Consider the following 281,843-nt stretch of genomic DNA (forward strand, 5'->3'; position numbering starts at 1 on the left):
CTTTGATGTTTACTTCACCTTCAGTTCGTGGTTCATGAAATGAATCTCCACTATAGAAATCTGTTGCCAGTCAGGAACCCATGTCAATCACAATCTAAATATTCTGCATCTTTGTCGATTTATATTTTAACATTTGGGTCTTCATTTATCTTTATAGTCACAAATGTGTAACTGTTTCCAGCTGGACTATGTTGATCCATCCACTAGTGTTTATCAGATTTGAAACCCTGAATAAAATTGTTAAGTTAAAACTTTGACAGCTTTCCTTTCTATTTATTGCCAAGTGGTACTACCTGCTAACAGTACCACTACGTTAGACTTGATGTACACATATTTGTGTACAATATATATTGACACATATCCCCACTTGCATGTATTTTGCACAATGCTCTCCTGTGTAGATTCTTTTCTCTCTTGGGTAGTTTCACTCCAGTCTGATGCCCAGAAACATTACAATTAGTCCACATTAGCACACATTCTAATATATCCTGTTTTTTCAACATATGGTTATGCTCTGCTTGTTGTTGACATATGACTGAATTTGTGGGCATCAAGGGAAAATATAGAGGCTGCACCACCTAGGCTGGTGGTGCAGTGGTCAGCACTGTGGTCTCATGGCACGAAGGTTTCGGGTTCGAGTCCCGGCTCGGGTACAGGATCTTTCTGTGTGGAGTCTCCATGTTCTCCCTGTTCCTGTGTGGGTTCTCTCTGGTACTCCAGCTTCCTCCCACAGTCCAAAGACATCAAGAGGGGACGAGGCTGATTGATACTCTAAATTGACCGTAGGTGTGACTGTGAGTGTGAATGGTTGTCTGTCTCTATGTGTTGGTCCTGAGATGGACTGGTGACCTGTCCAGGGTGAACCCTGCCTCTCGCCCGTAACTGCTGGGATAGGCTCCAGCCCCCCCAACCCCCCACCCCACGATCCCTAACAGGAATAAGTGGAAGACAATGGATGGAAGGGAAAATATGTAAATATTTTGATGCCACAATATGTAAGAATTTTTTAAAGTTAAGTGAGGAGATAGTGTGACTTTTCTTTAGCTGCAGCTGAAGGAGCTGTTCCCCTGCTTTTGTGTGGCTCTGCCTCCTAAATGCGGTTTCCAAGACAACTACGATAAGGAGTTTCTGGAGGAGAGGCAGATAGAACTGAATCTAATGCTGTTTGTCTTCTGTATATTCATTTAAATTTCAAGTATAAAGCTGTTGTGTATCAATGACAAATACCTCAGGATGCCCACTTTTTTACAGGATTTTTTTTTTTGCACAAATAGGAATGATTAATTGTGCTATCAATTTGATGTAAGATGTTAAATTCATGGTTTGTTATTGATAACAGAAATTGTTTGACACTAGAGACTAAAAAGGCCAGAAGAGGGCACTACTGCTTTAATAGTGGTATCTAAGAGTTGAACCCACTGCTTTCAGGATGTGATGTTCTCTCCTGAGTTGGAACACGGCAGAGCTGAGATGTTTTCCTTGAAAAGTGAAGGAGAGATGTTTTCTTCACACACACACACACACACACGCACGCACGCACGCACGCACGCACGCACGCACGCACACACACACACACACACACACACACACACACACACACACAGCTCATAAAATTGGAGTGTGTGTGTGTGTGTGTGTGCAGACCCCCAGACTCACAGAGCCATGTTCAGGCTGAATAGTACCACATCCGTTTTTATGTTTGAATCTCAAATTGCAGGTAAAAATGGTGATTCAGAGGTCCAGATGTTGTATTTTCACACAACTGCCTTTCATTTGTTTGCTTATCATTTTCATAAGAGACATCGTGGCAGAATGCATATAGAGCAGGAGTGTGTGACTCCTTTTCCTTCTTTAAATTCTGAATCTAATCAAAAGCAAAGAACAGAATGGATCTTGAATCTGACAGGATTGTCATGAAATCATGACAGTATTCATGACATATTAGCAGAGTTTCAGCTCACTGTCCTGTCCCAAAATGTCCTTTGTCGGACTCTGTTTTATAACCTTCATTTTAGTGGAATGATTGAAAAGTCAAACCAACTTATTCTCAACTTTTCATGACCAGGGAAGACAAGGGATGGGTGTAACATTGTTGCTGTAACATTTCTGCCTGTCTTTCAAACCAGAGTGCTCAGAATGTGATGCATGCATCTGCTATTACAACCACTACATTTTATTTCTTGTTCAGGAATAACACACCGTCCTCCCCATGACCATGACAAAAATCTGAAGTTATAAAAATTGTGTGTAAAGTCATTTCTTCTGTACATGATATATTTAACCTCAATATGAGCTGAAGTAGGTCAAACACTGACTCATGTATGACATAAAACACCTGCAAGTTGCAAAGCAGTTCCTTTGTCTGTGTTATGACAATCCTGAAAGCACAATAAAACACTGCAGAAAACTTTAACTTGTCTACTGTTCATCTTTTATAAAAATAAATAAAACAAAAACAATTGACCTTATATCTGGATAACAGAATGTGCATTTATCCTGGGAATGTGATAGTCACTGATGGACTTACCTCACAAATTCAATTATTCATCAGCTGTTCAAAGATGTGCAAGCAAAAAGCCAAATCCAGAATGATGGAGCACTTTTAAAAAAATATATAATATACAATATTTCCAATTTTCATCCTGAACCTCAATTCATCATCGCTGTATGAACTATTTGGCACACACCACTCGGAAAAAAACACACTTGAGACAAGAAAGAATTATTAAGAACAAATTCTGTGGGAATACAAAACATTTTTATATCCCCGTTGATTTGCTCACAAAACATCATGATAGGAAGATTTATAACAGCTGAACACATATTTTGAAACAATGTACTTTAGAATTACTCCCTTGGGCTCCAACATTTGATATGAATTGGTTTTAAAGTACTGTTTTGCAGCACATTGTAAAACAGATCAAGTTCATGCAATGGAACATGAGGTTTGAAACACTACCGACTGCTTTCTAGTAGGGCTGCAACCAACGATTCATTGAATCATCGATTAATCTGCAATCATTTTATCGATTAATCGGATTATCACACTTTTTTGCAATTACCCTTACAATTTTGCATGAAGTTCTTTTAGGCATGTTCTAACTAACAACAAAGACAATACAAATGAATACTTCTTTCCAAAATATTTATTACAGCTTTGACTGTACAACTGTACCGTTAAGTATATAAAAAATATTAAGAATTCAATCAAATAAAGAAGGTACTGAATCAGCACTTTTTTTCTGTAAACAAAGTGCAGTTAATAAAGTACTCAATCAAATAAAAGTGCTGCTGAACATTTCTCTGTAGGCATAGTGCTCATGTGTCATTGACTCATTTCCTGTAAACAAACTAAAGTAGCAGCAAAATATTACCTTTTTTTCTTTAAACCAAGGATGTAGCAGCAATAATAAAGTAAACAATTAAAGAAAAGTGCATTCTGTGAACAGCATTCACTTTGTGGTCTACACAGACACACACAACTCTATTGCAACTTGCAACATGAGGCTAGTAGGCTACATGATGTCAAGTTCACATTTTATTCACATTGAGGAAAGTTAGCATCTCCACATGGTCTGGTGTGAGGCTGGCTCTCTTCTGAGAGCAGACATTCCCTGCAGCAGAGAAGATTCGTTCTGCCTGTGGATGTTGCAGGAATGCACAGGGGTTCAAAAGGGTTTAAACAAAATGATTCATGAGTTCAACCCTGACTACACCCTGCCATCCAGAACTCACTTCACCAAGTTGATGATTGATGGAATGCTGTTCCAGGAGTCTCTCTATCATGTAGAATGTACTGCTCCATCTAGTGCTGACATCCTGGATCATCTTGTGCTCTTGTGTGTTCATCTGCTGCTGTTTCACCTTTAGTTTTGTAGAGGCTTGCTTGCTTCTCTTGAAGTATTCCACTATGCATCTTGAGGCACCTACAGTCCTGCTGATGCTGGGATCTTTGAGGGCACTGTTAACTATGAGCTGGAGTGTGTGCCCAGCGCAGTGGACAGACGCCCATCAATGTTTTCTTTCTTTCCAGTCGCATTGCTGCTACCATGTTGGAGCAGTTGTCATGAACTACTGCTTTTATTTTGGTAGGCAAGATGTTGGATTATTTTTACCACCTCCTCCATCCATGTCACAATGTTCTCTGCAGTTTGCCTCTCCTCCAGAGGCATGGTGGCCAGGACAGACAACCATTCACACTCACAGTCACACCTACGGTCAATTTAGAGTATCAATCAGCCTTGTCCCCTCTTGATGTCTTTGGACTGTGGAGGAAGCTGGAGTACCAGAGAGAACCCACACAGGAACAGGGAAAACATGCACACAGAAAGACCCTGTGCCTGAGCCGGGACTTGAACCCAGAACCTTCTTGCTGTGAGGCCACAGTGCTGACCACTGCACCGCCCCACTGTTATAGTTCTGTCAGGTCCATTCACGTCAAGAAACACAAGAGATGATAATGAGCTTGATTTGTTTATTATAGTACAAATTGGTGGTATGGCTCTGTTCAGAGGAGTCCCCTGATAATTTTTCATGTGCACCATGAAACAGGGGACCAGTAGCGTGAGGGAAGGTTCTCCCAGTTTAAGACTGGAAGAGCAAACATACCCCTGTGAACAGAGCAGCAACACGACATGGAACGATCTACGCCATGTTATACACGACGAAGTGGAGCTGGGGAGGTGGAGGGTAGCAAGTTGCGAGCAGGAGCAACTGTACAGCAAATAGCAGCAGCAGCAGCAGCAGCAGATAGCAGCAGATAGCAGATAGCAGCAGATAGCAGCAGATAGCAGCAGCAGCAGATAGCAGGCCGGGTGACATTTAAGTTGAGAGGGGCCAATCAGAAGCGAGGGATTTGATCAGCTGATGCGGAGCAGCTGTAGATCAGCTGATTGATCAGTTTGATTGATGGACGGGAAAGCCAATAGCGCTTGACTACCACGGCCTGACAGAACTAACGCTAACGCTCGATTTATGTGCCAAAAGTTTCTGTACCAAGATCAACTTTTCAGAGTGAGTAATTTGAAGTAACATTCACATTACAAAGTCTGCATGGTTAAGTCTTTGTTTCAAGAAACACAAAGCTGGTGGTCATTCTTTTCAATTTTAATCTATTTTCATTATTTGTCTTGAGCCATGGTATCTGTAAGAAAATCTTCTTGTCAAGTGAAGTCAATTTTGTTTGAAAAGTGCCAAATCACAACAAAAGTTATCTCATGACTCTTCACTAGTAGAGCAGGTCTAGTACCACACTCCTTCAATGAATTTACACCCAACAATTCTCCATCAGCAGCACATCCTGCAACAACGGCGACGAAAACCTTCCTTTTAACAGGCAGGAACATCAAGCAGATCCAGGCTCAATGGGGACGGCCTTCTGCTTTGACCGGTTGGGGGGAAAGAGAGCAGAAGGGCGGGGCAGAGACAAAGAGATAATGGAGGAAGACAGATATGCAGAAGGAAAAAGAGAGACAGAGATAAAGAGGGAGAAAGGGAAGAGACTGATGGACAGACGGGAACATGAGCAGGTGGAGCTACGGGTGGCAGCTTGAGCCTCTTCAGGTCTGTAGCCTCCTCCAGCAGCACCAGGATCTGGGACGCAGGGAGCCCGAAGGCTCTGGAGAAGAAGATGAGTTAGGAATACGTATGAGTATGATTTATGTATAAAACTTTTTTTTTCTCTTCTGTATACTTTTGGAACTGAGATTCTTTGAAGAGTTTGTGTAATGCCAAGAAAGGAAACCAACATTAGAACCTTGTTAGGAAATGTGCATGAGAAAGAATCACACTACTGTCAGATACAATTTTACTTCACAGTTTATTCATTGCAAAAACTAAAACGCAAACCACAAAGAATTCAATCCAAAAAATGGCAAGCTGAACACCACCATGCCCAACATTTGGCAGTTAATGGATGACCCAGTGAACCTGAACCCCAATCTTCGTCTCTAGCATCTCTCTCTTGCTACCTTAACTGCTGCCTTCAACCTCAACGTGACCCATGACTGGTCAAAAGACATGGAACAAAGGACAAAATCAACAATAGTCATGATCCTGCAGGACAGCCACTGCAACGACTGGGGCAGAAGCTGCTGCAGCCAGTCTGTCCCGCAGGTTCTCCCTTGCCGCCACATCAGTACAGGGTGGCGGTCCATCTTCCTCAGGGGGAGGATCAGCCTCGAAGAGGTCACTGTTGTCCATGCAGATGTTGTGGAGGATGGCGCAACAGGTGACCACCTCCGATGCAAATGCTGGCTTCACCTCAAGGGCCCTGAGGAAGATGGACCGAAAACGGGCCTTCAGCATTCCAAATGTCCGCTCAATTATGTTCCTGGCCTTCCCGTGCATGGTGTTGAACCGGGCCTGCACCGGGTTGGCCACAGGCTCCTGGTAAGGCGTCAGGAGGCAGATGGGTGCTGCCAAGCAGGGGTAGCCTCCATCCCCCAGAATGCACCAGCCCTCCGGAGGGTACAGCTGCCTGTAATAGACGGGCTGTTCCACAGCACACAGGCATCATGTGCAGACCCAGGGAAGCCCACAAAAACATCCAAGAACCTCCCCTGGTGGTCGCAGATGGCCTGGAGCTGGATGGAGAAGAACAGCTTGCGGTTCAAGTGGTCCTGTTGATGTGCAGCTGGTGGTTTAATACGCACATGGCAGCCATCAATTGCCCCAGCTCCTGTCCCAAAAGCTGGACAAGCAGAAAGGTGGCTGAATCCAGCGCGATGTTCTCCAGCTGGTCGGGAGTGGGGAAGCAAATGGTGCGGCCCAGGATGGCAATGCCTTGCTGACCCCGTGGACTATGTCGTGCACAGTGGATTTGGGAATGTTAAAGGCTGCACACACCACCCTGTAGGATGTGGCGTGGGCCAGCCAAAAAACAAAAAGAATAAAATCAATGTTCTTTGTCCAGCCACGGGTCACATTGAGGTCCAGGGCAGCAGTCAATGCAGCAAGGGACTGACGAGAGAGGCGAAGGTTGGGGCGCAGGTCCACTGTGTCATCCAAAAACTGTCGAATGATGGGCACAGTGGTGTTCAGCCGGCAGTATGGACCATGGGGTCCACGCTGGAATGTCAGTGGAAAGGAATAATGTCATTACATTGAGTGAATGTTGTAAAGTCATTATGGCAGCTGTGCTCTAACACAACACCTGGTTTGCAGGTGCCAAACCTCAGACGTGCCAACACAACCTAAAAACTACATAGGTTTTTTTTTTTTTTACTCCCTTGGGTCAACAAGAAACATGGATAGGCTGTATTACAGGTCTATAAGACAAATAGCGCTGATTTGTGACTGCAGTGTCAGTATATCTCTGTAGGTGTGTACATAAACCACAAAAATATACCAGTGAAAGGACAGATATAACAGGAGGACTTTAAAGCTCTCAAATGTTGCACTTCATGTCATAGCTTACCTCTGCAAAGAAATTAAATAAACTCTGAAACAGGAACCGTCTGCGGGCCCTGGCCCAGCATTGCCGTGCAGTCCTCCCTGACTTAAGAAACTGCCCTGCAGCAGACATGATGCTTTCGGCAGCAAATGTGCCACAGCTAAGGCCACTGCATTTATAGTCATTGTTATGACTTACAGGTGCGTTAATATGCTTAATAATAGAGAATGAGTGAAAGGTGCGTTCAAGGTGGAGTGCAGTACGACAGCCAGGCCAGCAGGTGGGGGCTTTCGTTGGTGCTGTCTACCTATTTGCGGTATCTGTGCTCTGCCAGCAGAGGTTGTACTTCACCACCAATCTTCTAGGGTGTCTGAATGGTGCCGCCGTATTTAGGTTGTAGGAGTAGGCTGTAGCGGTAGGTCGTAGCAGTAGGACGTAGGTTGCCACTTGGCAATTCAGATGCAGCCAGAGCCTATAGCAGCATATCTAAGGGCCAGCCTAAGCAGCCCAACTATAAGCCTGATCAACAAGGAAGGTCTTTAGTCTGCTCTTAAAGGTCGAGAGGGTGTCTGCATCACGGACTGAAACTGGGAGACGGTTCCACAGGAGGGGAGCCTGATAGTTGAGGGCTCTGGCTCCCATTCTACTTTTTGAAACTCTAGGAACCACCAGTAACCCTGCATCCTGGGAGTGAAGGGTTCTTGCTGGATAATAGAGGACTATGAGCTCTGTCAGATATGAAGGAGCCTGATTGTTGAGGACTTTGTATGTTAGAGGGAGAATTTTGAATTCTATACTGAATTTGACAGGGTGCCAATGCAGAGAAGCCAGTACAGGAGAGACATGGTCTCTTCTACTAGTTCTTGTCAACACGTGGGCAGCAGTGTTTTGGAACAGCTGGAGAGTCTTGAGGGACCTAAAACATACCCCTGTGTCAAAGTGACAAAAGCATGTGTTACAGGTACCGGCAGGCACATTTACACAGTTTATACCCCTGAAAACAGGAGAAATAAATGAGTCTGGGCAACTTCACAATTGCTCACTTGTCTCGCTCAGCAGACAGAGAAAGACTGTTTTATCAACAGTCTTGCTGCATGGTCACTACTTTTACACATACATTTTCTCTATCTGCTTCATCTTACAAAAATACTTTCCACATTTTGCACATTCAGCATATATTCTGTTTTAATTTGTAGTGTTTTAGTTACCACAAATAAAATATCTTTACCTTCAGTCACACAACTGAGTTAACAGTTCCACTGATTCAACAAGTAACCAAGTAACCACTGTTACCATTTTAACCTTAAAACAAAACATGGCTTCCGCCACTATTTACGTAACTCATACTAGCTTTCTGTTTTAACTTAAGTCCACTTGTTTTTTTCTTTCACACCGCATGAGCTGACACATTTTAACTAATTTTTAACCTTTTAAAACAACATGAAATGACCATTTTTAACTCAAACTTCTTATCATATTTTAACACATCTAACACATTTTAAAACATGAGATCCTCAAGGATGTCTGTGGAGCCAAAATTAAAACTTGAGCTAACTTTGGATCAAGCGGCGCCCGCCCACACACTACACCAGCTGAACACGCTACTGCTTTAGCCTCTTCCTCATGTTTGTATCTGACTACGACAACCCCTTTTCTAGGTAGTCTGAAATTCACCCACATTTTGGCATGGTATATCAGCAATAATTAACTTAAAGTACGGTTGCAACAACCTGAAAACAGGAGAAAAAAATGAGACCGGGCAACTTCACATTTGCTCACTTGTCTCGTTCAGCAGACAGAGAAAGACTGTAAAGCGACCCGCACTGTCGTAAAGATAGTGCTGAAGGCAAGTAACTGACAACACTGCCCCCTGCTGACGACAACATGCATAAATTACTCCTGATGCACACAGATGATGATAATGAAACAGGCTTATAACACAGAAATAAAATCAAAACATGTGATGCCAAATTCCCAAACCTTCACTAATGTGATATACGTGAGTGAGCATCACACATGGACTAGTTTTTCTTCATCTTTTGAGACAGGATGTGTCTGATCTTAGCGATGTTACATAAATGACAGAAAGCAGTCCTATAAATTTGCTTAATGTGGGAGTTAAAGGACAGATCCTGATCAAAGAGAACTCCCAGGTTCCTTATGGTAGTAATGGGGGCCAGGGTAATGCCATCCAGGGTACCTGTCTCATCAGATAGGGTGTCTCTAAGGTGTTTTGGGCCCAGTACAATGACTTCAGTTTTGTCAGAGTTTAATAAAAGGAAATTATGGGTCATGCAATTTTTTTTAATCTCCTTTAGACAGGCCTCCAGTTTAGTCAACTGATTTGTATCATGTGGATGCATTGATATGTACAGTTGCGTATCATCTGCATAACAGTGAAAATTAATCGAGTGTTTCCTAATAATGTTATATATATATAATATATAATAAGGAAGCAGGTATAGGGTGAAGAGGACTGGTCCAAGCACAGAGCCTTGTGGAACACCATAAATGACTACAGTGGTTTCAGAGGGTTTATCATTAGTTAGTACGAACTGAGATCGACCTAGTAAATATGACCTGAACCAGTTTAGTGCAGTTCCTTTAATGCCAATGACAGGTTCCAGTCTCTGTAGAAGGATATGGTGATCAATGGTATCAAAAGCTGCACTAAGATGTAATAAGACCAGCAAAGAAGCGAGTCCCTCATCTGATGCTAGTAGGAGGTCATTGGTAACTTTGACGAGTGCTGTTTCTGTGCTATGATGAACCTGAACCCTGACTGGAAATCCTCTAAAAAGCTGTTGCTGTGGAGGAGTCACAGAGTTGTTTAGCAACTGCTTTCTCCAGGATTTTGGAGAGAAATGGAAGATTTGATGTTGGTCTCTAGTTGGCCAAAACTTCCGGATGCAGGGTTGCTTTTTTGAGAAGGGTTTAATTACTGCTACTTTAAAAGGACTGTGGGACATAATCAGATAACAGCGACACATTGATCATGTCCAAGAGAGAGGTGCTAACAAGGGTAGAGAGTCTTTAAGCATTATATATATATATATATATATATATATATATATATATATTAAACATTAAAGCTCAATTTGCAGCAATAGCCGGATTCCCTCATGTAATCGGAGCCATTGACAGCACTCATGTTGCCATAAAAGTGCAGTCCCATTAGGAATACACTTACGTTCATCGTAAGGGTTTCCACTCCATCAATGTGCAGATTATCATGCACAGAGGCTGGAGGGATGGACACCGATCCCGGCCGGGCAGCCGTCCTCGCACGCCAAGAATTTCATTTTCACAATTAGAGCTGCAACTAACGACTATTTCAATAGTCGACTAGTCACCGACTATTGAAATGATTAATCGACTAATCGTAAAATTATTAATTTTTTCTTAAATTTAGCATGAAGTTGATTTAATTATGTGGCAAATGATAATAAACACAAGAAAGATGGGTACAATGAAAAATACATCTTTCATTGAACAAACAGCGGATTCGTACAAAAATTAAATAAAAATGTCCTGTCTAAAACCAGTGCTCGGTCAGTAGAGACATAAATCCATAAATAAATAAACCTCTGTCCATTTTTTTAGGGACAGGCAAATAAATAAATCAAAATCAAGTAAACTTTATTTTATAGTGAAAATACGCTTATAAAATGTACAATGTACGTCATAAAAACCGTATTGGCTTAAATGTGACTTGAATCTCACCGAGGCGAGTCAGACTCCGTTTCCTTCAACTGCCCGACGTGCTTTCTCTTCAAATGTTCCTGCATCTCCGAGGTACCGCCATGACACGCACGGTCTGCTTTGCAAACTTTCCAAGAAGTCTTTTCATTCGCCGTATCCAGGCTAAAATGCTCCCAAACTTTAGAAGTTTTGGTGCGATGTTGACGCCGCCATTTCTGTATGTTACCGCTCAGAGACAGAGACTCTACTGCGCATGCGCGACTCTCAGCAGAGATTATAATCAAGTGAGATGCCTCACTCTGTTGGAAAAACGCGTCTGGCGACTTATTTCTATTATCGATTTTTGTCGACAACGTCGACTAATCGTTGCAGCCCTATTCACAATGTGAATGGGTAAGAAGCTACTACACGATTCATGAAGCCAGATTAATTTATTTTGTCCACAAAATGTTCCAGAACCTTTATCAGGCGGTCGAGCCGCTCATTGGTCCCGTTATTCCCCTAATAATGTCCTCCTGCCACTACAGGACCGCCTGTGTGAGGACGGGCTGGCCCGAATATCGCTGGTCCTGGCAGATGACTGAGCCAGCAGGTGTGCTGCACATTGGCGGCATGGCTGTCGGATCAATTTCTGTTAAACATTAAACATATTGGTTTATTTAAATGGCTGGTTCTGTGTATTTGTTGCCTTTACATCTGTGGCAAAGCATGTGGGAGTGTTGCGTAAGAAATGGAGTTGCCACTTACCCTCCAGGCTCTCGGAGTCGGCGTGGATGCCGATGACAATCCCCTCCACAGAGGTGCTGCCCGTGAGTGCCGCCACCCGCTGCTCAAATTCCGTCAGGTGCCCCTCTCCCTGACCCCCACCTGTCTGGCCGGCACTCCTCTGGAGGGCAGCTGTACGCCGCTTGATCTCCACCTTGAGGTCCTTGTTAGTGCCATTTTCCATATTGTTATTTAATTTAGATTGAAGCCAATAGATAATTGTAGTTATTGCATTTAGTGATTGCGCAGTGTTGAATTTAGTCCTACGTTTAGCTTGCATTGTTTAGGAAGTTAGAATTGCAGACATGCATTAGAAATATAGAGGAAATCTTTCAGAGCGCTAGCAGTAGTGCAAGCTGATGACGTAGTTATGCTCGCGCAGGTTTGGTGAGGAAAACTGTGCTTTGTATCACTTTGATCGTTCAGTAAAGGAGGAGCGGACACAGCAACTCGTTCTTTCCGTCATTATAAGTGGTTAAGATGTATGAACATGATGATAAACAACACTGGTGATGAGAAGGGAACTTTTGCCAATAACAGGTCAACTACAGCGACAGCTGGGCTGCGTCCGAATTGCCAAGTGGCAACCTACGTCCCACTGCTACGACCTACCGCTACAGCCTACTCCATCGTCATCTTCTGCTTATTCCTACACATTAAGGGTCGCGGGGGGCTGTAGCCTTTCCCAGTGTCAACGGGCGACAGGCAGGGTTCACCCTGGACAGGTCGCCAGTCCATCGCACGGCCAACATAGAGAGACGAACTACCATTCACACTCACATTCATACCTACAGTCAATTTAGAGTATCAATCAGCCTCGTCCCCAATTGCATGTTTTTGGATGGTGGGAAGAAGCTGGAGTACCTTGGGAGAACCCACGCAGACACGGGGAGAACATGCAAACTCTACACAGAAAGATCCCGTGCCCGAGCCGGGACTCGAACCCGGAACCTCCTTGCTGTGAGGCCACAGTGCTAACCACTGCACCACTGTGCAGCCCATGCTACAGCCTACTCCTACAACGTAAATACGGCGGTACCATTAGGACACCCTAGAAGATTGGTGGTGAAACACGACCTCTGCTGGCAGAGCACAGATACCGCAAGTAGGTAGATAGCACCAACGAAAGCCCCCACCTGCTGGCTTTACTGTTGTACTGCACTCAACTCTGAACGCACCTTTCACTCATTCTCTATTATTAAGCACATCAACACACCTGTAAAGGTGTGTTCACACCGCGTCGCGTTTGGTGTGAACACACCTTTAGTCATCAACAATGGCTATAAACGTTTGTGTTGCATGAGAATGGGAGACTGTTGGTGGCACAAACTTGGCTTGCGTGTGCACAAGTTTTTAGGAGACGAAGAAGAAGTCCGCGGTGCATTGTGGGCCATAGGTTGCTTCGTAGGATGCACCTGAACTGACCTACAATGTGGGCGTGTTTAGGCTGGAATTTAGGTTTGCGAAGTAGGTTGCTACTCGTGCCAGTTGTGGTTTCGGACAGCCTACGACCAACTCTGCGACCTACGATCCGACCTACTTGGCAATTCGGACGCAGCGCTGCCCCTCAATTAACTGAGAAGAAAAACACCAAAAGTCAAGTATGGAAATACTTTGGATTCGAGGCTGATGAGGAGGGATTACTTATTGATCCGCAAAAACCTATATGCAATAAAAGCCGTCACCGTACCACGGGGAGCAACACATCAAACTTGGCAAAGCATTTAAAAGACAAACATCCAGATTTGTACAAAGAATTCAAGGTGAGTGCATTTGAATTCAAACATTATTGTTTGTTGTTCACTTGGTTCAAATAAAGGAGTGTATGTTGAACTACATGGAATTTATTGTTTATTTTTACGGTGGTATCGAGTATCATGGAATTTAAGTGGTATTGGTATCGACTACTAAATTTCTGGTATTGTGACAAGCCTAGATGTCATTACCGCCAACGTGAATAACGATTTTACCATATTTATGTTTACTTTTAGCCAGCAGATTTAAATTTGACTCGACATCGCCCCTCTGGCCCCTGGAATACTCTTGACTATGGTCGCCAGTGTCACTAATTTCACGTTTCTCAGAATTGAACTTTCAATTATCAGAGTTGTTTTCTCAGCGTGTGTCGCCGAGTGATGAGAACCTATTCGAGACGTGAATTGGTGGTTGGTCATTGACAGGAGGCTTCTGTTTAGGACTATGCTTCCCTTGGACAGTCACCCAGCCGCCCTGGTTTCCCCGCTGTTCAGGAGCTGCCGGGGAAGCGCTAGTCGGCGCTAAGCTAAGGCGGTCCACACTAGCTAACGGGGACTGGCTAGCTCTAGCGGCTAATTGTTTGGATCCATTGGTGCGGAGCCGCCAGAGTTCCAATTCAACCTCGCTAAGCCTCGCCTCCAACGCTACAAACAAACTACATTTAACGCACTTAGCAGTATCACTAAAGGAGGATGCGAAGTAACTGAACAAGTGGCACACTGAGCAGGACAGAGGAGATGGGGCGGCCATTGCTAGCTTAGAGTGGAGAGTTTACAGAGAGAAAGACTGTCGCTACAAGACAGATGGTCTTTTAACTTCGGCCAAATAAATCAAATAGATATGTAGTTTGGGCAGGTAATTAGTCAACGAATAAGGAATTAGCAGGGATGATAACCCTTTTAGCTAGCACAGTGAAGCAAAGCACTACGTTCAGCAATGCACAAACAGGAAGTGAGGTCACACGCTTACCGCAACGCAGGTAGAGGAGGAGGTGATCTGTTTTATTTTAATTTAAAATGGTAAAATAGAATTTATGAGACTTTGCTGTCATCCAATTATCAACCTGTAGGTAGATTGAACTTTCCAATCTTGGTTTCATGATATAAATGCCCAAAAAAAAAATCCTTAATCTACATAACAGGTTATGCTTCATAGAGATAAAGGCAAGAACTATGACAGTGGCTTTATGGAGACCTGTCAAGTGTTTCAGCCTGTTGTAGGGTTTTTGTGCCAATTTTTTTGTGAAATACACTCATTAACCATCCTTCTGACAAAAGGATAGACCATTCTTAACTCCGTGCTGCATTGGGGGGGGGGGGGGGGGGTGACCAGAGACCAACTGACAGTTAATTAGCACAGCACAATTAATGGTAGGGTGTGGAAAGGGTTAGCATATGTCAAAGGTCAACATATAGATAAGGGCCAGGGTCTTGCTTTGCCTAGAAGTAATCTTCCTCATCCTCTCTTCCTGTACACTACACACATATCAGTCTCAAAGGAAATGTAAAACATCTCCATTTATGTCACACTCTTGGTAAATGTCATGTATCTGTGGTATCAAAGTATTTCCCATCTTTAAATATTGATTGCTGCTGCATTTGAAATGGAGATGGTGAAGCAGCTTGTTTGACTCAGCAGCCTTCAGGCTCCCTTAATGAACTATGAACTGTTCTGACATGATTCCTTTACCTTCATTGACTGTAGGTGTGGCTGTGAGTGTGAATGGTTGTCTGTCTCTATGTGTTGACCCTCTGACGGACTGGCGACCTGTCCAGGGTAAACCCCGCCTCTTACCCAATCCCAATATCAACTGAGACAGTCTCCACAGACGTGATCGTGTGCTCTGGCTATGCTGTGAAATCAGTAATTGGTGGAGATCGAAGAAAGAGAAGAAGTTTCTGCATAGAAAACACATCTATTGATTGGCAACATAACGAGAGATGGTGGTTGATGCGAGTGGGAGAAGACCAGGGAGGACATCTGGAGGCCTCACAGTGGCGACGCCCACATTATAAGAGGCAATCGCCAGTTGCCTTGCGAAACAAATAATGTGTGGAGACCAGCCAGAGATGATAGATACAGTTATCATAGAGAGAACACCACTGTTGTTTGGCAATGTAACGGGAGAGTTTCTAAGTGGGAGAAGGCCCAGGAGGACATCTGGAGGCCTGCCGGTGGCAGTGCCTGCCAAAACCCAGGATCATCTCAGCAGCCACCAGTAATTAAGTGAGCAAACCACTGGTGGAGACCAAGAATTAACAGGCAGCATGGAGAGTATTGCTGAGAAGACTCATGATGTAGCAGATTGATGTGATGGAGTCTTGGGCCATTGTTCTTGGATGAAGACAGGCTACATTTAAGACTGATGTAATGAATGGAGCCTCCAATGACCCTTAACAGGAAAAGGTGTCGACGATGGATGGACTGACTTACCTGCCGAGGCACTGTGGATATCATTCTTGCAAACTCCTTAATAACTGCATTTACATCATCCATCCATTGTCTGACAAAAAAAAGACCGCTTATTCCTGTTAAGGGTTGCAGGGGCTGGAGCCTATCCCAGCGGCTACGTGCAAGAGGTGGAGTTCACCCTGAACAGGTCGCCAGTCCATCGCAGGGCCAACAAATATAGCCAGGCAACCATTCACACTCACAGCTACAGTCAATTTAGAGTATCAATCAGCCTCGTCCCCTCTTGATGTCTTTGGACTGTGGGAGGAAGCTGGAGTACCAGAGAGAACCCTCACAGGAACAGGGAGAACATGCAGACTCCACACAGAAAGATCCCGTGCCCGAGCCAGGACTCAAACCCAGAACCGTCTTGCTGTGAGGCCACAGTGCTGACCACTGCACCACCGTGCCGCCGCATTTACATCATGTATTTCCATATATACTTTTATTCACTGAGGTGTGCTGTCCCTATCAAATAGATAAATAAATAAATAACTAAATTGCATATTACAAAGATTTCTTAATTTCCTGTACTGAAATACATAATTGAACATTTGAATGTGTGTTGTGTTCTTGCCTTGTCAATTAACTTTGATGCATTTATCTTTTTCGGAGATAAAATTTGAATAAAAAATAATGTAAATACAGTAAAATCAAGCTTAAAAACAAACCAGCCCTGCACAAGTTGAAACCTCACACATCACTTGTATGTGATGCAAGCTTGACCTTACACTCATTTTTTTTCAAAGAGACTCATTTTAGCATGAGAACCTACTCAGGGCATGTTTCCACTGGCTCACTTCAGCTCGGGTCGGGTCGGATCAAAATTATTTTGATAACTTTTCATTGACATGTCTATACATATATACATAATTCTGGTTTTGGCACCACTTATGGGCCAAATTTTTCCAAATCTGGCAACAACAACAACAAAAATTGGGCATGAAAACTAAGAATCTAAAGCTTTGTGATGAATAGAGACCTTTGTGAGCAAGATACTGCACCACTTCCTGTTTGGACTGCATATACAAGGAAGACATTCCTTTATAACTGGAAAATTTCTGACAGTATCAAAATTCTTTTGTTTTTTCCTTGATGACAATCCATATATCCTCCATAGAAAGTTTTCATCGGACAGATCGGATGTCAGCAAGGAGGAGTTTGAATAACTAGGCTGATTGATTTTTTTTCAACTTTCTAGGAAAAATTATTGATGGAAGTGGGCATGGCCTATCTCACGAGATTAGGCAACACAGGTTTTTATTAGTCATATTTTCATTGTTCATCTCGACGGGCTACTTAATGTCCTGGGGAACGTTTCACAAAGCAGGTTCATCAAACCCTGAGTTTCATCCTGATCTCCGAGTTGATCTACCCTGAGATAGAAAACTCAGAGTTTTCCTTATTTCAGGGTTAATAGACCCCGAGTTTTCACTAAACCTGCTTTGTGAAACGGGCCCCTGGTGTGACGTGCAATACTACCCCCCCCCCCCCTCAAAAAAAATCCACTGACACTCCACCCTTCCACATTCATCTCAATTTGGCAAAACTTCAACCCTTCCCCACATGTTCTCATTGTAAATTTCCCTGTTTGTGAAAGTGTCTATTTATCTTTGGGCAACATTTAATTAAGCACTTGACACCTCCTTTCTGCTTGTAGCTTAGTATTTTCCATTTATCCCTGACATAAAAACACCTCTCATTTTACACAATTCCTAACCTGGTCACATCTCAATAATAGACAGCCTGATAATAAATGAAAGACACAATGATATAAGTTTGTATTTGATACGATGTGTGTGTAGAATAGTTTTTGGAGAGAAGGTGACTACACTGAATATTGTGGTTTATATATTCAGCACATGAATCTTGTGCTATTCCATTGTCTTATTTGAGTTTAAGGCCTCCGATCATCCTTAAAACAACCCGTAAAATACGCAGATATACTGATAGTGGGAATCTGCAGCCTAACAATGAGTAATTATTAAATTACAGTAAGCTCGCAATACTGAATTTAAGTCATCAGTATTCATTAGAAGCTCAATCCAGATCATAGCTTTTACTGATGTCAATTGTTCATTTCTACTCACTTCCATCACTAACATTTTGGATTATGGTCATCTTTGACTTTACACAGGAAAACTTTTTTTTTCCAAAATGTCATATCGTTTAACTCCTTTTAGGCAAAATTAACACTTTACTTCTTGAGGTTGGTTACAAGCGTCATTTCTGATAATACCTGCCTATACAAGGCACGCTTTCTTGCCAGGGAGGACAGATGGTTTGGAAGAGGGGTGAAAGAAGCCATTCATGTCAAAATAGAACATCCGTCTTTGAACAGAGGAGGGGGCCTTAGACACCACTTATCACTTACCTACAATGCCGTCCTTAGATCCCTCCCCAGGAGGTGCAGCCAACTTTCACGCCTTCATTCAGGTGACCTGAACGACCCTCCAAAGAGGGCTGGGAGGGGTAACGACCCAAAACTGAGGTGATGACTCACATCACCACCTAATGAGCCTATTGTTCTGGCCTGACGACCACTTGTTTTTGCCACCACCCCCTTGGGGTGGTTATATACCTGATACTTCCCACCAGAACTTTAGAACTGAAGAAGCTTCTTGGATGAAAGGCAAAACGTCTTCACTTACAAGAGGTGAGTCCAGTTGCCTAGTTTGATCTGTTTTGGGAACTACGATGACCTGGATGACTGAGAATATTCACTAATGTGTCAGCTTCATCCAATGTTTTTTCCAGATGTAATTGCCTCAGTATGACTGATGTGTTGTTCAAAATGAGTCTTGTGTTTGCCTGCCCTCAGCTTGAATATTGATGGGAGGAAATTGATATAGGTTCCTCAAATCCTCAGCACTGCATCATTTTCATACGATCTCCCTAAGCACTCTATTTCAAGGATGAACCTTATAACTGCTCCCAAAGTTCTTTTCTGAGACAGAGAAGCCACGCTCTGACTGATGTTTGACCAGCATTTATTTTCTTCTTTTCACCAGCAAACACCGTGAAAAACTGAAATGAAGTATTACAAACACAGACATCTTATAAGTACAAAAATGACACAAACATAAAACTTATAAGCACAAAATAAAATTCAAACACATACCGTTTGCGCCAGTAGATGTCGCCACTTCTTCAGAAACAAAGGTAAACCATTAAAAAAAAAACCTATTTACAATATTCTTACAAGACAAACAAAGAAAACAAAGACATTCCACTCTCTGGTGATGAACACATTTTCTGAGACAGCTACAAACCTTATGTCCGTTTGAATTCAGTAGGAGAAGAATTTGTTTCTGAGACAGGCTGTAAACCACTCTGCTCGTAATGTCTCCTTTTATATTGTCCCGTGCTATTTTATCAGTACATTTGCTGCTCAGTTAACTGCATGAAAGAAGAATAGCCGCTACAGTATCATATTTTTAAAACTTAGATTATACAAAAGAATTTCAAGAACCTTACACAGTAAAATTAAGATGCTTTGGTCAAAGATCAGAATGTGCAATTGAAGGCTTGAAGTTTTTACTGTAGGAGGAATTTAGGAAGATTTTGACCGGAGAGGCAGTATTCTCTGTTCAGCTGTGTGGAGGAGATCGGGGTCAGTTATACAACTGCTTGATTCCCCCATTTACACTGGAATACCTAGATTTCCTATATCATGAATTTAAATATGTCAACTAAGACAAACTATTAAAGTGGTGGTCAAACCTGCAGCAAAGTGGAGCTCTCCGATTTAAGTCCATTTGCTAAAGGTGGGATTTTTCAGTTTCAATTTTCAGCCATTTCTAGCATTGTCTCTGAACATTTGTATGTCCTTTCATTCTTTCGATCCAACCAACCAGAGGAGGTGCTCGTGCAATGACAAGGGGACATAATTTCATCTGACTTCCCACCTGCAGACTGCGGCCTCCATATAGTTGTCACTTTGTTTGTCATGAAGCAATATCTTGACATAGAACAGTATCAAGAACCATTACAAGATTATTGAAAGAAATTTAATCAAGGGGTAATCTATAACCCTTCCCTTTACTTACCGCATCCAATTTAACTTTAAAATCAGACTGAGTAAATCAGTCAGTTGGAGCTGTAATGCGGTTGATGTACAGGGTGCTAAATTCTTCGGCCAGTTTTATCTGGTTAGATAATGTCTGTGTGGATGATTGACAGAAGGCACCTTCATTTACATACCGTCCATGTGTTATCTTTTTACTTTCTGTAGTTCTGCATTATCTTTGCCTCCTCTCAGATTTTAGACTTCCAGGGATCCTATACCATCAATGTCCACCTATATAAAAGTGGCCACAGATGGAATGAGTGGGCATATACAGTAACTGTGCCTCTTTAGGCAGAAAGGTTGACCATCATATTCATTAACTGGAGAGCAGTGTTCACAACAAAAAGGCTCAATACACAGAGCTGGAGGCTGACATTACATGATACATGGGGTTGGAAATGAGCAGTTAACGTATATTTGGCATCACCTTGCTGGTGTGATGTAGGACTAACTGTGTGTGACACGTAGTTTGTGAAAAAAAAAAAGACTAAGTTTGGGCGAGATGCTAAGTCGGATCTTTCAGCATGCAAACAGAGTTCAAATATTCAAAGTTATTAACACAGTGTTGGGAAGAGGGATTCATAATCAATAACAAGCCAGATCCACCAGAGAGCTTAGCAGTAGCTTATTACTCTCTGGCATCCTCATGCACATCATGATTGTGACCCAGATCTCACGTGGCTATCTTCCAATATTTAAACCATGACCAGAGTTTGCTCCTTCATCACTTCCTTGCTCCCAGCTTGGTACATTCCACCATCATTCCAACTTCCTGGTCTCCTTCAGGCCCTTGCCTGCTCCCTCCTAATGTCAGCTTCCTGTGCTTTTGCCTTCAAACAATCACACCTTTGCTAATTTTGCCACGCAGGGCAAGAGAGGGTCCTCTCCTTCAAACCTAAAGTTCACTCTAAGTGCGGGGGTTTAACTTAAGCACCCTCCACCTACCATATCAAAGTTTCCCTCAGTTGGAACAAGCTTTCCCTTCCACTTGCAAGATAGCTGCCCCTCAAGGAACCTCACTGTCTCTGACCTCAGTATCACAAACTTGTGAATCTTTTTGAAGCATTTTCTTAATGAGTTGAAATTACATTTAAGCTATTATAAAAAATGTAGAACCTTTTAAATCCCTCAGTTCTTCAAGGTTTCCCTGATCGTTGTTTGTCATTATTCTTTTTTTTTTTTTCCATCTGACCAAACATTGGATGGGATGTTTCACTGTCTAACTTCAACGTGGGAATCTAATGAAAATAGTAACTCTTCAATATATTCATTTCTTATTTATTGTTTAGGGCAGCACGGTGGTGCAGTGCTAAGCACTGTCGCCTCACAGCAAGAAGGTTCTGGGCTTGAGCCCCTGGTCTTTCTGTATGGACCTAAATGTGTGGAGTTTACATGCTCTCCCTGTACCTGCGTGAGAGCATGGATTAATGTGCAATCTTGTTCTCTGTAGGAATATTCTGTCCCAAGCCAAACCCAAAGACTTTTATTCTAGGATTTTATATGTTAAAGGTAGACACACTCATGTAGTTCAGTTAACTACCTAAAAGATGACCGCTGGAATAGCTGCTACAGTACCCGTTTTTAAAAATGTAGATTATGAAATAGAATTTAAACTACGTTACACAGTAAAATTACGATGCTTTGGTCAAAGATCAGAATGTGCAATGGAAGGGTTGAAGTGTAGGAGGAATTTAGGAAGATTTGACCGGAGAGGCAGTTTTCTCTGTTCAGCTGTGGAGGAGATCGGGGTCAGTTATACAACTGCTTGATTCCCCCATTTACACTGGAATACCTAGATTTCCTATGTCATGAATTTAAATATGTCAACTAAAACAAACTATTAAAGTGGTGGTCAAACCTGCAGAAAAGTGGTAAAAGGTGGGAATTTTTCCATTTCAATTTTCAGCCATTTCTAGCATTGCTTCAGCATTGTCTCTGAACATTTATATGTCCTTTCATTCTCTGAACCAATCAATGGTTTTCATTTAAGAGCTGAATAAAAGCTTTATTACGAGATTATCTTGATAGTTAAAGAAAGCTGAAGCAACAAGCCAGTGATGAGTCCCTCTGCAACCTGAAGCTGCAGAGAAAGGGCAGAAAACAAACTAAATTTGACAGTCTAAATTAGATGTAGAAAGAATAACAAGCTGTTATATAACAGAGAGAATCCTCTGTGGAGGCTTCGTGGGAAAGTCAACCATCAGGCTGCTTAAGGATTTGGGACTTCAAGGCCAAACCCTACGCCAAACCATCAAAGCCCTCTCAGGGGCAGCAGAAGAAGCAAGTCGATGGCTATGGGTGAAGAGGCGAGACACTACCTGGGCCTATAATAACACCTGCGGCATGTAAGGGATGTAAGCTGAGGGGTCACACCTGGGACGCCAGGTGTCGCCGATGAGCCCTCTGGAGGTGTCGTGGGCCTATCATCAAAACACCAAAGAAGGAGGGTGCCCACCTGATGACCCAATGAAGCTTACACCCCCCCCCCCCATTCCACTTAACCAGACCTGTCGCCACCACAGTGATGAAACCACTCCGACTGATGCACCGTCACCACTCATACCTCAGGTTTTAAGCAGGGGATTGTTTCACCTGGTCCTAAATGTAACTGCGTCACTTCTTTGTGACTCCAGAATGTAGACAGAGCCAACATGTATATGTAGCTTAGAACTAGTGGTGACTGATGGCTAACGACTAAAAAAAAAAAAAAATCGCAAAAAAGTCCAAAATGTCAGTTTAGTGTAAACTTGCCACTTTTGTACACTTTAAGATGAGAGGCTCCCCAAGAATTCCCACAGCATCACTATCTCGGTCAAACAGGGGAGTGATACCTCACAGAAAAAAAACCCTCTAACCTGTGTTATGTCAAGGTCATCCATTACTTCTCCAGATGTAATTGCCTCAGTATGGCTTGATGTGTTGTTCAAAATAAGTCTCACGTTACCCTGGCCTCAGCTCGAATGTTGAAGGGAGGAAATTGATACGGTTCCACAAATCCTCAGAACTGCATCATTTTCATAGAATCTCCCGAGTACTCTTTATCTCTACGATGAACTTTATGTCCGCTTGAATTCAGAACGAGAATACTTTGCTTTTGAGACAGGCTGTAAACAACCCTGTAATGTCTCCTTTTATGTTAAGTCTCATGCTATTTTATCAGCAATACATTTGCTGTTAAATAAACTACATACAAGATGGACATTGGAAGAGCTACTTTTGCCACAGTATCGTTTGTTTTTTTGTTTTTTTAAATGTAGACCATAAAAGAGCATTTAAAACTTTTACCACAATAAAACTAGATCGTTTTAGAAGAAGATCAGAATGTGCAATTGATGTATGAATATGTTGCTACAGCTGGGAAAAGTGACTCCAAATGTCTGGGATTGCATGTTAACCAGTCAAAGGATCCAGAGTTCAGCTGTAAGACGCTAGGAGATTAAGAGACACTAAATCAAGACTGGGATTTTTCTATACAAGGGATATATACAGTATACACCTTTGATTTAAATCTTCAAACACACTTGATTTTTATGAAGCTTGTACAAGATGTGAAAATCTTAGTTTTCTCTCATTCACACCTTAAACCCCATGAGTGACAGTAGGGTTTACTTTGAAATATTGCGGTTTATCCTGCCGTTCAGCTGTTTTGCATTTTGTGGTTCTGTATGCTCCTTCAACTCCAGGAAACGACAAAAGTACAGGCAACTCTCATTAAATTTACAGTTATTCCCTTAATGTTATTCATAGTAACTCAAATGCAACATCAACCTCTTATGAGCATCACAAAGTTGCAAATAAGGAAAATAAAATGACAGGCCCAGCAATAACCTTTTTACATGTCTATTTTACACGCCCCACTGCTGCAGGAATTCAGTGTATGCGGAAATGTCAGACAAACATTTGAAACACTGGCAATCCATTTAAGGCAAAGACATGAGCCCTGCAGTTACTAAAGTGCAGCTCCCAGCATCCACTTTGCCTGCCCCAAAACGTTACTAATCAGTCATCGGTCCGTCCTCCATCTTTTCCGTCCACTTGCTCTGATGTGAAATGTGTTCACTTTATTTTCGAGATTTTTCTCCAGTAGCACCAAATCTTAGCGACAGCCATTCGGTCACACGTAGAACATCGGACAAGGCAAAGACAACTAATTGCAGGGAACAATTCCACCAGCGCTCTTGCAACATTGATGTTATGAAATAAAATCACAGACTTTCTGGATACATTGAAGCATGCAAACCCAATATCTGCAATGCTGTGCACTCTGGAGCTCCAAAACACTCCAAATACTTTGCCCTTATGACTCTGAAAGATGGCTATCATTAGGAGAGCTTTATGAAAATGAAAATGAAATGCTGGATTGTCCTACAATGAGCTTCTTGGAAAAACTTTTCTGAGGTCTTTGAGGACTTGAATATTGCAGATACCCAGTGTAAGCTGACTGAACATGAGCCAAAGGAACAGGCTTCATCAAGGATGTGGCAGGATAACTGTGTCCATGTTTGGTGCAGTTGTACGGAGCAATTAAAGTTAGCCCCAAAAATAACTTGTGAAAGCCACGTCCTTCCCAAGTTTCCAGCCACAGCAACAGGGTATTATTTATTAACCTTAAGATTGAAGGCAAATTATGCAGTTTCAAAGTTGTATAGTTACCAATGCCATGGAGCAAGGAAATGATCAACTATCTCATCAAAACCTCATTAAGAGTAATTATGAACATGTACATGTATGCACGAATGCAAACTTAATCAGATTTTTTAAAAATACCTCCAGGTGGGGCATTCATCAGGAGACCACATCATCAAGAACCTCCACTGTTCTCAACGTTTCCCCACAACTCCTGCAGCACATATAAACCCACTTGACAGTTTTGTAAAAAAGTTGAAATGGTAAGACAAACTTAATTGTCTAGATGCTTTATGAACATTTCAGTCGCACAATGTTCTGGATGTGTGCCCAGTCTTTTTTCTTTTTTTGAAACATAGATACTACATAAACTATTGTGAAATTATCTAATGCATTGCATGATAGAAATTTAAAAGATGCACCACTTTTTCTATAGTGTTAATCAAATTATGTAAAAAAAAAAACTTCTACAGTGACCGTATCACGGTCCGCATCTCATTGGCTAATTGAACATTTTACATGAAGGGAATCAAATGAGAATTTTTTCCATTTAAAAGAACATTAAAGTAGAAATATTATATGGATTCACTATCATTTCACACAGCCAGAGCAGTGGTTCTCAAGCTTTTCTACCCAGGTACCACTATTATAGCCAAAGTTAAAACTTCAACAGTGTGGAGACTCTCCTCAGCTACAGCAGGGGTGGGAGACATGTTAAACCCCTCCACACTGACTTGGACAGGGTCAGTGAGGGGCCACACATCAGACAAATCAGAAGGAAACATTAAATCACTCCTGTTGGAATCAACTTTAATAGCAGTTCCAACTCATTCCTGACCAAGTGCAGACCCCTATAAGTAGGACACAGTGTGTGCTGCACTCGCTGCAGGGTGCCGTCTGGCACCGGCAACGGGACGCCAAGCACTGCTCAAATTCTGCTATGCAACCGTGTCACGCACGATAAAGTTTTAGAATCACATACGTGCGAATGTATCATACTGTTGATTCCAGAAAAGCGCTGGCTCTGGTGATTTTGTGGAGGAATGTGTGTTCATCCTCAGGACAACACAGGAGTTGGTAGAGTTTCGGTTTGTCCCAGAGCTGCGGCTCGATGACGATCATCTCCGGGGTTTTTCACGCTGAACACCGCTAGGATTATCTTTTCCTTCATAATCATTCATTGTCTACAATTCCAGCACCCAACTGTTGGTGTGGCGCGTTTGAATTGTGACTGTGCACTGCTTCTGGGCTTTGCATTTCTTAGAAAAAAAGTAGTTTCTTTTTTGTTAGGTGTTGGGTTAAAAGGTGTCATCTGAGGTTTGCTGGTTTCACAGATTCACTGCTTTCACCCCATACCACACACTGGGACCTCGGGTCTTCCTCAGTCCAACTCAATCCAAACTGGAGAGAAATGGAGTCATAGCTTCCTACACTCTTGTGTTGTCTGTTGTTCACGTTAGCAGGAGCGGGTACATCACCAAACATATTAAGAATAACATTTGCTTTCACACATTTTCATTCAAAAGCATTTGCTGTAACTGCAAACACTCTTTGTTGTCACACGTTCTTGACTTGTTTCCTTTTTGAAAAAACATTGGTGGGATTCGTCCGTGTACCACTAGAGGAAGCTTGTGTATGTACCTCAGTCTGAGAATTGCTGACATGGAGCGCAACATGTTTACACGATTGTCAATAAGGACAGATTGAAGCGCAGCTTCAGTGAGAAGAAGCGGGTGCTGACCTGGTTTAAGGGACTGTTTTGCAGTAGCAGGAAAAACTGAGGACACATAACTGAACAATAACATGAAAGTCTGTAAATGGGGTTGTCCTGTGAATAATTTCATTTTTCTATCATCAGAATGTGAGGTGTCAAGGTACAAAGTTTAAACGCTCTTTTTATTTTGTGAACTTTATCCCTCAGTGATTGACATTCGATGTTTAAAGATTAAGGCAAGGCAATTTTATTTGTATGGCCCGTTTTCACCAACAGTTTGTCTCCAGGGCTTCACATGGCATCATAACAACATCCTCTGCCCTCAGACCCTCACATCGACTGAGGAGAAACTCCATAGAAAACCTTTAACAGGGAAAAATCTGAGAAACCTCAGGGTGAGCAACAGAGGAGGGATCCCTCACCAGGAGGACAGACGTGCAGTAGATGTTGTTACAGACAAGAAAACAGTTTATGATACAAAATGTGGGAAACATGGAGATGTTAATAACAGCTGAAGAAGGAAGCTTCTGGAAGGGGAGGCAGGGAGAGCAAGCCAGCTTGATGGGGGACTGGATGGCAGACTGGTTCATGGGGGGGAAGGCAGGCCGGTTTAACAGAAGGAGAAAAGGGTGGGGGGGTTGGCGATGCAGGCGGCAGTTGGTGCATAGAGATGGAGCCCCGGTGGATCTGTAGAAACACAGAGAGACTGCAAGACACCAAGGCCAAACTACAAAGTGCAACAGGCAATGATAATGACAGTCCAAAAATGTGAAAAAAGAGAGGAGGGGGGAGGAGAGGAGAGGAGAGGAAAGGGCTCCATGTAACCAGATGTGTCCCCCAGCAGTCTAAGTCTATAGCAGCATAGCTATAAAATGGTTTAAATACAATAAAATAAAATTTAATCAGTTCATGTAATTAGGTGATGTCATTTTCTGGATCTTAGTGCCTTATACTTAAACTGTCACACAGTGGGGAAGTCAAGGAAAAAAACGGGGGGGGGGGGTTGTTGTGTAACCAATTGTACTTGTTGTGTAACCAACTGTACCGCACTCTGCTCCCTTAAATGCATCCCAGGGGGATAAATAACGTTTTTTGAATCCGAATCACCTAGTCAGGGTGCAGGGGATCGCCTCTTTTTGTCCTTAAACAAAAAAAAAGTATTTTGTTGATATATTTCTTTATTAACATTGTATTAACCTTCCACAGTTAGTAATGCATATTTTCATCAGTTCTTACAAACAGGGTCCAGAGTTAACTTTTGACTTACCCATCAACTGGTAGATTAAAACCAATCGACCAGATAGATAACCAAAAAATAATCAACAGCCACATGGGTATTGTAGGGGAATGTTCAAACTTTACCAGCCAAATATTAGATTATCACTACCATTTTTCTGTGGGGGGAGCAAATGTATCAATCAATATTAGCATATGAATGCTAATCATAAAAGAACAGATAACACGTAAAACTTTTCAAGTAAAGTTATCCTGCCAAATGTCTCACATTGCTTTTGGGGGGGGGGGGTTGGCTGAAATTAGCAAATAAATCATTCTCTTTTGCAGAATATAAGGCTGATAATCGTGGATGTTTTTTTAAAAAAAAAGGTTTTAGAATATAAATGGAAGGTACAAACTTTAAGTGCCTGGATTCCAGTTGTTTTCCAAATTGCAGCGATCCATTTGCCTCTCTTTTCCTCTGTCTTCCGCTGACGGTGATGTCAAGTACAAACCTGTATTATTTCTATATCAATTTACACTCCCTAGAATGTTGAGGCCACTCACATCCTCGTTAACATTCCCATCCCTGCAGCAAAATTGTTGAGCATTTAATCCACAAAACTAAAAACTGAAATTATAAACCACATGGGGGAAAAACACACATTAAAAAGAAGTTACTTGCAATGGAAATTGCATATAAATCCATAAAGTACATCTAATTTGTATGCAATGTCTGTGTGTCTCAGTGGAAAGAAACCACTGCTTTGAACAAACTAGTCAAGTTCTTTAGTAGGGGGTGGTGAGGCCAGGTCCTCGGAGGGGGGCGAACAGATGCATGAAAGCTAAGACATTCCAATGTTTTTTTTAACATTCATCAGAGCAAAGACCTGTGCAGGCATGGCACCAGGTGACTGGTGGGTGTTTTTATGGTTTTTTTTTAACATGTGTAAAACCTTTACTACTGTGTCCACCACATTTCCTCGGAAGAAAACTATACCTGCAACCTGTACAAGGAGTCACTCAAACAGTAATGTACACAAGTACAAGCATAACAAGGCTTTTAAAGGGAGGACGATCTGATTGGTTTAACTAATGTTACGCCCAGAAGACACCTACAATTAGTCGAGAGACTGGTTTGCGCCCTTTGAATTTGCATCCACATTCTGCCTCATTTTACAAGTTTAAATGGATTGAATAGGACCCAGATGCATCTGCAACACGGGTTGTGCATGTTTCCATAGCAACCACTTTGTTTGATGCAATCACCTCGTATCCTCAAAGTCTATTTCTTATCAGCCTCTCTTTCTAGCAGGGGAAGGAATCTCTAATGATATATTTGTCACACAATGAGGATTTTGCAAACATGAGTGAATTGATCATGTAGAATGAAACCATCTGTCCTTAAAAGAAGAAGACCTTACTGTCATGGCATGTCGGTTCAGTGAAAGTAGTTCTCTACATTGAGCCCATCCTCTGCAGAGCTGTGAGTGCTTGAGGACCATCCCCAAAGCAGCTGCCAGCACCTTGGTCAGGAGCACCATCAAGACTTGCATACATACCCCTAATGGTGGGGGACATTCCACACAGGAAGGAACTGGGATGGCCGGGACGTTCTCTGCCACCCAAAGGTTTGATACATCTACCACATGTATCACCTCTAAGGAGCCAATATGACTCATATCACGTCAAGTGTTGAAAACTGAAGAAATCTGTGAGCAGTACTCGTGTAGGACGAGCAGGATACTACAGGAGTTGGGGACGGTGCTGCTACTGAGGCTAGAGAGGGGTGCTTGAGACTGGAGCCTCACCAGTTCAGTTCTCAGGTCCAGCAGGATAAGTCTGGGTAGTGAAGAAGTAAAGGCTTGCCCCTCCCTCCACCTTTCCTGCTCCCATGGAAAAGCTCAGTGGCCTGTAGATCTGACTGTGGTTGTACTGGGCAGCTTCAAAGTGTGAGTGTGCGTCCTGCAAAACACACCATTGCTCCAAATGAGACTTTCCTGAAAGGTTGAGGACAATAGTTACGTCAGACTGAGTAAATACGGTCTCCTTCACTGGTATAAGTGTAAACAGGAGGTTCTTCAATGACTTTCTGAAATACAGTATGTCACATTAATATATTTGGGAACAAGCAAGAAGCAGAGAGACTGAAGCAGCCAACAACTGTGGTAAAACTACACTTATCTCATGGTTTAAGACATTTTAGTTGTCTTTGAGTAAGACACGCTGCAAGTGTCCTATAAGGTGCACATTAAATCGCTAGCTCTCTTGTTGCTGTTCGCGCTCACTCGTCTCATGCCTACCTAAAATGCGGGGTTGGTTCCAGCATCCTCTCAGCAGCGTGTGTGAGCAGGTGGGCGGGGCTCTGTGTCTGGCCCCGACCCTCTGGGCTGGTCGATGAAGCTTCCCGTCACAGCAGCCGAGGGAGCTCCGGTGAGGGTTTTTCAGAAGAAGACAAGCAAGCCGGGATTTATTAAGTGAATTTTAAGTGGATTTGAACGAGCTCCAGGTCCCACCACCATGACGAGGATAACGGGTAGACACTTGTGCCTCGTCCTGCTCGTGCTACCGCTGTCCTGCACGGAAGAGACCAAGAAAGATGCCAGAAAGACTGACAACGACACCGGTGAGGAGTCAGCTGTATTATCCTTTTTTTTTTTTGGTCTTTCATTTTTTTATCACTTTGAAATTGAACTAAATAGGCATCTCATCTTAAATATGGTTAAATTTGGTTAAAGAGTATATGTCTTCATCCCATCTAAATTGATTCACTTTTAAATATAAATTATACTTTGGAATAAACATCCAAAGCATGATGATTTCATGGAAAACCTTTCACCTCCACTTATATATATGATTTAATTGCAGATAGAAATCTTGGGAGCTCCGAAAATAAGAAGACATAAATTAGATCTGGAGCAGTATGCATTTTACCTAATGTTCCATGAGAGATAGACTACATAGTTCTCGAAATGGATCTTTTCAACAAAGTACAATGGACCATTAATTCCCCATAAAACTGGAAATTTTCATTTTCTTTGAAAAAGTCAGTCGTTACAGGCCAGAACAAAACAACACAATAATCAGAACTTCATGCCAAGAACCCCTTTTAGGAATGGAAATATTCCTCCTTTTTGCCCCAAATCCTGGAACCTTTATGAGTCACACTGCTCCTATTCCTAAAATATCTCAGAATACGGTCTCTTTTTTTTTTTCAATCGGTCATGAATAAGTAACTTTTAATACTATTCCCTCAGGCTACAGCATTTAATCCCCACATTGACACAACACGCATTTATATGTTAAAACTGACATAAAATGTCATGTTAATTTGATGATTTTGTTTTTTTTTTTTTAGATAAATTGCACATTGCTACAGAATGAATTAGCACAGTCTGTTCTCAGAACAACTGGGAGGGCTGATAAGACTATAGGAGCACAGAAATGTCCCTCCATGCTCTCTGCAGTAGCCCCCACCACATCAATCTGGAGCCAGTTCAAAATATTTGGCCATGGCACTGTTAGATTTTTTCCATAGCCTATCCAAACAAAAGCAAACTCTTTTCTCCAAATCAATTATGACAATGTTAGCGTCCGTAAGCCAAGGCCATGCATTTTGAGGAGGAAGATGATAAATAGGTAGACAAACGAGAACAAAAAACATCTTTAATCACGCACACATCTTGGTGCTTTTGCAGGTTTATTTTGCATCACTTGGTCTTGAATTCATCACCGTCGACTTCAAAGGCAAGTTGAAAATGGCTTCACGCCGACTCAGGTGATCGCCAGGCTGCGTGTAAAGACCAGTTTCAAATTGGAGTCATCAAAGCAGCATCTCAGAATCTGTGTACTTCACCTCGACAACACTGAGATGGTAATTTATTAAAAAAAATTAAAAGATTCATTTTTTGATGGCTCCTCAAATGACAACTCAAAGTTTTCATTTAGTCCATATAATTTCAATAATCATAGAAAATCTGAAATTGTGCTAGCGACATCTGCATAATATCAACATGTTATCAGTTTTTCATGATCATTCAAAATTAATAAGTGGGAATTTACACTGGGTCGTTTATTCAGGACAGTCCGATGAATTAACTTGCTGTCAATTGAGCAACAATTTTGTGCAGAGTAAGGTTTAATTAGTTGTGCAGTCAGAAGCGTCTGAAAATCTCCACATGTGGAATTATGTTAAATTGAAAGCTGCAAAGCAATAGCACATACAGCTGATTTGGTGGCGATTTTAGAATTCAGATTGTTGCTGTAACAACACCATCAGGATTGTTGACTCACAAATTGAATCTAACATAAGTTCAGGCGGGCCACGATGTCAAACTGAGCTGAGGATCAGCTGTTCTTAGCCACCCCCCCCCCCCTTCTGCTCATGACCAAGGTATATCCTGCGATGCATTCAGTTGGCTAAGCTGATCCCTAAAGGTACCTTATCTAAGCTGTTTCATTCTGCCTGCTCTTCTTGCTTTGTTTGATTGCTGGCTTGCAAACCACCCTTAACCCCAACTCCTCCTTAATCAATCACACTTATCTTGTCATTTGTTGCTGCCTCTGTTCTTGCAATTAAAGCAATAATTCACTCAAAAAGTGCCTTATAGGTACTCGCAATAGGATGTCTTGAGCTCAAAAAGATACTTAAATGGACTGAGTGGTAAATGGACTCAATTTTATAGGGCACTTTTCTACCTTAGCGGCACTCAAAGCGCTTTACGGTGTCATCTCATTCACACAAACACACACACACACACTGATGGTGAAGGCTGCCATGCAACCTACTCATCAGGAGCAATTATGGGTCCAGTATCTTGCTCAAGGACACTTCGACATGGTCCCCGGGGTCAAGGATCGAACCAGCGACCCTTCAGTTGCTAGATGGCTACTCTACCATGCTGATTCCAGAACAAAATATGAGCCAGCAACATTTTTGTTGTTGTTGTTTTTTTGCATGAAGCTAATGGTAACTGACGGCTAACAGCAGCTGCAGAAAAACTGCCTGTTTATAAACTCTCAGGCACATCTTTCAGTATGATCCACATCTTCTTTCCTGGATGAGCCATCCGGATGGCGCTTTGTGCTTCTGACGCACATTCATGGCACATAATTAGAGCACAAAACAAGGCACAAAGAGGCAGTCATTCGACACAGAATAATTCATAGGTGTGTTTCAGTCACGGCATCAGTTGAACCAATCCTTGTTCCTCATGTCACTCACTTTGAAGCTCAAATTCGACCAGGACTTGATGTGTTGCTATTTCAGTGGCTTTCGCATTTCAACTCAGGAGTCGTTAGCGCTTCTCATCTGGAGAAACAGACCTCCCCAGGCACCAGGAGAACGTGCAGGAGCAGGTCTTATATGTGTAAAAGGGAGCAGCAGGTATCCTCTGAAGCCATCAGAGGTGAAGCAGGTCTGGGTGGAGGGGAAGGCGATGGCTCCCTGTATTCAGGTGTCAAGTGAACTGCATTGCAATGCCACGCATCTGCTCATCTGACTGATGCCCCTTTTAAATAGCTCTTCGCACACAACGCCACTGACAGAAGACCAGCGTCTTTTCTGTCTTCTTGTTTTCTGGTGTCCCAAAATAATCGTGCGCCATGGTTTTACCAGACCACACCCAAGTAACATACTAGCGCCACCTTGAGACATGCTGTAAAATAGGCCCTGAGTGTTGTTTGGGGTATTTTTTTTTGGGGGGGGGGGGGGTGCCATCAGGCACCATTCACTTCAAACTGAATAGTACTTAGCATGGCTGACGTCTGTCTCAAAGTAATTCAGGACTGAGAAAACCTCTTTGTGAGTTCAAGATACCGATTTGTTGATACTTACGCTTTCTGGGTGAAGTATTTCTTGAACTCTTTTTCTCTGAAAAGCCGAGAAAAGTGCATTTTTGTAAAGGAAGGTATTTTCAAAAATAAAACTGATGTAATATTTGTATTTATTTATTTTTCTCTCACTCCCCTATGGTTACTTTGATAGTTTATGTTTTTTCAGACAAGCGAACAAAAAAACAAGAAGACATACAGTAACCAGCTCACAGCAACACGACACAGTTACATGCAACACATAAGACAGGTGTACAGTGCAGTGTCAAATAATTATGAGTTCATTGGAATTGAGGAATACATGATACGAAATATGGAAGAAACAGACACAAAGTTATATCCTTCTAAGGTTTGCTACCTTAAAGATTGAACAGTTCTGGTAATACCCATATTTTTCTGTATTTTCTTAATAATATCTCATGAAATGTGGCTGCACGGTGGTGCAGTGGTCTGCACTGTCGCCTCACAGCGAGAAGGTTCAGGGTTTGAGCCCCGGCTCCATCACAGGATCTTTCTGTGCGAGTCTCCATGCTCTCCCTGTTCCTGTGTGGGTTCTCTCTGGTACTCCAGCTTCCTCCCACAGTCCAAAGACATCAAGAGGGGACGAGGCTGATTGATACTCTAAATTGACTGTAGGTGTGACTGTGAGTGTGAATGGTTGTCTGTCTCTATGTGTTGGCCCTGCGATGGACTGGTGACCTGTCCAGGGTGAACCCCACCTCTCACCCAAAGGCTGCTGGGATAGGCCCCAGCCCCCCGTGAGCCTTAACAGGATAAGCAGTAGAAAATGGATGGATGGATGGATCATTTGAAATTTATTTAATTAATGATGCTATTATCTTAAAATAACATAAGAATTGAAATTTGTGTTTGGTACACTATTTTTTGCTGTAACAATGCTTATTGGCAATAAATCCTATACCATTGGAAGGCCCGTTTATTTCCCTTTTAAATGGGGCCACATTTGTAAGGAACATGCATTTGTGGGATGAGCAGCGGAGCTGAGTATGTGGGTTACACCCATGAAAAATTTGCCAAATCTTCTCTGCCAATGCCAAACAGTTTATTTTTCCATTGACACTTGTTTGGTATTTGGTGGATTGGATGATAGAAGTTTGAAGAATCAAAACATATTGGCAGTTTAACAATTGATCCATTTAACAAACAGGAGCCTAAGTAGCGTGTGGAAGAACCGTACACAGCCACAACAGCCTGGCACCTCCTCCTCATGCTGGTCACCAGCCTGGCCACACATTACTGTGGGATGGCATCCCATTCTTCAACCATTATTTGTTCCAAATCAAATGCTAATGGTTGTGTTGGTCACTCTCTGAGTGCCAGACTGTTGTGTTTGTGCATGGTTCTTCCACACACTCCTGAGGCTCCTGTTTGTTCAATAGTAGCGTGTGGAAGAAACATACAAAACACCCTTACTTTTTGTGCTATTTCTAATTTAGTGGGTGCAACTGGATGATATCATAGTGATGTCAATGAGATTGGTTTGTCCTTTTCAGTCACAATATATTCCTCCAGCGAGTCCCAGCTGACCTTGACCCAATTACTTTTATAGCCCCAAATTAGAGGATGTCTGGCATTAAATGCAGGATAATATCTATCTGTCTGTCCGTATGTGTTGGCCCTGCGATGGACTGGTGACCCGTCCAGGGTGAACCCTGCCTCACGCCAGAAAGCTGCTGGGATAGGCTCCACCCCCGCAACCCCTAACTGGATAAGTGGAAGAAAATGGATGGATGGATGGATGGATGGATGGATGGATCTTATCAATGGGTACCCTAATCATTATGCTCAAATAAGATTGGAGATGTATGCACCGTGAGTAAACGTATAGATGCACTTTAGACTTCATTTTATTATATATACCCCAAGAAGCCCAATTGATTGAATTTCAAATAATATCTAGATTTTATCTTATTTATTATGGGCGGCACAGTGGTGCAGTAGTTCATACTGTACGGACATTTCTACAACACACCTGAGAATGTTACCTTTCCAAAGACACCAAGATCACATCTGAGTTGAATGTTTGAATGTTGGCATTCAAACCCACTGAAAAATGCAGTGACCCTTAAGGGTTTTGAAAGAACTGTGGAATGTAAACAGATGACAGATCAGATTTACTAGAGAACTAGGGGTTAAGTGTTTTTAAGCAACTTAGTTGGGATGGGGACTGGGAGACAGTTGGATGTTTGGAAGAAGAAGAAATTGTCGTATTAATTTTGCAGCAGTCAATGGGACAAAAGGGTGTATGTCTGGGCCTGTTTCTAAGGTTTCTGAGTTCAAAGATAGTGTGGTGACAGCTGACTACAGGAGGAGATGAATTCTCTCTTAAAAATAAAATTCATCATTTGAAAAGTTAATGAAGTCATTATGGCACAAGGAAACAGGAATACTCAATAGAGCTGTGGCTCTGTAGGTCTGGCTCCAATAGGCTGCATTAGAAGGGCTTTCCTATAATTTGTATAAAATCGTGCCAGATTACACGTGTCTTCCAGCTTGTAGAGACAATACTGTTCCCTTAAAAAGAAATTGGCTGAAGCCAAGCTGGAAGATAAGTTTTGATATTCTGCACATTGCACCTTTTAAAAAAACAGGCAAAAGGTTTTCATGGCCAAAGGCCTCAGTGGAGCACAATTTGTTGTAATTTTCCGTCAGAGTTACTTGATTTTACCGACAGTACATCTGCCCAAATTCCCACAGCACACAGCCCAAGTAGGAATGATCTGTTTATGGTGAGGTACCCAGGACAAGTAGTCCGAGATCTGACCCATGAACTGACATAAACATGGTGATATAAACAATAGTAAAGAAAACTATTGTCATTTAGGACCTACTGTATATGCGTCCTCACAAGGACTGGCAAACAAGGGAATGAGAATCTCTAGTGCCCCTGAGGTTCACTGCATTAACCAGGCAACGAAATGTAGGGGATGCTGAGACTTGAAGCATAAATCTTTTATTACGAGACAGTTGCTGCACCTCCACAGATAAACATTCCCTTCATCAGCTGTGGCTGAGACAGGTAATCTAATCAAGCAGATTTCTATTGGATGCAGCTGTGTCGAATTAGGTGGGATGTTGAGGGATTGTGGGTTTTGTAGTTTGTCTCTGATGTGCTGCCTGCAATGGCAGCTTTGAAACTATGGTCAAAGAATTCTATTATCAAGATAAAAGAATTTTGAGATTCTCCAGATAAAATATAGATACCTGTTATTTGTTTTGACAGAAAAAAATTGATTATTTCATTATGATAAATATATGTTTCATGTCAAAATGCTTGATTTTCCAATGACTGCAATTTTTTACAGCACAAAATTTAAACCCTTTTCAAAAAAATCCATTTCTGAGATAAAATTCTTACCTTTTAGAACTGACTTCAAGAATGGAAAGAAAATGTTCTTATTTTTTATTAACATTGGATATTTATTAGGCAGCACGGTGGTGCAATGGTCAGCACTGTCGCCTCACAGCAAGAAGGTTCTGGGTTCCAGCCCCGGCTCGATCACAGGATCTTTCTGTGTGAGTCTCCATGTTCTCCCTGTTCCTGTGTGGGTTCTCTCTGGTACTCCAGCTTCCTCCCACTGTCCAAAGACATCAAGAGGGGACGAGGCTGATTGATACTCTAAATTGACCGTAGGTGTGACTGTGAGTGTGAATGGTTGTCTGTCTCTATGTGTTGGTCCTGTGATGGACTGGTGACCTGTCCAGGGTGAACCCTGCCTCTCACCTGAAGGCTGCTAGGATAGGCTCCAGCCCCCCCGCGGCCCTTAATAGGATTAGTGGTAGAAAATGGATGGATGGATATTTATTGAGCAAGAATTTTTGTACCAAAATATTTTAATCCAGTTAGCTAAACTTTTGATAGAACATAAATCTTGCCATATCACCTGAATACTGAGATGCATCTGAGTAAATGTGTTATCAGTTAAGCAAAAATGTGGGAGAACATAGGTTTCATAAGTTTTATAGGTTTAAAAAAACAGAATGATGGACTTCAAAATTGCTACCTGCTAAACGTATTTGATAATTCTCTTATTTCTAAGGCTAAATTTTGATGTTACTACACTTGATTTTGTTATTTCAAAATATTAAACTTGGGTTGCATAGTGTCACCATCAGGCCATATCAGCCTTCAAAGCCAGCTGAAGAAATTTTGCAAAGGACTGGACTTCCATGGGGAGTTTGGTTGACTTTCATGCAGGGCGACATGGATTTACCCCAAAAAAGGAAGATAAAAAGAAGAAGTAAAGCTTTTTCTGCAACATTTTTTGCAGTACTTTTTCAGCCATCAATGTCTGTACCGCTTATCTGTGAAGGGTCGCGGGGGAGGCTGGAGCCTATGCAGTACTTTTCAAATGAGAATTGCTTTTTTTGGCTTTGGTATTGCTCAGGCCGCACTAGTTCACACCTCGGACTAACGTGTCCTATGATCCAGTCAAACGCGGACAAAAGTATTGTTGTGAAAAAGCTACTTTGAGATCCAGTTGCTCAGATCAAATTCAGAGTTAGTAAAGATACACCGTATTTGGACTGTAAAGACAAAAAAAAAAAACAATGTACCAGGTTACAAGCACATACTGTAGAGCACATTTATGAGATACAATCACAAGTGGTCATTTGAGATGAGGATACTGCATGCATTCTAAGCTGTCTGCAAGTCAGGGTAATAACTTTGAGTACCACTGATTATCTGTTAAAAGCAATCCAGCTGAAGGTCTTGTTTGGGCTCACTGCCAGTGGCTCATTCTACCAACTGCTGTGTGAAATATGTGCATATTGACTGTAGATGCTAAACACTTCACTATGTTCAGAATCGCGTTGCATAACACTATGAGCTTATCAAAGCTTGTCTGACTGTAAAAAGTACCAACACTGGGCCTCTGGGACTACGTAATGCCGCTAACATTATCATACTATCAAAAAAAAACAACCCATAATTTGTGTTTGTGATTTTGTGAACAAGGGAACAATCGAGTGAGTGCAATCGTCTGGTGCTCCAATACTCCTACATGTAGGAGGTGATGTTTGGTCTTTGTCCCACTCGTTCTCCCCTGTGATTGCAGGGATGCCAGTTATCCTGATAAAGTACTAAATTAAATTTTCGGAATTTATTAGTGTCATCTGATGAAATTCATAGAACTGGTTTCAAGTGCTGAGAACTGAACTTCTTGTTCTTCTCCTCAGATCACGTTTTCAAATGTCTTATTCAATGATGGGAGGTATTAATTTTCGAGGTGATAGGTGCTCATGCTTGATGTGACACATTGTCCGTGGCTGATGGGCAAACTGGGTGAGAGTACACTTAAGTACTACATACTGTATGAAGAAGGTATATGTTTTTACAGAAGGTAAGACAGCAACATCGTACCACAAATAGAATCCTGAAGCAGTGGGGCTCTGACGTCTTTGTTTCGAAAGAAGCCCATCAGTGACACCAGCCAAGCAGCAGCACAGTTCCACCTGTTTTTACAGCCCTTGACTACAGTGGAATTAAGTTACTTTGGGTTTGCTCTGAACTCAAATACTTACCATGAAGAGAGCACCAATATATGAATGGTTTGATCGAAGTGGGAGCTGGCTGACATGTCTGCAGAGATGTTTCCCAGAGGTTTCTTTAGATGAGGGGGGAGAGCCTGCCACAAATATTGGATCAGCAGACCCAACAAATGTACGCCGTTGTGTTTTTCACTATCAGAAAATAAACTTAAAGAATATTACAAATGACTAAAGTGTTGTCCTTGAACTTCTCAGAAACCAGCTGAAATAGATGACAAAGAAATAAGTTAAGATAACATGAAAAGTAAGCAGATAGGTTACCAAATCAAAGAATAGTCTTTTCTTATTTATAAATGGAAAAGTATTACTTTTGCATGTGAAACTCACAAGCTACTGGTTTGATAAAGGTTTCAGCAGCTTCTCACATGTCATGTAGCCCATTCCGTTTTATTGCACACAAAAAAAATGTAGAACTCTTTCAAGGTCATTCTAGCATTATTTTGTAATTCACAAAGTATGCAGGTCTGGGCAGCGTGGCAAAAAAAGGATCGGAACATCTTTCAACACTTAGTGACCAGAGAGCACCACATGTCACACCATGTTTGCATTTGTAACAATGAAAATAATGAGAAAAACCATGAAAAGATGTGTTGGCTGGGGGGGGGGGGGGGGGGGGGGCATTTTTGGTTGCGGTCCCTTAGTGCTAATGTTAGCCCCTGATGTTCAGTTTTCTCAAGGCTAATATGATGAAAGCTAATCATACAGGGATGGGTATTAGCAAGGCCCTTACAATACGTGTCAAGATTATGGCTCCGATTTTATCACAATATATTCCGATTCTCTACATAATTTGGTCTAATTTCAAAACAGAGCTGAAATACAACTTGCTGAGTACCACCTGGGAAGTCTAATACGTCACACTTAATACTCTCTTGTTGGCCTTTGAAACCATAGAGCAGGACTAATGATGCAATATCATGAAAAATAATATTTTCTTTACCTGTTTTATCACACAGCCTTAGCTATAACCAGTAATTAGACAATTTGCATTTTAATTTGTTGTGTAAGATTACTTAATGTAAAAAAAAAAAGCAGTGCAGGCAGCTGTAGCTAATTCAGACCTACTTATGTTACTAATTCAAGGATGTAGGTCAGATAAACTGAATGCTGTTTGAAGTATAACTAATGATGTCACGTGAGATGAGGCAAATCTACCTGAAAACCCTCGATGCTGAATTGAAAAGACCTTGTGACATTGATAGTAATACAGTTTAATCAACTCATAAACGACACACTCCTCCCATTTTGACTGATTATACAGCGTCTGTAATTGCCGTCAAGAGCTTAAACCAAATTAAGCGTCATTGGAAACGTGTCTTATGTGACTTTGAAATTAAACCGACGTTTAACCTTTTGTCTCAGGAAAGTACAATTTGGACCCGCAGCTCAACAGATCTTACTTTAATGACTTGTTGTAACTTGGACGAAAATACTTTGGGAAATATCCTTTTTCTCCTTAGCTGCCCATGGTTTTATAGTAGATGTGCCTGTTCTGTTCATCAGGACGAATAAAGCAGAGAGTGTCTCCTGTCTGAGTTCAGTCCCTCTCCAAACATGGGTGAGGCATGAAACATGGCTGAGCTGAGTGAAGGTATTTTTGCAAGATAAAAGATAAAGTCTTTACATCTATTTAAAGTCCCAAGATAGTGAGTTGTATTGTTATGGCACCACTCATGAGGTATAATGGGGGTCCAAGTCCAGGAGGAGGATGTGTTGTTTTTCTTAGCATGTCTTCCATCCAGTTTCTAAAAGGGACAGTGTGCAACAAGGCTGACGGTGCTGAAGGTGCCCAAATGTCTCTCATGTTTCAGACCTGGACGTTGGTTGTTTGAGAATGTCCAGGCCTTCAGAGAGCTGCAAAAATAATTTTGATAATTTTTGACAGGGCGGACGGTGGTGCAGTGGTTAGAACTGTTGCCTCACAGCAAGAAGTTTCCGGATTTGAGTCCCAGCTCGGGCACGGGATCTTTCTGTGTGGAGTCTGCATGTTCTCCCTGTTCCTGTGTGGGTTCTCTCTGGTACTCCAGCTTCCTCCCACAGTCCAAAGACATCAAGAGGGGACGAGGCTGATTGATACTCTAAATTGACTGTAGGTGTGACTGTGAGTGTGAATGGTTGTCTGTCTCTATGTGTTGGCCCTGTGATGGACTGGCGACCTGTCCAGGGTGAACCCCGCCTCTCACCCATAGCAGCTGGGAGAGGCTCCAGCCCCCCCCCCCCCCCCCCCGCCCTGCGACCCTTAAAAGGAATAAGCGGGCGGAAGAAAATGGATGGATGGATGGATGGAATTTTTGACAGCCTGAGTGGAAATCTCGGATATTCATCCTGTACAGTGCATTTATGGGAAAAATCTCAACTCCGAAGCAAACATGGTAGTATATTCTGCCATTCTTTTGATATACTTTTGTATGATATTGTACATACTGTTCCTCCTCTTACAGCTTGGCGCAGTTGATGGATCAGGCGGGTTCCAGTTGTGAGGTTTGGATCTGTCCTCAGCTTAAGCTGGAGACTCATCAAATAAACCAACCAACTTTTGTTCAGCAAAAACAAATGATCAACCAACATTTCAGCTGTCTGACAGTAAGAATTCTTGACAGAAAATAACTGTGGTTGTCAACTATAAAGATGAGCACCAAGAGCCAACTGTCAAGCTCAGTAAATGTTCATTTATAGAGCAGTTTGCATTGTAACTGTACATAATTACACGAAAGAAAAAAACAATTCAGGAAAAAGAATAGTATTTGTCATTACTTTGTCTCATATTGCAATTGCAATATGATCCACAATGGTAGAAGGAAATATCAGTCACGTTATTCCACACATTTTAATAGAAAATATATAGAAATGATAATGGAGTGATTTTTTTTTGGTGGGGATCTGTCTCAAACATGCTTTATTTTCATTCAAGGCTGGGATATCTCTGGAGTAACACAACACTTACTTGAGAATGGTCCACGAATTGGGTGTAACTCCAGGGAGGTCCCCCAGCAGTTAAAGCCTGTAGCAGCATATCTAAGCCGAGCCTAAGCCAGTTCTAATTAAAAGCTTTATCAAAAAGGAACTCATTATCCCTGTCTGCTCTTAAAGGTAGAGTGGGTGCCTGCATCCCAGACTGAAACTGGGAGACGGTTCCACAGGAGGGGAGCCTGATAGTTGAGGGCTCTGGCTCCCATTGTACTTTTAGAAACTCTAGGAACCACCAGTAACCCTGCATCCTGGGAGCGAAGGGTTCTAGCTGGATAATAGAGGACTATGAGCTCTGTCAGGTATGAAGGAGCCTGACTGTTGAGGACTTTGTAAGTTAGAAGGAGAATTTTGAATTCTTCTCTAACAAACAGGGACACTTCCAACGCAGTAAGCAGGCTACATTGAACCCCCCCCCCCCCCCGAACAGATGGCACTGTTCTTTTAAGGGTGTGGTAGCTTTAAAGCTACATTTAAAAAAAAGACAGGTAAATATTCAACAGTATTTGCTAGCAGTGTATAAATTGGCCTAAGCAAGACCCCCCCAAAGTCATTTTCATGACATGAAATTTATTATTTTAGACTTGTGAAATTTTGCATTTTGCACAATATCAAGAAAACACTTATCCAAATTTCAATACAGAGAGATTTCTCTCGTTATAAATTCACACGGCCTTGTGCAGTCTGTTCATGTCATGAAAACTATTTTTGAAGGCTAATTCATATAATAAAGAAGAAAAATGTGAACTGTTACAGTTAGCTATAACTGGCATTAGTAATAAAAGATTGAGTGCAGAATATATGGGTTTTCAGAAGAGTTAGGAATGAGTCCAATATGATAGCTTTTGCTTTTCAGAAAAGTATAATTTAAAGAAAAAGAAAGAAAAGAAACGGACCTCTGTTGATAGAAGTGGAAATACAGGAATTTATAAATCTACCTACTTTCTGTTTGGTGTAGTATTTCACCCGATGATCCACTCATAGGGTGGCCTGGCTCTGAGATAGAGTGGCAATTTAGTAACTGAAGAGTTGCTGGTTCATCACTTCCCCTGGTGACTGTATCAGTGTCCTTGAGCAAGATATATAACCCCGATATGTAGGTTGGCACCTTGCGTGGCAGTTTCCGCCATCAGCGTGTATATGTGAGTGGATGGGTGAATGAAATGACACTGTAAAGCGCTTTTAGTAACACCACAGTAGAAAGGCGCTTTATAAAAATTAGACCATTTACTCAGGAATGCGTGCTTCAATCATCTGTCTGGCAGTTAAGACATAGATTCATTACACATGTGGACTATATTTGATGTATTTACCAATATTGTTATCGATTTACGGCACAGTGGTGCAGTGGTCAGCACTGTCACCTCACATCATGAAGTTTCCGGGTTCGAGTCCCGGCTTGGGCACAGGATCTTTCTGTGTGGTGTTTCCATGTTCTCCCTGTTCCTGTGTGGGTTCTCTCTGGTACTCCAGCTTCCTCCCACAGTCCAAAGACATCAAGAGGGGACGAGACTGATTGATACTCTAAATTGACTGTAGGTGTGACTGTGAGTGTGAATGGTTGTCTGTCTCTATGTGTTGGCCCTGTGATGGACTGGTGACCTGTCCAGGGTGAACCCCACCTCTCGCCCGTAGATGCTGGGATAGGCTCCAGCCCCCCCGCGACCCTTAATCAGGATAAGTGGAAGACGATGGATGGATGTTATAGATTTAACTACCTCCTCACATTGCTGGCATCTAAAAGTGTTGTTAGTCACCTCTACCAAGCAGATTCATGACTGGTTTGTCTGTTAGCAGATGACGTAGAAACCATCCATCCGTCCTTCCATCCATTTTCTACACTGCTTATCTGTTCGGGGGGAGGGGGGGGCTGGAGTGGAGCCTCTCTCAGCTGACACAGGGTGAGACGCTGGACAGATTGCCAGTCTGTCATCGAGCCAACAGGAGCAATTATGGCTCATTATCTTGCTCAAGGATACTTCAACATGGTCACCAGGGGAAGTGAGGATCAAACCAGCAACCCTTTGCTTGCTAGACGGCCACTCTACCTTCAAGCTATGCTGCCCTTCACAGAAAGTCCACATGTATTATAATATATTCATACTCAAACCCAAAAGTATCATTGTTCACTCCCTGTGAATCATCCCAGTATGTGCTTAAATTTAAATTTATTTAAGTATGGAAAGAGTTGAGGGATCATCCTCATCATTATAAAGCTTCAGCTACCAGAATGTCTGGGCACTTCTTTCCTGCAATCAAACATCTAACAGTTCACTGTAACTGGGTTGTTTTTGTGTGTTTGTTTTTTTGTTTTCTGAAAGACAGAGAATGAAAAGTTGTATTGCATCCACTTCCTGTCAACTCAGAACAAATGACTCAGAGAGGGATAATCAAAGTTGGACTTTTCAGAAAATGAGAAAAACTGCTTCTTTGTCAATAGTCACATTCGATTAAGTATTTCCAGGAGTTACGTAAGGATGGACTGAACCAAAAATACCTTAAGAAGTCCAGAGGCCAAGAAACCACAGACTAACTCACAGAAATACAGCCAGATTAAGCTCCACCTACATTGAAGTAGTGCCTCGTAAGCAGTTTCAGGAGTTTCATGGTATTGACTCAACTTCACTGGTATCAGGATGTAACTCTTCTATTTTTTTTTCTACTTGTCAAAGTTATGCTGCATAAAACAAGTGGGTTATCATTTTCCATGCAGTATATATTGTTAGTTTATACATTTGCATGCTGTATAAATTATATTATTATGTATTTCCACATGATTATCTGAGTATTTAGGTCAGTCAAGGGCCATCAGATAACTTCACCATGTGGATCAGTATAGATCCCCTGCAGGTGTCTCTGATGCTTCATATAATTCCTCTCATCTAGACTCTACCACAGCAGTGGTCTGACATTCAGCCGGTGGACAGGCCTGGTGGAGTCACAGAGGATGGTGTCCCAACTGTTTTGTTGTAATGCAAAAGAACAGTAGGATTAATTCAGGCTTTTCATTGACTGGCAGAAGCTCTTGGTTTGCAGTTGAGCATCTGTCGAAGTCCTTCTATGCAGCGGTGGAGTCGCTGCATGTACTCAAACCTGGTACTAATAACATAGGGTCTGAGAGATCAATCAGAAGTGGGCAGCTTTTAGTGTATAATTGTATTTACTTCTTATTAAAATGTGTCTCAAGTCCAATCAAGGGTGGCACGGTGGTGCAGTGGTCAGCACTGTCGCCTCACAGCGAGAAGGTTCCAGTTTGAGCCCCGGCTCGGTACAGGATCTTTCTGTGTGAGTCTCCATGTTCTCCCTGTTCCTGTGTGGGTTCTCTCTGGTACTCCAGCTTCCTCCCACAGTCCAAAGACATCAAGAGGGGACGAGGCTGATTGATACTCTAAATTGACTGTAGGTGTGACTGTGAGTGTGAATGGTTGTCTGTCTGTATGTTGGTCCTGTGATGAACTGGTGACCTGTCCAGGGTGAACCCCGCCTCTCACCTGAAGGCTGCTGGGATAGGCTCCAGCCCCCCCACGAGCCTTAAGAGGAAAAGCAGAAGAAAACTGATGGATGGATGGAAGTCCAATCACAAGGGACCTCTTGTGGTTGGATCTGACTTCCCTGCAAAATATTTAAATAAGCACTCACATTCTATCCATTTGTAACAGATGTGAGAGTTTCAATATCATGTTTTTTGTTTTTTTGTTTTTTTTGGAGGGTGCAAATTTTGAGGATCTGGCTGGATTTTTATTTTATTAAGTTGATTTCAGACAGAGATTGGCTGGATGAGCAAGAAGACTTTCAACCAAATGTTCACGTTTGTTGCAACAGAAAACCACAATTTACCAGCTGCATTGCTCTCTCTGCTCTTACTGTCAGAAATTAGAAGGAGAAGAAGAAATTATACAGACCATTTTCTTGGCCTTTGTGTCTCTCAGGCAAATCAAATTACACAAAATGAGTGAAACACATAATGTACAAGATCTGTCTGGGTGATCAGTTCTTTATGTGCCCTGAAGGTAATCAGATTAGAGTTGTGTAGTTGTGGTCAGCCGTTCAATGGCTCTTAATGTTTCCCCCATGGGGGCATGGTTTTCAGAGTTTATGGTCGTAGTAAAGTACGATTAGAGTAGTATAAATACAGATATATTTGCTCGTGGAATGCTTTTTGATAAGAATAAACATGAAAGCATTTTTTTTTCCAATCGTAGGTGTGGGCCCAGTGAAGACCAGGAGATTATTTGCAAGACAAAAGGTTTCTGCACCACAGGAAATTCCCAAGCCTGTAAGTTTTTAATGCTTCTTCATAAAACTCTAATTTGTTGCAGTACAGCTTGTCCATAGACATCAAAGTATTTGACCGAAGGCTGATGTGTTTTAATTTTCTTTTTGAATTAAATAAAACTGAGATTTTTTTTCCTTACATTTTTGGATTTATCTATCTTAATCTAAAAGTTACATTTGCAGAAAGCTTCAGGAAAAACTCATAGCGCGTCTTTTGTTCCTGCATTTCATTGTGTAACTTCTCAGGAAACAAATAACTACACCAACACACAAATTTACTGCATGCTAACTAATTACACATGTCACTGGCTGTAGTTACAAAGTTTCATCTCATGTGAAGTCACTGTAGAAAACACTGTGGACATGTTGGCGGTGGACGTCAGCATTCACTTGTTGTCATGTTTCTGGCCACCTGATGGGTGTTAGTCCATTATTCAATTTCGTTTTAGTGTTCGCCAGATCTTGAGGAAGATATTTGACATGTTAGCAGCTCTTCCTAATTTTCTAGTTGTTAACGTTTTCTGTCTGCCATTCGATCTCAGGCTTGTGATGTAAATTTAATTTATTAAAGTGTGGTGTTTTGCTGAAGACAGCTGCATGGCACATTCGCTGAGGCAGGTGGAAGTTAATGAATCTCAAAAGCTGAGCAACACTCAAATGTTGTCTCTGTGACATGTTAGCGTTGTTTAAAGTGGACCTGAAATAACAAATGCTTTTTTAACCTTTCATCACATATTTCACATGAATTTACAAAAAAAACCCACCTTTTTTTATCAAAAATTTATTGTCTCCTCTGCCTGTGAACCACAATATAACAAGTGTCTCCATGAGCATGTACCAACCCATTTTAACCTTATCTATCATGACATCCACTCAGTCAGTTTTTAACTTTTGGCAGCATTCGCTTATATGTATACAAGCAAGCAAATCTGTCTCTGCCACCCAAAAATTATGTATTCTTTCTCAAAAGTACTGTGGTTACAGGCTCGCTGCCTCAAATTCATTTATGTTGGGGAAAGCAGAAACTGTGACTGCTCACTTAGTGACTTTTCCTTATATTTCCCTGTAGTTGTGGGACATTCCATAGAAGTTGTGTTTGTGTAATTTCAGAAAGTCCCATCAGCGCTCACTGTCTCGGAGAGTCGCTGCGCCCGCCTGATGGAGAGCTGCTCGTCCAACGGGCTGTGCTGTGATCCCTGCGCCTCCTGCCATTGTCGACTCTTTAACACCATCTGCCACTGCTGGAGGATGAACCCGCTGTGTTTAAAGAGGACGAAGATTGGACGGACACGCATGCATAGACACACCTAGCACACCAGACATAAGCGTGTATGTCACTGGGGAATACACATATACATTCATTGCCTTTACCTTGTGGGTTTACCTCTTTTACAGCACTCAGTGTGAAAAGTTAAAAAGTTGTTCTCCTGACGTACGTAGATGAAGGGAGGACAGCACGTCACAGGAGGTTATTCTTTGGCATCAGAAAATATTTGAATATTCCATATGTAGTAAACAGCTGTAACTAAGGATACATGCTCTCATGTATTTAGACGATGACATGTGCGTCAGGTGTTTCTCCTGAATATCTTTGTTACGCCTGCCATGTTAAACATGCTGACTCCCCAATGACTTGATTTACACTGGCACATTTATAAATCTGTATTTTTAAATTCACCATTTTTTCTTGCTCCTATGTACCGAGTTTGTTGGAGTACCAGTTATTCACATGTGAACAATAGAGCAAGGTCTGTTTATAGATATGCTATGGAATAAAAGCATTGTAAGCTTATGTTATCCTTGTGGTTTGCTATTTCTTGCCCATGTGTGCATTTATGGGACGGCATTACATCTGGGAATTATGAAAGAGAAGATTGTGAGAAAGCCAGCCAATTTATTATTTTGCTGACAGCTACCCTGTGGATAAACAGGAAGTGAATACCCAGTCTGTTCTTCTCTGAGACTTTTATGTATGTAGAAAATGTGTAGGAAGCCAAGTATGTATCCCAGCGAGAGTCAAACAACTGCTCATAATACAAGAGTACTACAGATTATTTATGCGATCTGTATTAACCCTTTCTCTATGCTGTCTGCTCCACCAAATTGTTAAAGAGGAGAAGAATCTCATGAAAACCTGACAATATTAGTTGTTGTTGTTGGTAATGAACAGAAGCCATGAGCACAGAGGAGAAAATGGAGAAAGAGGTGTTGCCAAAAAAAGGCCTGAATTACATTTCAGTCACGTTACCGATGATGGAGTGACCCATTCCTTTGAGCTGTCCACAGCATGTCAGGCACTTGACATGAAGCTGAAGTAAGGTATATGACATTGTGGGAGGAAAGCTCTACAGATAAAAACATCAGTGATTATGTGTAACATGAATGTATCTGGGGGCGAAAGACATGATTTCTGTTTCCTTTGTACACTACCTGATCCATCTGCTGCTTCCTTTCCTGGCACAGATCCATACTCATGCAAACAATCATGCTATCTGAAATGGATGAACTGCACATCATGCAACCCCCCCCCCTCCCCCCCCCCCACCACCACTTTAGTGTTATTTGCATTGCTTCTAGTTTTGTTTTTATTCCCAGGTGCTTTGCTAAAGTGCTAAAAGCTGCTAAAAAATATTTTTGTTTATCTTAAATAGTGGTGGAAGAAGTATGAAGCTCCGTCACTGAAGTACAAGTGGAAAAACCCAGATTAAATAGCACTTTAGTAAAAGTATGTGAAAGCAGAGAAGAAGCTGATATTGAATATAAAAAGTAAAAGTACAGTTTCTATATGATATTTGTGTATTTTAGTGCTTGTGAACATGTAGTTCTCAAACCACTGACCTCTAAAGGTCATACTAAGGTCAGCTGGGTTTCAGTTCTGCTGCTCTGATTCTGTTCTCTACGAGTGAACAGGATTCAAATATGAATGCACATCCTCATTGTCAGGTTTTGCCATATTTCAATTCTTTCTCTTCAAACTAAGGAGTGACAGATGGACACAGATAATGCAGTGGAGTAAAAAGTATAATATTTCTTTGTAAATGTAGTGAAGTAAAAACTACAAGTACAAAGCCTACCAAAATGTAGATGGTCAAGTAACTACAGTGAGTCATTTTTTCCTGAATCTTTAATCTTCTGTATTATCTTGACTCTTTTAATCATATCTTTACATGATGTCATTTTGAGAACCAATATTCTTGAACCTCCATTCTCTGAGCCTCCTCTGAAATTGCCTGAAACCCCTGAGGAGGCCAGCCTTGAGCTCTCCAAACCTCTGATGAAGGGAAATACACAGTACTTCCAAGAGTATATCTTCCTCTTGGAACACAGTCGAGTATTAATATGATCCCCCGAACAAAAAAATATGAGTCATTTCTCTAGCTTCCCTGGCTGGATATGATTGAGAGCTGACTGAGAGCTGAGAAATTCTTGGTGTCAGGGCACAAGGGCAAAAAAACAGTGTGAACATTCGTCATAGTAAAAGAGAAGTTATTGTTGGAAAAAAAGAAACACATTTGCACAGGGGAACATCGCTGCAGCCGAGCGGGTTGACCACACAACTGGCATCATGGCTGCGTGTTCAGAGCTCAGCTTCAATGTTGATCATGGCTATCTGGAGGGCTTGATCCGTGGACTGAAGGCTGGGATTCTCACTCAAACTGACTATAACAATCTGGCCCAGTGTGACACACTCGAGGGTAAGACTATAACAACGCACTCAGTACACTGTTTGGAGCATTTAGAGGTTTTGCTTTTGCAGAAATGTCTTTGACCTTCAGAGCAACTATTTTTCATCATTTGTAAATTTTATTTGACTCTGTGTGTGTGTGTGTGTGTGTTTGGGGGGGTTGTTTGTGAGTGAGTGTGTGAGACTGTCATAATGAGACTGGGATCATATCTAACCAGTTTCTTCACATGGATAGTATTTATCAAGGCAACAACACAAATAGTCTCACCAGAGATTCTTACACATTCCAATCTGAGACAGAAACAGAGTATTCTGAATGTTTTTACATCCCTTTATTTATTTGGTTCCATCTCTCAAGAATGGGACGGACAAAGCTATGTTCACCCTGCATGACAGGACATAAACTAAAAGGAAAAGGAATATACTGTAGATAGACGGCACGGTGGTGCAGGGGTCAGCACTGTCGCCTCACAGCAAGAAGGTTCCAGGTTTGAGTCCCGTGTGTGGAGTCTCCATGTTCTCCCTGTTCCTGTGTGGGTTCTCTCTGGTACTCCAGCTTCCTCCCACAGTCCAAAGACATCAAGAGGGGACGAGGCTGATTGATACTCTAAATTGACTGTAGGTGTGACTGTGAGTGTGAATGGTTGTCTGTCTCTATGTGTTGGCCCTGTGATGGACTGGTGACCTGTCCAGGGTGAACCCCGCCTCTCGCTCGAAGGCTGCTGGGATAGGCTCCAGCCCCCCTGCGACCCTAAACAGGATAAGCGGTAGAAAATGGATGGATGGATGGATGGAATATGTTGTTGATGCCCATGATAAAATTGTCACAAAGCATCAATTAAGAAAAGGATGTGAATATTCCCTGGAGCACTGAGGCTTCAATAACTGTGGAATGGCTGAAGTTTTAGCTTTTCATTTGAGTTTTAGCTGAGCTAGAGTGGCTTTGGTCGGAGAGCATGCGCCCACACACACACACACACACACACACACACACACACACACACACACACACACACACACACACACACGCACACACACGGTGGTATAGTCATTCTTTTAGCTTTTAGCTTTAACTATGTAAAGAAGGTGAACAAGGCACTCAACTTTTGGAAAACTCTCTGCAGAGACAAGAAAACATACAGGAGGACAACTACAGGTATCTCAGCAGCAATTATACAATCAAGCCTTGATCGTGGTGAGACTGACACCAGGGTTCAGTGAGGCGTGTGTCAGTAACATAATGGCTGCTAAACAAGAATTAAAGGACTCAAGGAAGCATGAGGAGTACGATTCTGAGATGAAACAGGACAGGTCTATCTTTGAATGGCTCAGATAAGGCTTAGACTCTACAAAACAGCAGCGGAGAGACTCGAAGATGGAAGTTCATCGAGTCTAACAGAGCTTGAATTATTTGTGACGAGTGTGGAAAACTGCCCAGATCAAGGTATGAAAGTCCCATAAACGAAGCCAAGAAACTATAACTGCTCTAGTAGCCTCTACATTCAAAGTCCGTATGACAGGTTTCAGTTTATGTATTTTAATGCAGTATATTTGAACAACAAGCAAATGAAGAAAGTGTTTCACTTTCCAAGTTAGGTTATTGGTTGATCTAATACATCTTTGGTTGAAAAATGTGAAAAGCGTACCAATTTAAAATGAATTTTACAACACAATAAAAGGGAAAGGGCTGCACGGTGGTGCAGTGGTCAGCACTGTGGCCTCACAGCAAGAAGGTTCCAGGTTCCAGTCCCGGCTCCATCACAGGATCTTTCTGTGTGAGTCTCCATGTTCTCCCTGTTCCTGTGTGGGTTCTCTCTGGTACTCCAGCTTCCTCCACAGTCCAAAGACATGCAATTGGGGACGAGGCTGATTGACACTCTAAATTGACCGTAGGTGTGACTGTGAGTGTGAATGGTTGTCTGTCTCTATGTGTTGGCCCTGAGATGGACTGGTGACCTGTCCAGGGTGAACCCCGCCTCTCACCCGTAGATGCTGGGATAGGCTCCAGCCCCCCCGCGACCCTTAATGTAGGAATAAGCGGAAGACGATGATGGATGGAATAAAAGGGAAAGATACTGCACATTTTTGAAGCTGTTTATTACTCCCACTATGATGCCATCTTGGCAATACTCCAAGAAAATTCCAAAAGAAAAGGCAAAAAAACCTTTGTTTTTGGATATAAATCTTATTTGCTTATGTCTTATAATCTACAATGTAATATGTGAAACAAGTTGGTCAAAAAAAGCAATGATGTATAGACACATCATGCCTTATGATTCACCACTTCCTGTTCTATTTTAATTGCAACATAAAAGGAAGTATCAGGGGAAAATGAGCAGCATGCAGAGACGTGAGCGGAGAAAGAAGAACGTTTGAGAACAGCAGATGTGTTGTTTCTGTCACATTCTCAGACATGAAGCTACACCTTCAGAGTACAGACTATGGCAGACTGCTGTCCTCAGGTGAAGACGACCTGACCGTGTCTCTGGTGGACAGCAAACTGAGAGAGAATCTGGTGACTGAATTCAGGTGCCTGCGCTCCAATGCCCTGCCACCACTCTCCACCTTCCTTGACTATATAACGTATGTACGACGTGAATTTGCTTTGTTACAAATGTTAAACACCAAAGCCAAAAATGAGCAAATGTGCACACCTCTGAAAACTGAAGTATCTGTTGAAGATCATAACAGTTGTGATGATAGAGAAAACAACTCTACTCTCCTGTAAACCTACCACATGTACATCCGGTTTTAGTTCATGGAGAAATGCTGATGGTGATACCATGACCACAAATCAATTTCTATGTTCCTTCTGTTTCCAAAGCTATAGTTACATGATTGACAATGTGGTGATGCTCATCACCGGAGCCTTGAAGCAGAGAGAGGTGGCAGAGCTCCTCCCACGATGTCACCCACTTGGAGCTTTTGACCAGATGGCTGCAGTGGGCATTGCCCACACCCCCACTGAACTCTACTCTGCCATTCTTGTGGACACACCACTAGGTAGACTTAACAATTAATCTGTATTTAATTCTCCCAGACCCAGCTTCCGCAACTACCTGCTGCATATACAGACAGATAAATTGCTTTTCATAGTAAAATGAATAATGATCATAACTAAACATGTGGTGTCCTTCGCCAAGTTTAGCAGGTACCCAGGTTTGGAAAACAAACAGAATTCAATGCAAAGTCAGGTGGTTCACGCACTACATTACAGTTTTCTGCAGTCACCAGAGGAAATATATTGAAATGGATCATAGTGTAACACGGTGTTTTGTAAAAGCGTTGGGAGGGAGCTCTCCTCTGAATTACAGAAGCTTGTATGACCCAGTAAAAAGGATAAAAGTTTAAAAAAAAAAAAAAACATTAGAAACTCGGGGAGTGACTTATTTAGGAACAACAGTTTGTTCACAATGAGCGCCTTGAATTAAAAGCTAATTATAGGCCATCAAAAGTTTTCTCAGTTACAATACGAACATGGAAGAAGGTATTGGTGTGTTAGCATGCCAAACCACCAAACTGTGAGTCTCGCTGAAAATGCGTTTCAGATGTTGTTTGGTTATAAAGATGAGAAGCAGAAGAAATGGATTACACATGTGAAAAAGTTGTGTTAAGCCTTTGGTGGCCTCAGTGAGAGCTGGTTCGGGCTGGAAGTGTTTGAAAATGAAAAAGAGACTAAATCCTGGGGTGTTGGATATAAATAATCATACATTTGTTGGTTTATTCAAATCAATAGGATTCATCCTCTGGGGAAATTTTAGTGGTTACATCAAGTAGTTGCAAAAGCGTTTTAATCTGCAACAAAAAACTGTGAGAAATAAAAAAAAAATTGAGTACACCAAGAGAAAGTTCACATAAAAAACATTATATGTACATTTTCCCTTTCATGTCAAAGTGATACGAATAATTTCAGCTACTGAGCAAAGTGATGTGTGTGTGTGTGTGTGTGTGTGTGTGTGTGTGTGTGTGTGTGTGTGTGTGTGTGTGTGTGTGTGTGTGTGTGTGTGTGTGTGTGTCGTAGCTCCATTTTTCCAGGATGCTGTGTCGGATTCCAACTTGGATGAAATGGAAGCTGAGATCCTGAGGAACAAACTTTATAAGGTGACCTATGACTACCAGAATTAACCATGATCATTCCATTAAATATGTACTTTTCTTTACTCCAGATTTCATTGCATCTCAAAATGTATATTATACATGTTTAATTTGATTATTTTTCACTTTAAAGGCATATTTAGAGTCTTTTCACACCTTCTGCAAGAACATTGGTGGTGCCACCAAAGATATAATGTGTCCTGTCTTGGAGGTACTGTGATCCTTCACACCAGTACAATAAATTTTCAGATGGATTTACTGTAAAAGTTGTGTGTGTGTGTGTGTGTATGTATGTGTGTGTGTGTGTTCGAGTGTGTTTGTGTGTTTGTGTGTGTGTGTGTTCGTGTGTGTGTGTTTGTGTGTGTGTGTGTGTGTGTGTGTGTGTGTGTGTGTGTGTGTGTGTGTTTGTGCGTGTCAGTTTGAGGCAGACAGGAGAGCTTTCATCATCACGGTGAACTCCTTTGGGACGGATCTCAGTAGTGCAGACAGGAGTTCACTTTATCCATCCTGTGGTAAACTTTATCCAGAAGGGCTGCAGCTGCTGTCAAAATCTGAGGACCATGAGCAGGTCAAAGCTGTGGCTGACTGCTATCAGGTTAGCCAAAACTTATCAAGGACACTATTACAATTCATGTTGTCTTATTACTGCACATAACTGTAGTCGAGGCAAACAGCTGACCTGAACCTCCCTGCAGGACTACAAAAAAATCTTTGATAACCCTGTACCAGGATCAGATTTTAAGACTCTGGAGGACCGATTCTTTGAACAAGAGGTAATTCTACAATTCTACAGTTTCATCTGGCAGATGCTTTTGTCCAAAGCAACACACAGCACAAGCAAGGATTTAGCCTTAGTAATACGACAAAGGGTCAGATCTAAGTGAACAGCTGAGTCTTCAAATGTCTCTTAAAAGTAGAGAGGGACTCTGTGGATCGTATGAAGTTGGGTAGTCCATTCCACCATTTGGGAACAAAAGAGGAGAAGAGCCTAACTAGAGATGTAGAGCCATGCTGGGAGCACCAGCCGTCTCTCACAGGCAGAGTGTCGCGGGGTGAGAGGGAGTGCGGACCTGAATGAGGGGTCCCAGGTGGGCAGGAGCCATTCTTGTCACTGTTTTGTAAGCCAGGAGAAGAGCTTTGAATTTGATTGAAGTTGCCACTGGAAGCCAGTGAAGAGACTAACAGCGGGGTGATGTGCAGTTTTGGGCAAGTTAAAGACCAGACGTGCCGCTGCATTCTGGATCATATTCAGAGGTTTAAATGTACACGCAGGGAGGCCTGCTAGCAGAGGGTTGCTGTTGTCGATGCGTGAAATCACAAGAGCCTGTAGAGGTTGTGTGTCTTGGTGAAGTATATTCAGTTTATACCAGCACAGTAGGCAAAAAGAAAAACATGGGATTTATCATGTACACTGGAGATTACACAGCACATTCCCCATTATACTAAAACTGCTCATTATAAACCTGGTTTTTATCTCTGATGATTCCCCAGGCGAAGCTGAACACACTGGCCTTCCTGCAGCAGTTCCACTTTGGAGTGTTTTACGCCTACATCAAACTGAAGGAGCAGGAGAGTCGCAACATCATCTGGATCGCTGAGTGTGTCACTCAGAGGCAAAAGTCCAAAATACACAACTACATCCCAATCTTCCAGGGAACAAATTAATCAAACTATTAACAGAAACACACAATGATGACAAAGAATTTAATAAGAGTAACTAAACACAGTTTATTTTAAAAAAAAATACACGGTGGCTGTGGGAGTTAATTCCTGTCAGTTAGTCAGTGTTTGCACTGCAGAAAATAAAAATAAAGTTTATGATTGATAATGAACAACTTGCTCATGTTAATCACTTCACATTACTGGCACACAGGACTTTACAAGAGGTATACAATATCATGGCTCGATACAACGGAAAACACAGTGGAATATAAAATGGAAGCATAAAAATAATGTCGTACAATCAGTGGTATAAAAGGGTGAAAGTAGCAGCTAACAGAAGTCCTACGTCTCTCATCTTCGGAACTTCATCCTGCTTTCATCGTTTCACTGAAACAAAGAGAAAAACGCTGTTGTTGTTGTTGTTGTTTTTAATCATTTAAACAGAAGCCTTGTCGTGACAGCATGCTGTTGGAGCTCAGACAGAGGATGATCCTAATCACACACGTCTTAGTTATATAACTTACTGCACTGGACAGGGACTTCCAGTGGTATGTAGTTCTGCTGACAGAGATGAACAAAGGCAGACGCTAAGCGGCAAGGGGCCCTGGGGGAGCTCAACTCACACACCAGCAGGAACTGACCTGGATCCACCTAATGGCAGACACACACAGCTCATTCATTGCAGTCCAACAGCCTTGGAAGCAGTGACATTCTAATCATTATTAGAAGACAAAAAAAAAACAACATGTTTTTAATTAGCTGATTTCTCCTTCACATCACATCCTGAGATACAAACCAGCTCTTAGCTTTAACAAACGTATAATATATAAAATGAGCGCTTCTGTTTTAATACGTGAAATTAAACAGATAAAACAGAAGAACACACACCACAAGCTGCACTAATAATACAAAACAGTCGTGTGAACAGCATGTGAATGGATGAAAGTAAATTTTACAATTTCCATCTGAAGTATATATGTTGCCATTTAAATCTCTTAAACTTGTGTTGATATGGGTGGGACAGAGAGGCTGCTGTAGTGTAAAGAACCTTCCCTTACATTTTAGCACAAGGATTGTCCATCTAGTTGAACTTGTCTGGAGCAAATAAACTAAAGGAAATCTGACTATGAAATGTTTCATACAAAGTTAAAGGAAAGTGCAACTGAAATGATATTTCACCCAAAAGGTGGAAGTAGACTTTAAATAAAATTCACCATGAGTTGTTTTGAACTTAGGAAAACTTTTTTGTCCCCTGCATGACTTCTTGGTGACGGACAAACAAGTGTCAACTAGCTGGTCTCAGTTTTTTACGGTCATGCAAAACCAGAAGCGTTTATTTATTTATTCATTTATTTATTTTTAGCTCAAATCAGTTTTGTTGGTAGATTACTGAGTATTCTGTTGAACAAAGAGGATAAGGATGACACGCTGACATTTGAGATTATTTTGCTATTGTTAGTAGTTGGCCACAATTAGCTTCGAGTTAAAGGCTGTTTTTTTTTTAGTTCTCTGGAGCCGCGAAGAAGTGATCGAAGGAACAAAAATTTCAAAGGCAAATTATTCTTTTTCTAGGCTGATTGATACTCTAAAGTGACCGTAGGCATAACTGTGAATGTGAATGCTTGTCTGTCTATATGTGTTGGCCCTGCGATGGACTGGCGACCCGTACAGGATGAACCCCGCCTCACACCCGAACCTGCTATGTGTCCCGTTTAGGGTAACATGGAGGAACCCCCATGAGACAGATACAGCAAATGACTGTTTATTTCCCCGTCTTGGCTCTAAACCATCTGATTTCATTTATAAACTGATGAATGCCTGGACTTTGACACAAATCCATTAGAGTTCTATTAGGAGTCTTGGTGGCTTACAGGGATCAGCTCATCGGACAGGGACTTACTGACTGACTCTAAAATCATACTGGGCTCAAAACTCTTCATGCAGGTAAGCTCTACCTTCATACTCACCACCCTAAAACAGGAACCCAGCGGGGAATCAGGAGAGGAGAATAGAGAGTCACATGTCACTTTGGAAACACGCTCCCTTGAAGCTGGAGGTCTCACACACTCTGAGGTCATCTGACGACAAGAGATAATGGAGGCCATGTGAGAGATGGATATTGTCATTTCAACTGTCATGCACCATCATGATGACAATGACACTGATAGACACCAAAGCTTACAAATGAGTTTTCTTGCGTATCCACTCACTACAGATACACTTGTGTCTTACCTGCCATCTGGAGACAAAATCCACCAAGTAATCAGCCTGGGATCCATCAGGCAAAGGAAAATCATTCCCTGCTTCATTGTCATTGGTGCCCAACAGACCAGTGGATACTCCTGAGAGAAGTTTGAAGATAACATTAATAAAACATGAGGATTTATGTCTCTGCATCACAAATTACTCTTTGGTTTTCCTACCGTGCAGCCAGCCATCAAGAGTCAAGCTGCACACCTCAAGTGTCATGTCACATGACACTGACGCTCCATTCTGATTGGACACCTGCAGAGTGTTTGATCCTCTTCTGATAGTGACTCCTCCATCACTGTGAAACGTCTGTGTTACAGCATTGCAGTTGGCCTTTACCTGGGGAGAACAAATATGTTCTTTTTGGATGTTTACTGAGCCACAGTTTATCCTAAACAACAACAATTACCTGTCCATTGCGCTGAATGCTGATATTGCTATCATTCATTCCCAACAGGAGCAAATTCTGTGGATCTGGACTGAGCAGAAGTGTAAATGAGGCATCAGCACTGATGTCTTGAGCAAGAAGAAGAGGACAAGAGCTGGGCAGCTCAAATAGATGGCCATCAAACGTCACAATAAACTGGTCCGCCACCAACAGAGCCTCATCTGAGGGAGACAGACAAAACACAGGCAGCCTTTCTTAGAATAAAATCCACTGTATGTTGTTCACAAAAGTGAATGAACCCGTTCATTAAAGCTTTAGACAATTTTCTTACGTGTGAAGGGGCTGTCCATGATCTTCCTCTTGAGACGATAAAGTTCAGCAGTGGGTCTAATGGAGGTAAAGGTCCACAGGGGCCTCAGGATCCACTCTTCCAAAAGGATCTCAATCAGACCAGCCTCAGCTACTCGGGACCAGGGGAGCAGAGGCAGTGGCACCGACACTGTCACTGAACACTCACTAGAAAACAACAAAACCGCTCTGTTCAACACATATTGCATAAGTTCCTTCTTCAGAGCTCTTTTCTCCTCTTGCAACAGACAAATATTCTTCACAATACTATGTTGTGTGTGTGTATCAACGATTTTAATTTTATAATCGGGAAGTTTTTAGACCTGTTTCAAATTGAAACAAAATCACTGAACAACAGTTCCAACAAGCACCATGCAGCCTAAAATCTACCCAGCTCTATGCTGACATGAGTTCTTAACGTGTGGGGCCAGTATTATGATATGATGAGGAATATATCCTCTTTGCCACCTTTAATCCTAGAACAGACATAGTGCCTCTTTACATAGCTCTGAGACATGTGAAGTACCTGGGGGAGAATTTGTAGACAGAGGCCAGTCGTTTCCTGACTCCTGACAGAGCCACTGCCAGCCTGTTTTCGACCCAGTGGTATGTGTGCTGTCCTGCCTAACTCATACAGGACACAAACCATAAATGCCAGCTATCAGGTGTGTGTAAAGAAGCTACATAATGATCTGAATGATCTGCTGATGCAAGTACAAAGCATCGAGACTGACTGCAGGTCTCTCACCACATCCAGGGCAATGCTGAGCGTGGCCACACTGGCCTGAGCCAGTGGCCTCAGCTGAGGTTTTTCCAACAGGGCAGACAGGACTTCCAGCAGCCGATCCATCAACAACAAAACAGCCTCTCTCCACAAAGCCTCCAGCTTCTGGCCCTTCACATCCTGGTACACACCTGCCAGAGTCGCCAGGGGCCCTGAGGACAGAGCAGAGCATCAAGTTTGATCTATGACTGAAAATAAATGATGTGATGTTTAAGGAAAAACAGCTAAATTTATGCGAAACAGATTCTTGCAATGTTTCAAATTATGAAGTAAGGGAAGAGGATTGGTTCATGATTGAGTGTGTTGAAGAAATTCAATGTTTGCTTGTGAGGAAAGATGGGGCATGGCAACACTGTCAAGCATAGTTATGGAGCACATTCCATACATCAGGCATGGATTCACTCTGCTTTTTTATAACTCCCTACCTTTTGTAACAAGCCTCCTCTAATTTGACAGCATGAGCTCTTTCACTAAAAACCCATGATCAAAACTGTATCCTTGTGTACGTTGGGTTATGTAACAAATGCACTTTCCCCCACTGACTCTGACTCATGACCTTAGGAATGGGATGCAGGTTTGTAAGCATGAAGGCCAAAACCCATGGGGGCTTAGTTTCCCTGTTTGTCACATTTAGTTTTGAGGGGTTTTACTCACTGAACACCACTAGAACTGTGGTTTTCACATGCCAACACCTCAAAACTTCACACCCTATCCAGGTTACAGCATCAATGTAACCCGCATTCTGTATCAAGCACAATCCCACACTGGGCTTGAATTCACAATACTGTTGCTTGTCCAGAACTCGGTCCGCAGTGTATTCCTCCTCAGTCCCTGAATGAGAATCAGATGCCTCAGGTGCATGGGAAGTCTTCACAGAGCTATCGAATATTTCCATACAACATTTATTACTAGCGTGTGGATATGTATGTGTGTGTGTGTGTGTGTGTGTGTGTGTGTGTGTGTGTGTGTGTGTGTGTGTCCTCAGTTCTTATTTGCAAGAGCTGTAGCCCTCAAGAAAGGGACATATAATACAATAAATCCCTGGAAGGCAGTCAGCAGCATACCTGGCATTGTATGGGTTTTGTTAAATTTGACAGAGTTATTGCATTTAAAACAATCTGAGAACACGTGCAGAAACCTCATAGTTACCGTTCAAGCACAGGAAATCTAAACACACGACAGAATTTGAGTACAGGTTTAGGAGCAGGAGCAGAACAAATGTGCACGCAAACAGAAAGTTCTGAAGCACCACGGGAAGGAAAGGCCATGCTCTTGAATAAAGATGATGAAATCTCACTGTATTTCAAGATAATGTACTTAACTTTTGGGCTCATATCAAACTGTTTGTAAATTCCTGGAAATATGGCTGGATAAAGATGACATGGATTATTCTGCAAATGGTGATTGAGAGCAGTGATGAAGTTGAGTCTGATTTAGTCACATTTTGGCATCTGATGACTAGGGATGCGCAATATTGCCACAAAGATATAAAATAATGAGGTTTTGGGATGAATGTGATATTTTCAGTAATGGTAGACAATAAGATATGCGTCAGTCACAAAAGTGTTGATGAGATCAGCTGATTTCTCTTTTTCTGATTACTTTTTTTAAAACTCTGACTTGCCATGAAAAAGTTTTAAAAGCAAAATTAAAAGCATGTACACTTTTATAACTTTTTGAATCAAACATTGTTTGCTTCATGCGTTCATTATATAACAATAAAATACTTAGCATGAGCTACGTGTACTTTGTAGTGAGTCTTCATAATTGAACAAACCTGACAGCTGGTGATCAATTTAGAGGAAACACAATTGAGAAAACACTCAATATAATGGATCTTTAGAATCCAAACTGATATCAAACTCAAAGTACCTCAAAAGACTGATAATCATACCTAAAAATCCCTGGAGAAGCCCTACATTTTATTGCAGCTGGTCAACTTCATTGAGCACTCTCTTAATGACAGTGGTAGTTCGCTACAGTTGCGCCGTGGTTGTTTTACACACAAGAAATTGGCGGAGAGGCTGATGTTTGAACAGCTGGTTTCTGTCAGATTGTTTTTAACCAGTTTAAATGTATCGAATGCAATTCAAGGTTTTGTGGTTCTCACGCTAAACAGTGTAGTTTCCATCAATTTCAGTAAATCCTCAGCGCTCCTGGTCTCCCACAGTGGCTATCTGGAAGTGTATGCAGCATGGTGCTGAGAGGGTTGAGAGGCTCCATATGTGCTAATCTTACAACAGCAGAAAACCCTGGATAAAACCAGTTTTCATGTCATTAAAACAGCCATTAATATACTATCATAAGCCATGTATATGACATGTCAAAATGGCTTCCCAAATTTTTTACTTCAGTTTTGCATATTACATATCCATACTACTGCTTAAGAGTTTCTTTTAAACTGATGTTTTTGGACAGTTATGCAGTTTTTAGCAGTCAGTTGCCATTAGCTAGGTAGCTGGGGCTTTCTTGCATTCTGGAGTCACAAGGAAGTGCTGCAGTTGTGAAAAAAATGTCTTCAGGAGCTTAAGACACATATTTGTGAGTCCTTAAAAAAGAACACTTTTTGGGGTGGAGCATTGCTTTCATTTGATACTTGTGTTTACCCTGCACTGACAGCGCGGTCCCGCCCCTATTCATCAAAGACAGACGTTTGGTCAACTCCTTCTAACGATCACAGCTCACGTTGAGGGTATCCAGATTTGAACGCAAATCCCTCGTCTTTGGATTTTGACAAAAGGGGATTAGCCATCCAGGCAACACCGTCTAGCCCCTATTCCCTAACCCTAAACCTCACTACACAAACAATATTAGATAAGTGAACAAATTGGACCGGACAGAACACAAAATTGTAGGACAGAGTCCTGCATTGCTGGTTGAAATGAATGAGAACGTTAGAGACACAACCATGCGACACACAGGGGGTACCCTCAATATTGGCTGGTGATGCACAGGTGGTACCCTCAATGTTGGCTGGTGACGCACAGGGGGTACCCTCAACATTGGCTGGTGACGCACAGGGGGTACCCTCAACATTGGCTGGTGACGCAAAGGGGATACCCTCAACGTTGGCTGGTGACGCACAGGGGGTACCCTCAATGTTGTGCAGGTGACGCACAGGGGGTACCCTCAACGTTGGCTGGTGACGCACAGGGGGTACCCTCAATGTTGTGCAGGTGACGCACAGGGGGTACCCTCAACATTGGCTGGTGACGCACAGGGGGTACCCTCAACGTTGGCTGGTGACGCACAGGGGGTACCCTCAATGTTGTGCAGGTGACGCACAGGGGGTACCCTCAACATTGGCTGGTGATGCACAGGGGGTACCCTCAACGTTGGCTGGTGACGCATAGGGGGTACCCTCAACGTTCGCTGGTGATGCACAGGGGATACCCTCAACATTGGCTGTGGACGCACAGGGGATACCCTCAACGTTGGCTGTGGACGTCAGGGGGAGTTGACCAAATGTTGGTCTTTAACGAATAGGGGTGAGACCCTGTCAGCTACCCAAATTTCTTACTTCATGAACTAACATCTCCTCATAGAGTGTCCTCTTTTGAAGGCAGGCTAAAACATAAACATTTACTTAATCTTTGATTAATTATGAAGTATTTTGAAATTTGTAACAATTTCTGGACAGTTGTGCTGTTTTTGTAGTTGTGACCATGGTGCACCATTAGCTCCACATTAAAGATATTAGCTGTCTCTTTCTGTATTCTGGAGTCACAAAAAGCAATGGAGGAGGGAGAAATGTCTTCCTGAGCTAAAGACATGCATGATAGCCATGTCCTCTCCAGACTCACGCCTAAGTTCTTGTTGTCCCAGCAGCGAGGCACGCTCCAACTGGCTGAGGCAGCGAGGCAGGCTGTTGGTTACAATATGACGGAGGAGGCTGTTCTGCCATAGTGCCAACAAACTTCTGTCCGAGTGGCCACACAGAGCCTCTGCTCCCTGTGAAACTTGGAGAGGTATGGCACTCAGCTCCTGGAGCAGCTCGCTGTCTCTGAACTGGAGAAAATGTGAAGAGAAGCCATGTTACAGCATGAAACCCAAATTAAAGCACTGACTACATCTAATCCACTACAGCATACTAGTGTGTGGTTACCCGTCTTCTGAATTCAATCAGAGAGTGCTGTATTGTCTTGATTCTCTCCAACAGCTTCTTCTCTATACGAGAGCTCAAAAAGTGAACTCGTGCCTTTGAAAATCACAACATTCAGTATTTCAGACTGACTGGTGGCCAAAATGTGGCAACATTGTCTTAATGGTGATACCTCCACTGTAGTAAGACTCTCCAAACAGCCTCTTGCTCTCAGCACCAACCGCTGATTGGCTGCTCCCAGAAACAAACCTCCAAGAGTTTCAGGTTTTCTGCCGCTGTCACTCTTCTGTACATCCAGCACCAAACTGCGATTTGTTCCAACACACGCCACAGCAGTGACAACCTCATCCAGGCCTGGTCCTGCACATGAGCAGATTGAATTTCTCCTTATGCAAATCATAGCCTTAATAATATTGTGCATTTTTGTTAGTTTTGCAAAGACATTTCTGTATTTACCATTACTATAACCAGCAGAAGAGTGAAGACATTGTCCCTCCACTGTGCCATTGAGCCACATCTTCTCTCTGTGGTCCAATCTAGCCTGTAGCTGGACACCAGACCCCTGGGGCCATGCGATGGCACTGGCACCCAACTCCACACTCCAGTTTCCCATTCTAGACTGATTTACAATGTTGATAATTAGTAAAACCCTCTCTGACTCCATAGACACTAACCATTGTTGTTTTATGGACAATTTTTTAGTCACAGCAGTAATCTCCTGAAACCTTGTCATTTCCATGAAGCTGCTAGTAAAGAAGGCATGTGGGGCAGCCCAAAAATGTCTGTCACTCTAAAAGTCCAAAAGTCCAAAATAATACTCACAGATACAGAATCAGGGTAAGGTTGTTATTCCAGTATATAATGATTTATGACAATGAAGACCCTGCACAATATGCTATGACCTCAATCAGAGATTGATACTTTAAATCAACAGCGCGAGTTGAACTAGCTCTGCAACGTTATCTTTCAGTGGGTTAGTCAGTTTTGGGTTGAGGTTTTAGCTGGAAATGGAATGGAGAGATTAAAGAAGACTGATCCTGCATCACGATACTGAGTCCTCCCTGCTCGAACCAAATGCCAGGCATTTGTTTCAGAATTAAGTAGATTTTAAAATCCAACAAAGAATATCGATGTCAAAACAAATTGAAATATAATATTGTGTCAGTATCCCAGCAATTCTTTTGGAAAGTTATCAACACAACTCACAACCACAAAAAAAGTAAACTTCAGCTATAGCATAATATTCAGTGGCATTAGAGATTAGGACATTTAGTTTTTTCTGCCAACATTATAGCCTACATATCAAACCAATGTCAATCCAATGTCAAAGCCAATCCTCATCAGTAGCTTTTCTTGTTCGGTAAGGCTTGTGTTCTCTATTAATTTACAATACAAATACACAGGTTAACTTTGCCCATCATGTGAATCCTGAAGGTTGCTGGAAGTCTCCCTGATCATTCTATGAGGACACAATGTCTGTTTCACTGAAGCTACAGAGGGTCTCTTGTTGGTATTTTGGGAGACAGACATCTTTTTGACAGGTAGCACTGGGGTGCACTCGCTAGCACTGTCAGCTCTCAAAAAGAAGGTTCTGGGTTTGACTGGGACGAATAATTGATGTATGGATTTTTCCAGATGAAGGCACAATGAAGCAGTGGTTAGCACTGTCGCCTCACAGCAACAATGTTCCGGGTTTGAGTCCCGACCCGCGACCCTTAACAGGATAAGCGGTAAAAAATGGATGGATGGATGGATGGATTTTTTACCTCAGCAAAGAGAGATATGTTCGATCTCTGGGCAGTAGAAGAGTTGGTTAGGATGAGGGAGAGACTGCACTGGTGTGGCCGTCCCGTAACTGACAGATGAGACTGAGTGTAAAACAGTTCCTCTTCTGAGTTGAGTCTATAGGACCCTGACCACGAAAGAGGCTAAGAGACAAGGAAAAGAGTGTTACATGGACATTTTTGATCATCATGATTGGTTCATAATCCATCAGTCAATTCATAAAAATCAGCGATTCAAAAAAAGTAGTCCACACGTCACTGTGTTTGTTGAATACTTTTAGGACAGTCAGTTAATTTCCAGCTAATATTTCTGAATAAGATGTTGTGTGGACTCGGCCACATGCTGATCTTTTCAACTTTCTATTCATTGTTTGCTTGTCTTTCCCTGCCAGGCACACAAGGATTTAGACTCTTTTAACATGCAGTCAAACCATGGACAGACACATCTCATTAGAATATCCATAAATCCCAACAAAGAAATGAATCAGCATAATGTGTGGCAGGTTAAAAGACCAAGAGTGATTTGTGGGCAGAGGCGGTACTCACAGGCCGAGGGGGGCAGAGGCCCAGCAACACTGTGTGATCAAAGCGATCTTTGAGATTGGTTTTGACTTTAGCCAAGAGGGAGTGTGAAGGACAAGGTGCTGGATACACTTTGTCAAGTCCCACATGAATTTGGAGACCGTACATTCCCCGAGCACCTTTCTATGAATAACAACAATACAAGACTGGGATTATTTTGGCTCCAGGCATCTGCTACCACATGTAGAGCAACCAAAAACACATGAGGAGAGTTTAATATGCAGGAATGACATGTTTTCTTGATTCCTGGCAACTGAAAACAACAGTACATTGGTGCAAGAGTGAGTGCATGAAGGTTTTTATTCCCTACTAGAGAACTTTACTGGTCAAAACATTAACCTTATCAGAACTTGGTCCTCATGGGGACCAAAGACTTATCCTAATGCAGCAAACCATAATTTCTGAGTTCCTGGTTAGATCAGGGGAAAGACTCAGTCCTCCTAATGGAGGAGTCCGAGGGGCACTGGCTCTTGGGGCTATACGTATGTGTCTAAATTGATATGTAAAATACTAACTTTGTTAAAGACCAGTTAAAACTGAATTAAAATTGAATTAAAATTACAGTACAGAATGTGTCACATGTACTCTGTTATTTTTAACCCAGTTCTCCAGCTTCCTAAGGTCTCTGAACCTTTGTCCTGAGGTGGCTATACCTAAAGAAGACTGGAACAAAATCGATTGAAATAAAAATAATGTGAAAAATTGAATAAATAAATAAACCAATATTAAATTAATAAATAATTTTCTTTAAAAAAAATCAAAGGAATGCGCTTTTTTCATTCATGAAGAATGTAAATAAAATAGCACACCCCAGATTTTGAATAAAGTTTATTACAAAGGCAGGTTAAAAGACGTCTTTCTGCTGCTGGCAGGAGTAGGAAAATGATCAATTATAAATGAAGAAAAATTTCTAGGAAATTTAACATTAAAAAGAAATGTAGTTAAACCCCCATGAATATATACGTAGAATTCATTTAAAAATGCACACATGTTGCTATCTGTGTGTGTGTGTGTGTGTGTGTGTGTGTGTGTGTGTGGTATACCTGGTACTTGATGCCTTGCTTTATACTCTTGTTGTCCCATCGAAGCTCTGTGTTTTGTGAATACAAGTCTCCCTCCTGGGCCAAAGACACGCAACCTTTGACAGAAGATGCTAACATCTACACACACGCGCGCGCGCGCACACACACACACACACACACACACACACACACACACTTAATCGGTCTTTCTTTCTATCACTCTCGTGTTCACCTACTCATGTGCTGAGCTTGATTGTTTTAAATGCTTACAAACTCCTTTCTTCATGACTTTGGTGAAGGGCTATGGAACACATCCAGGGGCTTGATCACACCCATTGGCCTTCATCAGGCAAGGGTGACACCCAATACCAAAGAGCACTTGACATGCATTGTATCTTCTATCTCCTGAAGCACATGACCCCATGAAACATGACTTACTATAACCTGGGGTAACAAATGACCAGAGACCTGCAGGTGTGTACCTTTAACCCTGAATCTTATCCTAACCAAACTACAGTCCTCTGAATTCTTTCCATCCTTGAATTTGTTATGTAAAGCTACTTTACGTTGTTTTGTTAGGATGGTTGGGCCCTGAAGCATCTTGAAGTCATCAGTACTTAGAGAACATCCTTCCTCGAAAATGGTAGACAGGTCAGTAATCAACTTTGACACTCACACAATGTGTGAAGGATCTGTTCATTGCCTCTGCCATGAAGTTTCCACTCCTCAGTCTTTGGATGATGCAGGGGCTGTCATCAGACTACTCTGAACTACCCAACCTTAACCCTAACCTTACCCCTATACAGAAATCTGTGTTTTAACAAAGGGTTACACAGCTTTAGTCCCTAATTGCACATGCTATCCCCAGTTGACTGCTGTAAAGTCTGGTTTGTGTCCCTGAAAGTAATTAGGCACTCAACAAACACCAAACCCACATGAGAGTGGATATTCATGAGATGTGTATAGCCTGCTGCTACTCTACCTGAGGGGTTGAGAACAGAGCACAAGCTTGCCCCCTGCTGGAGTTGAGTTGCCACTGCTTGTTCAGGCTCAGGGTGACGTTGATGGGAATTCCACTGTGCCATGACATATGGATCTGGGTTTGATAAACACATAAATAGAATTACATGCCTGGCAAACACTGCTCCTGCAAAACTAAAAGCTCTACTGCTGTAACAGGTTTCCTGTGTTTACGCAGCCCTACACAGGGGGAATTCGGATTTTATTCATGTTTGACATCTTTGTTGCGCGTTTTCATTTTTGATGCATCAAATTTTTAAAAATGGGGTGGCAAATAACCAGGAACATTAGAATGTTCTTAATTTCAAATAAACCATTTGGCAAAAATATATAAATCAGATGACTAATTGGGGCTGCACGGTGGTGCACTGTGGCCTCACAGCAAGAAGGTTCCGGGTTCGAGTCCCAGCTCAGGCATGGGATCTTTCTGTGTGGAGTTTGCATGTTCTCCCCGTGTGGGTTCTCTCTGGTACTCCGGCTTCCTCCTACCATCCAAAGACATGCAATTTGGGAACTAGGCTGATTGATACTCTAAATTGACCGTGAATGGTTGTTCGTCTCTGTATGTTGGCCCTGCAATGGACTGGTGACCTGTCCAGGGTGAACCCCGCCTCTCACCCAAAAGCCACTGTGATAGGCTCCAGCCCCCCCCCCCCCGACCCTTACGAGTGAGGAATAAGTGGAAGATGACGACGATGGATGGATGACTAATTGTGCAGTTTACAGAAATACATGCAAAACAGCAAACGTCCATCCTTCCATCCATTTTCTACCGCTTATCCTGTTAAGGGTCATGGGGGGGGCTGGAGCCTATCCCAGCAGCTTTCAGGCGGGAGGCAGGGTTCACCCTGGACAGGTCACCAGTCCATCTCAGGGCCAACACATAGAGACAGACAACCATTCACACTCACAGTCACACCTACAGTCAATTTAGAGTATCAATCAGCCTCGTCCCCTCTTGATGTCTTTGGACTGTGGGAGGAAGCTGGAGTACCAGAGAGAACCCACACAGGAACAGGGAGAACATGGAGACTCACACAGAAAGATCCCGTGCTCGAGCCGGGGCTCAATTCCGGAACCTTCTTGCTGTGAGACAACAGTGCTGACCACTGCACCACCATGCTGCCTTATAGCAAATGTGTTTGTACAAAATAATAGATACTAAAAAGATAGCCATCAACATAATGTGGGAAGTCTCATATTTAAAAAGAAAAGTGTGTGTGCCTGACCTGCTGGATGCTTCGTTCCCTCTGTGAGAGTGTGTGAAGGGACAGCTGGCTGAGTGTTGCGGTGAATGGCTGTTTCACCTCTAGCTTGGTCTCATTTGTCTCCTCCGATTGGCTCCATGTACTCAGAGCTTTGACCTTGAGATGACCAAGTCACCATTTATGACCAAAGAAGCAAGAAGAGCAATCAGAGAGACGAAAAAAAAAACATCAAGCTGGTTGGACTCTTTCACAGCCATTAAGGTTAGGTTCATATGTGGTAATATAAAATGTCGTGTGATTTTTTTTTTGTCCAGACATTTCTGTCCCTTTTTTTCTGAAATCATCCTGAGCTATGAAACTGAACGCAACATTTTAATATTTCAAGAACACAAAAGGAAACAAAACCAGAGACAGAGACATAAGTGGATATGACAAAAGACTGCTTGAGTGAGGCCCTTCTCGTCGTCTGGGTCATAGAACACTTGGTGCACTCTGACCTCTTTGAGTTGGCCGTGTCTCATCCAGCCCAGGGCAACGCTGTCAAGCCCACCCAGCGAGGAGCGCTCCAGTGTCACCTCCAAACTGGTCGAACGGGGAATGCAGGTGATCTGAACTAAGGTGAAGCATGAGAGAAAGGTTGACCTGAGAGAGGCTACAGTGAGTGCCGCTGTAGTACATTGTGATATGAGTAGATAATCCTGAATATTATGTAATTAAAGGCAGATGAACATGAACAGATCTTAATTTAATGGAAATGAGAATAGAGCACGCATCTGGTTTTCTGTTTTTTTTGGGGGGGGGGGTATATGGAGCATAAAAAATACATGTTGCTTCTCCACATTAAATTTTGACGGCAATACTGAAAGGAAACTCTTCCCAGATGAACTGAGAGTTCAAGATGTTTCTTAGTGTGAGATTTGAGCCTGACCTATTCAGAGTTTTATAAATCAATATTTCTGTGACAAACAGGAAGTTGGTATTAAGATCTGAGAACCGAACTGATGTGATGCACATTTATTTGTTTATTTGAAGCACATTTTGGCACATCCTTCATTCATTTGTGTGCTTGGTGCTTGTGTGGAACAAAACAATTTCAAATCTGTATGTTGTATCTAGTTTAGCTCACACTGTTCTGGTATCAAATATATGATACAGATGCAATGAGGCCCTGCAGAGACAGTGTAAAGCAGCGTACCCTTCAGGGTCTGGTTCCCTGCCTCCAGTGTTGGCGGTACCGAATAAAGACCAGACAAGCTGAACTCCTGATTTCCCCACACAGCTCCATGTTGAACTTGGTGACTCCAGCTCCTTGCTTCATACACCGTCTTCACTGCAACTGTCCTGGGAAGTGGCTTTAACTATAGAACACATCCACTCAGTGACCAGTGTTTTATGGATAGTGCCTCTTCAGATGAATTGGGGGAAATGTTTGTTGGTAGATGTATGAAGTATAAATTGCCATGACAACCAAAATACAATACCAAATACCGGTAAGACTGCCAGTGATAATATGACAGAGCGTACTAAAAGTGCTGTGTCAGACTTATTGAGGTGGGGCTGTCTTCCACAATAAGGGTCTTACTTCCCTAGGTGCAGGTCAGCACCTCCTCCATGCACAGAGCAGAGAGCAGTTGTTGCTCAGCATTGCACAGTATTTTATCCAACAAATAAACACCAATATTAAAAAAAAATGTATTTTTACATGTAAACTATATTTGTAACATTTTTACTGCTTTTCTTTAGCTGTGAACTGGCCCTTTCCCCTCTCCTTTTGGATTTTGTCATCTCCCCCCGTCTGTTAAGTCTTTTATTGTTTACCTCAGGTTTCATGTCTTGTCTTCCTGTTTTATTTCATTGTCTCACCCCTGTCTCTGTTTCAGGTTCCTGTCTGCCCTGCCCCCTCCCCATCTGCATGCACCTGATCCCTGATTGTGTTTCCCACACCTGTGGCTCATCACTCCCCATTAACACAGCTTATATTCCCCCTTTGTGTCTGGTCACCAGTTTATTGATGTATAATATTCACACTCCAGCACTCCTGTTTCATAGCCACAGCCACAGCCACAGCCACAGTCATAGTCATAGTCAGCCATAGCCACAGACACAGCCACAGCCACAGTCATAGTCATAGTCAGCCACAGCCACAGCCACAGTCATAGTCAGCCATAGCCATAGCCATAGCCACAGTCATAGTCATAGTCATAGTCAGCCATAGTCACAGTCACAGCCACAGCCATAGTCAGTCACAGTTTTGCCATGACTGAATCTTGCCTGTTTTTTGACCTCGCCTTTTGCCTCTGGTTTTTTGATACCTCTGCCTCTGTTGATTGCCTACCTGTGTACCGACCTCTGCCTGTCAATAAACCCCACTTGTCTGATCCACCGATCTGTGTCCTGCAATTGAGTCCTGTTTATCCTGCGCTACGTTCATGACAGATTTATAGTTTTCAACCACAGCGCTCGATTGCAGTCATATTTCTGCCACATACTGTAGTACTTCACAATAAAGCTTTCTGATTCATGAAAACAGATATTGATTGTTATGCCTCTGCAGCAGTGACAGATTTAGGCAAGGGCACATTATTTTCAGTTAGTGAGTCCAAATGTCCCATTCTTGATTACTTGAGGGAACTGCCTAGGATTTGACTCATATGTATCAAAGATGCCCTTTTGTGGTCAAAGGTGACTGTAAGAAGAAATCCCACAATGTCTCAGAAACATCTTCAAATGTAGTGCAAACATCCACTGGGACTCAAAGACAACCTGAACATTTTTTGGAGGTCAGAGGTCAAAGACAGGCACGCATCACAGAGGCATGCCTGTCCAAAAAAATGTTCAAGTTGTCTTTGAGTACTTCTAGCTTTGGGTGGAAGTTTATTTGTTGGATAAAATACAGTGTAATGCCTGACTCTGCTGGCCCACACCTACCATAGGTAAGATTTCCTATTCATGGCCATCATGTACTCAAGTTAAATTAACCAAAACAATCCCTTTAATTAGGTGATATGGTCCAGATAAGCTTATCTAATCAGTACCTGAGGATATGAATGTTTCAGCTCTAAAGCCTGTCTGTATCCACTATCAATTACTGCCACTTCCCCCAGAGCCCACAGCCTCCTCCTGGCTGACGAGATCTCCAACAATCCTCCCACACTGCACTGGGACTGGTTGAGCTGGGCAGAGACACGACAAAGACCAGGACTTGTTGCGACACATTGCAGCCATAAATCTCTGTGCAGGCATGTTTCAAATTTCTTCGAACCCACCTGAGAGCGGACACTTAGCTGAGAAGGCAAGTAGATCAACATCTTGGGGATGTTCTGGACCACCTTCACCATCATGTCCTTGCTGAACATCAGATATTTGCCTCTTAATATGGAGTGAGTGTGATTAACAGAAGATAAGTGTGACATATGTGTGTGTACCTGTCAGAGAGATGATGTCCCTGGATGATTAGGGCCAGAGAGGAGCTTAGTTCAGGGTTCACTGCCATGGAGCACCTCAACTGCGACCCAGCAATTCTTCCCCAAGCCTCAACCTACATCAACAACCACATAGCTGATTAGCACTGTAAAACAAACCACATGTCACAGGGCCAGACAAAATCTTTTCTCCCTCGACTCATGTTGAGCTTGGCCTGAAGTCTACATGCCAGCTCCAGTTATGAGTTTTAGTAGGAGATGTGGCAAAAGCCAAAGGAATTTGCGTGCTTTATGTGCTTACGTGCAAAGCAGGGCTACTCTGTCCGTCTGTGGTGTGTTTCAGAGTGATTCTGGCCTCCTTTGGCCCTCCTTGTGTTCCCCAGCCCCCGATGTCCCCCAACCCTCGGACCCTCCAGTCACGACTGTGAACATCTATAGAGATGCTCCTCAGAGGACCTGCAAAGAGGATCAGAGCACTGAACCTGATGATTATATCCATCATGAGATCTTCTCTTTCACTGGATGTGCAAATACTGCAATTATTCACGGTTTGTTTTCATGTAGTTTTTTGTTTGTTAGTTTGTTTTTTACTAAAAACAGTATGTGATAGTTTCTGGTGGTCAAACTACTAAAATAGCTTTAGTCAATACAAGTCAAAACAGTCAAAACAATCCATCATTCCTCTACTGTCTGGTCAAATTTAGTGTTACAAGATACTGAGAAACACATATTCCACATTTCAGTAAGTCATATTAGAAGATTAAATCAGGCTGCGAACACAACCTGACCTTTAAACTGAGACGTCAGGACAGAATTGAGATTGAACTGAGTCCAACTGTGATTAGCAGTAGGGGGAGAGTAGGAGAGAAGAGCAGCCAGACGTCCATCAACCACGCTCACGTTCAAGCCAGAGGCCAGCAGCTTGTGTCCATCCACAGTGACCTGGGCCCTGGACTGTAGCTGAGACAACGCCCCTTGAATTGAGCACAAGCCCTTTGAGAGAAATTAAATCAAAGGAGGGATAATTCAGGTAAAGATAAATATTTGTTGGTTATTTGGGCTGGTTTGGGGAGCGTCTGTGTTTACCTCTATATTAAATGGTACTCTTCTGTCCTTCAGCCATGACCAGCTGTGCCACATCAGTCCTCTTATCTCTTTGATGGAGTGATAACATTTTGTCTTCAGTCTCAGTCCCACCTGCTGAGCACCAAATTGGTATTGAAAGGTCAGCGCCTTCCAGTCAGAAGAACCGAGCTCCACCTGCACACAACAGTCACAGTTGAACAATCTGGGACTACTGGGTGTGTGCCGAAAATGTGATTCATTCAGTGATCAGTTCCTTCTGTGGTTGAATCAACTGCACATTTTTAAGTTTCTAACCTGGATGCTGTTGTTTCCAGGAATTCCCGCTTTATTCAGGTAGTTCAGCGTGTGTCTTAAACTACCCCTCATTCTGACGGACTCTAATGTCCTTTCCACAGTCACCTCCTGACTTAACTGTGGAACATAACCAATCAAACAGTGCAGTGCTTTATTTTTTAAGTTGTAGACGAATCTGCAAATGAGTTGTCAAACACAATATATACGTTGGATAACTGGTTCCTCTTACCTTTTGGTTTCCTGTGCTGCTGTGTGACAGATAATAGTGTGATTGGTTGCCATGGCATCCAGAATTCAGTGATATTTCAGTATCTGATGTGAGACCAAGCTTTCTCAACAGAGGTACAGTGTGGTTGAAATGTAACGTTGCTTCATTTTGAGTCTGCAAAAGCAAATCATCGTACATGGCTTCACACTGCTAGGTCTCTGAAAACGAGAAAGCTACATTTTTGTGTTTGTGAAGTGCAATACAGATTTTAAATTCTTAGAAGTAAAATCAGAAACATTTGCATACCTTGGTTTTCTTAACAAGTACTATAGCACCTAACGCTGCATTGTCTATTGCCATGGCAACTTTAGATTCAGCAAAAGTTGGGGAGATGATCAATGAGCCCGATGCCTGTATCCTGTCTGGACTACCCCACTCCTACCAACCACAAATATGAAGAGGAAATGTTACACATTCATTTTAACAGGTATAGATTAATCTGTGTGACTAAACAATACTTCATCTCAATACCTGAATCACTGTGCAGTTGTTGTAATACATCAGTGACCCCTGCAGGCCTGGATGTGACAATACAGCTCCTCTGACACTGACCACACATTCATCCATTCGAGTGAGGGCTTCTGTGTCATATCGTTTTGCAGCTCTGCTTGTTCCCTTCACTCTGCTGTGTTCAGGTAAACGTTCAAGAGCAGGGATGTTTTGACTGAGTTCACCCTCCACACTCAACTCTGGCCAGGCCCTGACTTTCAGCTGCAGGAAACTCCTCTTGCCCTCCAAACTGGTGTCCACTGTAGCTGCCCACGTACCCTGAGGCTCCTGCCACACGGAGCCATTCATATGAGCCTGGGAGGGGATGATGAAAGCTCACTGAAAGTGTTTTAACTGGCAGAAGAAGCATTGTATGTACATCTGGAAATTCAATACAGGTGACCTGATTCAGAAAATTATGACATCTCAAAAATTGGAATCGTTACATCCATGAGGCAACACAGTGTAATATCTACTATCAGACATGGGCAGAATCTTTTAATATCTCAAATTTTTCTTCAAGTATTTATCTTTTGACCAACTTTTTACTTTTACCCCCGACAGATGATTTTCAAAACTGAAAATCAAAGCATTCAAGCATTATTATTATTATTTTTTAAAACATGGTTGTGGTTGCAGCGGCACGGTGGTGCAGTGGTTAGCGCTATCGCCTCACAGCAAGAAGGTTCCGGGTTCGAGCCCTGGCTCCATCACGGGATCTTTCTGTGTGGAGTCTCCATGTTCTCCCTGTTCCTGCGTGGGTTCTCTCTGGTACTCCAGCTTCCTCCCACAGTCCAAAGACATCAAGAGGGGACGAGGCTGATTGATACTCTAAATTGACTGTAGGTGTGACTGTGAGTGTGAATGGTTGTCTGTCTCTATGTGTTGACCCTGAGATGGACTGGAGACTTGTTCAGGATGAACCCCGCATCCCGGCGGAAGGCCACTGGGATCCAGCCTCCCCATGACCCTTAACAGGATAAGCGGAGAAAATGGGTAGATGGTTGTGGTTATTCCCAATGTCGGCACCAACTGGAATTTAAAATTAACACACTTTGGGCCCTATTCTAAAAAAAGTAATAGCAACACATTAAGTCCTGCTGCTTTAAAGGGAATGACACAAGGCACTCTGATTGGTTTGATTGATGTCACACCCAAAACACACCAAAGAATAATTAAGTCTCTAATGACTGCCTCCTTGCGCTGTGCCATAGTTTGTGCTCTGAGTACACATCATCTGAATAGCAAAATGAAGCTGAACAAAACACACATAGAGCCAACCTCCAAGCGCCTGGCGCCACAGTTCACTTAGATGGGCATCTGGTGTTTCTAGCAACGCAACGCCATGTACAACAATCAGCTACATCCATGCAAAGTTTATGTTCAGTACATTCAGAGTATTCCATCCATCCATCCATTGTCTTCTGCTTATTCCTGTTAAGGGTCGCAGGGGGGGTTGGAGCCTATCCCAGCAGCTACAGGCGAGAGGCGGGGTTCCCCCTGGACGGGTCACCAGTCCATCGCAGGGCCAACACATAGAGACAGACAACCATTCACACTCACACTCACACCTACAGTCAATTTAGAGTATCAATCAGCCTCGTCCCCTCTTGATGTCTTTGGACTGTGGGAGGAAGCTGGAGTACCAGAGAGAACCCACACAGGAACAGGGAAAACATGGAGACTCCACACAGAAAGATCCTGTGATGGAGCCAGGACTCGAACCTGGAACCTTCTTGCTGTGAGGCGACAGTGCTGACCACTGCACCACCGTGCTGCCATTCAGAGTATTATTTATTTATTTTATTTAAATTCAAACTGGTTTAATAGTTTCAAATCAAGGAAGTGTTCAATCTTTGAAAAAGAACAGTTAATAGAAAAGTACCTCAAATGGTTATACTTTACTTATATACTCTGAGTACATTTTAAAGCCTGTACTGCAATTTTATTTGTTGGTGCTTTAAGTAATACCAGTGTCTTCTGTGCTCTGTGCATAGGGTCGATTCTGAATGAGACACTGTGTTACTAGTTCAGCAGATTTTCCTCATTTTAACTTCTCACAAGTGACTTGAATACAATGCAAACGTGCTTAATTCCTCAAAGTCATACCTGTAACATCGGGCACTTGGACTGCAGAGCCCAGAGCCACCGTGTCCTTCCTCTGGATTCTGTCACTCTGTTGGCTCTAATGTGACATGCCCCAGCTTTAATGAACAGAGCTCCAGCCTGCTCAGGGCCTCCAGGAGCTGTGGCCTCTAAAGCAATCTTCTGAGCAAGACCCCGGCTCCTCAGCCCAGGAAAAGTGTGTGTTAGGGTCCCAGAGAACTGGGGAGACCCGCAGGACTGTCCTAACTCCAAAGTCAGGTCCTTGTTGTTTGCCCTCAGAGAAGAGGTCATAGTCATCTGACACGGGACGACTGACAGGAGGCCTTGAAGAGCCAGGGTCACAGGAAGGACAGTTCCCTACAGAAACCAAATAGCCACAAATAGAACAAAAACTTTGACTGCTCCTTGTGATGAAGTTAATTACATTACTTTCCACTTCACAGGGAATTTCTAAGTAATGACCATGTATTGTGACAGTTTAAGGTGATGTTTCAAGCATAAATAAATTAGATTACTCTGGTTGCTATGTGCAGCATTTGTATTTTGACTGGTTACCTTACCTGTAGAGCAGGACAGTAGTTGGTCACATTCACAGTATAAGAAAATGAGTTCTTCTCTGTTCCTGAAGCCTTTTCCAAATGGCCTGCAAGAGAACAGCGTCCCAGCTCCAGGCCAACCTTCACACAAGGCAGATGTGCCACTGATGCATTCAGGATCAGTGCTCCATGGCTAGGAAATCCCAGTGCCTGCATGGCCTCTATAGATTGTTGGACTGACGCCTTCAGACTAAGACTGGGATGGCAGGTGAGGGACAGCATAAGACTGCCCCTCTGATCATCCCGGGCATGGAGACCAACACTGAGATTTGTAGAACAGCCAGAATGGCTGACAGAGACATTAAATACAGTCTGTGGAGGCAGGATAGTCTATGGAGGACAAATGAAGAATAAAAAGTTACAACCAGAACATATATTCAATCAACCCATTGAAATGAAACACCATTATGTTGTCAATAAATTAACTTTTCATGAAATATGAAAGTTGACAGAGCTACATTTATGTTTTCACATGAGTAAAATGAAAGTGCAATAAAAGAAGACCACGAGTGGAAGGACTGGCAGCCTCTACTCTGCTACAAATCCTTTTACATGATGTGATTAGTTATTTTAGACTGTTTTTTCCTTCGGTGTGCAAGTATGGAGACACTGTAGGTCTGGCAAAGCAATAATATACGACGGTGATGTGGTGGAAAATGAGAAAGTTTAATTGAAAAGTCACCTAAATGGAAGGAACTGTATTTTTCCAAATTTCAAAAACTGTAGAAGGTTAGCATTCATTCCATCCATGGTCTTGTTGATAGACTTTCAGAATTGGTTTCATTCAGTCCTAATGGAAAGGAAGGGAAGAGTCATCTCTACTGTGAAGATGTCTCTGCTGCTTTCCTTTTAGCTGGGAAACAAGTTTTCTGACATTTTCTCTTGTTTCCTGTCTAACCTTGAAAAAGACACAGCGCTCACGAGCAAAAATATTCCAGCTGCGTTTCTTGTCTCCCCTTTCTTGATTTGCCAGGAGAAGTATGGAGCACACATCACTTTCCACCTCAAACTGGGAGCGACCAGCTGTGGATGACACACTGACTGTGAGAGCTCTTGGTGCTGCAGTGGCCAAGTTTTGCTGAAGTTTAACCTTGACGGAGGAGGATGGCTCCCAGGCGTTGGTGAAGTCTATCTGAGAAGAGCGGGTGTTGAAAGAGACCTGAGCACTTCCGGAGATGGAGGTGCCATGGAGCTGAAATGAACCTTGGAGGTTCACTCTGTTTGGGATGATGGGGACAAGAGAGGCCCAATGGTGCAGGAGGGTCCAGCCCACTTCTGCTTTATGGTCCTTTAGAAGTAAAACAATGCTACAGTGGAGGGAGTCCAGCTGGTTTTCTAAGCCAAGAGACCCTTTAAGTCCATTTTTCTCTGCTTGTCCATTTACAGTTAGATAGGTCTTATGAGGTACATCCCCTTCGTCTCTTCTAAACTGTTCCCACACAAGCTTCCCTACCCCGTTACACCGCACAGACAACAGCAGATTGGAGCTGACAGATTCCCATGCTATACTGCCATCGGCCCAGATGTGACACCAGCTCTCCAGTCTCAACCGTCCAGACACTTCTGCCTTCTGAGTAACACTGTGGCTCCCATACTCAAGTAGACCATGCCAGCCATACAACCCACGCCTCTCCACTCTCAGTCCCACATTCAAGTCCATTATCCATGGGCCAATGAGCAACCCGATCCCCAAGGCCCATCTCTGAGGCCCAGGCCGGAGTAAGAGCCTGAGACCAAAAGTAGACGGCACACCCAGATATGTCAGCAGTTGCACAGAGGAATGGGTGAGGTTTGCTCTGAGCTCCCTCAGACCGTCAGGACTCAAACAGCCTTTAGCTCGAGCACTGAGGCTGACGTGAGCTAGCGACAGGCCATAGCAGAGCCTGCTATGTGATCTATAGGAGCAAAAGGCTCGTACCTCCACAGGGCGGCCTGCCACGTTTCCATAGCACTGGGCTGTGAGTCGCTCTCCTGTGGCATCCCCTGTGCAGTTCATCTGTGAAAACATAACCGCCTATTGCCTGAGTTTGTTTTTTAAAGGAGAAACTGAGGAAGGAGATGCAAGAATTTTGTAAAAATCATTAAAACAGGTCCAAAAAATATCATGAGAAACCAAGATGAACATTTCGTGTGCTTAATTTGATTTACTTATAGCCGACTGCTTCAGATCCTGTACATAGGTTATGTGATTTAATTCAGGGATATAACACTGAAACAGTTAAAATGTGGTGTCCCATGAGGGTCAATCTTAGGCCATTCTGTTTTTAATCAAACATCCCTATTTGAAAAGAACTAGCACTGTTTTGCTGATGACATACAACTTTTTCTTTTCACGCTGCATCATTGAGTTCACTGACTACCTAAATGTGTGGAATTTACTAGGTAAGAATCTCCATGAGAACGTGTAAAATTAGAAAACATTACCTGTAAAGAGGAAGGCATGAGTCCCTGGAGGAGCTTCATCTGCTGCCCTACAGATGCTACCAATAAAGCTGTGTTGTTTTTAGATTCAACCACAAAGAGGACATCAATCACTCTCTTGTCTTCCACGCAAAGGACCAATCCTGTGTCCAGGCCCTCTTTATCCAGCTAACAAAGGGAAGAAACACATAGAACTTAACAAAAAATGACTGACATTGTCAGTCCTAATAAAATAAGGAGTAGACAGATAGCAAAATAGACTGTAGTAAGAGTCAAGCACCTGGTAATGTGCATTGGCTTGTACTGAGCTGGATATGCCTCTTTTTAGCAGGGTCTTGACTTGGTGCTGCAGACTTGAGAAGACTTCCCATCGTGTCATTAGCGGATTTGTTCTGCCTCCATTAAACTGAGCTTTTAAATGTTCAGGTCCAGCTTGCAGCTCTGCAAGGCCTGAAAGTTGTCCTCCATCCTGGATCCACCTCAGCTGGGCACTACTGCTAACAGGTACACCTGCAGGAGCAACGTTATTATGAGAGGCTGCAGCTGTCAGTGGCACATTCACAGCTAGTCTTTCCCTGTGACAAAACAAATCAAAAGAAGAGACAGAGAATGCCAACATTTATATGAATGCATATGATATATTAATAAAATAGGACTTTACCTGTGGCATTAAGAAGGTGGAAGGAGTTAGATAACTGGATGTGGACCTCACCCATCCCTTTAGCCCCCAGTTTGCGACTCACATTTATACATAAATTCTCCACCCCTGACCAAACACACAGCCAGTCATGGACCACATGGGATTTGCCCTCTCCAGGCTCCTTCTGATGCCTCATCTCCACAGAGTACAAAGCGTCCCTCACTTGAACTCTTAATTGTCCTGCATCACATACACTGTTACTTTGAGACTGCAAATACAACACAACTTTAAACTGTACAGTTATCCAAAAAAGGCACAATACAACTAATCCTGTTAACGTAACCTAAGAAGGTTAGTTGTTTCAGATCTAAAACAAATGATTTGCTTAGGGATGTATACAACTAACAATATAAGAACCTCTACCTTCAATCAGGTCGTCTGACTGTCCCAATGCTCCATCTAATCCAAGAGTTGACGGCAGAATGGCAAGGTTGGTCAGTGAATGCCGCAGGTCGCCTGACACAGCCAGCTGAAGACCCCTGCTGTTTTTTAGAGACCCTTTCACCTGAGCCAGTAGAGCCTCGTGTCCCTGTGTATAGGAGCCATGCAGAGACACACTAGAAAGACAGCAGAAATTCATATGTGAATTTAAAAGTAAATAAGACAATCTTGAAATGTGTTGCTGTGAATTATAAAATTATAAAATTATAAATCTATCACATGATGGAACAAATGGTGGTACAGACCTGTCTGAGGACATGTTGGCAGCCATGTTTACAAACAAGTTGGTGAGTTCAGGTAGCAAACTTTGGGATAAGTTCAGCCTCAGTCCCATGGCTCTGTCTTCTTGCTGGAGAGAGTGGGACACCTGGGTGTCCAGCATCACCCTGTCCTTGCCATCAGCCCTAACATGCACTGAGCTGCTCCCTCTTCCAGCCACTGCAAACACATCTGTTGTAGCTTTTGCCTTGACATGAAAAACAGATACAAATTTGAATGCAACTCAGAGGCTAATGATGAGATAATAAGTATTTTGATGTTCAAAATAAACAAAAAGTGTACATCATTACCATTAAATCATTGGCATCTACAGTAGATGAAAAATACACCCAGTTAAGGAAACAAAATAAGAGGCCCCAGAATTGAGCCTTATGGGACACTGTTTACAATTGACCCAAATTCAGACGCTAACGTCTTGCAACTCTGAAACGATTTCTTAGCAAATTTACCAAATCTGATACTATGAAGGTTTTTTTTAAACAATACATAATCAGTAGTATTTGATGCTTTTAAAATGCTTTTTCAATGTGCAATTTTTTTTTCCCGCTATTTTGTATTATATTAACAAATTAACCTGATAAAGACAACATCAGCCCACCTCCAGTGTTTTTGGAATCTTTGACTTGAAGGGATGTCTGAGAGATGAATGCAGATCAACTCTGCCTGATGTCCCATTGAGCTGCACAGAGAGCTGTAGTGAAAAACACACATTGGAGAGATATATCAGAAATACAGCTGACCGTGCAAGTACAAATCAAAATGCGGGGTTGGTTTTACTCACTTGACACTCCTGTCGTTCGATTCTCAATCTCCCTTGGGCTCGATAATCAAAGTCTGTGTTGTTTTTGGGGTTCCAACATACCTCCCCATCCACTATAGCAGAGGAGGGGAGTTGCAGCTGTAACAGCAAGAACAGCTGAACTGGTCACAAGTTTGGCCTTTCCTAATGTAAACTATACTGTACGTAGAGGGGGACTAGTTACACTACTGACTGCAAATAGCACACATAAAATCGTATAAAACACATCATCACCATGCAAAATTTACATGTATCATTTTTATGAATTCAGTGGTTCTCCAGGCTAGTTTACCTGCAGCTGTTGGGTGATGTTGGCTCTAACTTTTATCTCTCGCTGACTTGAGAGCACAGAGTTCATCTGAACTTGTCCAAAGAAACTCATCCTCTCTTGGCTACTGACCCATAACCTCCCTTGTATCTCTTTCTGGGTCTGTAGAAGAGAGTGCCACAATGCAAAATACTATTTAGCCGACGAAAGTTCCCACAATGCCCTCTGAGTGTCCATTTAAATCCCTACAGTTGACAGACAGTAACACACAACAGGACTTTGGCATTGCATTAAATGGAAAATTAACTCAACATTTTGGAATTAAAGTGAGGCTGTGATACAATAACCAGTTCCTCAAAATTTTCTGTAAGTCTAAAAAGTGTAAACATTTCCTCCAGAACTAAGGGTAATAATTCATGGATTAATTTGCTTTTAACATATATCAATAAATATCAATATATAATATATATATATAGATAAATATCAAATATTTGGGGGGGGGGTTTTCATTGAGGAAAGCTGACAGTTTACCTGGTTGCTGAACATGTTCACACAGATTTCAGAGTCTGATGGAAAAGTGTCTGAGCTGAAAGGATGAATCAGCGCGGAGCAAACCTGCTCATGAGAGGAGGAAAACAGAGCACATGAACACTGAAATGAACAACTCACTTCTCTGCAAGCTGAGTTAATGAGATAACTTACAAAAGGGCTCAGTCGCCGGTAGCCGATGGTGAGGGTGTGAATGATCTCTCTGTTACTATGGAAACCAGCTCTTGACTCAAGGATGTAGAGGCCTTTAACAAGGTCAACGGTGAAAGTCTCTCGGAGGACGAGACTCAGAGGGAAAGCCTGGAAAGGCTGTCTGTGTGAGATGAAACTGTTGTTAAAACCAGAAACCAGCTCTGAAATGGTCTTGGCTTGAATTATACTGGCACACAGACCTGAGCTGGAGCACTGCTGTTTTTTGGTACATCTTTTTGTCTTTCCTCAGCTCCTCCACTGTTCCTTCGAAGTCTAGCTCAGTTGCTGGATTCTTAGGCTCTGACAAGCTCATCTTCAGTATCACTTGCCTCTTTTTCAAATTCTTTAGCAGGTTGGTTGACAGTGAAAAACTGTTTAATTGAAAACTGGGACAAGCAACACTAAACAATTTTTCATGCTATTCAGTTTCGATAAACCTTGATGCGTGTTGCCACTCACCTTGTCAGCAGTGTTCAGAGCAGCAGCGAGGCTGACATTGTGCTTGCCGTAGCTGGAGGCCATCTGCAGGGTGTGGCTGAATTTCTGGGCCTCCAGGGAGATGTCTCCTCTCAGGGGGGCAATCCACAGAGAATTCAAGAAACAGGAAGCTTTCACATTTCGCTTCCCCACCGTGCACCTTCCTCCTGCCTGGAGAGGGACAGGGCAGAGAAAATGTATACCTGAGCTGAAATTGTCACCACTTTCTGGGTCATCATAACAGTCCCTCTTTGTAATTATGAATGATTTTGCATGTGGAATAAACAAAAGTGTTTAATTTATACAAAAGCTAAAATCAATGATCATTTACAAAACAGATCAAAGATATTTTAAATTAATAAAAAATGAATTAGAATATACAACAATTCAATTAAAATATAATATAATATAATATAATATAATATAATATAATATAATATAATATAATATAATATAAAACACTTTCACCAAACCATAATCATATTCATTCAATTAGGCTCTCTCCTTACTTGGAGGTAGGAAGCAGCTGGTGTGTAGAGCTTCAGGCGGACCTCCCTGTCACGGCCCCTGTCCCTGTAGGAGACCTCCAGGAGGAGGTTACGGATGGTCAGCCACTTACTGGCTGTCAGCTCGGAGTTGAGCTGCAGCGTATGGCGCTGGTGCTGGCTCAGCTTGTGTGCAGTGTAGATGTACAACCAAGGCGTGTCCATGTTGAACGTGCCTGAGCAAAAGGGTGAGAGGCTGATTTTAGAATGTGTAGCCATTATATTTCAAACATCATTTTTATTTTCATACAAGTTACCTTTAAAATAATAATTTGCAGTGAATGTGGAAGCATAAAATCTCAATAAAGGTCACCTTCCCATTTCTTTTGCAGGGTGTCCTTTGAAGGGCTTTTCCAGTGTATCCCAGCCACCAGCGGCATCAAGTTGTTGTAGTTGATTTTGAGGTGAGTGCTGCTCTCAGACCCAAGCCGTCTCAGGTGAGAGTGCAAAAGCTGCGTCCGGTAATTTAAATTTTTCTCTGGAACCTGCAGACTGAACTAGAATCCCATAAAGAATGTTTTTTATTATTTGCATATGTAGTTTGGTTTGGAACCAGCAGCGTTGATTAAAACCACAGGCAAGTGAACAAACTGGCATGTACCTCCAGAGTGTAGCTGGTGTGATTTTGTGTCGACTGGTTTTTGAGGGACTGGCTCAAGAGGAGCGTGCGTTTGTTGTTAATTTCATCCCAGTGTTTGCCGTAGCTCATGTCGAGGGATGATTTAACATGGCTGGGGCTCTCCTCGTGCCTTAGGTGGATCTGAAAAAACACAGACATACAATAATATAAATATAATTAGACTATAATAATGTAATTATCCAAATCTATAAAGGCAAACTTCACCTTGTGGTTGATGGGAGCAGTGCTAGAGCAGTAGAACTCATGATCAGCTCTCACGACATACGTGAGGTTCAAGTGTCTCACACTTCGCAGTCTCTGAGATGTGTGACACTCCTGAAGAAGGTGTCGGGCCTCACCTACGGAGGGGTCAAAGGTCAAGATAATCTGATGATAGTGAGTCATTTGAGGCCGGCATATATTTCCTCGAGGTGCCATGAATCAGGGTTAAAATTCGTAGTGCATTTCAATCTAATGTGAGCAAGAAAAAGTCGGGGGAGTTAGTTTGGTTAACTCAGTTAGACTTGGTGGTCTTTCATTTTGCAGCTTCATTTTACATTGGAAAGGTTGAGCTGAGATCTGCAACCTTTGTCTAACACGGAGAACATGTGAGGCTTGACTTGGCATTCTCCCTTCAGGCCTATTTATGTTTTTATCACTGCTAATACATGCAGATGCCAGGAATCAGCTCTCAACACGGACAAGCACGTTACACAGATTTGTTTCCCCTCCTCCATAACTTGTTTGTGACTTCAGCACTTAGAAAGAGCCAACCGCATATATTAAGCTTAAGCAAACGGAAACTTAGGTAACTCACTTCCCAGACCATATTTGAGCCGAAGTGCGGAGCTCCAAAGTGAACCCTTCTGCTCCATCAATCCCAGCATCCTGCTGCCGACCACACCTGGTAAGAGTAGCTCCACCTCTACAGAGTACTGTCTGCTGCTGCTGTCCCACCTGCGCTCCAGGGCCACTGAAGACCGACAGCACAGTGTAAGAGCTGCACTTTTAGGAATCCAACTATTCATGCTGTTTGGATAGGTCCGTTTGATACCTGACAGTGATGCAGTTTCTCGAAACACATTCTTCGCTATGGCAGAAAAGCTGGTCTTCCTTCCCAGTCCACGAGTAACATTTGCAGAGAGGATCATGGGATTTCCATCGGCAGCCATCTTGACTTCAAAGTGGTAGCGTGTCCTCTCCTCTGACATTAGAGTCTGATGGTCAACCAAACCCTACAGTGGACAAGATAAATGATAGCTTTTATGACTGGTGCACTAAATTCATAAAACAACATCCCATGACATTATAACACTCACCATGATGTAGTACTGAAGGCTGTCAATTACCAGCTCAAGTTTTGCTGTCTTTATAGTCCTGTCTTGTTCAAGTTGCCCTACAAACATGACACGTTCTCAGTACGAGTTGGTAACACAAACTATTAACGCCGTTGGTCTCAGACCCACCTTGGATGAGGATGGTTTTCTGAGGATGGGTGACCCTCAGCAGCAGTCTGTGAGGGTTGAAGGCCAGGTCAAGAGACATGTCCCTGGGGATGGAAGACTGAGGAGTGGCCAGCAAGAGGTGGATGGAGGCTTCTCTGGGAAACCAGGTGCCTTTCTGAAAGATACGAGGTGTAGATTTGGGTGTTAGTTGCTCCTAAACTAGATCAAGAAAGCCCTTTAAGGCTAGTTATTATGGTTTGTAAGATCTTCCGCAGATGCTTGTAAATTCAAAAGGAGAATAGAAAAGAGAAACTCATTTATAAAGCTTGAAGGGGACATTCCAATATTTTTTCACCTGGGGCCTATTTTCCCCATCTGTTTGGGTTAAGCTGATTGTTTGGGAGCGAAGTAATTTGAGTAGTTGCAATGTTGAGCAAGAGCGCTGTGACTTACAAAACGGCTGCAGTGTAATAATATCAGGCAATTTTCCACATCAGCTCTGCCCTCTTAAAGTATTGATTTTGATTTTTTTTTTTGTTACCACTGACAGCCTCAAGATTGTTGTTTTTCTTTCATATCTGACATCACTCATAGGCTCCATGCCAAGACATTCATGGTTACCTTTTCAGGGCTGCTTGGCTATCAGCACTTTGTCCCTCAATATCAGAAAGACTCAAATAATTTTGGAAAAGACGAATCATTTTGCCCGAACGCATAAGAAAACAGGATCAGAGTGAAAAGCACCTTTCCTCCTACCTGTGGCAGCAGGGAGTAGGCAGCCTCCAGTAGGTAGTAATGGAGGCCTCTATCCAGCTTGAGCAGCCTGAGGGCCAAGTGCACGGGTCCAGAGGGGGGAAGTGAAATATCAGCAGCAGCGAGCGGGTAAGAGACATTGGAGCACAGCTGCCAGCCAATCATCTTTGACCCTGTGACAGAGGATGGATTCCCTCTGTCAGTGTTGGATAATCAGTCTACTGAAGTTTGTGATTACAGGCTAGCGTCTAGTCGTTGTACATCAGATCTGATGACTGCTGAAAAATAACATTGGTAATGGCTGAGTCAGCATATCAACAGAGGTGTACTGCATTCACCTGAGAAAAAAATTAGAGTTCTTATAGATTTGGAGAAAAAAAAATCTGCCCTGATTTTCTGAATTAATTCTATAAATGTTGATTAATATTGAACATTAACAATGTTAAAATAATATTTTACCCTCTTTTTTTGAATAAACAAGATGAGTTTTCATGAGAAAAATAAATCTGTCCTGTTTTCTGAATTAATTGGAAGTGTTTTCATGAAAAGAATTATCTAATTAATTCAGAAAAAACAAGGAACTCTATTTTTCTCAGGGGAACGCAAAGCACTTCTTTACATGACAGTCCATACATTTCTGTTACATGAATATCTTGGACTTACAGGGTTTTGGTGTACAAGTGGTCTTCTGGATTCGACTCTTTGGCCCTTTTATCTCCTCTCTGTGGTCGCCGCTGAGCTGAAATACTCGGGAGCTGGCGAACATGATTTATATAGGGTATTACCGTTGATCTACTCGAGTAAACATTCAAAAACACCTCCGTCCTTCCTTCTTTGTTGAATTTGTTTAGTGTGAACTATTGTGATACATCGCCTTCAACCTACCCTGCCGAACCTCACCTGAGAGAGATTATGTCCATGACATCCTCAGGTGTGTTCAGCGTCACCCTGAGATCCTGCCCCTCCTGTAGCTGCACACTTCCATCCAGGCTGGTGGAGCTCCTCAGCTCAGTCATCCAGTCAACGGCAGCCTGACCCAGAGCACCATCCACCCCCATCCTGGCTGACAGGCCCACGTAAGCACTGGGAACACAGACAGCAGTTAGACTCAGAGTGCAATCACAGCTGCAGCCCTTGTTCAGCTGGTGGATTTACATGGGTTTGATGTAACCAGTGAGGGAGAAGTGAGATGTATCCCTGTAGTTGGCGTTGCCCTTCAGACGCAGTGAAAGCAAAGATGTCAGGTTGATGCCTACTTTGATTGGCAAACCAGACAGAGATGGCAAAACCAGCTCATCTGTCATCAGCACGGCCCTGTGGTTCAGCCGAACTTCATGACCCTGGAAGACCAAGAGGAGCATTAGGGAAAAAGATGATCTAGAAGATGAGAGGAGGTGCACAGTCAGAAGGTGATACCTTCAGAAGTTTGACCGCCAGTCCTGCCACGCTCAGCGATAACTGGTTGATGTGATTGTGGAGATCTTCACAGGTAAACACACTCAGCTCATTGCCAAAGACTTTCACACCAACCCAACACTTGGGCCCATTCTCCTCCGTGTTCCTCCCTCTGAACAACTGGAACATACGGAGCAAAAACAAGCCATCTATGAAACTACCTGCTCTTAAACCATTCACACCTAAAAACAGCTTGACAAACCTGTGGCATTTTTGTAAATATGAAAGAGTATTAACTAAAGTAGAAACTAAAGCTTTTATTTCTCAAAACAAATAAAAACATGGAATTAAAAAAAAGAACGTTGGCCTATATGTACAATAATTTGACTTTGTCTAAGTGTAAATTAATCAATTTAAATAATTCAACGAATGACATAAAATGAGGTGGATGTTGCATTTGGTCTTAATTCTGGTCTTAACTACAGATTTCCAAATATTTGGCCAACTCCTCTTCTATTTACTTAATAATTTTAAAATTATGTTTTGCAATTCCCCAATTCTTTTATATAAAAAGGTGACTGAATTCAGGTCAAATATTTGGCCAACTCCTCTTCTATTTACTTAATAATTTTAAAATTATGTTTTGCAATTCTTTTATATAAAAAGGTGACTGAATTCAGGTGGTACAGCACAATAATGTTTTTATCTGTTGAATTCAATGTTTGAAACAAATCACTGTATTTATGACATACAAGTTGGGGTTTTAGAAAATATTTGATCACCTTTGCAACATGTTTAACCGTTTTTTGTTAATTTTTGGTTTGTTTTGTTTTGTTTAAGTTCTGAATGGTTGCTTTATTTATACTGACTGTGAAAGATGAAACTATATCAAATATCAAACAAGTAGTCCATCTTTTGGACATCTCTATACCCAGGTTTGTTCCTATTTTACAAATTATTAAGGATTTTGTTATTCTAAACTGTCAGGGAACGCTGCGGATTGTTATCTTGGCGTATACTTTCAGAGTATCAGTACTTGACACGACCCACAGCAGAACTACTCCTGGTCTTATCCCACATCACCAAGCGTCCATGTTTCAGTTCACAGCACACACACCCCTGTGATAAGACTCCAGCTTTGTAAAGCTCACTGAAACCACAACCTTTGCGGTGACCTCACCATGGCCCTGGCCCGGCTCAGATAACTGCTGGAGCTGGATAAACACAAATCTTTCTCTCCTCGGTGGCCATCGTTGGTTTTTTTCCTCGCCTCTTTGGGCTGCACTTGTTTTTGACTTTGAGCAACTGCGTCTCCATCAGACTTCTGGTGGCCAAAAATACTCCTCAAGAGTGGTTCAGCGTTTTCAACGTGGAGGTCCACCTATAAATTGATGACATTTATTATGTTATCTCCCATTATTCTGATGTGGCAGTAGAAATGAAACCGAGACTCACCTCCAGGAGATTACTGGCTCTACCATAAAAATACACCGTCAGGTTGGCAGTGGCGGACCTCGGAAGAAAGGATTTTGGGGAAAAAATCACAGATGTTTCCACATTTGTGATTCCCGCACCTGAGACACACACACACACACACACACACACACACACACACACACACACACACACACACACACACACACACACACACACACACACACAAAAACAGAAGAAAGGGGCTGATGAGATTATTTCAGGACCAAGACTGAACCTTTAAAGCCTTTACCATCATCATCAAAGTGTGAAAGGGCAGCTGGCAACGGGGACAGACCGTGTGACAGCCTGGAGAGACAGCTGACAGGAGGAAACAGACCCCAACGGGGCTACTTTGGGCTAGCAACCCATAGCAGCAGACTCTGTCTCCTGAGTAGGACACAAGAGCCACCCCAGCTTGCTACAAAAAGTTCAAAAGGAAGGATACCCCTAGAGTCTGCGAGAGCAGGGGCACAAGAAGACTCACTGGCTGACCTCCCGGCAACGAACCTTGGAACGGACATGACAACGAGTGAAGGAAGTGGCAATGCTCTAAAAAAAACCAGCAGCCGGATATGCTCTTCAGAAGTGCGTGTGTGGATGGGCTGAAGTAACATCAACCCATGGTCTTAGAGTACCGGTACATCAAGGACAGAAGAAATGCCTGAAAACTTCCAACCCAGGGTCTCGCATTGACCGGATTCTGTCAAGAAGAAGGTTAAGTCAGTCGGATGAAGCTCAGCGGCAGGAAGAAACCCACAGTCCGCAAAGCATCAGCAACCCAAGGGACAAGGAAGATGCTTCAGTGAGATCCACCAGTCCTAGACCACACCCATTACACCGCAAAATTGAGAAGATGGAAGGACGCAAGCCATTGGTAAAATGGCCGAAGTCTAACAGCAAGGAGTGGGAAACCATCAATAAGGACTTATGCCTTATCCTGAGTAACATCAAAGGTTCAGCTGAAAAGAAGTTGGAGAAGATGGGTGACATAGTCTATAGCTATGGAAAGGAGAAATTTGGGGTAAAGGAACAAGTCAAAAAGAGAGACGTACTTCCTACCCCCAAATCTCGGCGGCTGAAAGAAATCCAACAACTTGTAAAAGAAAGGCGACGGCTTAAAAAGTTGTGGAAAAGGCAACAGCAGAGGAAAAAGAAGGCATCAATCTTCTTCAAAAGCACCGGCTTTCAAAGCTCCGCCGAGCAGAGAATCAAGAATGCGGCGGAAAAAGAAAGAAAGAGCCCGAGCAGAGTTCTACAAAGACCCTTTCAGCTTTGTGAAAAGTATATTCACAAAGGAGAAGAATGGAACTCTAAAAACATCAAAGAAGAGGTGGAAGTACATCTGAAAAACATCTATACTGATGAGCACAAAGATGAACTGGTCCTTGTTCCAACTGATATACCTCCATTACCTCCTCCACAAAATCAGTTTGAGACCAGTCCTCCCAAGATGAGTGAGGTAAAGCAGGTGGTAAAGAAAGCAAGATCGGCATCTACACCAGGCCCTAACAGAATTCCGTATAGTGTCTACAAAAATGCTCCAGATGTTCTGAAAATCCTGTGGACAAACATGAGAGTGGTGTGGGAAAAGCAAACTATCCCTAAAGCGTGGCGAAGAGCTGGAGGAGTGCTTATCCCAAAAGAAAAGAACTCAGCCACTATTGAACAGTTCCGCCAAATAAACCTCCTGAGCAAGATTTTCTTCAGTGTATTGGCGTAACAACTGACGAAATATCTGAAACAAAACCAATTCATCGACACATCAATCCAAAAGGCTGGCATGACAGGCTTCTCTGGATGCCTCCAACATAACACCACCATTTGGCATCAAATCCAGACAACTTAAAGAGAAGGAAAGAATCTTCATGTCTTGTTCCTTGACCTGGCCAATGCATATGGAGCAGTTCCTCATTCACTCCTGTGGATGGCATTTGAATTCTTCCAAGTGCCTGCAACAATCACAAATCTGCTAAAATACTACTTCAAGGATCTGCAGTTTTGCCTCACAACATCAGGCTTTACCACAAACTGGCAACCTCTGGAAGTAGGCATCATGGCGGGGTGCACCATCTCCCCATTGGCCTTTACGATGGCGATGGAAATCATCATCAGAGGTTCAAAATGGGTAGTAGGAGGAGCGCGACTACAGTCTGATCAGAAATTACCACCGGTTCGAGCCTATATGGATGATATAAAAACACTCACAACAACTGTTCCCGGCACCAAGAGACTGCTGGAGAAACTTCATCAAAACATAATAAGCGCAAGGATGAAGCTCAAGCCCAGCAAGTGCAGGAGCCTTTCCATATTAGAAGGCCAAGTCAGAGATCAGAGATTCTACATTGGTGGAACACCTGTACCAATGGTTTCAGAGATGCCAGTAAAGAGCTTGGGACGATGGTATGACGCAAAGCTCAAAGACACCGAGCAGTTTGAACAATTAAAGAAGGATACCATCACATACAGTACATGGATCGCATCAACAAGACCTTATTGCCAGGCAAATTAAAGGTATGGTGCTTTCAGTTTGGCATACTCCCAAGACTCATGTGGCCATTAACTATATACGAAATCCCCATCACCAAGGTAGAAAAGCTGGAACGGGTAATAAGTACACAGTTGAAACAGTGGCTTGGAATCCCACGATGTCTAAGTTCCATCGGATTGTACGGGAATGGCAAGCTGGAACTACCAATAACTGGTCTTGTGGAAGAATTCAAATGCACCAAAGCAAGACTGGTCATGACCCTCACTGAATCAGAAGATGCAGTCATCCGAACAGCAGCCCCCCGCGTGGCAACGGGAAGGAAGTGGACTCCATCAGAAGCTGTTCAGAGTACAAAATCGGCTCTTCATTTCAGAAATGTGGTTGGGCAAGTCCAATATGGGAGAGCAGGTCTCAGGCTTCTCCCAAAGGCTCCTCTGTGGCATAAATCAACATCTAGGCAGAGGAGGATGCTGGTGTTAGAGGAAATCCGGAGACAAGAGGAGCTAAAGCTGTTTCAATGGCCAAGCAGGGAAAATGGACTAACTGGGAAAGCCTGGAGAAGAAAAAGTTCAGCTGGCATGACATCTGGCAGATGGAGGGAGCGAGGCTAAATTTTATCATCAGAGCCACATACGACCTGCTACCTTCCCCCCAAAATCTGAAACTGTGGTATGGAGAAGATCCCACCTGTCCTCTATGTCAAGCACCAGCATCCTAAAGGCACATCCTAGCAGGGTGCACCACCAGCCTCACCCAAGGGCGCTATACTTGGAGACACAGCCAAGTTCTCAGAGAATTAGCATCAATACTGGAAAAGAAGCGAACTAACATAAATGCTCTCCCGCAAACATCATCAGACAAAGTCCACTTCACTCAGTTCATACCAGCTGGCCATCCTCAAGAGCACTGGACAACACCAAAGGATGCAAGCATTCTGCAGTTGATTTTTCAATTTTTCACAGTTACGAGGAGTGTAAAATGGTCCGAGGAAGAACCCATGACATTTTGGGGCAGTTCTGTTTAACAGGGGAAAAAAGCACACTCATGTTTTTGTTCTGCTGAATGGCCTTTGTATGAATACTGATGTCAAAGTTGTATATTTATGAAAAATCCAGACATAATTACCTGAGTTGAAAGTGTAGTCTGAGTAAGAGGAGTACTTCAGAAATTCGGCTTCAAAGTCTCTGCTGATGATGTCATCAGGCAGTGAATCAATAAGGGTCTGCTTCATTGGGTCCTCGCTCCTCAAGACATTAGTCAGGTGACTCCACACAAATGAGCCCACTGGAGATAAAGGGGAAATAATAAATCATTTAGAATTTGGATCAAAATGTAAACACAATCATTATCTCTCCCATTTCTTCTTCATGAAAGAAAACGTGTTGAAAGTATTTGCCAATATCAGAATCAACAGCTCGGAAGCTCCCCCCCCCCAGCCATCCCTTTCCAAGTTAATTCAAAACAGCAGGAGTTAAAAAACTGTGTTGTAAACATTACAAAATTGTACGAATAAAACAAACTTTACACCTAGGGGAACACTGGAGACACTTAAAACAATATTTATGGGAGGAATTTTATTCACCAATTTAAAAAAAATAACATTTAGCACTTGGAGTTATAACATGACACGAGGCACCATCGAATACGCTGACTTGTGTCTGAACTGAAGGCACAATATGAAAAAAAAGGGCAAAAATTAAATTAAAAAATATAAAAGAGCTGCTTGAAGCACAAACTAAACAGCAAAAATGTGACTGAAGTATTTGAAAATTTCAGCGTCATGTCTTCTCCTTGCCACTGACAAATATAAGGACAATTCCTCTACAAACCAGAGCATGTGCTACAATACAGACCTTGGCCAGAAGTCTCATTTCTAAGGGTCATCCTTACTGCCCTGAACACATCTTGGTCTGGACAACGCATGATCTGCTGGTATGCAGCGATTCTGACCTCTGGATCCTCCTGGGAGGATCGGTACAGCTGTAACAGCACAGATCTCTGAGAGGAGGAAACTGCTGTCAGTCACTGGTGTCAGACTCCTGCTAACCTCTTCACCTCCATCTCAGTTCATCATGAAAAACATATTACTTTATTTAGATATCAACTTTATAGCAATGCTTTACCCTAAATGTGTATTTTGTCTTTAAAGTACTCATAAAGAGGTGTATTGAGCCCCCAAAGATGTTTTTTCACCACTGCATCACTTCTTTACGACTCCAGAATGCAGAGAGAGCCAGCCATGTATATTCAATTTGAAGCTAATGATGGGTGACAGCTAACAACAACAAAACTGTCCAAAAGCGTCAGTCCACAAATGCTCGAGTGCATCATCTGGTATAATCCCTTTGTTCTGTTTGCAACTGAATGCTCAATCATCTACACCGCTTTGATTTAAGCAAAAACAAACAAACTTCCAGTTTGGCACTCGTTCGCACACGCTCGTTCATGATAGCACTGAACAGGAAGCGGTATAGTTTGTTTGGTTGAAGCTCAATTGAAAGTGTTTGTGGATTACTGAACATATGGCCTGATAAAGCAGACATCGATTACACAGGAAAATACGCTTGAGATTTGGGGCAGTTTTAGTGTTGTTATCAGTTGTTAGTCATCAGTAACCGTTAGTTTGAGCTAAATATAGGCTCTTTCTGCATTTTTGTGTTAAAACAGGTTCTCAATCAGTCGCTTGCTTGTTTCAGTTTGTCACAAGAACATGAGAACAGGACTATTTTCAAGCTTAATTCACTTTTCCTACTCACATTGGCTGAGCAATGAAAGCGTCGGAAGGCGTGCACGGCAGCGAGCCTCAGCTCCAGGGCTGCTGAGTGGCTGAGTGCACAGCGACTCAAAAGAAGAATGAAGGCTGGGGTAGACAGGCCGGAGTTTCCCACTGATTTTAGAGCATAAACAAGCTGAGGAGATACCAACAAAATAAATAAATGAGAAAAAAATCAATTACATGAAGGAATTTGAAAAGGTAAAGAATGGTCACATTTATCGTACCTCTCTTATTCTGGCGGGTTCTTCTTCTTCGCAGCCTTCCCTCAGAGCTGCTTCTAATGTCTGGCTGAAGGTCTGCACCTGAGGCAGGTCACTGCACGGTGTTGGGGAAGTCCGGCACAGTTGATAGACAAGAGACGACCCAGCCAGCAGGGCCTTGGACCTCACCTCTGGGACCTCAAGTAAGCTCTAACAGCAGAGAGTTCACTTTATGATCCATTCACAAACAGGGTTCTTAGAGGGGTAGTCACTTAAAGGGAACATTCAGTCTTTAACTATACCACCCTCATGCCAATGGGAGGTGGTCTCAATGTGGACTGCAGGTCCCAGCTATGATGCCTCGTGAGGCTAAAACATGGTGTCAGTGACATTTTCAAAACAGCTTGGTATTTTGAGCCTTCAGAACACTTGGGCAACTTTGGCTGGTTGGATGAAGACATGTCTTAGTATGATTACGTATTTTATCTCTTTTGAAAATTCGCTCTCTTCAATTGTTGGAGAAATTTCTGCAACACCATCTCCTATGTCTTGTGGACTAAAAAACTTCATGCTACCTTCCATCAGTATGAGGGTGAGAAGATAAGAACTGAATTTTCAATTTCGGTTTAACTATGCCTTTAAGAAGTCTCAAATTTGAAGATTAGAATATCAGGCCTTATTCGATTTTTTTACATGTGTCTTTTAGCAATAAATATGACTTTGATCGGCCTTAAAAATGTAGAGGATTAAGAAGTTCTTTTCCCAAACAGTCGGAATGGAAAAAAATCAACACCAAACCAATCATCTCTAACTTTCCTTTGACCATTCGCAGTTTTTTGCTAGTATGGCGGCAAAACAAGTCTTCAAATTTGTGAAAAATGTTCAAAAAAACTTGATTTCAAACCCTTGCAGGCACTGTGACAGCACAAAAACAAATGATAAGGCTTTTCTGGAGAGAAGTCATCACCGATGTCACATGGAGTTTCCTACATTGATGGAGTGGATGATCCGTGGTGACGGGTGAGGGATGAGGGCGATGGTGGTGAGGAAAGCGTGAGTCTGTTCATCTTCCAGCTCTTCATTCTTCATGAGCTCAGTCAGAAGTGTGATGCAGTTCTCAGATCCACATGCGGGTAATGCTTCCAGCAAGGGGTGCCTGAATCAAAGCATCAACCTCTGTTGAGTTGTGATGTTTGAAAAGCTGTTCCATAAAATGATCCATTGCATTCTTTGGCACTAAAAGAATGTGGACATTTGGACTTTAAGGAAATATACTAGAAAGTGTTACACTAAAAGATTTGTGACACTTTCATGTGTAATTATGAAGCTACAGCCAGAGGATGGTTAGTTTTGGATACATATCACAGTCTGGAAAATTGCCAGTCAGACAGTGTGTGTATTTTTCAAATTCTAACCCACTAACAGGAGTCCTTTCAGCTTTGAAGAAATTTTGTGGCTGTTAAGCATGGGATGTTTTACAGCACACAGAGACACACTAAATTGAAACATTTTCCACAAACACCATAGAACACATATTGATGCTGAGAAAACACTGACCAGTCATTTCGGCACTTGAAAGAGGCTTCCTGCCACAGTGTCTTCAGTTGAGAGAGAGACAGATCTCTCAGCTGGAAAGCCAGTCGAAGGAAGTGATGCGATACCTGACAGGAGATAAGATCATGAAACATTTTCTCACAACAATAATTCCTCGGCATTTAGTTAATTACATCATGGAATGTGTCTGGAATGCTGCCAGATTACTTTTACCTGAACTCCTCCGTAGAGGACTTTAAGGTAATTGGCTTACAGTACACAGAGCAAAGCCCAGGGGAACGCCAAGCTATGGCTTTAAAACACAAACAGTAATTTGGCTCCTCAAAAGTAAATTAAAGTCATTGCTGAAATGTGAGTCTGGGGTCTGTCACTTGAAGCAACATTTGCAACGTGACAGCGTTTCATCAGGACTGATGACATTTGTTGCATTCAAGACATACCAGCTGTGGGTCTGAGGTGAGGCTGCACAACATCCTGACGGTCTGACCAGCTTCTTGAGGCGTGAACACTTTTCCGTGCCATGCAACCCTTTCCTCTTCAAACTGCAGGTCAGTTTGTTTACTGAAATCTAAAGAATCTGCAATAAAGAGGAAAGGAATAAAGTATTTAAATTGTTGAAAGGGAAATTGCCACTTTTTACAAAGTACAATTATTATTCATCCTCCTTGTCAGCCAGACAAGAAAATAGATACCTTTCTCTCTTCTGTGTGTGTAATTAGGAGCTGAGACCCACAGAGACCAGCCAGCTGGTAGTTAGCTTAGCACAATGTGTGTGGGAAGTGATAGCACACCACAGCTAAAAGTTATCAAATAAACTTATCTCCCTGTGTTTTCCTGTATTAATATAATTTCAGTTGTGCGTAGCATTTCTACTGAAATAAAAAGACATTGTATGTTTAACATCAGACACATAGTCTGAAATATTTTGCCGACTGGATGACGTGATTGCACGCAGCACCTCAAAAGCTGCATGGTAACTTCAGAGAACAAACCCAGATGTTTGGTGACAACTAAAAAAGTGACTGCTTCGACGAATAATGGTTGACTTTATAAGAAAGGATGAGGATGATTACCTCAGGACAAATCAAGATCCTGAACCTAGCCTATTTGGTGAGGGAGGTATGCTAACACTGCACACACAGAGGAAAGAAGGGAGTGTATCTTCTCATCTGGGTAGATGGATAATGTGTATGTTTCCCAAAATTTGGCGTGTTCTTTTAAGTTCACGCAAGAATCCAAAATCAGAGAAAATAGTAACCTGCTCCTGGATCAGTGCCAGGCTGGGCTCGGAGCAGCAGCAGGGTGGATACAGTCTGGGTCTTCAACATCCCTGGACTCTTGGACAATGTTTCCATGGAAACCGTTTCAGTACAGTTGACACCTTCTATAACTGTTGAGCCATGGCGTTGAACACAATGGACGTCTGACTGCACAAACTGATGTTAAGATAGATGAAAAAACCCATCTCCTCCACTGATAAAGCACATTTCAGTACGTTAGAAGGAAGGAAGGAGTCAACTCACAGTATCTTTGGTTACAGCTACTGAATGGGGCCAGAAGTGGGCCAGCGTGGATTTTTGGCACTCTTGTAGGTCCCTGGTCTTCAGCAGCAAGTTCCCCCGTCTATCATATCTACTGGTGCATGTTCCATACACGTCTGTCTGAGGAGGAGGTATCAGAACATTTAAGATACAATACAGCGTGACTATCTTGTCGCAATGTGAAGGAAGACCCTCACCTCGTGTTCTGTTTCTTTTTCTGAGGTCTGGAGCATGCTCAGAAATGCCCTTTTAATGTTGAGGGCCCACACCTGCTCCCCCTCCTGGAGACACAGGGCAGTGACCTTTCCCCCCTGGAGGGAGAACTTGAGGCGCGTTCTCTCCAGCGACTCCCTGGGACACAAAAACACCAGATGAGTCTCGTGAGATCGAAAACACAGAGGGATGAATGATCTGAGCAGAGTATCACATTCAAAAGAAAACAAATGTAGAATTCCAAAATGAGCTGGCCCCATATTTACTGTTAGATATATAAATATAATCTGCACTGTGTCACCTCAAGCTTTTCAAGCGTTGCACAGAGTGCTCCTTCTGATGGGAAAGCCGCTTGATCTGCGGATTCCTAATCTGTGAGGCCACCATACACATAAAATCACAAGATTAATGTTCGTACTTAGAACTTCAAGCTTTATAACTTGGAAACAATTCAACTTAAACTAACCTGCATCATGAGATGGCACTTGGAAATGACGTTGATATCAACCAGACAGTCCAAAGCCAGTCCATTTCTGCCAGCATTCGAGCCATACAGGGTTGTAGTAATTGTAGCGCTATGCCTATATGTGTACCTCACCCCTCTTTGATAGGACAAGTCTGAACTTGGAAAATCTACACAAAAAAAATCAAAACAGGAAATGGTATTAATCCGTGTTAGAGTTAATCGTTAAGCCTGATGTGCAAAAGAATTAAATCCTCACCAGCACAACTTGAATCACAGACATTGGGCTTCATCTGAAAGCAGTCGCCTACTATGAAGAAGGACAAATCAAAAATCTCACATGCAGCAACAGAGCAACAGTCTCAAATATGTCCCGAACACTCCAAGTAAGTTATCTTGGTTATCATACTCACCATACAGCAGGAGAAAAAGGAGTGTAGCGTGTCGAAACTGTAGCAAGGACATTGCCATTGCAACGCCAAGTCACTGCAGGTCTGTTTGCCTCCACATGAAAGCCAGAAGAAAACCAAGCTCTGTTCCCCAGCCACTGAATGACCACGCTTGTCTGCAAGTGGCCACAGTCACCCTTACTACTACTCATGGCAACCAATCAGGAAATACCTTCCAGGCTGGAGCAACAAGCACTCACTGGGCCAATCACCTCACATAACACCCCCCCCCCCCCCTCAAAAATCTTATGCCCCCAAATCTGTAGATCCATATGGACAGAAGGCTGAGTATATTAGATAGGTGGAAGAATAATACCCGTTATGAGACTGTCAGGTTCCCAGCAGTGGGCGGTAAATGGTGGACAAAACAACAAGTTGTTCGAGACCAACAAGTGATTCTGCAACAGTAGATTTGTGTCAACAAACACTGGCAAAATAACCACAATCAATAAGCCACCTACCAGACTGTGGGCTCAGCCTGATTGATAAACTTCGAGAGGAAAGCACAAGGAAACAGGGACATCTAGTGTCAGTTGAAATTGTGGTGAGGGGTTTTGAACTATGGGCTCTAAATGTGGCAGGAAATACCCTCCACCTCTCAGCCACGTTCAGCTCCCAACTCCTCCACATTATCCAACAGGCCTTTCATCCCGCTTTCCTTCCCCCATCATTACCAAAGCTGCCTCCCTAGCCGCCTGCCTGCCTGCCTGCCACCCTTCCACGCTGCACCCGCCGCGGTCCACGCCCGTGCTGCGACGTCACAGTCACTGCTGTTCACCGGCGCTGCATTCAGGGTTACGGGAAACAATGAATTTCTTCACTTTATTGGAAAAATAATCCGCTAATCCCTTTAGACTAATCTTTAAGTGTACCAGATAAAGGCGGTCCTGTAGATTTTTTATTGTAAATGAGGAAATATGTTGTTACGCTAACATATCAAACAAATACATACGAAATGTAAATATAACATCAAATGCAAATGGCACTTGTGTCTGGTAACCCTGTGCATCATTTTGGAAGTCAAAGTTAGAGGTGCAATACATATAAATAATTCGGAATTAACTGTAACATCAAAATACATGTATGTATTTGTGTGTTTTTAAATTAGCAATTACAAGGCATTCCCATTGTAACACGTTGAAACATTTGTGTTTGAACGCATCCATAGTCCGGACCAGGGGGCGTAGGTTTGACCGGCTTCTCTGGGCTCAGACACAATAAACCATCGGCGTACGAGGACACGCTTGTCGGACCAAAGGTATTGTCACGGTTTTAGTACATCACTTGACCCAACTTCGACTTAACTTTAGTGTACTCGCTTATTCCGGGACTCTGGGCACACCGTAGTACCCTGTATGGCGGTAACACGGGAACGGTTTCTTCGTCGAGTTTGATGAAAACGAGGTCGGGATCAGACTAACGTTAGCCCCTCCTGCCGGATTTACCCCCTAATTTCTTTTGTTTTTGAGCTAAAGGCGACTAAACCGAGCAGATAACGATGTCGCTGACTGCTTCGTCGGATTACTTCGCTGCCGAGTGTCTGGTGTCCATATCCAGCGGTCCTGTTCTGCACAGACCCACCCCGGTAGCCCTGGCAAGCCAGTCGGCCACGGTGGGCCTGCTCCCTGGGGAGCCCGACGGGTCGAATGAGGACAGAGAAGTGCGGGAGACCCTGAGGCTGGAGGGGGCCAACATGATGGCGGTGGCCGGTATCCTCACCGACCTGCACGGCAAGTTCCGCCCTATGTCGGCCTACTCGGAGAGCAGCAACTCCTCGTGCGGAGGCGAGAGCGGCTACACCACGTTGTCCGACCCGACCACCCCTACTATGACCCCCTCCGCAACCCCGGTCCCCGGGCAGCTGAGGGGAGGAGGAGGCGTGGGTGGCCCGAGGTCCCCGGTAAAACGGCACCAGTGCACTTTTGACGGATGCGACAGAGTTTACGGGAAATCGTCCCACCTGAAGGCTCACATCCGGACACACACAGGTAAGGAGTCTACAACCGAGTCGTTACACCTCCACTGAACGTGTTCTGTTCTTAAATATCCGCCAATTCACGTCGACTGAGTCCAGAACTTAGTTATCAAACAAGGGGAAGATGGGAAGTGTTGTTCTTTTGGACTTTGCTGCAGCACTGTCGTGTTGTTATTTTGCTTATCGTGGCCTAACAAAAGAGAGAAGTGCTCTTTAGGGGCTCTGACAAAGAATAAAGTAACAAAAGAACTGGGCTGGACGTTAAAACCGGTGACGAATGTCTTCCTCTCCGCTTCATTTGCATATGAAATGAACGTAAGACGAAACCTTCGCCTGCGTCTGCCCGACTCAGCCCATTCCCTTCAACTCCATGTTGTGGTATTTGGATTTTCTCCGGGGTTCACCCCCCCTCCCCGGTGCTCACTGACAGGTTGACTGTATCGGCTGCGTTAGGTAAATTATTAATAAAACGCTCCAGAGGAGCTGCTGAATTATCCCATCATGGATGCGAATGGATCATTGGTGTTTTATAATTCCACATTTTACAACGTTTTCTTTCAAAGTAACATGACCTTGTATTACACGTCGCCCCTAGATAGGTTTTTAATCGACCGTTCAACGCTTTTAATAGAAGTAGATCAAAATGATATCCTCAGTAAAATGTGCATGTGATTTCTTTTTTTTCCGCAAAATGGGGTGGGGGGGGGGGGGAATGGTGCTTTCAGGGTCGTTGAGCAGGCGCACACGGATTAAGGACAGGAAACGGCTCAGAGAAACTGTGGTGGGAACGCCCACAAAGAGTTCTGCAATAACAACGTGGCCTGGCTTTGTGATCTTGAAAATGGCTCCGAGCGTTCCACTCACTTATCCCAGTTTGACTCATGTTGCCTGTGAGAGATTAAGGCTACCAGTAGCTTAGAAGACTAATCTGCTACATCTCAGTCCAAGATGGGTTTTATTTGGGTCCATAACATGAATGCAGTCACTAGATTTGTGACACTTAATAATTTGATATTTGCTTCACATGGAAAAGCCAACAGGTGGAAAATGAAATAATAAAATGGCTCCATCCATCCCTTACAGAAGCTAGTTGGATAATTAGCTGCCATTTTTTCGATAATGCTAAGGGTAGGGTTGAAATGATACACTGAAGGCTTTGCGAGTCACTTTAGACTCTCATGGGTTATTAAAGGCAGACGCTTTACACCCCAAAAAGTTATTCGGGTCATTTAGGTAATGAAAGTAATAAATGTTATCACATTTTGGTTGCTATTCAGAGAAGGTATGTGCAATAATACCAGCATGTCATTGATGATGCCAATGCCCTTAATATATTGGTATTGATATGATGGGCTTTTCCAAATGTGTTGATTAATGTGCAAAAATAATATTATATAATAATAAGAATATCACACTTTTTTTTCCAGGTAACATTGTCACCAGTAAATATCAGCTTGTAGCCACATTAGTTGTAATATATTGGAGATGAATTCAAAAATCCAACATCATGCATCCCAAATTTAAAGCACACTGAAGTCCATCCAGCTCGTTTTCTGTTGTGTTTTTGCACACAACTCGTGTTTATTTTTTGCGAGTGACTGTGAGAATTGCAAACCTGTGATATTGTCGATTTAGTGATAAATGATCAACGTGTGTGTCTGGGTGCTACAGGTGAGAGGCCCTTCCCCTGCACGTGGCCCGACTGTGAGAAGAAATTCGCCCGCTCCGATGAGCTGGCCCGCCACACCCGCACCCACACAGGAGAGAAGCGCTTCCTGTGCCCGCTGTGCGACAAGCGCTTCATGCGCAGCGACCACTTGATCAAGCACGCCCGCCGTCATCCTGACTTCCAGCCCTCCATGTTGGGGCGCAACAAGGGCACCTCCTCCTCCTCCTCCAGCCCGGCCATGCACCGTTAAAGTGCTCCATGCTGCGAGGGGTCCACTGGAGCACAGAAGGTCACAGTTCTTAAACCAGCTACAATCAGATCCACTGATACCTATCGAGCATCGCCGTGTCGTACGATAACGTGTACACACACTCGCACACACACACAGCTGGATGTGAGGGGAGATTAGCTTCACGCATCCAAGCAGAGGAGTCATGTGACCACTATCAACCTGCTCAACATAACTAGGGTTGGGTATCAAGAATTCTAACTGATTCCAAGTCCTTAATGGATTCACATGCTTTTCTGATTCCACTTATTGATTCCTGAACGTAACATGGACCTATTGCATTTCCACTGTAAATTTCAGACACACACAGATTGGAGTTTGTGTATAAGCGTTAAGAAGTGTTGCTAATATTAAAAACAAAAACCATAATCCAGTGAAATGTCATCACTACATTAATAAATAAAACGAAACCCGACAGAGCACATTTTTGTTTATCTTCTAAACTCTTCAATGACATATTTTCCTGACAGGTGTTTTGGTATCATGATCTACTAAGAAAATATATATACTTCTTTTTATTTAAAGCCTCAGACTCAGGATCCAATGAGAACTGGAATCATAAAGCGGATCACTAGCGATCACATAAACCCAACCCTAAAAACAACCTCGTATTCTCAAACACTTGCGCAAACATGCAGGGATTTTTCACAATTTTCTGTAAAAAATCTGCACATCTCTCATCAGCCAAAACTCCCGTTCTCTTGCGTTTCATTTTTAGATTGTTGTGCTCTTCATTACAATTTAGGAGGAGCACAAAATTATGATGTTAGCTAGCAAAGCAGTTGAATAGAAGCTTTTTAGCTTTCTTTCTATATTATTTTTAGCTTTGCTGATTCCATATACTTTTAAGTTTTAGTGGTGACACATTCCTTTGTTTTTTTTTGTTTGTTTGTTCTTTTTCAATTGCATTTGTAACCATCATCATTGTGGCTTTTTTCTTGTATATTCAATTTAACAATACATCAGATATTAATTTTAGCCATAAAGTGGCTCAAGCTTCACTGTAGAAGAGCTGTTTGCACGCCATCCTTACGTCATGTATCACTCACAAAAATGCTGACACATAATACACAATAGTATTATGTCTAATACTGATGCAAATGTATATAAGCTTTAAGCTTCTAATGTAGAAAATGTAATGCTTCTAGCAGCAGATTTAATACATGTGATGAATTGTAGTCCTTATATTAGGGGTAAAGTATAGGCTTGATAGGATGGCATTGCCTGTGAGTGTATGTGTGTGTGTGTTTCTTTTTTTAAATTTTATTATTTGCATTTTTGTAAGCAACAGAAGTGGTAAAAGTTGATGAAATCAAAATGTTTGGGGGGGGGGGGATTTGTTATCGGTCTGCTACCTTCTAAGTAATAGCGCTCATTCATGGGGGGGGGGGGATGCCCGAAGTACTTTTTAGCATCAGGTGAGCGTGCGGCAGAGATTTCTTTACACAGTTCCAGCAGCAGACAAACCGGACGCTTCCATGTAGCATTCATGTGGTACTGCTGAGAAATCGAAAAATAATTCTCATCTGAGAGTGGGTCGGAATGATACTCAAGGAAATAATGAAATCGACATGTAGAATCTTTTTTTTTTTTTTTAAAGATGTAACTCTTGTAAGCCTGCGTGTACAACCCCAGGCTGCTGGCGCTCCTAAATATGATGTCACCACGACTCGTGTTGGTTAAAATCAAAATTCACTTTTTTTCTGGAGCGGCAAAAACAACCCACCCAAATATCCCTACCTTGCCAAATATATGCACCGGTCACGTATTTCAGGAACACATGCATGTTTAACTGAATGGGTTTTGAATATTTACCTACAGGATCAGGTCAGATTTTCTTGCGGAGGAATCCTTTTTTTTTTTTTTTTTAATGTTTCCACACTGTTCGTCCAGCTGGTGGACCTATTCCTTTATCTCAGTGAACAACACTTCTTCAGGAGACTCTGAAAGCCTTAAACTATGTCAGAACTACTTTGCACCGTGTTTACAGTCGGATCATTGTATAGGTATATGCAGCCTCTGGACAGATACTCAATATGCAATATGGCACTTTTTTCTTACAGGTGTATTTGGCTAAATAGAGTGACGGCTTGCACTGTTACTATGCTTCAACAAGTGAGCACTGTGGGACTTTGCTATTGTTTAATACCTGATGGTTTGTCAAACTGCCTTTTGTCCAAGTGCTTTAGAAAGTGATAAAAGAACTGGGTTGTTTTCTTTTTCTTTTTTTCTTTTGGTGTTTTCATTTGCATTTTCATCCAGGCCGTCATTTTGTTCTGGATTTCAATTTTCAGACGGATTGATTGCTGTGATCACGTTGTTCCATAGAACATTTCACTGTTGTTCATTTTAATGGGAACTCGACCTTTCCTCTTCAGATTGTTTGGGGTTGCTGCTGGCAGTAACCTGGAACACTTGGACTGTTAAACATATTCACAGTTGACCTGTTTACTACATCTCCTTCCAGCTCCTCTCATAAACGGGACTCTTAAAGCTATCACAATAACCACATACCTCACTGATTTTTCTTGTGTTATTACGGGCGATGTCTGTTCAGAATCCATCCAACCTGTCTCTCCGAAATTCCTCGAAAGCCATTGAGCCTTGGATACCCGTTGCACCTCAACGGTCTGTTATGCACCCTTGTTCTTACCTTTATGCAACATCACTACTACCTGTGCGACAGCAGAATTCCTTCTCCTCGTCTCAGTGAACTTCTGTTGTTGATAGACAGTGGGGATGACTCAACTGGATAAATCTTGCACCGACAACCCTCGTCTTAAAAGTCCAGCAGGAGTCTTCATCACCTCGGGGAAGACTTGCTGCTGGCTGGGGGGAGGGGGGAGGGGGGGAAGGGTGTGAGGCTTAAAAGGGTTCTTGAAATATAAAGCAAATATACCTGTAGCTTGTCACTTCATTGCAGATCGCAAGAGCTCAGTCCAAATGTGTTTGTTCACAACACTGAATGTGGTTTGATGACAGACGAGCATTATCCACTTTGGATTTCATTTTTTATTGCGCTGCCTCGCTGAGTTTAAAAAAAAAAAAAAGAAGAAGAAGAAAAAGATAATTTCTCGTCACCACACTAATTCAGATATGCACATTGTACAGAAACTGATGTTTTTGAAATTGATGCCTGATTTTTACATTAATTTTTAAAAAGAAAATCCTCTTATAAAAAGCTTTAGTTGAAGAAAATGGGAGGAACTGTGGAACAAAAATAATTGCTGCAACAAGCTGTTTTGATATTTATATTCTCAGGTTTCTTAAATTTTGAGCATCAAAATTTCAATATTTCCTGTGCAACACCGAAGTACAAGCATGTTTTATTTCTTTTGTTATGCTGATTAATTTATTACAGAAACAACGTATCATGTGTGGTTTAATTATTCTTTTCATAACTCATTTTTGTGATATGGAACAGTACTAATATAAAGAAATGGTTCCATTGTTTGCTTGACATGAAAATACCAGTGCTTTTTAAAAAATAAAAATCCTTAAGTTGATCCGTTGTGTTTGTCTTGTCTTGCTTGAGAAGCAGAGAGCTGATTTAAAAAAAAAAAAACATGATAGCAAGGATGGATTTTTTTTTTTTAAATATTTTGGATTTTATTTACTTGGGTTAAAGTTTAAGTCAAGATCTTTGTAATTACACAGTAACTTGTAAGATTCAAACTATTCTTGTCACGTGGGGCAGTGGACAATTTCAAACATTAACAATTTAATTATGAGCTGCCATAAATCCAGTTAAAAAAAAATGAAACACTTAACTATATTCATCATAAAAGTTATCTGGAAACGTAAGTATGACCATGTAGGTACCTCAAAATGGAGTTACTACTCATAGTTTTAACTGTGGCTGTCTTGTATCAAGTTAAAGATAAAATAATTAGTGATTGAAGATGTCACAAACAATTATTCCTTGCTCTTAATAGCACATACTGGAATTAGAGCTTTATGGAGCTGCAGATATCAACGAATATCTCGTTACTCGTTACTTAATATGCACATTAAGACTGTAAGGAGATTTGAGATCTCAGCAACTATTATTTTGACAAGTCAAAATTTCATTCCAATATCTCTTGAGTACAGTTTCTGACTCGTGACACTGTAATTTAAATATAGTTTAGATGGCTTGGCTGAATCTCACTTTGTTTAACGAGAGGTTCCTGCTGAAAGGAAAGTCTCTCGGGTTGTAATATTTCACTTAAGTCCATTTCACATGAGACGTATTTACAACTCAACCCAAAAGGTGCACGTTCGTCTGCGCACTCCTGCCAAAATATTTGGTTGTTTCTCTTATTGTAAATGTTCATGTGATAACAAATAGTCGCACCACCAAGTAATTTCACTTTCACAAGAAACATTTCCTGTGATGCAACTTATTAAGGCGGATCGTTTTTTGTTTTTTTTGGTAACGTACAATATTTTAACAATGTAAACGAGACACTTCCATATCGTTCTTTGTAAATAAGCAATCAAGAAAACAGTTCTTTTAATTGGCAAAGGAATAACTTGTTACAGTGACAGACTTAGAAGATTTTTACAGTATAACATGTAATAACAACAAAAACAACAACATGCATATTGGAAACTGAGTAAACGTATTTATGTCCAGGTGGCAGGTGACCTTAGATGATTTCCAGATATCCAATAAGATTTTGAAATGATTAAAAATACCTCAATTAGATATAAATAGGAATGACATAAGATAACATGATAATATGTTTATTACATAGGATATGTTTTGTTATATTGCTCTGTCGTGCGGAGCCATCACTACATTTTGCTGCACAGTACTAGTATTCTGCAATGACAATAAAGTAACTACGACTTCTGCTTTAAAGGTTGAATTTTAAATCCGTTTCAATTTTGACTGAACAACATCTGGTTGCAGTGCGAGTCCTGATATTCTGGCACCTCTATTTTGGGGGACCTGAATTGAAAAGTGTGGACACCCCTGCCTCAAAGAGACCTTTCTATTGGTTGGACACATACAGTTATTTGTGTCTCACTGTCTTGACAGGTGGTCTTGGGGTATAAGGCTGGATGATCACCCAGGCAAAGCCGGCGACAGGCCTGGGGCCCCAGCTTTATGCCTGCTATTGGTCAATTGCTGTATGCTGATTTTGAATAAAATCTGCTCATGTACCCATAAAACCTAGAAACAACCCATGTGTAAAGCACTGAGGAGGGTCTTGTAGAGAGTCCTTGGACATCATTGTGGCTTTTTATTGGAGTTTTATGCTGCATATTTCTGGAACAATGACTAGGAATGGGATGAAAAACATTATATGGCAGAGAGAGGTGGGGAGGAATGGGGGTGTGGCATCAACAGTTCTCTTCAGAGTTCGTCTGTGTTGGAGGAAAAGGGGGGCATCTCAACATGGGCTGGACTGAGAGTAACAGGTACGTCCTCTGCATCCTGCCCATGCCGCTTTCTGGCTCCGCCTCTGTCCCAGTCTGTTTCCACGCTCTCATCGTCCCATATGGTTGATGTCTCTGTGTCACTGAAGTAGCCAGGCTCACCGGTGTAATGCGTGGGGAAGAGCAACAAAGGCTGCACCGAAAATGCTTGCAGGTCCCTGGGCTCAAAATACTGCAGGTACTCCGCTCTGAAGGGACATAGAGGGTTAAAAAGATTCAGTCTTGATTTTAACGTGTATTTCAAGAATATTGTAACATAAGAGTTGACTCACTCAGGGTGTTTGTTGAACATGATAGGCAAGAACTCATCAACTGGAAGCATTTTCTTGAGGGGCTCCACCTGCAGCAGCTTCTTGGCCCCCTGCAGCGACAGCATGTAACCCAGAGTCCAGTAGGAGTAGCCTGGGTGCACAAGGTTCCGGACTCCCTTCACCCAGGACTCTGGCTCTTTCCCCTGCAGCTGCTTACGCCCAACATAACTGTAGGGACACAAAGAAAACAGTCTTTTGAATGGGAGTATATAAAGGATTTAATTAAAGAAAAAAATCTGTGAAACTTAAAAAAAAAAAAAACTCACATAAGGTCCCAGTCAAGTTGAGATCTCTGTGTGTCGCCCATGATGGCCACCAACCTACTGCGAAACCGGGGCTCAAATCTGACATCATCCTCAAGCACAAGGACCTGCTGCAGATTCTGCTGCACCACCTAGAGGGCAACACAGACCAACCAAAGAAATCCCTCTGGCTTAAACTTCTCCACGATGACACACATGCACACACACACACACACACACACACACACACACACACACACACACACACACACACACACACACACGTATCACACATCTACCTGTTTCCAGATGTTATAGTGGCTGAGGAAGCAGCCGATCTCGCCTCTGGTCAGCACACGGCCTGAGTAAGGGTCTTTGTAGCCAGGAAGCATGTCTATACCCATGGCCAACAGCTGAGAGGAGTTCAAGGCTCTGCAAACACATTTATTAGCTCATGATCACAGTCAGTTGCAAAATATTCAAAGTTACTGTAAATGTTTCCTGGCAGGTGAAGCCCTCTTGGTTGAATCCTGCAACAATCACAGAATTAAAGGTATTTTATTCCCCAGGGTAACATGAGATAAAAATAAATAAATAAATAAATAAAATGGAGAAATTATCTGGTTCTCATCAGAAACAGAAATGTTTGTGTCGGTGAAAGGTCTTTGTCCATGTCGCCAGTAGACTCTGTGTTTTGGAATGTACTTGAACCTTCTTTGTTTGATACAACTAAAAAATAAAGCTTTAAACTACTGCATATCAACTGTCATTTAAAATCAGGAGTCAACACACAAGACTTGATTCAAAATGTGATACATTATCATATAAAATAAATTACCCAACAGTTGGGAAGAGAGTAACTTCTAGGGAAATACACTTGTTTGCCAGCCTCCCCAGAGCCAGACAAAAAGATAGAGACGCTTCCCTTCTCTGTGACGGGCTGAGACTGGTTAGCTTAGCACAATAAATAGTAGCAGGTGGAAGGTGTTGACACATCTCAAAATGGTCCTCACTTGCATTTCATTGTATTTGTTATGAAATCTTTTACAATTATGAGACATTATAATTTTAGAATCTTACACATAGCCTGAACTACTTTCCTGGCTCATGCAGTGATTTGACGCAGCACCTAAGAACTCCATAAAAACTACATTTGTTGGCAGAGACAATGCAGAGGATTAACTCGGGACAAACCAAGATACTGAAACGTTTCTATTTGTTGACCTTGACTTCGGTATGCTAACACTCCCCATGCACTACCATTCACTGTGCTAATCTAACTAGCAGTCAGCTGGTTTCCACAGTTCTCGGCTCTTTCATGCCTCCTTGAACAGCTACAACATGCCTTCCATATTAATATCAATCAGTCACATTACATTTCATTTAGGAAAAGTCAGAGTCACACTTTTACCTTGATACATTTTACAAGTTATACCGTTTTCCAGTGTAAAATTTTCAAGCATTTCATCTCTTGAAATGAAATATCTCACACATTTTATATCCTCCACCACAAGAGGACTGTTAATGTCCATCATACTTGCCATCCACTGCCTCTGTCAGTGTGCTGCTGATGCCAAGGGCAGCTAGAGAACTCAACATCCTCCGCCTCCGATCTGGTCGGCGCTTCAGATTGATCAGAAATATCTAAAAAGGAAGGAGAATCTAACCATCTGAACCGCAATGACCACAAATATGTCCTCTATTGGCTAAAAAAAAAAAGACTTTACCTCATCAAATCCTATCTTTCCTGCTTCTTTAGACACTGTGTGCATGTACAGTGAAGGTTCCATGGTGTAGGCAACTGGAAATCACATTTTACACAAAATTAAGTTACATTTTGAAACACAGCCTTTTCTTTTCAAAGGAATTCCTTAGATCAGCTCTAACCTGTGCGCTAAACTGAAATGAAAAGGAGAGCTAGTGAGATGAGAGGCAAAGCACTTTAACAGAGCAGTGAGGCATCTGCCAGGGGTGTGAGAGGAGAAATGGGATCGAAATCGGGAGCAAAGAGTGAGGATGGAGAGTCTGAAACTCTTGCTGTTGCTCAAAATTACAGTGCAGCGTACGTGCAGATCGTGCTTACTCAGTGCCTCTGTGAGCGTGTGGGTGAAACTCTCCTCCTCTTCCTCCATCGTCTGATGCTGTTTGAGGGGCACCGGTAAATATCCATAATGATCTTTGTTGCATACGTACATTTGAACCCCTGTAGGTGAAGCAGCAGCACAAAGGTCTTCAAGAAAAATAGGGAATATAACCAGTAATGATGAAAGATCCAAACTACATCCTCCCAGTAAAAAGCTAATGGCATGTATTTTTAAAAATAAATGACCATAGCACTTCTAATAAATAGTAGAGAGCAGTAGAATGCAACTAAATAAATAGAAATTTACTTGAGTATTTCTATGTAATGCTATTTTTTGGCATAGAGAGAGAGGGAGTATATTTTTGAATTAATAATATGTAATGTGTTCCCTAAATGTAGTTGTGAGTTCTTCATATATATATATGTATATATATATACACACACACACACACACACACACACACACACACACACACATATGTAATGGCCGTTATCAGTGGAGAAAGAAGTACTCAAAAAATCTAATTGAGGACTTGCATTGGAGTATTTGAGAATTGTGGTACTTTTACTTAATTGACTTATTTGAGTACCTCTTCCTCCACAAATACTGTCCATTGGTTCAATGAAGAACAGGTCCTTTGATGATGATGTATTCTCTTAATTTATCATCTATATTTTTAAAATGCTTCAACATTGTGTTTTCATTGGTTCTTCAAAATTACATCATCATTCCAAACAGACAATGTGGGTTGCCCCCCAAATAACGTTGTCTTACCTGCTTCAGACGCAGAGAAAGCAAAGGTCATGATGTCATCCAGAAGGAATGGGTAATGGGCATGAGGGGGGTGTGCAGCCAAAGCCTTGCTGGCCTTGCGCCTCAGGTCCAGCAGGTAGGTGGAGTGCACCATGGGAACAGCAAAGCAGCCATGCCGCTTCCATTTACGAATTGGAATATAGTCGGGGGTTCTTCTGTAGTAGCCCTAAATGAAAGTTGGAAGACTGAGAAAACCATGTTCTTATATTATCATGTTTACGCTGCTTGATTTCATAACTAAGTGTACCTGAGGTGTCATGCCACACCAGAAGTTGGAATAGAGGCTCTTTGACTCCAGCATGGGCGCCACAATGGTCAGATTCTCTGCTATCATGTCAGTTAGCACCAGGCGGTTTGTCAGCAGGTTGTCACTGTCCACAAACTGAGAAACACACATCATCACGTACTGTAATGTAACAGTGTAGCATCATGGTCCAAACCCTCACCAGTATGTAGTCAGCCCAGAGTCGTCTAGCAGCTCTGAGGGCTGCCTGCTTCAATTTCATCACATATGTGAAGCGAGACTCGGGCCAGTGCTTTGGACCATCCTCGTCTGCATAGGAGCTGAAAGACAGAGGTGGCACAGACACAGATGTGCAGATACGTTTTGAAGGTGTTTTATTTTGAAGGAGTGAGTCACCTTGGTTGCTCTGAGGGTCTCCACTCCACTGAATGGTACAGGTGCTGAACTCCTCTGAGCCACTCCTGAAGCATGGCTGTACTGTTGTCCACACTATGGTCCGAGGCTGCCCTGAGACCACAAGCAGCAGAGAGAAGAATGACACTTTAAACAGCTGTATCAAAATAGACAATAATTGTTCTATATATTCCCTGAACGTCAATATTTATTCAACTGACTAGATTTTACCAGATCGAAATTCTGTCCTTGGGATAGTCCAGTCTGTCAATGCAGCCCAGGAAGTGTGGCAGGCTGTGCTGTGCATTTCGTGCAAGGATGGTTATCAGCACAGTGGGCTTGAGCAAAGAGGGATCCTGCAGGGGTTGTTGGAAGAGACGATCTGGTGGTGGATCCTCTGTGCTGCTGGTGAGCAAGAAGAATGTTCCTGCAAAAATCACAACAGCCAACCCAAAGCTCACAAACCCAGAAGACATATTTCCTCTAGCGCACCTTGACACCTCTTCAGCCTCACGCTAGACTGGTGCAGCTAAGAGCGCGAGACGATCGGGCTCACACACATACTAACAGTGAGAGAGAGAGAGAGAGAGAGAGAGAGAGAGAGAGAGAGAGAGTATGTGTGTGTGTGGGGGGGGGGGGGGTGTACAGCGTTCCTTTTTAGGACATTCCATGACTTTCATTCACATGGACAGCCTAACCCTAATCCTAATCAATTGATGCCTAACTCAAACTTTACCCCAAACCTCAATTCACACTTTAACCAGGAACTCAGAAATTACATTTTGCTGTATATGAACTACTGTTTGGTCCCCCAGAGGACTAGAAGTTCTGATAAGGTTAGTTTTTAAATCAGTCAGGGGAAGAAAAAAGTGGATTCAAAATAATTCTATGCACTTGTATGCACTTTATGCACTTGTGTGCATAAAGTGCATACAAGTGCAAATCTGAAGCTCAGGAAACAGAAGCAGAACTAAGGTTAAAAAATGTAACTTTTTTTGTGTGAGAGACTTTATTCTCTAGACATGTACAAGAATAAGTGTCAAATAGGCAACACACACACACACACACGCAGAGCAGAGTGACACATGAGCAACGGCAAGCACACCATGGGGGGCAATTATACGCTCCTAGAATTCTTAAATATTAACGATGTATGAGCTTGGAATCGCATTAATGATTAATTACCTGTACCTCCAGATCAAATTGTCACAGAAATCTAGATGTTCAAAGTATAAATATTAAAATCAGTCAATGACTCGATATCCTCAGTCTGCACGTGTTCAATGTTAAATTATACATATTTTCCGAAGGTGAATTACGTAAAATCAAAAGAGAAAAGAACTCTTCGTGCTTCACGGAACACAAGTATGACAACACAGTTTTTTTCGGACAATTAACAAGGTAACACAAAGGCAACAACAGACCTAGAAGTTTGCCCTGATTTTTTTTCTGCCGGTGCTTGGTTCTCGAAAGTCAATACGAACTTGATTTACAAAAGATTTTTTAAATAAATAAAACAGAAATAGATAAATGAACAAACAATGAACACAAATAGTTAAAAAACTGAGATAATTAAATCAAGTAATCCATTTTTGTAAGGATCCCTTTCACGACCCTACGCTCCTTCCTAAGTTGTGTCAGGCAGTCAAATACCTGGGCGAACTTCTCCCTATACGTATTTACCCCTGACAATAAAAATGGCGGACTTCCCTCGTAGGCGCGTGTGTAGAGAGTATAGAAGAAGCCGGACACCCGCTTAAAGTTTGTTCATGAACGTTCAGATTAAGATGTCGACAGAGAAGCAGCCCCCTCCCAACTGGATCCTCCAGCATCCTGCGGTGAGTGATGGTGAAGGGGGTCTGGGCTGAGGTCTGCTGGCCCTCCACGCAGTCACTAACCGGAGTGTTTATGGTGTCAGTACCAGCAGATGAAGCAACTGGAGGTCACAGACAGTGCTCAGGTCCACGCGGCGTTCCTTGTCTACATGGACCTGTCTGAGGGTGAGTTTAACCCTTTGACTTGTAACTCATTAACGCAGCGACTTCTCAATACACAGGCTTGGCTCCAAAACGCCCATAACGGATGTAGCTGATAGGTAATCATGTCTGATGTGTGTTCATCAGGAAATTTATATGATCTTTACATTTTGTCCATACGTAAAAAAAGAACAATTAAACATGACTAACTTAGAAGATTAAATTCCACGATACATTGTTAACACATATGTTAGATTTTTGCCTCGTTGTTGATTTTGAGTAAAGAAAGGAAAGACCATGTCTGACAATATCGTCAAGCAGCCCGACTCAGAAGGAATCTGTCATGTATCTGTATTTGTGGGGGGGCCAGCAAGAGATAAATGAGAATTCTAATCCAGACCCAGACATGATCATCGTCTGAGGCCCACCACCCTCTCTGACAGCTCCTGTTGTCCACAGTGCGCCAGTGGAAGGAGGTGTCATGTGTCCAGTGTGATCACCTTCAGGTGGTTTTGCTGGAGGGGAGAGAGAAGGAAGGATCGCCCCTCCAGACCATTTTGCCTCTGCCTGCCCACCTGTCCCTGAGCCATAGAAGGTGCTCTCTCTCTCTCTCTCTCTCACTTTCTCCTTTTGGTCTATAATTTTTTTAGATTTTCAGTTGCAAATTCACTGTTCTCCTCGTCTCTGTCGTGCAGTATACGCTATATCCTGGACAGAAGTTCTCCTATGCTGCTGTGTGTCGTGGCGTCAGACTCCACTCTGGTCTACCAGAGGATGACTGATGGCTTGGTGACCCCCGACCCACCTGTAGGCCCCTTCCAAGATGTGGGAAGTCGGCAACACAGGAAGCGACGACAGCAGCGCTGAGTGGCTGGTGGGAGGAGACGCAGCATGGAAGGGCAAAAATCTGCCATTCTGTGCTACTTTCTTCTAAACAAGACAAAGCTGTGCTGGAGACACGGCAGCAGGTGCACCACTCAGCCTCTGGTACCGTCTTGGTCGGCTGGTGAGGTGTTTGATTCTTCATCACCTAACCTGTCTTGGAGCTGTTAAGATCAGGGTGGGAGATCATACGCTGTCAAAGCCATGTCCTTGGCCTTTGTAAAGTCAACCACAGAGACGGATTAAAGCCCTGAGGCCAAGCACTTGTCAAGTTTTAAAGACTTAAAAGTGTAATTACTAGTTTGACTCATGGTTTCATTCTTCACTTGCTACCAAGAATGTCTAAAACCACCAACTAAACCAATGTAATATTGATTTTCATGACCTATGAACACATCCCAGCAGCCTGCTCATTTAATAGAACACACACTTGTGATTCCAGTCAGATCTCAAGGTGCCTGAATGCAGCAGTGATACTGACCGTATCGGAAGGGGTGGACGGAAACGCCAACATTTAAAAAAAAATAAATAAAAAAAGAGGCTTCCAATTTTTTTCACAGCCGTTCGAGGTGGTTTTTGATGTATGCGAAGAAAATTAATGTGCAAATTGGAGATGGAAAGGCATTTGTAGGATCAGATCTGACGTAGCGAACACTGAACTCACGTGACGGCTTTTCCGACTGACTCCATCTCTCTGTTTCGCTTATAAGCCCCAACATGATAACAGCAGATACGCGTGGACTGATGGACCAAAACATGCCGTTACGGGCCTGTAACCTCTGCTCATTCTGCATTTTATCATAGCCATGTGAGGTTACGTTTCCTATACCGCCATCTTCTGACAAAATTGGCATCATTTATCTGCTACGACCACGTGATGGAAACACACCTCTTTTAGCTTTTGGCGAACTTTTAAAGGACTCAGTTGACATTGAGATGCATGTCACCGACCCCAGTGATAGAAACTCAAGCACAACCGAACTTTTCAATCATGTCATTGGTAACTACTTGTGTTTACCTTCTTATTCAGGCTAGACCTCTGTTACTCTATGTTGAGAAGGTAAACCTGTCAGCGCCCTCTGCTGGACAGACTACATCTCACTAGACCTCACTCTTGTCTTTGACGTTTGTCCGCTGCCAATTCTTGGTCAGCTGACATGTAGATGTGACAGCCAGTGACAGCCGTTGCTTCTAACCCCACAATATTTTTGTCTTCAGGTAAAAATCTTCTTCTTTTTTTTTTTACGGAAGCTCAGCTTGTGTCACTCAATGACCAACATGACAGGATGTTTTGTTGTATTTTAACAGAACGGTCTCATTTGTTGAGGGTGTGTGGGGGGGTAGGTTACTGAAAACACTTTTATTTATACAGTTTATCTAGAAAAGTCTATCTGGAAAAAAAACCAAACAAGTTGAAGACAGAACACAGAAACACGGGTGAGAGAACTACAGAGTCGGACTACGGTGTGAACTTGCAGAATCCACCCTGCATGGTTAACAGAGAGATGGGGTGATGTGGGGTGGGGGTGTTAATGGTGCGACAGTGTGGTGTTGGGAGGAACCCTGAGCCTTGTTTAACACAAATACATCATACTAGAGAGACAAATGGACAGACCAACACTGTACCGGCCAGCAAGCCATAGAAAAGAGGTTCATCCTGTCCAGGAATGCAGGAGTGTCAGTCCAGCTCCTCAGAACAAGTGGCTTATGAGTCCATGTCCTTGGGAATCACTGCTGCCATCACATGGGCATTTGCAACCGGCTTGAGACTTTTATATGCCCACAATAAATGTCAGAAAGCGGGAACATAAAAGTTCCTTGTGATTCCACATAACCCTGACATCTTTTCATTCTTTTCAGAAAGTTCTTTATCATGGAAACTCTTGTGGATTTTGGTTGGAGTCATTCTCACAGGGGGACAAAAAAAGTGTTTGGTAGTCCATTTTTGTCCCCCTCAGCAGTGGAGTAACATGGTACAGTCCATCTCAAAGGCTGGTCCTGTGATGGAAGCCCACACTGCTATGTCAGATCCTCCTCCTCTGAGCAGTAGTCCCTGCCCTGGAAACACACACACACACACACACACACACACACACACGTCAATTACACTTCTCATAGTCGATCATGCACTTGATCTTCTGTGACAATATTTTTTTAATATGCATCACTGTGGCCAAATGCATGCAAAACTACATGTAATATTAGTGGAGGGAATCATAAAAACTAATGTGATACTTCATGATACAAATACAGAGATTTTTTTAATAGTTTCTTAATATGATGATACAACTACAATACTGTTCCACTGAGTGATAAATTGATATTTAGGGCTGCCAAAATGTTTTTTTTTTTTTATGATAAAGATATGATGTTGTAATGATTTTTAATCAAATTCTTTTGGATCTTGCTGTAAGTCTTCAGAAAATTATTGATTTTACAAAGAAGAAGAAATTCTCACATTTAACTCTATTAAACCTTTAGTATTCATCATTGATAAATGAATCATTAATTTGTTCCAGCACTAATGACACCGACTCATCCGCTACCTCTCTTACACCAACAGGCACCGATCCCTAAAATATCATTCTTCTGAAATCCATGTTCCATGCATGACACTAAACCACACTTTGCGAAGAGGTCCAGTCCTATTCCAAACTTCCTGACATTATAGGCCAGTAGTCCTGATGGGGGGGCACTACAGCGACCTAAAATCACTATTCAAAAATTGAAACTTATCTCCTGAAAGTGCTACAACATTATAACTTTAAGTAAAATGAAGCCGGGAAATCAAAACGTTCAAATGCTCTGAGCTGGCAGTAATTTTCAACCCTGCAACTCTTGTCTTTAAACCTAAGCTGTTGCTTCAGACTGTCCACCAATGATCCGGCTGTCAATTTGATTTCACTAAAAAACATTCAACTGTAACCCCCTGCAACCACAACTACGCCCTTGAAATCCTGTCCCTTAAAATAACAAATAGGAGTGGAGACGAGGCACAACCAGGACAGGCTCAAGAGTACGTTTCAGACTCAAAGGTCGGCTTTCGAGACTCCCACAGGGGTCACCACCACACCACAAGTGTCCTCCAAAGACACAAATACAGCGAGGCTACCAGATTGTCAGCTACATTTCTTTAAATTCTAGTTCATACCTTCATTTTACTAGATCTGGTCACACTTGAGTGTTTTTACAAATATAAAATTTCAATCTGATAAATCCCTGTAAACGGTAGAATTTCACTGGCTGTGACAGATTGTGTCTGTCTGTGGTGTTTTCATGTCATCTGCTGTATCCTCGCTTGCTACGGATTTGCGCTGTCACAGGATTAACCTCCGTGCTGTCATTTAGAAGTGGCGTTCATCAAAAAAAAAAAAAGAAAAAGAAAAAGCAAAATGTGAAGTGTGTCCCTAAATGGTGGGTTGGCACTCACTCACCTTTTCAATCTTCTCATCCAACATCCTGAAGAATTCCTGCTGGCTTTCTGAGGAGTGGATGCTCCTACAAGTATCACACGGGGTCAAAGGTCAGTTTTGAATATTAAAAGAATAGAACTGAGACGTTAATAATATTCTAATCTCAACACTTACAGTATTTTCCCATTTCCGTTTGATCCAGTTTCATCGATGTTCTGACTGTTACTGAGTAGAGCGCATTTCTCCTGCAGGACATCCAACACAGACACACACACACACACACACACACACGTGCATAAAAGTAGTTGTATTACACAGCAGAATTAACAACATAGCATGAGACATACACACAAACAAATGAGCTAGTTTACAACCAAGACATGTTGTGTTGCGTCTACATTCATTTGTCACGATTTATTTACTTTATAAAACAGGCCAACTTCTTAGGTAGAAGGAACGACTGCAGTAAAATAATCACAGTTCTTCCATCCCATTTATGAATGAATTAGGTTGACAAAAACCCCTCTCAGAGGAACTAATAACAATTACCATTAATAAACATACAGGCATTATAATCTTCATGAAAGGTGTCTTACGTGGCTGCTGGATTATACTGAGAGTTCATATAATCACGAAAAACCTGTCAAGATGTCGAATTTGAAAACAGCAATTGGAAAGATTTCGGAAGAGTCGTGGTGATGTGTTTCAGAAATCACTGAATATTAGGGTGGAAGTGTTTCAGCAAAAATTTAAGAAACATATCTAGAAACCATTACGCATCAGACTTATAAAAGAAGAGATCTAACAAAAATTTCAGCCGTGCAGATGAAAAAATGTTGCTATTTTTCAACAACATGGCACCAGCCTGATGTGACTCGACTCACTTTTGCTACCATAGCACACAGAAGTCCTTTAGCATAAAAGCTACTTCACAGTTTCCTCATCTTTAGGGGTCTGTCAGCGTCACCCACCCACAGCAGTGTCCAGACCCCAGCCAGTAGGTGGTATATGAACCCAGGCTTACTGTATCCCCCGTCTCTGGGCTCCTTCTTGTTCACCAATCATTTCTTCTTTTTTGGCCTTTTTTGTTTCAGATCAAATGAACAAATACACAGGAGCTTTAGTTCTTGCTGTCAGGAGCTCCATCCATCCATTTTCTTCCACTTATTCCTGTTAAGGGTCACGGGGGGGCTGGAGCCTATCCCAGCAGCCTTCAGACGAGAGGCAGGGTTCACCCTGGACAGGTCACCAGTCCATCTCAGGACCAACACATAGAGACAGACAACCATTCACACTCACAGTCACACCTACAGTCAATTTAGAGTATCAATCAGCCTCGTCCCCTCTTGATGTCTTTGGACTGTGGGAGGAAGCTGGAGTACCAGAGAGAACCCACACAGGAACAGGGAGAACATGCAGACTCCACACAGGAAGATCTCCTGCCCAACCCGGAACTCGCACCCGGAACCTTCTTGCTGTGAGGTGACAGTGCTGACCACTGCACCACCGTGCAGCCCTTTCCCTTTTATTGTGTTGTAAGATTCATTTTAAATTGGACCTTATCATCTTTAAATGTTTCACCTTCCTCTATAGCAGTAGGTGAATAATGTTGTGGTACACTACTGCCCCCGACTGGAATGGAGTGTAGATTGGGTTACGTTCGATGCCAAATGTTCTATACCAGACATTCTACACCAGGCGTTCTACGCCTACAGTCTTTGTCTCTCCTTTAGTCTGCAACCCAACCGTGGAATGTCAATTGTGTGGTTTTACTGGTTGCCATTTAATTGAGCGGTTCACTTAATTTAAAAAAAAGCAGTTGTAATTGTAGCCTGGCAATGTCAAAGGCATTCTATTAGAGAAGATTATTCACTGCCAGTGACACAGATACAGAATGGACTCTTCCACGTCATGATTCCCTCTGGACGGTCAGAGCTCAGCTGTGTTATGATGGCACGTCAGGTAGGCTGCCAGGTGCTTCCTAAAACTCTTACATGATGAAAAGAAAAACTAGAGGCGAGCCGCTGGTACCATGCTGTGAAAAAGCAGCTTAAATGTCCCAGTGCAGACAAAAGAGTAGAACAAAAGACAGTGACACACTGTGCTGTCCTGGCCGTCCATTCCTCCTTCTTCTCCGCTGATGTACTTGACTTTCTCCACTCCTTTCATCTTGTACTCATCTGTGACAGAAAAGGAGATAGAGAGCAGCACATCTCCTCTTATTAATTGACACAGGCAAAGAGGACGGGCCACGGTTCTCATCAGCACAATCCCTCGGGTTAATAGTTCTCACAGTTCACTACTTGGCAAAGTAATTACGTGGTTGAATTCTCACGCAGCACGATAAATCCTCTCTCAACAATGGCTGGCAAGCAGCAAACAAATGAGCTGTCAGCCTGATTCTCTTCTTGTCTCTGCCTCGCCATCTTCACTCTCACACATGCACAGCCCCCTCCTCACATCCCTCCCCGTACTTAGAGAAGAAGCAGTTCACATCCAGAAACAATGCACAATGCACTGTCACTGGGTCACTTATAGCTATCATCGCTTCCTTGATAGGCATCTTTTAAAAAATATTACATTAAAATTCGAACAAGCCTGCAAAGTTGCCTAACACAGAATCATGCCATATTAGTCCTTATTCATTGTTAATAATGCCATATTTATTTCATCTAGTTCAAACTGTCATTGCATGACAGTCCACCTACCTCAAGCACGAATAAATACTCATATTTATATCAATGACAAATTTATTCTAATCTTCGCATGTGCACCACTGTAATATTGTCCCAACAAATATTTTTCTACTTAAAAAATAGTATGTACATCTGTAACGTTGTAAATTAAGTCAACAAAATAAAACATTTGTTAATGACCACAAAAGCGACTATTGACGGAGGTACGGTAACACTTCCCACTGCCATTCATCGTGCTAAGCTAACTAGCTAATAAATAATCTTTTCCCTGCACTGTAACACGTTGTACGCCTGCAGCCAGTTAAAGCCTTGTTTACCTTTCACTTACTTGTGGTCTGGACATGAGCATGTATTTCTTTGTACTTTTCTTCCCCACATTTGCATATACTGTATTTATAAATGTATTAATGTAAAGAGATGGACTCTAATTGATTTACAGACAAACTGATTAGCGAAACAGGAAACAAGCCAAACATTGACTGGTTCTATCGCTTCTTCTAATTTGTCACTTTCTTTGTTTTACTGTATGTTATTGTAAATGAACATCTGGGACCTACTGGTTGGAAACAAATTGCAATAATAACGAGGATTTCACTCTGGGCTCTGTGAAATGACAGGGTCATTTACTTAAGTTTTATTGACCAAATCATTGCTTGATTAATTGTGATTATTATTTTCTGGTTTATTGAAAAGTACATAGCGCTGGATTAGCCATAGAGCGATTTTATTGTCATTGCTTGTTCCTTAAGTTAAGTTATTTTAATTGGTTACCGGCTGATCTGTTTGGATCCTCCACATAGGAGAGGTGGACAGAGGAAACATGGTGGGCAGACTGACCAGAGAGGAGGTCTCCATTGCTGTAGGCTTTGCTCTGACCCTCCTCACTGTTGGGCACTGCAGACACCTGCTTGGCAGAGGTGCAGCCCATCTCCTCCTCCTCCTCCTCAGCCGCTCTCCTCCTCCTCCTCCTCACTCCTGAGCATCGCAGCTACACCTGGTGATGGAGGAAGAGTAGACAGACAGGCCTCAAACCATCAAATCAGGAACACTTCTAATCAGGAACCCTGCTCTGGGCCCACAGATTGAAAACCACCAGCCTAGTTTTTCATAATCAATTAGTCATGAAGCGCCCTGCCCTCGCTTTAAACACGCACGGGCATCGCTGTCTACTCCCGCAGTGTAGACTTGATTCACGCACACGCCGATCAGAAGGTGCGCGCGGCGGTCCCAGCTGCCCCGCAACAATGAGGCCTTTCAATGGATGACGCTGTGCCAAGCAGCCGGCTCGCTTTAGTAGTGAATGGAGGGGGTTTGCGGCTCTCAGAGGATTAAACTGTAGTCGCGGCAATATGGCTAACATAATAGTGTGTGTCGATCTAGAAGAGTGTGTTGCATCAGGCTCTTGGACGGAGACACCGATCCCGATGGGTTGATCATAAACGCACTGACCGCACAGCTGCTCCTCAAGCATGTCTAACCGGTTGCTTTCACTGGTGTTTGTATGCAGATGTAAACTGCATCCCATGAGGTGTTTCATTTATTTCCGGCAAAAATACAAAAACGATTTTCTAAAGAAATTCCCGGTGAAGCAACAAAAATACCCAATGAGGACGACAGATGATAATACAAATACTAAGTTACTATATTAGAAGAGCAGCCATTCCAGAAGCAGCAGGGACCGCCGAGGATACATCAAGATTATTTTACAAATTTTAACGTAATAAAGCAACATCACCTTTCCTGCTCTGTCCGTGGTTTCAGGCCCCGTCCTCTGGTTCAGGTTCTGAGAGGCTTTCCTCCAGACATTGGATACACAGAAACCTCTTGGCTCATCACAGGAGACGCAGTCAGTCCGTCTGCCAGCTGTCTGGTCGGACTGCTGCTGGATCTCATGCTTATAAAATAGCGCCCACTTAAACAACAAAGACGCGAATCGAGAAACTATTTTCATGAATTTCGAAAATCCAAAAAATGGCAAGAATATCTTTCAGCTGAAACAAATAAATACCCACGTCGTTTTTGCATGCGAATTTTGGGGGCATCCTTCCTTTTATACGATAGAAAATAAAGATTCCAGCTTTGTCAGTTCCCAGTCGGAACTAATTCAACAGTGCACTAGGAACATCCGCCCAGCCCCCTCTCTCTTTGCATCATCCAAGTTCAGTAATCGCACACTTTTTGAAGTTTGGTGCCTGTGACTGAACCAACATTTCACGCCACCGACTACCGACCTCCATCAGGATGATTTTACTGACAATGATCGCTCGTGTGGCGGACGGACTGCCGCTGGCTGCGTCCATACAGGACTATGACCAGGTAAGAAGCAAATCTGGCATGCTAGCTAGCATACGCCAAACTCCACTCAAGAATCTGGAGATTATATTACAGCTACTTTATCCGATCATATTTTGACCTCATTAAACATTCTAGTGATTCTTTGTGTTTTGTTAGTAAATTCGGCATATTTAAGAAAATCCATCAAGTAGCTTTTTATTCCATTATTTCTGATGTCTAACAGATAGTCACACATTGTTGGAGAGTGGTTCTGTGCCGAAAATAAGTTTTTATTTACCTTGACTGGATTATTATACACATTTATAGTTATTCAGTTTTATTTGAACAATCCAGATTAAGTTGAAAGAAAACAGCTTTCCCATTGTAAAAGTCTTAGTATGTCTTAGTATAACAATGAAAAAATAAATTAGCCTGTGTAAACGTGGGTACGAAGCAAGCGGATGAAATTTGAAATATCTCGAAAATTTTATTCTTACTATCATTATACCATTTACGAGTATCAAATTTTGCTATTGTAATAAGTAAGAATTTGCAGTTGTGTAAAATAACAATGCAATCTTATTCAGTATTTTCTTGAACAAGATCTTGAGAGTCTCTTTTATAGATTAAACGAAAGTGAGGTGGAATAAAACAGTAAGCCAATATTTGAACTAGAGTTTCTCCTCACATCCGCAACAAGAGGATCTTCTGTTTACATTAAGGGAGAAGTTCCATTCGGTAACGTTCACAGGGTAGTCAGTGTAGATGACCAATTTTAAATAAGACCTTATTATAAGTTGCTGTTGCTTATCTCTGTTAGTCAGGAAGAGACCTGCAGCAGTACCAGAACCAAGCCAAGCAGCTGTGCCGTAAACTGAATGCTCAGAGTCCAGACCGCTGCACGCTGGAGGCAGGTGACATGAACTTTCAGTAAGTTACCACAAGAACAAAATGTGATCAAATCCAGAGTTCACACATACACACTGCACATTCCCAGGCATCAGAGTGGTTGTGTTGTCTTGTTGTCAGCTATCTAATAGCACATGGAGTTTGCTACCTGTCCCTCTGTGAGGCCTCGTTCCCCAAAAAGATGGTGTTTGCGTATCTTGAGGACCTCCACAGTGAGTTCTCTGAGCAGTACAGAAGGAGAATTCCCACAGTAACCAGGCCGTACTCTTTCATCGAGTTTGGTAAGACCAGCTTTAATAGTAAAACAAGGAAACTTTGCATTGTTTCTACTTTTGACAGAGAGAGTAACAACCTCTACTAAACTTATATTCCATATACATGATCCCAGACACATACATCCAGAAAACCAAGAAGTCATACGTTGACAGCAGGGCCAGGAGGAATCTGGGCAGCATTAACACTGAGCTGCAGGATGTCCAGAGAATCATGGTGGCCAATATCGAGGAAGTTCTTCAACGAGGAGAAGCTCTTTCTGGTAGGCTCTGCTCGTGCTTGCTGGCTTTCATTAGCTGAAGTTCATCTCATCCTCATTACCATGTTTCTCTCAGCTCTGGACACAAAAGCCAGCAATCTGTCCACCTTATCGAAGAAGTACCGCAGCGATGCAAAGTACCTCAACACCCGCTCCACGTACGCCAAGGTGGCAGCGGTGGCAGTCTTCTTCCTCACCCTCATCATCTACGTGCGCTTCTGGTGGCTCTGAAACGTTGACTTGGACATTTTGGAGGGATTTTTCGTTGGAAACACGAGCATTCAAAGCGATCCTGCGACATTCATTGGCACATATTCCCAAAACATTTAAAGACTAAAAGTAGCTCCTACATCGGTGATTGAAGAGAAACTGGGTGTGTTGGTTCTAACTTTAGGACTCCTAAATTTCTTGTTTAAACGAGTATTTCATGAAGCATTTAAATCAAAGAATCTCAACCTGGCTGCTGCTTGCAATCTGTTAACGTTCATGTAGCATTTAATGTTACCAGGATCTTAAAAGAGGTTTTGCTTTAGATATGCCATTCTACTCAAATTCTTTCTTTATTTTCTTCCTTTAATCCACAAGTTGGCTTAGAAAAAGCTGTCAGTGTCTGGTATTGTGGTTTCCTCATTCTTCCGGTAGTGTTGCACCGCTAGTCTTATAAGGGCTGCTGAATTGGCTGACATATTGGCTGCTAATCACTGTATCATTCTTAATTTATTTATTCAGTTTGTTTGAAATACAGCAACATGAAACCACTTCCTACAGCACTTGTGACTCCCCCAGACTCCTGTGTTTGCTCTACTTAAATCTAAAGGAGGCAACTATTTGCATCGGGTTACGTAAACGAGGCATTAATCTTGATGAATCTTTGTAAAAGCTACTTTTTACACAACAGACGCGTTGAGCTGGTAAGCTACAGTTATGAGAGGGATTTATCTACCCAGTATTCATTGTAGATTGTTGTCCCAACACAATATATGAAGCAAGGCTGGCCATTGTTGGGGCGGTGACCACGAGCTTTGATTTTGCCCGTTTTAAATTAGGGCTGTCAGGTCGTAACGCATGTTAATCTAATTAATTGTGTGGGCTGTAATCAATTAACTGAATCAATCCGGTGAAATTAATTGAGCCAATGACAAGCACCTAAAATATTTCTTTTCAAATCATGTCACTCGATGACTAGATACACGATAGCGATGGTACCCTTCATTATTTGGTAAACCCTATTGAAAATTAACTCACTGGCACAATAAAAAATTAATTAAATGTTTTAAATCACTGTTCATACAGTTTGGGAGACAAAAATGCTCTTCCTGAATCGGCAATTTTAAAAAATTTGATAACACAACAGAGTGACGCTGTATGCAGGAACCCAGCTCGGTGTGAGTGACGCGCAGTAAGATAGAAATCTGTCCGCCTCCCTGATTTAAGCTGCTGAAGGACATCATCAACCTCACCGAGGAGACTTGTGAAGGTCGCAGCTGCTGCGTGAAAAAGTTGCGAGAGGAAACTCCCAGCGAGGAACTCCACGTGTTGAGAAAATGTTTTGTGAATACGGCCCTGATGTCCACCTCAGTGCCTTAACAGCGAAGGTAGATATTCTCTCTATAGTCACTTTAACCTGAGCCACAGCTCTCTAGTGGCTGTATCAAGTGCTTCACGGTGAGTTCAAGCACTTCTTTATACTGGGGCGTTTGAGTCCATGTTTACACTGTCTTGTGGAGGTTTCACCATGTAGGAGAAACAATCTATGCACATGCAGATGTTAAAAAAGTATTAAAACTGAGAAACTTGTTTCTTGTTCACGGTTTACAGAATTGTAAGAATGTTTATTAAAATTCTACTTTCTATTTTACAAAAGACTGAACACTGTTATTAATATCTCCCACAATGATGTCTTGCAGTCACATGCTCTCCTCTGCAGTTCAGTATGAAGATGAAACCTCCTGTCAGAATGTTGTCAGTCTTTGCTATCCAGCTGTTTACAGTTTCTGGATTTGAAAATATCGAAATAACTCAACAGACGAGACCTCAGCTGCACATTTTCATGGCGTCAAGAGAAAGCCACTCCCTCACTGGTCCCCTGAAAGTTTTAATTACAGTTGAGGACACATATTTCCTTCCCACATTTTCCATGTGAGACTCAAACTCAAACATCTCCTGGGTTGCAGGGAGACGTTTCTTCACTTTGCTGTTACGAAAGCCGAGTTCTCCTCTTCCTTCAGTCACGAGCGCCTCGCAGCAACAGATTTATGCCACCAGGTCAAAGTCGTCTCTCTGCAGAAGAGAGGCAGTGGTCATTTAATTTGAATATGTTGGGGGCTGATCAAATAACAGTTCTTTAAAAGTGACATTTCAGTTGAATGTGCGGACTTTACATATGAAACATGATTAGCTCCAACTACAGTGCAACACCAACGTCATTCATGTCTGAATGCGTTCAGGATACTTTGGTGTCTGACATGTTCTTTGATAGGAGCAAAACTATTAACACCTACAAACTGTGTTCACACACTGCTCAGTAGTCTCACTGTGGCCAGGAAAATCTCTCTGCAGTCCGCAACTGATGCCATGTGACATCCGTGTGCAGCCAGTAGGAGGTGTACAGTAACTTACGGATCGGTACAGATAAATAATGTAAACGTACAGCTCTTTTGGGGGTTTCCACATGTTGACCAAACCAAATGAATCGGTAGTCAGACGGTGAAGCGAGTCATCTTAGGGGAAGTTATGTAACCCTCAGTTTGTTCACCATTTTCACAGACAAAGCTGGAGCACCTGCGTAGCCTCCAGAGGAAGCTGTGTCGTAATGTTCCACACGACAGCTTGGAACCAAACTATTTGTGATGTCATCAGTACTGCTGGAAAGGCTTTTTGACATCAGCACAGAGGAAGTTTACGCCTTCACCAGTGAAAGTGGAAACATTGTCAAATGCAGATGCATCAAGGTACAAAGAGAAGCTCAGACACTGAACAGTGGGAACGAGGAAATCTGCTGGAGGGCGACTGGAACTCACCTCATCATTATAATTAAGGACATGCTGTTTGATCTTTGACGAGTCCACCCACGTAACAAAATCTTCCATATTTCTGTAAGAGGAGGCATATGGTCTTTGATTATGACAACTAAAATGTGAAGGCTTGAACTGCGCTGGCATGTTCTGCAGCAGATACTGACCTCGTGACTAGAAATGCAGGATCCGTGATGATCTCGGGGCCCACGCGTACATCCGGGACAGAGTCAAGGACCCTATTGTTAAACAAGCCTGGGCAATGATTTGATTTCAATGACCATAGTGGCTTCCAAAAATGACAACATCACAATCATAAATCACGTTTGGGCCACACTCCCTTTTGCAACAGTGCTTCCGTTTTGCAAGCAAATCCAGTTTCTCTTTCCTTTACAGTGGTGCACTTTTTCCTCTTTCTATGAAACACAGAGGTATGACTTCTGCAGCACACAGCTACAGAAACTCTTCACATATTGGATTTTTAAATTTCCTTTAAAAAAAAAAAAAAAAAAAAGTTAGGATTTTCTTTGTGCAATAATTTTGACCTTAGTTGAATTACATTTGAAATTCAAGGAAACCGACTGTTCCAGGCTCAATACTTGTATGCTCCCCAAGTTCAATCGTGATCATCTTTCGAGGCAATACAAAATAGATTTATGAGTAAAATCCCAAAGACATTAAAGGATACGTCCTTGTTCAATGAAGGTGATGGCTGTCTTCAGGTTCTGAGCCATACGTAGGTTCAGCATGATGCTGGGCAGTCGCCTCCTGCAGGAGTCACACAAGCACACACAGATACACAAGTGTAGCCATGGAGACTGGGTGTTTGAGGACTAGTGGATGGGGTTGTGTGGCATCGAGTGGTGAAGTTACCGAGTTCCTTCATAGCTTACACATAGCACAGACCCAATATTTCACAGTTGTTCCACTCTTTGGCGGTAAATTGTAGTGAAACTTAAGCTGGCGACCGCTGTTGGCTTATACAAGAGTCAAACAAGCTAACATGAGCCAAATAATGGGCTACTGTAGAAATGTGGAAGGGAATCATGGCACCTGCCTTTGAAGAGAACCTGCTCCCTAAGTGGATACAAAGACCTCATTCTGTTTTGTCAACATTAAGGTGTTGCGACATCAATGAAAACACAAGTATTCCATTGCTGATTGTAGACACTCCTAAATCCAACACATCGGTCCTCCAGTGTGTGTGTGTGTGTGTGTGTGTGTGTGTGTGTGTGCGCGCGCGCGCATCTCACCTGCAGAATGACGAAGCCGTGACTTTCTCTGTGAGGGACAGATTCTGTTTGGTGGGGATGAGTCCAATGCTGTAACTAATGCGAGGAAACAAGTCAGCACTTCTAAGATTAGAATCAGTTGTCAATGAAAATCACAGAAAAAGACAAAGGGCTGGTTCCCACCACAGGATCTTGTTCTCCATGTGCAGCACGGACCACTGTTTTTCAGAAAGTAGCTGTACATTGTGAACACGTTCAAACTGCAACACATTAAGTCCTTCGACAGTGTTTTTTCTTGTTCTTTGGCGAGTCAGTGCAATTCAGCCCATCAACAACTTTGACTGCTTACATCGTTTCACATCATTTACTGTGTCACTTCTGTATTTTCATAAAAGTTAAGTAGCGTGAACATGTCTAAAAAAGGACACCATACGAGACTGGAGTGTTGGTTTATTCTGCTGTGGAGTCAAACAAGACCGCTCCCTCGTACTCACAGTTTTTCCAGAAGCCGCTGTGTGCTCTGAGCTCTGAAGCCATCCTTCTCATCCAGGTCTCTGATTTTCTGGGCCAGATCTCTAATGTTACGGCTCAGCTTGTTGTACCTGATACATGACAGATTCAACACCATGAGCACAGATACTATTTACAGATTCTTTCTATTCAAGCCAGTGAGCATTTATCCTCTACTTGATTAGACGGTAGTCAACAAGAGCACATACAACGATTTTTCACTGCATATTTTGAGCGTGACTTCAACTGTTACACACTAATTACATACTGTGGAGAGGCACAGGTGTGTGTGACACCCACATGCAAAACACCAGCTAAGGTCAATTATATAATTAAGCGTTTTCCTATATTTTTCAGCACTTGAACACAAGCCGATTTAATTATACGAATGCTATTATAATTTCCGTCCTTAACCTACCAAGCAATCTACAACTCCTTTTCAGTTATTTCTGTGTGGGTGTCTCTTATCAGGTATTTCATTGGTGTTTTAATCTGTAATTTGGCTGTTACTGCATTTTTATTTTTGACTGTTTCTTTTAAGCTGTTGATATTAAACACCCTTTGCTTGAACCCCCATCTTTAGCTTTTTATACACTTTTGTTATCCACTCGTAAGCGATCATCATTACTCACTGGGACAACGAACGCTTCAGTGACAAAAACCTTTCATATAACGCCATAATGAGGGGGTTGTTGCCCACATTTTTTTAATTTGCTGAATTAACATCATACTTTGAACAGCCTGACAACATTATTACACAACTTTAACATCATTTTCTACCAAGCTCGGGTACCCATAGTTTCGAAAACAATCTGAATACAGGAAGTAAGTTATTTACTGTGTTAGACGGTGTCCGTGTACTTAGTAGAACAAGCAAATCCTGGCATTTTAAAGCTAAACGTTTAGATCCGTCAGCTAGCAACCTCCCCCGATAGCTAACTAGCAAAACTCACTTGGTGTAGTCCTCCCGCTTCTCGATACGGTACCTCCGCAGCACTTTGACCTCGTGAATGTTGTTGTCTACCTCCCAGTTGATGAAGTCCACCTTTTTCAACAGCTTCTGTTCATGGTACTTCAATTTACGAACCATTTTCCCCCGGCTTCGTTCAAATTTACATCAACAACAACATACACGCAAGACACACGTGTTCTTCTTCGTTGGTGTCAAGTAGGAGCCGGATGTAGTTGCCCGATCTCCTGCCGCTATCGACAAACCTCTGGCAACAGAAGCACAGCGCAGGAATAAACATGTCCACTAGGTGTCGTCAAAGCTGAGGAGCGTGCGGTGAGAATAGGACGACTCATTCATCCTGCACCGAGGGGGGAGGACTAAAGAGTCCCGGTAGCACTGCCAACTGTGTCCCCACTGTGAAAGACTTTCCTGTAGTCATAGTTCTGCCATAAGCAATGAGTGACGGTATCCGTAGGTGTAGATGAGAGAGGAGCAGGAGGGAGAAGACAACCCGGCCAGTGATCGTCCAGAGACGGTCGTCCACGTCATCCCACAGGTAAGTTTCACTGTGATGGAGAGTTTGAGGTGTGGCTCCTTGACTCACAGGGAACAACTGTACACATAGACCTAAAAAAGCTAAAAAAAATAAATAAAAAAAGGGGGAAAAAGTGTTTCTTGAATATGTAAAACCTAAGTCTTTTTACATTTTCTTTTTTTTAAGTGCCACATTCCTCCATGGTTATCGCTTCAGTTTACTCAGACGTCTTCGCACATTCTCACTTTCCCACTCTCACGAATCCACATCCTGATTGTTGTGTACTGGTCAATATTTGCTTCAGTCCAATCCCATTTTAACAACTGACATCCCAGCCAGCTCTGCTTTTATTGCACATATCCTATAGTAAGGATGTTCGAGCGTGTGGACGTGGTTTTAAGTACATTTTCTACTTTTCTCCTGTTAAATTTAAAAATGGAACTTAACGTTTCTGCTCATTTGCCTCACTCTGACTTTTATTCGCAATTTTCAAGTTCATTTATTCCAGGTTTTTGTTCTGTATTTTTTTTCCGAGAGTAGCCAACGTAAAAACAAATGAGTCAAAGTAAGAAAGCTAAATAATGAGCTAACACACGAACTTTCCAGTTACTTTAATATAATGTTGCTCTGATATAATACGGTGCACAATTTCCTTTTCTACTGAATAAACTGGTAACTTCCTCAAACCTTATTTACAGGTTCATAAAAAGAATAATGTTTTGAAACAATAACGTTTCTTTTTTGTTTCTTTATAGAATCATTGTAAGTAATAATAATAACACTACTACTACTACTAATAGTAATGATAATAATAAGAAGAAGGTGATGATGAAGAAATCCGCCACAGCTGTAACAAGCAACGTTACAAGCAAAATGTACTGCTTTCAACTGAAATTCTTTGAAGAAGTCTCCAGTAAATTCTGGGGTGACGAGAACTTGATATGCTCACTTATGTCACTCTTTGTAGGAAAACTGTACTCACTTGAGGACGAGTACGTCTGGGTCATCTGTGCTCTGTGACCTGTTTACCTTATCCGTCTATTACTGTGTCAGTCTGTTCAGCTCCCAGAGGCAGTCCCCATGTTTGTCCCAAACGCCCCCAAAATGGCATTGAACACAGACACGTTGGAGTCCAGTCTGTCACATCTGTGTTTCTAATCCTGCTTTGTGATCTCTCCCATGTCTTTGTTGCTCTGTTTTCACCTTCCTCACGAAGAGGACCTGGGATTGTAACAAGCCTGAGAGAAATACATTTAGTCGTCAACTCAGAACTGGAAGCCATCGTTTTCATTTTTAGACAAAAGCATAGTGTTCACAAGACAGAAGTAAAATAAAGACAGCCTAGAAGGAGAGCTTTCTTTGATTTGTTGAGAGATCGAAAACTCACCCTATAACTACTGTGTTCAGCCGATCGTACCTAAAACATTTCCCTGGCAAAACTCACGGCTTTCATTTGTCTGTGACAGGTTAAACGTGACTGGATGTTGTTCTTGGAAGCTGTACCTAAGCTGAAAGGGGAAAAAAAAAGTGGTTCACTGCCGGTGAACTTGAATTTTCTGATGTCAACATAGAGAGACGGGATAAAAGTGAAGGTGTCAGTCGTGACTGCATCACTGCAAGCTCACAGCAGATATAATGTATTACAATACCAACCCAGTCAGACTGATATGATATGACCTCTGACCCTGGTTTTGATGTACTTTATTAATTATTTTTAATTTTTTAAAATTATTTTGTGGTACTTATTTTCTTTGCCCTTCTTCTTTATGTTTATTGTTGTACTTCTGCACTTCTTTATGGTTGTTGTTTTTGTACATGTGTCTTCTGATTTTAGTTTCTTTATTACTACATTTTTTTTTTCAAATGGTTTTGGTCATAATATCTGTACTTGGATCAATAATGCCAAAGTTTTAGCATTTATTGAACTTTTGAGTAATTCATATTTAATTGAAGACTAAATATAATTCAGTTAGAAAAAAATGGGAAATAAATGTAAAACCTGATGTAAATAATTTACTAAAAAAGCTAATTTTGTAGTGCCTGGGTCAAAGCGCGCCAGTGAGAGGAAATAACTTCCTTTTTAGAGGATTTCTACTACAATAAAAGAATATTACTGAGCTTGTGCTTGATTTGAGTTATGGAAAAACAAGTTAAGCTACTTCTGTGAGTGGGTGCAGTCATTTGGCACAGCACTCTAAACTTGGTTCAATGAAACGTTTGTTGATAACTAGAAGAGTGAGTTCTGCAATTAATCATTGCCATCTTTGAAAGAGAGAATGAGGCCATGCTAACCTGCCTATCTACTACCATTCATTGTGCTAAGCTAACTAGCGGTCATCTTGTTTCTCAGGGTTTAAGCTCCATAATGCATCACAGAAGATGAAAGGGTATCTATTCTTGTCTTCTTGGCTCTGGGGAGGATGGGCAAAAATCTAGCATGTTTCTTTAATGACAACAAGCTTATTTAGAGTGCAAATATTCTTCCTTTCTTAGTAACTGATTTCATACACAAATGCAAAGATCCTAGTGTAGCTGGAGTCTCACTGTGAAAGCCAACAGTGTTCAGGGGAAAGTGTGTGAGGTGTGTAAGAGACTCACATAGACAGAGGGGGATTGTGCGACCGTCTGCTTAGCAGAGCTGCCTCATAAGGAGGTCAGTGTGTTGGATGGACCCCACCTCTTATTCTGTCAACATTTCTCTCATGGCTTCTTGTACATTTTCATGTGTACCAAAGCAGGAGAGTAGTAGAAATCATGTCACCATTTTACAAGAGAGGACTTTGTTGCCCAGCATGCCAGTAAAAGTGAAACTCCCCTGTTAACTCTCACCAAATGAGCAGTCTGCGTGTGTGTGTGTGTGTGTGTGTGTGTGTGTGTGTGTGTGTGTGTGTGTGTGTGTGTGTGTGTGTGTGTGTTCCTGTTGATTTATTTAGAATACATGTGTGCGTGTGAGGAACGGTAAACGGTCGGATTAAAATTAAGAATTCAATGTTTTGGTCAGAGCTGGGTGCACCGTTATCCAGATCCAAAGTTGACATAGTGTGAGTGACGAGAGCAACAAACAGTTACTCACCACACAATCCAAACAAACCCCCTTGAGACTCTCTGCAGTTTAACCTCATAAAACCCTGGGACGCTCTGTCGGGTCCTCCCACCATGTGGAGGACCAGCCTGTTTCACATTATGTCAGGAGTTTCATGCGGTTGTCTCTGTGTGCCCAAGGATTTTTAACATTTTGCGGCGATGAGGAAAAGACTTGGCCGTGAGTGTTCAGAGATATGATGCTTCAGTCAGGAAATGTAAGACAAGCGAGTGAGGAATGTCCGTCAACAAGCCCTGAGGACGGCCGAGATGTGAGTCTGGTCATAGTTATCTCATCATCTCTTAATTTGTTCAACTGCAATAACAAAGGCCTTCCCTGTTGATGTTGTGTTGAAGGCTCAAAAGTTTGATTTTAAGCACATGGTGGTTGTTACCATGCTGTTACACAAGTACTCAGGAAATGAAGAACACCGTCGTCAAACTGATAAGTCTTTGTGACTGCGCTGTTACTATCACGATCGTGGTGAAAATATCTGTTCCCAGACCTGTCAAAGGCATCTAAATGTCTGAAATAAGGTCTGTGGTTAATGCAAGTTGAAGAAATGTTAATGCTTTGTTCTATGTACGCAAACGATAAGATATCTCTGTCCCTGCCCAAGAAGACAAACATGAGCGCGAGATGCAAGTGTCTCCAACTGAACACACCATGTAAGACCTTGTACTACGAAGTTACTGTAATATATCACACTTCACGATACTATAATACAATACATAGAGAATACCACAGCTACAGAATGCTTAAGACCAGAAATACTGTACCGAGTTATTGCATTTTGCACGGAACAATTGAATAAATATCATAAATAGCGGTCACGGATATTTTAGGCGCAGGTTTTATTGCATTTGAAAGTAATCAAGTAACACTAGCATGCCTGCGCGCAAACACGCACACACGCACACACATTGCATTTAAAAAGAGGCTGAATATAGTCCGATCAGTCACGCACGAACACACTGAGTGCACTGGTCTGAACCAGGATGTGGCGCTGACTGGCTCATTTCCAGATAAATACTCGCTTCCTATAGGAAACAACAGGTCCCCCCTCCTAACACAGGAAAAGCTCCCCTACCTTTCTGTCTTCACTACTGGTGACACAAAGTCTCAAACGGCCAAAAACACATCCCACACTTTGGTGCCACTTTTTAAAAGAGAAAAAAAGTGAATGAGCAACTTTCTTCTCGCATGTAGTGTCACTCCTGATGGACATAGGAGAAGAGTACACACTGGATGCTGCACAGGTGCATTTCAACTTGTCCGCTCACTGTGTTCAGTGTTCAGATAGTTGCCAACAAGTGGCTAAATGAGACCACAGAGGTTGTCAAACATAGAGGAGGGGCAAAGGGGCAGTTCATGCTGACTCCACGCTGCTGCAACTGCTAACTAGAGATTAAATGTTAGCTACAAAGGAAAAGAGGGGTCAGGTGACCTGTTGGAGTTTAGCTCTCAGTCTAACTATCCTTTAACAACTGACTGGGATTCTTGTTCACTCTACTATTTCTATTTCTTAAACTGAAGTATTTTTCATACACTCTCCATGCAGACGCCACAATCTTTAGGTAGGAGCGAGAGCCTCGGGCTGTTTTGTCTTTGCTAAAAAAAGATGACTTGAGTTCCCCCTTAAAGGCTCCTTTGTTGTCCTCTCAGGAAGGGTCTTCAACAATGGTGGTGTCCTCACACTCTCTGTGGCTCAAGTATGTATCTCTGGGGGTGCTGGTGTTGCAGACCACCTCACTGGTCCTCACGATGCGCTATTCCCGCACCCTGAAGGAAGATGGTCCTCGCTATCTGGCTTCTTCTGCCGTGGTGTCAGCTGAGATGCTCAAGATCCTTGTGTGCACCCTCCTGGTCTTCAAGGAGAACAGTGAGTAGACATCCATCTTCTGGCAGAATCTGTCTCTGTCTCATCCCTCTGTTTCCGGCTGACAAACCTGTCTCGGTCTCTGCCAGGTTTTAGTGTGCGGGCAATAAACCAGCAGCTGAAAGAGGAGATTGTGAGCAAACCCCTTGGGACCCTGAAGTTGGCCATTCCCGCAGGAATCTACACTCTGCAGAACAACTTGCTCTATGTGGCCTTGTCCAACTTGGACGCAGCCACTTATCAGGTTACTCATTAATGTGCTCTGTCACTGCATCTGTATGTGTGTAGTAGGTCCTCATGTTGAGGACACGAAAGGTTATTATACATTCACAGTGAGGACTTGCTTCCCTTTTGGGTCCCCGTAACACGATCCTGTACGTGTAGGTGTGAATGACTTTAGGCGCTTTCAGGGACGCGAGACTGATGGCGGTTAGCAACAGCGTGTTCAAATGAGGACGAAAGCTGTGTCCCCACACGATAGAAAAAACATTTTGGAATCAGTGCTTAAGTGTTAGCGTTAGGCTAGTCTCACGTAGCCAGACTTCCCTCCTCAGCTGCGACATCACAGAAGACACATCTGACATTTTTTGCTGTAGAAATATAACTTTCTGGCCTTTCTGTATTTCTGTTAGTCAGCTCTTATTAATGGCGACGTTCTGGTCTGAAAAAGTTGTTTATATATCCATATCACCGTATATCTTTATGACTAACCACCGAAAGACCCAAACCCACCTGCCTTATCGCACGGTGCTAATCTTCATCAAATCTTGTCATTTTCAGTGGGTCTTAGCAACTAGCAACTTAGCTCTGAGTTTTCTGTTCCATATAAAAAAAAGGCCTTAAAGGGGACTACTGAAAGTGGAGGGGACAGAGAAATATTCCCCCAATTGCAAGCTTTTACCTGTAATATTGGTGCATATTGGAAAGTAGTGCTTAAACTAAGTCTCCAGGAAATGTATGTACATTTAAAAGATAAACTATAAATGACTGATATACGTTTCATTCCATCAGTTTATGCCCTGAAATGATACTGATCCATAGTAGAGTGGTAGTTAAGTAGTAGAAACCATATCAAGAACCGATGTCAATCATTTGTTCACAGTGGCCCCCAGTAGAGTGCCTTTAACACAGTACTGTATTTGAAGGCGTAAGTGTTCAGTTTCCAAAAAGAACATTTCCCATTTTTTGAAATGAGTCAGTAGTGCAGCATACATTTAGGCATGTGTCAAATAAAACTTGAATAACTTGAATTAATGAGTACAGCGAGTCAGGCTCAGTCTGAGGATAATAAAATCTGCCTGCCAGTTCATTTTAAGCTGATTAATTCTCCTGGACAAGAAATAGTGATATAGTAAACACCTATAGGTGTGTGTGTGTGTGTGTGTGTGTGTGTGTGTGTGTGTGTGTGTGTGTGTGTGTGTGTGTGTGTGTGTGTGTGTGTGTGTGTGTGTGTGTGTGTGTCTGCAGGTCACTTACCAGTTGAAGATTCTCACCACTGCGCTGTTCTCTGTCTCCATGCTGGGGAGGAGGCTGGGCTCCCACCAGTGGCTCTCACTACTCCTCCTCATGGCTGGAGTTGCTCTGGTGCAGGTAGCAGCAAAGAATTATCTACACTTACAATTTCTAGTGATATGTAATGCTCTCATCAAGCAGTTTCGTCAGAAGTCAGTTATTCTACTCCAGTTGAACAGACAGGGTTCAAGTCCTCCTCCTGTGTTTAACCTCCACAGTGGCCCACGGAGTCTGAGGCCAACTCGGAGCAGAAAGTCCTCTCTGCAGGTGTCCAGTTTGTGGGACTGATGGCCGTGCTCATAGCCTGCATATCCAGTGGTTTCGCTGGGGTTTACTTTGAGAAAATCCTCAAGGAGACCAAGCAGAGTGTGTGGGTTCGTAACATCCAGCTGGGTGAGTGAAAATGTTTCTGTTGGAAGCTAAGAAGAAATGTTAACCATTTGTAAATCTGCCAGTCACAATTTATGGATATTTATGACTAATAACAAAGAAAGTTGAAACATGAACAAAAAAAAACATTTGTACATGAGGAGAGTGTTCATGGAGCTGTAAACACCATACCAACAGGCCAAAAAAAAAATCCTGGCAATATCTGGATTTGTCTGCAATTGCAACAGCTTTCATCATCATTCAGTTTGGGGTCAAATGACCCTGCAGAAGACAGGTTATTTATCAGCTCAAGGAACACACATCCTGGTGAAAGCTGTAATTTTAGAGCTGCTCTCAGTGCTTCCAATTTCAGACATACAGCAAGAGGTTGGAGCTCCACTACCAACAATATACATGGAGAAATGAAAGCTTGTAGAGCTGGTAGCTTCTGTGACATCTCAGCCACTGATTCAACATGTCTGTGTTGAAGCAGCAGTGTTTGAAAAAAATAATTCAGTCTGCTTTCACGCTAAAAAACAGACTCAGGCAGAATAAGCAATCACAGCAACTCTGCCACTGTCCTCCATGCAGCTCTTACTTCAGTTACCAAAGATTATACACAAGCCCAGTCCTGTTGAATGCTGAGAGGACCACCCAGCCTGTGATAAAAAGTCTCTGGCAGATGCTCTCCAAAGACTTCATATGTTATCAACCTTGACCCATGGTTTTTAGCTCTGTCCAATCAATTTCAACCAGGTGAAATGCATGCTAAAGGTCAGTGCTTCTAGCAACAAATAAGAAATACTGAACAATGTCAGTTTATGGGCATGTTGTGCTGACTCACCATGCCGCCACCTGTCAAGCCCCCAGCACCCCCGCCGCCACCATCCCGTGACTCAGCAATAAAACCCAAACCGTGTTGTAACATGGCTCATTCTATCTCTGATGCAATTTTCTACTGTACGTTCCTCTTTTGTGAATCATCATTGCCTCAAGCAGCTTGGATCGCACTCATTACACTCACATGAACGTGGAAGCAGCTCTTGCACTATGGACCAGTGAAAATGAATATTTCTTTTGTTTGTGAACATACGTTGCTTTCCTCTCCAAAATATGCATACTGAGTTATTATTCAGTCCCACAAGACCGGATGACGATGCATGACACACTAGGCCGAGGCTGACTCCAAACTGCGGTGGGGCCAGTCAGACAGGAAGATGTGGCACAAGCCAAACTCTAATCTACAAGCAGAGAAGTGGATGAAGAGATCATAAGTTTTGCAGGAAATATTACGCGGTGTTTTTAGGTGCACATACAACAAAATGACACCTAAACCTCGCGAGTGTCAGTACATCTGCCTTGCAGTATACTGCAGTAGAGTTTTCAGAAGTGAAACACTGACAGAACAATATTCAAGTGGCCGACACTCAGCCTTTCTCATGAATACCAGTGATGTATGGAGGTAGATGCTGCCACCCTGTGATGAATCATCAGTATGGCACACCACACGGAGGAGTCAGAAGAGGACTGGCTTGTTTAAACATTGGGTGCATTGAAGGACAGGAATAGATGAACGTCTCTCTTATAAAAAGAGAAACGTCTGTGTGCCATTCGATACAAGCATACGTTTGACATACGCTGCACTTGGCAGGTGTATCACTGGAGTGAAGAGAGTGCAGTGCCAAGTTTGATTTCAGTGACATTTTCTATCTGCTTGTTGCAAGACAAGTCACATGTTCCAAATGCAGTTTTGATTCCTACTGATCTCTGCTTGCATGTAATGGTAATAATGTAAGTGAAGAAGAGGGTCTGAGTTTGGTTTGAAAGTTTCCTTGTGTTTGACGTTTGTCTGCTGACTAACATAAAGGAAAGCAAATCAATAAGAACTTATTGTTTCCTCCAGGCTTGTTCAGCTTTGTGTTCGGGTTCGTAGGAATGATGATTTATGATGGCCAGAGAGTGAGACAGTCAGGAATGTTTCAAGGCTACAACACCATCACCTGCACAGTTGTTGTCCTACAGGTTGGACCATGATATTTTCCTCAGCCTATCATATTTATACAGCTATTTTTGTCACTGTATGTGTATGTGTGTATGTGTGTGCGTGCGCGTGTGTGTTTGTGCATTTCACATGTTTTCATGTGCTGCTCTCTCCATCTGCAGGCACTGGGCGGGTTGGTCATAGCAGTGGTCATCAAATATGCAGACAACATCCTCAAAGGATTTGCTACGTCTCTGTCTATTATCATGTCCACGATGATTTCATATTTCCTACTGAAGGATTTCAACCCTACTAGGTAAACATGCGAATGCAAATGAATGCTGGCCCCCCTCAAGGCTGTGCTTTGAATTGCAAATACTCCCATTTTTCACAAGCACTCAAATGTTTTTACTATTTTCTCTTTAATCCCTCTGCTCTCTTCTTGTCTCACAGTGTGTTTTTCTGCGGGGCAGCACTGGTTATCGCTGCCACATTTCTGTATGGCTATGAGCGAAAACCTGCCGGTAGCAGTGCTCTGAAGGTGTAAAAGCAGGATCTACCTGAGCTAAGTGGCAGAATACAGCAAGATGAGGCAGGATACTATGAACTGTGACCCTGCAGTCTGGGTGTGACTACTCCAGTGCTTTTTGCACAATCAAAGAGGGATAATAATGTGAAATACATGTTCTGTATGTCTGAAAGCACTTACAGGGCAGCAGCAGTGATTGGCACACACACACTACATTACAATAAGTGTATTATATCACGGAGTAACCCAATTAAATGAAAGGTTATAGACAATTGGCTTTTATGTATTATGGGATGTATTTATATAAATGAAAGGCTTTTAATGGTGCAGAAAGTTCCTTCCTGAAAGAAAGACACAGCTCCAATGTATTGCTGGAAGGAATAGCAAACCTGCTGCAATAAACAGTGTCCAAAGACACTGACTGTCCTTTTTTTTATAAGAAATAAGATGACTGGTTTGACCTTGTTGCTCACAGTCAGAGTATTTTTTTATCAAGAGTACATATTCTGCTGTTATTTAAATAAAAAATAAAGGTCTTTATACAGGAACAAGTGAATAAATTAATGCCTCTGTGATGCTGACAGTGTTTGTTCTTACTTCAAAGTGAAATGAATGGATACGTAGAAGCGGTCTCTTTCTGTTTGCAACACACACTCTTCAACGCATACACACAGAGCTCTGTGCACCCATGAATATTTTGAACATTTCTTTGTTGCAGTTGCACTGCACTCAGAACAACCAAAACAGTCTCTATAGCAACAGATGGCTGAATGCACTGCAGCGCAGCCACAAATGTAGACACACTGAATCGATAAAACCTTTTCTGACCTCTGTGAGTGTTTACATGATAGCAACAGTCATTTTATTCAATAAATACCTGAAATAAATGGAATTCAGACAGATTTAGAAAACCTCTCTGATTTTGCCAGTTTGTCATTTTTAATACAGTCACAGACAATCTTTGCATAGTTGTGGCTCTCAGAGCAAATGAGCTTTGTGGAATCGAGGTAGCGTGTGTGTGTGTGTGTGTGTGTGTGTGTGTGTGTGTGTGTGAGAGAGAGAGATGAGGTGGTTGGGCAGATGGGAAGGTGAGACATGAACCTGGAGAGAAGCACAGATGGAGGATGAGCCATGTGACTTGTTTGTGGAGTGGCAGGCAGGGATTTGGACAGACTCACAATAACCATGACGGTGGAATTTCTCCCATGTGTGATAATCTGCACCGATAAATAATCATGTGTTAATACAATGAGAGATATTGTGATCAGACCTCAAACAGGGTTAAAAACTACGCTTGTCCTAACCCATGCGTGTCCAAATGCGGTCTGTTTTAATGCAATGCCAGAAAAGTCAGATTCCCTGATTATAGGAAAATTGATGTAAAACTGTCTCAGTATGACAAGATGGCCTGATTAGAGCCACGTCAAATCTACTCCTGGTCTGAGAACAGTTTGACCTGATTAGTATGTGTCACTGCTCTTTTGTTTTCAATTTGTTATGTCAATCATGTCGATCTTGAACAACTTGAAAATAGAGGGTTTTAAGAGCCATAACCAAAACATATATAAGTAATTATGCTTGAATATACGGATAACTAAAAATTATAGTCGATAAATAATTTTTATAATTTAACGCTTAATGAATGTTTAAGTATATAGATAATGTTAATAAAATATAAATAAATATGTAATTTAATGTTTGTTACCATAAATAGATAAACTCCAAGTTAAACGAGACATTAAATATATGGTACATCTACTTGTATATTTATTAGGGTTGGCAAACTAACTGATTAATTTCAATTAGCTAATTGTGAAAAAAAAACATGTAAATTATTAACACAGTTAATGACAGCCTTGACTCTGTGCAAAGATTCACTTTTAAATGGAGAGCCCGAGTAACCAGTGGAGGCTGGCAACACCCCTCAGTGTCATGTGGTCTGCTGGGAATTTTAAATAAAAGAAGGCAAATTCATCATTTATCATTTATTAAATTTTATAAATTTATTCAATTTTCCGGAAATCTATTTTAATTGAAATTTTTTAACTGCTTTTCACAGCCAAAATTGATGTATTCAATTAATTCAGATTCATGAATTACACAGCACAAATTTAATTTTATAAAGGGTTTAACAGCCCTAATATTTATATATGTATCTATAAACTTCTATATATTTACATGTGCATGTATCAAATCAATACTGTAATTATTCTTGCATTTATTTATTTGGTTATGGCCCCAAAATACTCTATACATGAGTGCCGAAATATAGTGAAAATAAAAAAAAGATGAAGGCATACTGAGCTGGACTGTGCAACACTTTTTCCACCAGCACCTCACCACACCGCTTGGTTACTTTTCTACTTAATATATAGAATTTGTGGTATGTGACGATTTAAAGTCATTTACACTGCCGTTATTGAAAGTATAGCTGGCATTATTTATTGAATGTGGTAATAAGTCCAGCACATCACCCACCTGCACCGAGGAGGCTACAATGGAAACATGATGGTGCATAAAAACTACAGCAGTTTGAGTTTCCTTTCATATCTTTATGCAGAGTGTTGATACAATAACACTGATGCAAGAGTGTAATTTTAACCTAAAAAGATTCATATAATACTTTTGTCTCACTTAAATGATCTGAATACATCACTTAACTCTGAGTGTGCTGAAAGCCTTTATTGGCACTGGCGAGGTATTATCAGCCTGTAGCTGTCCTTTTTTTTTGTTGTTTTTGTTTTTTTGTGTGTGTTGTTTTTTGGCTGATGCAACTTCTCAATCACAAGGTCTTCAGGTATCAAGTTATACAAAACAAATGCTGCTCTTATTCGTCTCAAGTACAGTTTTTGTCTCTCACTCATCTCATGCAATAAGATCTACATAAGGATGCAGGATGCAGTTCTCTTTGTGGTCTAATACCTGTGTGGTTTGGATAAAAACAGTCGTCATTCTTTGTTAAACGTCTAACGCAGACCAGCTCTTGGCCAAATACAATCTGATTCAACTCTGCTTGGCCAATGAGTTCCTTTCTGACACTCCTCTGTGTCAAATCCAAGATCTACGATCCACTCTGGCTTGTTGTAATGGTCCACATACTGTAAATCCTTCAGGCGTAAGAGCTGCTGGCATCTGGAGCACAGGAAAACATGTCTATTGGCTCCATCACCTTCACTTACATCTCCTTGTCCATAAACCCCTTTTATTTTGGCGGGATGACCACTAGCGGTGCCCCTCTCCGTGGCCTCCACATTAGCACTTGGGCGTCGTTGGCATTCGGCCTCCCTAGAGCGTTGGGAGGGATGGGCTCCTGGTAGTTGAGGATGTGCGGCTGCTCCTGGTAGGGTCGACCTACCAGTGAGGCCCGTGAGCCCAGAGGCATGTCCGGGTCAACAGCAATGTCCACCCGCATCCGCCACCGCACTGTCTGCAACACGATACGCTCCTGGAAGAGGAGATGTGATCAATACAGTCTATTTAAGGAAAGGTGTAGACTTGATTTAAAATCATTTAACTTGATTTGACACATTTGAACAATCGTTGTCCCTAGGATGGTTCTTCAGCCAGAACAGAAACCTGCTCTTACTGCTTACTTCCTTCTCTATGATTGCCAGGATGGGACAAAGGAATATGGCTATGATGGAACATAAATATGATGTGCATTCTGATACTTTCAAGTATCACAGAGGTTTAATGGGCCCATCGCAGCGGCTGTATTCAAGAGAGATTAACGCATCGTTGAGGTTCTATTTTTTTGTAACTTTACACCAAAAAGGGAAAGTGCAGGCACAGCAGTCAGTGTGTGTTTAATGCACGAACAGTTCATTCAAGAACAAGAATGTAAGTGCATCTTTGGGATGTGATGCATTAGAGAACAAAATGAGTACTGCTGCATTTCTCTGACCTCTTGTTTGTCTCGGTTACCACGTCTCCTCGAGCTGTGTGAGTCTTTGCTTCTCTTTCTAGCGTTCTCTCTCTCTCTCTCTCTCTTTCACGTGATGTGTCCTGTTTCAGGTTTCTGAGAGAAGGCTGAATACCTCTGTTTTCATGTGAAGCTGCTAAACGTCCTCATGGATCAATAACCCCCCACTTATGTGTTTCACACAAAAAATCTGTATAAATAGTACAGGACGTAAACAACAATTGAGCCTTTTCCTGGCTGGAGATGAGGTCATGTCTCCGATATCTTAAGTTCCTCAATACTGGCATCGATCACACACATTTTGTGATTTAAATGTGTCCAAAAAAAAATCGTATCATCAAATTTTTAAACATTTTGGTTTTGTTGATCTGGTGCCGTAATACTCAAACTGGGGTACGTCAGCTGGTACACCAAGAGATCTGTAGTATCCTCTTTAAATCCTCCATCAAAACATAATTCAGTCTTTTCCCCTGCCAACAAAGACCCCCTCATACTCTTCCTCTGATTGGCTCTGACCCTGATCCGTCTCAGTACTACCCAATCAGAGGGAGAGTCGAGTCATGTGCCCAAGAAACCTATGCCCTTTTACTCTGTGTCAGATAAAATGAGACCCTTGTACATGCCAAACATTGCCTGTCTTGCCCTAACATGGATACTTGTTTGAAAAAACCTTGACCCACACCCAGGGGAGCAGCAGTGGCAGCACAGAATGACAGGTGAGAACCCAGTCCCAACTGTTGAGACTATCTGCTAAAGGGGTTCAAGAGCTAGCGTTAATGTCTGCTGTGCTAGCATGGCCGCTGGCGCCACCTGTGGAGGGAAGGCAGTAAACGACAGGAAGTTGAATATGTCTGGGGGTACAGGATTTTTTTTTTTTTTAATTGAATGACCGATTGATTGCATGTCTGCCTGAGCTGGAAGAGGGATCTCTACTTGGCTCTCCCTTCTTGTTCTTCTTTCCTGTTCAAGGTTTTTGATGGAGTTTTTCTTCAATTAATCAAGGGTCTATGAACTGAGGGTGCCATGGACAGACTACACACACCCTTGTAGTGAACTTGTCATTTTGGGCTTTATAAATAAAATTTGCCTTTAATTGACTTCACCCTGTGATTGTGTCCCACCTTAGTGACGGAGTTCATGGCCACCAGCCAGGTGATGAAGCTCTGGTCCCTTGTGATGTGGGTTAACATGGGTGTGTTGCTGTTACTGATGGGAACAGCCCAGGTCACACTGGGGTAGAAATTGTCATTCATGCTGACCGTCAGGCGGGACGGTTTGGACGTGGGCCCAGTCAAGGTTACTGTCTCGGTGGTGTTGCCATACCAGGGGTAGCTGACGCCATCTGAGTCGCTGATGGCCTTGACCCGACCCTCTCGCAGCTCTGGTAACTCCCAGCTGGACCTGCGGCAGGAGAGAGGAGCTTTTTATGGCAGAAGCAAGTGCAGGGTTGTGGTCCTACTAACAAACACACTCACATACAGAGCTCAGGGAAAAAGTTAAAGGACATACATTCCAATATCACCATATGTGTTATAGAACTCCATCTGGGTGCAGGCTTGAATCCATCCCACCACCCAGGTTTCATTACGGGGCACTGGTGGCATCACAACTCCTGCGGAGGCCCTGAAGTATGGTGTCTTGTAACGGAGCACAATCGGTGAGTTCTCTTCAATGATGGTGGGACACTGGTCAATGGAGGCTGACACCTCATACACCACAATATTCTCCCGTCTGATGCGGGGCTTGCATGCAATGCTCTGAATACAGCCCATAGTGCAGGCCAGCAAAATGAGCAGAAAAGAAGGCAGCAAATGATACCTGGCCAGTATGCACATTACACAGCCCCCTCAGGGTTCCACCCTTGCCTGAAGAGCAGATCAATTTTTTAAATTGCCCATCACCACTGATAACAAATGATGAAGTTACACAGTCACCATTCATCAAAAATAGAAGCATCCACCAGCATATTTTCGGGATGATATGGAGGTGAGAGCGCAGTGGGGACAGGGGGGGGAGTATCACAGATCTTCGCAGCCTCCTCCCCCTGGTCTGCCTGCTGACTGCCGCACTGCCCTTGGCGCTCGTCCCCAGAAACTGCGATCCGGCCTCCCCTGGGCTGCTGCTGCTTGTCCGCCGTGCGTCCAGAGGCTCCTCTATTCCTGGTTGAGTCCACACGTCCGGCTGCACGTCGGTGCCCCTCAATCCTGCTGCTCTGCTCCGGGCTCCGCGCTGTCATGTCAGGTAGCGACAGGGCAGCCAGGTGCGTCAGAGGAGGGGGCTGGATGCCTTTTGTCAGCTCGCCTTTCCTGTGTTAGCCCAAAATTCGCCCTCAGAAGATAAAACCAGACTCACTTTGACCTACATGAAAAGCAGCTTGATCAAACGGGCGAGGATGTGCCTTGTAAAGGAGAGACAGCAGCGCCCTGACAGGCTGTTAATGTTGTCCTCGCCGTGTGCTTCCATTCTTGCGGATGCATGAATGGTGCATCATGAATGGAGGCGCCGGAGCACCTTACATGTACGCAAAACTGTACCGCGCCGTCTCCCGGAGCTGGTGGACATCACGGACCGGAGAGCATCCTCTTCCAGTCGCGGTTCGCCTCGGTCGGTTTGTAGGTGCTGATGCTGAAGAGGCAGGGGAGGGGCGTCACCCGGCCGCTGCATTGAAAAAAACAACAAGGCCTACGTCGCTCCTACGCGAAAGCCCATTGGACCCCGTAGTCAATAGCGGAAGTGGTGTAGTCTGGTTCCTCGGCTTCCTACCAGCAGTACTGACACGCATTCATTCACCGGTCAGCCTGGCTCGTTTCCTCCTCCCCACCCCGACCGCTTCACTTTTGTAGTTAGCGGTGCTGGTTTATGATCGGTCGTTTTTTCAGGAACGTGTGTCAGAGTGTGCCGAGGTTTGTGTACCGGGTGTCGTTGATGATGAAGCCGCAGGTTGTGTTCGTGCTGGGCGGGCCTGGCGCCGGCAAAGGGACCCAGTGCTCCAAAATCGTGGAGGTAGGCTATAGAGATGGCGAGAGGAAGAGCTAATAAAACCACCGTGTGTGGTTGTCGGGAATGATGATGCCATGATCTAAATGATATTCAGTTGATTTTTGGACCGTCTTCCTTCTTGTTAGCCCCTCTGTAATGACGTACCACACACATATAAGTGACTTCCGGTTGTCCTCTAAAATGAACCTGTGTGTTAGCCAGCTAGCTAGCTAGCTACGGAGGGTAACCTGCCGTATGGATACAGTGTTGGAGCGTGGAAACACCACTTTAACGTTTGGCAGTAGAATAATTGATAACTATTTCTGTCTTAAAGCTCAGACAAAAGCACTCACTGTTAAAACCTCCTTAATCAACTTTTCAATAGATATGCTGAATTGCACCCATAGATAATAAACCGGAGATGTATCCTTGTCACAAACTTATCATGACAGGTGTGGTTGTGAAACGGGCAATGGGTATGTGTGTGTTTGGAGTGCACTTGGTAAATCTCGCCTTGAACAAACAGAAAAAGATGAGTAGCTTTTTTCTTTTTTTTTGCAGAGGAACTTAACCTTGATCAGTCCACTCAAATTAACAAGATGAAGGGTCAACTATCTGTTTATATTGAAACGATTCACCTCATCAGGTGCAAGTCATCAACATAGATATCCCTTGAGTTTCCGTCATTGACAAGCTGTCATGATACTTTTATTACCTGCTGTGTTCCATCTGCAGCTGCCCACATGGCAAATATCCTGCAATTGAGTTTGTGTGTTCTATGATCAGCGTAAGAAGCTGTTCAGGTCTAGACAAGTAGACAAGTACATAAATGTCTATGAATTTATTCATGGTTGAAAAACAAAATGTATTTTTAACAAGCCACTCAAATGTCGAACTGAGGAGCTCGTTTCAGTGTCCGATGTTATTTCTTTGCTGTGTGTGTGTGTGTGTGTGTGTGTGTGTGTGTGTGTGTGTGTGTGTGTGTGTGTGTGTGTTTGAATGTCTAAAAGAGACTCTTTAACTGCTTCTTGATGGATGTTACTGGGTGTTGGCTGTCAGGCTTCATGTGTGGTAGGCCTGAATGGCGGCTATGCACAGAGGCTCCTTTCATTCACTGCAGAACGAATAACTTCTTCCTTCCCTTGGGACTGTGAGTGAGAAGGATTCAGCCTGTTCGTAAAGTTTTGCAGGACAAACTTTATTTGAATGAACAAATGCGGCAATGAACTCTTGATGGTGAAAATGCTTATCTTATTTAATAAAGATGTGTGTTTGTGTGTATCTAAGAGCTACAACTATACCCATCTGTCTGCCGGGGACTTGTTGAGGGCGGAGCGAGCCAGAGAAGGGTCCGACTTTGGACAGCTTATTGCCAGCTACATCAAGGAAGGCAAAATAGTTCCTGTGGAGATCACCATCAACTTGCTCAGAAAGGTGGGCACAACATATACACTGTAAGTAATGCTCGCAGGGAGCTAGAGGCCAATTCTGATTGATCCTAGGAGGCACGCCAGTTAACAGAGGATAAGGCAATATTCAGTTGAGATTAAACGTAATCTTCAGACTTAACTCATTTTCCCAAGGATTTGATTTGACTCCCTTTGCTGCTGGGGCCCGCACCTCTTTTGTTTAACAACCAGTTTGGCTTGTTCCATCAGTTCTTCACAGTGACAATCAATTAAGGTTGCAGCAAGCGGAAGTGGATGCTGATACTGGTGTTACTCATCACGTGGCCTGACTTCATTCACAGATCAGACATTGGAACATTGGTGCTGATCTATTTATTGATCCAGATTCCATTTAATAGCTTTAGCTGGACTGTGAAGCCACTCTAACCTCACGTGAAAGGGGTTACAAATCAACTATTTTCAAATAAATTGTACAGTAAAATTTAGATTTAAAGCATCTTTTTAAAAAAAACAAACCATAATAACAACAACAGTTGTCGTGATCGTAATCTGTATCCGAGTCGGTTCAGAACTCAAACATCTGTTTCAATTGTAGTTTTCAGTTTTCTGTAAGCCTGGTCAGTGAGCTTGATCTGAGGCAGGCATGTAGGAAGCATTTTAAACTACCCTCTCAGTGGGACTGTCTAAAAAGCTGATATTTGCTAATTTAAATAATCCACTTTCACTGTAAAATTGCATCAAAACAAATATCAAAGTCACATGTTTTTTTTTGCCCCTTAAGGCCATGGAGGAAACCATGCAAAAAGATGAGAAAAAGTTCCGTTTCCTGATAGACGGCTTTCCCCGTAATGAGGACAACCTCCAGGGCTGGAACACTGTCATGGACACGAAAGCAGATGTCAAATTTGTGCTTTTCTTTGACTGCAGCAATGAGGTTTGTCACTGAAACTACAGCGTTAGCGTTATTGGGAGCTGCCTTACGCTGAGGACACCTCTTTTTCATTCATCCGCAGGTTTGCATCGACAGATGTTTAGAAAGGGGAAAGAGCAGCGGGCGCACAGACGACAACAGAGACAGCTTAGAGAAAAGGTACGCACAGTCCTGCACATATGACTAAATGGGTCACTTCAGCACTACTCCCAGACTGTGGAATGCATGATGCAGTACCTGCAGGTATATCACTGTGCTTAACCGGTACAGGATTGTCTGTCCTAATTATCGACTTGTAACAATGAACAACAAACCCGTCTGATCACTTGGACTTTTCTGACCCATTTAGCTGACTGTTACCTGCGTGTGTGTTTTTGACCCAGTTCAAGAGTACTTTGAGTCTCCTGTGTCATCTGACCCCAATAAGCAGAATCTTTTTTTTTTCTGCAGAATTCAAACCTACCTGAAGTCTACACGACCAATCATTGAGCAGTATGAAAAACATGGCAAAGTTCGCACCGTAGACGCCTCTCGCTCCGTGGACGAGGTGAGTAAATTAGCAGCGTTGTGCAAAAGCGTCTACTAGCTTGACTTGCAAGAAAGTATGAGCGGGGTCCAAGCCCTGCTCAAGTCGGGTCTCACACCAACCATCCATACCATCATTAGGGCATCACAAACAACTGAGTGTATGGTCCAAACACATTACCTTGATTGTAGTGCCATCTAGTGGTCAAAATGTCTCATGGATGACCTAGTGGAACAGCAGTGGAGATAATAGAACTTTATGTTACCAGGATATTGTACCACTTTTCAAGTCAGTGGATACCAGGAAATTCTTCCTCTGTAACTCCCATATATTCTGCAGTATCAAAATTCTTGTCGTAGCTTTTTGTCATGAGCATTTATAGATCCTCTGTGCAAAGTTTCCCTTAGACAGGATGCACTGTTAGGAGGAGTTTTAAAAAAAGTAGGTTTTGTGATTTTGTGTGTGTGTGTGTGTGTGTGTGTGTGTGTGGGGGGGGGGTTGTCTATAAAAGGAAATGGGTGCAGCCTGTCTCAAAACATTCAGCTCAGTCCAGCACACGCGCAGGTATAAGGTTTTCAGTTTTAGGAGTGTTGTATGGGAGTTATGAGACTAGACTGCTGGGACTGGGAACAACGTTTCTTTGCGAATGTGGCGGCTGTTATTATTGGAGGAGATGGAGCGCACGGCAATGAAGGCATTAACCGAACGGACACCATTCTTAATTCAATAACATAATTGACTTCGTGGTTTTTGTACTGTTGAACTTTTTTCTGTATTATTGTTGTATTGATTCCTTAGGCTCCAGTAACACTTTGATCTCTGGGAGAAAAAAGAATAACAAAGCAATTTCAAAAATGTTCCCAGCATCGCTTTCACTGGGAAAGACGTCGCGTCACTTAATTTGCACCCAGCTCACTCAAGCTCGGACCCCCACTGAAGGTCATCCAAAGACTTGTGGAGGTTGGAGACCGGTCAAGAAAAAAAATGCTCACTAAAGTCAAGTCAAACCAAAGCCATGAAAAGCTTTTTTTTAAGGGAACCAGAATCATAAAAATCTCACAAATTATTGAAGAAATCTGACTTGCACAGTCATGTGAGGTGTGCTAGGATGTGTCGGTCATGAGAGGGTGCTCTGTCGCAGGAGTGTGCCTGGAGGATGGGAGGACGGGGTCCAAAAGCATGGCTCTCATTGAGAGCCCGTTTCATCCCCTTTATTAGATAAACAGCTGAGGGAGCACCCTCAGTAAAAGACTAAGATGTTCTTTTTCTCTGTAGACCAGTATTGCCTGCCCTACTGATCCCATACTGATCCTATACCGATCCCATACTGATCCCATACTGATCCTGTACTGATCCTGTACTGATCCCATACTGACCCTGTACTGACTGTACTGCTGTCTTAGACCCTGTTCTGACTTGGTATAAAGAGCCATTCTGATGGATCCCATCACAGGTGGACAGCCGTAACTACAGGGGTGAACACGCTCAGTCTGATCTGGGACACATGTTGCTACATTGAGTCAGTAGTGTAAGCGCACATGGGTCCTGGGCCACATTGAAGGAAGGCCTCCTCAGCTGATGTCATTTGTTTTGTGGAAGCAGGTACCAGTAACTGCTGAACAGCAGCGTGTTATAACTGTGTCCGATCATGTGAAAACCAGAGAGCAGGAGATATTATGGCTACATCAGACATTTTTGACAGTTTGGTTTCTCTCTTCAAATTTGTATCTGATAAACTCTCGTAGCAGAGGTCAGGGTAGCTCACCTGTCAGCCGAGCTCGCTCACTCCCTCTCTCCTCTCAAACCAAAAGTAAACCAGAAAGATCACCCAGACAACGCAGTCATTCTTTAAGTCTGTGGATAGGCACGAGGGAACGCGTTGGTCGACGCCACCCGCAGCAAACCATAAACACACTTCTTCTGTTGCTTCTAATATCTTGCAGATAAACATGCTGATTAAAACATCTCACACTGAAGTACCGCAGGTGTCAATTGGAATAAAGAGCAGGGAAGTGTGATACGATCCCAATCGGTCATAGGAGACGTACACGGAGATAAAATTGAAAACAGGAACACATACACAACAGCTGTCCTCTTGTCATCAGATGCGTCAGGACGGATCTTGATCCCATCTCTAAACAGAGTTTTAGCCGCCTGTGAATTTCGAGGCCCAAAACCAATTTATCACCCCTTGTGTATCTGTCATGTTTAATTGAGTCATAACAGCACCGTTTGTTTATTTGACTGCTCCTGAAATGTACGAGAGCTAGCCCTGAGCTAATTTACATCTGCAGTCCCCAGATACGGGCACAGTTGGGAAATAAACACAACTGAATAATGATACAATTACACGACACTACAAACGTACCAAAAACAATAAGAATGAACTCAACAAGCATGATTTTGATGTTTGGTAAAAGGGGGAACAATACAGAATAGGATCGCTGGGACTCGAACCTGGGACCTTGAAGCTGTGCCACCGTACGATCAAAGCTTATTACTCAAGCTCAAGTCGTACTGGCTCACTGGACCAAGGCCTTAAGAGAAAGATCTTAGGTTCTGAAGCTGTATCCTTATGGGGGGGGTGGATTATCATCCCCTGCTGTCAGCAGGGTGATGTTAAAACTAGCAGGACATTTGGGATTACTATGTCTGCACATTGCGCTGCTGTAAAACAACAGTTTCCATCTGGGTAAAAATAAAGAGCCACCTACCTATGAAACAGAGAAAATGAAGAGTTTGAGTTGAGGTAACGGTCCTTTTGGGAGAGCAGCAGCACGACCAGCTCCTCCCTCCAGTCCGTCACACGCTGTTTCACTTGGAGGTGTCAGCCTCGCTGCTCAGAATGATGTATGGTTTGACGCCTGAAGGCTGTTTTCACATTCAGCCGCTGAAGTTTCCTCCGTCACCTTAAATCTTTCGTTGAACACGTCCTCGTGTGATTTATCACAACTAGGTCAGAATGTGCAGTATGGAGCTGTCACAAGTGTGATGTGGAGCATGCTGCATCAGGCTTAAAAAACAAACAAACCACGATGTCATCTTTGTGCGAAGTGGAAAAAACGGGGATGCGCGATTCTTCAGGATAAATTTGTCATAGAGCTGATATTTATCTTCATAAAAACAAGTTGTAAGACATTCTGTACGCGTTGAAAAACATAAACATTGTGAATTTGCAGGGGCAGCTATGCTGCTCACTCTCCTCTCAGAGTTCAGTGTAGCTCGCCCATCAGCTGAGCTCTCTCGCTCCCTCTCTCCCTCTCAAACCAACAATTTGCAGAACTTGTGTAAAAGCTCAGAAATTATACGTTCACTGCAACAACAGATGAGCAAAGAAGAGCAAACCTTTGTTCACCTGATATTATGGCTAATGTCTGACAACGCTGAATTTATTGTGCATCCCAAGAGGGAGATGACTTGTATCCACCGCATCAATATTCCTGAAGATAGGCGTAGGATTTTTGACTGTGATGAAGGAAGAAATGTGCTTCTCAGAAATTTGATTGGGTTAATTTACATCTTATTGACAAAACATTTGAGATACATTTAAAAAATGTTTTTGAAGCAGCTCTGTGTTTCCTTACTGAACATCCCTAGTGCTAAAATACAGGATGCTGGTTTATTTGGATTTTTTTCATGAGAATTCGTAGAAGTGCTGCTCTATTAGGACTTTCGTGGCAACAGTGTGGATCGTCAAATGCGACTTTTCGCCTACTTAAGTTTGCGTATAAGCGTTTTCGTCCACAGTGGGAATCTGCAATAGCTGCCAAAGTTAAACGCCATGTCAGGCTTTTCTCCTGATCAAGTCGCTGGACGTCCCCAGATGTCGAAATGGGGCCAAAAGGGTCTCTCGGGTTCTCCTCTGGAAACACACACGCATCAGTGCTTATGTCCAAAAATAACTTTTTAGTGTGTGGGTCGTTAAAGCAACGTTATGTAGTTTTAGATGAGCAGCATCAGCCTCTGCTTGCACAAGCGGTAACAGGATTTGAGGCTGGACAACTGATTTGACGACAATTCTGGGACACAGGCTTGAGGAAATGTCTTGTCCCGCACGAGCTTCTAATACCTGAGAGCAGCACTGCAAGCAAGCAAGAGTTTTGCACGGTCAGCTGAATTACGTCATGAGAGACATCGATGGCGCGCTGTTCTGCTTATTACAAGTTGGTTTGCATCACAGGGATTTCAAAACCATTACCGGTAGTTGAACCTAAAAACGCTGCTTTAAATGGCTGAAACTCTTACCCAATCCTAAACACTTACCACATTATTCATCAAGCTAACTCCAATGAAAAGGAGTGTTTTTTCACCTGTCCACTGGCCTTTTTCCCTGCGGTCTGTTAAGTTTTCCCTGTACGCGGTGAATGTGATGATGTGCCAAATATCTTCTTTGTCTTTCAGGTGTTTGCGGATGTGAAAGCCATCCTAGACAAAGAGGGTTGAGTTCCTCCAGCTGCCAACGATATTCATTTTACCTTTTAGTTTTCTTTTTATCAACTGCAAGTACTCTATAATAAGTTTATATGTCTATACATATGACTTTTTACTTTTGGTTACTTTTTTTGTTTTCCATCTCTTTTGTAAAAGCAGCACTGTTTGTTTGTGGGTGTGTTTACAGTATGTAGGAGTGTGAATGGAAAGTAGAGATGCGTAGCAGCGACTTGCTGGTTTGTGTTCAGAGGAGCTTGCAGCACATCTGCACTAGCTTTCATTGTAGTTTGAAGTCTGCCGAGGAGCGAAATGCACTGTCAGTTTTGAAGTTTGATCAATCAAAGACACGGATAGTTGCGATTGACTAAAAAAATGTATCACTGATGTCTTCAGAGTATCATGTTGGAAGCAACTGTGAGCTTCAGACCAAATATTTGTTTGACCTGATGATGAGAGACATCTCAATAAAATGCATTATCAGTGGCCTCATTTTTCAGGACAGTTGGACTGGGCATCGGCCAGACTTATACATCAGAATTGTCGCTTTTGCCATGTAGAACGGTCAGATCCACTGCTCATCCTTCGAAGAATGTTTGATTGCAACATGTGTCATCACAGCCATGGCCTCCTGGACTGGTCACAGAGAAAACATGGAGTGATAACAGTGTACATTGTGTTAATTCTGGACTGTATAAGCGAGAAGGCAAAGTGTCGAGTAAAAACACTGATCTCATTCTTTTTTTTGGCCTCGTGAATCTTTCTTCTGTAGTATTTGTGTTGTTATCTTGTCATAGTTGTTTGCCTCTACATGAGTATATATACAGTTGCTAATTACGTACAAATTGATTAGCTACTTCTGCACAAAATTTCACTGTTGTTGTGCAGCAAAAAGCCTATCGGCCAGCGGTCGGCATTTGTCAGCACTGTAGAATTTCAGCAGCTTCCCGTCAGTTTATTTTGCTTCAGAATGAGTTGTGTTTTCTGTTTGGAAAAAAAAACAAACTGATTCCCAAAAAAAATCATAATCGTTTTTGCTGTTGATCAGGAGACTACAGATGAAAAATTTGCCTTTGGGCTAATTATTTAACTTCATGTATGTGTTTCTTACCTACAAGCACACCAAGCTGTGAGGGTCTTTTCGTTTCATGCATTTTAGGTTTTTACTTATTTGGACTCACTTCTCAAATGAGTCGATCATAAATACATTTAAATAATAAAGAACTAACAAATGTGCAACTTAATTGAATGCGTCAAAACACACTGGTATCGTTGACCCGAAGACAAGAGGAAATAGAGCGAGTCCACTGTTGCGATATGTGTATTTATTATGTTCATATATATATATGTATACACACACATACACATATATATATGATGTATTTATATAATCTGCAGTTAACAACATTAGCTTAAATATTCCTAATATTCCTGAGCATTTCTTTTAGCTTGAGGCCTGGCAGTGATCAGCTTCAAAACAACAGTATCTGACATATGTACACATGACAAAAGTACCAAACAGACGGAGCGTCACAGAAGCAGTTTGTAACAAGGGCTTGCATGTTGATAACCTATCACATGAATGGTTAAGCCAGGGAGAGGATCCAGCAGAGGTGTGACTATAAGGCACTGTAATATATCTGTAAGGTTAGATCAATGATTAATGATCCTCCTGGGAATTTGGATCATTGCAGCAAAACGTGATAGTAAAAACCATTTTAATATAAATAAGACATTAACTGTGAGCATTATGACTATGTGCAAAATACCATCTGGAGGCTAAGAATTATTACAATAAAATGTGTAAAAAGCCATTTTAAACAAATGATACTCTGCACACATTACAATATGTACCGAACAAGAATAAGGAGCCCTTATATTACTGACATTCTGTGACACTGCATGCAAGAAAAACTGTAACACGGATATAACCATGCTCTGCCAGCAGATGGCGATCTGATAACATCTTATTTACAACAGAGGACTTAAAGCAACTAAACGTTACCACATGAATGAAAAAAATTCATACCAATATCTGAAGCAACACTGTAACAGCAATTCTCATTTCGAAACAGAACTGTCCTTCAAAGTTAAGTACGTGTATAACAGAGAAATACCTGCTCAGATTCACATTCAAAAATGTACATTCGGTTGGTAGACATTCGCAACTAAATCTTTGAAATACCAAAGACTGAACATAAAGAAATGTGCATCATATACAAATGCATAATGGGAAAATATATGTAAAATAATTTTCTGTTTGTATTTAGAAAAAGAAATCTTTCAACAATACGGTGGCAGATGCAAAGGAGAACAAATGACACAGACAGAGAAAAGTATGCAGCAGTAGCAGCGGCAGCAGCAGGCTCAGCAGGAGTTCACCAGGCCTGCCAGGAGGCTGCTCGGAGTCCGGCGATACTGAGCCTTGGTGTTGGTGACAGCGCCGTGCTTCTGACGGAGGTGAAGCCTCAGCTGACTCTTGTGTCTGAAGTGGAGGTCACATTTTTCACACTGAGGAAAAGTTACAAATGGTTAGAATACTGTATTGTCATGGACCCTAAGCTACTGGTCATACAGTCGTTCTACTGGATTACCACTGCTGATTGGGACATGGAACAAGAGGGTGTTTTATGAACCTGCAGATACATTGCAGAAGGAAGAGCTCAAGCTTACATGATAAGGCTTCTCTCCAGTATGGATGCGCATGTGGCTTTTGAGTGTCTGAAGGTGACGAAAGTGTGTTCCACAGATCTCACAAGGGTATGGCTTTTCTCCCGTGTGAATTAACACGTGGGCGCGAAGATGGGCCACCTGGAAACAAACACAAACAATACTGAATACCAGCACAGAGAGGACAACATGTGCAGCCCTGTCCTGAAGATGTGGAAGTGTCTTTTGCAGTCATGGATCTCACCTGAACAAATCGGGAACCGCATGTCTCACACTTATATGGCTTCTCTCCAGAGTGGATACGGGTATGAGTCTTAAGGTTGGCTGGTCGGTTGAACTGAGCACCACAGATGTTGCAGTGGTACGGCTTTGCTCCTAAATCAACAGGACGTGAGGTGAATTAATCAACTGATGTGACAAGTAGATGCAAGAGCTACCCAAACGTCAGTAGACTCACCTGTGTGTACGGTCTTGTGGCTGGCCAGGTTGCCTTTGTAACGGAAGGCAGCCTGGCAGCAGTCACACTTGTATGGCTTGTCTCTGTGGACCTGGACTATATGGTCTTTCAGGGAGTCCTCCTCTGTGAATTTGGAGTCACAGCCATTGCAGAAGAAGGTGTTTTCTGTAAACACAACAAAAAAAGCGACAAAATCAGTGGTTTTCGTGACAATAATCTGGACAAATTATAAATTTATAGCAGTTAACATAGCACTTGCAGGAGTGCACGTACCATAGCTAGAGGAGGAATATTCTGAGAGGAGTTTGCTGGCATCTTCTCTGCTGTATGAGTCAGGAGAGAAGTGACAGGCGTCCAGGCGCTGAGGGCCGTCACAGCCACAGGAAGAGCATCTGTGGTGGCTAGAAAAGGAAGAAGAAAGTTATGCTCTCTCTTACTTGCATTAGGTTCTATATTATGGTTCTGACAGTGAGCTGCAGTCTTACATTATGTTGGTGCAGGTGGTGCTGCCGCCATCGACACTCATGGGTGTATCTTCTCTTATCTCACTCGTCGTTTCTTCCCCCTGGAGGTCGGTTTGTCCACCTGTTCCATCACTACTGCAGGGGCTCAGTGAAGGGGACCCGGCGTCAGTGCTCCCTCTGTGGGCATCCTTTTCATCGTTTTGTGGAGTTTGATTCATAACAATGAATTTGTACTTCTTCCAGTTGCGGACCTTTGCCTCTTTGGGGCAGTCTGAGGGCTGTTTCAGGCTCAGGGTTGCATTTCTGCTGCTGCTGGACTCCGTGGGTGAGTTGGGCTGGCAGTCTGATCTAAGTGGGCTTTGAGGGCTACAAATCACACCTTTACTAAAACCTGGGGACAATCGAAGGCAGCTTGTTTGAGGGTGTTGAATGCTGTCTTCCTCTGAGGGCCCTTGAAAGCTCCTGTGGGCTTCTGAAGGTCGAATAATAGGGGCGGGGAAACTGGGGTGGGATGGGACAGGGTGGGAGATGATGGTGGTGGATTCGTTGTGAGGCATGACGGTGCTGGGTACCTGTGAGCATCGTTTCTGAGACAAAGCCCCTCCTCTGGGAAGGGCGCTTATTTTATGAGGACTTTCCAACTTCCCTGCAGGGATGTGGTGGTCACCATACACGTGATATGAACCAGAGGTGTTGATACCCCTAAAAACATTGTAGCCTCTGCACTCCTGGAGACCAGGTGACGTTGCTGTGTGGCTGTTTTGAACATCTGGCTCTTTTGTATCAAAGGGCCTGAAAGCAGGAATTTCCTCTGCTAGATGTAATGAGTTGGACTGCACATCTTCAGTTTGATTGTTCAGAGAATGATGCCTGGAGAGACACAATCACACACACTATTAATGCCACCACTAATCACTCCTTTGTTTACCTTAACATTCTCTGGTTAGCCTTACCTGGACTGGATGAACCTGTGGCAGGTGTCGGCTACATGATCCATCTGGAGGTAGAGGGCTGTGTTCAAGGTGCCCACCACCAGGCTGTCCTTCAGGTTCAGACAAGACGTGTACATAAAGTCCAGCAGGTTGGAGAAATCCTTGGGGTCTACTTTGGGATCCAAGCTGATGGCACTAAGGTTGGCGTTCTCAGGGTTCATGAACACGGAGTAAAAGAAGCCACTGTAAGAAAGCACACCAGAAGGATGCCCTGGTAAACATCTGAACGGATGAAAATCAGGACAACACAGAGACAATAACAGAGTTTGGGATTAGCCTATTTTACGCCCAGCTCCCTCTTGCAGGTATGAGGGTGTAGCTGAGTCATTATTCATTCCAGCCAAAATTATGATCCCTTCATTCATCAAAACAAGTCGGTAGATCATTACTGTGTCATTTCTTGAGATGGTGCATACCTGCAAGCCACCAAAATGGCCTTGTGAGCATGAAAATGCTGTCCGTCCACCTGAATAGTGACATCAGTCAGGATGTTCCTGCTGCGGAGGCGGTTGAAGTTCAGCAGGACGTCACCTGCATGGCGCGTGAATTGAATGCAGCCATTTGCAGTTGTGGCCATGCTGGAAATATACAACTTTTGATCATTATTGAAGTTTTAAACAGTATGCCAATGATGAATGACACAAATGACCAATTTTCAGTAAACACAACTGTGTTGTCAAAGCAGCAACAGTGTAGCAACAGCCGACCAGCTCTGTCCCCCCATGAACTTTTGCCAACTTCGTTTTTCACTAGATTGAGCAACTTTTCAAACTCCTACATTGACCTTATCTTAAACAACAACAACAACAAAAATCAAAACACCAACTAACAAATGTAATGACTTTTGGACCAACATGAACTACTTTCCATAGAAGAGAGCCATCAGGAATGGACCTTCGAGCAAGCAAATATCCCCGATCATCTGCTCTGTGCAGTATGCATGGAAATATAACCTAAGTCCTATTCGGCTTTCTGTAATTTCAGCAGCCGAGAGGCGACTTAAAAATATCTTTTGTAACTGCAAGTTAACATGTAGTTACTTGAGAATTCAAATGGATTTAAATACAATACACACACTCGGGATGATTAACTGAACTGCAAAAACCTGACTCGCTCTGTAAAGTCCTAATTTAGTAATTTTCCTGCTGGGAAATCGAGGTACGTTGATGTTCGTACAAAATGTTTTAGGAGTTACTTGATTGACATTTATTTACTTTTCTTTTTCTGTATGTTTAGTTAATGACTTATTTAGAAAGTTGAGTTTATTTTTCTGATCATTTACAAAAATAATTTTACAATCATTTGCATTCCAGTATGTTGAAAGTTTTCCTTCTGTTTGATAAATATTCCATTAAACATGTAACAATTTAAAGGCAGCTGATTTTTTTTTTTTTAATTGCTGCAACTGCATTCATCACAACTGAATATTGGCCATGTCTCTGTTGTTGGCCTCCTAGACATTGTTAGACTTGCTACTGTCCCTGAAAAACCAAATCAGTTGATCCCCAGTAATTAGTAGCATTAACTGTATAATGGGAATTCATAGAATGTATGAAATTCCACAACTATCTTAAACTGACTTTAAGAGAATTCCTAATATTCAATTACGCCTTTTTAAAGTTTGAGTGGCCCCCTCTGGCTACCATATAAATCATGTCTATGGGCGCCACTGCATTGAAGCCAAAGTGAGCACATTGTGACTTATGTGTCAAATTAAAACAATATGTTTAGAACATCACGCATGATATTTCATCATACCAGCAAAGACCATCTGCCTCCAGAGTTTACCATCAAAACAAGCAATAAAACTGCTACATGTCGTGACAGTGATTTACCGAGGGGCGGCGCCATTGCGATGGCAAAAGTAACGGGGGACTTTCACGAGTCTGCTCAGCCGTGTTGTTCAATGCTGGCCTGTAATGACGCTGTTATTAGAGCCAGTTATTAAAATACTTTTATGATTGATTCTGGGCGACAGTAACACATCCTATTAAAAGTTAATCACTTAGGTATGAATACAGCTACACGTCGCTGACTTTATATCGTGTGTATTCGTGTGTTTTCCGTGTTTATGCGAGCATTTTTTTTTTTTTTTTTTTACAGCGTGTAGGAGAGCAAACAGCCTCGCAGCGTGTTTGACGTTGAGCACATTCCGTCCCGGCTGCTCAGATTAGCTTGCCAACACACACACACGCACACACACACACACACGCACACACACACACGCACACACACACACAGGTTTCCTGTTCCCCGATATAAGTAGAACTCATCTCCTTTAACCTATTAACACAGACTTCCCTCCTGCTAACCCCATCTCCCCAGTTATTTCCAAACCCAACATAGACATTAAAGACTAATGCGAGTGATTTAGGAGTTTCCTGGAGTGACTTTTATTCTTGCTGCGTAACTTCAGGCAAGCAGGCACAGCAAGTCCGTTCAAGTTCACACACACACACACACACACACACACACACACACACACACACACACGCACGCACACAAACAGACAGTCTAGGGGGCTTGTTGAGCTTTCAGGGTGTTTGCTCGACTCAAACTGGTGGCCACAAGTTCTGCACTACCAGTCTGAGACGTTTAAAGAAGTGAAAACACGACTAAATGAATGCACAATGTATAGATGCGATGGACCGAGTGTTGCGCCACTCATGCACCCAAACTGGCCAAAGCTATCAACTAGGGAATGCCTGAATGACAAATTAAAAACATGCCACCAGAGTTCAAGGTCCACGTCGCAAAACTTGAGGCTGCTATGTCCTACTAGAGACCCACTTCCGCCAAAAACACACTCAGAACTATTAAAAGTATCTCCGTCGACTGAAATCTTTTACTTCACTCTTAGTTAAATTAAAGCCAATATTCTGAATAGTGTTTTAATTATTAAGTATTTATATATCCATGTTAAGGGGAGCCGAGGCAGCCACATGTGCATCTGCCACTTCGCTAGACTTCTGACCCATTGCTGAGAAATAGGAAGGAAAAAAAAACTCACCTTGTAAAAGTTTCCTCGAAAATCTGAGCAGCACCACTTCTGTGAATCCAGTTCTAAGAAACACAGCAGCTCAATTCTCGGAATTTCAACAGAGGACTGTACCAAATCCTGCACGGTGGGGTGTCTGCTGCTCCTTGTCTGCCTCGTTTTAAAACTTTAGCGCGATTACGATAAACTATACCACGTGCGAGTTCAATACATCGAACCGTGAAAGCGCATTTGTCACTTTTATGTTTAATATGTTGGAGATTTTAGTAGTTACATCGTGTGCTACGAGCCAGCCACTCTCCCTGTGTGGTGGACGGGTCCAAGCGAATGGTCAGCTGACCGAGTTATAAATACCGTAGGGAATATGAGAACATGTTGTCGCTGTAAACCTGCCCGAGGTGCCGAAGAGGGTCGGGAAAGTCAATCTCATAATGAGTAATAGGCTAGTATGATGTTCCCTCCACATATTAGTTACTTTACCACCACATGTTTTCATGGGTACGTCCCTCTAGAAAGCTACTTGAACAGTGTGTCAGAGTTGCTCTAAATGCTGTGGTCAGGTGCCGTATGACTGAACATAGAAATGAACTTGGCGAATTTGAAAGAAGTGCCTCAGCTGATAATGTACACATACAAGGTGTAAGTGGTAGCATTTATTAAATGTAGAGCCTGACATTATGTCCTATTTTTAATGTGCATGTGTGTCTTCAACTTTCCACTTGCACTCATCTGTTCCCACCACTTCCTGCCTATCACAGCTGTATCTTCATCTGGCTGCTTGTACGCAATTCAGGGTCAATGCATTACTTAACAAACCCACAAACAAGGGATCTTTCATGAAACCTGACAGTGTTATTCACAAATAAATGCAACTAAATTTTAGCGATGATAAAATTATGAGACAGCTGCTTCGTGTGTTGAGAAATCAGTGTTATGAAATGTTCCTGTATCACTTTCCTAATAACCCATATAGGACTATCTTATATAGTTATTTTTACTATTCTACATCCCTTGTTATTACTCCAGGAGTGGTTTAATGTACCTTCATCAGAGATTATACGGAAGCAGAGAAAGGCCATACTTGCATTTTATTTATTTATGTCATGATCTTATCGTATTGGGATAATGCTTTATGAGCTAAATCATCTTTTGATAATAACATGAATTAACCTGTGAGGACAGGATAAGTCATTGTTAAAAGATAATTAACTTGTTATCTAAAGTTAAGGAGATAACAGACTGTTAAACAGATGATTATGTCCATTTCCTAGCGATAACCAGATAATAACTTGGCCCTAATGGGACATTATCTCACTGTCACAAGATGACAAGGCTTATATCATGGTGGAGGATATCTGTTTGTGAAAATATAACATAAAGAAATCCTTAAAGATGAAACCTTTCTCAGCCTCTGTAGCAGAGAGTATTAAGTCTCACAAAGTCTCACGAGTTGGACAGGGCGGCACGGTGGTGCAGTGGTTAGCACTGTTGCTTTTTGACTCACAGCAAGAAGGTTCTGGGTTCTAGTCCCAGCTCCATCACGGGATCTTTCTGTATGGAGTCTGCATGTTCTCCCTGTTCCTGTGTGGGTTCTCTCTGGTACTCCAGCTTCCTCCCACAGTCCAAAGACATCAAGAGGGGACGAGGCTGATTGATACTCTAAATTGACCGTAGGTGTGACTGTGAGTGTGAATGGTTGTCTGTCTCTATGTGTTGGTCCTGTGATGGACTGGTGACCTGTCCAGGGTGAACCCCACCTCTCACCCAAAGACTGCTGGGATAGGCTCCAGCCCCCCGCAACCCCGAGGATAAGTGGTGGAAAATGGATGGATGGAAATTAGTTTGACCCACTCAACATTGCATTTTCAATGAATAACTTTTTCCAATTTAAATGATCTTCAAATAAGGGCCACCAGGTGTAAGGGAAGATAAATGATCATATTTCCTCTTTTTTGAGTTCTCTATTAGATTGTTAATGCGCGTAAAAAACAAAACAAGTTTGTCTGTGTTCTCAGGTTGTTGCTGAATATATAGTATTACCTTGTTATGGCATCATGTTTCACTCTCACAAACCAGCAGCAGAAATATACCTTCAGGCAGGTTTGAGCGTTCAGACGGAGGAGGCAGAACCACACTCCATGAAAACTAGTTAGTCGTGATTCCAATAAAAAACTTAGAGATGACCAACAACCCAGCTGGTTTGCCCCTTTTTTGGTTTGCTTTTGATTCATTTTCTGATAACAAATTTATGTATTCACATTCACATTAATGAAATTGTTCATCACAAAGACTTAAAAAAAAAAAAAGAAAAGCTGTCTGTGATCAAACTTCCAATAACCCTGAATTTAAATGGTGCACACACAAAATCACCAGGCTAAGGACTGGGAATCTGACAGCTAATACATTACAACTGAAAGGTCAGATCATGATTAACATCAGTTTTTAACATTAGATGCACTTATAACACGTTAACATCCTAAATGGGCTTCAGCTTATTCTTTTTTTGCTCGGTGATTTGATGAACTTGTACTGTCAGGGATCGCTTTGAGGTAAATGTACCGTCATGTTTTGTCTGTTGTACATCACGTAAATTGGTGAGGTTTTTTTTGTTGTTGTTGTTCAATCAAATTCAAATAGTTAATGATATAATATTCCTGCTAATATGGTGACCCTGATTCGTACGTATCTGAACAAAATGAATATTTAGAACAAAAATTCTCTTCACATACAACAAAAATTATATACAATGAAACAGGATTTTCCCTCATGAAATGAATGTGCAGTCAGCTCAACAGGTCGGAGCTTCCAGTGTTCAGGTGGCTATGGCAACAAAGAGTTCTATTTGTAGTTAATGTGTTCACACTAGATGTTTTTTCCCCCTGCGGTTGTCTTCAGTGGCCCAAGTTTCAGTGAGTTGTTCATCTTCACATCCGCTCAGAGGAACGACGTTCTCTGCTCTGAATGAGAAGAAACTGAACTTATTCCATCAGTCAGTGGCTGGTTTCCTGGTTAGCTTGTTTGTTTGATTTGAGCAGTTTGCTTTCATCTATCAGCGCAGCATCTTTGGTTTTGTTTTTGGTTTTTTTTTTTATTGCAGTGTAGGAGCAGATAGACACGCAATCTGCTGTGTGCCTTTGCTTGCTGACTGTATTGTCTCTCACCATTACGATGAAATATTACTGCGGGGAAATATTGTCCAAGCGATGTTTCAGAGGGTGTCCTCCAACACTGTTTAAACAGCTGGAAGTCATCAGCTAAAGTTGGGACACCTATAGGAAATGTCTGTAGGCTTTATTTATTTACATGGTTGCTGAGATAAAATTTCTTCTTTTTTTTTTTTTTGAATATTGGCAACATAATTTCATTATTCCACCAGCTGCTTACTGTGTACCAAATCCCAGGCGATAAATCAGTCTGGCTGATAATATTGATCGATATTGGCCTGTCATAAATCTGTTAGACTGATGTAGATTTTGTTCTCTACAAGCAGATTTTTTTCCTACAGAACAAGAGGGTAATTTCAATTTTGAACATTATTATTTCAATGGGGGCTGCACGGTGGTGCAGTGGTCAGCACTGTGGCCTCACAGCAAGAAGGTTCCAGGTTTGAGTCCTGGCTCCATCACAGGATCTGTCTTTGTGGAGTCTCCATGTTCTCCCTGTTCCTGTGTGGGTTCTCTCTGGTACTCCAGCTTCCTCCCACAGTCCAAAGACATCAAGAGGGGACGAGGCTGATTGATTCTCTAAATTGACTGTAGGTGTGACTGTGAGAGTGAATGGTTGTCTGTCTCTATGTGTTGGTCCTGCGATGGACTGGCGACCTGTCCAGGGTGAACCCCGCCTCTCGCCTGAAGCTGCTGGGATAGGCTCCAGCCCCCCCACGACCCTTACTAGTAAGGAATAAGCGGAAGACGACGACGACGATGGATGGATGGATTATTTCAATGCACTCATGTTGGACAATAAAATTTATTTTTAAACTAGAATATCCTACCTCATTACATATTTTTGCCCTAAGTTTTTTTTTTATACATTTAAGGAATGACTGCAAAAAAGTACCGTTGACTGATATATCGAGTTTAGAATTTTTTTTTATTACCTAATCTTCGTACCAGCATCAGCCCCAAAATTCCAGTATAGGTCAAGTTAGTTATTCCAGTAAGTGAAGTGATGTTACTTTTCAGTGCGATAAACAGTTTGATTCTGGCTCTGTTTCATATATTTGTCACAAGTTTCATAACCATATTTGAACCACATTTCAAAACCCAAACAAATACATCTGAGCAGACAGATCAGTATCTGAATTTTCTTCCTCCATAACATTTCTATTAAGATCAAGCCCCAGAGTTCTGTATCAGATGGGCTCTTGTGGGTACGGTTAAGGGCTGATGACTGGACTTGAACTGTTTGTGTCATTGAAATGTGAAATGGGGGGGTGTTCTGAAACTTGTGACCAGTCTAAAAGCACGAGTTGCAGGATGATCAACAAGAAAACAGGGTTTGTTGTGTCTAATTATGTTAGCGTATTCTGTTTTGTCCCGATAAATCAGTCTGAATATCATTTTCTGCAAGGCTGCTCTGAGGAATCCATGTCATGACAACAGCACTGCCTGAGATTACAGCACCAAAGCCTGGAAACTTGCTCCCCTGCTCCACTGGGTAAAGAAGCTGCTCTGTGTGTTAACAAGTGGTCCCATCCCCCTCACATGAACTCAACTGACCCTAGACCTAGACGCAGACGGATATCAACGTGCCTGTCCCAAAACATGACCCAGGCACATGGTTGCCTGACAGGGATCAAAGGTCATGTCAGTAAAATATGACTCTGAAACGAGTTCAGTCTTCACAAATGCAGCCAGAGGGGGAAAGAGGGAAGTATTCTTTTATGTTGAACCAGACGCTTGGACTTGAATTCTGGGAGTAGCGTGCACAAAAGTGAAAGAGAATCTTTCAAGACTGACTGAGACCAACTTCGGAGATTGCCAGTGCATACCACAAAATGATCACTAACATGTTGCTATGATCAAAATTAAACAAGACACATAAAAATACCTGACTCATTTATTTATAGCACAAAGTTCTGCATCTTTTTTCAGCAGCTGTGGGCGAAGCAGACACTGCACGCAGTGTATGAAACACAGAATAAGGAACCTCCATGTGAGCTATTGAACTGCTTTCACACCGTCTGTGTGAAACTTGCAGAAAGTTTATATTTAAGCTGCAGGTGGCGTATGGTCTTTACGTAATAAGTGGTGAACTTCAGATAAATGCATCAGGTACTTAGTGGTGTCAATTATCTGTCAATGTGTTGCCCTTCTCAAATAAGTGGGATCAGTTCTTTATCTGTGTGTGTGTGTGTGTGTGTGTGTGTGTGTGTGTGTGTGTGTGTGTATTTATGTTTTTTGTGGGTTTGAGGGTTGTGTTTGCTCTTAGATTATGTTTAAGCTAACAATACAACCAAACAGCACAGAGCTCGAACAATTGTTACCTACTAATTATCAACTAACAATTTGATGATATCGCGATTATTTATCTCACTACTTCCTCAAAGCATTTTAAGTGGCATTATTTTTGCGCCAGGTGTCATAAAGTAAACTGAATCCTTTATAATACTAAAACAATACAATGTTTTGTTTTTTTTGTTTTGTTTTTTTTTTTTGGGGGGGGGGGGTTGGCTGGTGCTAAGTGTGTAGCTCCTGTTTTGTGAGCCAGCTAGAATTAACAAATTTGATAACGCTACCACGACCAGCAGTGACTAACTAGCTAAAAACAACTGTAAGAGTAAGAACTAGAAACCCCGATGTCAATGTTATGATAAAGACAGAGTAAACATTTAATTGGCAGGTTGTGTTATGTTATGTGTTGTTGTGTTATGATCAACACGCCCACAGATCATTAGTTTAGTTCTTCAATTCCCTTCAATTAAATCCAGCTCTTATTCTGTCACGCTCGCTCTTCAGCTCCTCTGCCATTGGGGCTCTTTTTTCCACAAAGATATTTTTCCCCTCTGCATCAGTTTGTTCGTGTGTGTGTGTGTGTGTGTGTGTGTGTGTGTGTGTGTGTGTGTGTGTGTGTGTTCTCGTACTTGCTACATATTGAGGACTAGAATACGTATTTAACCAACAGAGTGAGGACATTTTTGGAAAGCGAGGACATTTTAGCTGGTCCTCACATCTTCAAAGGGCCGTTTGAAGGTCAGGACTTGGTTTTAGGGTCGAGGTTAGAGTCAGGTTCCGGTTAGGTTCAGGGTCAAGGTTAGGGTCAGGCAGTCAGTTGAGATGGTTAGGTTTAGGGTGAGGGGCTAGGGAATGTATTGCGTCAATGAAAGTCCTCACAAAGATATAAGTACAAGGATGTGTGTGTGCGTGTGTGTGTGTAAGTCAAATCAAAGTGAGCATACAGATGGATGAAGACAGTTTGTAAACAGACATTTTGGACAGCTTGGCTGTTTTGTTGCTGTAGCTGTTGTTAGCCTTCAGTCTCCTTTAGCTTAAGCTAAATATATGTGGCTGGTTCTTTCTTGATACAGGAGCCACATCGAGGTGATACAGGAGGGATTTTTCCTTTAAGCTCAAGACGCCTATTTGTGAGTACTTGAATTGCCAAAATACACTTTTTTGGGTTAAGTTTAAACTCCACCTACTCCTCTCTCTCTTTCAAAATTTCAAATACAAAAATGACAACCAAAAAAAGTCCATTGAGACCGTGACCTGAAGATTCAAAATTCCACATCATATTTTTGTCCGCTGAATTTTCTGACCAGGATCAGCTTTCAAAATATTTTTGATGTCACAAATCATTCTTGAAGGATCCCCACATAAAATCGATAAGCACAGAGAAAATGTACACTTTCACCAATGAATGTGACAGCCCTCTAGTGTCAAACACTGCACATACATCATTCTACACGATCCCAAACATTCCACTGTGGGAACAAGAAGAAAAACATATTTGTGGCCTGAGGGGGACTTTAATCTAGAGAGCAATAGGCACTTTAAACAGTAATGATAACAATTAACAGTGGCAGCTAAGAGACACCATAAAATCAGCTGCCAAAATAGAAGATTGGTCCCAGTTTAATTTCAAGGTATCAGGACAGGTCGCTTTCAAGGCAGTCCCATTTAGTGGAACATTATGAGTAAGTTGCCATTATGAATTTCATATATTTCCTGATACTAATCCTGTGAAAACATGATCTCGATAGGCTGAATCGCAGTTTCTTCTCAAGTGAAACATGGTTAACTGCGTTTGTCACTGTTTCATTGGATGAGGGTGTCTTCTGATGTGGTGCACAAGTTGGAGATAACTTCCATATTGGCACAGAGAAAAGAACAGCATGCTCCCTCAACATCAAAAAGGAACCCAGCACGCATAACATTCATATGTGGTTTCCAGATCCTGGCTCAGCACCAGAGAGGAGGATGTGCTGCTGCTAAGCTTGATAATAGCCCATCCACTCACCTTAGCACTTCAGATATAGATCCTGTGCTTTCTGTTGCTTTTCTTTTCAGTGTTTTGATATTATTTCTTTGCTGTTCAGTGTTTACCCCATCCTTTCTTTCCAAGCTGCAGCCTTTGTTGTTACGGATGCAATTTGAGCAGTCAGAGCACTGCTGCTGTTTCATTCCAGTAAACATGAGCAAAACATTTTCACCGCAAAAATATGTATCGGAAAATTCTCGAATAATGTTTTTGGTTTCAAGTCATTTGAGGACAGTGACCCGAGTCCTTTTGGTCATGAGTAAAGAATAAAATGCTTAGAGGGGATATGTGAATGGCGACTTTGTTGCACTAAACCAAAGAATGCATCTTCAGTTATAACTGACTAAATGGATTATGCACACAGAAAAAAAAAGGTCAAATCTCTTTGCTTCAAGACACAATAATTATATGATGAATATCTTTCTGGCACTTCCCAGGAGTTCATTTAGATTCAAAGATCGTCATAAGCTGTTATACCACTGATGGACCAACAAGTAAAGATGTTTTTAATCATTTCTTTTAAACTCTATATACATGATTATATCTCAGAAACCCTTTGTAATCCTGTTTTGAGAATGTGCTGTGTAAATGAAGATTAGTATGACACCATGAGTGGAAAACTTAAGATGTTGAGCACCAGCCAGTTCTTACTTGGTAAAAGTACAGAGACAGCACCTCTGCAGAGGTAATTGATCACAGTGTAGCTTGACGTTATGGAATGTGAAGCAATAAATGTGCGCAGTCAATATAAACATTTGCAACACTGTACATCTCACTACATGTTATCCATGGAAAAGTACCAGGTACGGCATGTTAGCATGGTGGATTCCCCAAGTTGTTTTACTGCAAAGCCTTGGGATGATTGGGGGAGGTGTGTGTGTATGTGTGTGTGTGTGTGTGTGTGTGTGTGTGTGTGTGTGTGTGTGTGTGTGTGTGTGTGTGTGTGTGTGAGTGAGTGTATGTTTACATACATGCCTGCATGTCAGAGATTGGGGAATGTTATTGATGTTATCCTGGGTGCCTCTTCAGTGGTCTTGGTTTGGAAACTTACCTTTGCAAAGAGAAACTGGGAAAATTTGGGTGAAGAAAATGAATGAGAGACTGTAACTTTCTTGTCAACAACTACATTCAGTGTCCTGATGGCAGCAGAAGACTGTTGTTGGACCGGCAATACCCACAGCTCAATGTACCTCTGAAATAAACATGCAGATCATGTTGTCCTACTTAAAGAGTTTGTAAACAATCTTCGTTTTCTGTGGGGAAGGTGGAAAAACTTCCTTCCCTGACACCTAAAGAGATGTGCTGGGAAATAGAGTTCAGTTTCCTTGCTAGCAAGGCTGCCTTCTTTGGGACTGTTCTTGACTACATTATGCAGGTTACACAATCCACATTCACTGTGTGTGTATCTGCCTGCAGCACATTGTCTATGTCCATGTTTTCAGGTTGACAACATATTGCAACCCTACGCACTACCCCTACATCTAACACGCACACACATACACACACACACACACACACACACACACACACACACACACACAGAAACGAGCAATCAACCAACATTTATTCAATGCATGTTTCATTCAAGCTTGCTTGATGTTCCCAGCTGAATTTCTCATTTAAATAATCATCACCAAAGACAACTACAAATACAGCGTCCCAGTTTTAATCGACATGATGTGTGCCTCGCTTGATTAAAATGTACTAAACAATGTATTCACTTTAACTTAAAAAGGCTATAGCTTATTTTTTTCAGTCAGTGACTGTGACATAGAGATGAATTCTTTTAATTCCAATTTGTCCGATGATGTGTATGTGTCCTTACCCCAAGTGAAAGAGTTTAAGTATTTCAGTGACCTGTTCTTGAGTTTTGGGACTATGGAGTGTGAGATGGGGCGAAGAGCAGTGGGAGTGGTTGTGTGTTCGCTCTGTTACACCGTTGTTAAGAAAGAGAGGTGAGTTCCTACCCCCACCTATGGTACTGAAACATGAGTCATGACACAAAGAACAAGATCGCAAATATGAGAGGCAGAAATGGATTTCATGGGAGGGGTGGCCAGTGTCTCCGTTAGGGATAAGGTGAGAAGTTCCATCATCCGTGACAGACAAGGAGTAGAGTTGCTGCTACTCTACGTCAAAAGGAGCCAGTCAAGGTAGTTTGGTCATCTGGTTAGGATGCAAACTGGGGAGGTGTTGAAGGCCCATCCTGCCCGGAGGAGGCAGCAGGGTAGACCAAGGAGTAGGTGGAGGGACTACATCTCCTTGTTGGCCTCGGAACGATTTTGGATCCCCTAGTCACATTGCCATAATTCCCATCTTTATCCTTCCCAAGGTCATACAACTGTTTAATGTCACTGAAATATAAACAGTGGCCCTGAATGATGCTGGAAGTCTGTTTTGTGCACACTTGTTCAACATTTTGTAAACAACGAAGGAGGAAAGCTAATGTGGGACTGGGGGAGGAAAATTGAGTGAATGATAGAAAATACCTTATTTCAGTCACCCACATACAAAACTTAACCAGCTGTATGCCTATGCAACAAATGAATCATTATCGTTCATTTTTACACCAATGAACACAATCATGCAGGCATGCAAATCCAATATTGCTACATTAGTCTGAGAAAATAACACTTCTTCCATTCCGTCAAGCAAAAGTGATTACAAAAAAGGTTTCATAATCAGTCAGCTCTCGTAACAATGTTTTCGTTATTGCAAGGCTTTGAATTCCACGACCATTTTTTTCTCGCATGCTGACTTCTGGAATTTTCAGTCAAATCCTCACGCTACCAATTCTATTGAGATGGTTTGCTTTGGTATGAAAGATAGTGTTTTTTTCCACAGACTCATCAGCATGGGATGAGATGAATCTCTTCCAAGTTATCTAATTCACACATCACATGGTCATATGACAAGATACTCCATGGTTGCAGCTGGTGGTCATTCTCAAACTAAATTTGTTTGTGTTCTTGTCGTCTCAGAAGCTTATCTACGAAGCTCAAAGGTACAATCTTCAACTTACATGACTTTTGCTGGTTTGAAAGAACTCAATGTTGGGCTTTTTGAATCCATCCTAACTGCTCATACAAGTGCTACTTGCAAAATCCTATAAATTCAACCAACCCTCAAACCTATCCTCTCAGGGAATATTTTTCCAAGTGAATGGAAGTAAAGACATAAATCAATGAGTTCATGTTTCAAAGTGCACCTGACTACATTTGCACTAAGGTGAATTGAAGCAGGGGGCGGCATGGCTCAGAGGTGGAGTGGCTGTCTAGCAACCAAACGGTCGCTGGTTTGATCCTCACTTCCCCCGATGACCATGTCAAAGTATCTTTGAGCAAGATACTGAGCCCCTGATGGCCCTGCGACGAACTGGTGACCCATCCAGGGTGAACCCCGCCTCTGGCCCAATGTCAGCTTGGATAGGCTCCAACCCCCCTCTGCAACCCTTAATGGATAAGTGGTATAGAATAAGGAATGGAAAAATGGGCACCTCACCAGGCAGAACACTTGTTTTGTCCAGCATCTTCAGGCAAGCTGATACAAGCAGTCCACGACAAAGCTTAGCCACAGCCTTCAAGCCTGAGATAGCAGCCACTCTCCCGAATTGTAGAAATGGAGTATCCAACTTGTATTAGTATGCATTAAAGTTATCATGGGTGAAAGTGGCTGAAAAGTCTTGCCGGAACTGTATGCCCTTTGGGTGTGCGTTAAAAAAAAAAGCACATGCCCAAAGGGTGCGCGTCGCCGACGAAGTTTTACGGTTTTTAATCAGCTTTGGGTGATTTTTGTTCCAGTTTTCGGGTGTCTATTCCCCACACAACTGCAGCCCCCATAGCCCCACCCTTCCCACGCTACCCCTGGAAATGCTTTGAAAACTGCTTTTTACAGTAATTGCCCACTACAGTGCAAACAACAGGGAACAGGGAGACATGCATCCATGAATAAACAGATCATCAATGTCACTCAATGATTTATTTAGTGTGAGTGACTTTACTGTCATGCCAATGGAGAGAGAGAGAGAGAGAGAGAGAGAGAGAGAGAGAGAGAGAGAGAGAGAGAGAAATGCACCAGAACTGTGTAAATGTAAGTCTGCAGTCTGTCTCTTGGGACATTAAAGGCTACAGTCAAAAACAATAGCGAATAGGACAAACGTGTCACTAAGCCACAAGAACATACACAAGGGGGACAACAAAAGCCCAGCAACTCAGTAGAGCTGCGCGTGCTTGCGCCCCACCCCACGCAGCACGCTGCGTCTGCCGCGTTCAGTGTGAAACCGCCCTCAGACGTCGTTTTCTTTTATTTAATATGGGATTTTGACAGACAGCTCCCTTCTACTCCTTTTTTTAACGGAATTCCGTTCGGCCATGAATATTTTATCGGAACTGCATTCCGGCCCGTTCCGGCTCACTTTCACCCCTGTGCTTATGCCCAGTTGATGCTAAATAGCATGCTAATGGTAATAGGTGAGGCATGACATCATTCATCTGGTGTCCAAAAGTCAAGAGCTCAAAATTATTACTAGCACGGTGAAGCTAACACACACGAATGGTAAGATAATGGTTGGTGTCAAGCACCCCAAAATCAAAAATCAGCATTAGTGTGCTAAAGCAAAGCTAATGCTGATTAGGTGGGCACCATGGCTCAGAGGCAGAGCAACCGTCTAGCAACCTAAGGGTCACTGGTTTGATCCTCACCCCGAGTGACCATGTCGAAGTGTCCTTGAGCAAGATACTGAACTCCTAATTGCTCCTGATGCATAGGTGGGCGCCTTGCATGGTAGCCTTCACCATCAGTGTGAGTGTGTGTGTGAATGGGTGAATGAGATGACTCATTAGTGTGCTTTCTTCACCCTATACATGCTTCCTCTAGGTCACATTATAAGGAAACACTCAATTAATTTTCACTGCTATGGAGATGATACAAGCTGTGCTTATCAATGCATCCATATGAAACAAAATCAGCTGAGTAAACTGGAGGCCTGTCAAATGAAATAAAAAAACATGGAGGACCCACATCCATATATAAGTTTCCTTTTATTAAACTCTGACAAAACTGAAATTATTGTGCTGGGCCCCAAACACCTTAGAGACACCCTATCTAATGAGATAGGTACCCTGGATGGCATTACCCTGGCCCCCAGCACTACCGTAAGGAACCTGGGAGTTCTCTTCGATCAGGATCTGTCCTTTAACTCCCACATTAAGCAAATTTCTAGGACTGCTTTCTTTCATTCATGTAACATTGCTAAGATCAGACACATCCTGTCTCAAAAAGATACATAAAAACTAGTCCATGCTTTGGTCACTTCCAGGCTGGATTACTGCACTTCCCTCCTATCAGGCTGCACCAGTAGGTCCCTAAAGACTCTCCAGCTGGTCCAAAATGCTGCAGCCCACATGTTGACTAGAACTGGTAGAAGAGACCATGTCTCTCCTGTACTGGCTTCTCTGCATTGGCTCCCTGTCAAATTTAGAATAGATTTCAAAATTCTCCTTCTAACTTACAAAGTCCTCAACAATCAGGCACCTTCATACCTGACAGAGCTCATAGTCCCCTATTATCCAGCTAGAACCCTTCGCTCCCAGGATGCAGGGTTACTGGTGGTTCCTAGAGTTTCTAAAAGTAGAATGGGAGCCAGAGCCTTCAGCTATCAAGCTCCCCTCCTGTGGAACCGTCTCCCAGTTTCAGTCCGGGATGCAGGCACCCTCTCTACCTTTAAGAGCAGACTGAAGACCTTCCTTTTTGATCAGGCTTATAGTTGGACTGCTTAGGCTGGCCCTTAGATATGCTGCTATAGGCTCAGGCTGCTGGGGGATCTCCCATGGTGCACTGGGCTTCTCTCTTCTCCTCTCTTTCCTCTCTGTCCTCCTATATTTGTCATCCATAAATCATATTCATCCGTATTACTAACTCATCTTCTTCTCCAGAGCCTTCGGGCTCCCCTCATCCCAGATCCTGGTGCTGCTGGAGGAGGCTGCAGACCTGAAGAGGCTCAAGCTGCCACCCGTAGCTCCACCTTGTCACGTCCCCGTCTGTCCATCAGTCTCTTCCCTTTCTCTCTCTCTTTATCTCTGTCCCTCTCTTTCCTTCTGCATATCTGTCTTCCACCATTATCTGTCTTTGTCTCTGCCCCGCTCTCCTGCTCTCTTTCCCCCCAACAGGTCAAAGCAGAAGGCCGTCCCCATTGAACCTGGATCTGCTGGACGTTCCTCCCTGTTAAAAGGAAGGTTTTCGTCGCCGCTGCTGCAGGATGTGCTGCTGATGGAGAATTGTTGGGTGTAAATTCATTGAAGGACTGTGGAACTGGACCTGCTCTACTTGTGAAGAGTCATGAGAGAACTTTTGTTGTTATTTGGCGCAATACAAATAAAATTGACTTGACTTGAATGCCACTGAGGTAGAAATGTGCTACATAAATTCGGTCCATTTACCATTAGCAGGTTAAAGCAAAGCTACTGCTGATTAGCATGCTCATGGCAAGGCTCATGATAAGAGGTTATTACTGTGATGTCCAAAAAACAAAAAGTGCAAAAGTAGCATGAGTACACAAATGCGAAGCTAATGCAAATCTGCATGTTCATGGTTGTTCTCAGAGTAAGAAGTCATTCTTCTGGTATTCAAAACCCAAAACACTGCAAAATAAGCATTGGCATCCTCAACATTTAACCTTGACCTGTGGTCCCAGAGTCCAAGTGAACATTTGTTTCTAATTTGGACAAATTTCCCTCAAGGCATTTCTGAGATATTGGCATTGTTAAATTGGACCTTGAATGTTGATCTTTTATCTTAATAACCAAAATCTTTTAGGCTCAACGTAGAGACCAAATGAATATTGGTTTTAAATGTGAAGAAATTTTAGGGCTTGGAAATGGAATGAGTTATAAGGCTTTAAAAATTTCCCCCATTGACTTCCACTGTAAAAAAAAAAAAAGTTTTTAAAATATTAGTATTTTTAAAAATAAAAATGGTAAAAATATGAAAGTCAATTTTAACTGCAACAGACTGGTGACCCATCCAGGGTGTACCCCACCTCTCGCCCAATGTCAGCTGGGATAGGTTCCAGCCCCCCCCCCCCCCCCCCCCCGGCAACCCTTAACGGATACGCGGTTTTGAAAATAGAATGGGAAAAGTGGTCAATTTTAAAGCCCTTAAAGAGCTGAACAGTTTGATGGTTGAATGTTTTGTTTTGTTCTTTGCAGCTGAAAGCATGAAAGAGTTGAAAATATTTGTATTTTGAGGTATTTAGACATTTTCTCCATTGGCCTCCATTGTTAAAAAAAAAAAGGTTTAACATCAGCAATATGGTACAAGTATACAAGGTAGAAATATGAAAAAAACAAAACAAAAAACACCACAAAAATTCCTCAGAGAGCTGAATATTTTGATAGTTGAATGATTTCTGTAGCTCGAAGTATGAAGGAGTTGTGAGGTGACAAAACCTGTGCAGAGGAGAATAATAAAGTTTTGGTGTTTAGGAACTTAAATTTATCCACATGGCACAATTTCTCAAGAATTTTTTCCATTGTTAACTGATAGACGGCCCCTCTTCTTCCTCTTCCTCCACATTGTCTGATAGAGTCACAGCTATGTGTGACATTGCCTGTATCACCATCTTCTGGCACTGTTATGATGCCTATTTGCCTCAAACCAGTTAATGGAATTAAAACTAATGCACATTTTCCTTCTTCCGATATATTCACGGTTCAATTAACATTCATTTAAAAAAAATTCAAAGGAACCACGACTCTTGCACCCCTTAATGATTATGTTGGAACAAGTGCCGCTCATGTTCCCCTTCTGCCGGAAAATCTCCCGGGTGATGACCCCCCTAACAGAACAACAGAGGAGGTCTTGTTCACCAACCTGCCATTAGAGAAACGAAGGTTTCTGCTGCTTAGTAGATTTGTGTTAAGAGATGAGTTGGAACGTACTATCCTCTTCCACCCAGTAGCTTAGCAGCTGGGCCTCAAGGGGGACTCTGGTGATCTACCATTACAAACTGCCAGAGAGCATGGGGTTTTCTTTGTGAACTAAAGATTTCCTGTGAAACACTTAAGTCTAACTGATGGAAGGATGGATGCCCTCCAGGAGAGCCATAGGCATTTGAGGTACCTCTCCCTTCAGCCACTGCTCTGGGTTCACCCAGTGTTCCTCACTGCCTCTGATTGGCCCCGTTTGATCACACCATGTATGCATGTATGTCTTGGGCCCTCCAGGAACCAGTACAGGGAATGAGTTGTTTGGTATACTCAGAAAATCTGGGTGGTCTTTAGAGTTTAATTTTCATTGTGAAGTGAAAACTTAAACTATCTTCTGCTTCAAAGCCAATTTTCCAATTTTCCAATTAGGTGGTTTTGTTCTGTGTGTTCCCACACTATCCCATAACAAGACTAGGTGAAACCTACAATTTGGCATGCATTTTTAGAGCACCAAAATGTGGAGAAACTGTTGCATGGATTCATAGTCACAGTGGGTCCATAGTGTGTATTCCTAAATATTATATGTTCATGTGTTTTCTTTATTGGTTCAATAATATTTGTCTTTGAAAATTACTGAGGCAGCAAAACACATAATATTTTTAAGCTAGACATGTTTTAAATGTTGTTGTAAAATCAAAACGTCCCCTTCATAATTTCAGATGTTGGATTTGTGTATTGAAGTTGGGTTGTAAGAATATTTCTCCAGAAGTAGTGAGTCTTGAAATAAACCTGTTTCCCCATGTACTGTGGGAGACTGAAAAACACATCGCTGGCTACCAAAATATTGTCCATATTTACGAATGATAAATACGATATTACGATACTGATCTAAAATGATGGCAGGATAAGGTGAGTGACAGTGGAGATGTATGCTGCGAAATACCAAAAAACCAGTGGAGCCAACAAGACATATCCCCTCCAAGGTCTGAACTAGGGGCATACTGCTGGGAGCAGCAGAGTGATGAAGAATCTCTACTGCACAACTGTCTGATACAGGAAGCCGTGGCGGCCAGCTCACTTCAGATTCAGAGAACTTCAATCTTAACAGAAAATCCTCTTTGACGTGGCTTACACATAAAATACAGCAGACAAAACTCAGACTAAAACAGAGAGCAGCCTGTCTTGAGTCATTATCATTGCAGTGTCCTGCCACAACTTCCAACAAATTCCCCACTTCGCTACTGACAGAAGACAACATAGGAAACAGTTCGCCACCTTTCTGTCTTCACTGCTAGCAACATTAAAAGTCTCAAACGGCCTATCATGTTCTGGAGTCCAATTAATATTGTAATGTTGGCTGAGGAGGTTTTATGTCCATGGGGGAACAAGTCATAACTCCAGGTTAACCCCCATCAGTTGGGGCATATAAAGTTATTGTAATCACAGCTGAGCTAAAAGGCCACTCTTCTGTAGAAGTGGGAAATTACAATTGCCAGTTTCTGCTTGTTATAGTATTTCAATTCCATAGATTCCAGCAGATGTAAAACTCAACAGAAAAAGAACAACGGTATGCAACCTTTGGAGCAGTTTTAGAGCAAAAAAATGTGAAAGGGCAACTTTCCTGTTCTTGCTGCTGTATTGCCCTCAGGGAATGTGGAGGAAGCATATGCTGTAGATGCTGTACAGGGGCAGTTAAAATTTTCCACTCATTCACTAACTAACTCACTCACTCGCCTCTGTCGTCAAGCCAAAAATACACAACACATACCTCCCTCAGTTCTTGTTTTATTAAACCTTGCTTTCTTCATTTAAAAAAAAATAAAATAAATGCAATCCAAATTGATATGCTACATTATTCATGAAAGCATGGTGATGAGGAAGAACTTTAATTAAAACAAGACAGTGCTTCCTCATCACCATATGATACTGACATCTCCCCTGTTCTTGCTTTCTGTGTTATCACAGTCAGGCTCAGCTGCCTCCTCATAATTGAGACCATTCCATGCATGTTCATGCCACAGATCCACCTGTGACCTCAGGAAGAGTTCGTACGTGAAGGGTAAACACGACTTCATGTAACTAATTTGTAAATTATCTGGTTTGGTGAGTTTTGGTGAGATTATTAAGACAGCAGGATTACACAAAACTTTAAATTTGATTTTTACCCATCATGGGGGAGGGGTGTAAAATGAGAAGAATCCAGTAAATAAGATTAGTTATAGATCTAATTGGTATCAAAACAAAATGACATGGGTTGTTTCTTGCGACACCTTGGTGTAGTCTCCCTCCTCACCTGATCCATCTCAGATTTGGTCAGAAACAACACATGGTGACGCTGTTGTTGAAGACTGGGTTTTTGTTCAACTTTGTTACCGTAATTCTGATATATCACCACAGAAAAGGAAACTGTTTTAACTAGACTTTAGTTGGTCAGAATCCCAAAGACATCTACAGGCTGAATTTAAGCCAGACCCACCTAATTATTACAGGAAGAAAGACAAACATAATTTGACATCCATCAAAATTTGTGTTGTTTTCATGTAATGTACAGCAACACAATATTTAGTAAGAGTGCTTTCTCCAGTGCCACCTAGTGGAACTGGAACTGATATTTGCACCACAGTGCATGTATTTGTCTGCACCATCATGCAAAATCCAAATATTGTCAGGTTGCCCTCTTGCTCTAAAGAACAGCTACACACTCCAGCAGGATCACAGGTGTGCAGGGATGCAAAGGCTGTTTTACACAGGGGTTTTGCTCACCTTGGTGGTGGTATTAACTCTCTAAGTGCTTTCTGGTCATCAATTTGTAACCTAAAGTCTGAGGAGAGTGTGAGTATTGCCCAGATTTTGAGCAGAAGAAAAATGTCTTGACATAAATTGCTTAAACCCTCTCCCTGAGGCCACACACAAAGCTGTCCAGCTGTTTTATAGTGAGATTCCAGTTTATGATCTGGGTTTCTCTCTATTTGCAGACCAGCACCTATAAGGTGAGCATGGGAGTCGACATGACTGTACATTATCCTCCCACTAAAGAATGTCTGGAATATGAATGTTTTTTTGTCTCCCTGGTAACTTGTGATTTATGGCTCTTTAACTTTCAAAAATCGAAACAGCTGCTTTTCAAACACAAACACACACACACACACACACACACACACACACACACTCACACACACACACACAAACACATACACACACCAGGTGTTTACAGGTTACACACACCCAAAAAGCAGGTTAATGGTTAACCTGCATTTTTGTGTGTTCGTTTGTGTTTCTTTTGACGTGGTGCTTAGAAAATATGATCTCCCTCAGCAGAGCCTGCCTGGCCCTCTCTGCAGGGTTGTGGAGAAGATTCACGTGGCTTCATTTTTGCGCGTCAGTTCAAATATATGTGCTACGAATTTCAGGAATGCCTGTTTGACATGAAAAGGGGGAGCGCATCTCACAGAGCAGATGTTTTGCTCTTAATCATTCAATATGTTTGATTGAGCAGATTGAAGCTTTTTGATGTGTTGCTTCTTGTATCTCTCCAAAAACACCAAATGCTGTTGCTTTCCTGGCTTGTTTCAAAGATGTAGCTTATAGGGAAGGAAAAAAAAGCAGAAGGCTGTTGCTTTGACAATATGTCTTTTTTTCATTATTTTTTTCTATTCGCAAACTTTTATTCTATTATTCTAACATTTATGTAATTTATGTCATGTACTTACCTCTGCTGAGAAGGTATGTGATCATTCGCGGGCAGTAAAACTGAAAAAGTTGTTGATGGATTTTAATTACCGTACATTTTGGTTGGATTACAGTTGTTGTTGATAATGTTTTGGAATTAATCCGGAACCATAGACAGACATGACGACTTCAAATGGACTTGTTGGAGAAATGTGCTCTCCAAATCCATTTTGACTGATTTATATACAGTACATTTGGGTGTATTCTGTAATAAATGTCTTCCTCCATAAGGTAAACTGATCCCATCATTGACTTTAGCTCATTTCCAAAGTAAAACATAGAGAATCAATGCTTTTAAGTAGTAACACACATTAAAGTTGAAATTAGATTGACAGAAATGTCAGTCAAGTGTGGCAAACACCACAGAGACCACGGAAGCTAGCTCCTGTTAGCTGAAGCTAGCTCCTGTTAGCTGAAGCTAGCTGCTGTTAGCTGAATCTAGCTGCTGTTAGCTGAAGCAAACTGCTGTTAGCTGAAGCTAGCTGCTGTTAGCTGAAGCTAGCTGCTGTTAGCTGAAGCAAGCTGCTGTTAGCTGAATCTAGCTGCTGTTAGCTGAAGCAAGCTGCTGTTAGCTGAAGCTAGCTGCTGTTAGCTGAAGCTAGCTGCTGTTAGCTGAATCTAGCTGCTGTTAGCTGAATCTAGCTGTTGTTAGCTTAAGATAACTGCTGTTAGCTGATGCTCACTGCTTGGTTTTACTCAAGCATTATAATTGCTAATTTATTTGTTTGTGGTGTCAAAATGTTGGAAATACACTGAAATTTCCTTTTATAGTTTCCCTGCTGGTGTCAGAGTCAATGGTGTGGTTGGAGGTTCCTTCTCTCAAAATGTGAGTGTGCACAGAAAGCTACGTCATGTAGACAAACTTTCCGTCGCGGTTAAGAGGATGAAAGACAAGAATTGTCAAGAACAAAATAATTCCTTCTCCTACTGTGTATGACATCCCCCACTCTAGCCTCTAAACATTTAGTCATAAAAAGCCTTATGTCACTATTTTAATGAGAGAGAAGGTAATTTGTGTGCCTGCCTTATGATTCAGACCTTTTTCAAAACTTAATCTCACCAAGGCAATCAGACTGGTTGTTTTTGCGTAATCCGGCAGACGGACGGATAACCTTAACTAAAGTGTGGTCAGAGAGACAGCAGTTTGAAGATGAAAGGCCACAGGCAAACCCAGTGTTTAAAAGAGCTGCCTCAAAATTGAATGGTTTCTTCCTTGCTCCCTCAAGTTAAATGAAAATTAGTATTGTAGTTTTTACGTAAGACACCGGACACCGCTCACATTTCCTAATTGATGGATGTAATTCTGATGACCATGTAATTTATGGGTTGTAATCTTAAAGGTTTCTGTTGTTATTTATTTTGGGCTCAGGCTATTTTTTATTACCCAGTTCCACACTTTAAGTTGTTTCACCGCAATGAGAGTTTGAAAGACAAAACAACAACCAAGTCAGTGCTATGCATGAACATTTAAAATCCAAGAAGTCAAAGATCCATGAAAATCCTGAAAAGAGTGAAGCCATGAGTAACGGCACAGCCCTCTGAGGATGTGGATTCCAGCGAACAAAATGCTCTTAAGAAGCAAAATCTAACCAAAGAAATGTCAGCTGCAGTCCAACACTGTGGTAAAGGAGGTATGGCTCATTAAGTTATTGTTTAGTCTAACGGGATTTTTACTTGTAGCTTGGAATTGATTTATTTAAGTTGAATATTTTGTATGCAACTGCAATCAGAGGCTGCCATTTTTCTGAGTGATGAACCCTCCTTTTGCCTCATGTCAACTATGGCTCACATTCTGGCAGTACAAGGTCAGGCTATATAGACTGAGGAGGCAAATCCAGTTGGAGAAATGACTTTGAAATATGACACTGTCAGCAACATGCAACAGTGCTGTGTTCAGTTAGACAGACAGACAGACAGACAGACAGACAGACAGACAGATAGATAGATAGACAGACAGCTAGGTAGGTAGGTAGATAGATAGACAGACAGACAGACAGACAGACAGACAGACAGACAGACAGACTGATAGATAGATAGATAGATAGATAGATAGATAGATAGATAGATAGACAGATAGATAGATAGATAGATAGATAGATAGATAGATAGATAGACAGACAGATAGATAGATAGATAGATAGATAGATAGATAGATAGATAGATAGATAGATAGATAGATAGATAGATAGATAGACAGACAGACAGATAGATAGATAGACAGATAGATAGATAGATAGATAGATAGATAGATAGATAGATAGATAGATAGATAGATAGATAGATAGATAGATAGACAGATAGATAGATAGATAGATAGATAGATAGATAGATAGATAGATAGATAGACAGATAGATAGATAGATAGATAGATACTGAAATACCATTCAAGCAGAGGTCGGAGGATAGAATTCCAGGTCACATCTTTGGTTTCATGACACTTGCCAAGGCACAACCACAAGTGTAACCCAATCTAGCGGTAAATATCCTTTCCACACAGAAGCGACAGGGAGGTGTGAAAGAGGGCAGCGCTGTAGCTACATGGGACAAATCACCAGGGTTATTTGGGTACCAGTCGTGTCACAGGAGGACTCGCTGTCTCAGCCTTGCGTTTGACACCTGCAGGTGACAGATTTCCAGGACTAGTAAGTGTCCACTGCCTGGATCAGTTTGCTCTGAGGTGCGGTAACATAGACAAGAGACAAGAGGGAGGAAACATAATACCGCCACATATCCGCAATTTCAAGTTTATCTTGGCTTCAGTCCACATGGTTCTTCCCCACGGAGCCTTTTCATGGCAGACATTTTGTTGACTTGTCTAAACAGTAAAACACTGGCGTAAACACAAACATCAGTGACAGCTCTGTTCCACTGATTGTCCCACCAAGCAAAATCATTGAGTGAACATGCATGAAATCAGAGCCAGGATCTGGCTCATCTGAATTTAGTGCAGTCATCACCAGTGTTGCTAATTCCTGCCATGCTTTTCACGGATTGACAGGGAAACGATCTGTTCTATCTGTTGGTATGCAATGACATGTGCGAGGGCACCAGGAAAGTTTTCATTCAAACTTTATTTAATATGAACAATTATTGATTAAATATACATACTGGCACATACAAGTGTATTCAGGGAAATAATTCCTCTAATTATAGTCATCCCTTGTTATATCCAAATAACATTACATCACCTGCGGCAGCTATATTGACCTCAAGCGACCTGTGGAAGCTGATGATCCTCATCCAAGCCAAAGAGTTCACTAAAGAAGGGACAGAGATTCCTATGAGGACACAGGGAAAGATGGACAACATCACATATCACATATATGAGCTCCGTCTGTAGCCAAGGAGTCAGAACACACTGACGACAGTTTTAAATTTGGCAAGTGTTTCAGATTTAGTCTTTAGTGTCATGGTCCCATCTGGACTGTGTTATTGTTTAGACAGGGACTATTAATTTGTATTATTTACTCCTTAGTCTTTTACTTCTGAGCTTAGTGGTGTGTCTTGTTTTTCCCCTTCATGTGTTCATAGTTTGAGTTGCACCTCGTGTTTCAGATGAGTCGGATCAGTTCATGTCTTATTCTGTAATCGTTTACTACCTTTGTTTTCATTGGCTTTACACTTCCTGTCTTTGACTGATTCCCACCCTGTTTGAGTCAATCACCTTTGTGTTGTCTTTTCAAACGGTGGGGAGTATGGACCCAAATGCAACACACTTGAAACAGGAGTTGAATGAGGAAATGTCCTTTATTCAGGCTTAACGCATAACTGAAGATGTCTTCAAAACAGACGGAACTGGCAAAAAACAGAGGCAGACTTGGAGTTCTCAAGGGCAGACGTGGTTACCAGGGCTGAGGCAAAGGGGAACGGTCGGATCAGGCAGGGTCGAAGCCGAGAAGTCAGTCCGAGAGCTATCGCTGGAGAGTCTGGCATGAATACGTCACAACCTAGCAGAGAACAAAGCGAAAGGGAGACCTACGCAGGCCCGTAACTACCATTGAGGACACCGAGGTCATATCCTCGGTATTTTTTCCCCACTTTTTTTTTTTTAACTCAGAAATGTAAAATAAATTTATGATAAAAATCCTTCTGATGTTGATTGATTGGTGGAAAATTCAGCAGCTATTCTCATTTGTTTATTCTGAAAATGAAGTCCACATAAGACAATCTTTTTTTAATCGTCACCATTTTAAAACATAGCTGAACTCTCCGACACTTGAAACATTGTATCACATGACGCATTGTATCAGCTAAGCACCGCGGGATATAGCCTACGTTGTCCGCGCAGTCAGTTTTTTTTTTGTCGGGGTGGAATTTGAAAATGGAAGCAAGATGAAGACGTCTACTCTAAAACAAACAAAACTCTGCTTTGGAAAGCCAACAGGCCGGGGAAAAGAAAGAGAGAAGGAGGTGAGTTGCTTTCGCCAGTGAGACGGTGCAGTGTTTGGTTTCCCAGTGTTTCCCCTGAAGCGATGTAACCCCCCTCTACGGGTGCCTCTCCGTTCATATGTCCATGTCTTTGCATGGCAGCTAGGGATGCTCGATCAATGATCATTAGCATCAGTGTAGTTTTTAATTAGCATTTCAAGCAACAGTTGTTCAAGCAACAACTGGCTAGATAGAATTTCGTTTTCCACTCGGCACAAAAACGCTTGGAGAGGAGGTCAAGGATTTTTCATCGCTCTCGATTTGATTTTGGCGCATTTCAGATTCAAAAAAGGCTGGAGAGTCATGGCAACCTGTTGTTTATGACGTTGATACACACACACACACACACACACACACACACATAAATAATTACTTTTGTGATCACTCCATTTTGGAATTTTTAAAATAAACATGTTCACCTCCTTGATGGGCTTGTGATTTGAACTCTGTTTATTCACATTTCCAAAATGTACGAAAAGTCACCAAATTACAATGTTTTTTGTCAAATAAGATGTATCGCAATATTTGAAAAATCCTGGGTACGGCCCTGGACCTACGTATATAGGGCGGGGACAGGTGCAGGTGATTGAGGTTGATTGGCAGAGGAGGAGGCTGAGGGAGGGAGGGAGTGAGTGAGTGAGTGAGTGGTGCATTCAGGGGGACACGGTGAACCCAGTGGTGAAAACAGCAAATCATGTCAGTCTTTGTTGTCTCGGTCAGTTTTTTTGTCCAGTCTGCTTGCTTTTGGAAGTTTTTCAAATTTAGTTTATTAATTCAGTTTGCCAGCTAAGCATTTGTTTTATTTTTAAGTTTAAATAAACATTCCGGCCTCATCAAGTACTGCCTGCTTCTGCTCCCGCATGTGGGCCCTGCTCCACCACACAACACGGATGTTTTGACCAAAACCTTATTAGTTTTAGTCACATTTAATTTGTTTATGTCCCTCATAACTCTGAAACTTGAAAACATCTCCAGTTTTTCTTCAATGAAAAACTGGTTGAACTTAACAAGAAGGGTACATTAACACCTAGTTAATACTTAGGTAACCATTAACAATACTAAGTTAACCATTAGTTAACAATTAACAAAAGTGTCTAGTAATCATTTAGTAATGGTGGTCTTGTTAACAGAGATGAAAAATCATGTTCCCCAACTTACAATAAAGGTCACAAAGAGCAGAAATAGATGGTTAATTACACTAAAATTATAGTTTAGTTTCTTAAAAGACATACATACAGCAGCACTCTCTCTCTCTCTTCTCTCTGTCTCTCTGTCTGTCTGTCTCTTCTCTGTCTGTCTGTCTGTCTGTCTCTCTCTCTTCTCTCTGTCTGTCTGTCTGTCTCTCTCTTCTCTCTGTCTGTCTGTCTCTTCTCTGTCTGTCTGTCTGTCTGTCTCACTCTCTCTTCTCTGTCTGTCTGTCTCTCTCTCTTCTCTCTGTCTCTGTCTGTCTGTCTCTCTCTCTTCTCTCTCTCTGTCTGTCTTTCTGTCTGTCTGTCTCTCTCTCTCTTCTCTCTCTCTGTCTGTCTGTCTGTCTCTCTCTCTCTCTTCTCTCTCTCTCTGTCTGTCTGTCTCTGTCTCTGTCTGTCTCTCTCTCTACTCTCGCTGTCTCTGTCTGTCTGTCTCTCTCTTATCTCTCTCTCTCTTCTCTCTCTCTCTCTGTCTGTCTGTCTCTCTCTCTTCTCTCTGTCTCTGTCTCTGTCTGTCTCTCTCTCTCTCTGTGTCTCTGTCTCTGTCTCTCTCGACAGTTCCCACCAAACACTGCAGAAACACTGTCAGATGATATGGTAACCAGTTCTTGTGGCATCGTTAACAGAGATTTTCAATATCCGATGGCAAAAACACAAACACCCATTTTCATCATACAGTAACTTTAATATCAAAGAAATGATTTTAACTAAACTTTAACAGCTTTGATTTCACCATAGGAAGAATCCCTCCTGAATGAGTACTTAGCAACCCTTTGCTTCATGGTCAAGATGAGCCCTCTAGCAACCAAAGGTTGATATGGTCCATAATGGAGGCTGAGTGCCTCTCCCTGCTGTTAGCTTGAGCTCTTCTCTACACTGATCATCTTCACCTAGCGACAGGAGAGGAGAAGCAACTAGGAGACCATTCAAGTATATAAGTTATATTTGTTAAGATGTGTGCTCTTGTGCTGAATTTGGCTTAGAGGACACACACTCCTGCTGCTTAATGAGGAGAAACATTTTGCTAATTAGCCTAGCTTTGGCTTAGTATGAGGCTACAAACAGCGGGAATAAGTTCGCATATCTCTGCAGATAATGGCTTCGAGCTGAAATGTGTTTTTTTTTTAAATTTTTTTGCTCACTATAGTAGAATAGAAGAAGCAATAGAGGCATTTACCTGAGTGCTGGTGTTTTATTTGATTTGGAGTGATGGGTGCTGCTTTCTTTGGCTTGTGTCTGTCGACCGGTTTGGCCCCTGCATTTGGAAATAACTGCTTTTTACAAGCTAGAATGTGCATTCTGGTTTAAATAAAGGTTTGGAATTAAATGAAAACAAGCCCATAGTGGACTGAGTGAGGGAATGTAGTGCTACCTGCATTTACTCTCCAGGTTTGACACTTTGAACTCCATGTGACTGTGGAAAGTTTGGGCTTGATGTGTTGAAATCCACATTCTTTTGAGAATTCTTCACATTTGGGTCGAACTGAGGGTCGTCTCGGATAATCACAAATGAAAATAACTTTTTCCTAACTGTCATTTTCATGTGTATAATACCACTTGTGTCTTGTGCACCAATCTTTCATCATGGCTTCTCAGGGACAGCTCACTGATGTCTAGATTCTGTTTGTGTTACAAACTGAACACATTCTCACCGTCTCTGTTGACTCTTTGGACATTTCTGGCATAAGAAAACTTCACTTTGTTTTTCTCAAGTAGTTTTCTGCCACATATTGACTCATGAATGTGATCAAGTATGTTCTGTCTCATTGTTGGTGGTACAATGTTTGGGTGTCCCTGGAAGAAGATTGCCTCATTGCATGTTATGTCCTCTCTTTAGCTCCCAGAAGTCTTCCTGGGGATGTGACTCCTCCTTCTTTGCCAGCCTGCATGTACTGTATTACCTGCATAATTATCGTCTGTCTCATTCTGATGTTTTGTAGCTTGTCAGCAGACACAGGTAGACAGTGTATCTTGATCATCTGCTGTTGAACTGCTGGTATGTAACCTCTTGATAAGGCGTCTGCAACTTTCATCCGCTTTTGCATTCCCGTAGGTGAGTGGAATTTTTTTGGAGTCTAGTCTGGTGATTTGCAACTTCGTCAGTGTCTTTGCCAAAGACCTATGGATGAAATCTTTCAAATCTAGAAATGATAACCAACTTCTTTTTCTCAGTTTGTGCACAGGGTTTCAGAAACAGGTATTCTTCCTGTAGAAGCTCTGCTCCCAAACAACTCCTGTAAGAGATGGCTTGGCTTATGCTTTTACAGGCAGGTTGAGCTTCTGTTATTTGCACACAGGAGCTTCAGTGAGCATTGTTTTCATCTGTTTATTCTGTCCTTAATACCCGATCGTGGTCCTCTCACAGCTGGGACTGCACTGAGTCCCAGTGTGGCCCCTGGACTGGCCCTGATATCTCTGGTGATATGGTGTGTGTTCATGAGTCAGGTCATTTCTATTTCAAAGTATTGTGTGTAGTTTGGCAGGACTGAAGTTTAATATTACATGTGTTTCTTTTATCACAGATGCTTGCCTCTACTGTTGTGTTTGTGTATATAGTTAATTAGTTTAGTTAGTTTTGTCTCCTGCCTCTAATGCTGGTGGCCTGACATGCCCTTGGTGGGAGTGGTGGCACAGTGTTGAGCTTTCCCTTGTTGGTTGGGAGTTGTTTTTTTTGTTTTTTGTTTTGTTTTTTTATTACTTTTTTTTTTTTAACTTTTTTTTGTTGTTTAAAGGACAAATTAACTTTTCCTAACCCCTTTTTAGGCAGATTCTGACGAGTATGGCAGTTAATGGCAGCACAGAGGAGTCCCTTTCTGGAATCACTCACATGCTAAGAGTTAAATTGCACTTAACTGTGCTCACCTGTTTGCTATGTGTGGACACGAGTGTGTGGACACGAGTGTGTGGACACGAATAGTGTGAGATCATCTGCCTATGACCACTACCAAACCATCGCCGTCATGTGCCTCCTCCCTTGCTTCTCCACTTAGGTGTAGTATGGGGATCTAAGTGTTTTGTATTTTGGCATTTCTTTTGTTGCTCAAATCATAAAGAATCAACTTGAACAACAACAACAAAAAAGCTAAAAAATAAACTGTTAAGTCCATTCTTTTATTGCCGGTCCTGGCGTCCTTCCTTTAAAGGTTTTCCATCTAATAAATACATTTCATTCTTTTGCTGAAACCACGCCTCTTCCTCAATTATTAAAACCTCACCTGTGTGGCTTCCAATATTGAATACAAGTATTAATTCCTGGGGTGCAATTCTCCAGGTGGTGGTGTTGGTAATTCAATGTTAAGACTTTGGGCTCATGGCGGTGCAGTGGTCAGCCCTGTGGCCTCACAGCAAGAAGGTTCCGGGTTCAAGTCCCGGCTCCATCACAGGATCTTTCTGTGTGAGTCTCCATGTTCTCCCTGTTCCTGCGTGGGTTCTCTCTGGTACTCCAGCTTCCTCCCACAGTCCAAAGACATCAAGAGGGGACGAGGCTGATTGATACTCTAAATTGACCGTAGGTGTGACTGTGAGTGTGAATGGTTGTCTGTCTCTGTGTGTTGGTCCTGTGATGGACTGGTGACCTGTCCAGGGTGAACCCTGCCTCTCACCCAAAAGCCACTGGGATAGGCTCCACCCCCCCCCCACCCCACCCACCCACCCACCCTTAACAGGATAAGTGGAAGAAAATGGATGGATGGACCTTGGGCTCAGTCACATATGCAACATCTAAACCATCAGCAACTGTAGTGAAGACCACCTAGTTCAAGTCATGACTAAGACTTCAAGAGGTCAAGACCCAGGGAAGGCAAGGCCAAGCGAAGGCTGAGACTAAGGCACAGCGAGACGGTCAAAACCAGAGCCAGGAGATGATCTTGATTAGGGTTCTGTTGCAGTAAAGACAGACTGTGGAGTTCTTTTTTCAGCGTTTGTTTGCATTTGAAATCTTTATGGTATGTTACTCGATTTGATTAAAGACAAATTATCTGACATCAAGATATCTCGATCGAGGTCAATTTGAGGCTTACTGTCCGCTTGCCTATGATGGGGTTCAACCATCCGCTGGTATTGAAATTGTCCCAGCTGCAAAACTCTTGTCAGGTCATCCCCATGTAGGTCAAGTATTTTCTTGAAAGGTGCACTTGACACAGCAACAAAGAGTTTTTAATGCTTCGCTTAACTGCACACACCCACTTAGCATTGTATGTCCTAAAAAAGGTGTTTTTCATATTTTGGATTAAAAAATTCCCTCTTGTGACTTTTGTTTTTGTGCTTTATTTCTGAGTGTTTGCCGTCCCATGCATGCTAATCTTCATGTTTCAGTAGTGCCCTGGTTATTTCCCTCACTTGAAAAATATGTTTGGTTTGCTCCAGAGATTCCTTAGCAACATGTTTCTCACGGGATCACAATTGATCACGCACAGGATTCTGTATCTGATTTGGGACCTCTTCCAAAGTACTAAGTTCTCCTGCTTGTGCGCTTGTTTAGAGTTCACCAACTGTGCAGACTGACTGACACTCGACAGACATGACAAACATTTATTTTGTTTATTTCCTCCTTGAATGAAACATCCCTTCCATATATTTTGCTCACCAAATATGGTTGCTCTGTTTGCCAATCTGGATTTGTGCCGCTGCATTTGTAACACGTCTCCTCATCTAGTCATGTGCTTCAACATATTTTTTTCTGCACACATGAACTTGTATCTGGATCTTTTCCTACTTCTGACAACTCGTTTTGTTCTGACAAAAAAAAAAGACGTGAATTACATGTTGACCAGTTGTTCCTGAACGCACCAAACCTTGTTACAGCAAGACAAGGCTTTGCTAAGTGTCCAGTGTTAGAGCAGCAGAAACACTCAGAAATCATGTCGGTAGACCACTACGCCGACCCCCATCAGAAAAAACTCTGCAAACTAGGTGTAGGCAGGGTCCTACATTGAATATCTGTATGATCCTGTAACTGCACACACAATAAATCAATAGAAATGTGTCTGCTAGTAGTTTCTAAGCTTTTTAAAGGTGACATTGATATTCGAACTTGTTGCAGGAAGCAGATAAGTACATTTCCCAAAATGTCAAATATGTCTGTCATTGGTAGTTGTGGTGAATATCCCCTGAAGCCACACTGAAGGTGGAGGTAGTCAAATTAAAGTGTGAAATAATATTAGGAGCCTACATTTTGGCCAATTTTAGAGTGAACAAACGTCAGCGGTGTTCTCCCATCTTCTTGTTATCTTAGCCCCAAAGAGATAACTGGAATCGATTGCATCTCCTTGTTCTTTTCTGTTGTCCTTTGAGTGACACTCACATGTTCCTTGTAAATTGAATCAGGATGGGAACGCTGCGTGCACACCATCTTGGACTGAGACGCCACAAACTTCACATGACTTCAGGAGACCTAATTGCAATTTGGTCTTGTCAATGAAGTCCTTTTCATCAGCAGAGGTTTGTCCATGAAGCACCATTAATTTGTTCCATTTTACAAGGAAAGAATTAATTTAGATATTTATGCATGAACCATGTTAAGCAATTCCAGTGTCATTTTTTGTTTTATTTCTGTGGAATATGATAGTAATGTTATCATCTCTCAATTACAAGAAACTATTATGATTGAATATGCAATTGGAATGGCTGATTACTATTATTACTTCTTCATAACTCTGCATTGGTGAAAATTAACTTCGGAATTAATCAAGTTCCGTAAAAAGGACATTATTTTTCTCCCAGCACATAATCATCACATAGAAGTAAATGTACAGACTATGAAGAGACTGTGCTAAAAACTGCATCTGCTCTGAAAGAGAAACCACACAAACCTGGGGGAAGTGGTAATAAAGTGGAATCACTGATGGTGTGTTATGCGAGGTTATGGACGGTTACACCTGCTTGTAACATGCATCTCTTAATCAAGATGATGGTTCCTGAAGGTGTAGGCTTCAGATGGGTCGAGCATCTGAGATGCAGGTATCACTGGCAGTCACTCATTTGAATTCAAATCTGATATCCATGTTTTGATTTTTTTTTTCTCTTCATGGTATTTTGACTTATATCCCAGCATTTTTATTTCTCTTATCCTGAGGCCTCATATTCATACACTGCCAACCATAAAATAACATACAATATTTTTTCAAATGTGTTTTTTCACACAAGAGGTTTTATCTTTTTTCTCTGGACTTTTGACAACAGTGCACCAATTTCAGCACACAGAGTAAACTCCACCCATCCATCCATTCATTTTCTTCCGCTTATTCCTTTTAAGGGTCACGTGGGGCTGGAGCCTATCCCCTTCAGGGGGGGAGAGGCAGGGTTCACCCTGGACAGGTCGCCAGTCCATCACAGGGCCAACACATATAGACAGACAACCATTCACACTCACAGTCACACCTACAGTCAATTTAGAGTATCAATCAGCCTCGTCCCCTCTTGATGTCTTTGGACTGTGGGAGGAAGCTGGAGTACCAGAGAGAACCCACACAGGAACAGGGAGAACATGGAGACTCCACACAGAAAGATCCTGTGCCCGAGCCGGGACTTGAACCAGGAACCTTCTTGTGGTGAGGTGACCGGGCGAACCACTGCACCAAAAGTTCCATTAGTTAGATACCACAAATCACATCATCTATCATGCACCAGTTTATATTTTTAAGACAGACTTTTAAGTGAATTTGTAGAAAGCAACAGGCTGTTGGCTCTTTAGCCCTTAAAAATGAGGTGTTTGTTACATGAGTGGTCATTTAGGTGCGATAGAGCCCATCTTGCAAAGTATTGACGGGATAAAATTAGTTTCCCTTAAAAACCAAGGAATCGTTTTGATTGGGATTATTATATTATATGCCACCTTTTCACAGTGTGTTTTCGGTGTGCAGAGATCAGACGGGGTCATCACAAACACCCTATTGTGTTTGTCACAGCATGTGAGCTGTAAAAGTCATCAGCAAGTTAACCTCAGGAAACATTGTAATCATTTTAGGTCTTGCTATTGTTGGTTATTTTCCAATGAAAAGGAAACTAAATCTTTTCCCTAATCACGTCATCAATTATAGCCTTAGAGGAGAGGTAAATGATATTAGGAAGAGCGTAATTCCTCTGTAGTTTCACAAACATCACGAGTTGTTTTGTTAGTTTTTTTTTCACTTTTTCACATTTTTCATTATCTCATTATCAAGGAGAATTTTTTCCACATTCATATGACAACTAATATCCACAAATTGACAGGAAGTACTTCAGATCCTGTTGATTACATAGCAGAATTGGGAGTCACACACGTTTTCCTTGATACAAATTCGCTCGTCTTATTGTCTGTTTCCTTCCATGATTGCAGCTTCCTCTGCTGGTTTGTAGGTTTGCACAAATGAGACCCAATCATGTTTCAAATGGGAAATGCAACTTTACAATATCTGGAATAAATTTCTCATTCAAAATCTAATCTCAAGTCTTAAAAAGGTGTCAGGTTAGGATTCTTTTATCAATCTGAGTCATACCTGTCTCCAGCTCTTCAATTTACGACTTGAGACGACTTTATCTCTCCGTTCTCTGAGATTATGGTTCAGCATCTGTCCTAAAATGAAAAATCCCTCACCCACTAAGAAAAAAACTGGCTGAAATTACGTTTTTAGTTGAGCATTAGAATAGAGTATTTTGATTAGATTTGATTAGATGTTCTAAGGCAAAGAGGAGGATGAAAAATAAACTAAATAACCATTCAGGAGTTCGTATCCATCGTTACTGCTTGGTTTCTCCAACACAACAAACGATGGCTTGCGAGGAAAACTGGTCCGTGTGGGTGTGTTTTTGGAGAACTCTAAAATATCTCAACTGAGTGACCAGTTACATCCATCCATTTATACATCGCGAAAACTGACTTACATAATGATGTTCCCAGGGACTATCTTTCCCTGCCACTGAGAGGCTATCGGTTATTTTGTCATGAATTCCTCTTTTTTAAATGATTCAGCACAGTTTATATTTTCATTATGATTTAGTTCCTCATGTCAACAAGGTACCCTAACACTACTTACCCCCTTTGACATTACGAAACCTCAGTATTGGGAAAATTGTTGCTTGTTGCTGCTGTAAAACTGGTTATTGAAAGCAGTGACATGGAGTTAATGAGGTCTGGCTTTACTGGTCATCGTAATAAAAGCAAAAGATGAAATACACATATTTTTTTGTGAATGTGTACCTATTATTACTGCACGAGGTCCATTTTCTAGCTCAGAGTAAAATTACAAATTAAGTTTGAAATTTCTTCGGAGCACCAAACAGTGTCCAGACAGTCACGATGCTTTAATAGATTGTTCCCTTGAGGAGACGATGCTAACCCAGAGATACTGCCGCTCCCCAGCACGCTGACATTTATTCAGCCTGAAAACCACTATAATATTCAGATATTTGGGCCAATTGTTGAATTTCAAAGATAAACTACTAATTCCAAAATCATCAGTGACCTTCCCCTTATTTGCCATGGACCAGCATTTGTTTACTAAGTTACTATGTTTTTATTCATGGCCTTAGCCAGCAGTTTCTTGGATGAAATACGATATTGAAAACAGTGAAGTCAGCGTGTGTCTGGAACAGAGAATTATTTCTGGCTTCCCATGTCTCATGATCAGAACCATGTGTCCACCACGTGGAGGGTTTGCTGTATTTTTTAAGCCTCAGGGTGAAAAAAACCTAAGTTTCTTTGAGGACAAAAGACGGAGCCATACTCCAGTAGCAAAACCTCATAACGAAGTATTCAGGGGAAACTTTGCCTTGGGCTGCAACCTTGTCTGTCTCTTGCTCTGATTTGGGAAAATAAGTGATTAGTCCTGTTCATGACACAGTAAAAACAAACCTCAGAGAACAACAATACAACGCTGATTAAAAGCGTGGAAAAAAGACACGCTATGTGCGTCATAGTAATTAATTGCCATGTGATTTTTATTTATTTAACTTAGATATTTTTCCTTTATTATGAAATCAAAAAAGAGCAAAGAAAATATTGTATTTCTACCCTCTTAATGAGAAAATTAAAGCTTTAAAAAAAATTAAACCCTGACACACTTAATCCCCATCACCTTCAAGTACCAATTTGTCATACACACACACACACAAACACAAATATATGTGTGTGTGTGTGTGTGTGTGTGTGTGTGTGTGTGTGTGTGTGTGTGTGTGTGTGTGTGATATATATATGTCATATATATAGATTGGATATAGATAGATAGATAGATAGATAGATAGATAGATAGATAGATAGATAGATAGATAGACAGAGACAGACAGACAGACAGACAGACAGACAGATAGATAGATAGATAGATAGACAGACAGATAGATAGATAGATAGATAGATAGACAGACAGACAGACAGACAGACAGATAGATAGATAGACAGATAGATAGATAGATAGATAGACAGACAGACAGACAGACAGACAGATAGATAGATAGATAGATAGATAGATAGATAGACACATATGGAGAGAGACAGAGAGAGAGAGAGAAAATATTCCCCCAGAAACTCTTCCTGACATTTCTTAAGCTGGGGTGCGGCACTAGTAACTGTGTGTGCTCTGGAAAGCAGGCGAAAGATTTTTGAATTCAACTGGCTTCTGTTCTTATTTGGATGGGAGGGGGCAGGCAGCCAGAGCAGAACAACTGGCAGTGTCTTTGTGTTTAAATCACTGGTATCCTGATGTGGCCTTGACTGCTCTGGATATTGCGTTGCTCCTAAGAGATTCCAGTTAGGTATCTATAACGTTCATGGCTCTCCGCACAAAGGGGGGGATATCTTTCATAGTGAGCAATAAGTGTTACTATGTGTTTAAAAACTCTCGTTGCTTCCCTGCTGACAGGAGAAACTTGTCATGATTTAGGGTGAAGGAAGCTTTAATACATATTTTAAAACTCTAATGGTAAGTGAGGGTCGATTACTGTGTTTTTCTTAGATGCCTACCACCACCAACCCCTCCTGAACCAGAATGGAAGCGTGGTCTTCCTGCTTCCTCCCAGAGGAGCCAGGAGGGTGAAAGCCATAGTCATCGGCACCTCTACCATCACAAAGGTATGGCAGTGGTGTAGCAAACTGTCTGCAGGATTACAGGTCTGATGGGGTTTCAACCAGCACCCCATTAAAACTTTCTGTCACTGCTCCTTTTCAGTCCCTTTAGCTTCTGCTCTGACAGATTGTCCCTCTGTCTCTTCCATCGATGGAGTCAAGAAGACTGGTGGTAAGTTTTGACTGAGGTTGTGACCCCAGTTTTCAGTTAAATTTGGCAAGATCAAGGAGATGGATGTGGACAAAGGTGGCTGTCACCCTGCAGGGGCTGGGGGGTTGAAAAGGCAAAGTTCAACAGGAGTCAGGAAGTGGAGCTACACCAAGACCTCCTCTCATCCTCTAACAAACAAGCAGAAGCTGATGAGCATCATATCCGTGGTTCCTCGACACACAAACATGGAGTCAGCAGCAGCCCCACCCTCAGGATACTGTACATACGTCCTTTTCCACAAAGCGTTATCATTGCCCTGCAATAACAGTAACTCCAAACAACTCTCTGAAACTTTACACACATTGTCAATGTGGTCTAAGTGTCATCCTTTGCCATGTTGGAAACTGTTGTGTCACACGGCAGCCATCTTGGCTTATTGACCTCAAACGCAATCTCAAGTATTTCTTGCAGCCCTCATTGGATTTGTGTCATTTTAAAACATTTTCTACAAAATAGGAAGAAGAAGTTTTCCCTTCCTGTGACAGCCATATCGTAAGATTGATTTTATTTGTTTATTTTTGCAAAATCTTGTTTTGTTTTGTTTTGTTTTGTTTTAAAAGAAACTTTATTGTGAACCAGTCAACAATGATAATCCAACAAAAACAAATCCCTCCCATGATATAAAAGGATTTTCATGGAAATAGTATATCAATTTACAGCACATAGAAAAATGATGTTACAAAAGAAAAAACCCAAATGGAAAAAATACAAAAATGACTGCAGGATATTGAATTTGAATGGATTCAATTATCAGATCATTCTGGTTAATTTATTATGTTCAGGTTGAGACTTTCAAAACTAGAGTTTTATCTTATCTCATTTTATCTTGTCTTATTTTTCTCCCTCTAGGTTCAATCTATCTGTACACTTGCTGATCACACATCAGTCTGATATATCAACAACCTCTATTATGAATAATTTGGCAATAAATAGAGTGCAAAACGATGAAGTAGACTATGAGGCTGAATTCTAAACACAGGAAAACCAAGCGCATGTATTTTCAAAAGATGCTGCTGTGGATGGAAATGTTGCAATTGATGCTGGACTTTACTCCTTTCACACATAGAAACAGAAACCCTGGTTCCCATGGAGAAGCTCATTTAGTTTGTTTTGATGTAAAGAAAGCGATCCAGGCATTTGATGGAGGTCAGCAGAGTCAGAATTTTAGTGTGAGTGCAATTAGCTGTATTGGGAGTTTATCAATATAATTGCATACACAATAATTTAATCTCACACACGCTGAGCAGTGCATTGATGCAGTATGTGTGTGTGTGTGTGTGTGTGTGTGTGTGTGTGTGTGTGTGTGTGTGTGTGTGTGTGTGTGTGTGTGTGTGTGGAAGGGGGGTGTTCCTATGAAGAATGCAATAAAACCATCACAAAAATCCTTCTGAGCTGATGAGAGCTGGAGGTCAGTCACACGGGCCTGCGTCACTCCCTCAGGGGACCCCATTCTCACTTTTAGAAACATTTGGAAATTTTCCTCTCAGTAAGAGCCACTTTTGACCATTTTCACAACAGACGTTTGAACTAAATTTAGCAGGTGGGATTAATGACATCATTTATGGCTGCATTCAATTTAGAGATTCGCTGTGAGGCGCATCAATCCTAATGAGTCTGTCAGCACGTAGGTTGTTTTTCTGCTGCATCCAGTTGTGGGACCCCTGAGGTGAATCACCTCGGATTACATCCAGGGGGATGGACAAGCACTAAGAGGCAGATGCAAGTACATCTGAATGTGAGAAACTGTTCAACACCGGGTATAAACAAAACCACCTGTAAAACTATCAGGCGAAACACCTCAGGCAGCAGTACTTCTTGTAATTATTCCATTAGAATTTACAAAGATTTGATTGTAGCACACAAATTCAGCAGGTTATAAGTGCTCTCTGTGTGTGGTGTCCCCAAGTGCAGAGTGGATTAACAGATCAGGTTATTTTGATCTGGGAGGTCAAGCTTTCCATGGAGGATCACTGGCCAGACTGAGCTACAGGGCATTACACCGTCAGCCTCTCTCTGCTGGGGGGCCGCAGGCCTTCAGCTGCCAGACAGGGTGATGTATTAATCTAGTGGTTACCATGATGCTAATTTAGCTACAGTACATATCGCTGGGATCATATCTTTGTCATGTTACGTAAAATAGTCAAAATATCTGACAAATACATGGAGTGCTAAGTGTATAAAAGTAGCAGAAAAGTGAAATATTTTATGAAAAGAAGCGAGATTCCTGCTATGTAGCTTGAAATGTAAACAGAAACGCAACCAGTTCAAACTGTACAAGAAGCATGAATGTTGGGTGGAATGTAACACCGTCGAATTTGCCTATTGCAACCGTTCATGAAATTATTACACGTTAGCATCAAGCCTTCACCAACCACTTCATTTTGTTTTACGTTGTCCTGCTGGCTCACTATTTTCCTTTTTTAAATTAAAAAAAAAAAATCATATTCTAAACACTGTCAGTAGTGATTACACCACTGCAGCTTGTGCGAGCGCATGCATATAATCCAGTTAAGGCCAGCTAATTATACCCCCCCTCTAAGAATGTTATATGATCTCTTCAAGCAGCTGTCGATTTCGAAGAACATTCTTACTCTGGGACAGTAGATCTGATATATGTTTTCTGGAAACGCATGAAGTAGAAGCATAGAAATCTGGAATATAGTGGAGAGTCTCGGTTTTTATTCATCACAAATAAACGGTGAGGGGGTGAACTTTAACACACAAACGCAGTTGAAAGGTAATAATGTCATTTCTGGATTCAAGTTCATGAAGATCATTTCTATCAAGTGGTGATTGTTGATTATAATCTGTTTTAAGATGAGCCTTTTAAGAAACATCCAAGATACCACAAATGCTACTGCAGGACATGAAATGTTTTAGCAGCGGTCTCGTTTTCGGTTTGATTTTTTTTACCCACTCATTGATTTTTCTGTGACGTCTGGCCGCTGCACTCTGCTGATTACAGCGGTTTGAGCTTTGAGTTCGAGCAGCGTTTGGTTGAGCTCCAGAGACGACGCTGAATAAGAGAGAGGAGGCCTTTGAATTAAATGATGCTCTCTCTATACAGTTCATTTGTAGAAACGTCTCAGTGTTGTTGTATGACTATAAAAATGGCAGTATATCATTCATATTCTGAATTATGTGCAGGAATACGGTAAAATATGAGAGTGCTGGATCCCTCTGTGCTTCTGGTGGGGTCTGTTCACACCAGCTGTGTGTACAATGAACTGAAAGAAATAGGATTTGAGCAAGTAGCTTATATTAATTTAAGACACTTCTGCCCAAGGATTAGCTGTGTGGGAGGTCAAAGGTCATCTGAGGACATGTGTAGGGTGATGTTTGTACACTGCATGTGTACTGTATGCAAACAAGAGTGTCGACTTATTAGCTCAATTACGGCATCTTAGGCATTCCTGACACTTCTGGAATAATGGTGTAACTGAGGAGGGTCCGTTTCTGGATCAGCAGCATTTAAGGTGCTGGAGCAAAGACGTGAAAAATGATATTTGAAATGTACAAAGACACAACATATAGTTCTGCTCACAGGTCGATGCTTTATTTCATTTTTTGGCTGATACATGTCAAGTGTGTTTCTCAGGAGGCAGAGTGACCGTTACAGCCAAAGGGTCACTGGTTCGATCCTCACTCGCAAGATACTGAACCCCTAATTGCTCCTGATGGCCCTGCGAAAGACTGGCACCCTGTCCAGGGTGAACCCCGCCTCTCACCCAATGTCTGCTGGGATAGGCTCCAGCCCCCCCCCCCCCCGACCTTTAACAGATATGCAGTATAGAAAATAGATGGATGGATGGATGGATGGATATATGTCAAATATAACGATTATAATGATAATATATGATATAAATTTAAAAAAAACACTCTTTCAAGTGATTTTTGATGGGTTTCAGATTTGAAGGAAAAATTATGACCAGCTCAGATGTACTTAAAGGTTCAAGACATTACCAAAAAAAAAAATCTGCAAGTATTGATTCATTTAGGAGTCTTAGCTCTCTGGTAATGTGGCCTCTAATACCCTCTAGTGGCTGTTTACTATTACAACGCTTCACGCAGTTTCTGATGTAGTGAACTGAACACTGGCCCAGGTACAGTACAACATCAAACATTGATTACATTTGTTAAGTTGTGAAGCATCAAAGCAGAAGCCTCACTTTGGCTGATATCATGTTGTATGTTGTGTTTCAGCTTCTCCCTCTGTTTTTATGCTTTGCAAATTCAATGTCATGATCAGCGTATTTTCAGACAAAGTTATGTGTGTGTGTGTGTGTGTGTGTGTGTGTGTGTGTGTGTGTGTGTGTGTGTGTGTGTGTGTCCATTTCTGATGCACATTGACATGAGCGTAAAAGTAAAATAAAACTTTCTGCTGGGTTTCTCAGTCATAAGCGTGATGATCATCTTCCTGTAAAACTACATCTCCTGAACTTTCAGTGCATTTTCTTTTTCAGTTTTTCTCCCAAATTCAGACAGTTAGAGGGAAGAAGAAAGTTGTGAAAGGAAGCTCGCTGTGATTCATTCATACTGTCGGTTATATAACTCTGACTTCTCAGAAAGTGACAAAGATGATTCTGATTAAGTTGCTACCGTATCAGTAACAACGGAGTTTTTAGGACTGACAAAAGAACAAGAGCAAAGTCTTCAAATGACGAGTCCTGAAATCTCCAGATTTATTGTCGATTTATACCCCAGATATCAGTTCTAAGTAAACAGTTTAGGCTGGATGAGATTTAATGTCTTAAAGAAATCTTTGTTTTCCTCTTGAATCGTCTCCTTGTGTTTGTTTCCTCAAACAAGAGTTTGCCTCTTGTTGCTGCTTGTCCTCTCTGTCATTAATTATCCTCCGTACGGATGAACGTTAGAGACTGGTGGATGATGTTACTGCTTAACAAAGAAATACATTTGTTTGTGTACAGTTTATAACCTGCAGTTCAACCGGGAAATCCAAGCGTAACAATCCAACAGGAAAACAGTGAACTTTGTGTCAGGATTATTTAGTAGAGGGAGTAAAAAAAGCTTATTTTATGAAGTGGTTTCTACAGGAGAAGCAGCAGAAAACAAACACCAGTGTGGCCATCTAACAGCTGAAGTTTTATGTGTAACCCTGAGCTTCAATTTCTAGAACTTCATTTCTTGCTGCTTGGTATGTGTCAAACAAAATTCCCTCCTGAATATCTGACTGTCGCTCAAACATGAAGAACTACTGTTTATACCAGTCATGTTAGCATTGCTGCATGTTGGTTAAAATGGAAAAATAACATTCGAAAAATACCCGCCTATTGACCCACTTCACAACTTATTTCTTCTTAACATGATAGTATTTGGTCGGTGGGTGCAGTGGTTAGCCCCCCCCCCCCCCCCTCAACCCCCCCCCCCCTCCTCCTGCAACTCCTAACAGGATAAACTGTAGAAAATGGATGGATGGATGGAATATTTGTACACATTGGTTTCTAGACAATTGATTGAGGATAATGAGACTGTTGTTGTGGACTGCAATCTAAAGCGAAACCTTTGTGTGATTGAGGGAATGTGTACATAGTATTTGTTACATTTTTTTAAAAGGATTTCTAATGTTGCGGCACGGTGGTGCAGTGGTCAGCACTGTGGCCTCACAGCAAGAAGGTTACGGGTTTGAGTCCCGGCTCCATCACAGGATCTTTCTGTGTGGAGTCTGCATGTTCTCTCTGTTCCTGTGTGGGTTCTCTCTGGTACTCCAGCTTCCTCCCACAGTCCAAAGACATCAAGAGGGGACGAGGCTGATTGATACTCTAAATTGACTGTAGGTGTGACTGTGAGTGTGAATGGTTGTCTGTCTCTATGTTGGCCCTGTGATGGACTGGTGACCTGTCCAGGGTGAACCCTGCTTCTCGTATAATTTTGCTGGGATGTCCAAATATTACTTCTCCTTTGTGGAAACTTCTGCTCTTGTTTGTTTTCATACTTTTTCTCCTCATGGAGTTCAGATTTAGTTGTCCTATGTTAAGGTGGTTAAGTTGCCTTACATGTTGTTGAAGTGGAACCTTTTTGGTTTGTTTTATACCTTAATAGAAGGATAAATAGCTCTGTGTGTAAAAAGCACAATATTTGATGCTTTGTCGGATTTCAGCATCACAGCCGGCTCTGAATAAATCCTGTATTCTTATATCTCATCACAACTAAACTCCTATACGACAGTAATGATTAGATATGACAGGTGTTATCATGATTATACTATCACTTTCTGATCCCGGCCTGTCAGCTCCTATATATATATATATATATATACATATATATATATAAAACTGTCATTCCAAGTGTGGCAATCAAATGAACTGAATGGGTTCTCTATTTAATTCTGACAGAAAACAGCACTGCTTTAAAGAATGTGTGTCACAGCCTTTAGGCCTTTGGTAGCTGAGTGGGTTGAAAAGCCTATTCGTGGTGAGGTTTGTACGGGAAGAAAAGCAGAACTGAGTACCAGGAGTTTCTGTTTTTCATTACCGAAATTTCAAGTTCAAGTTTTGTAGGTCAGTAATTGCCATAGCGAACGTTTTCCTCTCAAAAACCCGGTTGTTGCTTGGTAAAGGTCACGTTTACACAGCGATGTTAGAAAAGGATATTTTGGTGAAAACAGGAAAACCCCACTGTCACTTCCCAACCTCACACATTCCTCTTGCTAATTTCTACATGTAGTTATTGGTACACACTTTTCCAGTAAATCACACAGTAAATAATCCATTATTACAATGTACAGCGCAGGCTAGGACCTAAAGTGTAATTACTACACCTTTGTGTGGGGGAATTGCAGGATAAAATCCCAAATTATTTTAACTACAAATATTATAGTTCTGACCTGTCCAGGGTGAACCCCCGCCTCTCACTGGAAGGCTGCTGTGCAAGCAACACTAAAGAATGAAATAGATTCTGTTTTTATCTTCTCCGCCAGATGGTGGTGCTCTCTGACACACCATCAATGTGTGTGTGTGTGTGCGAGAGAGAGAGAGAGAGAGAGAGAGAGAGAGAGAGAGAGAGAGAGAGAGAGATGTCAAGATTCCCTGACGTGTTTAAAAACAGAATTTGTGCCAACATGGGTGGAAGTAGTTTCGGTGGTCTAGGGGCGCAACTGAGAGAGCTCTCTGGGATCAGGCGTGTTGAGGCAGGAACAAGTGGTCTGAGGTATGTCAGGAGCCCCACCTCAGCATACTCCTCCCTGTTTGGATGAGTTTGTTTCCCTCGAGGCAACACATTTCTGCAGCAGTCACCGCTGCATGTTGAGCAATTAAGATGGGAAAATTTGTGTGACCCAGGAAACTATGTTCTAACTCAGTTCTCCAAGTTTCCAAAGGAAAAAAAAAATCTCAAAATTCCCTTTTCAAGGAATTGGGACCAGTTACATTGTAGATTAGAACCAGACATTTAAATCGTCTAATGTTCCAACTGAGGACATCTGGATGATGATGATGGTTTTGTTTTGTTTTTTGCTTCTCACAACAGCTGCCTGTCACATCATAAATGCTAATGTAATACTGCTTCAACACATTTTATTCACAGATGAATTCCATCAGGACGTGTCGATGACACCTTTCTCTGCCTTCACCTTTGCCTTTAAGCACTCTCAAGTATGTGTCAGGACCTCGCAAAGACGTTTTCTCCTGCGTTACCTCTTTGTTACTGCAGAATGAAGCAAGAACCAGCAACATTCATTTAGCATGAAGCCAATTTTGACTGATGGCTAACAGCTGCCCAAAAATGACTCTTTGCAAACAAGTTCAAGTGAATCAAAGCAAACAATTGTAAAACATGCAGTTTGGGGGTCCCATGAACAACCGTAGATGAGTGCAAACCAGCTGATTAAACTGAATGTGCCTGCTGATTGCACGCAGCATGTCAACACACCTCGAACCAGAAGGGTTATAATTTGTTTATTTTTTGCACAAAATATTTGTGGACTTCTGAACATGCGGCACATAAAGATTCTATCATACGATGCACTTCAGAGTTTGTAAGTGGACGTTTTCTTGAGCATTTTTACTGTTGTTAGCCATCAGTTGCCCTTAGCTTCATGACTGGCTCTTTCTATCTACCTGAGTCACTGAAAGGCAATTTTTTTTTTTTCTGGACGTCATACTAAACACTGGAAATATTTTCAGAATAAAACCAAATGTTAGCAGCTGTAGCACCTCCAGCTAAAGCCTGATATAGCTTATTCTACAACTGTACCTTTTACCCCTGTGTGGTACACCTGTAATATCCAGTTGTTTGAGAAATTAATTTCTAATTCATCAAAATCACAACACGTATATTTGTGACCTTTTTGAAGAAGAAGATTTCTGGTTCCTGGCTTCTCACTGGAGACGTGCTACAGTGTTTTACATAAATATGTGATGAACGTAAAATTATTCGCAGATGCTCTCAAACTCTCCAGACTTTCAGCGTTCAATCAGAATCAACAAATGACCTACAATCACTTTGGACATCATCTTTCCAGCGGGCACGGCTGTTCCTGTTCCTGTTCAATGATGCCCCTGGATCAGTGAGTCGTTGATGAAGATCAAACCAAAGCAAGAGCAAATCACTAAAAAAAGTACTGTCATCAGAAAGTAGGGAGGATTTTATTGTCATGTGATTGAATAGTTGCAAGAACCCAAACAAAGCAGTATGGCAAACGTAACAACAGCAGACTTAAAATAGATATATTTAAAAGGAATCCTGAGTGACCTGAATATGTACTACTTCGGAGTCTTTGAAATGGTAATCCGAGCTTAATGTTGGTCAGTTACTATTCTTGTGAAGATTACACTTTAAAAACAGTCTTATGGGTTCCAAATGATCTGCGAAAACCCTCGAGTTTACTTCCCGTGAACAAACATTAACATATACAACACCTCCAACGATACATGCTGCAAAACAAATGTGAATCATATACAAACAATAATGCCCCACCACATCCCCCATAAAGACAGTAGTTGATGAAGTCCTCCTAGACGTAGTCTCTGCCCGGCTGACTGGCAGAGTGAGATTGTGGGTAGTGTGGATGTTTCCCTGAGCTCTTGCTGGAGCAGTTGCAACAGAGGAAGCCTCCCCCTATGATAGTGAGACAGGCGGCTCCCCATCCGACGAACAAGGCGCTGCCAAACTCATACCTGAGAAGCACGCGCATTCTCTCTGATTAATATCATGATTTATACCAGAAGAAAGTGCATAGACACCGTGCTGAAGCTGGAGAGTGTCTTTTCAGGCTGTGACCTCAATGTGACCTTACCTTGCATTAGTCGGGGTGAAAGGGTTGTAAAAATCCTGTGCTATCCTGTGGCCGTACCAAGATGTTCCCACCAGCGCCAGCAGACCTGGACAACCATGAGCAGAAACACGTTTCAACATCGAACACCAAAAAAGGTCCAAACGAACGAGGGTAATACATCATCAAAAAATAACTAGTAGTGACCTGCTATGATGAAGATGACGCCTCCTGCGAGAGCCACTTTGTCCTTTTGCTCCGGCTGATCTGCCAGACAGGTGGTGCACTTCATGCCAACCCCGGCCACCATGACAGCAATAAGGCTCAGCAAGATGGAGGCCAACATCAGGCCTCGTGTGCCCAGGACAATCGCTGAAGGCAGAGATGGATGCACCGTATCATTTTGTTAGAGCAGGTTTCACATTGATGTCCAAAGCTTTGAACAGCTCATCCAAGAGCCATGTGAGTCCTGATTGTTTTGCGTTTCTAAACACATAAATAAATAGGAATATTCAGTGATACGCCAGGAACTTTCTCTCTCTTTGGCTAAAAAGTTGAAATGAAAGCATCAGGTGTTTTCTTTCTTTGACATCCAAGAATAGCAAAGCATCAAGCAGACACCACTTCAATCCAATTAATTGTTAGTTTGTATGTATGACTCTATTTAGACTTCCTGTTTACAGCAGGTGCTAAGCAGATGCCGATGTAGTGACTCGTGTACATGAGTAAATGTGAATATATTCTAGCGAGTCTATTTTTATCTGACAAAGGTTCCGCTCATTTTAAATGATAGAGAGGCGATAAATCCGTTTAAAATAAAATTATTTAACATGGTCTGACAATCAATCTGACTTCTTTTTTGTTTCCTTTGTCCAGGTTGGGTCTTTTTCGTCAGGTACCTGCAGGTATTTGACTGACGTGTCTCTGCATGTAGGAGAACTGGAGAACTTTCTTTCAACTTAAAGAAGCTTTGAATGTCCCACAAGCTTTCCTGGTTTCCCAGTGATTTACAAACATCCTTCGATTAGACGTTTCACACATCAGTTTCACGTGTTTATCACTGAACTGATCTAACATTGCTTTCTAAATGTGCCATGAATGCAAACTCACCCATGCTTTATAGAGGAGGGGATGGATTTTGGGTTATAGCTGGTAGGTGGATGCTATGATCAGGTTTTGATATTTGCAAATGGATAATGTAAAACAACAAAGACAATAAAACATTACCTGGTAGTTGGAGAAGTGAATCATACACTTTACACTGAACTTGTCCTGTGCTCTGTGACGCACACGACTTCCAGAGCCCTTCATAAAGAGCCTGAGCTGTTATGATGTTGTCTCCTGCATAAGACGAAGCTTTCCATTCCACCATGACTGTGGATGCGATGGAGCCTATCAGGCCAATGAAGGCCAATGTCAAGCCTAAAAGTTGTATTCCAGCGTTGGCCATGATTAGAATCCAGACAGTGAAAAGGGAATTTTTTTTAAAAAAAAGGGTAAAATTAAAATCCTTACGTCGTGTCAACAACAACAACAAAAAACAGGGGTGAAAAATCTTTGATGTGGTAACGTGAAAGGTTTGGGCGTCGGATCTTGTCCCAAACAATGCTGTTTATCCTCTGGGAGTAACTTGGAGGTGAGGGAGGGTCCAGGAATACCATCACCTCTGTCTGAGGGTAGAGGAAGTAGTGCGCCCCCTAGTGGAGGTGGAGGTCTGCTGCTGGCAAATGAGTGACTCTTGAATCTCCTCTTTCACAAAAATCTCTGCAGAAACTGGAACACTGCATCAAGTAGAACACCACAGTTTCTCCGTTTAAATCACATTTTAGAAAATAAATATTCATTTTCACATCTGTTATGAAAGATGATCCACATTGGAGGCTGCAGTTTGAATGCTGCCCTTATTGAAACCGTTCATAAACCTCAAGTTTTATGAAGAGTGATAATGTACTAAACTCTCACCTGCCAAATTATTAGGTGCACTGATGTAAACCTATGCCATATTATACAATCTGGCAGAAAATCCCCCCTTCATGAGGATTATAAACTGTTTGAGAGTTATTCTTTTATTTGCTTCTGAGAGGTGTTCTTAATATTTTGTCCTTCCTAATTCATATAAATTGGATGGACATGATAAAGTAATACCTCATGTTCTTACGCAGTACAGTTCAGTGTATTTTTACTGACGGTATTTGAGGAGGGCAGTGGTCAGCACTGTCGCCTCACAGCAAGAAGGTTCCAGGTTCGAGCCCCAACTCACGCACAGGATCTTTCTGTGTTAGGTTCAGGGTTAGAGGGTTAGGGTTAGAGTCTCCATGTTCTCCCTGTTCCTGTGTGGGTTCTCTCTGGTACTCCAGCTTCCTCCCACAGTCCAAAGACATCAAGAGGGGACGAGACTGATTGACACTCTAAATTGACTGTAGGTGTGACTGTGAGTGTGAATGGTGAAAAAAAGTGCGAGTGATTTCTTTTTTGTTTTTTTTAATTTTCACTCAGAGTCACTCAAGTCTGAGAGACCCTGACTGCACCATTGTAGAGGAAAAAAATCTCTGCTTTCATGTTTGTGTGTCAGAAGTATACGTGTGACTCGTGTGTGTTACTGGAATCTGATTTCTAACCACAAGAATATTGTGTCCACTGATCTCAGCAGGATCCTCTGTGTTGAGAGCAAATGGAAACATGGCAGGAGCTGCTGGCCGACCAAAGGTTTTGTCTTGCCTAATTCCAGCGTGCGGTATTGTTTGCTCTTTCATCGGCTTCAGTAGGAGATGAGTATCAGTGCTGCCTGATCACTGCAACAGAGGTATGTTGATTTGGATTCATTTGTTGCTATTTTGTTTCTTCAGCACGCCAGAAATCCATGGTTGAACATCTGTTAATTCCTGTTTTGACAGCTAACATGGACAAAGCATTGGGCCTGATTCTGCTGCTGGTGCTGTTTCTCCATCACAAAGGCAACACAGAGGCGCACAGCTCTTGTCCGTACAAATGTCAATGTTTCTCTCTCATCCAGGTTCTGTGTGCTGATGAACGGATGACATCTGCACCCACAAACTTGTCCAGGCAGGTCAAGGAGCTCATTATAATGACATCAGCTATCGAATACCTGTTCCCCAACTCCTTCGATGAGATTCCCCAACTCAACAAGCTCATCTTCTTCAACAACGCACTGCGAAGCATTCACTCTCAGGCTTTTCAGCATCAGACTGAGCTTCGTGAGCTGGAGATCAGCGGGAACCCTTGGCTGGACCACTTATTTCTGGGGACTTTTTCAAAGCAGGGAAATCTGACTAAGCTGCAGCTCAACTATAACAGGTTCCAGACTGTGCTTCCTGGCATGTTTAACTCTCTTAAAGAGCTCCAAACTCTTCAGATGAAGGGCAACATCATATCAGATCTGCCCACATTTCTGTTCATGAACCTACACAATCTCCGTGTCCTGGATTTATCCCTGAATAATCTAAAACAAGTGACAAGAGAGACTTTTTCTGGTTTAGCTCAGCTAGAGATTCTTAAACTGAACAACAACCACATAACAAATATTTCATCCGACACATTTCAGGATGTTGCTCAGCTGAAAGAACTTAACTTGGAAGGGAACAAGATTTCCCAACTTGAAGATGGAATCTTCTCCCTAACCAACCTGAGCATGCTGAACCTCCGGGGAAACCTTCTTGCAACTTTCAGCGTTAACGTTTTCGGGTTTGAGGCTTCAAATTTAAAGGAGCTGAACCTGAGAGGCAACAGGCTGACTGAGCTGTCCTCTCTCAGCAGTTTGATATCACTTACTGATCTCAACTTGTCATCCAATAAGCTACCGTATCTTCCTGAGGACATTTTTAGAAATGTCACAGCCCTGGAGAATCTGGACCTCTCTGAGAACCAGCTTACATCACTGCCAGAAGTCATCTTCAGCAATCTGTTTCGCATCCAAGCTCTGCATCTCCACAAAAACCAGCTGAGCAAGATAGATGCCCAACTGTTTAAGGATCAGGAGTTCATTCAGCAGCTCTACCTGTCTGACAACCAGCTACAAAGTCTCCCAATGGGTCTCTTGGATGTGTTCGTCCTACAGGCTACTGTGAGACTTCACGGGAACCCTTGGAAATGTGACTGCCATATGTGGTACCTGCATGACTGGGTGCTGAAATACAGTCAAGATATTGAAATGCTTGATAGGGTGCTGTGCGACGGCCCCGATTTTTTGAGAAGACGGCCGATGGCCTCCGTTAAGAGGGACGAGCTAGTGTGTCAGGTTTCTGAGGACGAGAGGCCTGATCCATGCAGCTGTAGTCTGCAAGCATCTGGTGACACATTTGTCATCAAGTGTAAAGTTGATAAATGTTGTCCACTGACAGTGAAAGTTCAGTTTCAGGAGGATGATGGCAGTTTTAGGGAGCATATTTGGAAAAATGAGCATGAACATTCTCAGTGCAGTAAGGAGACAATGGTTCCCACTGAGTAGACATCCAAATTTATTCTTTCTGTGGATTTCTCAAATTGTTCTCAGACACTCTCTAGCATGTATTCTTTCAGTATGTATTCAGTATGTTCTGACTGTCAGTCACAAGTGTAAACAAACCTCTAAATCCACAGCTGATAAGCAGCATAGGCGATATGAAGGGTGGATGAACCTTTTCATGCAGGGTTCAAAGTTCAACCCTCATCTTGTTAAGAGCCTGTCACCACTAAAATGAATTGTGAGTAACATGTTAATCATCTGCCAACTTGGGTTTGGAGTTTGCAGTATTTGCAGTCCCCAGTAGAGGACCGTGGTTCTCCTCTTTATGTACAGTGGACTCAGAATCATCCAGGGATCAATGAATTATCAAACATTTGGGAAGTGCAAGCCAGACAAGCACATATATACCTTTTTTTCCTCTGAATGCATTGTACAATTCCCGACTCCCACCAGACGGCTGATTATGAGTAGTTGTGCTAATGCTTGCTATACTAGTATTAGCTGAAGTAGTCCCAGACATAAGGAACTCATCTGCTTTTTCTGGCGCTAAAATTGATGGTGATGGGAAAGAAGTTTGATTTGAAAGTGTAAGGGGTAAATAGCACAGATATTTTTTTATATCAAAATGTAGGGGGTAAAGTAAAGAAATAAAAAGAAAATAATAAAAATACACATGTAAGACAACTCATCGTAACCCACTCAAGTGGTAACAGTTTGTACCCTTCACTTTATTTTCTGTTAGTCAAAATGTGTACTTCTGGATTCTAGAGGACCAGTATAGGGTTGTTGTTCTTGTTTTTTTAGATAACCAATGTGACTTTGAGGGAACATTTTTAAAAAGTGTACCTGACTCAAAAATGTTCTTGTTCTTGTTTCTGTCTTTGGTGTAAAGTACAGAAACCAAGTTTTGTACTTCCAACCTTGGATTATCCCACTAAGGGTCCAAAAGGGTCGTAATGAATTCTTGCTCCAAATGACATTTGATCTAATGAATGACTGATAAATTACCTGTTGGAGCTTGGCTACATATATCAAAGACATCCGTCAGTACTGCTGAAAACATGGAGGAGAATATCAGTAATGGAGGGAAATGGGCTTGACGGTTAATCTCTACCTTGAAAATATCTTGAACAGTTAACATTGTTGTACGAAGAGGTTTCATTTCAGCCAAATCCCCAAAATAACATTATTTAAGAAATCGCAGAGCAAATATCATCACTGATAAGGGAAGTTGAGTTATTGAGGCATGTAGAGGAATTTTAGAAGTTGATCGAGACCCACCCTTCATCATCCCATGAGATCCCTCTGATCCCCTCCAGTGCTCCTGAATACTAAGGGGGGTATAAAGGCGAGAGATAGGAGTGGGGAGGAGAGAAGCCTTGACACAACAAGGCACACAGATGGCTACACCTTGAATACAGCACCCTAACCCTTGGTTAATAAGGGTCAAAGGTCAGAGGGTTGATTGGTTTCTTGGGGCAGCTGAATGACATAGCAATTCACTTGACAAAAAGTGGTTGGAGGGATGGTGGTCTTTACTTGTGCAGAAGTGAACAGGACACAAAGTACAGAGCTGTTACAGAGTACCAAAATCAGAAAGTCATTATTAGTATGCATTTATCCAAAAAGGTCATTTACTTTTATTTGTATCCTTCAGTAGACTTTCACTGACTTTAACGTATGCATAAGAAGTTGAATATGTTGTTGCAGTGGTAATTAATCTTGGCAGTGTCAAGTTGTCTAAAATGACACAGAAGAAACGTAACATTGCTGCTTCAGCCTCTTGAGTTTTATTCAGTGGGATTAACCACCTTTAAACACCACTGAAAAATGGTCTTTGACCATTTAATATGTTTAATATGAATATGTTTAATATGAATTGAAGAGTTACTGTAATAAGTTCTAATGTTTACATGTACAATAACACATAATGTGAAAGGTTTCCCTCAGGGAATTATACCTAGCCCCCACTTTTGTGTGTGTGTGTGTGTGTGTGTGTGTGTGTGTGCGCGCACGTGTGTGTGTCTGCGCTATTCTAAAAAAAAAAAATTACTTTATTTAGAACATTCTGTTGCCTTTGATTTAAATATTCAAAACCTTTTGTTTCTCCAATGTGTCTGTATGCTCAACATCATATTTTTGGCTGTTTTAAGCATTATTCTCAAATACCCTGTATATTTATACCTCGACAGTTTAAAGTAAAACTGCTAGGTTTCTGAGCAAAACTTGTTTGCAGAACATTTGTAAAGATCAATAACTGAAAGGCCCAGCAGTTCCAGAGATCAATTGAGCCATCCGTGGGGCTAAATCACCTGTCAGCATCCATCACTGCCAATTACTCTCATTGCTCAGAAAACTTACAGCAGCAGGGTCTGAGAGCGCTCCTTCAAGGCCAGATGAAAAACAGCTCTTAACCCCCTGGCCAGATCCAATCTCTCTGTCCCGCTTAGTGGGCAGTTAATGGTGGACACCGCGCTCCACACAGCAGCTCTTCAGATGGGAAAATAAAGAGAAAGAGGGGAGGACACATTATCTGGTGGGACTCACAATGTCCAAAAAAACACAAAGCACAAGGGGGGTGGGGGGGTTCCCACAGTGTTTAGAGTGTCCAGTGAGGAGTGAGGTGACAAGGGCACAAAGAGTAGAGGTCATCTGAGCTTCATGGCCTGGGGCAGGAACTCAAGAGGACTGTTTTTGATCTGAAAATGTTAACTAATTTCACATTGTGAGTGTGCGACGAGTTTACTGTTGAAATGTTATGTTGTGGTAAAAACAACTCATGAGGGCCATAAAAATAAACAACAGGATATTCCTCTCTCTCTCTCTGCTCGAGTCATGCTCATTGTTTCGCTTTTTCAGCTCCCCTTAAAAGCGTTCAGCCAGTCGTGAAATGATAACCAACACCAGTGGCTATTATGACGACAGGTGTCAATTAGATCCTCTCGAGCCTGCCACACCTCCTCTATGATATGATGACCCAAACGTCTCGAGAATACAAATGGGTCATTTTGCGCACTCAAATTGTGAGCCTTGCTTACTAACAAGGGTCAATATTACCGCTCAGTGCACGCAGACCCCTGGGTTGAGGCTATACTGGTGTTGCTGACAAAATTAACAACAGCTGACCTGATGTGGGTGTTAAGTGGACGGGGCGATGTTACTAGAATGGTAATCTTTTAGCATACCAGTCCACTGGTTTTTGTCTTGCCCTTCCCCATTGGAGGATAACAAGAGTCTATAAGCTCCTTACCATCACATTACAATCATCAAGGACGAATCAGGAACCGTGGTGTTCTAGACCTGCTCTTATATGGCTCGCCTTGTTTTGTTTCTATCACCACAGATGGGGGGATTTTATTATGCATGCACGCAGCCCCTCATTATGCGCCTGCACTGCAAATGCTAAGCAGGAACATGGTACTCTTTTCTTTATTTTTAATTATATCTCTGCGCTATGCACGAGGAGCAGGGAAAAAAATCCAAAAATTTGAACAGAAAGCAGTTGTGAATTTGATCAAACCAACTCAGGAGTAAAGTTGTTTCAACATGTCCAATTAAAAGGAATTTGTTTGTATAGTATGTGACTTTTTGATAGCTTCTTTTTGACGCTATCCCATTTGACGATCTGATTTTTTTTTTTTTTTTTTTTATAGGAGTCAGTTGAGGTGGCTCAGGCATCTAGTGAGGATGCCTCCTCCGACCGGGAGGACCGGGGCTGACCCAGGACGCGTTTGAGGGATTATATCTCTCGGCTGGCCTGGGAATGCTTCGAGATTCCCCCAGAAGAGCTGGTCAAAGAAGCTGGGGAGAGGACAGTCTGGGCTTCCTTGCTGAGGCTGCTGCCCCCGCGACCCAGACCCGGATAAGCAGAAGACAACAAACAGACAATTTTTGGATAGTTTCAGATCATGTAATGTATACTGTAGGTGCTTGTGAATGTGTTTAGAATTATATATACATGTAATGAGGATACATTGCTTGGAAGAGTGCATTTCAACTGCCAAACCTGAAAATTCAAACCCCCCAAAAAATCCACTCTCTCTCTTTCCCCCAATTTATCTAAGTACAAAAGCAGGAAAAATCTGTAAGTCTATTAATATGTCTGTCCTGACTCAATCAACTCAATAACCACTCATCCAGTCAGTCTTAACCTTCATGGAAGTGCACTTTTGAATTAAAATCTAGGGTCTGGGGGTCTGGGGGTCTGAGGGTCAAGGTCTGAGATGTCAGTCATTACCAACAGGGATAACAGACAGGACTCTGATCTTGAGTCAGATGACAGACAAAGATGACATTGTGACGGTACTGGAGCTCTTGCAAATAAGCGTCAATTTGCCATAGGAAAGATAGCTTCTCCTTTGTCATCGCTCCTTGAAACATCTAGGCCTGAAAGGACCAGATCAAGCAGACTCCAACTTAAAGAGTCATGGCACAAGGATTGCTGGATTTTTAAGATTGTTGAGCTACTCACTTGCAGCAGGACTCTCTCCTGCCTGGCCAATGGAGCAGAGACTGGACATACGTGCAGGAGGTATGGTTGACAAGATGCCAGTGCAGATCACACATCTTTAACAGTGAACTCACAACAAAGAAAATCAAATGCAAATCGTCAAATCAATTTTATTTATATAGCAACTAATCACAGCAAAAGTTACCTCATGACATTTTACAAGTAGAGCAGGTCCAGCACCTCACTCCTTCAATGAATTTAAACCCAGCAATTCTCCATGAGCAAGCAATGAAAACCTTCTTTTTAACATGCCCAAACTTTGAGCAGATCCAGGCTCAATGGGGACGGCCTTCTGCTTTGACCGGTTGGGGGAAAGAGAGCAGGAGAGCGGGGCAGAGACAAAGAGATCATGGAGGAGGACAGATATACAAAAGGAAAGAGAGGGATAGAGATAAAGAAGGAGAAAAAGGGAAAGACAATAATGGATGGATGGTGATGTGAAGACGTGCTGCTAAGGGTGGCAGCATGAGCCTCTTCAGGTCTGTAGCCTCCTTCAGCAGCAGCAACAGTCAGGGATCTGGGAAGTGGGAAAGCGCAAAGGCTCCAGAGAAGATGAGTTAGTAACACATATAGGTATAGCAGGAGAGAGAGGACAGAGGGGAGGAGAGAGAAGCCCAGTGCGCCATGGGAGAGACCACGGCAGTCTAAGCGTATAGTAGCACATCTAACCGCTAGCCTAAGCAGCCCCAACTATAAGCCTGATCAAAAAGGAAGGTCTTAAGTCTGCTCTTAAACATAGAGCGGATGTGTGCAGCCTGGACTGAAACTGGGAGACGGTTCCACAGGAGGGGAGCTTGATAGCTGAAGGCTCTGGCTCCCATTGTACTTTTAGAAACTCTAGGAACCACCAGTAACCCTGCATCCTGGGAGAAAAGGGTTCTTGCTGGATAATAGGGGACTATGAGCTCTGTCAGATATGAAGGTGCCTGATTGTTGAGGGCTTAGTTTGTATGGGCGGCCATGCTCTGACGTGGAGTGGCCAACTAGCAACTGAAGGGTCACTGGATTGCTCTTCACTTCCCCCAGTGACCATGTAGGAGTGTCCTTGAGCAAGATACTGAACCCTTAATTGCTCTTTATGAGTAGGGTGGCACCTTGCATGGCAGCTTCCATCATCAGTGTGTGTGTGAATGAGTGAATGGCATGACACTGTAAAGCGCTTTGAGCGGCACTAAGGTAGAAAGGCGTTATATAAAAATGAGTCCATTTACCCTTTAGAAAAATAATTTTGAGTTCTTTTCTTAATTTGACAGGGAGCCACTGTAAAGAAGCCAGTCCAGGAGAGTCTAGTGTCTTCTACCAGTTCCAGTCAACACGCGCGCAGCAGGGTTTTGGACCAGCTGGAGAGTCTTTAGGGACTTATTAGTACAGCCTGATAGGAGGGAATTGCAGTAATCCAGCCTGGAAGTGACAAAAGCATGGACTAGTTTTTCTTCGTCTTTTTGAGTCAGGATGTGTCTGATCTTAGCAATGTTACATGAATGAAAGAAAGCAGGCCTGGAGATTTGTTTAATTTCGAGAGTTAAAGAACAGCTCCTGATCAAAGAGAACTCCTAGGTTCCTTACGGAAGTGCTGGGGGCCAGTGATGCCATCCAGGGTACCTATCTCAGTAGATAAGGTTTTTCTAAGGTGTTTTGGGCCCAGCACATTAATTTCAGTTTTGTCAGAGTTTAATAAAAAGAAATTGTGGGTCATCCATGTTTTTATTTCCTTTAGACTGGCCTCCAGTTTACTCAGCTGATTTGTTTCATGTGGTTGCATTGATAAGTACAGTTGTGTATCGTCAGCATAACAATGAATATTAATTAAATGCTTCCTTAAGTGACCAAGTGGAAGCAGACACAGAGTGAAGAGGACTGGTCCAAGCACAGACCCTTGTGGTACACCATAACTGATTGTAGTGGGATCAGAGAAATAATCATTAGCAAATACAAACTGAGATCGACTTAGTAAATATGACCTAAAGTTTAGTGTGGTTCCTTTAATGCCAATGACATGTTCCAGTCTCTGTAGAAGGATATGATGGTCAATGATATCAAAAGCTGTACTGAGATCTAACAAGACCAGCACAGAGACCAGTCCCTCATCTGATGCTAGGAGGAGGTCATTGGTAACTTTGACGAGTGCTGTTTCTGTGCTATGATGAACCTGAAACCTGACTGGAAATCCTCTAATAAGCTGTTGCTGTGGAGAAGTCACAGAGCTGTTCAGCAGCTGCTCTCTCCAGAATATTTGATAGAAAAGGAATACTTGATATTGGTCTGTCGTTGGCCAAAACTTCTGGATCCAGTGTTGTTGTTTTTCAAAAGGAGCTTAATTTCTGCCACTTTAAAGGACTGTGGAACGTTACCAGATAACAGTGATACATTGATCATATCTAAGAGAGAGGTGCTAACGAGGGGTAGCTTGGTTGGGATGGGGTCTAGAAGACAGGTGGATGGTTTAGAGGAGGAAATTATTGTACAAAGTTAATGAAGGTCAATGGGAGAAAAGCTATCCAGGTACGTTTCTGGTCCTACAGCTGTCTCTAGGGTTTCTGAGGTTATAGGCGATGCGGTGGCAGGATGAGAAGAATTTTCTCTCAAATATGTCGAATTTTGTCATTGAAAAAGTTCATGAAGTCATTGCTACTCAGGGAAATGGGACACTTGGCCAGAACTGTGGCTCTGTCAGTCTGGCTGCAGTACTGAAGAGAAACCTGGGGTTATATTATACGATTCCTCAAATCCGACAAACATCTGTAGACTGCAGTTGTCCTTAGTGATGTGTAGTTGATTGCTACAAATTCAAAAGTGATTAATTGATGGTCTGATAAAAGTGAGTCCTGTAGAAATACATCTAGATCTTCAGCTTCAATTCTATAACTCAGGATGAGATCAAGGGTGTGGTTGTGACAGTGAGTGGGTTCATGAACACACTGATGGAAACCAATTGAGTCTAGAAGAGAGAGAAATGCAGCACCCAGACTGCCGTTATCAGCATTCACATGAAACTACAAGGGTTACATCAGAACAACTTTATACTACACTCTTTAATTTGTGGTATCATTGTGACTTTCAAATATTTAAACATAAATAGTTTTTAATTTAGTTTCCAATGAGATTCAAAGTCTCAAAGCGAAATGAAATCCACCACACTGAAAAAAAGTTCTGTGAAGATTTGGGGAATTTAGAAGATGATGGAAGAGGTATCCTAAAGGTGTGTTCACACCAAACACTACGCAAATTTTCACGTCACTATATTCGGGCGAATTTAATCACTGGATCATATGTTTTTATTTGCGTCATTCGTGCAAACTTTTTTCCCTGTGAGAATTAGTTACCGCCATTTCTTTCCATCATCAACCATGGCTGACCTAACAACTGTTGCTTGGCTTGTATCTGTTGTTGATGTCCCAGATACAGCGGAAAACCAAACGCTGCCGTATCTGGATCCATGACACAATCGGAAGGAGAACAAAGCTGGGTGAATTTCACCACTTCCTCCGGGAACTGCGCCTGGACGACAGCTGTTTCCAGCGGTACTTCAGGGCTGACGAGGGCCCAGTTCAATGACTTGGTGGCGAGGATCGGTGCCAGGATATCACAGACGGTCACAACTACAGGCGCCAGGACCGTTTACGTGACTTCACTGACGCCAGGGGAATCTCAATGCTGAGAGGCTCTCTTGACACAATGTCACGCGAATTTGTTGCGTAAGATAAATATTTTCAACTTCCGCGTGGACGCAAATACGCGAAATTCCGCAACGCATTATTCGCATCATTTGTGTCGAGTCTACATTCAAATTGCGTCTAATCGCCTCTCTACATAGACTTTACATGTAAACTTGTCGTGTGAAAAATTTGCGTCACGTTTGGTGTGAACATGCCTTAACACTTCTATATTTTTAACATTGTGGCAACATAACATTCATATTACAATGCTACTTACTTCTGTTTTATTAGATAGACAGCATAGAGTGGTATTGTAATGAAACTTTTGTCAAGCAATGATACTTCAGACCGAACATGCGAAAACTGCTGCCACCAACTTTGGTCATCCCTCAAAAATGGGCACAGTCGGGTTCCCACTAAGGTGGCACACTGACTAACGGGGTAGGGCAGGCCTGTATTCTCTGATACCGAACAGCTGACTTGCCGCCAGCCCCTCCACACAAAACATTTAACAACAATGTTTAGTCAACAACCACTTAACACTTCAGGTGTTTAAGTCCCTCCTCCGGGGTCTAAGTTTTTGGCGCTGGTTCACCCGTCCCATATGAAGGTGAGGCTCAACGGGTGAAATCATCGGTCCAATGCAAAGACCGGTGGGACAGCTGTTTATGTGTCAGCTGTCCATACACAGACTGGGAAATGGGAAAGCACTCCCAATCCCCAGTCCCTGGCTATAAACTGCCCTGTCAACAAACATTTCCACCTATTCTTTATATCTTTGATGTTGGCAGTCCTTGGCAACTATAATCAGCACCTACCCTCTACCCATCAGTGCAATGCAGCTTCCAGCATCGCCAGCCTACACGCTGGCTGGGACATACAGTCCAGAGAGACTCCCACTTGCTCAGCTCCATCTTTTAAAAGTTCCTCAACAACAACCAACTACACCTGAGAATGATGACACAGTTCATCAGCAGCCACTGCTCATCATCTCTAATCCTTTCCTGTCATCGCTCACAGCAGACCTTTAACCCAGATCCAGGAAGGTACAATCAACACTTGAAGCTCAGGCCAATCAGCAGCATACTTTTGCAATGCAGGGTCACCAGGGAGTTCTCCCTGCTTCTGAATCTCCTCAATATCCCTTTGGGCCTGAACCAATTCATCAGTGTCCTTCCTTTGTCCACCTGTTGGCTTGGGAGCAGTTTTCTGCACAGCACACATGACTGCACCTGAACCAGACTCCTGTTCAGGATCCTTGGTGAGGGACATGTCCGCTGGAGGCCCTGCTACAAACCTTGGAAGCCTAAAGACACCATGAGCATTTGCATGAAGTTTCCCTGAATTATGTACACTTTTTTACTGAGAGTTAGCTAACTGCTCCACCCAACATTATGAAACCACGATAAGGAATTTCGATCTGTTGGCTAAACAAATTCCCTCCCCTAAAGGTAATGTTTAAAGTACTTTGTAAATGTGACCATACTCAACAACTCTTTTTTTGTTGTGGCATACTTTCATTCTTATTTAATTAATGCCCGACTGGAATTCGCAGTGATCTGCTCCAATTTATTTTCCTTTTATGCCAGTACAGCCTCAATCCCTTCATCACTAGCATCAGTGTCAAAAGTAAAGGGCTTGTAAGGGTCGGGATATGCCAAAACCAGAGCAATGGCATTCAAAGACCTCTGTTTCTGTGTTAATTGATGTAGGGGCAGTGCTATTTTCACAAATCCCCCCATGAAATGCCTGGAATAGGAGACAAGCCCTAAGAAACCCCCACATTTTACCTCAATCTGGGTCTTAGGGACTTGCCACTGCTGAATGGACTGATTTTTTGCAGGGTCTACACCAGCACCTTCTGCCGAAATTTACTACGAAATTAACTTAAGTTGCAAACAGGTTACACTTGGGAGGCTTGACTTTAAGATTTGCATGGCATAACTTGGACAGAATCTAATCCAATTGGGGCACATGCTCCTGAAAAGTACGCCCAAACACAATAATATCATCTAATTAAACAAGACATGTGGTCCTCTTAAGACCAGCAAGGATATGGTCCAACAGTCTTTAGAAGGTACTGGGGAAATTACACAATCTACAGTAATACTAAGGACATTAAAGTGTAACAGGCCTTGGCGGGTGATAAAGCCGTTTTATGGCTATCTTTTGGGTCAGCCTGAACTTGCCAGTGCCCACTGGTCAATTCAATTTTTGGAGAACCAGAATGGTTGGGATATACATGTTTTTGGGTCACATAATTAGGTTTGGGATAATCCACATGCACAGCTAAAGCCATTGGCCTGAGGAACTTTGGATTGTTTGTCTGTACAGCACTTTTTTTTCATCAAAGACACCAAAAGGGACTTCAAATTTGGCTCAAATGTCCACTGATCCCTCAAGGATGATGTGAGAGCACTTTGGTGGCTAAAAGTGAGTGTCACCTCACCCTCGAGCACCCTGAGGAGACTTCTTCAAATATGGTGCAAACATCCAGTGGGACTTGAGGATGACCTGGAAAAACTTAGGTGGTCAAGGGTCAAGGTTACTGTCAACTGTGAGGTGATATTTGTTGTTGATCAATATTTTGACTAGAGATTAGACAGGTTAGCAGCTGTGATATATTGTGAAGCTTAAAAAAAAAAGAATAAAATTGTCATGATCCCATGAACTCTTTTAACTCTCCAAAACTAACTTAATGCCTCACACATGGATGTTCTGTGTTGCTTACTTGGCCAAGCCAGAAAGTTAAAGCTGTAATTTGAGTAACCATCTTATGGGATGTCTCACTTTGAAAGGACACCTGCAGTGAAAGTGTATCTTTATGGCCCTCTTCATAAGCTTTCACTGGCATATGGCCTGGAACTGCTAGAAGCCAGAGAAAACAAGACCCCTGTTTCTCCCCTCAACATAACATCCCCTTTGAAGATACGATGACTTGTGATGCATCTCCAGTGCTACTTTATTTTAATGGCCACACCATTATCACTCTGTGTGGGTCTGCAGTGATAAATTTTATGCTACCAGTGTCATGGTGTCATGCAGAGGCTAGATTCATGTCCGGAAGCGACAGTTCCACCAGAATGTTGTTTGGCTCCTCAAAAACAACCTGCTAAATCAAACAGGCCTGAGAAGCAACGACAGGACAAAGAGCATTGTCCATTCACCATTGATATCAAGTGCGTAAGCCATTCATTAGTCTTGATGTGAGCCACCGCTGACTACTCCAACCCCCATCAAACACCATAACAACCCTTAGGACAATGCTGTGCCGATTCAACCACAGAGGCGGAGGCGGTGGAAGTTTCCGGTGTGTGTCAGAGGGAGAGTTCTCTAAGCAGGGAACCTGTTGGGGTTGTGTTGATTGGATGTGGCCATCAATCATGGAGGGTTCAACCTTCGTGTTTACCCCGTTCAGCTTTGGGAAAATCCTGCATCAGTCTGGGAGTTTGATCAGGGAGGGGCCAGTGTAAGAAAAGAACAAAAGATGGAGGCAAATGTTCTCAAGAATGGCCATCATCTGTTGAAGCTGTTCCATCCACTCCAGGTTCACCATCTATGTAGCGATGGAGGCAACCTGTCAGCACTTCACAGCTCCTCTTATCTGAAGACCCCAGCCGGGCCTGAAGAGTTCTCCAAAGCCTTTAAATGCAGGACCTTTGGGAGCTGCCAACAATAACCCTTCTTTAGCACCCCCCAGCTATTAAACCTCTTCCTGGATAAACAAGGGGAAGGCCCTTTATGAAGATGGAGAGGGTCACACAGGGAGGAGCCATTGAGCCACTGAGGGGCCAGGCTTTGTTTTTTTGTTTCAGAGGGTCTTCTCAAAAGATGCTCCGATTGTGTGTGTGTGTGTGGGGGGGGGGGGGGGGGGTTATCCTCTTTACTGCCAATCTTCTCTCAGCTCTGCCAAAACAGAGATGTAAACTTAATTGACTGTATCATTTGCACAAAGTGAGCAGTTTAGATGACTTCTAGTGTACCTAGTGATGAATGAGATGTTTTCAAGTCTCATCTTGGATATGATTTTCCTTATTGAAAGCCAGAAATCTAAACTATTTGTGCCTTGAAAAAAAATATATTAATTGGCACGGATAATTTTGTTACAGACAGACACATCTCGCTTTTTCTTTTTTGTCATGATTTAATCCTTACATTCCTTGAATATCATGTCCTCACGCATGGAAGTGCCGCTGTTTGATGCTGTTAGAAGGAGGCCCTGTCATCTGGTGATGGGCTGCCAGGTCTCTTGATGGGTTGTCAGATTTAGGACAACATGCTGTTGGAGCTGCAGTGAGTGAATGAGGGGCACCTGTGACCTCTGCTCACACTCCACTTGTGGCCTGTTGTGTGAGCACAACACTCGCACACACGCTGAGAGTATCGGCCCATCAAATGTCCACTAAATGGACACACGCAAAGGCTTCACGGCTTCCTAGATTTAAAGTCTTCTTCATAAAACAAAAGTGTAACAATTCTAGGATGGGTTAGGGTTTCTTTACTTTTAGTGACTGGAACTGTCCTTAACAGTGGCATCTCTCTTTTTCAAGCCTTCATTCTTCCTCTGTTGGAGGGCATACAATCATATCATATCCATTGCTGCCCAAATGTCTGGCACAAGCACGCTCTTGCTGCTCTTCCAGGGGACCTTTTCGGCTTTGAAATGCCTCTCAGGGTCTTTAAGAGATCATTAATACTCATGAGATGTCCTATCACTGCACAAGAGATGATCATGTGGGCGAGGTGGGTGTGGGTGTTTAAATGCCACAAGTGTTTTGCAAGAGCTTTAACTCAGCTAGGAGTAGAGAAATGACAAGGCACCTGTGCAGTAGGAAAAACATAAACATTTTATTAATCTCAAAAATACAGTGCTTTAAGAAATGTGTCCCTCACGAGAACACGTTGTGCCATATCAAAAATGAAATCACAGCAGAGCAGAAACATCTCCTGATGTTCATATAACCAACAAGTATGTAAACATCACTCTCTCAAAATCATTTACAAAACATACAAAAATATGTATCATTGTGTGATAGTCCATTTCTCTGAGGTCCTACCAGGGTCTCCACACTGAGTCTGAGGTGAGCGGTGGTGCAACAGGAGACATGTGATGGCTGTTTTGTGCACCCAGAGGTGCGAGAGCTGTACTGGGAACAAGAAAGGCAAACTGTCCATCAGGCGTTGGCACAACCTGGAAGCCCCCGTACAGCTTCATGGCCTCAGGGGGGACTTGCATCAATGAACCACTTTTACATGGAATCTGTGGAGCTGGTGCAGCTGCAATCTGTGTTCCGGTTTGTCCAAGTGCCAGTGTGCCTGGATGAGGCGCATAGAAGTTCACAGCGGTGATCTGGGTCACGCAAGAGGCCAGGTGGCTGAGGAGGCGGGTCCTCACCTCTGTGTTCACCCCTTCACAGGTGGACAGGAAGCGGGTGACCTCCCCGACACACTCACTGAACCCAGCTCTGTATTTACCCAGTACAGATGGGTCTGTGTTTGCAGCCGCTGTGGAGACACAGAGATGTAAGACTGCAGGGCAGTTAGATATCCAGGAATTACTGGTCAATTACCAACAAGATGAGTCCCATAAAGGTTGCCACATACCAGTCACCTGAAGCCGCTGCAGGTTCCTAAGGTGCTTCACTGTCATCTCAAGAATGTCTGCCTTCTCCAGTTTGGAGTGTCTGGAGCTCTGAACACACAGACCATTTTTAGATAAGGTCATTATTATCTAACATAATGGCACTCATACAATATGAACATAAGGATCCTTACATCTTTCTTGAGAGCATCCAGGATGAGCGTCTTCAGGTGACCCAGGCTCTCGTTGATTCGAGCACGTCTCCGCTTCTCCATAATTGGTTTGGAAGACTTGAAACAAAAACATGCATTTTTACTCATTATCTTTCAAAGTTAAATTGACATGTTAACTTTGACAAGAAAATGAAAGGAAAAAGAAAGCACACAGCTGAAATACCTTTCTGCTTTCTGTCTGGGTCCGAGGTTTTTCGGGTGTGGAGTCGCCCCTCGCAGGGGTGGCTGCTGCCGCGGAGGAGTACGTTCTCTCTAAGGTACCGGCTGGCATCTTCACATTTACAGTTTCCACCCGTCAGTGTAAAAAAGAAAACACTAAGTAGCGCGAGTCAAACACAGGTCCCGCCTTCTCCTGGCAATCCTCACGGCAGTTTAACGATGACAAATATCGGGAGTGACTTCTGTCCCCTCGCCAAGACGACACTCTCTTGCCACCCGCGCCTCGGGTCGTATTTATAGAGACGGAGCCTGCACGCGAGCGGCTCGTGTGCTTCCTCACAGAGCTCCGTCTGTCCAATGAGCGCGCGGACACGATGCCCGAGAAGCGGTAGGCTCGTGCGGCACATGCAGCTGCAGTAACGCACGGTACCAGGTACACACAGGTGTGACCGACAGTAGCTTTTTCTTCTGTTGATTTTCTCATGTATTTGTTTTATGTTCTATTTGGGCCAGAGCTCTGGCACTGTGGACTCTAACTCTGGCCGTCACGCTAAATAGGACCGGACCATAATTCATGATTATATGACGTGTCAAAATGGAGTCTAATGTTATTTTCCTCACAATTAGAAAAAAAAAATAGAAAAGTTATGAATTTCAGCGCTGTGCAGAGCCTTTAAGTAGCCAAGTGGAGAAAGATTTGTGCTAACAAAGAGAAAAATATAATTATTTGTGGCCATGAGATAGAACTTGTTCTGATTATTTTGAAGGCCTAGAATGAAAAACCGAGTTGGTCTTTAGCTTTACAGAGAAAAAAAAATTAAATGAAGTTGTCTTCCTCCCCTTTACGTAATTCAATTAAATAATTAGGTAGGTAATTATTATTACCAACGGGAAAGTGCTTATTCATCTTGTCATCAATGATCATTGACACTTTAAAATGGGGAAAAAAAACAAAAGGCATTATTCATAGATATCTGTTGTTATTTTTAGAATAGTAGTTGTACTCAGTAGGTAGGGATTTAGTATCAGTTATCAGTAAGGCAGCCAAGGTAACCTTCATGAATTGCTATTCTGAGGTGAAGCAAGCAGGGCAGTGAGGCACAAAGTTGTTTTGCTTCAAATTTTTACTGCATGTAATCAATTTTCCCTTAAAGTTTTCAAGTGCCTTTGCAATCAGATGAAGCCACAGCAAACACAGATGGTCTTCTGGAATGGTTTAAGTGGCGTTTAATTCCCTTTCACACCAAGAGCTGAGGTTTTAGAAAACCCATAGTGACGCACGCGCACACACACACACACACACACACACACACACACACACACACAGATGCACAATTTTTCACGAGGTTTACGCATCCAAGGTGATGACCTCAATTTGTGACACTCTTGCCCACACGTTGCTGTGAATGCGTTTTTTTGTCATTAGGTTCTTCAAATCATCGGAAGATGATAATTGAAGGTTTTGAGTGAGTTATAACGCAATCCTCTCGAAAAGAAAATTGAGACAATAAATAAGCTAAATTATGAACCTGTTGTTTTTTTTAATCTCTTTTTAAACCAAATACACTGATTCATGGTCTGTAAAAAGAACCTGCTGAACTGGCTTCATTTTCAAAGGAACAGTTGTAGATATTTGGATGACTTCAGGTGTCACTGTGTCACAAATGCTGCGGGGGCAAAGGTTTTCACCTGACTGTCATACAGGGAACAGTTTTCTGCCGTCACATCTCCTTATTTGGTTTGGTTGTGTGTGTTTTTTCCTTCTCGGGCACCAATTACACTTGAATGTACACACAAGCAACCAAACCAAGACTTGTTGAAAATAGTCAGGCATGTATTTTTTGGAGGGGAAGGGGGGGGGGGGGGATAAACTACCTGGTACAATCTGTTAATTGTGGATGCAAAATGTAATAAATTACACGGAAGAAAAAAGCATACAGAAAAATACTTGTAGGAGCATGTGCTATAGCAGAAAAGAGGACTTTCATCTCATATTTAATTTCCCCGCCCCGGACACATCTGACCAGTTAGCAGGGTGGATAATCTCATTGGCTGCAAAGATAGATTTTAAATTGGTGATTTTGGTTTCTTTGTGGAAAAAGAAAAAACTGCGCCAAATGGAAAATTCTCCTAAATTACAAACTGATGATTAGGCACAAATTCCAATGTTAGCAAAAAGAACAGACTATTCCAGATAGGCCAGAGGGGGATTATTTTAATTCTAAGTCACCTTAGGTTTTCATGATTTCCATGAAATCCCCCTTTCTCGAACAACAACTGATACATGGAGATACATACATGAAAATATTGTTGTGGACCAGTGAGCCTTCAAGGACCATCAGTTTGCCAAGGACCACTACAGGCTATATCCCCAGAAAAGAGCAAATGGTGGATTGTTTGAGCAGTGAATGGATCCAATATGCTTTTATATTAATAATATATGAATCACAATCATTTAATTCATTCTACTGAGTTTGTTCCTCACAAAGATTTGTTACTTAATTCCGGTTTTGGTACTTTCTCTCTTGTTTTCTTTTCTATTGACAGCTTCTCAGTTCAGCAAAGATACGTTCTGGATTCACGATCTATTCTTAAACACGTTTAGCTTGTGATCTAGAACAGTATAGAGCGCTTCATACATGGAAATGTCGAGATAGATCCTGTTCATGCACAGCTATTGAGTAACGCTGGCAATGCAATTAACAAAGTGCTTCTCAAACTTTTTCAGTTGCCTGCTTCACCCAGCATATTTTGACTCTCTCAAACTCAATAAATATGTGTCAAGATGAATGATATCACCGGTACAGGCAGTAGGATTTAAAGACTTAAAATTAATTAATTGAAAATAGCAATCTAAAAAAGCCCTTCACCACCAGCGTTTGGCGACATCATATGCAATCTTGTGACTCCAGAAAGGGTCCAGACCCCCCAGGTTGAGAACACTGCAACAAAACACACACACACACACACACACACACACACACACACACACACACACACACACACACACACACACACACACACACAACAACTACAACTTAAGCTTATTTAAAATTCTAATTTACAGACAGACGATAACTCCATGTAAAGATCATGAACAGCACAAATGTTTGTAAAGAACAAAAACAAACTACAATTTGTTTATTATAATTTTTGAAATGATTTGTCAAAGAGTCTTCGCCTCATTCTTAAGTATGAAAACCCACCATATTTGTTAGATGGAATTCACATGCTTTTTTTTTTTTAATTTTGTAAATGCGTTAAAGTTCCCCTCATTTATTTTATTCTAAAGCAAACTTTTTGTTATTGCTTTTGATATAAACTTTGTTGACATGATGATTTTCCTCGTTGTTATTGTCATTAGCGGTTGTGTGTGGAAAAAATAAGAGTCAGTCAAACTTCAAACATTTCCTCTTATTCTTACTTGGATTATTCTTATTCACCTGTGTTTATTGTTCGGTGTCAGAGGAATGAACCATTTAGATCTCTGGGCTGATTTTAACACAGTTTTGTTCATATATGTGTTGACAGACGTCTCCATTTGGGTTCCAGGTTGATCTGCTCTTCCCTCTGATAGACTTCAAACACTCTCTCCAAAGCTCCTAAACCCTGTGAGGTGAAATGACCCCAAAAGCCAGGTCAGTGCTTGGATCCACTCTGTGCCATCAAGAGGACGTCAAGGACCGCTGGTTTCTTCCTCCAAATCTATATTAGGTCAAGTCAAACCTGCCACCAAAGCAGTTGAATAGAAGGTTTAAAGGGCCATGACAAGAAAAAAAAAAAAAAAGGAGCAACAGTTCATATTTAGTGAGAAATTCTATCCAACTATCACCTCAGCAGTTTTACTGCCTGCCGCACATGCTGTCATAAACATGTGCCCTCGTAGAAATGAGAATCCTCTTTTCCCTGCTCTTAATTTATATCCAGTCACTGCCTGTTCTTGTGAGGTGACAGAAAGCTTTCAGTTACGTTGTAATAAGATGCAGTCTGAGGACCTCTGGAGAAGAAGCCATGCAACAATAAATTATGTCCAGTCAGTTCTGTTCTGCTTCCCCACAAACAAGCCTTCATTGTGCAGATGGTGATGCAGACATTAGGTTTATGACACAATCCTGATCTGTATCAGTGTGGGAATCCTGGCATGGGAGGAGAGCTAAGAGATCTATCAAGGGTTAACATGTGACTGATAACCTCACACAGGCTAAGACTTTTGCCGTGGATGATAAGGGTTTACTTAAGAGCCAGTAAAATGACTGATTGTGATGTTATGTCGACCCCCTAAACAGTCAAATAAAGCTGAAGATGGGATGGCCACTTGCTGGTCCCCATGCCTCTCCATCTTCTTCACCTGGCCTGAAAGCTGCACCTCTACTTTCTTCTCCACTCAGTTGCCAGCATGTGGGCAGTAAAATGGCCATCCTCATCATCAAATACAGCGAAGGATCTCTTTCAACTGCTGGTATGAATACATCTCAGGCCAGGAGGGGAGGGCACAGACAGAGGGGATCACTTAAACATCTCATCCAGCGCTCCTCTAGCTCTCTGTCTCTCCTTCTCCCTTTGAATTCCCCCCGTAAAGAGGCAAGGGGGGCCCTCCCAGCAGCAGCCCCAGCCCTGGCTCTGCCCGCCTTTTGTCCCCCTCCCCAGCAGCAGTTTCTGCTCCAGAAGCCTTAGACAAGGCCTCCATTAATTGCAGGCCTGTGTGGAATACACACGGGACAATGGGCCCAACAGAGTGTCCGGCCCCCAGACAAGGCTGGAAACAAGTGGTACAGGAATCCAGCAGAATAGAATCGTCCTGGCTGATGTCACTGAATACATTTACCTACCTCAGAGCACATTCACTCTCTGCTTTGTTTTATTTGGACAAAAAAAAAGAAGGGGCAGCAGAGGGGTGAGGTATCAATGGAGAAGAGGAGATGGTGGTGGGGGCACGAGGATGGGAAATAACTGGTCGTCATGGTGACGTGCTGAATCAAAAATATGGTTGAATTTAGTGGAGGCAGAGATGTAAAAAGGGTAGAGGGCATTAGATTAAACCCTGTGCGAGATAAGAGAAGGCTGAAAACAGAGGTTCAGCTTTTTTGGTTTATTCAGCTCTGTTTATACGGCAATAAAGAGCGGATAAAGGCAGGGGAGGATTAGGAAACTCATCCAGGCTTGTGTTTGTCAACAACAACCTGAGCAAGTTCGCTTATTCCAAGTCAGCACACCATCCTCTAAGGGGATGCTTAGCTATGGCAAATGAAGCTACGGAAGAAAACGGGACCATAGCAACTGGTATTTCTCCACTCCTAGCAATATAACAACCTGCCATCTGTCACTTAACGTGGACTCTTTCTTAAAAAGCCAGCATTTAGATCTGCAACTTGAAGACTGAAGTCTTATTGAACTCTGGGTCTCCCTCTTTGAAAGGGGAACCCAGTCATCGCCTTATCCCTCATCAAATTGAAAAACGCTTTTACAGATTCTAAGAGAGGCCTCACGTTTAATTTTTTAAAGCCAGACATGAAAGTGTTCCTAAAGCACATTCAGCAGTGGAAACTCTTTAAAGGACTAGTTAGCATGTAGATTATATGCATTTCAGTGTATTGTCAAAGTATCTAAGTGTATTTACATGTTAATATGTTCAGGGATACTATCGTCTTGAAAAGGTATTGGGGGAGGTTGGTTAACTGCGTATTTTCTCTCTTTGCAACATGGGAATGTGATTTCTTTGTGCCATCAAGGTTCAAACACATTCCTGTATAGCCATGGATATTATGAGCTTTGACTCCCTGCAGCACAACAACCATGAACCTGTTGATCTGACTATAAATACAGGCTGCTGCCCTGAAATATACAGTATAAAGTTTATGCAACTGCTCAGATTCTTTCTTCTCTGGTGTATAAAATTCCTACAATTCATTCATTTAGATCAACATCAAGTTGGAACCTTCAAAAAGTGCCCTGCTGATACCCCGCCATGTGGTACTTATCCTTATCCTAGCTTAGTCCATATCCATGAGTGTGTTTGCGTTGGGATTTATGAATGTGAAGATGGCCCATTCTTGCCACTCAAGATGACTCACAAGACCATCGTTTTGGCCACTTACGTGGTGAAAGCAGCCTGGGGATGCCCTTTCAGCATTCAAGGACCTCTGGCTGAGTCTCCTTCACATGGGAGATCAGCCTTACTTGGGAAAAAGTCCCTGCTCTTTACGGGGAGCTGTCCAGAGGGATGGCGCTCTCCTTGTCCCAGGGCCTCCCTTCTTCACCTGCCGGCTTAGTACTCATCACTTATGCACATAATCCCTGGTTAGTGCATGTGATCCACAAGCCCAGGCCCGGGCCCCTGGCCCCCAAGCCTCCCCTGCTCACATGCTTGCTGGGTGGCTCCTGGGTGGCCATGGCAACTCTCATCTTCTCATGACAGTTAGACTTCAGTCATGGCTCTAAGTCCCTCTTCAGTCTCTGTGTTTCTCTTTCTGTCCACTGCTTTCTGTCTTCCAAAGCCCTCCTGTGTGTCTTGCTCTATCTAAGACTCTCGCTCTCTTTTCTCCCAGTCTGTCTGTTCCCATACTTCGGCCCGACAGAGCCTGAGAAACCAGCTCCAACTCGACTGGCACCTTCAGGGGACACAAAAGTGCATCAGTGCTATTCTTACCCTAAATTTAGAGGCCGGATTCAGCGTCACTACAGATTGTTGACCTAATGAAGGTCTGACCTCCTTTCATTGTGAGTCTGATCTGGAAACTGAGATTGTAAGATACACTTCTTTTCAGTGTGGTCATTCCAGGCCTATGGGAGCAGATCATTTTACCCCGACACAACTCTGCAGCCTCAACCATTAGTTTCTGTAAAGTGCTGAAAATCACCTGTGTGATATTCAGCACTGTCCCTCGGGGACACTAGCAGGAGAAGCAAACCAGCAAAGTTGTGTGGCCCCACACTAACAAGTGTCACACTGATCCGGGCTGGTCCTCCCCCTGTGTGAACACGATGTGAGAGGCGGCTCCATCCATGCCCCTGCCACCTCCACACAAGGCCCTCCATTGACTTCTAACCTGTTGAGGGACCAGAAGAGACAAAGAGCCACGGGGCGGGGCCCATCCCTTCGACAAGCCTGTGAACAAATGTTAACACGGCTGCAACTGTCCACCCCCTGAATCACTGAATTTATTGACCAACCACAGAGGCCATTCAGGCCTGGAGGCACTGATAAAGGAAGGGGACAGGGATGCCATGAAGGCCCAGGGAACGAGACCATGCTTAGGCGACAGAAGGGAGGAGAAGAGCTTTGTGTCCGTCTGTTGGGTCACAGCCTTTTTACCAGACGTGGTGCCTTTGTGTCTTCTGTAAAATGAGGCCAACCGTAAGTGAGCATCAGGTTGGCCTTGTGTCCTCACTATTAATCACAACGAAGGCTTTGAGTACAGACATTTAGAGATGCTGCAGCTGTCTGACGCAGATATGTAAAGCATGCACATGTCTTACTTAAAAAAGCATTCAAAAGAACCCCACTTAAGTGTGCTACAGTGGCAGCCATGCAACAAACTACCAGGCCTGATTGCTCTGTGAGAACGGGTGCAAATAAAGAAAACGTCAACAAAGACTGTGTGCATAGTCCCAAAGCTTGAAACTACACAAAAAAAAGAAAACGTGTGGGTAAAAGAGAAGGGAGATGAAGTCCAAAATGTTTGCAATAGCACACGTCTGAGCACAAGCTTGAGAAAATCTTTTTCACAGGGTAGCTAGCTGTGAGGAAGAAAGGCTGTGTGTTTTAGCTTCTTTATGTCTTTCCACCAGTCTCCATCTGTTGCTCTACTGATACAAAAGGAATACATCAGAGTACACAAAAACCCATATTGCTTTGTGGAGAGGCAACACTATCCTCCAAACAACACTGCAAACACTGAGCAAGAGCAGGACATCGTGGCTCTGCACACATTCATGTTTACTGAAAAGATGATCCGCGTAAGTCAGAGACACACATGAATTCATGATGCATCCTCATCATGAATATTCCCAAAAAGGCTCTTCCCTGATCTGTGGGAGAATCTTTTCTTTTAGTAGAACTGAAGACCCCCGTCCTTCATTCACAGTCCCCCTTAAATCCACCCATTCACTGCCTGTAGGCCCTGATCTCCACATGAAATGATACCCCTCTTTCTCCTCCACTCTCGCGCCTTTAAGCACCCATATGCCAGGCAGCGAGGAGGCTGGGAAAGCCCATAATTGATCAGTAGGTCTTGGCTGAAAAAGTGTGACCAAGGTCAGCCCCCCACGATGCATGCAAGAGTGGCTTGATATAGAGATTTATTGGGAAATGTAATGGCTGGTCTGCAGAGCAAACACAGGAATATTTGTGGACTGACACAGTTTTTACATTTTATACAAATCACAAAATAAGAACATTGTTACAGATAACAATGAAGGAGAAATTTGGTTGCTTTAGATATGTTTTATATATGTTGTATATGCCTCTGCATAGGAAGATATGCTGTATGTTTTCACATGTCCATGATTTGTTTGTTACTCTGTCTGGTTGTCTATTTATGCAAAAACTGCCAGGATGATTTTCCCGAAACCAAGTGGGGGGCTTTAGCATGACCAAGGACAACCCCACTGACTTTGCACCAGATTCTCATAACATGATTCTGACCCGGGTTGAGATATGGTCTCTACAGAGGCGCCATTGTTTTAAACATTTGATTCCAACACAATTAGTAGCTTAGTGATATGATATTCATTCGAACTTTGAGTAAAAGACCATGTTAAAATGCATTCATAGCACATTTTTGATTCACATTCAAGTGTTTGTTTGTAACTGAGCATAAGGCAGGATGGAGAAGACCTGAATATTACTGGACAATTAAGAATTTGTAAGGTAATGTTTTGGGGCAGTTTTGCTGCTGTTTTGTTGCTATAGTAGTTATTAGTCATCAGTTGCCATTATCTTCAAACTAAATATACATGGCTAGCTCTTCCTGTGCTCCTGATAGCACTGCAAAATTAATTGAAATCTAATCAGATGCTATATGACATACAGAAACTTCCAAATCACAGGAAGTTCCATCCATCGTCATCTTCCGCTTATTCCTACACATTAAGGGTCGCGGGGGGGCTGGAGCCTATCCCAGCGTCAACGGGCGAGAGGCGGGGTTCACCCTGGACAGGTCACCAGTCCATCGCAGGGCCAACACATAGAGACAGACAACCATTCACACTCACAGTCACACCTACAGTCAATTTAGAGTATCAATCAGCCTCGTCCCCTCTTGATGTCTTTGGACTGTGGGAGGAAGCTGGAGTACCAGAGAGAACCCACGCAGACACGGGGAGAACATGCAAACTCCACACAGAAAGATCCCGTGGCCGAGCCGGGACTCGAACCCGGAACCTTCTTGCTGTGAGGCCACAGTGCTGACCACTGCACCACCGTGCAGCCCTCACAGGAAGTTGCCATATTTAAAAAGGTTACATGTGTCAAAGTACCATTTGAATCAATCAAATATTTAACACTTGTGTCAGGCATGCCTGCCTTCTGCATGTCTGTGATGACACGTCAACATGAGACAAGTCATGTGTGATGACCTCAAATGATCTTACAGGAAGAGTCTTTATGCCACTAGTTAGCATGCTAGATGCTAACAGATCCAAAGCAATGGTTCCACGAAGACAGACTTGTGACCAGCTACTTTCATAGGTTTACCTTGCTAGTACCAGGCTGGACCCCCCTTTTCTTTAAGAACTACCATAGTTCTCCATGGCATAGTTTTAACAAGGTGTTTAAAACGTTCCTCTGAAATTTTGGTCCATATTGACATAATATCATCACGCAGTTGCTGCAGATTTGTTGGCTGCACATCCATGATGCTAATCTCCTGTTCAACCACATCCCAAAGAGGCTCTAGTAGATTTGGATCTGGTAACTGTGAAGGCCATTTGAGTCCAGTGAACTAATTTTCATGTTGAAGAAACCAGACTGAGGTGATTTGAGCTTTGTGACGTGGGTGATCCTGCTGTGGGGACTGGCATGGTCAGTCGAACCAGAATCAATAGGTAAACCGCAGCTCCAGGTGTATCAAGGGGATAAATCCACGCTTTGTTGCTCTTTATGCCCAATTTGGACTCTACCATCCAAATGTCACAAGAGACATTTTCAAAACTTTTTCAATATTGGGAAGCCCATGTGAATAATAGCCTCAATATCCTGTTCTTAGATGACCAGAGTGGGACCTGGTGTGGTCTCTGCTGCAGTAGCCCAAGTGCTTCAAGCTTCCACGTGTGGTGCACTCAGATGTGCTTCATCACACCTCAGTTGTAACAACTGGTTAAATGAATTACTGTTGTCTTTCTATCAGCTACACCCAGTGTGGCGGTTCTCCACGGACTTCTGTCATCAACAGAGAACGGCCCCTCACTGGATATCTCTGTGACCCAAGAGATGGTTTTGTGTGAAAATCCTAGATCAGTACTTTCTGAGATATCAGACCTGCCTGACTGGGTCAAACAGCCACGTCATGCTCAAAGTCACTTAAATCATCTTTCTTGATGCTCGGATTCAACTTGAGCAGACCTTCTTGAACATGTCTACAGTCCTAAACGTATTGAGTTACTGCCATATAATCGCCTGATCAGATATTTGCATTAATTATCAGTTGAATAGTTGTAACTAATATGGTGGCCCGTGAATGCATATAAATGTAGAATGTTAATGAGTAATCATTTTGCATGTTAGCTCGCCTCGATACCGCCAGTTGATGCTGGAAGTTAAGCAAACAACATGACATTTTGTGAGCAGCGACTACAAAGATGGCATTTAAATCGTTTGGCAGAATATGTCAAGAAACAATGAACAAATTATAATTTTCATTTTATTTCCTTAAAAAATTATACATAAGAAATGATAAATATAAAAAAAAACACTCATGAACAACAACAAAAAAAGGACTTCAATGTTACGAACACAATTTTAAGGAAACAAGACTTACAGCTAAGCGTTAAACTTGTTAATGTCATAACCGCATCCATGAGTGCAGACGAGAGAACATACATAACTGGCTCTCCTCAGATTCTCTAGAACGTCCACACGGAACCAGACCATTACAGGAAGTTAGACATTAAAACAGCGTGGAATGTCCGGTGTTATCAAAATAGAATGTCACACTTACATACATGCATGGATACACACACACACACACACACACACACACACACACACACACACACACACACACACACACACACACAATGAAGACACGTGCATGCAGACACACCCAAACAAACATATGCACACACATACAAATGCAGCTCACGAATGCACACACCCACACACACCCACACAGACAACATTTTTAAAAACAGACTCTGAATTTTCCACTTCTCTCTTCCATAGGAAGAAGTTAAATCACATAGCAAAGTGAACCTCTCCGTGTCTGAGAAACTCAACAACGTTCAAAAACTTACAGACAGACATGTCTCTCATGCTTCCTTGAATCCATATCACATTATTGTTGGAAAATCTTTAGATTTAAGCAGCACATGTTGATGGAGGAGGAGTGTTGGATGTGAGAAGGTCCGTACTACAGACACACTCACAGGCTCAGTCCTGCATCTGATGTCTCTCATTGTTGCTCTGGTTTCAAGCTGATAGTGACAGCTGTGATTTCATCAACAGCCAAACAGTGAAAAGACTACAGTCTTAACTTAAACAATGTAAGGAGAAGTACCTTCCTACTGGTGAGGCTTCTTGCTCAAATATTGGCAGTGGGATGTGACAGTACAGATGAAGTGTAGAGTTTTTCCATCTGAATCAAGATGTTACATCTTTATCATTAAGCAGCTCACAGCATCACTCAGGGTTTTGTGGCCTTGTCTGAGGAACATACGACCATCCGTCATTACTCAAGTCAACACACAGGTTTAGAATGTGCAGGTTTGGCTTGAGGCACATTGGTGTCAGAGGGGGGCAGAGGTACTGGACTGAGGAGTGCTGGCATAGGTGATACTGGAGGGTCTGGGGGGCCAGTCAGTGTCATCCTGCAGCTTCAGGGCCAGATGCATGTATTTCACTCTTGGGGGCTTCTTTCTCTGACAGAACAACCAGGACAGGAAGGCTGAGCCCCAACGGTCATGGGCTGTCTAAGGATCAGTATGAACATAGGACAGAGTTAGAGAGTCCATATCATGGACGCTTTCATTCAAACCACTTAACGCCAACAGGATGATTTCTGAAATCAAACATTTTTAGATTATTGCTTTAAGATTGATTTCTATTTCAAGTGTTTCAAGAGAGATATGCAGCAGTGTTTTCAAATTCAGACCAATGGGATCAAAGACGAAAGAAAAGCATTTGCTACCTACAAAGAAAAGCTAACAAAATTGTTTTAAAAAAGCAGTGAGGTCAAAAGCTTGCCAACCTGTGGTGTATTCGTAGTTGGGGAATTGGTGGTCCAATTTAGCCCCTGACTGTCTCTGACAACTAGTCCCCACAAGATGACGTCAAGGATCAAAATCTACAGGAGGTTTGAACTTGAGAATCATGTAGATTTGGATATGTGCACACATTCACGAAAACACAAATCATTATGATAAAAAAGTTCATTGATTTAGAAATTGTATATTGCTGATTATAGAGGCAACAGTAAAAAAAAGAAAAAAGAAATCACGTTGAAATCAGTTTTTCAAAATAAAAGCCTTGAATTTCCTGAGAGGAGTGATCAGTCAGAGAGTGTTTGTGATGCTCTTAAAGCGTACCTCCAGTATGAAAGACACAGCTGCATTCAAGACCACAATGATGAGCAGCGTAGTGCGCCAGTCATGGGGAACACACACAATCTGAGGAGGGGCGGGGATGAACAGTGAGAACACACGCACACACATACACAGTTTGCGTCGCTCAGTACAACTTCAGTGAAATCTTTTCATGTTTAAATATTCAAAACAGAGAAAATTAGGGTAACCGAGAAAAAACATCCTAATAACAAGTTTCACCTCCAGGAAGTTGTCGATGGCAGGAACAGGATGCATCATGATGAAGAAAAGAAATGCATACAAACCAACGCAGGACAGCATGAACGGCCCTTGAAGAATTAAAAACACAGGTAATTAATGTTAGTCTGCAGAATAAATGGTTGTTTTGTGGTTCACAGCACGTATGCCCGCACACACACACACACACACACACACACACACACACACACACACACACACACACACACACACACACACACACGCACACGCACACGCGTGTGGTCTCAACTTCAACAGGTCTTACAGTTTTTGTAGCTTGGTTGCCTGAAAGGCTTCCCCTTAGAGAAGACGATGGCAACAGCCAAGTACTGGAAGGAAGAGACGTAGAAGAGGGTGGTGTTTTCATAGTTCTTGATGTTCTTGGGGTGGGGAGGGGTTGTTACATTGAGGCTATGAGCATTACTGGAGCTGGACACATTACAGGCACTGAAATGTAGACAGGAGGTGAGAAAAGGAAGATTGTTAATGCATTTGTCCACAGTTACATTGAAAAACTTTCATATTTGTGTGTTTTTTCTGACTTCATATCAGCTACTCAGCTGACCACATGCACTCTGTCTGACCCTTTTCAATCTAATTTTCTCTGTTAGAAAGACGTCGAAAAGTAAAAATGTTGTGTTGGTGAATCAGTGATGTAATTAAGTGGCAGGTAAAGTCCAACCCTATTTCAAACTCATAGCTACATTGCTATATGTTACATAGTCCATAGTTCAATTTTACTCACTCTGACTGAGGCGTCCATGTCTCATACCAGCTCTGCTCTCTCACTAAGAGAAAAGCCAGGACCTGGAAGATCATGCAGGTCAGGATTTGAGTCAGAACTGAGCAAAGCAGCGGGCCAGAGATCAGACTGGACGGGGGGCTGCAGCACACCAGCTTCTTCCACCCCGGGTTCAGACTCACTAAAGCAAAAATGATTGCAGGTCAGTCCCATATATTATTAAATCATTTGACCAGAACCTTTTAGCGTTGGTCACTCACTTGTAAAGGCAATGATGAGAATGATGGCAATGTCAATGAAGAGAAACTGGAAGTCTCCCAAATTGCTGAGAATCTGCAGAGGAGAGAATTGAGAAGTCCAGGATGGATTCACGACATAGCAGCAGACGACTCGTCGACATCTGTTCTATCAGTGACAAACACTCAAGCCTTGTACACTCCTGTTCTCAAGTACATCCATGTTGCCAAACCCCACATATTTAACTGATTGCCTTCACTTAGAATGAGACAGACGTGTGACTCTGTGGCTGTGAATGAAACCTCCCAAATCTATTCTCAGCGTTTCTGACTACGAGAGATGCCAAATACTTTCAAAGTATCAACCATTCTGCCCACTTTATTCATAGTTGTGCAAATTGCTTGCCCTACTGACGGGACGATAAAACAGAGAGAGGATATTTACTGAGTAAAGCAGCGTGACACTGAGGTACTGGATGATGCTGTAGAGAGCCATGAACTTGAACACGCAGAAGGATGTTATGAGAGCGGCACGGCCCTCCCTGTGGACGGTCACAAAATCACAAACATGATACAACTGGGACCATCAGGTAGATATCAACATTCACAAAACCAAGCCAAAACTGAGAAATACATACTTTCACATACTTTTTTAATTAAACTGAACTGTGATCCTCGCTTTTCTATTATCAATGTATGAATCTGGAACTTTAAAAAAAAAAGTTGTTGTTTTTTTCAAAATACTCGACTTATCAATTTTTTTGAATGCAAGATTCTCTTTTCTTCATACAAATGTCCTGAATGTTGAATAGTAAATGGGAGGTACCACTAAGAAGGAGCCTCCTTTAAAGAAATTGTTGGCACCTTAAAGATAAATAGAAGAATAAATCTCAAAATCAGGAAAATATGTATATCCTGGAGGAGGAAGGATGTTTGTGTTTTGTTGTTAGTTTGTGCGAAATGCGACTCTGAGTGCCATAGGAATGTGTTTGATTTCCATGCGACTGTCTCATCAGGATATGTAGAACAATACATGAGCAATGATGTGGTTGTATCACAGTTCAGCTTTTGTTATGCTTGTGGATGAACAGCCAAAATATATCCCCTTTTCTTTTTTAATTATTTGTTTCTTTATTTTTAACGATCATTTTTTTTGTTGACTGTCATTATCATTCTTATCATGACTTATTTGTATTATATTGTCTATTGGATGTATAATTATGATGGAATAATGACAGTAAAACACGTATTCACAGGAGTACATCCAATCTGGATATTGATACTCCTAACATCACACGAGCATCACACTTCTCATGCATGTGTAGCACCACAGTGAGCTGCTACCTGATGAGGTTTGGAACACAGGAGATGTTGGAGCTGGAGGAGGTGAACGGGGAGGCCACAGAGGCCTCCAGCTCAGACAGAGAGATCCCACTGTGAGCTCTCTTCAGAGCCTGACCAAGAGAGAGTGTCATTACTGGAACACAGCCCCAACCATCAGAGAAATACTGAGATGACTACCTGCCAGCTTGAACATGTAAAGAGAAACTTACTCCACAGTCATTAGCACCATCACCACACATCCCAACAGTGTAACTAGAAGGTAAACAAATCCAGTGAAAAGAAAGAAAAGCTGCAGATGATGTGATTCTATAAAAATCATCTAAAACCAGAGAAAATAAAAAAGAGCTCATCAGAAGACTAAACAGCTACACAGAGGAAAGCTCACTCAATGCTCTGCAGGACTTCCACCAGCTGAGTCTTCTGGTCCGGAGCCATGCGAGCAAACACAGTGGCTCTCAGCAGGAGCTGCAGTGCCCCCATGTGGAGAGAAAAAGTCTTACATCAACATCCAAAAGTGTTGGACAGCGATATCTACACTGTTCAGCCTGTTTGTTACCTTGTGGACCAGTTGAGGGAAGTGCTCGGTGATCACAGTGAAGGCCCGGCCACTCACAGCAAAGTGATAGCCCTGGTCCTGCTGAGTCAGCTGGTCGTCAAGCGCGGCTTCGCCCAGGTTGACCTCCACCGTCTGAATAAAAGAAGAAGGGAAATAAAGCAGGATAACACACATAAAGACGTTCCACTGCTTTTATCTCAGGAATTCCAACAGTGATACTTGGAGATCAAGCATACTTGAGAGTCATCTTTAAGTGTCATTTGTTCAGAGTAGTTTAGCCAGTGTTCGATTTGTATCAGTACCGTAATATCCAACTTTATTTGCAGGATAAAATGCTGATCCAGAAAGGTGGTGAGAAAACAACAAAAACTATCATGACAAGCGATTTCAAAGTTCCTACAACTGATCGATGGTAGGTTACAGCTACTGCAAAGCTGTGCGACGTCTGTTCATCACCCAGGTGCTCTCAGATTCCAGCCTTACCTGATTGTCCTTGATGTTCTGAGCAGGGTTGTCAGTGTAACACCACGTAATGCTAGCGGGGCTGAGGTCCTTCGGAGGCACCGCATCTGCTATAACGACTCTCTCATGTGGACGGATCATCCCGCAGTCTCGAGCCACTGATATTGCGGTCAACATATTGTCACCTGACAGACAGAGTGGGGAGGAAGGCTGGAATAACAATCATCAAACATGAAGTAAACGTCAGAATTTACTGAGTTGGGTTACCTGTAACCATCAAAGTGCGAATATTGGCTTGACGTAAGTCCAGTAACACCCCAGCCGTCTCTTGTTTTATTTTGTTCTGCATGATGATCAAGCCCAGGAACTCCATGTTGGTCTCTAACAGGTCCCTGAAACGTACAGGTTCCTCATCACAACCAGGCCTTGGTACCATTAACATTTGAATCAATATTGGTGCCAGTGCCCAAAGGTACTTTTCTGGCATATGTCATTCTCTATAATAACAAAAATGTAATTTCATTCTTTAGAAAATAAACCTAAATTTCCAGGTGTGCTGCAAATGTTAGCAGATCAAAAATAGCGCACACTTCAGCTTTCAAAAAGTATTTGTGTTTGTTTTGACAGCTATTACTTTTACGACTGTTACTTGCACCTGCATACACGCCCTCGGAGGGAGATCCCCATCCATAACAAAAACCATTACAGTCCCGCCTGAGACGGCACTCTCTCAGCTTCAGGACTGCTTTGAGAACATTACATGGGAGGTTTTTCAGCAGGACCATCTGTCAGCATTCACCGACTCTGTACTTTCATACATCAGCTTCTGCACGGGAAATGTCACAGTGGCCAAAAAGATATATGTTTTCCTTAATGTGAATGCGTGGACGACAGGCCACGTTGTACAAGTTTAAAGCAAGGTTAAGCTATAAAAAAAGATTTCCTAGAGAAGAAAGCCGTTGTTAAAAGAAAACCATAAGAAGTCCTGTTTGCAGTTTGCCAGAAGCCATGTGGGTGACACAGCAAACATGTGGAATAAGGTGCTCTGGTCAAATGAGATCAAAATTGAACTTTGTGACCTAAATGCAAAACGCTATGTACTGCGGAAAACTTGACTTAAGAATGTAGCGATGGATCTGTGAGACTGAGGGATGACCGTCACTATGGTCTAAAAAAGGAATGATCGCCTTGTTTACCACAGAGACCATAAGTCAACAAAGTCATGCCCGTGACCTCCGCAAGCAGAATGACCTGCATTTATAAAAAGCAAAGAATGCTCCCAGTTCAGTCTCTTACCTTGAGAGCCTCAGAGCGTTCCTAGCAACAAGGACAGCGACGGTCATCTCCTGGTCTCACAGATCCATCGTTACATTCGTAACTCACGATCTGTTTCAACCTCACTCTGACCGTCACTGTGGTCTAAAAAAAGGGATGAAACCTACAAAAGGGTCGCCAGGAACCCACCAAACTAAAATTTGTCACTGTCATAAGGGTGGTGTTGCCAACTGGGCCGAGGCGAGTTACGTCCACCCTGTAAAATCTAGTAAAAGTACATGGCATAGACCATGAAGCCACTGCACAGATATCGGCTGCAGGCATACCCCTAAAGGCTGCCCAGGATGTAGCCATACTGGTAGAATGAGCGCTTGTACCTGAAGGGACCGGCACTCCCTGAGCCCCGTAGGTGTGGGAAATAACCTCTACCAGCTAATGAGACAGCATCCGTTTGGACAGTGGGAGTCCCAATTTTGCCGCCCCATAACATAAAAAGTTGTGTGCGTTCCCCTCGATGGCTGCGTACGGGCCAGATGAACCTTCCTTGTACTTCCTAAATGTGTGCCCCTTTGTGTTGTTCTTTCGCATAAAATTCCAATAATTTTTTTTTTTTTTTTTTTTTTTTGTGGTTGTAACGTGACAAAATGTAGAAAAGTTCAAGGGGTATGAAAACTTTTGCAAACCACTGTAATAGCCAACCCTCATCACAACACACAATTTATAAAATAATTCCAATCAAATGATGCAGTCACTTCATAATCAGTTTTCAGACAGTAATTGAGGATAATAGCAGGCGATGATCACACGTTGGTCAAGGATGTTATTAAAGATTAGAAATCTATAACATCTATCAAGACAAGAATGGAGCTGCAGTGTGGAAAACACCAAAACCGAAAAAGAGGCAGACGACTTTCCCGCTGTTTTCCTGATAGCAACCCACACCAAAACAATCTGGATGACTAAAATGATGATTGAACATTTAGCTCCCTTTAATCTCCGTTATGAATATTTAGATATTATTATGTTCACCAAGTTACCAGCAAAAATACGTCCTCCACACAGGAAAATAGTAAATACTAGCTACATGCACAATTTTTGAAGACGAAACATATTCTAGAGCGTGTCTGTTGCCGTGCTACAGTTTCATCTGTGAAAGGAGCAATACCTGCTGAGGTTCTGGACTTTATGCCAGGAGAGTTTGGACTCCAGCTGTCGGCATGCCAGGGCAATAACCCTGAAGCCCTGCCTGGTGTAAGTCTCCAGAATCTCTGTGAAATTCTGTGGGACTAAAAAATCCAACAAAAGAAAAGAGACAAGATAGGTTAGTCCTGCATTTATTAGCTTTTTGTGTTTTATTGGCAGGGAAATGTGGGGGCAAAAATGTATATTACACGAATGAAAGCTCCTCATTAAAAAAAGATTTTTTTTTTTCCTGATCTTTAGGTGTCTGACCTGTGTGTGGCTTGCAGAGGCCGGCCACAATCTCTGGAGCCCCTTTCAGGTAAGCATCCATGTGTTTTTCCCCCAATTTCCTGACCACTACACTCATCCTCTGCAGCGTTGAGGAGAATGGGAACTGGCGCACAATCCCAATCTCACAGGACTGTGATGACACATGTTAGAATCAAATCCTTTTCATATTTGACACTTGAATTGTGATGTCTTAAAAAAAGGATACGCAAAGGAAAACAACATAGTGATAATCAAGACGGTTTGAGTGAATGTTAGATGGTAAATATCCATATGGTGACACAAAAAGATTGCGGATTACTTGATTTGGAGGTCGCACAACAGTGGGCATTATGGGATTATGGAGCGCAGTCTCCTCTTCTGTGGCCTCCTCAAGGACCTACACAACAAATGATGAGATATCACATGATAATATCTTGTAATTTGATCTGAAACGTTGCCGAGTGACAGAAACCAAGCTCAAGACCAAGAGACACTTGCTGCCTTTCAGGAGTCCCCATTGTACTTTACCACATCTTAGCCAAGAAGAGCTGCCAAGGCAACAAGTGTGGTGCTACATTATTCATGGATAAATGCACCCGTTTCTTAGTGTGTTGGGTGTTAACACTGAAAAATGCTGCTTACCCAACCTGTGGCGCAGAACATTTTGAGGTCTAAAGGGTCTCCAGAGAGTTCGCCCTGTATCTTAGTGAGGGAGTGGCAAGTCGCCATGCAGGCTACAAAAACGGTGTTCACCAGATTCGCTTTAGCTGCCTGTGACTCCGGAGGGGAAAAGCTGGGGTGGAGAGGGAGGAGAGTGATCTTAGAACCGAAAGAGCAACAAATACTGTGCTTTTATTACCAGGAAGTTTTGTAAGGTTGTATTGATGATGCAAATGACATCACGTCAGAACATCCCAAATACAACTTTCCAGAAAAACAATAAAAAGACTCCTTTTCTATCGGAAAGGTAACAATAAAATCATCCAGTGGCATTCAGGGACACAGCAACATAGAGGAACATAGTGACTTATACTGCTCCCAGGAAATATATTTCTCGTAGATGTTGTGAATGTTTCCCCTTTCAAGCTGTTGCAGTTTGTTTTGTGGAACTTCAGTCATAACTCAGCTTGATACAACACAAACAAAACTCTTAAAAAAAAAAAGGGCTGCATTAAGTAAAAAATAAGGAATCTCTCTCTAAAATGGGTTTTTTTTTTTTTTTTAAATACCTGGAATGCAAATGTTGCGTGCCGTTCTACACAAGGGTTGTAAAAATGGATGGAAAACAATAATAAAACTTGGGCACCTGGTAATCCTATCAAAATATCAGGTCTTAAAATAAAAAAATAAATAAAAATATGGAGTTTTTTTTCTCCTCTGTTAAGGAGCTCACTGTGATATCTGTCAGGTTTGTGATTTTTTTTTTTTAAGAAAAATATGTGTCAACAAAAGGATAAAATCCTGATCGCAGATGGCGCGTCCTACCATCCATTTTCTGCTCTCTGAATACCCCACAAGTCCAAACCATCCTCAGTAAGAGTGCCGGTCTGAAAATGAAATTATCAACCATTAATTTTTGTACAGTGGAGCAGATCAAATGAAAATAATGTTTAATCTACTCCAGTAAACACAAGAGCAAAAATGCATGCACGCTTTGTGACCAACACATTCAGACAGCAGATGGCTGCACTGGAACAAAACACACTTCCATTTCAGGCTGCTGCTTCTTCATATTTCACTGCTGAGCGACCTGTGGATGATTGTCTGGATTAAATAGTTCGGTGACACACGTTCAGAGATGAATGAAATTATTTTACAGTTGAAAACACTAATAACTGCATAACAATTTTTAAACACACATTAAGACTAAAAATAACGGTCCCCAAAGGCTACTATCATATCCCATCATAACACTGACTTTCTGAGTGTATTTTGAGCTTTTGAAATTTTCTAAAACCATATTTTTAACTCCCCCCCCCCCCCCAAAAAAAACAACCATTATCGGTTAGTTCTGTTTTTTAACTATTTTCCAGTGCTGCGGACAAAACAGAATCATCGGCATATAAAATGAGATTCTCTGAGGCAGGTAATGTTGAGTAATCACATCATAAAAAAATAATACAGGATAGCAACCTGTCGCACTCCAGGTGTCATGATTTTTGTCCTTGAAACAATTAATATCAATCAAACTAGTTAATCTCCCTCCTTCTCTATTCTGATAAGGATGTAAGGTACAGCCTTCTTCTGATATTTTTTTCCTAAAAGCTAATCGCAACACATGTAAAAAGGTACAAATGTATTCATCTGTTTGTCCATGTAGAATTCTTTTAATTCATTTTGAAAACACACTAGGGTGGATTCTTGTCTTTTACTGATTAAGCTCCACTTTCCCCCTTTTTTTAATGTAGCGGAATTACTGACTGAACGGACATTCATTTTACCCCTAAAAGCTATCGTGATTGCATCCTTCGCGTTGTAAAAAAAGGAAATCGAACAGGTGAGTGAGTTTAAGGCATTTTAAAGAAAACAAAAGATTTATGTCTGTATTAGGATGAGCTCAAATAAGTTTAGAACCTTTTTCAGTTTTAATCTGGAATGCGTTCTCAACAAATGCTTCTGGAAGCTGTGTAAGTTTGTCAACCAGTTTTTTTTTAAGTAGCTGGAGCAAAATATGAATTCAGGTGTTGATCCACTTCCATTTTGTCTGATGTGCAAATCCATCAATGTGTAGGCAGATTTTTCTCGCTTAGTTATTTCCTCTTCTAACCGAATTCCTGAAGGAACTTCCCAAGTTTCCTGCGCGGCAGCAATGATCTTTTAGTAGCTCGAACCACCAAGTTTTTGATGTAAAGGAAAGGGGAAGTCATCGGCCACTCTGGGAGTAGACCCTCAGAACTGCGTGAAGACATGATGATTCATGGTTATGATGGTCATAAAACCATCAAAACAGTGTAAAACAAAAACTTAACTATTAAGCACAAGTGGGTTGAAATGCCTCATAACTCATTTTCATACATTCTGAATCAGGACTTAAGCTGAAGTTGGTAATGAAAGAAGAAAAGAAAAGAATATTCTATCAAACAACTGCTCTGGGTGAGATTACCTTGTCAAAGCAAACCAGGTTGAGCTGACCACACATGTTGATTCTCTGCGGGCTGATACAAAAGATGCCGACTCGTTTTAGACGCCTCTGCGCATATACGATGCCGGCTGTCATGGCTGCTGGTAAGGCCGGGGGCACAGTGATGGTGATGATATCCAGAGATTCAATGATGATAGTGTGAGCTGGAACCTGGAGGGGATGAAGAGGGGACCATTAACAGCTGTTGTTGCTGTTTGTTGTAAATCATCACTGCACAAGATGGCTTCTGTGCTGGCCACCAACAGTTTTATTGTCATCTTAGTCCGTGGATGACTTGATTAAATAGCAACTGACCAACCACACCAAAACCATAACCTGTAGTCAGGAGATGGAAGGTGCTGCTACCTGTGCTGCATGTCACATTGCTCAGGGACAGAGACAAATTGCAGCCGGGCAGCAGGTACGATCCACAGTGTGGAGCTTCATGGAAGCCATACTGCTGGGCCCACCTGAGCCTGTGAGGCACTGCTTCAGTAACTCACTGATTATCTAAAGGGAGTCCGGACTAAAAGAATGACCTGTTGCGTGCACCTTGATGATGCAGTATAGAATAGCTTTCTCCCATGTATTGTGTGAGAGGATGAAGCTACCCCTCCCAGTTATCCTCCCCCTGAACAGTTGCCGTGATCAGTCAGTGGAGGCACTAGTTGCAGCGACTAGGACACATTCTCTGATCCAGCCTCCCTCCAGCAGACGTGGCCAGTTGTGACTGTAAAGATGCCCTCCACCGCCAGAAGCAACTCCGGGAGTGTAACCAGCCACCATCATGCTGATGGAGAAGAACACAATAGACCGTTGCGCTACCTAGGCGCCCCCATATTGAACAATTTGAGCTTCAGGACTCAACTGCCACACCAGCATTGCAACTTCCTCACTCAGCCAGTGCTAAGTGCCTTTAGCAGCCCAGAGAAGAATTAAAAATGAAGCAACCTCTTTTAGTTCTCTTACATATCAATATTATTAAAGAAGGGGTACCTTGTTCATGACACTGAGGACAATGGTATAGATGAAGCCAATCCCTGCTACTCCCACCAGACAAAGCAGGAACAGATAGGCATCACGGTACAGTTTGAAGTCTGTGGGTTTAGGGTAGAGGATGGAACGCACCAGCTGACCCTTTTCAGTACTAAAACCTGTGGGAACGTGGATGTTAAAGCATTTTTCATTTTTGCGTTTCTTGATTTACCGTCAAGAAATATGATTATAAACTGAACATGTGCAACCTGAGAGTTACACCCGCTTCCTCACCTGTTCTGACCACGACAGCCTTCACTAGTTCTCCAGCATAGAAGCGGGTCTGGATAACGTGTGTGCCACAGAACAGAGTGTGTCTCTTGTGCTCCTCTATATCGTAGGTCTTGACCCCCTCCTCGGCAGAGCTGGGCAGACCCGTCTTTGTAACCGGCACACTCTCCCCTGAAGGGCGAGGCAGGACAAACAACAATAGCTGCGGTGTTGTTTACAACATAGAAAACAACGTACAACCAGAATGTAGCTACTGGAATACTCTTAAGTCAAAGCACTTCTTAAATTTTAGAATATTATTTCAAATGACCAAAACGATGCAAATTACGGCAAAGAGCAACTTTGCCATAGAAATCAGATGTTACAATCACACGAATGTTAACATCCTCAAACCAATTTAGCAGTCAATTTGTAACAAAGCTGGCATTATTAATTTAGTTTAAATGGTTGTGCAGGTTTTGTACAACTGTATATGTACACAGTGATGCTCGCTCTGTAGAGAATACCAGCATGTTCTGGATTGAGGGATTATTTTTTGTGACAGATATTCGCTCAAGAAGTTGCAGAATACTACCTTCTTGCTAGCTCGTTATTTCAGTGGTGACATACATCTGAAGTTCAGTGTGGGCTGGACAAATTTAGAAAATAACGGGCTTTTATTGAATTCTGAACAATAAATTCAGAAGTATGAATGTGACAAAAATTCGATACGCTGACTGAAATGCCTCAATCCTCTGATAAGAACCAAGAGATGCACTGACAGGCTCAGGGGATTTACTATCCGCAGATGCCAAGTAGAAACACCAACCTGTCAACATGCTCTCGTTCACTATGCAGGTTCCACGGACAAGCACGGCGTCACAGGGCATGATCAAGCCATTTGCAGGAATAATCACAACATCACCGGGCACGAGCTCAGTTGACATGGCCTGTTCGATATCTGTGATCAAGTGGAAGTAACAGAAGGATGACATCACCTTCAGATGACCGATATTACGAGGTATCACAATAAGCACACTTTAGAGAAGTTCAATCATGTGTGGAGGCAGAGTGACAGCCTGATTTCAGGGCTGCATTGTGACCCAAAAAAGGAAAACGTGCCTTTATTTCCTCGGCACACTGAAACCCGAACCACACTATGTGCTGCCACCATGTCATGTAGCATCATGTATTGCTGGAATGAGAAAGACACAAGAGAGAAGACATGAATGAAATACCACACAAAAACCAAATAAATGGTAAGGCCTGAAAAAATGTCATGTCAAACAGACCTTTACTGGACTTGCACACAACTCACCTTTTTAATGGTATAGAGGGAGGTAGCTATTGAAATGACAGACATGAGGACGATGGCTGAGGCGTAATAGTAGTAGTCATCAGCACTCCACAGAATGACACTGAAGAGCTGGAAGATGTAGAATGGATTCAAGACCTTGATGGAAGAGGACAAAAAAAACAAAACACAGAAGATGCCAGGGGTTAATTGTTTGCTAAATTAAAGGAAGTGATGTCAGAATAGAAAATAAACCCTTACCTCCTTAATGAGGAGCTTGAATAAAGATGGAACCCTCACCGCAATCTCATTCTCCCCGAAAAACAACCCCCTGTTGAAAAAACAATAACCTCCTGTTCGACTTTTAGCAGAACACTTAACTCGCTGTTTGTTTCGAACAGTTTTTAGACCATAGTGAGTGAAATAACGCTGGCATGCACCTGTATTCCTGCAGCGTTTTAGAGAGTCCGGAGCTATGCTCGGAGCGAAGGGCAGCACAGCTCAGGTTCATATCCTCCAAGCCTCTAGAAAGGTCACACACTTTCATTTTTTGACTGCAGCAACATTCTGATTCAAGACACGTTGCTGAAGCTGCAGTTTTCAGTGGGGTTCTTACTTGAAAGTTTCGAAGTTCTGTGTTGCATCGTTCCAGAAGTATTTAGTGCTGTGGTGGGTGAAGTAGTGGATCTGCAAGAAGAGGTAGAGAGAGGAGTGGTGGTCAGGAATGCACTTCAGCAAATGATGGAAAAAGCAGTCACCCCCCCAAGTACCTTAGCGGGCAGCCTGTGTGAAAACTTCCCATGAAGATCCTCATGTGTAGTGCTGTGGTCGCTGTCACCGTTCAGAAGCTGAGCTGTGGACTGCAGCTCCAGACTACTGAAGGGGTTCTTCCCTGGAGCCAACAACACATGTACTCTGGCCCGAAACCACTGCCGGAACTCATCCTGATGGAGCAACATAGACAGTGAGGAAGGGGTTTGTCCTGAGTCTCCTCTGGCACTACCAAGAATATTTGGGTTTTGAGTGAAATATAGATTTCCATGAAATTTGGCACAAATGTTAAAAGTCTGTGGAGAAATCAGTCAGTGACTTCTGTGAGACCCCTGACCGTCATCACGCCAACCAGTAGACTGACGCTTACTGTCCTGATCGCTAGGTCTCCACAACTACTGGGTGGAGTGCAACAATCATCTTCAGCCATCCTCTCACTCCATCATTCTCCAATCATATGAACTCACCTTTCCATCACTAATTCCATTATTAGCATGCTAACACAATCCCCTTGACCTGTGTAGCATGTAAAACATACCTGACACACTCCTGCATCGCTGAGCATCACAGTAATATCAGAGCGGGAGGCGACAGCAGGCTTTCAGACTGGCTGAACATACCGTGGTCCTGAGCAGCAGTGTGTGTGCGTCCTTCAGTGAGGTAGGTTTGCAGGTGCCTTTAACGGCCCACTCAGGGAGCCAGTAGAGCAACAGCAGCAGGAGACCACCAGAGCAAACAGCACCGACACCGACCAGGATCATCTTCCACAGACAGGGCCGGTACCCCCTCACCTCCTACACGGACAACACCTAGCCTGAGTCAAAACAATCTCAGCTTTTAAACCCAGACACTTGTGGTTCCATGAGGATTGATCTCAGGACCACTACTACATCAGTGGCTCAAATCAGACCTGAAGGATCCCATCACTCAGACCAGATTCAGAGGTGATCTGGGCCACAATGAAGGACCACAGAACAAATCTCACCTGTGCAAGAGGTAATAATTAACTTGTAAAACACCTGATTACTTTGATAAGCCCATATAAAAAAAACTGGGTCAATCATCTTGGAAGATTATGTTTGATTTGATCGAGGAATGGACACAACCCTTGATCTTCAGATTTCTTATCTTCTTTAATTTCTGACAGGCTGTAATGTGCACGTGACATGTTGTGTGCAAACAGACCACACGTGGCTTTAATCACACTCGGCTGCTGCCGGCGCTCGGACTGAGAGGTTTTCTCACTCATAAATAGGAATTTATACAAATGGTCAAGAAAAAAGTGGGAGCATCTGCGCCGACGTCTGTTTTGCTATGAAATGTCTCCGCCTCCTAAAAGCAGGTGTAGATGGTTCGTTTAGCTTTGACTTCCACTCAAGAAGGATTCTGAACGGCAGTTTGCTCATTTGTAATAAATTTAAAACATTCTTCACCGCGATTTATAGCTTTGTGACGGTCCAGTTTGGCTCACATAACTCTGTTTGATGCTGACCAGGAACCAAACATAACTTCTGGATTTTTGTCCGGTTTGTGTTATTTTTTTTAGTGCAGAATTTCTCGTGCCCCAATCATTTCACGTTTAGCTGTCAATATTTTTTGAAGATGCGCACCATTTAATTGTGCAACAGTCTGCCTTAAGATTTAAGCGCTATAAAAAGCTAACAGCCATCCCTCTGGCATGGCTTCGACTGGACTGGTATTTTATCAGCTTCATATTCTACAATATGAATATATTAAGTATCTTATATCTGCTTTAAGTTTCATGTACGATTGATTTTGTTTCTCGTGTGCATTACTCTTGTATTTTGGTCAGTTTTCACTGGCGCTCTTATGATGATCGCCAGTCAACCGTAAAGCTCTTTAACTGCACTGAGCTGAACAAAGTTACCTTTTTGTGATTGGAGGGAGTTTACACTCTCCCACAGCGTCTATCAGCACCTCCGACATGTTTCTGCTTCCCTTCAAACGAACCTTTGTAACTTCACACAGCAAAACTGCGGTGTTCAAGTCTTTCTCCATACAAAAAGATCAACTTTGGTGATCGATTGTATCAAAGGCAGGGTTGGTAAATTCCGAAGCAGAACGGAGGCCAGTATTAGGTGATATTTACCATCTCATTCTCCAGGCCTCGGTTGAGGATCTTCATCTCACTGGTTCTCATGCTGTAAGAAGTTCAACAACTACATGGAAAAGCAGGAGAAATGCTGTTTTATTACATGAAGACAGGTGGTTTACTTCCTCATCTCAAGGGAAAGTCTTCTACCTCATCTGGTCAAGATGTTGCAACGTTGATCTCGGTCGAAAGCAGGACAGACTCGGGTTTATGGCCTCTGAAGGAGAAACAGCCCACATAGAATGTAATTCATTTACTTTTATGTGGCATAATCTTCTCTGAAGACAGACAAACAGGAGAGGTGGAAGGATCTTTCGCCACAACCCTTTACAAGAGCTCCCATTTCTCATACTGGTACCTTTACCAATACGCGATTCCTAAACCGGTTCTAGGGCATTAGCGCTTTCTCTCTCCTTTATACCGTTGAAACCTATAATTAACGACATCAAAATTATGTTGTGTCACACAACATTGGTTTAAGTTTTAAACTCCTTGCCATTGTCCTCCAACTCAAAATAGTTTAACATGAAAAGACATAAACTAATTTACAAAAATGTGTCTGCACTTGATTTATCAGTTTCTCCTCTTGAGTTGTATGAGCCAGCACGTTGGCATTCGCCAAACAAACGTTAAAAAACAACTTACGACTTGGATATTTTCTCGGGGGGGGGGGGGGGGGTCGGACGTTTTGTATAATGACATGTCATCATACAATAAACCACGTCAGAGAACTAATTTAGTCGATGACATAAAATGATCACAGTTCAACACCCAGCTCAACAGATAACAGCCCCGTGGCTGCCAGAGGTGATAATCCCAGATGATGTTGTATCATCTGATTACAACAACAGCGTAGATCCGTTTTGCTCGAGAGAGATTAAAATTCCACACACATCTCTACCAACAGAGCCTCACTTGAACCTGTATTTACTGCTTTAACTGCTTGGAACAAGTACTTTCACCTTTGCCCTTTATTCTGTTCTGAACTAGTAACAAAGTTATAAAATCTGAGCCCCCCCACGATCCCAACTGGACACGGCTCGGTAGCGTTGTAACGGGCCGAACAATAAAAGACTTGTGGTGTTAAGCAATGAGCGGGCTGTTAGGACAGAGAACCTTTGCACTGTGGCGACACGTTCAATACGGATGACACTTCCATGTTTGACTGATCGCCTGACCTCTCAGCAAGTTCTGACCTGCAAGTGAACTTCAAAACAACCTCACAAAAACTGACTCAGGAGCCTTTACTCAGTTTGCTTGGCGACAGCTGCAAATCAAAGCAGATTATAACCACCTCCATGTAAAATGACACACTTTTACAGGTTAAGTTTACGGTCCAAAAGGACACAACTGAGTTTTGTTTTTTTTCATTCTGTTGGATTTAGATTCAACAGCACCTCGCACACCATCCCCCACAATGAACCCTGGTGTGGTTCTGATTCTTTGAAAAGGCTTGAGAAGGTAGAGGGTTACAACAACAAAACAACATGCTGCAGTCAGCAAGAGAACTATGACCTGGGATCAGATTTATTTTCCAGTAAGACAAAGACCCCTAACATAAAGCTACAAGAGAAAAAGGCATGTTGGTGAAGGAGCAGCCAAAACTTGAGTCCAGCAGACTTCCATCACGGGAGAGAATTCTTGTCACCATGACACTTGACAAACGCTTTAAAGTTACAGTAAAAGAGGGGACTAACTTACTAGATATGAGCATTTTTTCCCCCATGGTATTTTAAACATGTAGAGATTTACCACTGGACTGGTAAAAACACTAGAAACCACATTTAAAGCTTCCCTGGATGCTCAATGAGCACAGCATACACGTGCATTCCGTTACAACCGTGGATCACTTTTGTAATAACTTTTAGAATTATTGCCCGGACAGTTTGTAACTTGCATCATCATGACACGCACTCTTACCGTCTCTGCATAACTTGCCTCAAAACAGAAAAGTTAGTGTATAAACGCACTAAAACCCGCACGCGTGCTCGATCTACATCTCACCAATTAGTCACGATCAACACGTCCTACGTTGCATATTTAGTAGGATCCGTTTGCTGGGGCTTGTCCTCTGCAGCCTGCTGATCCGGCGTGAGTGTGTGTGAATGTGTGTGGGTGCAGAAACGCGCCACGCTGCGCTGATCCCGGACCAGACCGCTCCATTCATAAGGAAGTGGAGAAAACAGGATGTGAGGTCATGAGAGGACACCGCGTTTGAGGGGAGTTCTACACGTCAGAACACTTGGAGGAGCCGATACTTCAACTACAGGGGAGATATGAGACACCTGATTATTAGTGATCGATCATTCGGAGGTTGATTTACCCGCCAAGCAGGTGCGACTTTAAAGTCAGGAGCCGGTTTGAGGTCTTAATCACACGCGATCAAAAACACACACAAAGGTTGGGTTTGAAAAACATTTATGTTCACGTTGGAAAATGAATTAGATATAAAAGAAAATACAACATGTTGACACAATTATTATAATTATCTTTATTAAATTATTGCTTTTAAGTAAAGAAAAAAAGTCTACTAAAAGTACGTTAGCGTGATTTATGGAGGGAAGTGGTTTGTAGAAACAGAAATTCTGCTCATCTGTTCAATTCTTTTTCTCATCATCCTTGTCTGTACATAACTCTTATTCCTGGAGCGTTTCTACTTGTCTCGCACCGCATTGAGGCATGACATCATTGTCCTACAATAAACTGACAGAAAAAAAAACATAAAATTTATTTATAAGCTTGGAGGAGGAGGACTCTCGGATTTAATGATATTTATTCGGTTTTTGATTCCCATGATTTCTGTTAATTAGGGCAGAACACATTAATACAGCCTGCATATTGAGCAACAAGGTCAAATGTGTTTCCTTGAAAAAAAAGGAAAAAAAAAGACAGTTCTTTCAAGACAATTTAGGCTTTATTTTTCACTTTTTTTACACCTTCAGGCATCTTCCCAGCTCCACGTCCTTTCCCTGAAAGAAAGAAAAAGTTTCCAAACAGGTCAAACCAAAGCAGTCGTTCCACACTTCGGTCCTCAGTATAACAGACAGACCTGACCACAAAGTCATTTCAAAATAAATGTCCATTTTTGCCAAGTGTCAGACTACGAATTGATTAGAAAACTAAGAAATAAATCCAACTGCTAACTAACGGCACATTTTCTTAAGCGTCAAGCAACAGTTGGACTTCTTTGGTTTACGCTTTCTTTGAATTATGTCTTTCATTCTGGCATCTCAACAGCAGTGAAACAACGCGTAGCAACTCATCACTCAAAACCCAGCAACAGTGCATGGAACGTTTGGTATCAAGACCAGCAGAGATCTTACTTTGCTGCTCTGTGTGACAATCAACACATCCGTTCCTTCTATTAGCAACCTTCCTGATGGGAGCATTTATCCATGACAGTTGGTATGTATTACCAGAGGCACGTGCAGGTCACGACGCTCAAAATGTGCAGAGATGAAACGCGTTAATTTGACGTCTTTTGAATGACGTCTGGTGAGTGTTTGAGTAAAGTAATAAGAGAGCGAGCAGCATAACCAGTGACACGGCTGATGACGTGGGGGTTTTTTTATCGGTCAGAAATTCAGTGCAGGAGAGGGAGAAATCCCCTGTGACACGATGGCGTACGTGCGCTCAGTTGTGGACATCAGCTGATGAGGCGGTCCTTCAACCTGGCCCAGGACACGTTTGCATACGCACGACTGAAAAAATGTGGCCACGTGCATTCCAGACCACCTCCGAATGTGGCTCCTGTGATGGGATCTCAGGACACATTCAGGAAGCTTTGTACGGATGTGGACGCTCGGAATTAAGGCTGACACTTGTGATCGGATCTTAACGCCAGATGGGCCTTAGTCATGACAAACGGCGTGGAAGTGTGATCTGTGTGACTCAGTCTAACGTTACTGACATACTTAGGTGTCCACATGTGATCAGACGCCTCAGGACGCATGCTTGTATAATTATAACTTATTACGTTTTATATCCAACCCATTATTCTGTTTTCCTTCAGTTGTAACTGTCTTGGGTACAAACTCCTTCGGTTACAGCAGAAGCAGCGGGTGGAAACGTGCACATTTATTTGCAGAATTTCTGAAAATTCAGTTCAAATTTGCACAACATTCGGACGGAGAGCTGCCTGCCGACACTTTAATGGGCATGTTGAAGTCACTTTCACCTTTCTTCTTGTCTTTCTCCCCTCTGGCGGAAACGTGTCCTGCAGACTCGCCTCCTCCGGCGACTGGTTTCCCTCCTTCAGCCTTGGCTCTTGCATAAGCCACAGTTACTTTGTTTCCATCGATCTCACAGTCCTCCATGGCTGCTTTGGTAGCTTGGCAGGTTTCTTCACTGTCAAACTCCACAAAACCAAAGCTGGGAAATGCAATACTTCCACAATGAGCCACGCACACCATTACGTACTTTTTGACAATTACGACTAAAAAAAAACCCCCACATGCTACTCACCCTTTTGAAACGCCTGTCCGTTTATCTACAGCGACTCTGGCACTGACACAACTTTCAAAAGCATCTTTAAGGGTCTCTGCTGTTGTCTTGTCAGCCAAACCCATGACAGCCAGTGTTTTTGACAGGACTGAAGAGACAATAACACACAATTGCAGCATCCCTGTTTTCACGCCTCATCATTGCTCAGCTGGCTTTAGAAATGATGATCAATACCTTTCGTCCTCTCTGGCATCGCTCTCATCTCATGGAACTGGACCCTGATCTTCCTTTTGAAAATCTTCGTGTTTTGGGACGCCTGCAAGGCTTTTTCAGCCTCTGCCACTGACGCAAACTCCACAAACGCATATCTGCAAAACAGACGTACGGCATCAGAGGGTTCTGGAACATTAGCAAATGGTGTGAAGAATGACAGAGAAGGTCGCTGTGCACGCACTCACCCTTTTGCTTTGCCATTGCTGTTGGGCATGTTAATAGTAACAGCTTTCGGAAAGACTTTTTTAACGTTTGATTCTTTCACGCTGAAAGGCAGGTTACTCACAAATAACGCGCTGTTCGGAGGAGCTGCTGCTGTGAAAAAAACAACAACTTTTAACTGTCAACGTTTGACGTTCAAATGCAAATGAGGATGCCTGCTAAAAGATGAATCGTTGCCGCGCCAGTCCATCCGTTTACCTTTTGTTTCTTTCTTTTTTTTGGTTTCGGTGACCTTGGGCACAACTCTCTCTCCCACAGAGTCAACAATTAAAACACGGCCTTGGATCTTGGCTCCTTGTCTTTTTTGCCTCACTTTATTAGCAATAGTTTCATTTTTAAACTCCAAAAAGGCGATACTGGTGACAAAAAAAGAAGTTTAATATGCAGTCGCAGACAGTAAATAGACAGTTACATACACAGAAAACAAGTTTCTATGGATCATCTGCTGGATTATAAAACCTCACCCTTTGTCAGGTCCCTCTGCTCCACCAGGAAACCTGATGTCAATCGCCTTGCCAAAGATTTTCAGGATGTCTGTCTTTGTTGCATCGTACGGGAGATTCTTCAGAAACAAACATCTTGAGTCTTTGGCTGACAAACACACACACAAACACAGTCCTCAATCAGGTCTTGCATCATTAAGTCATTCATCTTTAAGTCGATGACGGGGGAAAAGTTCACTTCGCTTGTCACAAGAAGTGGTACTTCAAAACTAAGTCAACACCAGTATTCTGAATATTTGACAGTACTTGTTTGTCTGTAAAGTGATACTGGACAGTAACAACATGCCAAATGGTTCGAGCAAGGACAGCTGAGGCGAGAGGTCTGCTTGTGGGTTTATGGGGGAAAAAACACACACACACACACTTGAGACAACTGCGTTTCCACTATTCCCCCCCCCCCCCCCCCCCAATGCTAGCTCAGGGCTCTTGCCTGAGAATGATACAGTCACCTATGCTTCTTTTTTTGGGGGGCAGGTGTACAAGGGAAATCTTCACACGTGTAAAAGTGCTTTTGCACCCCACCACTACGGTTACTGAGTGAGCCACTGTGGACAGAAGTGACACTTTTTTTCTCCACAGGTTCAGGGGGTCTCTCCCTGCACGCGCTCTCGTCATCAGCTGAGAACAAACACAAGCACGGTGCACTGACGATCGAACGTGCACAGAAACCCATGTAGCAAACGTTATATTTTGAAATGAAGTGATCCACAGCTGTTTGCTTTAAAACACGATGCAGAGAGAGGAGGAGGAAGATGATGGCGGAGAGCAACAACGAGTGCTGCTATTAACAAAGGAATAAGAGCCAGAGTGTGTGTGTGTGTGTGTGTGTGTGTGTGTGTGTGTGTGTGTGTGTGTGTGTGTACGTGAGAGAGAGAGTTTAAAATATTTACAAAACGTAAAATCTTGAGTGCCTGTTAGTCTTGATATTGAAGCGCATGGTGAGCCTTAATACAAACTGTGCTGCTGATTCATTGATTGATTATTTTGGTATTGACAGGTGAGAATATGCATCGGCACTGGTACTGACTTCCCAAAATGACAGCCACAGCTCGACACCGCGGCTGCACTTTCTAAGAGGACAAACACACAGACTTGAAATATTTTACTGTCGATCTTTTACCTTTTTTGTCAGGTGGAGAAGCTTTCACCTTGACCTTTTCCGCGCTTTTGACCTTGTCTGCACTTTTGACCTTGGCTTTGGCGATCTTCATCGGCTTATCGAGAATCATCTCTCCATCTAATGTCAAGGCTTTAGTCAAATCCATCTCTGACATCAAATCCACAAACGCATATTTCCTATGACATCAAAACATGGGTTTAGAGTGCACTGTGTATCTGCAATAGTTCTACATATTAACTGACCCCTCCCCCAACTAAAATGACACTCAGTCACATTAAACACACTCACCTGGATCGGTCCAATCTAATGTTTTGAGCCAGGAGACTTTGTGTTAAGAGGTAATTTGCTAGAGACTCTTTGATTTCCTGAGAGGTTTTGGAGTTGTTCAGGTTGCCCACAAACAGACAAAAACCTTCAATAAATAAAACAAATGTGTGAGACCGACTTCCCAGGACAAGCAGGGTCTTGAAGTAGGTGTTGGTGTGAGTTCGTACCGGCATTGATGAGTTTCACTTTCTTTGATGGTGATGTTTCAACACTGGATTCTGCTTTCCGCTTCCCATTTACTGAAAAAGGACAGAAAGTGACAACATTGGAAATGACACTGTGCAGAATTACTAACAAGCTTTAGGCCCTGAGCACCTGTAAGTAATACTTAATATGATCAAGAACTTTTTAACTGCTGCTGCGAACGTCTTTTCCAAAAGTTAAAGTTGGTAGAAATGTGAAGAAGAAAGCCAATAAAACACAGGTGTCAAACTGGTCCAGTCAAGTGACGTGTGGCTGCAGGTTTTCATTCCAACCTGAATCAACTTACATCAATCAAGCTGCGTCCTCACAGCTCATTTGTTGGATCAGGTGTTGCTTTTGTTTGGTTGGAATAAAAACCTGCAGCCACACCGGCCCTTTGCTGGACCAGTTTGACACCCCTGCACCAAAACCACTTGCAGCAGGGCACTTAGGTGCTTTACAAAGTAAAACTTTCAGGCAAAGTAGATGTTGGTTGTTGAAATATAAAGATGCTTAGAAACATTATTACAACACGCCACTGAGATCAGGACTGGCACTAAGTTGAATATTAGACTTTCAGATTGATGGAATTCATAGCCTTCAGCAGTTGCAGAGCGATAAACATGTCTAAAGGTCGTTCAAGTGCCACAACAAAGGGAAAATATTGTGCTCTAGAAAGTCTGGGCTGCGTTTGACAAGTCACTTTACGTTGACCTCCAAGAAAAATGCCATGTGATCAAGGAAAAGTGGATAAGGGGATTCCTAAGGAGATAGGAGAAGACATCAGCAGGGCAGAGAATGCAAGAATCTTATCAGTTCACAGGGGCAGCGGCACATTTACAGTTCCCCTGACAATTTAACATGTTGAAAGTTAGAACATAGGCACAGAGCAGCAGGTTCTGATTTGTATCTGTATCTGCTACTTGCAGTGATCCTTCACAGAAGAAGAGGTAAGTCACTGTGAACATTTGCGCACAAGGCTTCATTGATGATTCCGATCTCTGACATGATGGAGTGAAGCAGCAGTCCTTTGTTGCAGTGGATTTATTTATCTACAGCAGCAAATATGATTGGAAATCAACAGAGCTCAAATCTGGAGCTGAGGAACCTCTACTCAATTGGCTTGTGAAATATGTTTTGGGACGTCACAAAGAGAATGTGGCTTTTCCGATTTCCGCCAGAAAAAAAAGTAGAATATAAGAAATGCATATTTGTTGATGCTGTTTTCTCAAACTAGTTGAAAAAAAGCTTTAGACGGAGGGTTAAATCTACAAGGTGATCTGTGTTCCTTCATCATTCATTTGCAAGCGATCGTGGGATGCCATTGTCTCCTATCATTTCATAGAGGAAGGGCCAATGTATCTTACGCTAACGGCGCTAGGAGGCATTGAAGCTCCTTTCCTAAGAACTTCGGGGAGTACCATCGTTGGATAACATTGTTCCTTAGGAAAACAGACATTTCGAATGAACCCCTTTCCTGGACTGCACAAATATTACATCTGTCACAGCTCATAACTTATTGTATTTGCAGTACCTAGTTTATCTTTGACTTGCTCCATCTCTACGTCCGTCTGTGTCTCAGGACTCGTGCTGGCGGTCTCCTTTGTGGCGTCGCCCGAGGAGACGGTCTGAGTTTGTTCTTCTGAGGGACACAAGCAAGGAGTGTTTATATTGTAACAGCAGGGAGCACATCGTACTGGCGTCTCTTGTGAAAATATAAATGCACATACAGACACAGACACACACAAAAATTTCACTTTCAAAAGAATTGAAGGGAAAAAAGGTTTCTGGTTCACCAGTTAGAGGAATGTTGAGAGAACATAAATAGTGACATTCGGTGTTGAATGTTTGGATCAGTACTGAATTTGTCACGTTTGTCCTATTTTACAGCAATTCTAGTACCACTACTAATAAACAAACTGACGATGTGTACAGTCTTAAGTGAGTGTTGGAAAGCAAAAAGCCAGCAAATAAGCGAAAAACCTCTGCAGCTGACAAGGGCAAACACCATGATAGATTAACACATGTACCCTGTTGAACCTTAACAAGCGTAACTGTAAACACACCTCTTACTTCTCTTTTTGCCATTCAACAGTTAGAGGAACGTTGAGGGAACATAAATAATGTGTTGAATGTTGTTATCGTTTTACTTTCAGATTCCTGACGAAGTTTCTTTATTGATGAAACTAGAGGGGCACTAGAGTGCACAGCACTGACCTCCACCAGGGCAAATGTTGTTATTCACAGTTGTAATATTCTTACCACAGCTCATCTCTCCACCAGTCATCTGATCACCTCCTTTGGCCCTCTTTTCTGCTTCATCTCCTTCACCCTGTTCCCATGACACTGTCACTGTGGCTGCTCTGCCTTTTATTTCAATGTCTTTTTGAGAGTCTGAAAAGGCAATATCATCTTTGACAATGTTCAGAATTCTAAAAGGTTATGATGCATAATGTATTTGCTGTACCATCTTTGCCTGCATCCTCCGATTCTAGACTCCTGGTGGGAGCGGCCTCCACTTCATCAGGACAAACAGCCACACTCTGTCCCTCTGAAACAATCATTCAACGAAGGAACTTACACTGACTTATTATAGCAAGACGAACACGTTAAATCTCAATTCCTAGACGTTGAAGCGATGGCTTACCCGGGATAGTGGCGTCTCCTTCAACAACTTCACTGTTTACAACTTTACTGAGTCGTTTTTTACGTTTGGTCACCTGTACGAAACACATCCAAAGTAATCACAATTCTTACAAGTTTTTTTTCATTTATAACAATACATTACTACGACTTTTCCAGGCCTCACAGGAAATTCTTCATGACCATAAATTCCTTGAAATAACTGTTTACATGTGAAAAACTAATAAAGATATAAATGTCAAATTTTACCAGCCTGTCCTTACCTAAAATTAATGATGACCTACATGTTTGACACAGCATAAAGATGTATAACAGTCAATATTCCCCAATAGGGATTTTTCTCTATGCTGAACCAATATGTAGATATCTGTGAGGGCCTTTACAGTAAAAAAAAAAAATAAAAAAAAATTTTTTTAATTAAAAACTTTTCCAGGACTGAAACACCTGTTTTCAAAGTCCATGACCATTCAAGGTTTTTCAAAAATGATTTATTCTTATGATCTTATAGTTTCGTTGAGTGGAAAATATCAGATTACAATTTATAACAGTTCTGTCACACATACATTTGCACACGTTTAACAAAAACCCAGAAAAGGAGAAGCGTATGTCCTATTTTAAAGCAATTCCAAGACCACTAAAAATACACAAACTGGCGGTGTGTACATGTTGGTAGAAGAGCCAGTCAATCTGCGAGAAACATCTGCAGCTAACAGGGGCAAACACCGCCATAGGTTAACACAATGTACTCGGTTGAACCTTATCAAGTGTAATTGTAAACACGACTCTTACTTGTCTTTTAGCCATTCTTCTGTGTTTCTAAATCAGAAAATAACTGCTCTAGCCGGCTAAACACACGTGTGTTGAGCTAAAAACATCCACATGCAGTCGCCATACGCAAAGGAATTGCGCATGCGTAAGTGTCTGGGGAACTACGGGTGCCCGTAAGGCGGGAGATCCAGTTGTGTTGTGGGAATTCAACAACGTCTCTCAGATTTCATCATCCGTAGATAATAATTACAACCCAGTAGTGGGCGTTATTTTTGCGTGCTACTTCTTCGTTATTCATAGATAAACTGTAACCTTATATGTTTGCGACTTTATCTACAATTCAAATGTTGTTGTTTTTTTCAATGCTAGCTAGCCAGTTAGTTAGCTGTACTTCCGAGTGGGTCGCTTCGTGTTAAATCGCCCTGTAACGATATGCCAGTGACCACCAGACTCAAGCGAAGGATATATTTGGTTGTCGCGGGACTGACAGGATGAATGGACTTTGAGATATTTATACAAAGCAAATATATGTTTGTTTGCTATGGGACCTGAATTGTGGTTGACAAAAATACGTAGAACTGGTGGTGGTGGTGGTGTTGTTCGAAAACTGTAACAGAGGTCCGAAGGTCGACAGTTCAGCTGGTGTCGATAAGGTATTATCGGGTAATACCATCTCTTAAGGCTGTAAGTTAAACAACATAAACTGACCACATGGACGTAGGACAGATTTGAGGAAAACCGACTCTACAATGGGGAGTCAGAGGAACGGTTTTAAGAAGGAAAGCTTCATCTTGTCAGCTGATGTCGGTACAACCTCTATTAGATGTCACGTCTATGACAAGGAGGCTACAATACGAGGATCATGTACTACCAAGGTATTCATCCTTTTGGTTTCTAGTATTGGCATGATTTACACACACAGCTAGTTTTAATCATCTGATTGTATTATTTAGGTTGTACCCCTGTATCCAGAGGCAGGACATGTGGAGCTGGACCCAGAGGCACTGTGGAGGGGCTTCATTACTGTGGTGAAGGGAGCTGTGCAAGGTAAGACTGATAATGTCATTGCTTTACGTATTTAGCCAGAAAGATTAAGGGGAAAACTCACTCAGATGGCAGTTTGCGGACCGCCATACATGCTGTGTCTTCAATTCAGCAGCTCTGCAAAGAACACCGCATTTTGGATACATGATTTTATTGTTCAAGTAGATTTTATTAGTTTTGTTGGAATAGATCATATCAAGAGGAGAGCGGTTCAAATGTGTTGTCCTCAAAAATCTATTCCTTGAACATTTGTGTGGACTGAAGTGATTTAATCCCACAATTCAGTGTGATCAGAGTGAGGATGAGATAAAGATAAACCTATATTTGTCCCACAGTGGGGGGGGGGGGGGCATATAGATGTAAAACTCTATGATGATGTTTAATAATGTGGAGATAATGAAGGGTGTCAGTGGTGCGGTAAGACATTATACTACAATAAAGAGCTGTGCAAACACAACCACTGATCAAAAAGTAACACGAATACAACACAGTTTTATTGACAATAGAGCTGCAAGTCCATTGGCTCAAGATTAATGGCTAACTATTCTAAGTAGCAGTTAACCTTTTTTTTGTAAAATGTCAATCATTTGCTGGTTCTGTACTGTGAAATATTAGGATTTGCTTGTCTCTTTTTGGTCATTTATGAGAGTAAAAAAAAGCATCTTTGTTGTTTTTTTTTTGACAACTTTTTGGGCAAAAGTCCTTGAATTTGTCAGTTTGGGCTCTGGGAAATTGTGATGAGTAATTTTCCACATTAATTGTGAAGATAATCGACAGATGAGTTATTAGCTGCAGCTCCAAATTAAAAGAGTTAAAAGATAAGAATAAGAATTTTATTCAAAAATAAAAATCCTAGCCAAAATACAAATATCATTTGGACAAGATTCATAATCTGAAGGTAAACATAAGCAACAAACTATTGGTTATGATTTAATAAATCAAAATTACTTTGTTGAGTTAGAGGGGGAATTTCATCACTTTAACAGTTCTCAATACTTATCATGAGGAAATATATTTCGATATGTGGAGAGCACTTAAAAGTATGAACCAGAGAAGTAGTAGTAGTTCCTACCACAGCAGAAATCCCAGGGAGAAATGGGTTTAAATGTGAAAATGATAAACTGCACCGTTGCAATAAGAACCGGAAAATTGCACAACTTACTGATTGCGTAAGTATGAAATGTAACCGTTGCGCAGTTGAATTAAAGGTTATTGAAGGATTGTCATGTTAGTCACAATGTTAAAAAAATAAATAAATAAAAACGTATTGAGACCAGAACACACATTTATTCCATCCATCCAGTCAGTCCATCACAGGGCCAACACATAGAGACAGACAACCATTCACACTCACAGTCACACCTACAGTCAGTTTAGAGTATCAATCAGCCTCGTCCCCTCTTGCTAGTCCCCAAGTCTTTAGACTGTGGGAAGAAGCTGGAAAGAACTTACGTGAAAGAACCCACGCAGGAACAGGAGAACATGGAGACTCCACACAGAAAGATCCTGTGCTGGAGCCGGGGCTCGAACCCGGAACCTTCTTGCTGTTTCCCGACAGTGCTGACCACTGCATCACCGTGCCGCCCACATTTATTCATTCGAGTCAAAGCTTTAGATATGTCTGGCTTTTTCATAAACAAGCTGTTTAATTGTGTGTGATGTGATACAGATGCTGGAGTACAAATGCATCAGATAGAGGCACTCGGCATCTCTACTCAGCGAAGCACCTTCACAACATGGGACAGGTAATTTCCGTAACTCCTAACAAATCTGTGCTACCCCAGAGAATCATTGCATTGTACATTTAGCATTGGCCTGATTTCCTTTCTATTTCTGGGTCATTGTGCATCCTCACATAGGAAAACTGGGGTTCCTTTCCATAATTTCATCAGTTGGCAGGACCAGAGAGCAGCAGACTTAGTGAAGTCCTGGAATACATCTTGCACTATGAAAGTGAGTCTCTCTCTGCTCGCTGTCTCTACTTTGCTGTGAGTTATATTCCAGAGTAGAGGGTTGACACAGTAAAACCTCAAAATGATTTGAAATCGGCCGTGAACAGTAATCCTCTAATATAATTTGCCTTTACATGGTTTCTCAATATCCTCAGGCAATCCATAGCGTGATGAAAGTGCTCTACTTCCTGACCAGGCAGAAGCGGTCCCTTGCTGCCAGTCTTATTGTCTTCTCCACTCAGCATGTCACTTTCCGCCTAGTATGGGCCCTCAGACACTACAAACAGGTGTGTGTGTGCGTGCGTGTGTGTGTGTGTGTGTGTGTGTGTGTGTGTGTGTGTGTGTGTGTGTGTGTGTGTGTGTGCGTGTGTATACAGCAACAGCAGAAATGAACACTGACCTGTTTAGTAAACAGCTGCTTCACATGTGCAGGTCAAAACCATTGTTAAATCTGACAATTTAGTAACTGAGGGCAGAACAGGTTTTTTTTTTTTTTTTACAGTTTAAAAACAAGATAAGGGAAAACACTAAATTCAGAAGTAGCACCAGTGGTTTGGTCAGATTACAATGATAAACAATTATCCACACAGGCAGCACAAACATCCCATTTGAGAAGTAGGAGCCAGAGAGTATTTATCGTTTGCTTTACTTAAAAAAAATGTATCAGACATTTATCAGAACAGCTGCTGAACATCTCTGTGAATCTACCTTCTGCATACTTCAACTTTTCAGGAATTATTTCCAAAACAATGTCCCGCTAAACAAATAACATGACTGTGTGACACAACACATCATCACATGTCCCTCAACAACAGATTCCTCGTTCATTCACCTCTTTGGCGATTCTCCCCGGCCCCGTTTGTTTCCTCTCAGGTTGCTCAGGCAGTAACTGAAGGCAACTGCTGCTTTGGAACAATAGACTCCTGGCTCCTGTTCAAACTGACTAAAGGTGAGTTTTTAGCATTCAGGTGGTTTGAAATCCAGCTCTCTGCACAGTTTCATTTGGACGTGTCATACATTTCTGTACTGTCGTTTTTGTGGATTATATCACAGCCGGCAGTGCATTTTAATACGTAGACAGAATATTCTTTGTGTTTCCAATCGTATTGCAACAGACGTTGGCTGAACTCCTCAGAAATGTTTGAGCTAATTCTCCTGGCAGAGTTTGAGAAAGAGAAACAAAGAACTAAAACAGTTTTCTCTCTGTCACCTGATCTTTTTCAGGACAGGTTCATGCCACAGACTATTCTAATGCCAGTGCGACAGGGATTTTTGATTCATACCAGGTCTGTTGTTCTGTGTTCAGCAGTCTTATTCTGGGAGTTTTAAATTGATTTTAATGTCTTCATATCTTTACTATGTTTCTTTGCTGACAGATGTGTTGGAGTGGGTTTCTGTGCTCTGTAGTTTCTCTCCCTCTCTCAATATTACCCAAAGTAGAAAATACAAGGTGAGTCAACTGTTTCCTCTGATATCCAAGTTACACTTCAATCATGCGTTAAACCACTAAAATTAATTGGTTTTTACCTGTCAGAAGTAATATAACACACTGAGTTAGTGGTTCCCAGTGCTGGCAACAGGAAACCCCTGAGGGGTTATTAGAGTCCTCGGAGGGGAGGTGATCACAAGGGCAGGAAATTAGAAAAAAATAAACAACTCTGCTGCACAGAATTAAATGTGTTTTGTTTTTTTTTTCTTTTTGAGACACACACTTTCAACTCTTATGAACAACACATATAAATAAGATATTCCCCTGTGAGTCATCGCAGAATTTGTTTATGTATCCCTGTTGTGTAGTTCAGTTTCCAGATTTTATGTAAAGTTTTCTATCATTTTTGCATTTTTTCCCCACCTGGGCGTGAGCAAACGTGGATAAATGGTCCAAACAACCTCGTCCTGCATCTGAGCCGCAGAAAGTGTAAATGACCCAGTAGGACCGAAGGACCAACTGCTGAAACATTACTGTTAGCGGTGCCAGCCTAGCCACAGGTGGTGCTAGCACTGTCAACACATTAGAGGGAAGGGACTCACGATGGCTGAAATAATGTGCATCATGTTAGCTGTTTTTCATGAAATATGAGATGGGTTATTAGCACAAATACAGGGCAAAAACTGTGAATACCACTGTCACGTCTTCAAATAACAGTCCTACTTTGTGTTCGTTGCACCTTCTGAATGAAGCTGTTGCAATGTTTCCGATGCCTATTGTTCTCCCTCCCAATGCTCCAGCCATGACTTCGGTTCGACAGACCCATCGATCTTCGGGATGTCCATACCCATTAAGTCCGTGGTGAGCTGTCACAGTTGAATTCTCCCACCCAGTTTTATCTCAGGAATATTTGTGTCATGTCATTCAACTCCTCCTGTAATCAGCAATCACTGTCTCCACATCAGCTACAAGGGTCTGTGTGTGTTCTAGGTTGGTCTTTGCTCATCTTACTTTGAGGGAAAGGTTCTGAAGACGGTTCCTGAAGGAGCAATGCCTTCCATTCGCAGAAAACTGTAGAATTATTGAAATGTTTGAAGCTGTTGACAGAGAAAAGGTGTTGAATGAAACAACCGACTCACACTGAAAATGCTGTGTTGCTAATTCACATCTTGGCATTTTGGGGGATTTTCTGTTTTATAATCTTCCTGCTGTAGATGGCGGACCAGCAGGCAGCCATGTTTGGAGAGTGCTGCTTCGATGTCGGTGATGTCAAGATCACCATGGGAACAGGAACTTTCATGGATATCAACACAGGCAGCAAACCTCATACATCTGTAGCAGGTAAAACTGACATGAAAACACATGAAGGGAATTCTGTCTGAATGAGCTGAACTGCAGGCTTTCATTGAACCCATGTTTCCCCTCTGTAGGTCTGTATCCTGTGGTTGGCTGGAAGATCGGCTCAGAGGTGGTGTACCTGGCGGAGGGCAATTCAGCAGATACTGGCACTGCCATCAATTGGGCACGGGAGTTGGGTGAGTGATCAGGTCTAAATACATTGCTCCAGGATGAATTTCCTTTTCTTTGTTGTGGTTTAGAAGAAACATTTTGCAAGTCTGCGCACCCCACAGTTTTCTTAAGCTTTGAGCATTTGGGCTTTTTTAACAGATGGTTTTGGTTTTCTGGCCCTGATAAACCCACCTAGCAGCCAAAGACAAAGTAACTGATGAGCTGGGGAACAACTTGTTGCGCTTTTAGCAGGAAAAGAGCCCGATATTTTCCTCTGATGTTTGTGGAGACAAAACAAGGAGAGTGAACATTGGTATAGAGTATGTGTTCCTCAGATGGCCAGATTAATCAACTCCATATGACTGCAGATCCTTGCAGCTGCTGGCTTAAAATGTTCAACATCACTTCTTTAAGGTGATAATTCTTCAGGCAAGATGAGGCCACTGACGCTGATTTCTTTCTACTCTGTCTTAGGCTTTTCATGTTGGTTCTTTTCTTTAAGCTGATATTTTCTTCCTACTTTGCTAACAGATTTGACTCCCGTATTTTTGGTGCTCTTAGGATTTGGATGAGCAAACCCAATGTGAATTGTGTATTCAAATGTATAACCAGATCCATCGTGTCAGTGAACATGCAGTTATAACAAATAGATTTAAATAGTGATGGGTAATGTGTTTGCAGAGCTCTTCTCTGACGTCCAGGAAACCAGCGCTATGGCGTACAGCGTCAAGGACTCCGACGGAGTGTGTTTTGTTCCGTCCTTCAGTGGCCTGCAGGTAAATGTGTACATGAGACATTGAATTTTTCCCATTTTTTTGTCTCTATATTTTTCAGTCTGTAATATGGTTATGTGGTCTCTTTTTTTTTTTGTTTTCTCTCTGCTTCCATTGTCAACTGGCCTTTTGTAAGTGCATGACTTGGATGTTTATATCTAACAGTTTAGATGCACTTGAGGTGCTTCTCTTTTTATCTGCCCTGATTTTTATTTATAGATCTTTACCCTTTTTTTTTTTTTTCATTTTCCATCCAAAGGCTCCTCTAAATGACCCTAAAGCTTGTGCTTCCTTCATGGGCCTCAAACCCTCTACCACCAAATGTCATTTGGTCCGTGCTATCCTGGAGTCTGTTGCCTTCAGGTGAATTAAGTTCAGGAGTTCAGGAGTTGCCATTTGAAGTTCTTACAAGCACCTTCATTCCGTCTTGCTGATACTCTTTCTTTGTCCGTCTTACTCCTTGCAGAAACAAGCAGCTGTATGAAACCATGCTACGAGAAACTCACATTCCTATTACAAAGATCAGGTACAATTCTCCCATCCACTGTGCTCCTCACACAGTTTGTTATTGTGGTGTATTTTAAGTCTGTTATACATTTAAGAAAGACTACACGTGGCCAGCAGGAGCCCCATCTGACATTCCAACTCAAAGGCCAATATCCAACTGTAAGATTTGGGCTGTAGCCGGAAAAGAGGGTGTAAGAGAATGACTCCCTGTATATCCCGCCTCTAGTACTGCCCCTCACGTTTATTGGCAGTGAATGATGGGTGTGTGTTTCCCTGTTAGCTGTAGCGTGATCGAGGGCTCTTTCTTTCCCCTTCAGGGTGGATGGTGGGGTTTCTTCCAATGACTTTATCATGCAGCTGACTGCAGACCTGTTCGGTCAAAAGTTAAGCAGACCCCAACACCATGAAATGTCATGTCTTGGGGCGGCTTTTGTTGCTGGACTTGGAGTAGGTATGTACACTCGAACACATCCTCCATCCCAATATTCTTCTTTCTTCCTCCGAGGAAATCTGCCTCTCCACTCATGAAAATAAACTGAAAAATGGACACCAATCCGGTGACATAACAAACCTCCACAACTGGAATGGTGACACCTCAGCTACTTCAAAGTTTACAACTCAGAAAATCAACAGCACAGTTCATTTGATTGGATACTAGTCTGAGAATCTGCCTGGACATCCAACCTGGTGATGGCTGCGGTCATAGTGAAGCAATTTGGATTCCTCACTTGTCAGGAAACTCTACAAGATCATGACTTCACTTTGGTGACTCGCAAACTAAATCTGCAAATGCCTTGACAGCTATTATGGTGTGTGGCTATAAAAGACACAATTTCAAAGATGTCCTCAATGCAGAATAGATATCCGTATTACATTTCGGAAATAAATTATCCCGTTAATACGCACTTTAAATTTCCCATAACTCGGGGGGCTTCATACAGTATACCTGCTTATGCATAAATCCTTTTGTGTCAAGCTAGTTTTTATTGCTTTAGTTCATTTTATCTCTGTCTTTAGGATTTTTTTTCTCTTAGAGGTGTGCAAATTTTCCAAAATCTCTTCATCAGTGTGTATTTTTGCCTGTAAATGCTCAACACGATCACAATGCACCATTAATGGCAAAAGCAGAACAACCTGAACCTACACATGCATTGCAGTGGGTCAACTAAATTCCCCTGAACTCCCAAATATTGGTACTTTGACAGAAGGATGAGTTTATAGTGATACCACAGTTGGAGAATTTGAGTTGGGCAGATGTGACACTTAAGTAGTTCGGTAGCCGCAGCTCTTCAAGACAGCTGCAACAAACTACAGGTAAACATGGGACTGTTGGGAAACGGCTCTCTCAAGATGCAACTGAAACTCCGAGGCTGCTTTCACTTCCCCTGCCTGACTTTGACTTGTTCTAAAAATATTGCAACACTTGGTCATTTGACACTGGTCACTTGACATTGTTTTGAGTTTTACTGGAAAGTTTCTGATGATCAAAAGTCCTTTTTTTATGTTTGCTAATGCTAACAGCAGCAGAAGAAGCTATATAAAATGCTTCCTATTATGTAAACCATTTAATTATTCACATTAAGTAATTGGATTGTTGTGTTTTAGTGTTTTGTCAAACCAAAGACAGTTTTTTTTTTTATCTTGATGTATAACGGGACAAAAGCGGGCTGTGCATATGACAGAATAATGGGGGACATTAGCTCTCAGTGGAGCAGGAGCCGCGAGTGTTGGAGAATTAGTCAATACTTTTCTCTAAGGTCAACTTTTCAGCAGTCAGCTGGCAGGGCATTGTGTGTGTGTGTGTGTGGGGAGTTGTTGTCAGTTCTTCAGTTCTTGCAGAGCCATCAGTATTACAGTCCCTGGGGGGGGAAAAAAAAAAATGTTGGCCCTCCCCGTACTCACCTGCTAAGACCACAGCTGTAAAAGGATCATAGTCAAACTGGACAAGAATGCCTGGTCCTAGCAGCTGCAGGATCAGGGCTCACATAGTTTCCCAAACTTCTGCATATATATGTCAGTCCTGGTTCATCCACATGTTATTTCCCTAAATTTCCACTTCTCTTAATGGCTGCTGCAGGTTTCTGGAGAAACCAGACAGAACTGAAAAAGCTGCAGAACACCGACAAGATGTTTTGCCCCCAAGGCTCACTCAAGGGAGAGACTGGCACCCAAAGTCAAGCGTACACCCCCGTTCTCCAGAGCTGGGAGAGAGCTCTTCGACGCTCCATGAACTGGTATAACAAGCCTTGACAGCGGATGTACTTGTGGAAGATGGAGGCCCGTGAAAATGTGAAAACTGATGTAGCTGACAGCAGCAAAATAGTTTCAATGATGTCTGTTTAGGTCTTTGAGAAAGAATTCTGATGCATTTGCTAAAGAAAATCATGGGTATCTTTGTTCTGCTAACATTTACTTGCTGCCACTGAAATGTTACAAGAGGGGCTCGCAGCATTTTTAAGAGAAACACAGATGAGAGTTGTACACACACGCCCAATGGCGTCGCACTATTGAAAAGGTACAGGTCTGATCCAGACTGTCAACAAGCGAAGCACTTATCTCACACAGAGCATACTTGAGGTCTTCCTCTGTCAGGTACTCTTCCATCTTCAATGACCCAAGTGCCTCCTCCTGTCACAGTATTTTACCTGCAGGAGTCATATTTATACAATATTCCACAAGGGGGTGCTAAAGACTGGTCTAACAACGTTTTAATTTAGAAACTCCAAATAGCAACCACATGCTCGATGTTAAAGATGGAGACACACGTCCTAACTTCACACACAGGATTTCATAAATCCCAACGAGGCTCGCGGTGAAGCAACAGCAAGTGAGCTGCTCCAAGTTTAAACAGCTTCGTTCTAACCATGTTCTCATCGCAAACTGGTCTCACTTACCTGAAATCAAATCTGATCATTGTCAAAAGGGGCTTTTCTTTTCACAACATTTATGTCCTCAGATTTAATTAAGTCAAATTCATGAGCTGAATGAGTCATCATAGAAAAAATACGAATGTCAGGTTGTTTTTGTGTTTCTTGGTGTTGGTTTTGGCTGATTCTCCCACAGTTGTGTCATTTTGTTGTTCCATCTTTCTCTGCGGTTATTCAGTCCACAAAACTCTGATTTTCAGCTGTTTAGCTTTATGACCCCAGCTGTAATAGTTGCCTCAAAGGTGGGCAAAACAAATGCATATGAAGTCAAAAATAATTTCATCAAACTTCTGGAATTTAAGTTAAATCTTCTTAAGTTTTAAAGTCCGACTTATTAATTTACCATTTTAAGACTACTTAATGGTTTAAAAGTCAAAACACCAGCTCTTAACTATAAAGAACAACTTTGTGGAGGAGTTTCAAGTTGGAGCCTTCATCAGGTTTATCCATCATTTCAGTTGTGACTCAGCATCACTAGAGAACAATATTGATGCCAGTGGCTTCAAGCAAACCTCACAGAACTGAAGATGCTCTGTGAGTGTGTGTGTGTGTGTTGTGTGAACTATTTCTCTGGTTGTGTACGTGTCTGTGACTGAAGTTAATTCAAGCAGGACTGCTATGGCTCCCTCACATACTCAAAAATATTGTACCAAATGTATGTAATTAATCTAAATATTACCATTTTAAGAAGCGCTGTATTAACAGCTTTTAGCCTAACTTGTCCAGCAGTAATCCTCCTCGTCCTCTGAAAGTCCACCACGATGAGTAGCAGCAGGCGCTCTTCCGGTCTTGAGCAAGTGATCGACTTGTAATTTTAAAACAACAACATGTCATGGACTGCTCACGGGAAAGAGCGTATGTGATGACTGTTCAGGAGGTATGCTAACATTTCCCATCCACTGCAGTTCATTACGCTCAGCTAACTAGCTGTCAGCCGGTCTCAGTGGCTCCCTAATGCAGAGAGAGGAGAGAAGGGTATCCGTACGCTTGTCTGGCCTAAGTGAGGATGGATAATGAGCTAATTTTCCAAAAGTGTTTGTTTCTGTGAACGATTCAGTGATTTGTGTGGCAGATGAGGATGTCCAGTAAGCCCAGTGCTAAAGCTTGCTAATCTAGGGTGTCTGTGGGCGTTCCTTGTGGGGCTGTGTTTATGGGGACCTCAAAACTGCAATAATCCCTGTAATGATGGTGGTGTCACCATCAATGTGTCAGCACATGATAGAGTGACAACATTAAACAGGTAAACAAGGTACTAAACCAAACCCTGCAACTACTACGAGAATCTCATGTGATACATGTCAATGACAGCATTTAATGACTGGAGCAAAATGTTGTTGAAAGGTTTTACTCAGAACGTGGAATTCCCCCACGACTTAAATATGTTGTGTGTCAACTTTTTCTTTGGAAATGTTCTTTTCTGAAATTCCTGCGAATGTCTACATTCTCCACTTGCCTGGTACTGTTGGCGTCTTCAACACCGTATTAAAGATGCGTTAAGCAATGCGGTACTAACACCTCTGATCAAAATCAGGTGGTCTGAAGTCAGTCGTTCTTCCCTCAGTCATGCTTGTTGTTACCAAGGTGCACAAAAATGGGGTGTGATGGGTGAAACAGAATATTGGGGTGTTGAAAACATGAGCAGTTAGCAGCTGATGACGAGTGTGTGTGCGTGTGTACAGTAGCTGTCAGGGTTTAACCTGGTGGAGGATTCTGCTGCTGTCTGGGGAATTACCAGAGCTGTAGATGAGTGCTTCCCATTGATGTGACCAACCTCTCTGTGAGGGTTGCTATGGTAGCTTGCGGATGGAGTGACTGAGAACAAATGGGGTGTGTATTCCCGCTCATGGTGCTGGTATGGTGAAGGGGGCTCTAATTGAGTGCACAGAAAGGGGGTTTCCCAAACAATGGGAGGATTGTGTGCCTTCTCACTCAGAGGAACAGAAGTGAGGTTTATGCACAGATTGATACAGTAAAGCTTTGCTGCAGCAACCCCCCCCCCCCCCCCCCCCCTCCGTCCCTCCGTCAGTCTCAGCTATCTCACTCGAACATGGCCAGTCCTCCCCACCATTGGGCTCAGCTTGCAGCGAGAGTGAGTGGGACAGACGGGACCAGCCCATGAATCAGCGCCGGTTCTGTCACACTAATCAGTAAAATGGGTGTGTGTTGTTGGTGCCGCATTGTATGAGTTGTGGTGGAGCCTGCCTTGCAACAAATTCACTCTGACAGCACGAACCGGATGCACCACGACTACTACTGCACTCCCCCTCCCCCACATGAGCTGAACCCTGCATCAAGGGTCATTATATAACTCTCTCTTCCTGACACTCTGGAATTGTTCGGTGGAGTGTCAGAGGGTTGGAAGTTAAGCTTTTGTCTTCCTGTCTCAGCCTGTCCCCCTGCAGCTGCCTCGCTCCCTCCGTCACTGGTATTTCCGTCTCTGACATTTACATTCATAGCTGAATATAAAACACAAATTCCATATTTTCAAGCGTCCCCTCGTCAAGTTCACACATCTATGCACAATCATGCCCAATGTGTACTCTGCGTGTGTCTGTGTCTCACAAGCGCACATTCAAGCAGTGCCGAATTGCCATAGCAACAAGGACTGGAAAATGCCCCAAATATCTATGCTCAACCAGTCTGTCACAAACAGCATCGGCTTCGAATATGCCGATCACTGCCATTTCTGTTAGAGGTATGTGTGTGTGTGTGTGGGGGGGGGGGGGGTCTTATCAGCACAGACAGAACACATTGGAGCCGAAAGAAAGAATGGGTTTGGTGAGTCACGCACGCGATCGATCCCAACATCATTATGCAAGACCAGCAATGAGACACGCCATCGTTTAGTTGCTGAATGATCCGACAGCCTGCGGATACACTTCATATATCATCTCAAACCCGTTAACGGATAAGAGAGAAAGATAGCGTGCCCTATATTTTTAATTGGTGCGCGTGCCGGCGCGTCTCTCCGTCATTAACCAATGCGCATCCATCTCGCCGTGCTACATCAGCTGCCACGGCGGAGCATGTGTGCACGTCACTGATTTTTTTTTTCACCAATCCTCATCTTCCCCTTCTCGCTTTTTTTTCTTTCCACCACCAGAGCATCTCTCCTTCTGCTCTCCCTCTTTCTACACCGCCCACTCCCTCCCAACCATTGATCCGACCACTCACCGCCGCCTCGCCGGCTTCTTTGCCTCATTACGTTGCCCGCTGCGCTTTTCTGCCCTTTTTTTTTTTAAGGAAAAACCTCACATTTTGGAGCCTTCATTTAGGTTTATAAAATACCTGCACCATGGCGAGCACCGAGGATAAACCGGCAAGCAAGGAGAATGTGTCCAGCTGGAAGGACTCCTTCTACAACCCGAGGACCGGGGAGGTGCTGGGGCGCACGGCTGGTAGCTGGGGTAAGAATCCCCCCGTATATAAATACACACACACACACACACACACACACACACACACACGGCCAATTAGATGACATTCTATCCATTTTCAATGTCAGTAGATGGGAACCTGTGGGAGATGAATGTGTGGGCTAAAATGACTGTTCTGGTCTTGATGATGTGAGGAGCCATCACAGGCCTACATGAAGGTGTAGAGGAGAAGCCTGAACCAATTGGCTGCTATCAAAGATGTGCAGGCTCCATGGCACATAGGCAGTAATCAATATTAGGGGCTTGTGTTTGTCTCATTAATAGGATTCCTAATCCAGAAACAGGATTATCAAGAACGTCATTCACGCTGCAGCTGCTTATTACCTAATCACATCTGCCTCAGCATCCCTGTGCTGAAGCCTACAGCTCATCAGGCCATACATTTTTATATAATGACCCCCAGTTATTTCCAGAGTGAGGTAGTAACAGCACCCTCCCAACAGCAGCCCGCTCCTATAGGCTAGCAAGGGCTGTCATGCTGCCTAGGCCCCTGTGCTGCTGTGCAGTGGGATGCTCCATTGCAGTTGCATGGCCGCCCACATTAGCATGCCTGTCAAGGTCAAATGGGATTCCCTCTCTCCTCGTTCTTTCCCTTTCACCGGCTAGGCAGGTGCATTGTGGGATACTGCTGAAGAGCAATGACAGAAAAGGGGGGTGTACAGCAGGGACCTGAGGGGTCCATCCCCTTTTTATCTTTCTGTCAACTCAGAGGGCATCTGTGTTCACTGGGTAGTGGTGAACCATTTTGAGTCAGATGTTTCCACTCTTCGTCTTTTTTTTTTCCAGGACTGTATACTGAATACTGCAGCATCATCCGTATATCTTGTGTGTTTAAAGAAAAGACACATTTATTACACAGCACTTCTCCCTTCATCCAAAATGGTTTCCTTCAAAGGGACAGTACACTCAAATGAGCCTGCAGATGAGAAAAGATCCGATTTTTTCAGACTTGTGTGTGGTTGAAGCCAGTATTTAATTATATATGAACACACTCTGTGTCTGTTTGTCCAACTTCCTCCAGCGCTCATCCTCTTGTTCTACCTGGTGTTCTACTGCTTCTTGGCCGGCATGTTCGCCCTGACCATGTGGGTGATGCTGCTCACTCTGGATGACCATGTGCCGAGGTACCGAGACCGGGTTCCCCATCCAGGTTGGTGGAACTGTGAAGGAACAATGCTTTCAGCTTATTAGCTGTATTTTTCTTTGCAGGCATTCATTATTCATAGACGCGCCAATGAGATGCTGTTATATTAATGTCCAGCAATAAAGCTGCACTTTGCATCGATCTATTTAGAACTCGCTTCCTGTGTGATATCAGCAGATCGACAATGTGCAGCTGTGATTCGAGAGCATCCTTTTACAATTGTTTTTGCTGCTTGCCTCTGTTTACGGTGTGTTGCAGGGTTAGTGATCCGTCCCAACACTCTGGACATTTCCTTCAACAAATCGGACCCCCTGAAGTATGGGCAGTATGTCCAACACCTGGAAAACTTCCTGCGAGGTGAGAGCACTTCCCTCCGACACGTTCATGAACACCTCCCTCCTCCTTGATTGTCTTTACATCGATTCACGCTGCATACTCTCTCGTCTCAGGTTACAATGACTCAGTGCAGGAGAAGAACGAGGATTGTCGTAGAGGAGATTATTTTTTGCAGGACGACAGCGAGGAAATGCCAAAGAAAGTTTGCCGCTTCAAGAGGAGCTCCCTGAGCTTCTGCTCCGGCCTGTCTGACTTGAGCTTTGGATACTCTGACGGAAAACCCTGCATCCTGCTGAAAATGAACCGGGTAACATTCACAAAGATACTTTTTCATCTCGGGATGCACAATATTGGATTAGAGGTGTGCAATAAAAATCAATACAGCAATATATCACGGTATTTTCTTCATAGTATCAGTACTGCAGCCCCTTCAACGTATACTTTTTTGTTTAGAGGTTGAGACCCCCCCCACCCGGCACTATTTCAGTCAACTCCAACTATCATGGCTGACAATGTTACAGCAGCATCTGCAGCTTTGAAAGTCGACGTTTGGGGCTTTGTTTTTAAAGAAAAACCAGGAAGTCATAAGTCAGATTAAAAAAAAAAAAAAAAAAGTCATATTGTATCGTGTCCATGTGTAGTTATATGTGTAGTATTGTGAGGCCCTTTCTCAGCCCGGTGTTTTACAATATTGAATTGATTTTTACATCTTTTTTGAAATACACTTGATATTAACATTTTCTGCACACTAACAACTCATGTAAACGAACATTTAACTTTATGTCCAAAGCATTTGGAAAAGCCTGCATTGTTTACCAAAACTGAGCGAATTAAACAGTTCTGCCAGTCAGAAATAAGAGACAAATATCTGCCGCAAACAAAAACCTGCTGATGATATTGCGCATCCCTAAGCTTCAATCTTCCCTCCCAGCCGGCTTCTAACCTTCACAATAATGAAAATACATGTGATTGTATCGTTCCTCGCTCCCTCCGATGTCTCAACCTCTCAATTTCTGCCTACGTTGTAGATCATCGGCCTGAAGCCCCGCGGGGACCCCTATATCAACTGCACAATAAAAGTAAACATTTCTCAAAACTATAATTATGACTTACTTGTGTGTGTACTTTTTTCCTTTTCTTTCTCCCATAAAAAAAAAAGCATTGAAGTGAACTCTCTTTTTTTGTTGAACGATTTCATTTCTGTCCTTCTATTTGTTTGTTTTGTGTCTGATTTTTGTTTCTTCTGCATGCTGTCACTGATGGCTTTAGGGTAAGATGATATATTAAGTCATAGGATTAGGCCAGTAAGACATTTTTACTGTGTAACATGTCGTCATGCAGGTGCCTCCATTTTCAAGCTATTTTAATCTAATCTGTGTAATTTCCTTTGGCAGGTTTTCATTACAACTTCTTCACTAAACTCATTATTTTCATGTCCTGTCATCTTGTGTTCTGCTAATTTCACCTAATAAAATGTGGGGTTTTTTTGAAGAAAAAAAAAAGGCATATTTGGTAACTCATCATCTTTTTTGCAGAAAGAAAACCCGATCCCGATGCAGTATTTCCCCAGTGAGGGCCGCATCGATAAGATGTACTTCCCCTACTATGGCAAGAAAGCCCATGTAAGTCTCCGAGGTCAGATTATGGCCATTAACATCTTCACCTTGCTGCGTTATTGACAGATTTCTGTCACTTCCTTGATACAGAAGGATTACTTGCAGCCCCTGGTGGCGGTGAAGCTGCTGCTGACCAGAGAGGACTACAACAAGGAGCTCCAGGTGGAGTGCAGGGTAGAGGGCTCTGACCTGCGCAACAACGACGAGAGGGACAAGTTCCTGGGCCGTGTCACCTTCAGGATCAAGGTGATAGAGTAATAACAAAAGAAAAGAAAAAGGCTGGTCCAAGGAAGCTGATCCAGAGGCTGCCCACATTTGCTAAGGATTTATATCTATAAATAAAAAGGGAAGGAAGTGTCAAACCCATCTCAAAGACAGCATTGCAGCCAAACTGTATGATGCAGATTAGTTTGGTGACCGGCTGGAGAGCCACTTAGATATCGAATGTTGCTTTGATGACCTTTCTGACCCTTCTTTCCTCCAAGATCCCTTGCTGACCTCCTCAAAGATCCTATGAGAAAAAGACACAGTCTCTGCTCTGTCATCCATCCATCCTCCTCCTGTTGCACTGTTGATTCTTCATTCATTTTCTTTTAGTATTGCTGTGATTAGATAACTTATAGCCATCGCAAACAAGCCATTTGCAGCTGTTGTGCAACGTTTTTCACCTGTTTCGTTTCTTGGGGGGGGGGTGTTTTGTTCATTCTCAAACTGTCAGGAAGAGTGTTATTTTGAGCTTTGAATGGTACAAACGACTGTATTACTGCTGGTGTTGAGAGGATTTTTTATTTTGTGGTGTAATTGAGAAAGCAGACCATTTCCAGCACAGTTTCAGACATTTTACTCACATATCTCACCACAAAGATTTCATAGGAACGTATGTTGATAATCAAATATAGCCACTATATCCCTGTATATGAAATGCCGATTACAAAGTCCCTTTCTACATATAAATACATAGTGGTACCATATTTAGGGAACTATAGATAGATCTTTGTGTTGTGGTCCTTCTCACCACAACCTAGTCTTGTGCTGTTGTATGTCTGTCTGCATGTCCGTCTGTTTGTCTGTCCGCCTGTCTGCCTGTCTTCCTGTTTACTGGCCTCTCCACTGCAATAGCCAACATGTGGGGGAGCTCCAGGACCTGTGGTCCCGCTCCACCTGCAGGGGTGCTGCATAT

At 42.4% G+C, this 281,843-nt stretch overlaps 20 protein-coding genes across 37 annotated transcripts in view; 10 read left to right on the top strand and 10 right to left on the bottom strand.

The window, feature by feature from the left end:
- The first annotated feature begins 30,092 nt into the window (after positions 1-30,092).
- asip2b (agouti signaling protein, nonagouti homolog (mouse) 2b) lies at positions 30,093-48,111 on the top strand. The gene is made up of 3 exons (XM_086203225.1): positions 30,093-30,316; positions 46,266-46,339; positions 47,449-48,111. The coding sequence occupies exons 1-3, from the start codon at positions 30,211-30,213 to the stop codon at positions 47,647-47,649; spliced, it is 381 nt and encodes a 126-aa protein (XP_086059351.1). The 5' UTR covers positions 30,093-30,210; the 3' UTR covers positions 47,650-48,111.
- A 1,752-nt stretch (positions 48,112-49,863) lies between these two features.
- LOC147261271 (V-type proton ATPase subunit d 1-like) lies at positions 49,864-56,066 on the top strand. The gene is made up of 8 exons (XM_086203223.1): positions 49,864-50,033; positions 52,435-52,606; positions 52,848-53,026; positions 54,045-54,124; positions 54,252-54,329; positions 54,537-54,713; positions 54,814-54,891; positions 55,610-56,066. Exons 1-8 carry the CDS (start codon positions 49,904-49,906, stop codon positions 55,781-55,783), a joined length of 1,068 nt encoding a protein of 355 aa, XP_086059349.1. The 5' UTR covers positions 49,864-49,903; the 3' UTR covers positions 55,784-56,066.
- Positions 55,871-101,638, bottom strand: apoltp (apolipoprotein lipid transfer particle homolog). The gene is made up of 75 exons (XM_086203222.1): positions 101,533-101,638; positions 99,537-99,688; positions 99,383-99,430; positions 99,127-99,293; positions 98,962-99,032; positions 98,645-98,798; positions 98,430-98,567; positions 98,165-98,342; positions 97,347-97,483; positions 96,910-97,013; positions 96,343-96,508; positions 95,377-95,562; positions 95,133-95,285; positions 94,230-94,374; positions 93,502-93,660; positions 89,868-89,986; positions 89,593-89,793; positions 88,434-88,592; positions 88,173-88,357; positions 87,918-88,100; positions 87,681-87,772; positions 87,021-87,190; positions 86,286-86,439; positions 86,139-86,215; positions 85,874-86,054; positions 85,637-85,792; positions 85,045-85,178; positions 84,802-84,960; positions 84,514-84,697; positions 84,165-84,376; positions 83,638-83,826; positions 83,379-83,521; positions 83,140-83,299; positions 82,969-83,052; positions 82,462-82,599; positions 82,152-82,268; positions 81,969-82,061; positions 81,337-81,557; positions 81,014-81,207; positions 80,612-80,830; positions 80,231-80,460; positions 79,954-80,118; positions 79,448-79,525; positions 77,494-77,859; positions 76,937-77,290; positions 74,810-75,142; positions 74,585-74,716; positions 74,300-74,452; positions 74,071-74,187; positions 73,777-73,950; positions 73,479-73,683; positions 72,992-73,146; positions 72,694-72,806; positions 72,535-72,616; positions 72,304-72,441; positions 70,464-70,626; positions 69,766-69,881; positions 69,290-69,424; positions 68,023-68,136; positions 67,062-67,178; positions 65,983-66,141; positions 65,419-65,580; positions 64,109-64,271; positions 63,825-64,012; positions 63,656-63,748; positions 63,354-63,558; positions 59,515-59,702; positions 59,293-59,390; positions 58,750-58,934; positions 58,440-58,639; positions 58,204-58,369; positions 58,013-58,122; positions 57,748-57,858; positions 56,305-56,431; positions 55,871-56,167 (listed from the first exon to the last, which is right to left on the bottom strand). The coding sequence occupies exons 2-75, from the start codon at positions 99,592-99,594 to the stop codon at positions 56,157-56,159; spliced, it is 11,394 nt and encodes a 3,797-aa protein (XP_086059348.1). The 5' UTR covers positions 99,595-99,688; positions 101,533-101,638; the 3' UTR covers positions 55,871-56,156.
- On the top strand, positions 100,753-104,813 carry LOC147261273 (Krueppel-like factor 13). Its single transcript, XM_086203224.1, has 2 exons — positions 100,753-101,560; positions 103,219-104,813. Exons 1-2 carry the CDS (start codon positions 101,071-101,073, stop codon positions 103,464-103,466), a joined length of 738 nt encoding a protein of 245 aa, XP_086059350.1. The 5' UTR covers positions 100,753-101,070; the 3' UTR covers positions 103,467-104,813.
- A 3,318-nt stretch (positions 104,814-108,131) lies between these two features.
- On the bottom strand, positions 108,132-113,334 carry LOC147261274 (procollagen galactosyltransferase 2-like). The gene is made up of 11 exons (XM_086203227.1): positions 113,251-113,334; positions 112,829-113,133; positions 112,630-112,764; positions 112,344-112,548; positions 111,569-111,688; positions 111,213-111,286; positions 111,023-111,129; positions 109,785-109,917; positions 109,510-109,637; positions 109,205-109,411; positions 108,132-109,120 (listed from the first exon to the last, which is right to left on the bottom strand). Exons 1-11 carry the CDS (start codon positions 113,324-113,326, stop codon positions 108,850-108,852), a joined length of 1,761 nt encoding a protein of 586 aa, XP_086059353.1. The 5' UTR covers positions 113,327-113,334; the 3' UTR covers positions 108,132-108,849.
- Positions 113,335-114,708: 1,374 nt separating this feature from the next.
- Positions 114,709-117,980, top strand: tsen15 (TSEN15 tRNA splicing endonuclease subunit). Its single transcript, XM_086203228.1, has 4 exons — positions 114,709-114,857; positions 114,938-115,019; positions 115,455-115,590; positions 115,691-117,980. Exons 1-4 carry the CDS (start codon positions 114,789-114,791, stop codon positions 115,860-115,862), a joined length of 459 nt encoding a protein of 152 aa, XP_086059354.1. The 5' UTR covers positions 114,709-114,788; the 3' UTR covers positions 115,863-117,980.
- On the bottom strand, positions 117,194-124,066 carry LOC147261276 (uncharacterized protein C1orf21 homolog). 2 transcript variants are annotated; one of them, XM_086203229.1, is made up of 6 exons: positions 123,722-124,066; positions 122,758-122,980; positions 121,391-121,470; positions 119,465-119,535; positions 119,312-119,375; positions 117,194-117,935 (listed from the first exon to the last, which is right to left on the bottom strand). In XM_086203229.1, exons 2-6 carry the CDS (start codon positions 122,912-122,914, stop codon positions 117,897-117,899), a joined length of 411 nt encoding a protein of 136 aa, XP_086059355.1. In that variant the 5' UTR covers positions 122,915-122,980; positions 123,722-124,066; the 3' UTR covers positions 117,194-117,896. The 2 variants fall into 2 exon arrangements, with proteins under 2 accessions (XP_086059355.1, XP_086059356.1); XM_086203230.1 differs by having other exon boundaries at positions 122,824-122,980; positions 123,722-124,063.
- A 24-nt stretch (positions 124,067-124,090) lies between these two features.
- Positions 124,091-127,542, top strand: sec22ba (SEC22 homolog B, vesicle trafficking protein a). Its single transcript, XM_086203240.1, has 5 exons — positions 124,091-124,302; positions 125,081-125,190; positions 125,290-125,450; positions 125,558-125,704; positions 125,778-127,542. Exons 1-5 carry the CDS (start codon positions 124,228-124,230, stop codon positions 125,930-125,932), a joined length of 648 nt encoding a protein of 215 aa, XP_086059366.1. The 5' UTR covers positions 124,091-124,227; the 3' UTR covers positions 125,933-127,542.
- imp3 (IMP U3 small nucleolar ribonucleoprotein 3) lies at positions 125,452-131,719 on the bottom strand. Its single transcript, XM_086203241.1, has 7 exons — positions 131,411-131,719; positions 130,442-130,549; positions 129,969-130,043; positions 129,404-129,483; positions 128,883-128,934; positions 128,722-128,794; positions 125,452-127,981 (listed from the first exon to the last, which is right to left on the bottom strand). Exons 1-7 carry the CDS (start codon positions 131,545-131,547, stop codon positions 127,955-127,957), a joined length of 552 nt encoding a protein of 183 aa, XP_086059367.1. The 5' UTR covers positions 131,548-131,719; the 3' UTR covers positions 125,452-127,954.
- A 46-nt stretch (positions 131,720-131,765) lies between these two features.
- Positions 131,766-141,874, top strand: slc35a3b (solute carrier family 35 member A3b). 7 transcript variants are annotated; one of them, XM_086203232.1, is made up of 9 exons: positions 131,855-131,965; positions 135,167-135,297; positions 136,692-136,908; positions 136,995-137,149; positions 138,373-138,495; positions 138,636-138,810; positions 140,690-140,808; positions 140,950-141,083; positions 141,221-141,874. In XM_086203232.1, exons 2-9 carry the CDS (start codon positions 135,223-135,225, stop codon positions 141,312-141,314), a joined length of 1,092 nt encoding a protein of 363 aa, XP_086059358.1. In that variant the 5' UTR covers positions 131,855-131,965; positions 135,167-135,222; the 3' UTR covers positions 141,315-141,874. The 7 variants fall into 7 exon arrangements, with proteins under 7 accessions (XP_086059362.1, XP_086059359.1, XP_086059358.1 ...); XM_086203236.1 differs by lacking the exon at positions 135,167-135,297 and having other exon boundaries at positions 131,766-131,965; positions 136,770-136,908; XM_086203233.1 differs by lacking the exon at positions 135,167-135,297 and having other exon boundaries at positions 131,767-131,965.
- Positions 141,875-141,986: 112 nt separating this feature from the next.
- On the bottom strand, positions 141,987-148,373 carry fam78ba (family with sequence similarity 78 member Ba). The gene is made up of 3 exons (XM_086203238.1): positions 146,728-148,373; positions 146,340-146,619; positions 141,987-144,741 (listed from the first exon to the last, which is right to left on the bottom strand). Exons 1-3 carry the CDS (start codon positions 147,051-147,053, stop codon positions 144,499-144,501), a joined length of 849 nt encoding a protein of 282 aa, XP_086059364.1. The 5' UTR covers positions 147,054-148,373; the 3' UTR covers positions 141,987-144,498.
- Positions 147,952-156,457, top strand: cmpk1 (cytidine/uridine monophosphate kinase 1). The gene is made up of 6 exons (XM_086203239.1): positions 147,952-148,221; positions 149,485-149,631; positions 150,388-150,540; positions 150,620-150,696; positions 150,988-151,084; positions 155,465-156,457. The coding sequence occupies exons 1-6, from the start codon at positions 148,078-148,080 to the stop codon at positions 155,504-155,506; spliced, it is 660 nt and encodes a 219-aa protein (XP_086059365.1). The 5' UTR covers positions 147,952-148,077; the 3' UTR covers positions 155,507-156,457.
- A 345-nt stretch (positions 156,458-156,802) lies between these two features.
- On the bottom strand, positions 156,803-163,132 carry bcl6ab (BCL6A transcription repressor b). The gene is made up of 9 exons (XM_086203242.1): positions 163,085-163,132; positions 160,491-160,652; positions 160,036-160,257; positions 159,104-159,952; positions 158,892-159,019; positions 158,619-158,783; positions 158,406-158,536; positions 158,165-158,302; positions 156,803-158,002 (listed from the first exon to the last, which is right to left on the bottom strand). Exons 2-9 carry the CDS (start codon positions 160,649-160,651, stop codon positions 157,859-157,861), a joined length of 1,938 nt encoding a protein of 645 aa, XP_086059368.1. The 5' UTR covers position 160,652; positions 163,085-163,132; the 3' UTR covers positions 156,803-157,858.
- Positions 163,133-189,745: 26,613 nt separating this feature from the next.
- LOC147261283 (uncharacterized) lies at positions 189,746-214,605 on the top strand. Of its 4 annotated transcripts, none has more exons than XM_086203243.1 (5): positions 189,746-189,876; positions 197,750-197,865; positions 197,963-198,031; positions 209,947-210,102; positions 210,194-214,605. In XM_086203243.1, exon 5 carries the CDS (start codon positions 210,199-210,201, stop codon positions 211,762-211,764), a length of 1,566 nt encoding a protein of 521 aa, XP_086059369.1. In that variant the 5' UTR covers positions 189,746-189,876; positions 197,750-197,865; positions 197,963-198,031; positions 209,947-210,102; positions 210,194-210,198; the 3' UTR covers positions 211,765-214,605. The 4 variants fall into 4 exon arrangements, 3 of the variants coding, with proteins under 3 accessions (XP_086059369.1, XP_086059370.1, XP_086059371.1); XM_086203244.1 differs by having other exon boundaries at positions 189,757-189,819; XR_015115731.1 differs by lacking the exons at positions 209,947-210,102; positions 210,194-214,605 and adding an exon at positions 198,125-203,532.
- On the bottom strand, positions 206,658-209,036 carry cldn1 (claudin 1). Its single transcript, XM_086203246.1, has 4 exons — positions 208,527-209,036; positions 207,507-207,671; positions 207,324-207,408; positions 206,658-207,204 (listed from the first exon to the last, which is right to left on the bottom strand). Exons 1-4 carry the CDS (start codon positions 208,747-208,749, stop codon positions 207,042-207,044), a joined length of 636 nt encoding a protein of 211 aa, XP_086059372.1. The 5' UTR covers positions 208,750-209,036; the 3' UTR covers positions 206,658-207,041.
- A 10,196-nt stretch (positions 214,606-224,801) lies between the features above and the next one.
- On the bottom strand, positions 224,802-226,245 carry LOC147261285 (transcription factor HES-1-B-like). Of its 2 annotated transcripts, none has more exons than XM_086204891.1 (4): positions 225,905-226,245; positions 225,703-225,798; positions 225,532-225,619; positions 224,802-225,432 (listed from the first exon to the last, which is right to left on the bottom strand). In XM_086204891.1, the coding sequence occupies exons 1-4, from the start codon at positions 226,010-226,012 to the stop codon at positions 224,981-224,983; spliced, it is 744 nt and encodes a 247-aa protein (XP_086061017.1). In that variant the 5' UTR covers positions 226,013-226,245; the 3' UTR covers positions 224,802-224,980. The 2 variants fall into 2 exon arrangements, with proteins under 2 accessions (XP_086061017.1, XP_086061016.1); XM_086204890.1 differs by having other exon boundaries at positions 224,802-225,456.
- Positions 226,246-236,744: 10,499 nt separating this feature from the next.
- Positions 236,745-255,720, bottom strand: LOC147261286 (polyamine-transporting ATPase 13A3-like). Of its 5 annotated transcripts, none has more exons than XM_086203248.1 (33): positions 255,512-255,720; positions 253,658-253,724; positions 253,505-253,574; positions 252,015-252,188; positions 251,394-251,567; positions 251,240-251,310; positions 251,064-251,147; positions 250,885-250,954; positions 250,648-250,782; positions 250,452-250,524; positions 250,159-250,290; positions 249,354-249,521; positions 249,081-249,238; positions 248,067-248,255; positions 246,449-246,510; positions 245,606-245,756; positions 245,283-245,360; positions 244,964-245,114; positions 244,677-244,797; positions 242,504-242,628; positions 242,258-242,421; positions 241,775-241,906; positions 241,604-241,683; positions 241,428-241,470; positions 241,219-241,328; positions 240,320-240,416; positions 239,899-239,971; positions 239,642-239,819; positions 239,162-239,343; positions 238,879-238,967; positions 238,642-238,722; positions 238,305-238,400; positions 236,745-238,026 (listed from the first exon to the last, which is right to left on the bottom strand). In XM_086203248.1, exons 3-33 carry the CDS (start codon positions 253,553-253,555, stop codon positions 237,844-237,846), a joined length of 3,675 nt encoding a protein of 1,224 aa, XP_086059374.1. In that variant the 5' UTR covers positions 253,556-253,574; positions 253,658-253,724; positions 255,512-255,720; the 3' UTR covers positions 236,745-237,843. The 5 variants fall into 5 exon arrangements, with proteins under 5 accessions (XP_086059374.1, XP_086059375.1, XP_086059376.1 ...); XM_086203249.1 differs by having other exon boundaries at positions 255,428-255,720; XM_086203250.1 differs by lacking the exon at positions 238,305-238,400.
- Positions 255,721-256,007: 287 nt separating this feature from the next.
- Positions 256,008-264,165, bottom strand: LOC147261287 (nucleolin-like). 2 transcript variants are annotated; one of them, XM_086203254.1, is made up of 15 exons: positions 264,011-264,165; positions 263,226-263,298; positions 263,046-263,129; positions 262,841-262,972; positions 262,113-262,220; positions 260,563-260,634; positions 260,357-260,480; positions 260,069-260,244; positions 258,910-259,036; positions 258,644-258,801; positions 258,409-258,535; positions 258,185-258,318; positions 257,972-258,098; positions 257,685-257,878; positions 256,008-256,476 (listed from the first exon to the last, which is right to left on the bottom strand). In XM_086203254.1, exons 1-15 carry the CDS (start codon positions 264,023-264,025, stop codon positions 256,415-256,417), a joined length of 1,713 nt encoding a protein of 570 aa, XP_086059380.1. In that variant the 5' UTR covers positions 264,026-264,165; the 3' UTR covers positions 256,008-256,414. The 2 variants fall into 2 exon arrangements, with proteins under 2 accessions (XP_086059380.1, XP_086059379.1); XM_086203253.1 differs by having other exon boundaries at positions 256,011-256,476; positions 258,409-258,538.
- On the top strand, positions 264,149-275,644 carry gk5 (glycerol kinase 5). Of its 2 annotated transcripts, none has more exons than XR_015115732.1 (16): positions 264,149-264,864; positions 264,943-265,036; positions 266,703-266,778; positions 266,893-266,986; positions 267,141-267,272; positions 267,859-267,934; positions 268,210-268,271; positions 268,362-268,435; positions 269,215-269,275; positions 269,629-269,755; positions 269,845-269,949; positions 270,605-270,699; positions 270,978-271,059; positions 271,163-271,222; positions 271,521-271,654; positions 273,281-273,426. XR_015115732.1 is itself a non-coding variant. In XM_086203255.1 (16 exons), the coding sequence occupies exons 1-16, from the start codon at positions 264,739-264,741 to the stop codon at positions 273,451-273,453; spliced, it is 1,593 nt and encodes a 530-aa protein (XP_086059381.1). In that variant the 5' UTR covers positions 264,149-264,738; the 3' UTR covers positions 273,454-275,644. The 2 variants fall into 2 exon arrangements, 1 of the variants encoding a protein (XP_086059381.1); XM_086203255.1 differs by having other exon boundaries at positions 270,956-271,059; positions 273,281-275,644.
- Positions 275,645-277,029: 1,385 nt separating this feature from the next.
- The window catches only part of atp1b3a (ATPase Na+/K+ transporting subunit beta 3a), a 5,316-nt gene continuing 502 nt past the window's right edge, over positions 277,030-281,843 (top strand). Inside the window, exons 1-7 of the mRNA XM_086203256.1 lie at positions 277,030-277,537; positions 278,589-278,717; positions 278,970-279,068; positions 279,161-279,354; positions 280,076-280,126; positions 280,583-280,669; positions 280,754-281,843. The exon at positions 280,754-281,843 is cut by the window's right edge and continues 502 nt beyond it. Of these exons, the coding sequence (XP_086059382.1) occupies positions 277,426-277,537; positions 278,589-278,717; positions 278,970-279,068; positions 279,161-279,354; positions 280,076-280,126; positions 280,583-280,669; positions 280,754-280,921 (840 nt within the window). The 5' untranslated portion in view covers positions 277,030-277,425 and the 3' untranslated portion in view covers positions 280,922-281,843. The remainder of the gene's footprint in view (positions 277,538-278,588; positions 278,718-278,969; positions 279,069-279,160; positions 279,355-280,075; positions 280,127-280,582; positions 280,670-280,753) is intronic.

Source organism: Aulostomus chinensis, chromosome 5, assembly GCF_037954235.1.
Source record: "Aulostomus chinensis isolate RoL2024-O1b breed Wild chromosome 5, RoL_Achi_v1.0, whole genome shotgun sequence".
NCBI lineage: Eukaryota > Metazoa > Chordata > Actinopteri > Syngnathiformes > Aulostomidae > Aulostomus > Aulostomus chinensis.

What these genes read in the sequence shown, in the direction of transcription:
- asip2b (XM_086203225.1), top strand. Translation starts at nt 30,211, where the DNA reads ATGACGAGGATAACGGGTAGACACTTGTGCCTCGTCCTGCTCGTGCTA. An exon ending in AAAGACTGACAACGACACCG is followed by an intron (nt 30,317 to 46,265) that starts GTGAGGAGTCAG and finishes TTCCAATCGTAG; the next exon opens with GTGTGGGCCCAGTGAAGACC. An exon ending in CACAGGAAATTCCCAAGCCT is followed by an intron (nt 46,340 to 47,448) that starts GTAAGTTTTTAA and finishes GTGTAATTTCAG; the next exon opens with AAAGTCCCATCAGCGCTCAC.
- LOC147261271 (XM_086203223.1), top strand. Translation starts at nt 49,904, where the DNA reads ATGGCTGCGTGTTCAGAGCTCAGCTTCAATGTTGATCATGGCTATCTG. An exon ending in TGAGGAACAAACTTTATAAG is followed by an intron (nt 54,125 to 54,251) that starts GTGACCTATGAC and finishes TTCACTTTAAAG; the next exon opens with GCATATTTAGAGTCTTTTCA. An exon ending in ACCGATTCTTTGAACAAGAG is followed by an intron (nt 54,892 to 55,609) that starts GTAATTCTACAA and finishes ATGATTCCCCAG; the next exon opens with GCGAAGCTGAACACACTGGC.
- apoltp (XM_086203222.1), bottom strand. Translation starts at nt 99,594, where the DNA reads ATGGCAATGTCCTTGCTACAGTTTCGACACGCTACACTCCTTTTTCTC. An exon ending in TGAGCCGGGCCAGGGCCATG is followed by an intron (nt 88,593 to 89,592) that starts GTGAGGTCACCG and finishes CGTATGTTCCAG; the next exon opens with TTGTTCAGAGGGAGGAACAC. An exon ending in GCTCAAATATGGTCTGGGAA is followed by an intron (nt 85,179 to 85,636) that starts GTGAGTTACCTA and finishes ACCCCTCCGTAG; the next exon opens with GTGAGGCCCGACACCTTCTT.
- LOC147261273 (XM_086203224.1), top strand. Translation starts at nt 101,071, where the DNA reads ATGTCGCTGACTGCTTCGTCGGATTACTTCGCTGCCGAGTGTCTGGTG. An exon ending in TCACATCCGGACACACACAG is followed by an intron (nt 101,561 to 103,218) that starts GTAAGGAGTCTA and finishes TGGGTGCTACAG; the next exon opens with GTGAGAGGCCCTTCCCCTGC.
- LOC147261274 (XM_086203227.1), bottom strand. Translation starts at nt 113,326, where the DNA reads ATGCACAGCACAGCCTGCCACACTTCCTGGGCTGCATTGACAGACTGG. An exon ending in GGTGTGGCATGACACCTCAG is followed by an intron (nt 112,549 to 112,629) that starts GTACACTTAGTT and finishes ACTTTCATTTAG; the next exon opens with GGCTACTACAGAAGAACCCC. An exon ending in TTTCTCTGCGTCTGAAGCAG is followed by an intron (nt 111,689 to 112,343) that starts GTAAGACAACGT and finishes CTTCACCTACAG; the next exon opens with GGGTTCAAATGTACGTATGC.
- tsen15 (XM_086203228.1), top strand. Translation starts at nt 114,789, where the DNA reads ATGAACGTTCAGATTAAGATGTCGACAGAGAAGCAGCCCCCTCCCAAC. An exon ending in CTACATGGACCTGTCTGAGG is followed by an intron (nt 115,020 to 115,454) that starts GTGAGTTTAACC and finishes TGTTGTCCACAG; the next exon opens with TGCGCCAGTGGAAGGAGGTG. An exon ending in CTGTCCCTGAGCCATAGAAG is followed by an intron (nt 115,591 to 115,690) that starts GTGCTCTCTCTC and finishes TCTGTCGTGCAG; the next exon opens with TATACGCTATATCCTGGACA.
- LOC147261276 (XM_086203229.1), bottom strand. Translation starts at nt 122,914, where the DNA reads ATGGGCTGCACCTCTGCCAAGCAGGTGTCTGCAGTGCCCAACAGTGAG. An exon ending in GGATCCAAACAGATCAGCCG is followed by an intron (nt 121,471 to 122,757) that starts GTAACCAATTAA and finishes TTTCTGTCACAG; the next exon opens with ATGAGTACAAGATGAAAGGA. An exon ending in AACGGAAATGGGAAAATACT is followed by an intron (nt 119,376 to 119,464) that starts GTAAGTGTTGAG and finishes TGATACTTGTAG; the next exon opens with GAGCATCCACTCCTCAGAAA.
- sec22ba (XM_086203240.1), top strand. Translation starts at nt 124,228, where the DNA reads ATGATTTTACTGACAATGATCGCTCGTGTGGCGGACGGACTGCCGCTG. An exon ending in CCATACAGGACTATGACCAG is followed by an intron (nt 124,303 to 125,080) that starts GTAAGAAGCAAA and finishes TATCTCTGTTAG; the next exon opens with TCAGGAAGAGACCTGCAGCA. An exon ending in ACGAGGAGAAGCTCTTTCTG is followed by an intron (nt 125,705 to 125,777) that starts GTAGGCTCTGCT and finishes TGTTTCTCTCAG; the next exon opens with CTCTGGACACAAAAGCCAGC.
- imp3 (XM_086203241.1), bottom strand. Translation starts at nt 131,547, where the DNA reads ATGGTTCGTAAATTGAAGTACCATGAACAGAAGCTGTTGAAAAAGGTG. An exon ending in CAGCGGCTTCTGGAAAAACT is followed by an intron (nt 130,044 to 130,441) that starts GTGAGTACGAGG and finishes TCCTCGCATTAG; the next exon opens with TTACAGCATTGGACTCATCC. An exon ending in TCCTTAATTATAATGATGAG is followed by an intron (nt 127,982 to 128,721) that starts GTGAGTTCCAGT and finishes TCTCTTCTGCAG; the next exon opens with AGAGACGACTTTGACCTGGT.
- slc35a3b (XM_086203233.1), top strand. Translation starts at nt 131,891, where the DNA reads ATGAGAGAGGAGCAGGAGGGAGAAGACAACCCGGCCAGTGATCGTCCA. An exon ending in TCGTCCACGTCATCCCACAG is followed by an intron (nt 131,966 to 136,691) that starts GTAAGTTTCACT and finishes TTGTCCTCTCAG; the next exon opens with GAAGGGTCTTCAACAATGGT. An exon ending in TGGACGCAGCCACTTATCAG is followed by an intron (nt 137,150 to 138,372) that starts GTTACTCATTAA and finishes GTGTGTCTGCAG; the next exon opens with GTCACTTACCAGTTGAAGAT.
- fam78ba (XM_086203238.1), bottom strand. Translation starts at nt 147,053, where the DNA reads ATGTGCATACTGGCCAGGTATCATTTGCTGCCTTCTTTTCTGCTCATT. An exon ending in ACATATGGTGATATTGGAAT is followed by an intron (nt 146,620 to 146,727) that starts GTATGTCCTTTA and finishes CTCCTGCCGCAG; the next exon opens with GTCCAGCTGGGAGTTACCAG. An exon ending in CCATGAACTCCGTCACTAAG is followed by an intron (nt 144,742 to 146,339) that starts GTGGGACACAAT and finishes CTCCTCTTCCAG; the next exon opens with GAGCGTATCGTGTTGCAGAC.
- cmpk1 (XM_086203239.1), top strand. Translation starts at nt 148,078, where the DNA reads ATGATCGGTCGTTTTTTCAGGAACGTGTGTCAGAGTGTGCCGAGGTTT. An exon ending in CCATCAACTTGCTCAGAAAG is followed by an intron (nt 149,632 to 150,387) that starts GTGGGCACAACA and finishes TTGCCCCTTAAG; the next exon opens with GCCATGGAGGAAACCATGCA. An exon ending in CCTCTCGCTCCGTGGACGAG is followed by an intron (nt 151,085 to 155,464) that starts GTGAGTAAATTA and finishes TTTGTCTTTCAG; the next exon opens with GTGTTTGCGGATGTGAAAGC.
- bcl6ab (XM_086203242.1), bottom strand. Translation starts at nt 160,651, where the DNA reads ATGGCCACAACTGCAAATGGCTGCATTCAATTCACGCGCCATGCAGGT. An exon ending in ACCACCTGCACCAACATAAT is followed by an intron (nt 159,020 to 159,103) that starts GTAAGACTGCAG and finishes TTCCTTTTCTAG; the next exon opens with CCACCACAGATGCTCTTCCT. An exon ending in ATATTCCTCCTCTAGCTATG is followed by an intron (nt 158,784 to 158,891) that starts GTACGTGCACTC and finishes TTGTGTTTACAG; the next exon opens with AAAACACCTTCTTCTGCAAT.
- cldn1 (XM_086203246.1), bottom strand. Translation starts at nt 208,749, where the DNA reads ATGGCCAACGCTGGAATACAACTTTTAGGCTTGACATTGGCCTTCATT. An exon ending in TTCACTTCTCCAACTACCAG is followed by an intron (nt 207,672 to 208,526) that starts GTAATGTTTTAT and finishes CTCTGCCTTCAG; the next exon opens with CGATTGTCCTGGGCACACGA. An exon ending in TTCACCCCGACTAATGCAAG is followed by an intron (nt 207,205 to 207,323) that starts GTAAGGTCACAT and finishes CGTGCTTCTCAG; the next exon opens with GTATGAGTTTGGCAGCGCCT.
- LOC147261283 (XM_086203243.1), top strand. Translation starts at nt 210,199, where the DNA reads ATGGACAAAGCATTGGGCCTGATTCTGCTGCTGGTGCTGTTTCTCCAT.
- LOC147261285 (XM_086204890.1), bottom strand. Translation starts at nt 226,012, where the DNA reads ATGCCAGCCGGTACCTTAGAGAGAACGTACTCCTCCGCGGCAGCAGCC. An exon ending in CCCAGACAGAAAGCAGAAAG is followed by an intron (nt 225,799 to 225,904) that starts GTATTTCAGCTG and finishes TTTTGTTTCAAG; the next exon opens with TCTTCCAAACCAATTATGGA. An exon ending in TGGATGCTCTCAAGAAAGAT is followed by an intron (nt 225,620 to 225,702) that starts GTAAGGATCCTT and finishes CTGTGTGTTCAG; the next exon opens with AGCTCCAGACACTCCAAACT.
- LOC147261286 (XM_086203248.1), bottom strand. Translation starts at nt 253,555, where the DNA reads ATGAGAACCAGTGAGATGAAGATCCTCAACCGAGGCCTGGAGAATGAG. An exon ending in CACACAGGCTGCCCGCTAAG is followed by an intron (nt 251,311 to 251,393) that starts GTACTTGGGGGG and finishes CTCTTCTTGCAG; the next exon opens with ATCCACTACTTCACCCACCA. An exon ending in CAGAGAGCAGAAAATGGATG is followed by an intron (nt 245,757 to 246,448) that starts GTAGGACGCGCC and finishes TCTCCACCCCAG; the next exon opens with CTTTTCCCCTCCGGAGTCAC.
- LOC147261287 (XM_086203253.1), bottom strand. An exon ending in TGGTGGAGAGATGAGCTGTG is followed by an intron (nt 262,221 to 262,840) that starts GTAAGAATATTA and finishes TGTGTCCCTCAG; the next exon opens with AAGAACAAACTCAGACCGTC. An exon ending in ATTAGATTGGACCGATCCAG is followed by an intron (nt 260,245 to 260,356) that starts GTGAGTGTGTTT and finishes TTGATGTCATAG; the next exon opens with GAAATATGCGTTTGTGGATT.
- gk5 (XM_086203255.1), top strand. Translation starts at nt 264,739, where the DNA reads ATGGGGAGTCAGAGGAACGGTTTTAAGAAGGAAAGCTTCATCTTGTCA. An exon ending in GGTGAAGGGAGCTGTGCAAG is followed by an intron (nt 265,037 to 266,702) that starts GTAAGACTGATA and finishes GATGTGATACAG; the next exon opens with ATGCTGGAGTACAAATGCAT. An exon ending in CGTCCTTCAGTGGCCTGCAG is followed by an intron (nt 270,700 to 270,955) that starts GTAAATGTGTAC and finishes TTCCATCCAAAG; the next exon opens with GCTCCTCTAAATGACCCTAA.